The sequence below is a fragment of the Paramormyrops kingsleyae genome, chromosome 17, assembly GCF_048594095.1.
Source record: "Paramormyrops kingsleyae isolate MSU_618 chromosome 17, PKINGS_0.4, whole genome shotgun sequence".
Classification (NCBI taxonomy): Eukaryota; Metazoa; Chordata; class Actinopteri; order Osteoglossiformes; family Mormyridae; genus Paramormyrops; species Paramormyrops kingsleyae.
In genome coordinates, this window is record NC_132813.1 from 9993623 (window position 1) to 10225041 (window position 231419).

Consider the following 231419-nt stretch of genomic DNA (forward strand, 5'->3'; position numbering starts at 1 on the left):
AAGGGAAAAGTGTTTTTTTTTGGTTATTGGAAAGTATGATGGTGCTGTAGATGTTATTTTTCAAGTCATGATGGAAAATTGACATGTAAGTAGTCACACACCTTCCTGTAGTACGTAAGAATACATTTCAGGGTAGAGCGGATAAACAGCTCCAGAACAAAGTGACCTCAGCCTTCATTGTTAAGAAGACCCATAAACAAATAAGTCTACATCTGGGCACGTATGTAAATGAATCCCAATCAACAAGCTTAGTAACAAGATAAATCAGTCTGTGGCACTGTTTCTGACCGCAAACAGAAGGATAAAACTGCCAATTAAAAAGAACAAAGAAAACCAAACATGCAAACATTTACTAAGAAATATGTACAGGTGGCTGAATCCTGAGAACAGCAGGACTTTGGTCCAGGTTACTACTGTAGGTACCACAAAAAAACAGAATTGATACACATTGTGGAGAACAAGTAACAGGTCACCTGACTCTCCCTCACAGAGTCAACTGCCCACATAAGATTTCATAATAAGGGAACCAGTCGACATCCTCATAGAGCACGAACTCCTTTATCTGAAGAATGGCGGGTTATGGTTTTAATAATTTAATAGCTCCATTATTCCGTAAATGATGGGATTTGGCCATTCCTCCAACCGCCACAGATCACACGCATACCCTGAAAATTAGATGAAGAAACCACAGGGGAGCTGGTGACACTGGGAGGCTCGAGGAAGGGCAGCTGGGAGTGGCTGAAATGGAAGCTGCCGGATGGAGCAGATTGGCGGTTCTGCTCAGCTGCTCAATATCTGTCTTCAAGAAAAAAAATGAAGGGGGTGGCCGGTTAGTGAGATAAGGATATAGCAGGTAGCAAAGAAGATAAAATGAGAGATTACGGAGGAAAAATGAAGCCTGGGTAGGAATAGCGGGGGACAGAGAAGATGAATATGGCAGGGGTGACACACAATAGGCTGCATTAGAGGTGACTGATGCTAGACAAATATCACAGGAGAGTCTCTGAGCGCCGGCGGAGCGAGACAGAGGCAGGGGGAGCAGTGAGGAGCGAAGCGCGCACCGTGTGTTTGACGGCAGCTGCCCACCATGTCTCTGTGTGCCTGCAAAACACAAAGAAGCACATTTGCGACGCTGACAAGCTGGCAGAAAGGCCACGGGCTGTTGCTACACGCATAGCATCACCCCCCCTCCCTGCCCGCTGTGCGCTGCTCTGCACAAACTGAATGTGAATTTGAACATGCACCCTAGGGATTTTGTAAGGAAATTGAGGGTCTGCAGAATATTCAAGAGTTGCAGTAAAAAATATTCGAATGAGACCTAACCCCTAGTCTTTATTCATTAGTTGCTTATGACATCATGCATTAGCAGTAGGGGGTCCTTAGCCTTCTGGTCTATTCCCATTTATGGGTTCCTGTTTCCTAACTGGTGGGACTATATAATATCGTACGTTCTATATGTATTCACTGTGTGATAACTGCCACCTTAAAAAGCATTTATTTGGGATTTTTCTTTATTAGCCAACGATTAATTTTAGCAGATGCTTTTGTCGAAAGCAACATATAAGTGAGCTTCAGTGTCTCTGGAGCAGTAGGGGTTTAAGGGCCTTGCACAAAGGCCCAGCGGTGATAGGGCTACTCTTCAGGCCCTTGGGATAGAACCCACAACCTTCCAGACACGGGTGCGGATCTATGATCCACAATACTACACACCACCCCATTAAGAATCGTTATCGTTTATAATGAGTTGTTTTGTTGCATTACAATTACAGAGAACCTGTTTTGCGGCTTTGGCATTCTTGTGATCAAACTTCCTGCCTTTGGCACTGAAGAGTGTGATGTGGAGGGGAGCCACAGTCTGCCCCTACGGAGCCTTGTGGGATCATGTTAGGTGATGCTTTACATGAGCTGCACCGAATGTTCAACGAATGCGTAATTAATCCATTATGAAGGTGCAGTTAATGTAAAGAGTTGCCTCATGTTTTTAATTACTTCAACCAAGATGTTCACCTCATGCGCAAAGCATCCAGCCAGCTTTGTAATGATAAATGACAAGCAAAGGCATTCTGCAGCGAGTAGACCTGCAGTCATTAACACGTCGCAAACAATAAATGCAACCTGACCTCCCGAAACACTTCCTTTTATACGGCTGTCAGCAGAACCTTAGATCTATTCATCCTTCATTATTATGAAAGCCAGTGCTACCTGAAGATGCCGCTCCTTTTGGGCTTTCTCGGTCAAAAGCGTAATGAGCCGTTTCCAGTGGGTTCCCTATTCCTTCATACAAGCACTTTTTTTTCAAACTCAAGGGTATTTAAAAATCATTAGAAAACCAGAGTTAATTTTACATACACATTACCATGTTTCATTCCTGCAAAATCTAATTAACTTTAATGCTTTTCCATAATAAGTTACATTATGTTACAGTCAAAAAATTATACATGACTAACTTAGTTAAATATTCGTGAAGTATATTGGCATATAATGTATGTAAATAGATGAGCATCATGGTGTGTGCACTGCTGTTTTCAGGACTGAATGCTGCACCATCTCAGCAAAGATGTTGGACAATGTTACCACAGATAACTGTGAATCTTTCCTACCAAGTGAAAGGGGCCAATGGCGTCTGGGGAAAACATGATGTGCTTACATTTTCTTCCCAGTGAGCAGTTTAGAAGTACAAAAAACAATCCACAATGTTACATCTTACTTTGCCTTGTTGCTAATTGGAGACTCAATGTATTCAGTCACATTGACTCACCAGGAGGGATGTTAATGATCTTCCTATAGAACTAGTCACATGACATTCATTACCGAAACATATCGAGCTGAATAAGTCAATCGGCAGCTAACTATATAAATAGCATTGTAATGAATTTGGGGTTTTTAACTGAAATTCCCTGGCAAATGTGCTTTCAAGATTGCCATCCAGCTATAAATAGTAAGGACTATAGGAACTGGGTATCAAGGCAGAAAATCTGCAGTGGACCTGCAAGGCAGTAATATTATGGTGATTATGTTTGAAGATCCAAAAGTCTTGGACTAGCCTACAAATGATCCGTCCACGTCCTGTCATTTTTGGTGGGGAGGCCTGGAGGTTGTCTTATGGCAAAGGAGACCAGCCATAAAAGGCAGGGCAAGTTCCCCAGAAGCTTCTTCAGAGCTTCAGGATTGGGTGCGGAGGGAGAGGGTTCCAGGTGTTACTGAGGCCGAGGTTCTCGGGAAGGAGAACCAGAGATCACGAGAGTGACTTCAGCAGTGTGCCATTCATACTGTCCTCATCCCGGAGAACGGCAATGAAACCAACAATGCCAGTACACAGTATGACAATAATATACTGCAAAATCACTTAACGTACGTGCAGGGAACACACAGTGCCAATAAGTTTTCTAAATGAAACATTCAATTGCGATTTAGGAACCTGAGGGAAAGATTAATCTTTTACTAATATGCTTTTAAAATGCAGCATCTGGTTATCCATCCGTCCATTCATCCATTTTCTTCCAGTTATCCATCCGTCCATTCATCCATTTTCTTCCAGTTATCCATCCGTCCATTCATCCATTTTCTTCCCAGGGTTTCAAAAATGTCTTCCTATTAGACAATAATTATCATATAAATCATTTTCTTGTGTAAAAGGAAATAAATCCTTTGGAATGATCAACTGTGAAACCAGAAATAGCTGTTATTTATTGTCATTGTACTAGTATATATATATATATATATATATACACACACACACACACACACACACACAGGTAATATATAAGTGCATATACGCGCATATCACCCATCCAATCATAAATGCATTCAGAGTTTCATTGCACATGTACAATGACAATTACGGTATTCTTTTCTATTCTATTTCTGAGGCACACAATCACACTCTGAACAATGTATTGTTACCAGTTAGTCTAACTGTATGTTTTCAGTCTATGGGCAGAAACGCGAGTTCCCAGAGGAAACAAACAGAGTGAGTAAACCCACAAGTGCTAATCATTAAACCACAGAGCCCCTCCCACTCACAAACATATGTGGATAAATCAACATAGATGATTATAATGTGATTTATATTTGGAACCAGTTGCTGGAGGTATAATAGTGGCCAAAATTGAGGAAACACTTTTAATTTTTAGAGATTGAATAACTTTACACCATATACTCTGGGTACTTATTTAATCACCAATGTATGATATTTGTAAACATTATTTGATTTTCTGAAAATATTACCACCGATATTTGTGTAATATTTTTTAAAGGGTAATGGCAAAAATACTGGGTGTTTCCGCAATTCTGGTCACTAGTATAGAGCAGGCTGGCCAATGACAGCAGTAGTACTCTGATTCCTGCCAACGCATCGGTCCATTCTGTAGATATTATTGCAAGCCAGATGTCTGGGTCTGTTTGATGAAACAGTCAGCTCAGGGCCAAATAGCCCAGAGTAGGGAGCAGGACAGGGTAAAAATGTGCATAGTTGATGAAATTATACAGGAAGCGAGTTAATGAAATTCAATAAGAAACAGTTCCAGTGACCTGGTATGTTAAATACATTTTAATTCTGGGAAGTGTTCTTGCTTAGTGTGACGAGACAGCAGGTTGCCACACTAATCTACCCCAGAGCTGCTAAATACCCAGACCGTTTCTGCTCATTCAAAAGTTGTATTTTTCTAACAATGAGAGAAAGATACAGTGCATTGGGAATATTCCTATAAAAAAGAAATTTTTCAATTAAAACACAGATGTTTTGTTTGATATATGCATTGATAGAGAATGATCTGAGAGTGCACGTCTGAAGAGCTCAGGGATTGGTGAGATTCTTATTGGAGTTCAGCATGCGGACGGCATCATCCAGTCCTCGATCTCCTTAATACAGGCTTCAGTCTCGGGGGGTTTAAAAATCTTCTTGAGTTTGGCATGAAGACGAAGTTGCGTGCCAATAGCACAGCAGTGATATTGTTATCAAGGACCCAAGGAGCAACATATTTTAATAAACCTTCTAAAAGGACCAAGGATCGCCATGCCAAGGCACGTAACTTTTACATGGTATGTTCATTCTTTGCTAAGGGATTCCTGGTTAAATCACCTGTTTTAATAAAGAGATGCTAAGGTTTTTAATTCGTATCAAATATATTGGATAAGCATGTTGACCAAGCCTTGAAGAGCTGGCTATACTTACAAAGAAAGCTGAAAGACTGCTAATTCAATACAGCGGCATTGAATTCTAATATTCAACAAGCCTGCTTGCTGCCCAGGTTGTCATTATTATAGGGGCTCCATTCATCACGTTTAACAGTTTTTTTTTAAGGATGTAACAATTTCCAAGGGTGTAAAAATTCATCAGGTCGTGTCTCAGTCCTCGTTTGATGAGATGGAATTCTGAGCAAGGGCTTATGTTCTAAATAAATGCACCAGAAATCATAATAACCATGCATGTAAACATCTTGAGTGGTACAGCTAAGTGTGCACCTAGAATAAAATCAGTATTTCAGTTAGTGATTAAAATTCTGTTCAAATACTAATTGTGTAGCAGAGCAGCGTTATGCTAATGGGGAGAAACACTGCATATCAGTACCACAGGTTATCATAAAATCTACAGTTTTTTCATTACAGTTGGTATGTCCTGTTCCATTTTGAGCTGACAGTGTAATAAATATTCACAAATGTGAGGAGCATCATTTGCATTTCTTTTTAGGAAACATCTTCTGTAGCTCAACAAGTAGTGCCTTTTGTGCATAACACAGAAGGGCATGGGTTCAAACCCTGGGTAGTATACAGAAACTGTAATCCTTCAATCCTCAGCTGTAAGACTTCTGGGGTAAAAGTGTTTGGTAAATGTGATGAGAAACGTCAAGTGAAATCTCCCGCAATTCTAATGATATCATTAGTGACCTCCAAATATGCCAGGGCAACAGGCAGGTGATTTATGAAGGAAGAGGAGCCCTATAAACAGTTACGAGCTGAAAGAGAGAAGAGCATTTATTACAGTTCAGGGTCTGGATAATGGGCAAGACAAGTGTTTCAACTGTTTTTAGAGCCCAGCAAACACTGGGCACATAAATTACAGAAACAACATCGGCAACAAGGTTCCACATCAGATACCAGTGGAAAAGGACTCAGCTAAAGATCTCATCAGACCTAAGCTGGGTTTTACCGAGTCGAAAAACATCACAGTCAGTAATCACCTCAGCTTAATGTCTAAGTGATCTTATATTTAATAATCTTGTTTCAACTGTGGAAAGTTAATGGGTTGATTTTAAAAAATTTGCATGGGTTACAGTTATATAGGTTACTGGACAAATGTCCAAATAAATGCCCCATACCCCCGTGCAGTGGACACCATCCAACCATAAAAGACAAGGTTCTTCCCCCCTCCAGGTCTTCCAATTATCTCCAAAACATGCACTGTTCCGAAAAGCAGAGGTGCAAATCCACCACCCTACAGGGGTGAGGTGACAGTGCTACCTGCTGAGTCCCCCGTAGGCTATATGACATGAGTAAATTAAGCTGCATGCTAAATGTAATGAAGTATGTCAGCGTGAATACTGTACCTTTCCGTTTGCAGACTGAGAAATGATGGCGGAAGCAGGAAGGTGGAATGTGCAGCTGGCGATTGGGATCTGGGAGAAGCAGAGGTGTTTGCGAGCAGCAGACAGTCTGGGGTACGGTACTGTGTGACATTTGCGACAGTGACATTCTGGCCCATGGAGAGTAAACTTTGCTTCAACTCAGAAACTACAAAAACAGGAACTGCAGCAATAAATTAATGAGGTTTGTCATTGGCTGGCTGAATGGCCAGTACTACTCATTACAAATATGCTTCTTTAGACATTTCACAGTGTTTAAAAGAAATACATAGAGAGAGATATTTACAAACGATTTATAATACACTTAACAGTGTATTTTAAAATGCATCTAACCATATTATTTATACAGCTATCAATGACTGCGTGACAGACTTGGCCTACTGTGCTGTAATCTGTTTATACCCTGTGGGCACGCAGCAAGCGCCGCGTCAAAGGCCTGTCACCTTTTATGAACCCGCTCGTGATTAACGACGCTGGATCAGGGCAGCAGGTAACGTGGTGCTACTTGGCTCAGAGAGGTTCTCATAAAATGAAATATCCAGCTATATAAATCAGTAACATTCTAAATGATAAATGTGCAAGTGCGGCAAAGCATGTAAGAGTAGAAAATACATCGGGCTGAATTCAGGGGTGGGGCCACAGGAAGCACCCGCCCTTACTGCAAGCTGATTGGCCCCCTAAGCGCTCCCTCCCCTGTCACTCACCAATTCAAAACGTATCATTGGCAAATGATAAGGTTGGTCCCTCTCTATGAATAACAGCCCCTTGTATACCCCACACCTTAAAAATATTTAGAATTGCCCCCTGAAATACACTAATAAATGTATGAATAATACAGATTTTTTTAGTCGTTGACAGGAACCTAAAGCTATAGAGGTAAGCTGACAGCAAGAGGAATGGGGCAGGAGATATCGCCACAGTGATAGCCAGATAGGGGGAGAGAGGAAATTAAATGTGAGCAACAGATCAGATAAGGAAATATAATGTGAAGGATGGGTCTGAACACAGAAGGGAAAGAAACAAGTGAAGCATTTCTGTTTATTGGGCAGAGGTGGAAAGTTCAGGTTCGTAAAGTACAAATCCGGGTTTTCTTTCAACCAACCAGGTGAGTACTTTGTGACTGTGACTCTTGATACTCAACTGGTTGGGTGGAGCAAAACCGCGGTCTGGCGCCGCACTTTCGTGATTTGAAATTTCCACCCCCTGTTATTGGGTCCTGGGTGGCATGTTTGAATCTCCACATTAGAGAGAGACTTTCTGGTCATGTTACCCAGCCTAGAACTAGCTGGATACTTCAGGCATTAGAAAGTGTTGCTTTTGCTTTAGTGGGAAAAAAATGCAGAATTATTAAACAGCCAGAGTGCAAGAGCAGCCTGTCAACCTCGTGTGTGATAGGCAGTAAGAAGAAAGCTGTACTTAGCAAATACTTTACATTTATTCATTTAGCAAAGGCATTTTCCCAGGACATTGTTTTCTGAAATATATACTGATGAATGGGATTTTGACAGTATATGCAGGGTAGATAACATAGACCAAAATATAATAAGATAATATATGTGATTTTACATCAGATGAAAGTCACACATTTAAAAATAATAATAATAATAAGAAGAAGAAGAATTCTTTAATTATTATAAGGAAAAAAAAGTCTGCTTTCCAACAAGAATATTGATACAATGGCTACATTCTTCTCATCTCTGAATTGAAGGTGCCCTAGTTGCAGTGAGATATGGTTCTGAGCTGCAATTTCTCTCTATAGTCAGAGTCCTATATTTTATCAAATTTGTGAGTAGAGCCCCTCATTGTATTTTTCCCAGTTTCATGAAAGAAAGAATGTCTCTTATCAGGGGACCGTAGGAGGGGGCCGTGTTTAGCAAAGGCTTTTGTCCAAAACGATGTCCAAGTGAGGAACGCGGCACGCATGGCTGTAATGTCACTGGCCGTCTGTCCAGGTTGCTCCTTCTGCCCTTGTGTCCTGTGCTTCCTGCAATAAGCTGCAGACAAAATGCAACCCTTTTCTGAATAAGCGATCCTGCGAAATGGACGGGCAGATGGACAGACCCCGTGCCACTGCATAATTGTCCTGAAATGGCATAAATGGCCACCATCAGATAGTCCTCAACCACCCTGCTCTTAAATATCCCTCTACACCTTTTTTTTAACAACCTCTAGAACATTTATTTTCTTCTTAATGCCTATTAACTGTCGCCCAGCATCTTATCCTCGACTGTCGTGAATAACTTCGACTCCGTAATTAAAACGGCTAAATCGCTTGCCGACCACCCACTGCACCCATTAAAGGACTGAAGATGAGGTCACTGGAGGGAATATGAGTGCTGAGTTTTTGAATGGGGCTGCAGGGTGTTTCTTGAGCGAGCCGCAGTCATTACGTCGGCTTTGTAGTTGCTGCAGTCTGGGGTTAGAAGTATTTTAGAGAAATTACTTTGAAATGGGAGCAAGGAACGCCGGCCGAATTTGCCACTGGAAAGACATGGTGAAAGTTCAAGTGCAAGGACAGGCTTGCACGAGGACACCCTCGTGCAAGATACGAAACCTCAGATGTTCCAGTAACGTCCATCAGAGTAGGAAAAAATGTATACCGCTTTAGATTAAACATCAGCTAAACAACTAACTATAGGTGCAAGAAGAAGGTGCTTTGCAATGCAAGCAATGAGAAAACAGACATAGACCGTTTCGGTACATTAACTTGCTCATTAGGTCATGCTTCACCGTGCTGGGAAATGTTCTCTGCAGCTTAGCATTATTTTATAATGACATCAGCAAGCTGATATTTAGAGATATCCAACTGTAAACACAGAGAAGCATATATATCTCGCACACTCATCTTCTCTGGCATTTCGGGGGTGTCTTATTGCTCCAGACATCGGACTAAATCAAACCACTGGCAATCACAGGGTACAGTCTATATATAGAGAAAAGGGCAAAGAGCACCTATGCATATTACAGTTATATGGTATCAGTGTGATTCATTCCCAAATGAATAGCACAGCATTGCAGTTGCTCTGGGGCTATTCTTGTTGTTTTCTTATAGGACCCTCTCGCATGCCAAAGATTGGCCTGAACAGGTATTGAAATAGAAAGTGAGTGTTAACCTTTATATGTTATTCACTCAGTTTATCGCAATGGAGAGTAAGTCCCACCTGCATCTCCCCAACTGGCCCTCGGGCCCAGAGGACGATGAGGTGGATGCACACCACTGCTAGGGCACGACTCACAGAGTCATCATTTTAGGCCTGTGATGTTACCTCCACCCGCCCCGGGCTCCAAGCAAGTTCAACACAGCCTGTCGACGTATAAAATACCGGGAGCCACAGATAAACCAGCCTGGCACCGAGTTGATAACACTTTGAGGTAACCTCGTCTCCCTGGACCATTAACGCGGAAGCACCTGGAATTAGTTCATTCTTTTTCCCTTCATTCCTTGGTGAGGTCGGCCTGCCTAATATCCTTAGTACACCTAATGCACTTAATATAGCGTATAACTCTAAATTTGGAGAACGCACATTGAGATGAGCATTCAGCGCCGGCTGCGAATGTTAAATTTGTCATCTGATTAAATGTAAATGTAATCCTGCTTCTGCACTTGAATCCTGAGAATACTGTTAGCTTGTCGTAAGTAAGTAGCTTTTATTTTTTTTATTCCTACCCTTACTGGAGGTTAATGGGTAAAAGAAGCAGCAGGAATGGAAGCCCTCGGGGGGCCAGTGTTCATGCTGCATGGTGCTGGAGCAGAAGCCAAGGTGTTAGACAAAGATGCGAAGCTAAAGCAGAAACATGTGGCGCTGCTTTGCACCCCGATCTCCAGAGCAAACCTCCTAGGTTCTGCTGGATGCTACTCAGTGGTGCGCCTGCACCATCCCTCCCCATTGACAAAAGTCTTTACACTAAGATACGCATGTGAAAAATTCATTTTGGAAACAGGAAAAGGTGACCGATAGCAATATCTGGTGAAGAGTCCTTGAATTCAATCAATTTTGATTTGCTTATGGGGCAAAGACTGCTTCGCTGATAACATTAAATACGGCCAGCTGGCTTGAAGATTAAGCTCGTTCGTTCGTCTTTTTCAGCAAGGGCTATAAAAGACGTCTTACACGTATAGCTGAAGCACTGTCAACACAATATGGATGTGTGAACGCTTGGTACAGTCTGTTTAAACCATGCTTAACACAAAAACTGTTTAATCAGTATAATTAAATTTAATTCATGACTTGATAAATGGATCCATCCATCTTCCAACCTCTTGTCCAGTACATGACTCACATATTGGGTGTAACATATAGGTTTAATACTGTACAAAATACCCTATACCTTTTGAGGAAAGATATATACATGTTATGGGTGTCTATGTTATGATGTAACAGACTTATAAAATGCATTAGCACGCAATATGCCTGTGATATTAACATTGGGCTGTATTTTGCACTGAGTAGTGGTCACATTTGAAATTGCGGAGCTCATTATCTGTAACTGGAAAATGAAATGCTTCAACCATGACTGAAAATGCTAGTTATTTTACAGAACATAACTTTGGCAATGCTGATATCGAACTGCCGTCATCCTTGGTTTTTGTGAACTTGCTTGGATGGATGGATGGATGGATGGATTTAAAAAGGGAGAAGGGAATGGAGGAAGCTTTCACTGGCTACGCTGGCTGAGGCCGCGACATTGAGCTGTTGGATGCTAATCAGTGGTGTGTCTTCACAACCCAACAAAGACTGACCTTGCTTACATAGAATGACACAGGCCAGCTTGGCCCCCCACTCCCCATTTTCCCAGAAGACTCGGTCCTGAAGCACACGCCCATTCACCTTCTGATTATCCCCTCCGTTGTTCTTCATGCTTTGCTGCACTGACTCATTGTATGATGAGAAAAAAAAACATCTCCCAGGCTTTTGCCACAGATTTTTATTTCCCGTCAGCAATTCCTGTGACCCTAACCCTCCAGCTAATCAATACTGTGCCCCAATGAACCAGTAAATTAAATGCAAGGCTAATCTATTTTCCTAAATGCCCCTGACATCTAGTTGATGCCATTCTTCAGTACTGTATGTGCGTGGTGTGCGCCAGGACTTATGGCATGCTTGAGACAGGGCTTTGTGAGCCCTTTTTCCCAAAGACTGACATGTTGTCCATTAGGCTGGAGTTTTTCCTTCTCACCCATCCAGGAACGTGATTTCTGGCACTGAAGGGAAAACCAGCCAATAGCATTCAATTTCTAAAGATCCTATTTACTAAGCCCGCCCTTTGGAATCTTATAACCAATCATATTCTTGCATCTCTCTCTGTCACTAATGTGTATCGTTACATTGTACTCTATACTTATTTCCCTATTTGCCTCTTTATTTAGGAGGCCCAGAATGTCAGCTACGCAGCCATGAGGCACATGTACAATCACAGTAAGGACAAAGAGTGGCTGATGAGGAACATGCAGGCGCATTCAGCACATTATACCAACCATCTTCGCCGCCTTTGTTCTTTCAAAAGGCAATTTGTACCCATATTATAGCCTTTCCTGACTGTGAAACATTCTTATTCATTTCTAGTGGTGCTATTTTGCTCATTTCAAATAAATGAAGTTTTTTTCGAGTAATTTTGCAAAATGGCACTTTTTGGAACACAGAATTAAGAGTAATGCATTATATAATCTGACTCTCTTATATCTGATTCTATTATTATGACTTTTTACTTTTGTATAAGTGTTTATCATTTCATATTTGTTCAATCCAGTTTTTTTTATGTATCAGTCTTTGATCATTTATGCATTTCTTTCCATTCCCATATATTCAATTTTATATTCTTCATAATCAAAGGTATGTATCTAGGTAATGAATATATTGGTTCTACTGTCTGCTATAGAAGTCTGACTGGTGGCCATTTCTTCAGTGTACAACAAAATACCTGTAATTGCTAGCGTTGTTTTAAAAATGTGCCTACATTCAAACAACAGGTACACAGGACTGTGTATGTGAATAGAATATTAAAAATACACTGTAGTCCTGCAACATCTACTGTAGAAGTACCTTGCATTGAAATTCATTGACTGAGACTAATTGACTGAAATTATGTATAAAATATTATTTGCGTCTGGTCATATTCGCCTGGGTAGTGGCCATTAAAATAAAAGGACATGTGTTTCAAACAATTAAAGCAAAAGCAAAGTGCCGTAACTGACGTGGAAGAAGAAAATGTACGCAGTATTTACAATGGACGGTTTGCACCGCCTAGTGTATGTAAATATTACTACACACAGCTATGATTTATTCGTGCTTTTTAACATAGAAACTACTATTTTTAATTTTAAAAAGTCGTGTTTAAGGCCTTTTGTTCTGAAAATTCCGAATTTTCTCAAATAAATAATTTATAGTTACACTTATAGGAGGCGAAATCGCCATTTAGTTAGTAATTGTAAGATTTTTTTAAGGCAGAATGAAAATGTAATTAATAACATTAAACATGTGTTTGAATAATAGCTCACGTATTTTTAAATAATCAGAAATTCTAATATTTCTTCCTATACGGTACGTGCTTGGGTACCGTAGACTCCTACAAAGAAACACCATAACCCAGCGTGCTTTGCGACTTGACTTAATAAACTTCCGGAGTGGAAGGTTAGTGTGTTTTTAGCTTGCGGGGTGCTCGGGAATTTCCCAGGACTGTTAAAAACACCTTTGGTCAGTAAAACTGAAAATAGAAGCCATTTTTTTCTTCAATGGGGAAAATATACGACATACCGAACATGAATCTTAAATTTAAGTGTACTATGCTCTAGCCGTGAGAGGGATTATCGGCTAGTTATTCTCATTTTGCTCTGCAAAATTAGGGGGGCTCTGCGCCCTTAAAAGGACATAAACATCGCTAGCTCGGTGCTAGCAAATTCTGGATAGCCGAGATTATTGTTGATATTTTAAAGCTCATTTTTGCGTCCAGATGGAGGGGATACAATCGCAAGCCGTTCGCTCACAAACCCAGTCGGATAATGGGAACCAGCCTGCGCGGCCCCTTAACAGCTATGGGTTCGGTAAACAAGTCGGTTCCGATGGAGTCGGTGCAGAGGACTGGTGCGACAGCGGCTTGGAGTGTTTAAATGGAGCGCTGAGCCTGGAGACCCCATTCTGCACCGAAAGCGAACATCCTCCGACTTTGAAATCTACCCCGTTTGATATTTGCTCAAGGAAGACAGACTCGGAACATGAGCCCACCGACAGCTGTATCTCCCTGGGGAACGGGGAAAGACTCGACTCGGCCCTCGGGCACTCGATAACGGACGAGATGCTGGGCTGCATTTCCCAAGGCATCGGGACCATACAGCTAAGCGAGCCCGACAGTGTCTCCGGGGACAGATCTGGGGAGGTTATCGGGGGACAGGTGGAGGCATACCCCCCCGAAGAGGTGTTCAACACCCTGAACTTTGTGTCAGAGGACGGAGACACGTGAGTAAAAAATGATCAGTGCAACCTGGTTCGATTGCATTTGTGGTGCAAAAACGTGGGTTCGAGTTAAATGTTTAATGAAATGATTTGACTTTTTTTGTAGTGCACTCCACCTGGCTTTAATTCACGAACACTTGACCTTTGTGCACTATTTGGTGGGAGTGATAACCCTGGACCAGAACTGGACCCCCTATTTGGACATCCAGAACGACCTGGGCCAGGTGGGTTACATGTGTGATTTTTAGACTCGAGTTTGCCTAATACACAAAAAATAATCTCAGCTACCTGTTTGGATTTCCCTTGGTAAATTAAATCGCGGCTATCAGAGCAGCTGTCGTTTGCGTACGGAATAGCTGCCATCATGCAACTCTCTGAGCAGGGAGTTTACTTACGCAAAAAAGTAAGTAAACCCCCCCTCCTCCAATTGTTCTCCATTTAATATCTCTGTTTGCAAGCCGTTTTACATTTTTTTAAAATATCTCCTTCCTGCTTACCGCTTACATCGGACTGTGACCTCTCCTACCGCTAGACGGCGCTCCACCTGGCCGTGATCGTCGACCAGCCCGACTGCGTGAAGGCTCTGCTTTGGGGTGGCGCGAGCGCTGAGATCCAGGAGCGCGGGGGCAACACGCCACTGCACCTGGCCGTGCGCGAGAGCCGCATGGCCTGCGTGCGGGAGCTCACCTGCAGTGGCATCCGTCCGGACCACCTGCGCATCATCAACTACTCGGGTATGTGCCGATCACAGCACCACCAGTCTTTCGACCTGTACTCCTCCTTTCCTGGTTTCTTACTTCTCTAGTCTCTCTGGCATTTAGGGGTGAGTGCCCTGCATCTGGCGGTGCAGAAGGGCAACGAGGAGATCGTTCAAATGTTGCTGGAAGGAGGAGCTGATGTCAACCAGAGGGTCAGTTGCATTGTTATTTTTCAACACAGGGTCTGGAACAATTTCCTCCATACATACATTTATTTATTTATTATATTCATTAGATTTATTTGTTCTAAGAGTTGTTGCTTGGACCCTGGTTGTGCATCCATGGTCTTGGACTTACTCATTCTGGTTTCCATCTCCATTCATCCATTGCTCACCTAGGACCTAAGCTCTGGGCGCTCCCCGCTGCACTGGGCCGTAGAGTCGCAGAGCCCCACCTTGGTGAGGCTGCTGTTGCGAGCAGGTGCAGCCGTGGACCAGCCATCATATGCAGGACACTCGCCACTCTACTGCGCCCTCCACAGGCCTAATGCAGAGGTGCAGGCTTTGCTGCGCGATGGAGGAGGCACGGAGATGCACGGCGGGGAGGATGAGGACGAGGAGGACCGGGAAAGTGAAGAGGTGAGAGTACATGTGGGTGTACACCAGGGGGCAGACATGAGACGAAGGTTGAATGGAGTCTTATTAACGTCAGTTTCCTTGGTGGCTCTGTGTCGGAGCTGCTGGAGTGCTGTTATAATAATCCCCCTTCTCTTCTTTTGCAGGATGAGTTTGATGACTTGATCATCAACGGCCACCGGGTGCTGTAACCATGCATAACACTTTAGAGCCACGCATCTCGCTAATACTCTTGTGCTGTTCAGTGCAGTCTTACATGTCAGGGCTGAGCTACTGTGTGTGTGTGTGTGAGTGTGTGTGTGTGTGTGCGCGCAAGCGCGCATCTGTCTGTGATGTTGCGTCTGAGTACTTTCAGTGCTTTCTGGCTTCATGGCACATTTCCGAATCTTCAGAGCGGTGATTTCCTGTGGACTGCCAGGGGGCAGGAGCAACACTAGTGTTCGGTACCTGTAACCCGGTTATCATCGCTTCCCTGAGTACCGTCGTACCACATTCTGACCGATACTGAACTTCTTAGCTTCGCGTTCTTTGTCTGAAACTGCTGGGGTTCTCGCTGTATTTTGGAGTTACCCTCTGAAAGGGTCAATCCTTCTGCAAGGCTTTAAACTTCTTGTCAGGCTTGCTGTCACTTTTTTAACACAGAACTCATCTTTCTGAGTTGCCGTACGCTGTATGTATGTTTTACCTGTTGGCATTAAAATAAAGCAAAGCAACTTGTTCGGTGTTTTAGTCGGGATTTTTTTTTTTTAACGGAACCTAACACCATGATTGGTCGAGACGGTGTAAATATGGAGAAGGCTGAAAACTGTGAAGGTTTGTGACCCTACACCTGGGCTCTTCATCCTGGTTTCATGGGGCCTGTTGTGGCTTTTTTGTTCAAGCTGACCTGAATAGACTTAGTTCACAGATTCTTTCTGTCTTTGTCTGGATGTTTATGTGTGTGTCACCTGTAAAAACAGCATAAGATTGTAGAAATCTGTGTTTCCTTGTCAGTTGTTGTTAAAAATCGTTAAACGTTTTGTTTTAATGGTATGTTTAAGCCCAATATTAATTTGCAGTGGTTTGTTTGAAGGCCAATGTTATTTTTAATCTTAATCAAAGTGGATAGAAAGTTTCTTCTCTAGCACAGTTGAACATTGGAGAATTTGGCTATTAATATGGGATGTGTAAACATTTGGTGTTTTGTGTAAATAAAAATACCTCTCACTAAGTTGGATCTTGGATGAAACTCAAGCCACTACACCCAATTGGTCACAATTCGCAAACACCAGGATTGGAAGATCCTGACTGTTGATTTGGCCTGGCAGGGAAGAACAAAATCAAGTCAAATACTTACACCTAATTCACATCACAGGGTTACACAGCGTCATTTGATTGAATTAAGGGAAAGACATAATATAAATTTTGCATCCGCCTATATGCTTTTTAATCTTTAGATTACAACTGCCCCTGAGATAGTAATGACTGGCAGGATGGACATTGACCGGATGAAAATGAATCGCTTCTGTCATTCTCTGCTTGATCTTTTCCCTGTACATTGATGCTTTTCGTGATCAAAAATTAATAAATCATTTAAATGGATCAGCTCTTTATGTCATTTCTTCCAGTTTCAGTAATTGTCTTTTTTATGATTGAAAATTTCATGTCAGAGTCTGTGTATTCTTTTGAGCTTACCCTGTTCTATAATGAATTAAATGTAACTTGTGTTCATTTGTTTAACTAGTGTTCAGAGTCAGAGTAGGACCAACAAGAAGGTAGGACCAATACATCTGATTGGTTGGTCCCGTCTCCTCTAGTTGCCTGGACCCATTCATTTTTTGTTTTGCCCTCAGAACATTTTTTTTTGTGTAAGTAAAACTCCCATGAGCAACTCACAATGTTAATTAAACATTAAAGTTTCTCAAATGTCATTAATCTACCTCATCTCCTCCTGGGTATTTAATCTGCTGGCTGTCTGAGTACATTACAGTCTGACTGTGCTAATGTAAATATGATTAGTTATGACATTCAGTCATTACTGCTTCCATGCAGGTCCAGGCGTGGAGTCCTGTACAGCTCTGGAGTTTGCAGTTTCTTTTTCATACATTTTCATTTTTTAAATATATTCTGTCACTGAGATACTTCGACAGTAATACTTTCTCTTCTATACTCCTGAAGCTGGCTGAAGCTTAGTAAACGTACCAGGTAAAATTACTGCGCAGTGTCTGTAGTACCGGTGTGATCGTTTATTTGTACCTTCTCAAATAGCTAATGGCATCAATGGTGAGTTTACTTCCATCCGTCCATCCTGTAACCACTTGTCCTACTCGGGGTTAGGGGGGGTCCGGACCCTATTCCGGAGGCCACAGGCGCAAGGTGGGGAACAACCCAGGGTGGGGTGAATTTAACATTTTCAATGGAACTGGTACAACAGATGATACTTGAATGATTTTATTAGCAACCCAACTTGTCGTCATCCGCTGTATCAGAAGCTATATGAGGATCGCATGTAAGATGTTGACTGCATTCACATCTGAAGGAAGTAACATGAAGCTGATGCCTTTTGATTTATGACTATTATTATTTTATTACTGCCATATTTGAACTTGAGGATTTAAAGTGATATTTCATTATTTAGTACAAGTTAAATAATGCCAGCGACGGCTTCCCCAGTGGCCATTAATCAAAGCAAAGTGTGTCTTACACTGGGGGACCTCAGTGCTGGATTAGATGTCTGTGGTGAAAATTCACAAAGGATTAGTGTCTGGTTAGGCTGTAAAAGCCCTTTGCCGACTATTGCCAGGCAGCGGCCTGGCCAGGCTGTGGATGGATTCAAGTGAACAGGGTAGTTTCGCTTGGTGTAGGTTGGCGATGGAGGAGGTGAATGGCTACCCACAATAATTATTGGTGTGTGTAGGTGGGGAAGGGTAGAGCACATGCTAAAATTACTTAGCGCTTTCAAATTTCTAAAAAATGAGTCGACAAAAAATTCTGTTGGTGCTTTATTCTGTAAGATGGCGTTGTGGCGTGAAAAAATGGGTTCACTGATACAATTAGCTACGGTTCTCTAGTCAGAATTCTGGTTCTCTGTTTGTATTTGGGTTTGGTTATTCCCGCTCAGCAATGGCCACCAAATGTGTTTCAATCTCGGCTTCCGTCAGTGTTCTGTTGAAGGACAAAGGTAGCATCAACTTAAAATAATCAAACGTTAAAATGATCTTGTTACAGTACTATATCTGACATCCAGATTACTGATGCTGTAATATCACATTGAGATCATATTAAGTTAAAGTTAAAAAGTACGGTTACTGCAGATGTTTGAAATCTGAAATTACGATTTATTATAGGATCGCACAAAAACATTTGGTTGTGCAAAATGAAATGTAACTAGAACTACAAATATAATATTGTTTAACATTTGTTAATATATGTTGTGATGCTTTAGTTCAAGCCTTGTGTTCGTTTCAGAGAAGAGTAGATTTAAAAAAAAAAAATCTAAATCACTTCCTTATCCAAGCAACTAATTAAAGTAAGGGCAATCAGATCCAGTAAATTGTGGAAAATTAAAAAGCAATACTAGATCAGGGACAAATTGAGCGACATTAGTACCTGAATTTGGGGTTCTCCTTGGTTACAACACCAACCTCCAGTTCGCAGGCTTTGAAATCCAGAGACAAGATGGAGGACAAGCAGCTGATGGCCAGCTAAAGACGGATAGACCCAACAGTGTAGCCAATGTACATGCAAGATATAGAGACCTCTGGGTTAGTCATGGACAGGTAGTATAGCATGACTACAATTCATACTTTTTTAAAGACAAGCGAGTATACAATCAGGACAATTGACGTCATTTTTACAACCATCTTAACACAGCAGTGATACAATATTGGTTAAGGTGATACAAGGTAACATCCATTTATTGTTTGTGTAGAACTTAGCAACAAATAGCTCATTCACAAACAGATCTTTTTGTAGTCGGTGATAAACCGTGTTACCTCCACACTCCGTTCGTAGCATAAGTCCGGTTTCTTTTTCAGCTTCTTTTCCAAGTAGCTATTCGCCTCATGTTGCTTGGCGCCCACACCGGTGGCTCGGAACCCACAAAAGTAGCCGGCTGGATCGCATTTGTAGAGCATTGGGCCCTGCTGTGGATCCATGGCGATCAGGATCATACCTGGTAAAGGAGAGGGGCAGCCAGGTAGTTGGCGTGGTTTCAACAACTTCATGCTTCATCAGTGTTGTAGAAGTTACTCAAAAAAGCAATCCATTAAACAGAGGTGGAAAGTTCAGGTCCAGAAAGTACAAATTCAGACCAAGGTTTTGTTACAACCAACAAGTTGAGTATAAAGAGTCACAGTCACAGAGTACTCAACTGGTTGGTTGAAACAAAACCTTGGCCTGGATTTGTAATTTCTGGATATGAACTTTCCACCTCTCTCCGTAATGGATTACTTTTGTGAGTAACTTTCCCAACACTGTCCTTCATGTTCCAGTGGTGTAAAGGACAGAAGCTAAGAGACAACAGCTGAGGTGAGGAGTAAAGCGGCGGTAGAAGGAGACACAATGTTGGAGATCAGAATGAAGGGGGAACAAAGGAGAGGGGTGGGACACGTTTGGGACAGGCCTGTCACTCACAGCAGCCCAGAGGCCTCATCTCGGCATTCTGCGTGTACACCTGAGAGATGTCAGCCATGCGTCGGCACAGCATGTCAGCCGTGATGTCATAACCGAACTTGTACTTCCACTCCCCGGCCTCCATCCTCGCTCGGTGCACCTGGGACCGGCTGTCGGCTGGGGGGGGGGAGAGAAGCATGTCACCGGGCCTGGTAATGTCGATGTTTCTACCTGTGTCGCCCGAAGATTGTATCTGAGCGTTGGCAAAACATATTAACCATTTCTATTTTCTTTAAAATCAAATAAACGATTTTGAAAATGAGAACATTTAACTACATCAAACATACGCAACACTGATTCACAGTGATTTCTATAATAAAATGTAAGGAACTTCAACCTGCTAGATGGGTCTGATTCAAAATCTGGTCTTAAACTATCAAATCGTTATTTTGACGTCCTGACCATTTAAGCCTGTAATATTTACTTTTGTTGTGAATCAGTAATGGCAATGGCTCCAAATTAACGGTCTATTACTGTGTTTCCCAATCCAGTCCTTGGGGACCAATAGCCAGTCCATGTTTTTGCTCCCTCCCAGCTCCCTTCCAGACAGTCCTACTGGGAGCTTGGAGGGATCAAAAATGTGGACTGTCTGTGGATCCCCATGGACTGGACTGGGAAACACTGGTCTATTAGCCCCTTTTTACAGTGTGCCGTAGTTTACAGTCTCCACAAAATGAAAGCGCTAGCGGCGATTCTCACCACTGTGACCAGTCATCACACACCCGATCCGAGCAGTCAGCCGGTACATGTTGGATACAGTGGAAGCATCCAGCAGCTTATCCTACATTTCAAAGCACACGAGAAAAAAAAAAAAAGTTGTCTGTAGCCATTTAATCAACTACAGTCAGCCATGACCTGCAGAGACCTCCATCAAAGGACTAAGCAGAGATGCTTCTAACTCTGCTTTGCTGCGTGACTTGAGAATTACACGTGATTCGCAGATTTGTGACTGCATGACTCTATACTTGCATCTGGGCACTAACAAAACAGCACTTTATTGCTTCAGTCCAGAGAATCAGTAGGTAGAATATAACCACAAAGTCCTCTACACTGCTGTGCTTGGTTAAATAAATGAGGCACATAGTGAGCTTTATGTGCAACAGAAGAAGCCAATGAAATCTGCATGTCAGACAGAAAACAGACATGTATCACGTTTAAGCTTTTTGGATGGATGCTTCTCAAAGCCATGGCCTTGCAGACCGCCATGTACTGAAAGCACTGAGATACATTTCCATAACAAAAGCTTTGGGTTTTGAGTTAGACGCCGCTCTGTTTTGCCTCATTGACTAAATTTCAGGATCACTTTCTCCCTTCCAGGACCTCGTCATTACATACTCTGCATGTTGATCTGTGGCAACATGCATTCTTGTATGCATTTAAGCTTTGGGGGTATTAGCTTACAGTTAGAGCAAGGTTAAATCTCTTGCTAGGAGCAACTTTCGTAGACTTTACCTTGCAACCAAGTCGACAACATATCTACCCTTCCATCTGCCTCATCATAATTATAGTCAGATTGGAGATAATCAACTTTTTCTTGTGGTGTAGTATGCTATCTACATGTCTGAGATAAATGCTAAATTAATTCAAAAGTGGTGAGATGAGAACATGATTTTCTGAAACATAACTGCAGCAATTTCTGTCTAAAGCATCTATCTTATCCTTTTGGGATCAATACAGTATGCATCCATTCATCCACCCATCTAATACCCCACGTTCCGTGCCCTCAATGGGTTTCTGAACCTTGGGGCTCTGTCTAAAGCACTGATATGGTTTTATGTATATTTTGTTCAGTATTTTATTGCCAATTAACAAACTTGGACGCGTTAAGTCATTGTCAAATTAAATCACTATTTTGTCCCTGACCTACTCCTTCGGGAAAAAATGTAGTCAAAAGTGACTTTAAGGGATACCCGTGTTAGATTTTGATTTTTAAGGTAGCCTATTCCAGTTATAAAACACATTTTCCAAACTACAGAACAGTAAGGTACGCGCTATCATTCTTTGAGTGATCTGCTGTTTTAAGCAAACCAAATATATTTACCGGGACTTTCTTCTGTGTGACAACCACAGCGCACTCTGTTCCCCGGACCCCAATTGATGTCAATCCACTCTGGGCGATGGCTTTAAAGGCATATTCTACAAAAACACATCCACATCCAACAAACAACTTCAGAATTTCAAAGTAAACTATTGCTTGACCAATAGCTATAACCTACGTTTCCGTAGTAATTTCCCTGGACATAAAGTATAAATAATATGCATATTATTTAGTCGGATTATTACTTATACATACATAATTCGGCCAAAATTGCGTTTATATGCCTATTTTAACATTTTTGCACAAAAAGCTTTCGACGAAGCTACAATTAAATAACGTGGTGCTTACCGACTTGATAGAGCCGGCCTTCTGGAGAGAAAATGGTAATGTGCCGATCAAAACCTGCGTTCGAGCCCCGGGACATGTCTATATACAAATAACCATACAAGCAATATAACTATTGATAGAGATTTCGCTGTTATATTCAGCCTAGCCACTCCAAAACTTGATTTCTTTATGAGTGGCAAACGACTGCACAAGCAACAAGGTTGCGAGGATTTCTATACTTCCCTGATCAAAACTCTTTCACTTTCTTTTTCTCTTATATGCGAACCATTGCAATGATGCGCGAAGGTGCGACGCAAAGCCACCGGACGGAAGACGCCGTGGAGCATATTTAATAAGCCACAGAAGTTTAAAATGCATTGACCCACAGAAATTGAAATTCGTTAAGACTTGTGAATGAGCACTAATTTTCTGCTATAAATATGAGCACCGAGGCTCATCGTCCAGCGGTGTACCAGCCCCACCTCCCTTATATCTGCCCCGTCATTTCCCCCACCTCGCTCGCTTATCACTTGACCTGCCAGCGGGGTCCGGACCGGCAGCCCGGAGCACCGGCTCTAAATGGCAAACCATAGGGTTGGCTTTATCCTGAGCGTTAAGAAAAGGAAGAAGATTAACCTCGAAGCTTTTGCGGACCTCTGTAGGTAAGTCATTAATACAGTTACTGAATATTGAGGTGAACAACAGAGTCCAAATATTTAATAAATGCTTGCCTTACTATTTATTGAAAGGGTAGAAAGTTGCCCATCATTACATACATACATGATAGCAGTAAATTAAGTCATGTCTTGTGAAAAGAAACGTTCTATTCGCTTTTTTCTCTAACCAGGCACCGGTGTATTGAAGTAGTTGAGGTGAGTTTTTGACAAATTATGCTTTTACTGTTTGCGCTATTGTTAAATATAGTTGTAATTCAGGCTACTGGTAACATAGTATGCTAGACCTACCGCGATACGCTTAAACTTCTAAACTGGCTTATTGTTAGTAGCTACATGCTTAAATATATATTTTTAGCCACAGACATATTGACATGCGAAATCTGTTAGTCGGTATAATTATTGACAGCGTTGTTTTGCCAGTCGCTGCCTCGTTCTGCTTTACTCTCTATCAGTCTTAAGTATCGCGAGTCTCTGTCCAGTGCAGGTGACTGACACTGCAAAAATGTTGTCATTTCCACCTGAGGGCACCTGCCCTTAGTTACACAGAAAGAAAGCAGCCATTAATCCTTGGAAATTGGAAATCCTTGTCCAAGTCAGGCATGAAGAGTAAATTCCATGTTACTCTAGTAAAATGTAGGCATTAAAAAAAGAATGTCACCAAATGTCCTTTTGTCAATATCAGGTGCCGGAAAATTGAAAGAAAGAACAGGTTTTACAATCTAATGTTTCTGGCTAACTGGTTTCCAGATTGATCTGAATCAGCCAATAGCTTCCCAGGGACCGTTTGATGTCATCGTACACAAGCTGTCAGATGTAATAGTCGAAGCAGAACATGGCAGCCAATCACAGAGGCTCCTTGCCAACTTTCAGGTAACATTCATGAATGCAAAACATGAAGATAAGACATTCTACAAAAATTTATCAGTGATGTTTCCTCAACTTTTGCATTTGTTTTAAAACATTTGACCAATCCTACAGAATGCTTTGTGTTCATGTCACTAAATTACACACCGGCCCTCTTGTCTGAAGATTTGAAATGTAGTCATATTTCACTGACTCTTGCAAAACTCTTAAAAATCACAAATGAACTTTAACATTCAGTAAAGTAGTTAAACATTTGAACAGCATAATACTGAAATTTGATATATCGAGGCATCAGTTTTAATTTTCTTGAGGACTAAATGTTTCTTTGTGAATGAATCCCAGGAGTATGTGTTCCTGCACCCACAAACAATACTTCTGGACCCATTACCAGCCATGACAAAATTACTAGATCGCTTTGCCTCCTACTGCATCATGAACACGCTACAGAACTCAATGAGAGGTGTGTCGAGATTCATTTTCACACATTTTTGCCCCGTTTGCTTCCTCCTCCCTAACACCCTTCTTCCACCTTTCCAGAAAAATGCATCTGCACCCCACCTTACCTCGAGATCAGCACTTGTGACCAATCAGCGATCCGAGAGACAGTGGACACGAGGCAACTCAGCTACCCATTAAGTCAGTGCAAGCCCCTGTTTCGCACAAAAAAGGATTTCTCTGGACATTCACTGTGATCTCAAATAACCAATCAGAAATCAATAATCGCCAATTGTTTCTGCACTGTCGTCGACAATGATCTTGCTTTGTTGTGCATTTATACTACATAATATCCCTCATTCAAAATCACTTCATTGAAATTCAATGCTTGTCAATCTAAAAGAGAACAGTAGTCAGCTGACTTACTGCTGAAAAAACACCATTCCGCAATACAGCATGCGATGTTTCCACCCTACTTTCTATCATAAAAATATATTTTTTATGTATTTGTCACGGTTCAGCTTAATAGACTGCTCCACAGAGAGACCTTGAATGTCATGGGGCTGTTTTTATGTTGATGCTGTTGTTTTGCTGAGCGCATTCTTGCTGCCCACTTGTGTGTGTTATTTAAGCTCTTTGCTAATAGTAGATCCTGTTTACCTCCCACTCGCTCCTCTCCTCTCTTTTCTAGTCTGCAAAACTAGAGTGGCTCACGGCCCCCGTTCCCATGAAGTAAGTGCATCCCTGTTGCCCCCGTGTGCCTCTTAATTAGCACGAACCGGCACAGATGTCTTTGGTGTTAAGCACTGCTTTCTCCTCACGTTTATTATCTGTACTGCTTAGGCTGTCGGTTCTACTGAATGTCAGCGTGTCCCGCTGACCGTGCGGGAAAACAAACTCAAAATAATTCCGTTAAGCAAAAACACACATTCTCAACAATGTACAGTATAAGAATAAGGGACTATTATTCATGATAGAAGTAATAATTTTATTATAATTTCAGTGATGAGAATGTTTGTATATGGATATTATACAAAGGAATAACAATTTAAAATTCTTTTTCATTTGAAGTCATGTACATTTAAATAAAAGTTACTTAATGATTTTTTTTTTCTCTTCATTGTCCACCGTTAGCGCATATGGTTCCTGTAAATTATAACTATATCTGGTTAGTTTGCTTTCTTTGGTGCCTTCATATTTGCTGGTCTCATATCCTTAGACCAGGGGTCTCAAACTCTGGTCCTAGAGAGTTACTGTCCAGTAGGTTTCCTATCCTACCTGGCTTCTAAGGAGCCGCACCTCTTCTCAGGTAAATACCAGGAGACCAGTTGGAGACCCCGGCCTTAGATGCATTTACGTCTATCTGATGCATTTACCTAAAATAACTTACAGAAAGCAGTTGGCTACAATGTATGTTTGCTTCCTGTGATTCAGATCCAACCCTTTGCATTATTAGCACAATGTGCTACTTACAGAGCTACAGGAGGCCCCTATGCATAGCCTTACTGATTAGTGTTTCTCCACTTCACCTTCTACCTGCACAGATGTCTCTGATATTCAGCGCTGACGGGCTGAAGGACGCTCGTCCCCCTTGTGTGCTGCAGAGCTTCGTTAGTCACGGCGCTGTGCTCCACAAGGTCTTTGTCGTGGGAGAGGAGCACTTTGTCGTCGAGAGGCCCTCGCTCAAGAATTTTCCCCCTGGGCCTTGCGGTCAGTGGAACAATCCGATTCTTCAGCCTTCAGGACAGATGCAGCAGCCATGCTAATCTCGACATATTGCATTTATATTACAGCAGAAGAATAGAGGCGTCGCTCTGATAACATTCTGAGTGATAGTAGCTTCATATCGTTGCTAAATTCCATTGGCTTCAGTTTATAACGAGTGTAGAATAAGTGGTAACATTTTACGAGAGGGGGCATAAATTATGTACTATTATTCTTTTACTTATATATTAATTAACCACAAACTAAGTCTTAGTTACATACTGATCTCATGTTCGTTCATCATTAATGAATCGTGATCCATCTTCTATCTCAAGTAATTACTATACTAGTTACGCTATCTGTTAATTCTATAAACCTTTGTGAACTACTGAAGGAACACATAATGAATAACACAATACGGATCTCGTGTTTGTGAATCGTGACGCACCTTTTATGTCAAGTAGCTACTATATTTGTTCATGATTTGTACTTCAGTAGTAACTGAATTACTGCTAAGTATTTGTGTCCCCTCAAGTAAAATGTTACTGAATAAATCAGTCCATAAACTCTGCTTTCAGTGCTAATGGCCCATTTAGAGTGATTATTATGCTACTGAAAATGAGCACTGTTTCAGTCTAAGTGTTGTTATCAGGTTAATATGTCATCCAGCTAACTAAGTGTATTCTGTTCATTAAATAAGTCTCCAGACATTTTAATGCTGATCCGGACAGTGCAGATGTACACAGTAAGTACAGACTAACACATGGGAAAGATACTTCTAAACAGCTTACCATGCCCTACGTGTGTCTGTTTGTCTGGATGGTGCAGACAGGAAGACAATCTTCTTCAACAGTCATGAGGTCTCCAAGCCCGAGTCATGCTCCCACCTCACTGCAGTGAGTCTAATGCACCTTTAAGCCTCATCTCTTATTTTTAAATATTCCAGTCCATTTTCTTGGAATTGCACAAACTGAAGAGTTTTAGCATTATTAATTGTGGTATAGAATTCCAGTAGTAGACTTGCCTGCTTAAGTAAAAGATATTAGCCACTGGAGAACTCTCCGGAATTCTCTGCACGACACATTTCTTATTACGAAAGGACGGAGCTGATTTTAGCCATGGAAGGCCATCGATGGTTTTCGCCATGAGCCACTGTTGTGCAATTTGTCCCTTTAACCTTTCCCTAGCTAGACGAGAACACCCCTCGGATGGCACCCCCGAGCCGTGACATCATGGCGGCCTTAGTCCGCCAGCTCCGAGCCGAGCTGGGCATGGCGCTGTTCGGTGTGGATGTCATTGTGGACATCCAAACGCGTACCCTCACTGTCATTGACATCAACATCTTCCCAGGTTGTCAGAACTCTTCTAGCTCATGTTGCATATCTATGGTTTAGTTCCCAATTCTTAGATGTTTTTACTGTAAAGAACTAAAACTCAGAACTGTGCTGATATAGTGAACCAATGGAACTTTTCTACTGGCATACCAGAGAACCAGATGGCCCCCAACCCGTACTGTGAAGAGACACTAGTTACAGCTCAATTTAGTAAAAGTGTTCCTGGGTTTGGAGAGCAACAGTGACATAAAATTTAACGTTCACACGGTGTACATCATGATTTCCCATGTGCTAATTTCCTAATTTTCTGTCACATCTGTGAGAATCGCCATGTTATGGTAACATCAAACGCTAGTGGAATTGGCATTCACTTCCTTAAATTTGCACCATTCCATCCAACCATTCTCTAGTACTTTTTTAAGTAGTAGGTTGGAAATTGTCATGTTCAGAATTATCAGGAATGCATCAATACAGCGCGATGTGTGATTCTACTAATAATGAATATGATATCGAATTTGCCCCTTTTTCCTTCAGATACGGTATCTGTGTGAATTTTGACCAATCAGAGGGTGGTGACGCAACCAGCTCAGCTTAGTCTCACTTTTGGCCCGTTAGTAAGCAGGGCCGTGTCAGTGCAGGTACAGGTCGGTACAGCTTGCATATTTCACAATGGAAAATCGTCCCTTCATGATACGGCTTGGATATGGCTTAGTTCTTGGTGCCAGTGGAAAAGCGCCATAAAACTGAACAAGTTCTTGTGAATCCAAAACATTCTCCTGGGATCTGGTGCTTTAGATGTGCTATACTCATTATACTCACTTTGGTCCAGATCATCTAAAAATCCTGATGTATGAAATGTTGGTGTAAAACAGCACAAAGCAGTGGTTCTTAACTTTTTTGTGCACTGCTATCCATTTTGTACCACGCCAGCTCAGTCACAACCCAATATCAAGTATATGATTAAATTAACGCTATGATCAATCATGCAGTGCACTCTGCAATGTACACCAACCAATGCCTATTGCACAAACCTGATTGGATGTGCCAGTGAATTTTAAATTAATCATTTGCGGTTTGGCTTTTTGGATTGGTTGAATGTTCACTAGTTTCACACTAATCATTTGCAGACCCAAGACCCGTTTATATAAGTTAATTGTACGACTGGGCTGGGAAATGTGACCGTGGACCAGCATAGGAGCTCGCTTACATTTCCAACTCTGCCTTGCAACCCTTTCAGAATTTGCTCCGACCCTAATTGACCCATGGGATGAGAATCGCTGGCATGAAGTACATTCCATGTTTATGATTCCACAGTTGAATATATTGTCATCTCAGAGAATGGGCCAGTCGTGAATACTTTGCATTTACAGTTTCTGCAGTAATTAGCACATACTTTACAACAGTAGCTAAGTAAATATCTTTAATTGTGCATATTCCTCACAGGCTATGAAGGAGTCCCCCAGTTCTTCTCATCTCTACTCCGTCACATTGAGTCAGTGCTGGAGAAACGAGGGAGTCCAAAGTGAGGGGGCCGGTCCCTGTTCCCGATCCCTTGTTCAGCATTTTGATGCCTGGAGCATTTTCTGCCGCACCACCAGCAACCTGATCGCCTACCACTTGGGCCCAAGACGCCGGCATTGTGATGTAGCCTGCATTGGTGTCTAGAGCTGGATGACAATGGGTACTTCTTTAAAATCTCAGATCTGGCTTAGGTTCACTGTGTCTTGATCCAAGTGCTTCAATGGGCATTCCGACTAAGAAGTGGCTTGCTCTCTATGGATCTCATCAAATCATAATCAAATCACTCCTTGAGGATCTTGTGGGGCATCTTATGACTTTTTCCAGGGATGCTTTTTGTTTCATTAGTTACTATAATTTGTGACATACATTAATATATATATTATTTATAAAACAAGAAGCCATTTTCAAACCATAACTTTTGTGCTTTTATTTATTGGTAACTCAGACAGCATTAAAGACACAGCAGGCAGTAAAGCAGCACTTCATATTCAAGCTAACGTCTCCTTTCATCCTCACATGTCAAACTCTCCCGGCCCCAAGCTGTCAGACCCCACAATTTGCTTAAAATGGACTGAAACTTTAACCATGGGATTGGTTTACATTATTACTATTATTATTATTTATCAAGTGCTCAGTCAATGGAAGGTGGTTTCACTTTCAAAGGCAACCTTTGTTAAAAGAAGAGCACAAACCAGGGGGGGGGGAGGATTTAGGATGATTTTAAGGGCCCCTGAGTGACATAATTGGATTGGTCGGGGTTGGGGCCCCAATATGATGTGACTATATGAGGCAAAGAGTCTCTAGTGCCCCAGAGCACATACAAAACACTTTGTAAATTGAGAAAATGATAAATACTACACATTGTTTATACCTTTGTTTGACCATCTGCAACCTCATCGCTTGTGCTATTATCAGAGGCAGTTGGTGGGTAAAGAAAAAGACAATGAGGTAAGACAATACAATTTACAATATTACAATGGTGGACTTTCCAAAGAAGAGAGGAAATGTTTAAAACGACTATAAAATTTTAGTAACGAGTTATCTCAAAGTTACTCGTTTCATAATTTAATCTGAAAACCGCGGCGGCAGCGTCCCTGCTCCCTCTACGGACCGGCCGCCATTGACTATTAAACTCTGGACATAATTTAATATTTTACCCGAAACCAAAATATAGCAAAGTATTTTGTTGTCTTCAGTCAGGTATATATGTTTAACATAAAAAACATGCTTGATAATATTCATCTTTATAAATGTTATGTGCATCATATATCAAAATATAAATGTATTTGATGCACTAAGAATTTATGCTCAGTACGTATATATATTTACTTGCTAAGGACATCTTGATATATGACCCTGCTTGGCAAAACCCTGTAGACTTACACTAAAAATGATAAAATCCTTCATTTGCTATCCCATATATCTCCATAGAGGGGAACTTTTGCCCAGTATCTCACTCTGCAATAGCTGGCCAGAACTCTGTACATTCATTGTGCCTTAATAAAAGCTTACAAGTGGGCTGATTATCTGGAATTACAAAAATGTAGCCACCTTCGTTTACAGCGATTTGTACAGAAACGGTAGAAACCAATCGTACAGTCAGGCCTTATTGTATTCTTGCTGGTAGGTGAAATCAAACAGTGCAGAAGCTGAGAATCGGATGGAGTACTTCCCAGGGAATACACGAATAATTCCAGCAAAGCACACTGCCACGCAAACTGTACTTTTTGGTAGTGTGAATGCTACCTTATCTTCCCCATATACATCCCCTTTTCTCATAACAGTCTCAATAACAGTACTTGAGCCAAAGACATCATGCAGACTATCCCATTCTGTTCCTGTACATCAGTGTTTCCCAACTGGGTCTTCAGGGACCCCAAGACAGTCCACGTTTTTGCTCAAAACGTGGACTTCTGGCGTCTCCGAGGACCGGGTTGGGAAACACTACTGTACACTATATGGTAACAGTCATTATAGTAACAGTCACATATATAACCAGTCACAAAGATATTGCAAAGAGAAAGGTTATTCTATGTTAACTTCCATTACACTTAAAAAATAAGCTCATATATAGATATTTATGTACAAACATAGCGTAACGGATTTAGCATTTAGTTGATTTCCATTATGTATGTAAGCATCTGAATCAGATTAAAGTGTGCTTATAAAACTATTAATCAAAAATGGTGATGCAATAAGCTTTTGTGTCACCAGTGTTTTTAACTAATAATTGCCTTAAGGATGGGATTAAAACTGGTTGGACATCTAATCTTTGTTGACATGGACAATCACCAGAACTACATGCATTATACCTGTGACCTGATATGACGGTGGCATTGTCAGAGACAGGTTATGAAAGACGACACGTGTGTGTTTATGTGAGAGTGTGCAATGGGGGAACACTAGTGCACATTCACAGTACATCATAGTGAACACCATAGTGAAATTAATTTGCCATAGTTACAGTTTTTTTTCTGTCACACACATTTATAATTCACGATATTTAAACAATTCAACAACATGTTTTTTCGGTGGTGCAAAATATCTTGCTGAAAGATATATAGGGATACGACTTTCATATCAAATGAGTCCATTTGAATTTCCTTCACCTTTAAAAATGCACAAGTGAGTGTGTATTCCTGTGTACTTGTGGGTTTGTATTTCCTGCATTGTGGCGAGCAAATGTCCACACAGTGAGGTAAAATCTGTTACTTTTTAGCTTGTGGGGACATTTTTCAGGTGCCCACAATGTAAATGTCAATTTTATAAAAATCTGTGAATGCAATCAAAAAACTAAAAACGCCAAAAATCTTCTATTTTGTTTGGTTACTTATGGTTAAGGTCAGGGCTGGGTAGGGGTTAGGGCTATGCCCGTAGAAATGAATGGAGAGCTCCCACAACTATAGGAACATATGAACTGTTGGTGTGGGTGTGTGTGTGTGTGAGTCCAGCAGTTTATTTATGGAGTGTAAGTCTACCAGCTTCAGTCTTCCAGGGTAGCAGGGTAGGCAAAAGAGGAAAAAAAGGTATAAAGACCAAACAGCAATTAAGGGTCGTGATTAAAGGTCAGGAGGAATGAAAACTATACGACATCTACAGGAACATCCACTGCAGCGCCTTACTTCGCAGCGAGGATCACACTCAGTCGTGAAGCAGGCTGTCCACCTCCCCAGACATTTCTTTCAGCTTTTCCTTGATCTTGATCAGCTTCTGTCGCCCACAGGACCAGTCAGGCATAGAGGGTCAGCACTCAATGCAGTGACGCACATGCGGCTCGTGGAGCCATTTTCATAACTCAAAGCCTTAGCTCAAGTGTTACGGCAAGCCAGACAACAACTGGTTCATACTGTTCCAATTAGAAGTTAATAAAAGAGACACCCACCTCTCTCTCACGTTCTTGCTCTTCTTCCTCCTCTTCCTCGTTTCTCTTCTCTTCCTCTGTGCTGTGCACCCTGTACCCCTTCTTCCGAAACTGCCAGCTGGCTTCATGACTGGCTTTCTCCATCACTCGCTTCTGCAGAGGGTCTCTCTCCTCCAGTCCATTCTCTCTCCTCTTTTCCTTGTCCCCTCTCTTCTTTTCCATATCCCCAATTTCACCCTCCTCCTCGCTTATCTCGTCTTTCTTCCTCTTCTCCGACTCCCTTCCTTCGACGTGCTTCATCTCTCTCTCCAGTTCTTCCAGCTCCTCTTCTGTCTCTCTCTCCGTGGGCCTCCTTTTGCTCCCCCGCTTCTTCTGTAACCCCTCCTCCCACTCCTCAAATGCCTCATTTCTCTTTTTCTCTTCACCCCTCTTCTCTTCTTCTTCCTCTTCTCCAGATTTCTGCTCGTGTTTTCTCCTCTCCTCTTCCTCTTCCAGCAACTTTCTCAGTCCTTCCTCCCTTTCATATTCATGTCTTTTCTTTCTGCCATCCTCCATTGTTTCATCCTCCTCTTCCTCACTCATCTCCTCTCCTCCCCTCTTGATCTTCTTCATGCCTGGCTCCTCCATCCCTTCCATCTCCTTCTCTGTTGTTTTCCCCTCTTTTTCCTTCTCCAGACCAGTGCCCTGTTTCTCTTTCTCTTTTTCCATCACCTCACTCTTAATGTACACAGTTTTGTCACCCTCTTTCTCTTCTTTTTCACCATTTCTCTCCTCCCCTACCTCTCTCCCTTCATACTCATGGTTCTCTTTCTTCTTTTCTGAAAATGGCAATAATAACATATCAGAGTCTGTGACCCACAGCAGGATTCTCAGCACAACGTCAACGCAGCCTCAACAAAGGCCCAAGCAATTACCTTTAAAAACTCATCTGACTCATCAACCTGGCTGACAGTTTGATCTGTAAACAAACCAGGATATTGCTGCAGAGAACAGATAATGCTGAATGCATTGCCAAACCTCTTCGGTAATGTGTACACTGTGATGTGGAGGATAACACAGGGCAAGCAGCTTGGCTTTTGAGACAGGATAAGACCAGTGCAACTGTAATGCTCATGTGTAGGACACTATGAGGAGATAATATGGGCATGACACTAAGAAAACGGCTATTATTGTAGCAAAAAATTTAAATGAACAAAATCAGTGAAAGAACAAAAACTAAAACTATGTTCCATAACAGGGATGCACATAACTGGTACGCAAGTACGCATTCACCTTTTAAAGCCATAGGTGCCGCAGTTTATTGTTATAACACAAGCAGAGTTTCCAACTTTGGTCAGCTGGCTGGCGTGAGATTTTCAATTCGGGTCGAGTCTGCACACATGCATTTACATGTATGTTTTATTGCCTTGTGAATAGGGTTTGCAAACTACCCCAACGCTTTTGATACGGCTAATTTTAGGTTTATGATGGAATAATACAGATTTGCTGTCAGATGAGCGTGTCTGAAATCGCGAGTGTCAGCGCATGCGTGAGAGTTTGCAACCCTGGAGATGCGTACTTGTGCTACTATGACAAGAAATTATTGCGCATTTTAACCTTTATTTGTCAATTCGTACTTCCTTCGCGGTACAAAGGTTAAAACGCACGGTAACTTCTTGTTATGTCAGCGCAAATGCATACTTAGTTTATGTGCATTTGCGCTGTTATGAAAAGAAACTGCCGCACGTATCACTTGGCGAATGCGTACTTGCATACCATTGAGATGCGCCCCAATCCATAACCACTTATCCAGTAACTACATGGAAACCCTGGAGCCTATCGCAGGAAGTACTGGGCACAAGGCAGGATACACTATGGGAAGGATTCCAGTACAGAGAGCTATATTGCACTAAAACAAAAGGTAAAGTAACGGATACACTAAACAAAACTTATAAAAACAGATCTGAAAGGAAAAAAAACTGAAATATGAAACATGAATAGAATAAAAATGAACACTGAATAGCCTAACTAGCTAAAACTTTGATGAGCATGATGTGATCGAGAGACTGAAAATCAGTCAGTAGGGATCCAGCACCACACAGACACGCACAGACAACACAGCAGTAATGACGAACACGACGCACCAGCTACACTGCGAGACCAAAAATACTACTGACCGTTATCCGCCAGCTCCTGCAGCTCTCTCAGCAGCCCATGGTGCCTCTTCGCAACTGTCAGCGGATCGTCTGCCGCAGCGGAGCCCAGCGGAACACGAGACAGCATTACCTCCGTTTCCGGCAACAGCGAGCGCCCAGCGGAACATTTAATCAGGATGAGCATCCTTACCTGGCTGTGGTTTGCAGCCGGCAGGCAGAGTGTTCCCATCAGCATTTAGAGTGGCCAGGTGGATGTGCATGATGCAGTCGGTCACCTGCGAGCGCAAAGTTAAAAGGAACGAACGCGATTGGGCGAAGGCACGAGACAACAGGGGAAAAGCAGGTATATATAAAGAAAGCAGCGGCGCCCCAGCGTCGCCGAGTAACTCACCTTTGCGTCCTGCAGAGGCAGGCAGGTCACTGGGGGGAACGGTGAAAGAAAAGCCCGTTATTGGAAATACGAGAACACAGTGGTGTCCTAAATTTCCTATTTGATCGACCGTAAGTGTGTGTGTGTGACATCACGGGGGTACATCGGGAATATCAAATATGTCATTGCGCAAATTATGTATGATGTACATTTGATTAGATACATTTAATTAGATTTTTCTAATATAGTTGTTTGTTTTTCATTAAAAACTATGTGTTTTAATTATAATATAAAACATTTATTAAAAGATACAACATTTTTCTTCTTTGTCTGGTTATATTTATATTTTGTCAATCAAAGAAATAGATTTTATATGATAAAATAAACATGATATTTTCCAAGTCTGCCTATGTATCATCCTTTCACTTGGGGTAGATTTGTAACGCCGACTAAATGTAAACATAAACTACTATTGAATACAGTATCGTGTCTCCTTATTAAACAAGATGTACAAAACAGTGCACGGCTATTTCTACAGCAACACCAGCAATTATAACTATTAGAAAAGGTTGGATCATTGTATAATCTGAGGCTTTTAAAATACAGATACAACGGTCCATTCCACATCTATTGAATTATCCGTCCTAAGATTTACGGTGGATGTGCTACTTTGATCACCTGGCCATAAAAAGCGACTCCGGTGTGAGAGTTGACGTCTCGCTATTAACGTATTTATATGGATTTTTTTTTTCAAATTCAATCAAAAAAGGAAACGCTTTTGGAAGGACTGATCGCCCTTTTGACTAAAAAAAACAGCGACACTATTTTTGACATTTATGTAACAGTCGTACATCACCCACGGCTGAGAGCGCATCGCATCAGTGCCGGTTACATAAGCCTCAGGTCTGAATCCCCAAGGTACCATCTTTCTTACTTTCTACCGTCCTTTACCGGTGTTGTTTTCAACCAATAAATCATCCGTGCTACAGGACAATCGATTGGACAGAAATTTGGCCACCATCCAACGTCCTTCAAACGAAAAAGGCTGCAATCCTTCGCGTGGTGAAGCATGCGTATGCCCGTGAATGTAACATCTTTTACATTATATTATAATCATATTATATATTATAAAATATTTTGCAATATCAAGTTATGAAAAACAATCCACTTATTTTGCTTTATTTGAATATATGTACATATAGTCATGCCTTTAGAATGTAGCCTAATTTGGCAGTATTTGCAATATTTATAATAAACCTAATCGAAAACAAAATTTAAAAGCGGTTAAAACCGTAATGGGCATCTTTTCCACCTTACCTCCACTGAAAACACACAGCAATACTGCTAGTGAAAACATGTTTAACGTCCAGTTCTTCTTTCCAAGCCTCTTGTACGTTAAACGGGATCCAGCGAGAGTTGAACTGATCAGCGACCAGGTGACGCCTTTTAATTAAGCGAGCAAGTGCGACGCGGCGTCAGGGGAGCGAGGGGGTTTTGATGGTTCAGAAATGTAAAGGAAACAGATCGCTTCCCGGAGCGGACTTCCCAAGGACGCACTGCCTTTGCCAAGGAGCGACGCGTCCCCCTCCTCCGATCTGTCCGATTCACTGCAGAACGAGGAGCGTCGGATAGCGAGCGCAGGTTTATTAGCTCGCACCACCCTGCCTAGTGATGTCAGAAAGGCGGCGTCGTTTAAAGCCCGCTCACTTCGAGCCCTTTTCACGTGTCACACTGCGCTCCTTTGTAAGGCCGATCGTACATTTCGGAGAGTATTATGAGACAGACGCAACGAACTCCTGTTTCCATGGCAGCCAGACCGCCAAATTTCTAGTGAGCAAGTTGCACAGACCCCCACTTTAAAACATCAAACATGATGTATTCTGATCGCATATTGATGGTTATACTAGTATTAATAATAAGGTATCATTACAAGATTTTCAGGGTCACCAACTTTGGTCAGCAGGCTGGAGTGAGATTTTGTCTGCACATATTTACATGTTTGTAGGAGTTTTATTACCTTGTAAATATTCTGTAGGGTTTGCAAACTACCCCAACGCTTTTGTTGTAGCTAATTTTAGGCTTATAATGGAATACAGATTTGCCGTGAGATTTCTTGCGTGGGCGAGAGCGTCTGAAAGCCTGAGTGTAACGCCAGATGCGTGACAGTTGGCAACCCTACTTTTTTGTTTGTTTGTTTGTTTACCAGATGCTTCTGTCAAAAACTGACATAGGAGTACAATTAAGAAAGCAGGGTAATTTAAAAGTGTAGCCCCTCTGCCAACCACAGGATTTAAACCAGTCACTTTCCAAACATAACACAAGGTCCTAGACCACTTTACCACCCTATAAATAATAATAATTCCGGAGTAATTCAGATGTAATTAGATCACATGTGGATTACATCTGGAAGACAGCAAAATGCACGACTAACATCTTCTGTGTTTATCTACTAGCTGTCACAATCATAAAAGCAGACCCAACAGCCGATTGTTAGGTCAAGGAAAAACGCCCCGAGCTACAGCCATTGTGGATTTTGCTCAGTATAAAGAGACTGAATGGCACTCTCTCGCGTTCATTGAGAGGCTACTGTAGAACCAAAGTCGCCTATGGGCTCACCTTAGGTTTGACCGGCGGTATATCTAAGCACGCATGAACCAAACAATCAAGAACACCGAATACCCGGCACAAGTGTGATTGGAGCTGGGACAGCGCAAAAACAGGTTTCCAGCTCACAGAAATGAAGATGATCATTTTAAAGGTGTGAGTTTAAATATATTTACATGATTAGACTGGTCACACACACAGCTTAGGCATCTCTGCAGCGGAAAAGGTTTCAAGTGAGCCAGGTAACCATTAGTACTGCTCCGCTCGCACATCGTCATCATCTCAACTCAGGGCCAAGATGGCGAACTCGGCTCGGCTGATTTGGTCCGATATACTTCAGTGGAGCATAATTGGGGTTCTGGATGACTTCTGATCTCATGTAGGGCTGCAGGGCACGAGGTATTCGCACAGTACCATCCTAAGGGGGGGGGGGGGGGGGGGGGAGAGGAACAAATGAATGTGCAATACATGCCGTCAACTCTATTACTCATCATACCATTAATGTTGTCAAACCTGAGGCAGGATAATCCCATACCTTGTTCTGGTGGGTCTCCAGAATGGCGATGACAGTGCGAGGGATGGCCACTGCGGTGGCGTTCACCTGGGGTAGCGGAAACGGACGGCCCAGATGTTACCGTCAGCCAACATGGCATTCAACTCGCAGCGACAATAACCGTTTTCTAGCGTGGCTCTGCAGACTAGCTGGCGTAGTAAACAATGCTAATGCTAACGCTAATCTGCATCACATACTTAAATTGGGGGGGGGGGGGGGGGGATGATGTGCGTGACTCAGAGGGTTAGGACTCTATGCCAATAATCGGGAGATTGCTGGGTCGAATCTCAGCATTGGCAGAGCGATTTTGCCATTAGGCCCCTGAGCAAGGCCAGACCCCGGCCAGGGACGGCTACCCTGCTTTCTCAATTGTGCATCACTTTGGGTAAAAGTGTCTGCTAAATAAATAAAATAGGACGTTATCCGTAGAAAGCAGAGATGCTTCTCGCTGCAGGGCCCACACCATCCCTTTTTCTCCATGTGAGAACAGATTTATTGGGGAAAAACAGATGCTTTATTATTCTCTGCTACAATCCACCTTGCTTGTGATAACAGATGGCCTTCGTACCCCCTACGGTGGTTCTTACCGTGTGGCCGTAATGCAGGCTCCCCCCCTCTCCCTCGTACAGGATGTTCAGCCGTCGACTCTGGTAGTCTGTGCAGTTAGAAGCGCTGGAGATCTAAAAAGAGATCAGATGCTTTAGCCCACAGATGACCTCCGCATATCTAATCCGTCACAATGAGGCCCGGGAAGCACTGGGGGCTGTGTAGGGGGGGGTCGGTGTAGGGGGGGGGCGCCAGGATGGACTGCTTGTGGTACCACTAAAACTTGGGAGATTGAAGGCTTCGGTGCCTCCACTGCGTCACCAGGCCACCGTGATGCCTACTGCAGCTGCTATTCTGGTTTTACTCCCCAGCTCCACTAATGAGCTCTGAATCCCCACGATGACATAATGCACAGCTACACTCTGCCTTGGTACATTTACCAGGCATGCAGTCCAAAGGGAACTACACACCGATGCATACAAGTATAGCACTTTTATAACTGCATTACGCGACAAAGGTCAGACACATGAATATGCTCAGTAAATCAAATAAATCTGAGGCAGCCTTAAGTACAAACCTGATAGGAGTAACAGGTTGTATGATATAGAAAAGTACTTCGGACAGTTTCGAAGGGTTGGGCAAGAATAAAGAGAGGAAAAGCTTATAAAGACTGCAAAACCGGGCGTCATGGTGGCGCAGTGGTTAGCACAGCTGCCTCACACCTGTGGGATTAGAGTATGAGTGTCTGCCGCAGCTCAACATGCGTGGAGGTTGCATGTTCTCTCTGTGTTGTAGTGGGATTCCCCCCCCGGGGACTCCAGTCCACCCCCTATATATGTAGCTAGCCCTAAGCGGCCTTTGCACACCTCGCCGTAGCTGCCTCGCCCCGGCATCCAGGCCTCGATGTCGAATTTCCGATGAGCCGGGGGCCCTAGTTCCTGGGTGGGCATGTCCAGCACTCTGAGGGGAGGGGAGGGGGGGAGGGGTGACTACCCGAGTAGCAGACGAAGCGGGCAGACAGATCGCACGGGGCCGAGCAGAAAGGTCAGCGAGACCTGTAATGAAGCTCCAGCGCAGAGAATATCTGCTTCTGCAGAGAGACGAACTCCTCCAGCAGCCGCGAACTCTCCTCGCCCGTCTCGTTCGCCGTCACCCCGAACATCTCGACCTGTACGCAGAAGGATCAGAAAGAGACACGATGATCAACCGGCTGCCACTGCTGACATACGGCTAGCTGAGGAAATGTTTACACAGACGCCACATTCAGCCAATACAGCTGCTCATTAAAGCACAACAACATGAAACAGGACGTCCCCAGGGCAGCTGTGTCTGAACATACTAGCTTGATATCTCCTGTCTAGTTGACCACCGAGCAGCATTTTCCGTGTCGTTTGCTAACACCATGTGACCAGGCAACAACTCTTGCTCCCAAAGGGAACCTCACTCAAACCCTTTTAAAATGAATTTTTTATGTTTACAACAGCTGTCTCTATTCACTTTGAATTCCCCATAAATATTAATATTTGCTCATTCTTGCTAACTTAATGGACCTGAATAAAAAAAACCTTTTTTTTTGTGTTTGAATAAACATCTGACTAAAACACACACACACACACACACACTCACTTTTCCACCTGCTTATGTTGCCCAAAGACCCATTTCGGTGTTGCGTTAAACTGCAGTGATACGTGGCTTATGATTCAGTCGTCGTGAGAACATCATACTTACACAAACCTAGATTCTAAAGCGTACTACACACCTAGGCTACAGTAAACTTTTTTTATACAAGTAGAAAGCGTATACTCCAAAACAACGATAAAAACTACAGCATAGTGAATACATACAACAGTAATTTATTAGTGAGTATTATGTACAGTACACAATTGTATGCGCTATATGTACTGTTATACGACAGGAAGAGCAAAAGGTTTGTTGATGTCAGCATCACCACAAATATGTGAGAAATGCGATGCACTATGACAGGAATTCTCCCGTCGTAAATGTGGTCCATTGTTGACGGAAACATTGTGATCCGGCGCATCACTAAACCAAAGGAGTGAGCTGTAAATGACCACTAACGTGCGAAGGAATCATGCTGTGAACGGGCTACCACCCCGAAGGCTGCGAGCACGGCCCATGCTCACCTTGTTGAACTGATGGACTCTGTAGAGCCCCCAGGGCTCTCTGCCGGTGTCCGTCTCTGCCCGGTAACACGTGCTGCAGCACACCGTCCTACACACATGGACTCTGTTAGACTCATAGCTAACAGCCACTTTGGCAGTGAAAAGCACATTAGCCACCAAAAACAAAAAGTCCGCTAGCGAGACACCGCCATTAGTGGGACCTAGCCGGGACATAGCCGGGACATAGCCGGGACATAGCCGGGACATAGCCGGGACATAGCCGGGACATAGCCGGGACATAGCCGGGACAACGAGCAAATTCCGTCCAGGCAGCACCTAGAAAACTCCACAGAGCATTTGCTCTGAAGTGTTCGTAGGCATTTTTTTTTGGCTGAGTAAGACAGGGCAAGAATGTTGTTAAACCAAAGGGCTATTGTTACGCTATTTAAAGGGTTTCATCGAGTTTGGGATGGAGCAGTGCTAGGCTAACACTGCGTTGCTTGTTAAAGCTGCATCAGCAGCACCGCAGAAGCTGGTGAGGGGAGGCGTCTGCAGAGAAAACGCTGCGGCAGACGCTTGTCATGCACGCAGGTGCAGAGCGGAGGCTGCTTCCAATCCCCCACGGCCTCTTCCTCCACCACGGCGGTGAGAAATGGCCCCCAAGAGCAAATGGCAGCACAGTGGGACTCACCTGATTGGCAGGTCCTTGCTGTTCACAGCGTGATCCATGAAATAACCTGTAAACAGGTGTCGGGAGTGAATAATCCTTCCCACAAACAGCCTGCTTCCCCGGACAGCTACAGCACACACATCTTACAAACTATAAATACATCATCAGAAACAAAAAGGCTTAATCCACCGTGACTGAAGATACCAGCACTTATCTGGACAAACTTACAGCTCTGGAAAAAAATTAATAGGCCATTCTATATTTTTAAAAAACCTGCATTCTTAAATCCTGGTTTAATGCTGGTTTAATCCTGGTTTTGCTAGCGGACGGCTATGCTGCAAGGCAGAAACTTTGAGCCTGGAAGCAGCCTAAGACAGCAGTACACAAGAACAAGGTGAAGAAGACGACAATGACCAAAAACCAGCTAGGAAGAGGGCAGAAGCAACTTTCTCATGCTAGAGATGACCGTCAACTTATGCGTCAGTGCCTCATGAATTGGAGGATGACATCAAGTGACCTTCAAAAAGAATGGGAAGCATTAAGTGGTGTGAAGTGCACTGCTAAGGTATTTAAGACAGCTAGGAGTCCTAGACGCCCTTAAAGACCCATAAAGCCAGGAAGAAGCCCTTCATCAATGAGAAGCAGGGAAGCCAGGTTGGAGTCAAAAACATGGACATTTTACACGCATTCCCATAAACTGAGAGTTAAGTGAAGCTAAAAATGTTGCTGTGGTCTAAGTTTTCCAGAGCTGTATATCATCATATACATTGTGTGAACAGCTTAAGTTGGGTTTAAAATGGTTTAAAAGTTCAAGTGAAAGGATTTGCTCAACGCTAAAAGAAATTGTTCTGTTATTCTACAAAGAGCAAGCTGAGGGAGGCGTAAAGACAATTTCCCCATGTGGATCAATAAAGTATCGATTATTATTATTATATTGAACAACCCTTGAGACGTACTAACCACTACACCACCACAGTGGCCAAAACCAGGTGAGTCCAACTCTAACAGATACTGATGGGTGAACTCCACTGGGGCGCCTGGGGGAAACGAGGGCTGAAGACCCCTAGCCCAACCTGACGTGCTCACCTGCAATGCCCACCTCACCAGTGCCAGCCAGTCGGAGGTCAGGGTAGCGGGACGGGTCCAGGGAGTAGGCCTGGGAATGATGAGCATGTGGCTGCATCCCGCAGCCTTCCTGTGAGAAAGAGGTCGGTCACCATCACTGATAGATGTACCACTGCGGAGCATCAGTACAGCAAGAGTGCAATAACGTCCATAGAAGAACAGCTGCAGCCAGCTGCGTAATGGCCGATGCTCCACTCCTGCAACAGTAGGTCACTGAACACCAACAAAATTCTCCAACTGCCAAGGCTTTAGGTAAAAGGCATCTAGACACCTTTTCTGAATGTATTTAGCATTAAGATACGTCAAGAGAATTTCTAATGTATATTACCTTAAAAAGACCAAGAAGGCAACTAGGCTTCGTGTTACTGATCTCTTGCCAAATGTGAACCCGGACATGGATGTTTCTCAGTACCAAGAACATAAAGATCGTACTTGTGGTCTTGGCAAGAGCGGTCTTGCTAACTTGCCTCCCATGAATGAACATGGGATGCAATGAATCATGGGAGTCTTGTTTGCCAAGGATGCAACTGATGCTTCATTGATATTTGGGGCGTGGCAAGAATGACACAAGAACGGTCAAGTGTGCGTATTGCGACACTGTGGCTCTTAGCGATTAACATGGGAACAAGTGGTGGTTCTGAGCTCATGCAGAAGGAAGACGGCTTATACTCACAAACACAGCTGCTTTCAGCATGTCAGGCACAACCATGGGGACAAAACCCTGTGGAGGAGGTCAAAATGCACAACAGTACAGGCTCATCTTCATGTGATCATTCTCAGAAGCCTTCTGCATGAACAAAGACCTCGTTCATCTCCGAGTGTCAGCTCCTTCCCAGGCCTGTAGTGGACTTTCGCCATCAAGGTTATTTCCGACAGTCTCACTTCTGCTCCATGACCCACATGAAGGGGCATTTTGCAAATCTCATTTCTGAAATTTGAATTCTGAGGTTCTTGAGTTCTATGGACTTTCTCAAAACCATTCTTACAAGGTAAAAGTCAATTGCAAATTGCCATACTGCTAGTGAAAATGTCTTACTCTACCAAAACTATGTCGAATTATTGGTATTTGTTCCTCTACCTAATCTTAACTCTTTCCATCTACAGACTCAATCTTAAAACCCAATTACTTTACAATTTATTCATTTTCCTTGAGGAATCAGAGCCATCGGGAACCCTTATGCAACCTGCTAGTAATTCTCCAAAAATACTATGGCAACGTCAAACTAAGCATTAAACTGACACCACTTTTCTTTCCTTAACATGTTGCTATTCCAGAATCCACCTGAAATGCAACTACTATCCTAAACATACAAACTCAATGCAACTACTCAATGCAACTACTATCATAAACATACAAACTTTCCAGTCCAACTAGACCTATCAATTCCTACATAGTCAAATTTTGTTGAATGAACAGGGTGGTGCCCCTTATGTACCAATAGTACAGTCCCGGTAACACAACTGTACTTTGTCACCTGACTAGTTAGCATGTGACTAGTGAGTTAATTCCCAAAACTACCAAGCGAAAGGCTTTACGGGTGATAAACATTCCCAGGCTTTCTAACCAGTAAATTTTCCTCAAAGAAACAGACGGCCATTTGTCTGAGGAAGTTGCCTCAAGACAAGCCTGAGATGGTGACTGAGGCCAATTAAGTCGCAGGCACTGTGATTAAAGACACACCCCCCCCCACTAAACTTAAGGGACAGCTACACACAGACACCATCCTTACATACCCTTTGTTGAAGGAAGTCCAAAGCAAAGTTCTGCAGAGCCGTCTGGAGTTGGGCCCCGGCTCCCCGCAGATAGTAGGACCTGTGACCCGATATGTGAGCCAGACGTCTGAGTGGGACAGAAAGGAATGAATACGTTAAGAGTATTAGAACCATTATCATTATCGCATCTATTGTCAATGCACGTGACACTCATCATGCCAATGGAGCCATTTAACTGAACAGAAACTAACTTCATTTCAAAGCGGATGGTAGGTAACAGCTATAAAGGGATATTCCTATAGGATGGTGGTCGTAAGCTTAAGCTAGCTAACTTAAGATAGCTTAAGTTTATGCCTTTTGCGTGTCTGAGTCAGACTAGTAACAGACAGATGCTGACTGGGCATTGGATCTGGCAAACAGACGCAGGCAACATTTAAGCGATTTCTCCGATTCTAGACTTGTACGTCTCATTCAAATAGGCCGGGAGTACATTTTCAAAAATGGTGCTCTGTTGCCAAAACCACAATATAAAAGAGAGATAAAATAGAGGAGGGTACAGAACGCATGAAGGGGAAGAGATGTGAGACAAAGGGTTTCCGTGTCTGGGAGCACAATGCCAACCAGAACCAACAAAGCAAGCTCATGCAACTTTAACGAGCAATCGAGTAATGTCACCCTCACAAGCAGAACATTGTGTCGAACGAATGAGCCTCGAAAAAACTCATTAATACATCCATCCATCATCTATCCATTCATTCATCTATGCATTCATCCGTTTTCTATAACCACTTATCTAGTACAGGAACACAGACAGGAACTGCATATTACTTTAAGAACATGGTTCAGTTTCCATTTCAAGTCCACCAACGGAACAACGAGTTACTCAACCACACATCATTTCAATGTAATTAACATACTGCACTACAGTACTGGGCAAGAACGAGGAGGAGAGGGGACACAGACGAACTGCGAGTATCGCTGATCTCTGACCTTTGCCTGATAAGGTCAAGCTGTTCTCCAATTTCCAGGTGGCCTTTCACTTTGAAGTCAAACTCTAGAATATAAAAAACACGACCACATTCACATCACACAGTGAACAATAGATTATTAGTCAGCTCCACTCGGCAAGGCAGACAGCCTTGGTCTTTGTGGACAGCGCCGTTACCGTCTGGCCATAACAATGTATTGGAGCCAATTAGAAGAAAACTATTCCTGCAGGCCAGGTTGCAAACCTCTAAATAAATGTTGGCACAGCTTGTCTAGACAGCATGAGACAGTCCAGGCAAGACTAACTGCTACATCTTTTACTAGAGCAATTTATATTCAGCCAAACGCAATCTTTAAATGTTTAATAGGCATAATTATAAAAGCTACATTCTAAGTTTGTCCACATAGGCTTCTGCCTGAAACCGAATCGCTGACAGGTTGAAATATGGGGTGACGGAGCCCAGACACTCAGAAAACATGGTGTTATCAAAGCAGAACTTCCGGTAACCTTACCAGGTTTCTGGCCAACCAGCTCCACTACTTTGGCGTGAGTCTCATCCCCTTCTGGCTGAGAAATAATAAGGCCATCAGTGTACGAGTGCGAATCGCCCTGATCGGTGCAGCAAACAGTCTGGGTTTACTTGGGACGGGATCTACATTGCCAGGTTTAAAGGGAAGGACAGGAATAAGTTTCACAAAAAATGTGTACAATTTCCAATGGACATCAGTGAAAAGATGCCAGATCATAGAAGACTGGGTATATGGTTAGGTGTAATGGCATGAGAGGAGGAAGAGAAATAGCAAAGAAACACACAAAAAAATGGACAAATCAACACATTTATTCAAGTCACATGACTCCAATTAATCACTGTATCACTGTAAAGTCGAGGGATAAGTCGAAACATATCGGGGGCAGTTCCTTACTCCTTTGTACAACAGCCCACTGGGCCAGCATCTGTAAAGAAGGTATCGGAAGGTATTCAGCAGCTCCGTATGCTTATCGCCGTCTCAGAGATGATGCCTCATGTGTTGCCATGGGTCAGCCTTTGTACTGATGTCTCTCAGTGATTCGTGCTGTTTTGTTTACCCAGTGTCCATTGTCACTGAAGCACTTAGACATGTACGTAACAACATACGCAATTTCAGTACCTCAACGGCACATTTTACATTGATCTTGACACTTGACTACAAAGCCACTACATGGCATTGGGCAAAGGTAGATAATTCATGTGCAGAAAGTAAAAACCTAGACCAAGATTTTGTTTCAACCAACCAGTACTCTGTGACTCTTTAAACTCAACTGGATGATTGAAACAAAATCTTGGATTTTTACTTTTTTGATCTAGATTACCCACCTCTGGCACTGGGGTATATGTAAATGCATCAGTGTTCAGCAGATAATGCATGTTTTTCCTCATTCTCATATTCCAGTGTGTCTCAATACACTGGTGCTTCATGCCTTACCACACTAGGGTGTGTAGTGTTGGGTAGAAGCAGGGCTCGAACAAAATGCTCCATCTCCAGCTCAGTTTCCTGGGGGTACAGTTTGTTTAAGCTGTTGCGGACCTCTCGTCCTTCTGCCCTTGCTTGCTGGTATTCTGGCAGCTGAGAAAGTGAAATTGGGTGTTACTGATCAATCTTGATTCAAATTCTCAGACTGCAATTCCAATATCAACGCCAGGGGGCTCTATTGAGCCATCAAGTGCTCAAAATATACAGACCCTCAAACCAGATCCAACCCCCAGTAGACAATTCATTAATTAGCTTTACTTAGCTATTAAATGAAAGAATATAGATGATTTAAGCTATATCACACACACAGTTTCCATAGCTATATGCAATCGCAATATTTGTAGAGGGGAATATTTTTTTTATGAAATATTGCGCACACACACATATATGTTAATTATTAATTTGCATTAACACAAAAGTAGGAAAAGAAATTGTGAAGTGTACTCGAATTACTTACAGCAGGCAACATTTTCTTGTCATACTGATCCTGCAATGAAAATAATTCATCACTTTTAAGCAACAGGTTCCATTAAAGCATAAGTTGACAACCACTGCAACATCTCTAGAACTCTATTTACAGGATTAAAACAAATGTGTTATATGTTAAGTACAGTATACAATCACGTAAAGCATCAGCTTTGCCCCTTTGTCATTGACAGATATGAGATACACAGACCACTAAAGCTCGAATTCTGTTGCTGATTTCAGTCTTCTTCTGTTCCAGCTTTGCAATCTCCACTTTCACCTGCTGTAGCTGCTGCCAGACTGACACCTGCAAGAGAGTGAGCCCCACACCAGAAACATTCAACACATTAACACTCATGCTTTTCTCCTCCGAAGCGAAGATGTGAAGCTAATTAACCTAAGCTGAGAATCAACTCAAATATTTACTTTAAATTCTACATAAACAGTCTACTTAGATCATCTAATGTGGAGCTGGTCTAGCATACAAGTGATCCTGGAAGCATCTAGGAAATGTTGTCTTACATGACAGACATTTTATTCCAATTTTTCCACGCATACAGAGCCTGACACTTGAGAGTTATAAGTCAGATTAGCAGGTCCCCTTGTAAACTTGAGGTACCGACTTTCAGGTTGAAAGGTTTACTGCCTTCTCGTCAAACTCACGAAATTCACAAATACCACATGCCGTTTACATGCAAATGAAACCACACCAAAACCGCATACTATACCGATCAAAATATACTCACAATACTTACATGATACTACACAAAATACTATGCAAACACAGAGTACTATGATTACTGACTATACTGCTACATTTCAAGCATAATTCACATAACACGCAAGAATTTAGACAGATACAGTGTAAAAACGGCAATGAGTCAAACTCACTATTTCCGGGACATCCTCCCCTCGAAGTTCACCTTTCCTTTTCTCTACATTAGCGATGACTTTGTCAGTCTCTTCACAGACATATCGCATATCCAGCTGCGGCTTATCGCTATACCCATCCCGAACATGCTCGTAGAGGCTACTCCGCAGGCTGTGGGCACGACGGCGTGAAAGAACAAGAGCAGAAGCACGAAAGACGGAAAGCGAAAAACTCGATCTCAAAACACCGCATGTACCTACACAAATTAACTTGCCGAAATGGGCCGCCATTTTTAGACGGAAGCATGTAAATTTAATAATGGGCGGAATAACAATGACAGCCTATCAGATTTGAGATACCGTCAACAGTAATACCGGTGACCATTATAAGTCCGATAACATAATTTAAGGGCTGCAGTTTAAGCAGAGGCTCAACATGCTACCATACATGTCTGCAAAGTCAAATGCAGCATTCCACCACGAGAAACACATCTACTGAAACCGGACGTTCTTGCTCAAACCGAACTACACAACTGGAACAGGAACCCAAACCAAAAACGTCACTTCCTTTTCCGGGATCATAGGCCAGCCAATCGGGGAGGTGGAAACCTCCAGTGCGGTTCCGACATGACTAGTGTGTCGTCCCCTTCATGGAATTAAAGCGTGTGCTTGTATTGCAGGCTAACAGCCTAAGTTAGGTACCTTGCTCTTTCAGGTAATGTCGCATCCACTAATGCGTCAGTGTAATTCACAGAGACGTTAAGTCACGGCTTAGGTAGAAAAGGAAGAAGACGAGGCGGGGGACGGGAGTGTCTGTGCAGAAGGTGGAGGATACAGGAGCTGTCAGAAAGGGTACCGGGCCAACTGTTTTACTTACATGTCCGTGACATATGCCTTACGAGCCGTGATGCACCGGACAGTCTCAATCCAGGGCGAGTCGGTTGTAAGGCGACCGGACAGCGAGAAAGACGGTCGGCCGCACCAATGTTCTGTCCAAATGACTGAAATTAAATGTGCCCACTTATTTACGCACTTACCGTTACTGTGAAGGATTTAGAAAGTTAACAGGAGGAAGGGGGGCCACTGACAGCACGAAGGAGAAATTAATTAGCCAGCTGACGTCAGTTGACCAGGGTAAGGAACTTGAAAATGTCAGGTGCTTCTTCATATGTAGCTTCTCGGAGATGTCATGCAGTGTGTAACTCTTAAATTGCTGCTACCTTTTTCATTACGTGGTATCCTTCTTCCTTTCTATTAAATGATGTGTTTGCCTATCATTTTATTAATAGAATGTCTGTAAAGCTTGTACAGGTAAGCTTACTTACAGTTCCGTTTTTGCACGTTGCCTGACATATGGAGCCTAGATGTCATCACACTGTTCTCAGATGTGCTCTGTGACTAGCCACTCTGTTGCATGATCTGGTGAGTGATAGACTTGACTTTTAGTGATGGAGGAATATGACTGTGGCAGATGAGCACCATGCGGGGTGGGGGTGTGACGTGGAAACCCCAGCCCTGGCAGGACGGCACCGGTGGGGGCGGTGAGCCACTCTCAGACAGTGACTCGGAGGAGGAAGACTTCCCCGATGACAGCACCACACCCCTGGGGGACTATGTCACACATGGTGAGGTGGCACAGATTGCATCTGAGTATTTGTGATCGTAGCAGCATTTTGGCTTGATCTGTGGTCAGAGCTCTCCTCCTTTCTCTGCAACTCTGCCAGGACTGAAGCAGCTTCTTGACGCGCAGCAGCTATGCGACGTGACTCTCTTAGTCGAGGGACAGAGGTTCATGTGTCACAGGTGAGTCTCTCACACAATGGTGCATATGGGAACATACTCAGCAAGACAGGCCTTGTTGTGCTGCTGTCAGACTCACAGTGAATGTCAGTCAGGCGTTTTTTTTTTTGACCGTACGCTTCATGTTCAGTGTTGTGCTGCATGGTGTGACCCTTATTGGGTTACGGTGGACTGAGATATTTTTTATCTTTTCTTCTAGAGTTCTCCTGGCTGCTGTCAGCCCATATTTCCGTGCCATGTTCACCAGCCCTCTGGTAGAGTCCCGCCTTGCCGAAATCAGACTAGAGGAAGTCACTCCTTCTATTATGGACACAGTCATCCAGTTTATCTATACTGGGAAGGCAGGACTCAGCTTGGAAACAGCGGAGGATTTGTTTGTGGCGGCCAATCGACTCCAAGTGATGCCCCTGCAGGAGCTGTGCTCGAGGTGACCAAGATGAACACCTAGTAAAGAAACGTTGGGCTGAGAAAGTGTACTGAAACACTGGTTCCCTAAAAAACACAAATTGTTCAGGTTCTACAATCCTGGCTATTAATTGGCCATGGCATCTTGGTAACACTAGTGGTTTCACTGAGGCTGTTGATCAGGATGGGGGGGAAGAGTGTGAAAGAATTGCTGAGAAGGTTAACTTCACCTTGTTGCTTTAGGGGTAAAATTAAAAGTCATGGCACATATCATGCCTGCAAACCCCTTTAAGTGCTGTGGAAGAGTCCACAGAGACAGGAGACTCGTGACTGGTTTTTCACAGGCGGTCGGGTTCTCGAGAGATCTCCGTAATGCAGTCACTGCAGGGTTTGTCTCAGCACAGAGGCTGCTGCTTTAGCTCTGACATGAGGCCCCATCTTCCTGTGCAGGTTCCTGTTCGAGCACCTGTCGGTGGAGAACTGCCTGGGTATGTACTCGCTGGCCCATTCGCATCACGACCAGCTGCTGCTGCGCGCGTCCCTGCGCATGGTGGCCCACCATTTCCCCCGGGTGGCGCGCCAGCGTGACTTCCTGCTGCTGGATCCCGGCACCCTGGGCAGCCTGCTGGCCTCCGACCAGCTGGGTGTGGAGTCGGAGGTGGAGGTGTACGACGCAGCCCGGCGCTGGGCGGAACACCAGCCGCGACAGCGCTACGCACACATGCCTGCCCTCCTGCGACACCTGCGGCCCGGCCTTCTGGCCCCTAAGGAGAGCCGGCGGCTGAGCCAGGAGCTGGGTGTCGGCTCCGGTGAGGGCTTTGGGGGCCCTATGCGTCCCCGAGAGGGCATGTTTGAGAAGAAGATCGTGTGCGTGGACCTGAAGCCCCGGGAGGACGAGTCGCTGCGTGAGTCCGACTTCACGGTGGACTGCTTCGACCCCCCCACCGGCAAGTGGAAGACGCTGGCGGCGCTGGGATCGCTGCTCTGCCCCGGCTGCACCGCCGTGGGGAGCCGGCTTTTTGTGGCGGGGGGCATTTTGCGGGGGGACCAAGTGTCATCCTCCGTCCATGAGTACGACACGGTGCGGGACCGCTGGCTGCAGTGCCCCCCGCTGGCTGAGCCGCGGGCTATGCTGGGCCTACTGGGCTGCGGGGGAACCTTGTACGCGCTGGGCGGCTGCAATCGGGCAGCGCTGCTGGATTCCTGCGAGAGCATGGACCTGACCTCAATGCGCTGGAGTGCCGGGCCTCGCCTACCACTCCCGCTGCGCTCCTTCGCATGCGCGGCTCTGCGCGGCCGCCTTTACCTGCTCGGGGGTACCACCTTGGAGCAGAACCGAGCCATGGTACATTCCGGTGTGCTCATCTTTCACACAATCACTCGGTCCTGGTGTCGCGTGAGCCTGGAATCTGGCACCACCTGCCTGGCCGGAGGGGTAGCGGTAAGGGGTGGAGTTTGTGCCGTGGGCGGGTACATGCGGGACGCCACTAACTTTCTGGATGGCAATTACACCCTGATGGATCCCCTGGATGCCACTGGGCGCGTGCTTTTCTTCCGGGAGGGCCGGGGCTCTGGAGGGGAGCGGGAGGTGCTGGCTGGCGCCCTGGAGCGGAGCGGGGGTAGTGATCGGGCCCCCAGCCCTGTGGTGTTCCCCGGGCTGCCCCGGCGCATCGCGGGGGCAGGCGTGGCCCGCTGGAAGCGCAGGATCTACGTGCTCGGCGGGGAGAACAGCACCCGCCTCTACGACAGCGTGTACTGCTGGAAGCCCGGCTGGCGCAGCTGGGTCCAGCGGCGCGAGAAGCTGCCGGTGGACACTGGAGGGGTCAGCCGATTCGGCTGCACCACACTGAAGTTCCCAAAAAAGCACATCCTGGCCCGTTTGAGGCAGGCGCAAGAGGATCACTCGCTGGATGAATAGCTAGGGAGCAATCGAAGGGTTAGGCTTAGGGTTAGGGTTAGGCAGTACTGATCTTCGTAGCTGGTTGGCAGCCCTCATACTACCAGGTGGTAGCCTGTGCATGGCTCAGTATTGAGTAAGAAGGCTAACCTGGTTCATCACAAGTCAGGCCGACTAATTGGTTTATTCACGAGCTTAGTGCTCGGATGGGCTGAAGATCTCCACTCACTGTGACCTTCCCCTACCATGGCTGGGAACCAGTGCTCCAGAGAGTAACGCCAATGAGCCAAGCTGAACAGAATGGATTGTGACAGCTAAACACTGGAATCTGAATGTATAAGAACAGTATTCCAGACTCAAGGTGCTGGTATTGTGGCTTCAGACCCCTTCGCTTACGGCTTTGTGCACTAAGAGTAAATGGTTGAATGTGTGGCGGAAACTGATCTAATGCAGATTAGATCCACTTTAATCCAATGTGTATATACAGTATTTATACATTAAAAATGTAAAGTACATCGTTAACAGATGCTACTGTGATTATGATTTTTCTCTGCCAGGTAACTATTCCATGTAAATAGGCAATAGTTCACCAGAGCAGCCCAAATATTGCTGCAGAGAAATTAGACCTAATTTTTGACCAGTCATTGAATTCTCTAACTCTGTCTAAAATTGTGTTCTAGAATATTTTTAAAGTAATATAATATTATAATCATGGTTAACAACCATTATTATGTCTTTTTTTTGTCATACTTTTGGGAATGCCCTTTTTAAGTAGCCTTTAGTATTTAAGTGTAGTTAATTCCTTGAAATGGAAAATAAGTTTGATTAATTATTAGTAATCATAATTGTGATGCATACAGATGTATAAAATGGACTGATTTTCTGGAATACCGCTTTTTAGTTTAAATGGGGAGACCGATTAGAATCGTGTTTAGTAGTATATATTCTACTTGACAGAAGTCTACGTGACACCGCTCCCCCTAGTGGTCACCACATGCATAGGAGCTATAAAATCCCTTAGGAATTCACTCTCAAGCTCAGTTGTCAAAATCACTGCAACGGAGGATTCTGTTCTTTGAATTTGCACTTCCTGGTCTTTTTCAACCATGGAGGCTTTTCAGGTCAACAAGAAGACATTTTTTGGAGATACCGGAAGCACCATTTTTAGCTAAGCAACTTTAATGAATGAGTGAATGAATTAAAAACCAAAGGAGCTTGCGAATCCGCCACAGCAACATCGAGAGGGTGTGTTTTGTTGTGCAGGACTGAAAAATTAGGAAAAGTTTGGTTTCCTTTTTCTTTGTAAACTTGCCTGATAAATGCGGGTCATTATCTGTAAATCTCTAAGAACTGTCGCGTGTCAGGTCCTGATTTTAGCATCATTCTCTCTGAACTTGACCGTAGCTTTAACTGTTTGATTGCTCTTTGATACCTTTCGAGATCTCTGGGGTACCTCTGCTTGTTTCTGGGCCACAGAGTAGCTGTTTCTGTTTGGGGTTCTGAGTGTGTCCAGATTAGACTGGAAAATGTCTAAAGCGGTACTTGGATCCCGTGTTTTGACAAATGTATGACTGGAAATTACCCTCTTGCTTTGTTTATCGTTAATACTAGAGGACTTATTATCAAACGGCTGGTAACTTTTGCCCTTGAACGCCAGCATTGTCAAAAGGACTGATTGTACAGGTGGTTATGGCTGAATACATTTAATTCTTTTATTCTAAGTGATATTTTCTTCCCTGACTTTCAGCCAATAAAATTATGAATGTGTTTGCTTATGCTCAGTCACTAACTTTTTCCATGGAAAATACATTTCTGTGTTTTAACCTTATTCGCACACCTCTGAACACTGAGCTGTTATGTAGGTAATAATGATTCTGATGGGTAATTCTTCAAAAAAATTATACTTGAAGATTTGGGAAGCAACATGCAAATGAAAAATTAATTTAGGTAGAACAATTGACTGGGTGGGGAAAAAAGCGAAACCAACATATTACGTGTCTCATAAGAGTAATGAAATATTTAATGCCATATAATGACTTATTTCCTGGTCAATTTATCATCCTATTAATATTAGTACCGATACTAACCAGCAGGGACCACTGTTGGCAAATTTGCTGATTTGCAGCCAAAAACATGTGGACAACCCTGTTCATCTAAGGAATTAGCTAATTAATCAAGCACACACATCGCTGATACGGGTGTATAATTAAGCACACAGCCATGCAATGACCAGCAAGAAATACTGGCAGCACATTGGCTCGCAGTCCAGACGAGGTTCGCAACTTCCAACTGGATGCCATCATTGTGACGAGTCAGTCCCCAAAATTTGTCTTGCTAGTGAAGTGAAGTGGAACCATCTGGAAGTTCATATGCAAAATGGCAAGCCACGAAAAAAAATCTCAAAAAGGCACTTAATCACCTAGCAACCTGAATGGCAGCGAATCCCACAAGCAATGATCTAACATCTAATGGAAGGTCTTCCCAGAAGAGCAGGAGCAGTTATAGCAAGAGAGAGTGGACAGACGCTATATTAATACCCATGGTTTCTTCATGAAACATTGGACAAGCTGGTGTCCACATACTTTTGGCCACAGAACGTGTCAGTCACTGATACTCTGCATTTGGGTTCCACATTACAGCAGATAAAATATATATATTTTTTAAGTTAATTTCTACGGAATGTCATCTTTGTCTTTTTGTTTGTAAAAGATTAATAAATGTACATATTTTCCAGTATTCAGCATGGGCTTTTATCTGGAAGACTTAATCTATTCATCATTATCATGGTCTTCCTGCTGGTTTCCTGGTTAGCATCATGGTGGCATCATGCCAAGCAGCTCAGACCAAGCTTCTTCTTCCAGGACCACGGCCTCCAGCTCGTCATGGGGGATCCCCAGACTTTCAGAAGCCGGCCGAGGAGCCTGGAGCAGCATATTCAGGAATCCTCCATGGGTGGCCTCCTGATAGGAGGCCAAACCACATCAGCTGCCTCCTCGCAATCTGAAGCAGCTCTAATTTAGCTCGGTGGCTCTATTTTGAGGTCCCAAACTCCTCACCCTGTCGCGGAGAGTGAGTCCAGCAACCATGTGAAGAAACCTCATTTGGGTCACTTCTACTGGGAAGCTGGATCCATTACCCACACCTCACTGGTGCTGACAGAGGTAAGTTAAATTCATGTGGCAGAGGAGCTTCAGCCAGATACTCCCAGTAAACCCTGCCTGCTCATCTTGGCCCACTTGGCCTCCACATGCATCGAATCCAACTCAGTGCTTATTGTTTGATGTGCCCAGACATGGTGTTCATTAAGAACAACCCACGGGATGAAACCCAGAAGTCTAATAATTCCCAATTTTGAGATCTGGGCAGAGGCGGGCATCACAGGTCCAGAAAGTACAGGTTTCACACCAACCCGTTGAGTATGAAGAGTCACGGGGGCAGAGTTCTTAACTGGTTGGTTGAAACAAAGCCTTGGTTTGGCTTTTTCCTTTCTGGACCTGAATTATCCACCTCTCGATATGGGATATCATTCTTCCCAGTCAAATCCCCCCAGCCATTTCCATCATTCCCCACATGAGCACTGAAGTCTCCCAGTAGGACAGCAGAGTCTGTAGGTGATATCTCCCCCCTGGTTTGGACTGCTTCCTCACCAGAAAGGAAAACATGAGATTCCATATTTAATAAGCCAATGTCCATTGCCAAGGTCTAATCCATCTTGCCTGTTATCCAAAGGGCAGTATAAGGAAAATAAATGATTGGTTCCATAGAACAGCTATATCATCTCTTACTATACGCTAGACTCGCCATATATGAAATTACATTCACATCCTCTACTAATGTTATTTCAAACGGTGACCCTCATACACTTATTTTAATGCTTGTGTTAGCTTAAGTGGTTTTGCAAATCGACCTTGGATGTTTCAAGCAGAAGCAGTGTGTTTGCATATATATCCCATGTGAGTCCAGCCCAGATATGAAGCACACAGAACATGCTGGATTTTGGATAAAGTTCCATTAAATACTATTGTTTTTACAAGGTCATCACCTTACAGGGGAGACGGAGGTCTGGGTTATTGATGGTTCTCAAAAATGGTTCTCCCTTTTTTCTTTTTCCAGCAAATCTGCATAAAAATTAGCATAACATTCTTCCTCTGCTAACATTCCAGAACTATAATTATTTTTTAAAATTTAACTTTTTTCTTTAGTCAAAATCAGAAAGCTCAATAGGAAGACTTTATAGATTAAAAAAATAGGGAGAAAGGTGTTGTTGTGGAGAAGCTGTTGTCAGTTTCTTGCGGAGTCTCCACCCAGTTCCCACACTGCCAGCGTACAATTTTCTTCCCTTTTTTATTCTTCTTGGCAGATTTCATTAAAGCCCTGAAATTGCCAGGTGGCTCTTGAGTCTTTTCTTCAAAGATTCTTATGATTTCATTGACTGTGCTGCAGAAGCATGAATCACCCAGTCCCGGTTTTAAACGTACCAAGAGGTGTTTTCCTCTGGCATCTGACCTGCTTTGCTCCCTCATCTTCTCCTTCCATCTTAGCGAGCTTCCCTGTCCTACTGAGCAGATGCACCCCCATGCTATAATGCTATAACCCCCATGTTTCACTAGTTATGACTAACTTCCTAAAATCCTGCTGCATCAGTCACATTTGATGTTTTCTGGATATTTCTGGCAAATGCACAGCTTCTCCCAGCATCACTCACTGAATTGCTTTATCTCATGCTGCTGGCTTCGCAGTGCCACCACTGACCAGCTTTTTTCCAGCTTTCCCGATTTGAACTTACAGCCTCGTCATGATACACAGAGACTGGAACAGTTACTTATAGAGACAGGTCCTCATATTCTGAAAGACAGCTGTTGCTAACACACAACCTCATATTAGTATTATTGCTGAAGGGCACATTCAGGGAAGGAGGATATCCTACCTGTACTGTTGCCAATATTTGATCCCCCTTGTTTGCATGCAGGACTTCAATTGCAGCAACTCTAACTACATCTTCCCTCAACAAGAGGAAGAATATTCCAGTAATATCATTGTGTAAGCCCACAGTCCGCAACAAAAATTGTGTCATATTGGTGCACAGCTTCAAGACACGCATGTCTTTTGTCATTATTTGTTTTTTTTCCACACAACAATCCTGACCAATAGGTATATTGCGTCGTTTCTGGTGTTCAGGGAATGGTATCTTACTCAATATATCTATTTTCTTTTAGCTGATGTTGAGTGGTTCATAAGGTTGGCTATAGGACACAGTAACACAGAGCGTGCCCAGGTTCAATTTTCCTTACATTTTAACAGTGGCTTTTCTCTGGAACCTGACAGCCGTGGTCTAAAAATGGAGCAGATGATTAACCAGCAAGCTGTTATACATTAAAGTGGGTTTCTCTGAACAGCACTCGCCGTTCAGGAAATTCATCTTCAAACCCATCTACGGCTCCTCCTGCTAAGATCTTCAGCCCACCTGATCTACACTGAGCACCATATAGAGTGTCTCTACATGATTGGCTCCTTGAATGAGTTTTCAGTCCACGGAGCTCAGAAGCGGTTAGAGCCTGTTTGCTCGCACTGGTGACGGCGTCAAGGTCACGCAAAAAAACGCGAATTCCGTTTCCAGTCACCATAAACTCACTGATAAAAGCAAAATGCTTATTTTACATGGATTTAGGTGGGCATGGAATGTTGCTGCTCTCCGCATAAAGCTTATTTTAATAATGTTACTATCACGTGTGATTGAATTAAAACACTAAAACACTGTTTTATTACTGTTTTGCCATCAAGTATCAAGTATGTATTCAAGTATTTCCATACAAATCATACAGAAAAACGAGGTACATATAAAGAGTAAAATTATGTTCAGCTTTTCTGTGGGTGATTTATAAGCTCATTCTATACTGGACAGTTCAACAAAGTGGTGATATAGAGGCTGTAGGTATTGTCTCCAAGTTGAACCACCACTAGCTGTAGTTACATCCAAGTGTTGTCACTGTCTTGTGGTTCTGTAAGGCTGTTACATATTAAGAAGCTTTGCTGATGTGTGATGTGTGGATATTAGTCACTGTGTTAATTATTAGGGCTGTTGGTACATTTCTGCATCATCCTCTTTTCTAGTGACCAAAGGTTCCCACCTTTACCTCCACCCTTACTCTGTCACCATCCCCCTGTCTCTTTGAAAATCTGCAAAAATCCATAGGAGTTTCTTCCCTTATCACTCTGTTTCCTGTTTTGTATCAGGAGAGACTTGTTGAATTACTATTTTGAAAGCCATTGATTTTATTGCTTCCAAAGAAGGAAACTTCAGGTTTTTAGCTGATTTTTGCTCTTCATTGTTGTCATGGATCAAGGTGTCTATGACACCAGGACCGAGACGGAGAAGCCGGCATCTGAAAATATCAGCACAAAAGTGACCATCAACAACCCAGCCGACATCACTGTCATCGTCGGCTATTTCCTCATGGTCATTGGCGTGGGAATCTGGGTACGTCCATTATGTCCCTTACATTGCAAGTTTGCTAGTTAAGGCATGGCTTTCATGTGTATATTTGAGTGCATACGTGCTATATTTGTCGTTAAATATGTCGCATCATGGATATGACATTGGCAATCCGTGAACCTACTCACTAGGACCCTCATTATGAGCAAATCGGCTGTTCTGTCTTGCAGTCCATGTTCCGGACTAATCGCAGCACGGTGAGGGGTTACTTTCTAGCAGGTCGGACCATGATCTGGTGGCCGGTAAGAGAACAAAGTCGAACACTAATTTAATAATAATTCAGTCATACGTTATTGAAGGACAACACTGTCCGCAATGTTGTGTCACTTGCTTCAACAATATTGGAAAGCTGTCGAAAGCTTCCATCCATACGGCAAATTTTTCCTTCTCCTTTATCCTCAAAATTAATCCCATCTTTTGGTTTTTGACAACCCTCTTCATTCCCTACTCCTACTGTACATCCTTAAAGAGCTTCAGCGATATGCTTGTGTTTCGTCTCCATTTCTCTGGCTATTCCCTGTAACAGGTGGGCGCCTCTTTATTTGCCAGCAACATCGGCAGCGGCCATTTTGTCGGGCTGGCCGGGACCGGAGCGGCCAGCGGGATCGCCGTCGGGGGCTTCGAATGGAATGTAATTGCACTTCCCCTCACTACGCCATAGGCTAAATTGGAAGCTTACGAATGGGATGGTAATAGATGTGGTTAAACATTTTCTTTTTCGTGTCATTGCCCTTCTTGCTCAGGCTCTCTTCATCATGCTGTTGCTGGGTTGGCTCTTTGTCCCTGTTTATCTGACTGCTGGGGTGAGTTGGATTATTAACGACAAACACTAGGAGTACCTCGATTACCATGCTCCAAAATTTTAGGATATAATTATTAAGCTGGAGAATACTCTTGAGTAGAAGACATGTTTAAGAATGATCCTTCTATAATGTTATTATCAGCAGGAGAAATGTGAAATTACAAAGTTCCTTAACAACTCCATTTGCAATTTAACTATTTAGAGGGATCTGACAGATTCTTTGGAAAGCATCCCATAATTTTGCTTCCTTGTCAGTCCTATGCTCTACTCTTCCCCTGTTTCCCCTCCTGTTGCCTTGACGATGCAGGTAATTACCATGCCTCAGTACCTGAAGAAAAGGTTCGGAGGTAACAGGATCAGTCTGTACTTATCCGTTATCTCTCTGTTCCTCTACATCTTCACCAAGATTTCCGTGAGTACATCCATCTGTCTGCCATAAAGCCGATGGCTTTTTCGGTTAAGGCAGTTCATGTGACTTATACAGCCAAGCCTTATGGGAATGTTATAAGTGAAAGTAGCTTGGACCTTGTAACCAGCAACGTCAGCAGAAAAACGTCTAAATAATAAAATGACACAATGTAGCATTTTACTTTTTATATATTTATAAAGCCATACCAGGCAGATGTGATTCCCATTAACAGGGGTAATTTATTGTCCAGTTAAATAGCAGCTGTTTAAGACGGATTGATTTTATGAAAAAAAGGTGTGGATTAGGTCTTAGCTCCTCTCTCGCTCATTGCCTCTCTCCTTCTGCCTTTAATTCTCAGGTCGACATGTTCTCAGGAGCGATATTCATCCAGCAGGCTTTGGGATGGAATATCTATGTATCTGTAATTGCCCTGCTGTCCATCACAGCCTTATACTCAGTCACAGGTGACATCACTTTGAAACACTGATACTCTATTAGTCTAATGACGTGACTATTAAGCCTAATAGCCTGAAATCTTGACAAGCTCTTGCAGATTAGTCTGAATATACTGCCAGTGGCTCCACGTTACACTTATTCTCATATATAATGGTCACGCAGCCCTGGATATAGTGACTATTAAATAAATAAATGAGTCTATACATCATGCTGACTCTATGCACTACATAATCAGCTACACGTTTACGTTTTAGGTGGGCTGGCTGCCCTTATGTACACAGACACCGTCCAGACATTTGTCATCATCGTCGGAGCCTTCGTCCTCACGGGTTTCTGTGAGTAACTCGCCGAGAATCAAACACAGTAGCACACAGGAAAATATGCAAATCGGCAGTAGTGGGCATTTCCTTGACCCCAACTCTTTGAGTTATTTAGACTGAAAAACTGATGCTGACATTTTTAAAGGAAACATTCCTTTGCTAGCACGTTGACTAACACAGCTGGCTCACATCTCCAGGGCTGTGAGTGCAGTAGACTGGTATCTCATTAAAGCGGGTAGATTCCAGTGGTGGGCATAGCTAACCAAAAGGTTAGCTTTGCTAGTTAGCAGATTAGCGGAACCCGGCTCACCACTGATAACCAAGCTTACCCAGTTGGTGATTCAATAATGTACACCAATAAAGGAAAACAGAATGATGGACAGATACTCACTCCTGCGAATAAGTGAAACATGTACATGCTTCAGACACAACCCCTTCTTCTGTCGCAATACCCAGCCTTCGTGAAGATTGGAGGCTACAGTGCCCTACTTGAGAAGTACGCTAAGGCTCTGCCTACCGTCAGGCAATCCCCACAACCCCAGCTCTACAACATCTCCTTGGCATGCTACCAGCCACGAAGTGACGCCTTCCACCTGCTGCGAGACCCGGTGAACGGGGACCTACCCTGGCCCGGAGTGATCTTTGGCATCGCCATCGTGGGCAGCTGGTACTGGTGCAGCGACCAGGTGAGCCGATGCTACCTGTCATGTACACTGGGGATATTAAGCAAGTAAAATATATTACTGTAGTGTTTCCCAATCTGGTCCTTGGGGACCATAGATAGTCGACATTTTTGCTCCCTCCCAGCTCCAGTCTGGCAGGGAGCTCAGAGGGAGAAAAAAAAATGGACTGACTGTGGGTCCCCGAGGACCAGATTGGGAAACGCTGCATAACAGGCCTCACACCTCAAGGTTTAAGGGTTTCCAAAGCCCACCACTGGTACTATGCGTAGATGGTGCAAGTTCTTCCTCTGCTTCCTAGTTTTCTTCTGCACTCCAAAGACATGCAGTTAATTACATCAGTATATTAACATTTCCCAAAGCGTGTGACTGTGCATTCCGCAGAGGGCTGGCATCCTACCCTGGGTGTCCCCTGCCATGCGCCCTGGGATTCCCCATTAACATCATGACCCTATATTGGATAAGCTGTCATGGAGGATTAATGGATATATGAAAATACATCGAGGAGGTTACACTATGCAGGGGATACACACTGACTCAGTAAATTACTCTGGGCGGATGAATAGAGTTGGATTAAATGGATAAAATACAATATGAAGGGAAAAGACAGACACTTAAGGTCCCAGCAGAAGTACGTAACAAATGCCCCACAGCCAAAACACTGACAATAAATGATAATGCATCACATGTGCATTGTTTTTATTCAGTCCCTAAATGCACAGGCAGCAAAATACCACACAGTCATATTTATTCATTTTAAGCCTACTTAAACTTAATATTAGTCGCTCCAGCTCTGGCAAAGTAAAATTGAAGATCAGATTTCCAAAATTCACTCAGTGAATTCAGTTCTTCCACTGTTTTATTACTGTTCTTCAGTGGATAACAGGACTGGACAAAGTGAGTTTCGGTTGCCAATGCAGTAACATGTGATGAGGAAGCCTGACTTAAGGTCGACAGCAATCTCATCGCACGAACGATTAAAAAGTGGACTGAGTGAGTTTTGGGAAATTTGCTCCTCAGTTATTAACCTGAAGTTGCAAAACTAATGGCACCGACGGGTAAAGCCACACGCCGCCAACCGCCAACACCTTTGTCCTCACAGGTGATTGTCCAGCGCTGCCTGGCTGGCCGCAGCCTCAGCCACGTGAAAGCTGGCTGCATCCTGTGCGGGTACCTCAAACTGCTGCCCATGTTTCTCATGGTACTCCCTGGCATGATCAGCAGGGCCCTCTACCCCGGTTAGTCCTCCTCACGGCCTCCGTCCAATCAAGTGGCAGGGTGACGTTGCCCAGGACAACTTTTTAGAGACATATTGCTGGGTAATGTTGCTGATTGATGTTGCTTGGGTATTTTGCCATTGATATTGGGCAACAAATTTCTATTTGAAAAACCACGATCGGCAGTGGGCAACTTTTCGCGATCATCCAGATTCAGATGAGTTGCCCTTTGTCCGACCTGGTTGGCAACATTGCCCTAAACGTGCCCTGCGTATCATTATCTGAAGAGTCAGACCAAATTACACCTGAGCACAAAAATAACTTAATGGTTGTACATGTCTTACTGGAGCATCTTAATAACTGTAAATATATGTAATATTTATGTGACGGTTTTATCCAAAGAAACTTACAGTAGAAGGAATAGTTACGACTTATGTGTGCTCCCTGGGATTTGAGCCCACAACCTTTGCAATATTAGCACAACGTTCTATTTGATGAGCGACAAATAGCTTAGAGGTATTGGTAACCTTATGAAATACAGTTTTAATAGCCCTAATTAAAAAGGTCACATCCAAGGCTAACTGTGGTTTTTGGCTACAGTAAGATTAATATATCATGTAGCAGTGATACAACTGGCCAATTTGTTAATGCTTCAGAGACGATGTTTTGATGTTTTCCGTGTTATAAAGCCAATAGACTCTCCCTGGGGCATCACAAGGCCTGTTTTAGGGTAGCTTTACCACCAAATAATGGTCTTTAGCTGCCCCTAATAAATGTACATCAGCTGGTTTAAATAGTATGTTCTCCTTAATTTTTTTGTTAAAATCTAGGGTGATCAGATGATTCATGTCAGGGAGGACACTTTGCGGCACTTCAGGTTTTGCAAATTACTTTAAAAAACTGCTCGGCTGAATAGCTTAGTTCTTCTTGTGCTTTTACTGGTTTGCTTCCTTGATTGAAAGACTCATCCAGCTGTTTCACATTAGCATTAGTGACACATGCATGATTATAGCAGACTGACCAATCAGCACACAGCAAGAACTTAGTGCTGAAGTGAAATCCAGGTTCTTTTCATTGAAATGGTACTCTACAAATCCTGTCCTGGCTCAAAGTGTCCTCCCTGACATAGATTTTCTGGTCACCTGATTAAAATCAGAAAAGGCCCTTTTTCAGAAATTTCTAGTGATGCCTCTGAGTCACTTTCCCAAAGCAGGCCTCTGTGAACCCCCCCCCCCTTCTCTCGGCAGACGAGGTGGCCTGTGTGGTTCCTGAGATATGCAAGCGAGTCTGCGGGACGGAGGTGGGCTGCTCCAACATCGCTTACCCCAAGCTGGTGGTGTCTGTTATGCCTGATGGTGATGTAGTTTCATACTCTAATGAAAATACTCAAGGTGCTCCCTGCCACCTGTTTCGGAGACCTCTGCTTTCCACTCATGATGCGGCCGCCAGCCTTTCGATTGGGAGAACCCCACCTGATCGACAAGCGTATTTAAATAGCATGGGAATCGCCTGTGAAGTATATGAGAGTCACACACTGTGGGATTTGCCTGTGAAGTATATGAGAGTCACACACTGTGGGATTTGCCTGTGAAGTATTTGAGAGTCACACACTGTGGGATTTGCCTGTGAAGTATATGAGAGTCACACACTGTGGGATTTGCCTGTGAAGTATTTGAGAGTCAAACACTGTGGGATTTGCCTGTGAAGTATATGAGAGTCACACACTGTGGGATTTGCCTGTGAAGTATATGAGAGTCACACACTGTGGGATTTGCCTGTGAAGTATTTGAGAGTCACACACTGTGGGATTTGCCTGTGAAGTATATGAGAGTCACACACTGTGGGATTTGCCTGTGAAGTATTTGAGAGTCAAACACTGTGGGATTTGCCTGTGAAGTATATGAGAGTCACACACTGTGGGATTTGCCTGTGAAGTATATGAGAGTCACACACTGTGGGATTTGCCTGTGAAGTATTTGAGAGTCAAACACTGTGGGATTTGCCTGTGAAGTATATGAGAGTCACACACTGTGGGATTTGCCTGTGAAGTATTTGAGAGTCAAACACTGTGGGATTTGCCTGTGAAGTATGAGAGTAACACACTATGGGATTTGCCTGTGAAGTATATGAGAGTCACACACTGTGGGATTTGCCTGTGAAGTATATGAGAGTCACACACTGTGGGATTTACCTGTGAAGTATTTGAGTGTCACACACATTGTGGGACTTGCCCACAACAAATAAACCTTTCTATGGGTGGGTGTCTCCAAACTTTTGACTGGCACTGTATATGAAAGTCCCACACAGTCACTAAGTTTAATGTAGAAACTGATGAAAATTCTATTTTGTTCATATTTCTTCATTTCAATTCAGGATCCACAGCTGAAATATAAAATTAGAATTACAATTGAAATATACGAGCCCCTGACAGGGGCATACCTAGAAATTCTGGGCCCCCAGACAATGTAACCTTGGGTCCCATGTTAGGGGTCCTTCACGGGAGAACCATGTTCCTCAACAGTATAAAGTATAATCTTTCATATTCTGGGGTCCCTATAAAGTGCTGGGCTCCTTAAATCCACCAGTGTATCCATGTCCTCTGACACCCCTTGGTTTACAATAAATAGATAAATAGATTAAGCCAGTGTCAAAATCACTGAAGTACATGTATGTGTCTCCTTGCTCCCCCGATTGCTTTCTTGCTGCCCTTCTTTCCTGGCTTCCCTTCCACAATCGTCCCCCCCCCCAGGCCTGAGGGGCCTCATGCTGGCAGTGATGCTAGCCGCCCTGATGAGCTCTCTAGCCTCCATCTTCAACAGCAGCAGTACCCTTTTCACCATGGACATCTGGACCCGTCTGAGACCACAGGCCCGTGAACGGGAGCTGATGATCGTGGGAAGGTTTGTATCTTCTAGCTGTGTGTGTGTGTGTGTGACTGACTTATTTCGGTATCAATAAACAGTGCCTATGTCTCTATTTTATGAGGTTTTGATGATAGATATATATTAAATCAAATTTTTTGTCAGGCATGTTCAATCATGCGCCAACAGAAACGTCACCAACAAAACTGTCATTTTGATGAATATTATCCAGTGACCCTCCGTCTCTCTTTCTCTCTCGGTTTTTCAGAGTGTGGGTCCTCTGCATTGTGTCTATCAGTATTTGCTGGATCCCAGTAGTACAGGCTGCCCAGAGTGGTCAGCTGTTTGACTACATCCAATCAGTGAGCAGCTACCTGGCCCCGCCCATCGCTGCAGTCTTCTTTCTTGCAGTATTTGTAAAGCGAGTCAACGAACCGGTGAGGGAAGAACCAGCAGCAAGTGCTTGGTGTTAAGAGGAATTATGGACAGTACAGTGAGCAATTTCTGTGATATGTGACAATGGACAGCTTCATTATTATTTCCAAAGTTAAGCTTTATCTAAGGTAGGCTGATCCAGGTCAGTGGGGACACTATGAGCTACGACAGGGTTTGCAAACTACCATTTCAATTAAAAAGACCTGGATTTCACTTCAGCTCCGAGTTCTTGCTGTGTGCTGATTGGTCAGTCTCCTGAAATCAAGCATGTGTCACTAATGTTAATGTGAAACAGTCTAAATCAAGGAAACAAACCAGTAAAAGTAGAAGAATTGAACTATTCAGCCAAGTACAGGAGCCTTTCGGTTTTAAAGCAATTTGTAGCTCATAGTGTCCCTAGGTGGTCACCCTAATCCTAAGGACAATTTCTGCGTTACAGCAAAGTGAATTAAAGTTATATTGACATTGGTGCTACTGTGGATTAAGGCAACATATTAAACACTAGCCTTGATTCATTTTCTCTTCCAATACTTCCTTTTTCAGGGGGCTTTCTGGGGTCTCGTCGGGGGTCTGAGCATGGGGCTGTGCCGGATGATCCCAGAGTTCACATTTGGGACGGGGAGCTGCCTGTTCCCCTCAGACTGCCCCCCGCTGGTGTGCGGCTTCCATTACCTGCACTTTGCAATGCTGCTCTTCCTCTGCACTGGCATCCTGGTGCTCTTCATCAGCCACTGCACGCCAGCCATCCCAGACAGACACGTGAGCCATCGCCCCTCACTCCTCACTAAGGAGCACTCAGAAATACAGAACTGCTGTGTTATTGTACGTTTCACAGGTGTCTGACCTGAGCCACACATTTAATTCACCCGTGCTTGTCTCCTTGTCCTGTACCAACTGAAACAGGATGTTAACAGTCTAGTAGCTGAAGCACTCATTCTCAGCCAGGAATTCTTGCATAATAAGGAAATGTTTGTTTATGCAACATGTTTACAGTTGCTGCTAAAAACATCTTGTCTTCCATGGACCATCAGCTTTACAGCATAATTGCTAATAGTAATATCTACATAATGTAGAATTAATGACTTAATTTTGTTAACCCATTAAATCTCTAAAAATGGTCCGTCCACCTTCTTTAATTTGGTTCACAGGAGGTCTGGTGCCCATGAGCACAAAGCAGGGAATGACCCAGAATGGGGTGCCAACCCATTACATCACACACACACTTTGGTGGCAGATACAACGATGGCACAGGGAGAACATGCAAACTCCACACACACGGAGACTCGAACCCAGGTCCCACAGCTGTGAAGTGACAGTGCTAACCACTGCATTATACCACCCCTCCACGAAGTAGTATTTAAAACAATAAAAGAATGATGGTCTTTACTATGTTTATGATGACCTGTTTTTACTAGCATTTGGAGGAATGTGTAGCGCGTGGGATTAACTATATGCTGTCAATTACAACCTCATTTAAACCAGCTACATGGTTTGAGTGACAGTACAAGCTGATATGCTTCACAACCTCATATCTTAATTTATTTCCAGACAGAAATGTGGAACAGCAAAACTTTTGAAAACTTTATACTACTTTGTAATTCAGTGTTTTTGCGTGTGTAGGAAATGTCACAATGGAGGACCATTTGTACCAATTTAAGTGTGTATTTTACTGACTCAGCACAAAGGGCAGAGATAGTGCTGGTACCCAGCAGGTTTCATTCCTACCTGATCTCAGGCAGATAGTAACTCATCAGGTAGGATGGAAAACCCGCTGGATGCCGGCATTCCTGGATCAGGGTTGCCAAGGCCTGATACGGTGCTTATCAGCTGTAAAAACAAAATCATGAGATAAAAGTGATTATTGGTTTTTGGGTGATATTTTAAGGGATCTTTCTGCAAATTCAGATTTATTCCCCACATGAATTAAACTGATAGTATGTTAAAGATTTTTTTAGCGTAACATTTCCTTCTTTTTATAGGAAGTTATATTCTTGGGAAGATTCATTCATTTACATTTTAGCTTCATTTGTCTGATGCTTTCGTCAAGTGACTTGCGGTAGAGAGAAGGGTTACAATTGTCTACTCCCTGGGATTTTCTTTTACAGAGATGCTCGGTAATCCTTTCTTTTTAACCAGCTTCACCGCCTGGTGTTCAGCCTCCGCCACTCGAAGGAAGCAAGGGATGACCTGGACTGGGAGGAAGAGGAGCGTGGGAGGATAGCCCGCAGGGAAGCGGCTGAGAAGATCAGTGAGCAGCCAGGTGAGAAAGATGATGATAGCAACCAAAGCCAGTTATGCACCTTAGCGCTGCATCAATGTAGGTTTTTTCTCAGCGGTATGGAAGCACGTCTCCTTCCCAATACCTGAAGTAACAGTTCATCCTTTTCATTAACCAGTATATGCCAATTGTGTTGCATGAGTCTGGTTTCCCTTTTGACTCGTAGCAGATGGAGGTGGGTCCCAGTCCACACTCAGTCGCCTGATTGGATGGTTCTGCGGCGTAAGTTCCACACAGACACCAGAACCCACAGAGCAAGAAGCTGTGGAGAGTTCTGACCGGCTACCCAGCATCACAGAGGACCCGAAGTGGCAACACGTCGTCAATAGCAACGCCCTTATTATGATGGCCGTGGCCATCTTCATGTGGGGATACTTTGCTTAGGAGGAAACAGCCAATCAGGCAGGTTACCCAGCTGTCATACTTGATTTGCTTGCTTAATGGTTTTTTAAAGTGTAAAATATCAACTGGTTTCTAACAACTAATGCTGTGAAGACAGTAAAAACATTTAACACATAGGCTGACACACTGAGCAGTTGTGCAAGAGGTGGATTGTTAAACGTAATAGGTTATCAGCACAGAAAATATACTCACAAATCAATTTCTGGGCCTTCACTGCACTCGGGGAATCTTCAAGAGTCAGCAAATAATGGTTTACTGAACTGTCAAACTTCACTTCAAATAGAATGCAAAAAAAAGAATCCATTTACTGTGTGCCCAAGCTGAAATTCCAATGAACACCCAAATTCAATACCGTCACAGTCCTGAATATATGCAGTTTACACTTTGTCCATGTTTGTTAGTAAGTGTGTGATTGAGGTGTGGAGTTCAGGCACAGAAAGTAAAAATCCAGAACAAGATTTTGTTTCAACCACCCAGTTGAGCATATAGAATCAGGTCACAGATTACGCAACTGGTTGGTTGAAACAAAGTCTTGGTCTGGATTTTTACTATGTGCACCTGAACTATCCACCTGTGGTGTTTGATGTATAGTGGAATGAGATTAACAGCTCAGCCAAATCATGCTGAATGAAGGAAGCCACCCCCATAATCCCCAGGACCAGATGAAAGCCACTGGTCCAAAAGCATGGATAACTCATTCTACCATATATCCCTGATCCTACTCATCTGAAGGAAAAAAATACCCCAGAACAGGCCTCCATGCCCACCCTGAACTAACCGATTCAGGTCTGAAGGCTGCGGGTAACCAGCCATAATACATTTTCAAATTCTTCAAACGTTTGGAATTCGAGGCTAAAATTGATCTCAGCCATTACATTTAAGGATCCATGTTTTCTAAGGTACACGAGAACATGCAAAGGCACACACTCTTAATTAGTACTGACGACATTTTACTGTGGCCCCTGTCACCTTCAATTCAATGTAGGTGTCATTCAAAATATTTCATGAGTTAAAAAAACCCCACCATAAAACAGTTTCCAGTTTTAAATCACTTCAGTTTATTTGAGAAGCAGAAATTCCCATGTAGCATTGCACAGCTCAGACACCAACAGGGGTCTCCCAAAAACAGAAGAACGGACTATTCTTCCTGACTTTTTTTTTTTTCAGTTTGAGGAGTTGGGGTACGGGGCCAGGATTTAAGGCTGGAAGCTGGTTTTCAGAGTTCTCGTGGACCGAGTCCCAGTGTTCCCCACGCAGAGCAGCGGCTTTGGCAACGCATGGCCTCTGCCGGCCAGCAGAGAGAGAGAGAGACAAAGAATGGGGAGTGGCAGGATAGGCCGGGCCTGAAATAAAAACCTCTTAAAAAAATTAAAAAAAAAAAAAAAAAAAACATCCCAACAGGGGATGGAAATGCAACACCCTGGGAAAATAAAAAGTAGAGAAATTCATACGCCCCCCTAAATAAACAAAACAAGCAAACCTCACACCACTTGTACAAAATGACATCAAATTGCTGTCTCCCCCCCCCCCCACTCCCAGATTTTTTTTCCCCCCATTCCCAACAAAAGCATCCTATCCACACCCCTCCTCCCCACCCTTTACCCTCCCCTGAGGCAGTGCCGGAACAGGTCAGTGTGTGCTATGAGTGGGATGGGGTGGATTGGTCATGGGAAGGCTGGGGGGGGGGGGGGTGCAAAATCAGACCACCGCATTGCTTGGATCCAGTGTCACATGCCGCAGCCGAGATATCGGCAGTGTTCGGCTATTTTGAGATGTGCTGGGTGAAAGTGGCATGAACCAATATCAACTTTACGGGAAAGGGGTGGGGGGGGTGAACAAATAAGAGCAGTGACCCAGACCTCAGTAAGGGGATGGGGTAAGGGGCAGGATGGGGTGCCCCCCCCCCCCGCCCCCATTACCCTCACCTCCCGTCTTCCCTCTTGGCACGGCTCTGCACCAACTCACAGGGCTGCACCCAGTTGTTGTCGTGCAGACCCACCAGGCAGCCCGGCGTGTCCTTGTCGGTACGGCGACAGCACATCCAATAGGAGCGTCCGTAAGGCAGGTCGTGGTGGTAGGGTTTGGGGTGCCAGCGGCACAGGGAGACATCGCCACGTGCGTACTGCCTCTTGCACTGCTTGCAGGGGTCGTCGCGGTACAGCGGGTCCTGGTTCCAGCGCGAGTCGGTGGCGCGCACGCTGTACGTCTCGATCAGCGCCTTGAAGTCGTGGCAGGTGCACTTGAGGGCAGCCAGCGAGCGCGTGGGCAGGTAGCTGAAGATGTGCACCATGATGTGGTCCGGGAGCAGCAGCATGTACTGCCGGGGCTCCAGCAGCCGTTGGATCTGGAAACGGATCTCCAGGAAGTCGTGCGAGACGTGGCGGTAGAGGCGGCACAGGGAGGACGAGGAGGACGACGAGTCGGGGCAGTCATCTGAGCCTGCCGAGGGGGAATCAGGCCGTTCCGGCACCCCCACTGCGGACCCGTGGGTACCGCCACATTCCACCGGGCGCAGTCCCCCGACGTCAGCCCCTGCCTCGTCTTCAGGGCGGGGGGACTGCAGGAAAAAAAGCTGTCCAGGAGGAGGGTCCTCGCTGGCGTCCGTAGAGGGAGTGCCGTTCCCCATGGCGAAGCACACAGTCTCCTCCTGCACGTTCTCCGTGCTGTCCTTGCCATAAAAGACACACTGGTCTACGGCGCCCGTCACCACCACCTCCACATGGAAACCCGTCACATGCTCGCGACCCGCTGCCTTTTTGTCCCCCAGGCCTGAGTCCTGGGCCGCCTCGGAGCCAGGGACTCCAGTGACGAGATGCTCGGTGGGGCTGTCCCCATGGGGCTCTGGTTTGGCCGGCGTGGGCAGCAGGAGGCCCGGATCTCGGCTGGACGGGCTGACCAGCTGGTACAGGTCGCACGTGATCTTCTCTTTGGCCCGAGCCCCCGTCTGACTCCCCGAGCCCCCACAGCTCATGAACATGCAGCTGGGCCGACCTGCTGGTTCTGACTGAGACCTCGGATCCAGACTGGAGACCCGGAAGGCGATCCTGACCTCGCCACGCCTATGCGGACCCCTGCCCCCCTTGTCCCCCTGGCAGTCACTCTCCCCAGTCTGTGGCCCGTTTCCTGCCCGGAGCAGCCTGTTCTCCAGCTGCTGTTGCTCAAAGTGGGCGACCGCCTGGGCCACGCGCCGCGATTCCTGCTGCTCCATAGCTGAGGTGAATGGGGCCTGGGCTTCAGGGGGTTCCGAAAGGTACACGAGCGGCGTGGGCTCCAGTGGGGAGCCACGCAACTGGGTCGAACCAGGGGGCACCGGGCCTTGAGCAACCATGCCCTGTAGTGCCATGGCCGTGCGCTGCTCCACGAGTGCCACCATCTCGGCGACCGACAGCAGGTCTGTCTCCCCGACTTTGAGGCCATCCTCAGGGCCGGGGGGGATCTGTGGGGCGCTATCGGGGATGGGGTCACGCGCGCGGGCCGGCGGGTCGTAGGATGAGCAGCGCCTCCGCCGCTTGGCTTTGGTGCAGTCTGTGGCCCAGTTCCCTTTGACCTTCATGGCGCTGGGCCGGGGAAGGCCCATACCACTGAACTGGTGAGCCACGAAGAAGGCGATCTTCTCCTTGGTGTTGCCGGGCTTGATGACATACCAGGTATCGAGCAGCACCCGCCCATCCTCCATAGGGGCGCTAGGCGGGGAGGGGGCTGGAGCCGACACTGCAGGGGCACTAGAGGGCAGGGCTGGGTCAGGGGGTGTGTTCTCAGAGCCGGCATCTTCCTGGTCGTCTCCCGCCCCGGCCGCTTCCGAGGTCGTACGTCCCGCGGCGTCGACCTTGCAGAAGGAGGCCCCTGCACCACAGGCCCCCCCTCTGGGCTTGTTTTGGGAGTAGGTTCCAAAGGGGCGCGGGCACCATAGTCGGATGTGGGAGAAGGTGTCTCGGTCCATCATGGGCCAGCGGGAAGCATGCTGTGCTCGCACCGTCTGCGTTTATGCTGGGGAGCCGATGCGTCCGTCGCCTCTCATGCTCGCAGTGCTGGCCATACAGCAGCACCGCAGGGTGGAGGGCATGCGACCTGGAGAACAGGAACCAGGATTAGGACAAAAAAAAATAATCATCGGGAATACAGCCTTCTGTTACAAAGCAGAAGTTTGTTGTTTCACAGTTGAAGCGAAAGCAATGAAAGATGCAGTCATACTTTAAGATGGGCTACAACAAGAAAACATTTAGCTAGCTTTTTATATATATAAAAATCGCTCAACATGAGCTAGCATTACAGCAAATTTCTAAATGACAATTACGAGACTTGCAGAGTGACTCAGACAGCTCTACGGTAATACAGGATGGTACAACATCTACAACCGCCATTATCTCCATTCAGACTTTTCCCTCATTAATGGTCATCCCTGTCCCTGTTGATCATTTAGGCCAAAGATACCACACCTGAAAATGGAGAAGGTTCAATCCAGGCATTTCAAAACCTTCTGTGACTAACAGCATAAGAACTGCTTTCACAAAATGGCCAAACTAAATTACCAAACTTCTCAGATTACGGCGAAGAGTGATCTTGCCCTTGAAGTCTGAAATAAATTAAATGGTTCCACTTCAGGTGCAGTATTTTAAGTATTGATGATGGCGTGTTAGCATGGCTAATGGACCGTGTTTGCTTTAAATGGAGGCAGCCCAGAACAGACAGGCAGGTGTCAATACTGTTTTAAGGTGCTTGGAAACAGCAGAATATGGAAATCGATTGTCTGCCAGTACCTCAAGAAGTCTAAAAGAGTATTCTTTCAGGGTAGCAAATCTATTCACTGCACACTGCTGTTGGCGTCATTCCAGTAATGCAGAGGAATGTACCACTCCAGAGTAAATGGACATCAACAGACTCTCAAGCCATCACCACGATGTCTAAAATGGAAAAGCAGACCTTGAAGAAAACCATAAAACAATAATTGTAGAACAAAGAAAGGTGAGGACAGTTTGCGTGGGCGGGCCAAAATCCAGCAACACGCTCGCCTGAAGCATGTTACACATGACTGCATGTGCATAAGGCACCCCTGCGTGCACATCCTGCGTGTCGCCGCACAAAGCCGTGGTCAGCATGATTCTTCGCTCCCTGTCAGCACTCACGCTTCCCATAAGCCACCCCACCCCCAGAGCCTCCCCGTCCCATCAAACCTGGAGCTGCCTTTAGCTGCTCCCCCGTCGCACAGGCTGATTAAAGAGTTTGTCATCGCGCAGCGAGATTCGAAAGCCCGATGTCACAGATTTACAGTGCCTGTATCAAAGCAGCGACATTCCCATCTGCAAGGCCGCTCACCCGTTCACTTCTCTCCTGTCCTCTGCACCATTACATAAAACATTAATATCTCCCAATAGAACCGAAAATGCTTCCTCCCTTTGAGGAAGCAGTTCTCTTTTTTTTTTTAATGAGCTGCAAAAATAATTTTAATGAACATGTTGTCTTATCTGCCATCCCAGCTCACACAGACAATAGGTCGAATTAACTCTGAGAAACAATGGGGCGAGTCAACTTCACTCCTTTCTTAACAACACTTGCAGACGCATCTATTATTCACGTGTGTCCGCAATGAACAACCACAAGACAAGAAACGGCATACAACATGCACACTGGGAGAGGGTGCGAGTGATGAATGACGTGGCCCTGTCCGCATCAGCCTCCTCCTGTGCTTTCTGTTGAGGTAAGCTAAAGGGTAGTAAACAGATTATGTCTAAGACAAAGCCATGATGTGCTGGCTGATAGGAAAAGATAACAGCAAATGTCTGACAACTGTTTAGCAGCCTGACTTCAACTAAAATCGACTGACTCTGGATATAGTAATAGGGAACTAGTGACTTGAATACAAAACCAGGCAAAAGACCCGAAAAAGTATAGTCCAGCCTCTCTATGCTTCTTACCTGCTGCCTGCAATTAGCCAATAAAACACACCCTCAAGGTCAAAGATCCTTGTTACAAACTCTTCATACATTTCTGTGTGCCGAGACTAGTCTGGAAAATCTGGTTAAGTCAATGACATCATTTGGCAGGTCAAAACAGAAAAAAAGACAAAGCAAACATCTGCAAAATGACAGAACACTCTGGTGAAGGGCTCTTTCATTTCTACACCATAAGGCTATTTATTCTCATTTCAAATAATTCCTGCACATTAAGAACAATATTAATCCATTTGCATAATCCACCAAATCCTGGCCCAGCGTTCCAGGCACAGGCCTGACTGGCGCTACCACCTGCACTGTGGCATGCGTGCAGCTGTCAGGGGGGAGTCCATTTCTGTGACCTTACCCAGGATGAAGCAATGGAGCTGTGCACCATGACATCATATGACTAAATTGCAGCTCAAACCCCCCCCCCATGCCCCCCAAACAGTACACACAAACCCACAACAAAAGCAGCTGCAAATCAGAAATAATTTCACAAGTACTGACTTAAGGAGTACAGCCTGGTCTAAGAGGCTAATGCAGAGCTCTCTTTCATAGACTAAGAATTGCAGACTGTACATAACAGGTGATAAATGATCACCTCCACCAGCTCACTCCGTCTCTCTGGCCCGCAGAGACAATGAAGGGGTGTTGCACTGCAGCCTGCAAGACCCTCCACTCTTCTCCTTACAGAACATTGGTCCTGGCTTCAGTCACCCCATCTAATCCAGCAATAAGATCATCAAGCAGCCCGCTTCATCACAGAGCAGCACAGACAAATGAATAAGCTAATTAAACAAAGGTGCCACAGCTGCCGATCGATGGCTGCAAGAGGTCCAAGGATGGAGACAGTGCTCTGGAGTGGGATGGCCAGACACATTCTCTTTGTAAAGAAAATAAAATAAAGCTTTCACATTCCAAGGGATATTTCAAGACCTGGATTTTTTTTAACCCAGATATTTCCAAAATCAATATCCAAGTCTACCAAAAATATTTCTCATATTACTTAAATCCTATCCATTTTTATTCAATATGTAATATCAGTAACAATGAAAGGAGAAGCAAACCACTGCATGCAATTTTATAGCTGCATGCAATACAGGCAGCACGCAAGTTGTCTTGGGTGTATTACTTTGAGGAAGACCAGCATTCCTAGCAGAAATGGTCTTTGATCAAGCAGTCAGCAAGGTCAGTGACCTGCCACTATGAAACCTGAGGGCTAATAGATAAAATTCCTTCCTGGCTGGCACAAAGCCAGCACATCTTCATAGGGGGTAGAAATGCAATTGATATTAAGCTTGCCACTCTCCTTTAACATACAGGTCAAAACCTAAGCAGTATGTCCAACGAAGGGAGTATCACATAAACGTTTGCAGGTACACAGAGGGCTCATGTATCATATAGCTGCTGACAGTGTGTGACAGATCAAAAGAAAAGTGGATGTAAAAATAATAATTTAGGAATTTTAAGCCATTATTTACCATTCATTAGTCATCATTTTAACATGGCAATAGTAAGTTAAATGGATTATATATTAAAGGAAGTATTGACAAGCACGTCGGATATCTGATAACCGGTTACCTAAATTATTCAGTACAGTTTGCTTCAGCGAGTATTATGAATAGCCTTAGATTCTCTCAAAGTGTTTTGAAAGTAGTTTTCCATAACATTTTGTTGCATCCTGCTAAGAAATAGCATTCAAGTCCTTTTAATTTCTTCGCAACAAGACCGCTAACCAGACAAGTTACATAAACTAAAAGACTAGCTGGTCTCATGTTATTTATTATTAGACATCGACAAAAACAAATGTATGCGTTACAGAAATACACAGTAAAGCTGTCAAAGCGAATGACTACGCTAACCAGCTAACGAGTAAAATTGACGTTTCGAAAATAACTATACAGCTAGCTGGCCAGACAGACAAAAGGGCAGAAAAGTGCCGAGTTAATGAAGACCGTTAAGAAATCGCCTACTCATAACCTGAGAATATAATCTGGTGGCAGCTTTTGAAGGGCTGTATTAATATTTTTACTTTGCATTTCCTTTATCGAAGCGCAAGACAAGGATGTGACAGCACATCGTAGGTCAGTGCGCCGTACCGCCCCGCTAGCCCTCATTAAACTTCAAACCCTTTATTTTGTTTACATATTCAGTATTAAATTTGTACAATTATCTATATAACTACCTAACGCAGTCGACATAAGCATTTTTCACCGCTTGCACACAGATAGCTGGGGGTTGGTAGTAGCCTAGCCTAGCATGTCGTCCATACTAGCCCGCGAATCACAGCCACCTTCACAGTTATCTATTAAAATATCAACCTACTAACTAGAACACTTCGTTCATCTTACCTCGGGCTCCCTATATTATTATCACCCGGTATGTGACGGTACTCTTCTCCGCAAAGGCACGTAGGGGGCTGTCGGAACTCCGGCCTTGCTCCTCAGCGAGAGGACAGGTCCTACTACTCTTACTATCCTCTTTATGTACGTTTAACTACTTGTTACTTCTTGTTCGCTCGGTCTGCTGGGGAAAACCCCGCATTAAAGCCAACTATAGTTTCGGTACTTTACGAAAAAGCTCGACTCGCGAGACCATCCTCCTGCTCGCCAGCGGAGCAGGCCGACTAGTAAAATGCGCTCCCCCAACAACCAAAATAATGGAGCGGAGTGCAGGCGGCTGAGAGGAAGGCCATCTTGTTGACAGGCTGCTACCCAAGACCCACAGCCAATAGCGAGGCCGAGTCGGTGGTGTGCCCATATATGGCATCCTCCTCAGCCACCCCCCTCCCCCAGCACCCCCTCCCCATCCCTCCCACGCTCGCCCCCTGCTACCACGAGCCACGAGTGCTGGAATTGCAAATGCTTGCAAACGATGGTCCAACGTGACCACTTGCACTGACTTGCACCTGACGGTACTCCCAGTCAGTGTTTGCAGGTAGAATGAAGTTAGTATTTAACTTGATAAACAAAGATTGTGGCGTGTGGCTGTTTTGACACACAATTATATTGATGCTTTTGTCAAAGTAATATAGAAACACTCGTTTTACTGACAACATGACAGATTACCTGAAGCAGACCATTCAAAGTTCCTCACTTCTCGATGAATCAAAACTGTTGACAGATTTTTCAGTTTTGTTCTGCCGTTTATTAAGCATGTTATATAAACATAACCTGCACAACAAACAAACCAAAACAACGTTTTATATACTTGAATGCATGCATGGCCGTTTCTCTGATGGAATTAATAGAAATTCTGACGAAACCTCAAGATCGATGTCCGCTAAACTGGTTCGGTGGAAAAATTGATGCTCTCTGGTCACTGTTATCAGCTACTTCCTTATCACCCTAGTCGTGCCAGATGGACCCTATATTTTCTTTTTGGCTTTCCTATGATCAGGGTTTGCTGTCTGTATTCAAATTACCAATCAAGAAAACTGGGGCATCCCTAGCACTCCCACTCTCACAAAGAATATCTGCAGTAAAATCAAACGGCTGATATCTTTCGAAAAACTACTTTGTATTTTCCCCAGACCTAAGTAAGAACAACACAACGATTTCTCATATAAACCCCTACCTCATTTTCTTATTAATGTAACTGCCGCAATCGTTGTTAGTCAATGAAATTCCCTTTACAATGCATGTGAATCATTGAAGGATTTTTCAAAGAAGGATTTTTGGATGTTTTTTGTCATTAATCATTAAATTTATTTATTTATATTATATATGCATATGAAACATCTGTCCTAATTATATTTAGAAGGCAACAACAAACCCAGTAGTCATCCAATACAAGAAAAGTAGAATAAGTAAATATTAATGAAATGGGCTTCCTTGATTTATGCTTAAATATGCACACTGATCCTGTGTGAACAAATTGGGAGGGACAACTTCAAGCAGGTGCACAATGACCATATTAGGGCAACTTAAGGTTAATGAAAAAAGAGATGAAAAAACGGCAGTGCCGTGCAGAGACGAGGGGGAGTCAAAAATGAGTGGCACATTTAATCGTTCTGGCATTAAGGATATGCAGATCGATACTGAAATGTCATTTATTTCTCATATAGACTACCTCTTGATTCATTTTTGAGAATCGATTATAAAGTTTTTTTTCTTACTTTTTTATACGTGGCGTTTAAATGTTTCAAATGTATATTAAGACTAACTTTATTGATCCCAGGCGGACATTCTGGTGCATACAAGCACAGAAGAACGTACATATATTGCCAAAAAGACAAGGTACAAAGACAGTACACATAGTTCAAAGTAAATGTATTATAGGGAGCTGGACATGAACTATTAGCAGGACATATGTTGTCGGTTTTAGGGCAGGACTGCTGTTCCTGCTCTAGACTATAAGAACTACAGCATGAGTCAATCACGGTGGTGGGAGAAAGAGGGTGCAATCGGTAGAGCCCGGGAGTCTGAACCAATGGAAAGAAACTGTAGTTTCGTGTGTAGTTATTTTAAAGTACAAGATAGTAACGATGTAAAAATGTGATGTTTGTCAGAGTAGCCAATGATCCGAATGGACAGTGGGCTGCTATGCAATGCTAATCCGGTATTTTCAAATATATTTTCGGTATGCACGCAGTATTTTGAAATCTTGGCGATAAAATTAGCTAAGCAGGTTTAATGATTATGTAGTATCTTTAAAAATCAGTGTAAAGTTTACAGCTTCTTCTTTTGCATACGTATGCTCTCTGGGCCATTCATAGTAATTTCCTCATTGTTTAATTAATATGCAGTATAAAGTATTTGTGATAAATGTAATTTAAAAAAAAGAGAAAAGTGAACAAAAACTGGTCACCGAAAGATATTAGTTTTCCAGTAAATATAGAAATATGTTGAATTCCATAGAAAAGATAGCAAAGTAAATGGTTTGTCAGCATGGTTTTGTGTTGTTTCAACTCGGGGCAACACCACCAACTTGTCTGACAAACTATTCTAAACTTTTTTAAATATGGCAATATGGATTAATATATTTATTGCAATTAGATGTTACATTGTGAAATTTTCCCAATATTGTTCAGAACTATTGCCATTTAATGCGTACACATGACTTAAGAATATCGGCATAGGCAACACCAGCCTGTATTGGATCAAATCGGAAGAAAATTAATGGTATGGCCCATCCATATGCGGCACACTCCGCCTACACGTCCCTGATACAACGCATCTTTTGATTTAGATGGCATATGGCAAGTCAAAGTGTCTTTTATTAGTATAAGGTTTACTTGTCACAACTTCTTAATAATAAAAATAATATTCTTACTTGAAAAATGCGATTTTTTACTAGTAAGAATTGTATTTTTACTAGTAAGAATTAATATTATAGAGCTCTATAATTCAGTTTTTACTAGTCATATACTCCCAATGACTTCCATTGTATTTTGGCCTCAAATATCCTGAATTCACTTTTCACTAGTGGAAAGTCATATCGTAGAGCTCTATAATTCAATTTTAACTAGTAAGAACTCCTATTGTAGATATCTATAAATACATTTTGAGTAGCAAAAATTTAATTACAGGTCATATATATAAAAATAATGTTTTAGGTTGTATTCTGTAATCTTGATCAATTAAGCGTGTCCCAGTCCTATGTAAAGGAGACCGGGCCTCAAATTGTGACAGCAGGCTCCAGTTTCTCGTCTCTCCTATACAAGAACTATCAGCATTTTACTGCTGGGCATATAATGTATAATCAGCCACTGCTGTAGAAAGCTAATATGCCAGTTTATATATTAAGGTTGTTAGTCTATGTATTGTCTAGTTCAGCTGTCCTACAGCATTTCTGAAAAATGGCTATAGCAGCACAAACAAGAATACTGACCCTGTGGAGCTCTCAATGAACAATTTTGGTGGAAACAGGACAGTTGAGGTGAATGTTTAATTCTACAGTGAATTGGGGAGCTGTGGTTTTATGTTTTTTGGATGCAATCCGGGTTAGTACTCGGACATCCCTTTCAGACAGCTTCCTTTCGCATTGACAGTTATTCCAGTTGGTCCACTCCATCCTTTGTGGTCGTATACTGACATTACTCTGGATACTGTGGCTCTCGATACACTACTAGACTTGCTTTCCTGGTCACAGACGTGCCAGCGAGATGCATACTAACAATTTGTTCTCTTCTGAACTCTGTCTCCCATTATGTTGTGTAGATTGCAATATTTTATCTACAGCTGTGGTATTGCTCTGCTAATTCAACCTTCACACTCTACTCTTATTGATGGAGTGTGCAATCAGTGAAGACTGGCCACCAGTCTGCGCATATACAGGCATGAAATCTCAAACACTATTTTGGCCAGGGTTTCAATTTCATTGTCCAACCCCCGTAGTTTCCAATTAAATAAGATATACATTTATTGACATTAGGTGGTTAATTACAATTTAAACCAATTATAGCTTTTAAGGAAACGTGTCATTATACCAGGTGTATGTTATGTAGCCTAGTAGTAGTTATATATTTATGATCGGTATGGGATTCACGTGTTATGACTGGAAGCAGAAATATGCCCATCTTTTTCATAGAGCCAGTTACTACAATTAATCTTTAATGGTATTCAGTTTCTCAAGATGTGCCAATTTGAACGTTAATTTTTACAACCCATCACGATTCAAGTCACAATCAATTTATTTTTCAACCACTTAGCCTTGGCCAAGGTAATGGGAGGTGCCAGAGGCTAAACCAGGCAACAGCCTGTCTCTGAGGAGGGGCGGAGCCCCAGCTGAGGCTAACATAAACCAAGTAAGGCACTGTAAGGGGAATCGCTTTGCCCGCTACTGCTTGGTCACTGTAATACAGATGCAATTATAATGCAGAATAATAACTCACAGATCGCTGACAGTCTACAATGTGACCTTTCTAAACTAGCTAGCGCCAAACGGTAGAGTGGCCATGGAGGTTACGTTAGCCTAGGCTATGTGATCACATGTTCAAGATAGGATTTACATGTGTATTTCCGGTGAATATTTAGCTGGGGTGTAACTACAGAAAACTCAGGGTTATGTACAAATGGTTTTGGATTCACAGATCGGTGCAATTTCGCTGTAACAGGAAAAGCAATCATCTGAATGGATATACGAGCAAGGCAGACTCATCTTCTGCAAGTTAGTATCCTCGTGGTACGTATTTAAGGCGCTTTACCAGGAGATTCTGGCCGCGCTTACTATAGGCTATAGCGGTATTTATCGTTGTAGATAATTTACCCACTGAGCCACTATGCTACCCAAATCACAATCAGCATGGTGATTATATGATTGCTCTTATGTCGTCCAATTTTTTAAAAGAAAAATATTTAATTGATCAATAACATATAGGCTAAATTCACTTCTGTGCCTAATTACACTGCCATTTCAGACGAAGAATCAAATTATAAATACCGTTTATTTAACGGCGTAGAGCATTTAGCATAGGTGGTTTTACTTACATGCGTTTTTAATATTAAGCTCATTTCCTGAATTATTTTTTGCAACCAAATATTACCAGGCGCACTTCTCTCATTGGTCTAATTACTGATGTGTTAGTCGTCAATCATCTAATGACACTAAACTCGTATGAGCGCTGCACAACAACTGAATGGCTACTCTGTTGTCAAACAGACAGAAGTATTTATTTTAAATCAAAGTCCGATGTCTGTGGTACTACTTCCGGGTTATGGAGGCGTGGCCAAGGACCTGAAATCGCGCGTGCGTGTTTGCGGGGAGGAAAGTGAAGGACACGACTGCCGAGCTTTCATTCTGAAAGATAGCAGGTAAAGTCTCTCGGTTGTCTCCTGGTCTTAGTATTTTTTGTAAACAGATATCTCTTTTGTCTCCTTGTCGTGTTTGAATTTAGCATACTTGCAGGGACTTTTCAGCCTAGCTAGAGGTTGGCTACGAATAGTTTAAAGACACAAAATTATATCTTAATATCAGCTAATTTAGTTAGTCGGTGTTGGCAAAAGTGAAAAAGAAATAGTTGGCCGAATTCATGCGTTTTCTATACCACTGATTTGGATAGAAAGAATAGTTTAGCTTCGTTTCATCCAGGTGGATGCTACACAGTGGTGATGGTTGAAGCACTTTGGGTGTCTTAAATATAACCTTCATTCATTCATTCATTCATTCATTCATTCATTTATTCATTCTGTCACTTCCAGTGAAATATTCATTCATAACCTTGTAGCTGACAGTCTAACTGCTACCATGCATATACACTCAGTTTAGCCACTTAACTAATGAGCATTCAGTTGATTCATCATCAACTGAAGATCGGCCCTCTGAGCATAAAACGTATATGTCGTTGTTAAAATGTCTAGTCCGTCAAAATGAACTCCTCAAAAACTTCAGCTAAGAGCACCTGCTGAAAGGAAGTTTCTGTATTTTAATAAAATTATCCAGGAGTTAGTTAAATTACAATTTCCCTTGTGTTTTCAGTCCTACACCAGTAAGAAGAACTAATGTAACACTTTAAAAAAAAAAAAATCATTTATTTGCAGCAATGTTGATGGAGGTGCTCCAGGTGCTGCGAGGGATGGGACGTGTAGGAACAGCTTTCATCTCCATCCAAGGGGAACAGCTGCGGCTCATGGCTTGCAACTCCACAGTGGGTGCAGGAGTCAAGGCTGCAGAGGAGCTTGTTGAGAGCATATTGGGTGCAGCCGCTCGAAGCAGTACGGTGGGTACAACCTCCAGCACTGTCTCCATCTCTGATGGATTTCCTCACTGAACATGAACTGAACATTCATCCTTACGTCTCCCAAATCAGTTATCCACTGCTGGGTTGAAAGAAGCTCAAACTTATCCCTTGAAGGACAGGATGGCAGTCCATCTCAGGGCAAGCATTAGGGGTGTAACGGTACACAAAACTCGCGGTTCTGTACAAAGTTTTCAGTTCATTGTTAGGTGCAATTTTGGAACAACAGGGAAAACAGAATTTGTTTCTAAATGATTTATAATTAAACACAAACACAATTACAGCAGCCTAATCAATCAGTATCATAACGAACATCATAAGTGAAATCCTGTGTTCTCTACTATCGAGTATGAATAGCTACAGATACACAACCAATCCTAATCATACCAGTATTTGCAAGGTGTCACACATTCTTAAACATGGTTTGCATGTTATGATGATATGAATAAACATTTGACTTTTATCTTTCCAGCTGCGTAATATATCATATGGAGCCATTGTGTATAATATGAAACGTGCTGCTGATTGGTTAGAGTAATCAAATATTGGATCTGTTCCTTGCCTGTCCAGTCTGTGAGGTCAGAATTCCCCGACAGCTGGGAAGAAGCGGAGCAAGATGCTGCAGCGAATTGGGCAGTGGGCTCTGAGATGCCGCTGGACTCCGCAGGCCGAGGGGAGCGGCCAGTCCAGGAGGCCGGAGGCCCGGTACCTCGCGCCGGAACAGACAGTCCCGGTTGGCAGGCTCGGGGCACCCGCTTCCTGCACCAAGGCCCGGCGCCGCAGAGCCGCCGGCTGCTCCACGACTCGGCGGTGGGCCGCCTGACGGAAGAAGACATCAAGAAGGCGAGGGAGTCCAAGCCGGCGGCAAACAGGACACCGGCCGCCAGACTGCCGCGGCAGAAGGTGAGAGAGAACTTCTGAGGAATGATAGGCCATTTCTCATTCTATTGAAGATGAAACGATTTCATAGGTGTGTTTATACACAGGAATGCTGCACTTCATGTTTTCTAATAAGCATAATGACATTTGTGCTTGTTTTCCTCTAATATTTTGTTTTTGCACGTTGGTGGCCGGTAAAGCTGTGCCTTACAGTGCATATGCTTCAGATTTTTTTTTCTTTATAAATTAAGTGTTGGAGATGGTACAAAGCACGTCCCCACACATCTGATGCCACGTCGAAGCCTAACCTGTCCTCGTTAAGGAGCAACAGGACTTAGCAGAATAGCATGTATAGTATATTAGATGTAATGTCCTCTGCAAAGGATAAAAATCAATTGCTATTCTTATGAGAATATATAATCAAGATTATGGCCATTTGATATTGAGAGGTTTTCAAATTTTTTTTATATATATTTTGCAGAATTTTATAGAGTTATATATTTCAATGCCAGTACTGTAATGTGCATAGATTTGTATTCAAAGACTTGTATTTAAAATTGTTACATAAAACTGCTTATGTTAACAGTACTGAAAATAAAGTTTATTGGTTGTATTGTGTAGCTGTTTTCTCAAATGCAAACAGTTGACACAGTTCTTGGTGAGGAACTTGGCTCCCAAACGATGGGGGTGTTTCCTGACATTTTTAGCAGCATCATTTCTTGGCTTTTATGTTCTTTGTTGACACTGAAATGTCTCAATAAAGATCTACAACATATAACCTCATGCAGGTGTCAGTCTTTTTATTCTGATATCACGGTTTAGCTTTTTAGAATATTTTGCGATATTTTAGAAATAAATGCTTGAAATATGCTTGCACCTGATTTTTTTTTTCTCCCCCATTAAGCCCTTTTTTTTTTTTTTTTTTTTTTACCTCTCTCTGTTTTGTCTGTGCTGAAATTGCAATATAGTTTACACTGATGTGTAATTGTATCGAATAGCATTATGCTGCTTCAGCGTTTTTTCCTCTTCGTCCTATAGTTTGAAAACCTCTCAGTGTTATGATTTCCAGAACATCGCCGTCTCCCTCACTAACTGTTAGTAATGAGAATGTCAGTCAGAATACAGACCAGGGAAACCCAGGTTTACTCACTCGTGTAACACACTAGTACAACAGCCTCTGCGGAAGCAGTTCCTCATATATGTATGTGTATTTTTCTTTCTTTATGCTTGTGCTTTTCAGCTGAGTGACCGTGCCAAAGAAAGGAAGGTCCCAGCCACCCGTATCAGCCGGCTTGCTCATTTTGGGGGTTAGTGCCTCTTATTCACGCTGGTCAGGTCTGTGATATGTGGGACGTGCTCTGCGTCATGGATTTTTTTAGAAGTCATACTCCTGCTTTACATGCGTGGATCAGCAGAGTTACTGTATAACATGGCATGGATTTTTGTGTACCTTGTTACTGGGAACTGTTCTATTGGCTGGCTAGGGAGCATAATAATTAACTTGGGATCCAGATGATTTGTGTATCAACAGTCTCAGGAAAAAGGATATGTTGTGTACATTCACGTTAATACAGACACGTTTGTTGTGGTTGTGCCGTAGGACGCTCTCCTTTAGCCATTGCTCTCCTGCAGGTCTCGCGGTCGGCCTGAGTCTGGGAGCCATTGCAGAAGTAGCCAAGCAGTCACTGGGAGGCAAGCGATCAGGTAGGTATGGAGGACGCGCGGGATTCGTCACGCAGGGCAGCGTTTGTCCAGCTCGCGCTAAAGGCCCCTGTGTGGTTTCTCCGCTTCAGAAACAGCTGCACTGCTGGACTCGCCACTCCTGTCGGAGGCCAACGCGGAGAGGATCGTTGACACCCTCTGCAAGGTGCGCGGAGCGGCGCTCAAGATCGGACAGATGCTCAGCATCCAAGGTACTGCGCCCCCCCAGCTTCCCTCGGGCCTACGACCCGTTCTCGCCTGTGTGTAGCCTTTCACACTGTCGTCTGTCACTCCTGTTCAGCCCAAGCAATCATAGAGTGTAACTCCTCATACTTGTTTTTGAGTCACATGATGTTATGAGTTAATACTTTAACAAGCGTACAATTGGTGATTTTTTTTTTTTTGTTTTTTTTTTTATATATTCAGTGTGTGCATAAATATTTGTGTGTGTGTTGTGATGGCCTCATGTTTTGTTTGTCAAACATATACATGCTGATTAAACATCCATCAATTATGCGTTAACTCTCTCTACTTGAAAAATGAAGGCCGATTCGGGCCGGAGTGTTCATTGTTGTGGCGATATCTCCTTTAGATAACAGCTTCATCAACCCCCAAGTGCAAAAGATATTTGAGCGTGTCAGACAGAGTGCCGACTTCATGCCCTCTTGGCAAATGACGGTGAGTGTTGGTCCTCAGGGTTGTTTCCGCTGAGTATATGCAGTACTGTGCACAAGTCGTAGTTAGTGGAAGGAAATGATATTTAAATGATCATCATCTTGGTGTAAAACCCTAATATTATGTCTGTAAAAGTACATTAGCTTAGCCACATGAAAACCTCACCCCAGAATTTGCAGCAGTCATCCAATACACCCACGTGTAGTTTGACTCGGCCGCTAGCTCACCTTGTATGGCTAATCGATACATCACTGACTTATTAAAACTAACCAAGTCAGCTGGTGGTAAAAATTCACAAATATATGGGATGACTGGGGTTTGGGATCTGAATCTGTGTTCTTCAAGCCATTGGACAAGATATCAGTAACTTTTTGGAGAACAGAAGAAATTCTTATGAGTTTTTGTTATGCTTAATTTTCACATGTTCTAAGGCGAAATTGTATTTTGATTCTGAGCACGTATACACCTTCTACCCAGATAAATAGCTTTAAACATTTACTTTGACTGCTTAAGACTTTTGCAAAGTACTGTGTGTGTGTGTGTGTGTGTGTGTGTGTGTATGTGTGTACGTCAGTACATAATCAAACAAATAAGACAGCAGTTTGCTATTGTCAAAATAATTGTTCACACAGCGGTAGACAATGTCTAACAGACATGCATCAAAAGCCAAAAAAATTATTGGAGCCGATGAATGCCGTGGTACAGAAAACTCGATAAACACATTGTCTTGACTCCAAATGGGCCTCTAAGAGAGACTGTGCTTTAACGTGATTAAAAAATATGCGTCATTCTTTTAAAATTTTATTGTGCATGTTAATGTGTTAAGTTTGACAGCCCTAATATATTGACACGCACGTTTTATAAAGCTAGTTACATGGGTGGAGGCTCCTGGGCTATTTGATTTGTCAGAGTCCCCCCCCCCCCCCCTTCAGTGATGTAGTTAAAATGTGTTAATTTTATTACACAGGGTTGGCTGTTACTACTCGGTCTGGCCACAATTTCTCTGCGTCCCCAATTAGCCAGACATTTGTAATGGTCTGACACGATCCATGCACCGGTCATCTGTGTAGAATGTTCTGGAAGAGGAGTTGGGCGCAGGCTGGAGGGAGGAGCTGGCCTCGTTCGAGGAGAAGCCGTTTGCGGCAGCATCCATCGGGCAGGTCCACCACGGAGTGCTGCCCGATGGGCGGGAGGTGGCCCTGAAGATCCAGGTGAGTAGATGCAGCAAGGCGCTCCAGCCCTTCTCTGGTGTAAAAGTGCCCAAAACGGGCATGTCTGCTGCGTGCTGAATTTGTGATCTTGAACCGCAGCTGGTTACAGCTCCCTATTTTCATCCCAGTTTGGGATGGCCAGTTATTCCGTCTTTCATCGTTTTCCCAACTATGGATGATATCATTTCCCGTGAATTTACTGGTCAATTCCACCCACTTGGCAGTAGGTGTCGCCATAGAGCAGCGTCAGGCAGAGGCACCCAGCCATGCGATCCACCTGATGGAATGTGGGCCAATTTTAATTCCCATCAGGGCTTCCACACTACAGATGGCTAATACAGTAGGGATCAACACTGCAGGGCACCACTGTCGTGATGGATGCCTCATTCGAAGAGGCCCACATCTTATTAAACGGAGCATGTGTGATGCTTTTAAATAGGCCCAGCAGTTCTGCTTCAGCTCACTTCAGATCTAGCTGAAGCCATGATGACCTTTTCGTTGCCGGAGTCCCTTGGTCTAGCCATGTGACATACGAGGACCAAATTTAAGGAGACTGTCTGTCCATATGTTGTGGTAATTTCCGCCCTCCCTCTTGCACCAGTACCCAGGCGTTGCTGAGAGCATCCACAGCGATATTAACAACTTGATGGCCGTGCTGAAAATGAGCGTAGTGCTGCCTGAAGGTGAGACCGGACACTGTCATCACGCAGCCTGTCGTCGTTAATCCACCCACTTTGGGGTCTGCAGACATTTGGTTGTTGTTTTTTTTTGCGCAGGCTTGTTTGCAGACAGCAGCCTGGAGGTCCTTCAGAGAGAGCTAGCTTGGGAGTGTGACTACAAGAGGGAAGCAAAATGTGCCAAGCGATTCAGGTACTGTGAAAATGTGAAGCCTGTGGGTTTATTTGGTAGTGAAACAATCTGTTGGAGGTCAGAATATAAAAAAAACTTTACACCTATAAAAATACTGCTGGCTGTCATTGGTTGTGGGTTTGAACGTCTTTGCCGGGAAAATAATTGTTTTTTGCACTTTGGACAAAAGCTGAGTACAACAAAGCCCACCATAGTCATTAATACCATCTTCTTGACCTGCTGTATTGGCTGATGGTGAACCTCTATATGGGTTTTTTGCTTTTTTTACTTAACACCTAAATCCTGCTTGTTTTGGGTCAGGTTGATAGGAGAGTACGGTAGGTTAATGGGCTGTGTTGTGAGGATTATTCATTTCAAATAGCTAATCATTAGGAGGCTCTTATAGAGAAACCCCAAGACTCCATCGGACAAACCCTGAGCTGTTGTATACGGCAGCACTGAAGGTCCTCATGATAGTCTGGAGTGTAACTGTCCGTTTTAGGCCAGCCAAGTGGTTTTGACCACAAATGGGTCACAGATACTGAAGCTGGTTGATTTCGAGGTGACATATAGTTTTCTCAATAAAACCGTATAATAATAGTTGTGGATGCAAATGAAATTGCAATAATTCTAATATTAAATTAAACATTAAATCAATTATCAGTCATGCAGCTACTTTTTAAATTGAACACAAAATAGCTCTTTAGCAAGTCAAACTTGATAAAAAAAATGAGTCCCTCTTAGATCAGTCAGATTACAGAAAGAAGTGTAAGATGTGATCATGACTTTTTTTTATTACAGCCCGAAATATGTAAATGTTTCATAAAACGAGATAATACTCTCTCTAATGATGTTTAACGTATCACAACACATCTATGTGATGTGCCTTGAGATGACTTTGTTGTGAAAGGCGCTGTGTAAAAATAAATTGACTTGACTTGAATTGAATGGTGAGAAAACAGAATATTAGACTGTAAACAAGATTTTGAACGAAACGAACCTTCGTACTAGAAAAGTGGCTTCTTATGTGGAGTGGCGCGTGTGTAAGTGCTGTACGTTTGATCGCAGGGCTCTGCTGGAGGCGGACCCCTTTCTCAGGGTCCCAGAGGTGGTGGACAGGCTGACAAGCGGCCGCGTCCTGACCACTGAGATGGTGGCCGGGGTGTCGCTGGACCACTGCGTGCACCTTAGCCAGGAGACGCGGAACAAGGTGGAGGATCTGAGGACGTGTGCTTGCGGTGCCGTCGGTCTGTGTCCACGAGACGGAGCTTTTTTTTTTACCAACAGCTTGGACAGAAGAAATGACAGGAGCATAAAACCAGTTTGTTGAGGTGGAGCTAAACTGGTCCAACCTCCTTGCTCTCCATGAATAACCTGCCGTTAAACTGGGGCGACTCTCGGGTGATCTGCACCGTCTGTCCATTTTTAATTTATTTTTTTAAATCGGGGATTTGTATTCTGCTCTTCTGATGGAATATGGCGCCGTAGCACCGCGAGGTACCCGGTGCGTCCACAAGTTGGACGGCTTCCCGGAAATCTCCCCTTCACTGGCTCCTCTGCGGCCTCGCTGTTATTTAATTAAAACGGTGTCGCCTCGCAGACCCTTGGCTGCTACCATCAGCCCACCTAGATGAGCTTTTCTTTTGAAGTCTTGATTGTGGCTTGTGTCGGTCTTCCGAGCTGCGCGTCTAAATCAGCGACACCGTGTCAGAGCATTGATCAGACTGATTCGATTAGCCAGGGTTATGTAATTCTGCTCATCCCAGGCTCCGGGTTTTAAGTCATTACCCATCTCTGCGACATCCAGCCTTTATGTGGTTATACGTGCTTGAATTAATGGAAATATAAATATTTCTTAATCGTTATCATACCCATATTAAATTATTTACATTCAAAGTCATTTTATTGTTTGTAATTAGTTTTAAAGCCATTTTAACAGAGTAGCCAATACCATTTTGATCGGGTAAACCACAGCTCTCAGTACCAAAAAGGCAGAAACCACATGGTTTGGAGGTGTGCTGTCAATATGGAAATTGGCCACAGGGTGGCAGTATTGCATTTTTTAGTATTGAAATATCTCCTGTGTTCCTTCTCCTTTTATATATGTATAATATATTGCATTTGCTCTCGCAGATTTGCTTCAGCATCCTGCAGCTGTGCTTGAGGGAGCTGTTTGAGTTCCGCTTCATGCAGACCGACCCTAACTGGGCTAACTTCTTCTACAATGCAGAACAGGACAAGGTTTGTAAACTGCGTTGTGGCTGTGACTAACATGAAAACGTGCATATAATGCGGAAACATGGTAATTTTAATCCTCCATATTCTCATGTCTTTAGATTTTCCTGCTGGATTTTGGGGCTTGCCGGGATTACCCAGAGAAATTTACTGATGACTACATAGAGGTAAAAGCAGATCAGAGTCATACAGGCCTGGGCGGGTTAATGGCTTTGTAGCGAAAAAGCTGAACTTGACTGTGTAATCTTACCAATTCTAATAAACTTGACCGTAATCTGAAATTTTTTAAGCATTAAAATTTCAGATGAAAGCCATGATTTGCAGAGATAAATTAAAATACCTGTAGCCAGGGGTGCTGTGGGGGGGCGGTTGGGGGTTATGATGATTCCAAAATTTGCATAATTGGATTGGTCTGGGTTGGGGGCCCAGTGTGACGGGCTTTCATGGGGCCCAAAACCTCTAGCAGCACCCCAGCCTGTAGCCAATGTGCGTTGAGGAGCTGCATTTGATGTTAGCGCTGCGCCTACTTGCATTCTTCTTGGCCTGCCACTTGCACAGGTGGTGTATGCTGCCTCGGTGGGAGACCGGGCGGCCGTGCTGCAGAAATCCAAGGATCTCAAGTTCCTCACAGGCTTTGAAACCAAGGTCAGACCCTCTCATGGTTCGTCTTGCTCGCTCCACACCTCGTGTGCTTCCTCAGCGGTCCCAGCCTCCCAGCGCTTTTAGCCAGGTTGTGCTCCATCTTCCCAGGCGTTTGAGGAAGCCCACACGGAAGCTGTGATGATCCTGGGCGAGGCCTTCGCCTCTCCAGGCCCCTTCGACTTCAGCACCCAGAGCACCACCCAGCGCATCCACAACCTGATCCCCGTCATGCTGCGGCACCGGCTCACCCCGCCGCCAGAGGAGACCTACTCCCTACACCGCAAGATGGCCGGCTCCTTTCTCATCTGCTCCAAGCTGGGTGCCCGCATCCACTGCAGGGACATGTTCCTGGAGATCTATGATAGCTACGGTCGCCGGAGACGGGAGCAGGCCGCCTAGAGGGCGGGGGGGATGGGGCGGGGGTGGAGCTGAAGACTGTGTGTGGGTAGATATGCAGAGAGATGTGGTCCTTCATCCGTAATGCCATTCCCTTAGGTAACGGAGGCCAAACGTTGAGTGGAACTTGGCAATGTCTTAGGAGAAAAAGGTATGAAATGCCCAGAACTGAAGGATATGACTCATTCTTCAAAGCAGAAACCGGAGTGTACAGGAATCCACTAAGTTCTTCTGAAGGCCTCAGTGACATTCAGGAACTGTTAGTCATTTTACTAGCTGGTCCTTTGACTAGCTGCTCCCAGAGACTGCTGGGACCTGACCAAAGCAGTATCTGTACCAACAGTTAAGAAAATCTACAGTATATAAAATATAATGGTCTGAGTCAGAAGTTTAATATTTTGTGGGTTGCACACTTTTAATTGTGAAATTAATGTGATGCAACAGCAAGACATTTGGTTTTGTCTTTATTTCAGTATTGTCAGTGTGGTTGAAATCTGCTTTTCTCCTACTGCAAAGGAGTATGGAAAAGGATGGAAAACATGTGTAATTCTCAAATAATGCCGGTGAAACACAAGTGTTGGCTGTATACTTTATTGTAAATCTTCAGTATCATTAAGTCAGTTAAGTCGCCGTAAAGACATGCTGTAACTTATAGAATGTAATGAAGTGTATCGCTTGAGAACGGTTCCCAAGCTCCAGCCTTTGCGCTTCAGTCCTCTGTTTTATACTTGTGCTTTAATAGTGACTGAAATGGCCATTTGTTGTGATTTTAATATTATAAATTTCTCTGAGCTGGTATTAAACAAGTTGTGTGCAAAATGATATGACGTTGCATAACCGAGGCCAGTACGCAGGGGAAATTATGCACAATTCACGTGGTGGATTGAATCTCCACAATCAACTGTGTCTAGTCTGTTTTCAGAGACTGTATCAAATCAGAAGCGGTAGGTTCACAACTTGCGTACAGGACAATATGTCGAATTATGAATGTTGATCACACCGACTCCACATTCACAAGTTGTGTCCAGAAAAGTCTAATGCTGCCAATTCGTCATGTTAGTGCTCAGTAAATAATTTTAGAGCATTGAATAAAATTGCTTCAGCTTTATTTCACCTTGACAAATCTCTCAAAGAATTCCCAAATGTATCAGGTTTTCAATTGTCAATACACAGTCAGTATTTTATTAGTCAAGCTCAATTAAATGATCTGAACCAAATTCCTGCCTACTGTTTCTAATAACCTTGTAGCTAAGTGAAATGATTACTGAAAAGTAAATTTTGGATCATTAAAAAAGCACTCAAATACACTAACAGGGTATACACACATGTCCTACAAGGGCTATGATCTCTGTAGATGTTTGTCGAGTCCCCAAACTTAACTGATTAATATGCCATCTGGCTTTTGCAAGCATGAATAATTTACTGGCCGTGCCGTTTCTGCACCACCTAGATGAAGTTACTTTGTATTCAAACAATGACTTAAACGCTTAGATGCCAGGACACTCGTGTGGCACAACTGGCCAGTCTCTTTCACAATTTTTCTCATGGTTGTCTTGAATAACGTCATTGTTCGGCTAATCAGCATCATGCACTATCAAGAAAATATAACGGCGTATGTGATTGGACAGCTCAAGTTTACAGGTGAGCCAAAACAAGAATAGGTGCCGCGTCGGGAAACTTCCTTAAGCTGCAGCCCAGAAGCAGAGCCAGTGAGGGGGTTGGGCTGGCATTGGCGTCCCATAATTTAATTGGTCACCCAGGTTCTCTCCCATTTTCATTGGCTGTGAGTGATGTCAATCATATTATTTCAATAGGTATGGGTGACTCAGTTAAAAGTACAATAAAAGGTATCTGACCTGACTTATGGAACCTTATTGTTTGTATTTACTGAAGCATAATGATGCATATAAAATACATTGTTATACATATAACAAAGGTTTTGTGCACTTTCTTGTCTGAATTAGTGATAATGTTTTCATATGACTGCTGGTTTTTCATGGGTAGTCACATCCTAATAATATTTTTTTCATTGTTCTGTTATTGTAAGAATTTGAAATCGGTCAGTGAAGAGATTGCATTTATGACTTGAATCATAAAATAATATCTGTACTACAATGATATCTCTTGTCTTCATTAGGCTATTTAGTTGGCAACGGGAACTGCAGAATACAGCTGTATCAAGGCTGAATCCTGACCATTACGCTTTATGCAAATGGTGCAGAGTTTTGGAAGAATAGAAAGTAATTAAGAAGTGAAGTATTTTTAGTCAAAGATTATAAGAGTTTAGAGGAATCATCTTATTAACTTTTCTGGATAAAGACATGAACAACAAGACGTCATAGCCAGATTTTTTGTGTAAGTGAAGACAATACTGTGTTTTTTACTTTGTGCACTTAGTAGAAAGAAGTTGGTGACAACCCCCCCCCCCCCCCCCCCCCCACACACACACACACACACACCTGGTAACACTACTGCTCAGACGTTCTTATCATATTGATGACCATGGGGAACTAAAAGACTAATTCAATATCGACCTTTGTGTGTATTGAAATGCTTAATGAGCTTCAGGACACCGATTCATTGTGAACTTGTCCTACAACTGAGCCTCTGGGTCTGCGTGGTGAACCTCCCCCTCCCCCATCCTCTTACTGGCTAATTATGTTTTTCTTCATATTAAAATACTTTATGGACACAGAGCAGGTTATAGTGATTGGTTGAACTTCATCCTGCTGACTTTTCTGAGGGAAACAAGGCATGTTGGACCTTGCAAACAAGATTGGGCATCTTGGTCAACATTGTACTATGAACATGGATTTTGGTATGATATTACTGTGGCCTGTTATTGATCAATGCGGAATTTAATTGGAAAAATTTATTGACCAAAGGAGTGAAGTGATAAAAACGCACAACTCCAGCCGCTGTCAGTAATTAACGCATCATTCTAGATTATTGAACTAATTATTGTATTAGGTGAACACCAACCAAAAACCCCTTTGTTTATGAATATGGGCATTTTTAGCAGGGATTTTTCTACTGCATCATTGGCATATAGATATATCAGTCATTCCTATTTACTGGTAAAATAATATTCCAGTCCAGCTCCAGTTGCAGTTGTAATATTATAAATATACATTCCTATTGTCTAATGTTACATAATGTCAGTCCATTTGGCTACCTTGCATTCCATTTCTATGTATCTTCAATGTAGATTGGAGGTGAGGACGCATGTATGAACAATGTGTTTAGAGCTTTAAGAATATTTTTAAAGAATGAAAAAAAAAAGAACTTCAAGTAAAATATGTCAAATTTTAACTTTCGTCGACCATCCAAAAGACGTTTTTTAAATTAAATTTTCGTCTTGCTCAAGAAACCATTTTGAATGTATTGTACATTTTGAATGAACTGTCAATAGATGGATTTTTTAACAAGAACTTAGCACTTAGGATTTTTTTTCGAAATTCCACCCAGGACTTGCAGTTCCACCTAAATTCAAAACATTTGCAATATTAGTTTGGATTATAGAGATGAGGTGGAATCATATTACAACATGAATATCAGCCAGATTCACATACATAAATGAGCCCAAACCTTATGACCACCCCCACATTACGTGAATAACGTTAACTATGTTGTTAAAAATAGCAGATTCATGGTCTGGGGTATTAGATGGTAAGCCAACATTCGGCAGTCAAAGTCAATGCGATGAATGCAAAAGAAATGGCCAGGGATAAAGATCTGAGTGACTTTGATAAGGGCAAGATTGTTACGGCCAGACAACTGATTCGGAACATCTCCGACTTGGCAAGGCTTGTGTAGTGCTCACAGTCATCTGTGATGAGTAGCAGTGCTCACAGTCATCCGTGGTGAGTATGAACTGAGAGTGGTCAGATAGGAGAAAAAACCAGGGTGTTAGGCAGCCAAAACTCGTCTATGACAGACGTGAACAAAGGCCGTTCCGTCTGGTATAAATCAACAGCAGGGCTACTGTGGCACAAATCACAGGTAATTTTAATGAAGGTCACTGGAGAAATGTGTCACAACACAATGCATCCAGTTCTGCTGTTTAAGGTGTTACGTAGCTGCGGATCAGACTTGTCAGTCCATCGCATCCCACAGATGCTTGACGCACACTGTCCACATGATGCAGCAGGGAACAGTCAGGGATTCTTCAGACCAGGTGACCTCCTTCCATTGCTCCAAGGTCCGGTTCCGATGCTTTCGTACCCGTTGTAGGTGCTTCTGCTGACAGACAGGGATTATCATGGCTACTCTGACTGGCCTGCAGCTACGTTTATCAGCGTATAGCATGTCAGTAATGAGGTAGACTTTGCAGTGCTGGGTTAGAGGAGGCAAATAAGTGGTATTATGGGAAAGAATGCATTTTTGATGCTGTAATGACCTGAAGGAACAATCTAAATTGTGACAATTAGTGCAGCTAGGAAAGCTAATCCAGCAAAGTGTGCTAACCGGCTAACCCAGCTAATGGAATCATGGCACTCAGTGAGATATCTCCTTGTGTGCTGGGTTAGCATAGCTTGTTATGTAAGGCCGACGAATTTGCGAGCCCTAAGTTTGCACTAAAAATATGAAGCAATTTTCCTGGGCCAAGACTAAAAAAGCTTTGTGTTACCGGAGAATTTTCAAATCTGGGAAAGCTCATTAAGGTGTTCAGGCGGCTGAGTGAGTAGTATCAACCTGCAGGGGTTGGGGGATTGAATAATTTACTGCTGGTTATTTCACACAGTGCAGAAAGACACAGGCACATGACCTGGTGCTTTTAATTCATTTTGCCTGCATTGTGTGTGCTCTGTAACGGACTGCGTCTTATCCTCAGTGTTTCTCTCCCACTTGGGATTCCAGGCTCATCCGGAACATGTACTGTATAAGTCAGTATGTGGAAGGACATATTAGACTGTGTTTAATATACTTTATTTTATTTTATTAATTGTAAAGTGAAATATACATTCCCCTTCATAAGAACTGCACCTTAAAATAATATTCAAATGATGTTTACCAAAGGTTTATATTCATAATAAATCACTCATTCACCCTTTAAATCATGTACTGTTGTTCTCCACACTTGATGACCTTAAACATGGTCTGACTGGTTCTTTCTCATATGGCGCCATCAGGATCGTTAGGTATAACCAAAGACGGAGTATTCTGGAAAAACACTGGGATGTGTCCTTGGCTGTAGAAGCTCAGAACACCTTATCTTTGTGCAGGGCCCCAGATGGGTCGGGACACTGAAACAAACCTCTACACCTTTCACAGATCCAGCAGTGCCCATCTTTTATTTTCTTTTGTTTCGTAATTATATTGTTTTATCTATTGTACATTAAAAATTAATCACTATGGAACTCAGATGTGAAACACTATAATGATGGTGTGTGGCCCATGAGTTAGACTATGCCTGTGATCAGAAGGTCACTGGTTCAAATCCCTGGGTTAGAAAAGTTATTTCAATATCAGGCCCTTGAGCAAGGACTTTAATCCCCAGTTGCTCCAGGGATGGACTGACGCTGTTTTCTCACTTATACGTTGCTTTGGGTAAAAGTGTAATGCAAAAGTCTTCAGCCAATGACATTTATTTAGCCCAGGTACAAGAGGAAGCAATATAGGAGCAGGAGCTACACAACACCTTCTAACAAAGCAAGAATCTAACAGAACTGTTCTATGATCATTTAGGGAACACGGAGCGGCATCAGGCTAGTAGAGGAATTCACAGAACACAATGAGAACCATACATAATGCACAACATACTCAACCACTGAGAATCACTCCATTTGTGTTCAAAATATAATACACATGTGCTCCCTTAGTCGATTATCTATATCGATGTTTCCAAATCTGATCCTCAGGGACCCGCAGACAGTTCATGTTTTTGCTCCCTTGTAGGGAGCAAAACCGTGGACCGTCTGTGGCTCCGAGGATCAGAGTGGGAAACACTGATCAGCATCACTGTGAAGCTTAGCTATTTACACTGCCTGCTGTATCAAACCAATTCCTGCATCTACAGCTGCACACCAGCCCCTCCCCCCATCAGGGACTGTCGAAGCTGATGAATGGGCAGCCTACTCTGGCCTGACCTTCTAACCATCCAATTAAATGTCTTGTTTCAGGGATGATGCTGTTCATTTGCCCTCACTTAGCAATATAATATGGATTACTGAAGCATTACTATTTCTATTCCAACTTTTGCCTAATACATGCTGCAAAGTTACATGTCTTATATGTAAATTTTGACTCTTGTTTTATGTTTTTTATAGTGCAGAGATATGTGGTCATTGGAAATCTGTGTAGGAAGAACTCTTTAAAATAGTCAATTGAGCTTTATTGAAAATAGCAAAAAACAAACAAAAAAAGTTTAACAACTTTGGCCAAATGATTGCAAGTTGCAATATGGTGGTAAGTGTATACATGTATTTTTTTCTGGTATCATTTGGTGTTTTTGGACTGTAGGATGGTTGGGAAATTGATATATGTTGATCATAATTTAGTTTAAAAAATGATCTAGATGGTTCCAATACAATGGTACAATGCAAATAATATGTGTTTGTTCTGTCTTCATGCTGATATAACAATTTTTCAGTTCAATAAAATGCGGAATTGATCAGATTGCTTTTAAGACCTGCACTCATCTTGGTCCACCACAAGCAGGGTTGCAGACCACAGATTTTGTCAATAAAGTGATTAATTTCCGATTTATGAAATTTATATGAACAAAAATTGGTAGAGACATGCAGTATGTCCACAAGGGCCCTATTAAGTAAAACAAAATCAACCGTCCTGCCAAGAAGCTGGATCACAATATATTACAATACTAAACTGTCTCCCCATAAGACCATATTTTATAATATCCAGTGTTAACTGGCAAAGTCTGCAGTCTTAATGTTAATAACTTCCTTATGTTGCTATTACAGGAATAATGATCCTAAAAGTCTTTTTTGTTTCCTTGAACAGACTGTAATGAGCAGTTGCTGGCACAACCTGCCAGCCCATCTATTTTCTATAACAGCTTAGCCAGTAACACGGGCGACACCAGGTCTGGGCTTACAGGCCCGGAATGTGTTTAGTGACATCCTGGTTCGTTTGTTACAGTCAGTTTTAGCATCGCTGTTACTTTGTTACGATGCGAGACCATTTGTGGGCCAAGCCCTGGAACGTCCTCTCACCCTGACCAGCAGAGAGTAATCTGAGGGCTTATCCCAGGGAGCACAGGTCATAGGCAGGGCACACGCGCACGCACACGCACACGCTATGCTACTTACTCTGTCCAACTCACACAAATCACATGTTCCGGGATTGTGGAAAGAAACCAGAGTACGTATAGAGAACCCACATAAACAACATGAAGACGCCACACACAGAGACGGGGATGAGGAACAACCCTATAACCCAGCAGACGTAAGACACAATGCTATCGACTTAGACAGCAAGCTCACTACACAACATATACAGTCATCTACATGATTCGAATTAGCTATAAGAAATCTTTAATAGGACCTAGAATATCCTGCACAGATTAATTTAGTTTACCTATTAACACCCATTCAGATCATCAGTTGGGTAAGTTTCTCAAAACAATGCAAACCTCACAATAAGTCAAGTTCACGTTCCTTATAATTACATACGGAGAAACCTTATACTTCAAAGCATTTATCAATCAATCCATTTTTAGTAACCGCCTACCTGTTGTGGCCCATGGTGAAACTTTAGCCTTCCTTCCAAAAAGAGAATGGATTCATCAGAAGAGGTTATCAAGACCATTTTATCTTAAATTAATAAAATAGGCATTTATGACCTACTTAAATATGGATATTCAGGTTTACACATTGCGATGGGACATTTAGCAACTGTCTGAGTAATACAGGCAATTATATGGCTGTATATTATCAGTGGCAGATCGCTCTACACGCGGTCCATGTTGGATTTCTTCCACAGATGTCTACAGGATGTTTATCCGTAAATCTGGGGCTCAGATGTTGTCAATTATAAGGCAGGAATTATATTGTTAAATGTGTGGACTGCAGAATCATTAGGGAAATTTTCGACTGACTTTGACAAATTACGTTAGAGCAGTTCTGAATATTTATGAGAATCAAATGCACCAACAATTATCTGTTACGTGTATTACATGGATAAATAAAATAAAAGTAAGTGCAAATAATGCTATTTTTTTTTCTAACTTGTGTATTTTTAATTCTTATTGTGGGGGTAATATTACAGTTAAAGGGGACAAAAATTAAGATCCATTTATTTCAGGTTTCCATGGAGAAAAAAATGTTTTTTGTCCTTGTCTGGAGCTATAAGTGCTACAGTTTCAAAGGTGAGTGAAATTCTTGAATGACTTAAGATCTTTGTCTATTTTCACAATCTCTGGGAAAGAAGCCAGCACTTTATTTTGTAGGCAAAAAATAGAGGCAAATGACTGATGTATTATTCATTGACTGAAAATCAGTTGAAGGCCTGATAGCATCAAGGGAAAGTCCAGCTCTCTTAGATCTCGGAAATAGTAACTCTGAATAGGATTTACAAATGTCAGACCATGGAATGCATGACGCACTGCGTCACGTGTTATGAAATATCACCATGGTCAATATTGTCTTCTTTTACATAAAACATTCAAAACTTGTCCTCTACCCCATATTAAATAAAAACTACAGCGATATAATAGGTTAGATTTTTACATTTAGTAACTCTTGTAATATCTAATACTACAATAACTGCTTACTACTTAAATACCGTTGCTTAAATATTATTTGGTTAAGTATGAATAATTTTCTTTAATTTACCTACTTAATTTGTCATTTTTCACAGTACCTAATTATATTATTTTATATAATTATTTTTCACAGTATATAATTATATGACTGTCCCTTTTTCTTTCTGCAGCATACCTAAATATCCCACGGGGGAAAAAAAAATAAAAATATATATATATATTCGTTTGTCAAACGACATCTGCTGGTCGTGACAGTTCAAAGTATTTTCAAATGGCGTAACCGGACGCCATTGAAATTTACCTGAACCTTTAATTACATAAACGTTTTTACAGCAAACAATAACAAAATATGAACTGAATGGCCATTCGCGCATTATAAGTATATTTTTTCGAAACTCATCATTTTAATGATCATCTTAATTTTTTATAATCTCATCAAATGCAACGGGGTTACCCGCTGCACTTCCAATTGCATGAAAGTGACACCAAAGCCTGTGAAATAATCATAATGAAAATTGTTACTAGAAACAACAGCATCACTTCTGCCAGTCCCGCTGAACGGAGCATTTCGATTATTATAATATGCCCAGCAGAACATGGGATGTTGTCTGCCAGTCAGGCCCAGGATATCGAATACTCATGATGACATTACCAGGTTAAGACGCTACCTGTGTTCCCTAGAGAAATCAAGGCTGAAAACCTATCTGCTGTTGTATTTACCTTCAGTGTAACCGGATCTACCTGATGCATAATCATATAGTACAGGGCGAACAACATACACGTAAGTCTATGACTTTCACGAGACGTGTGAAGTCATTCCCTCGTTGATCCTCTTAAGTCACGGTGGTGCGTTAACACAAGATGGCGCTGCTTATATGGCTACTGTTTCTATTGAGCCCTTATCTAGGGGTCCAATTATAGCTTTTTCGTTGTATTAGTTTCCCTTCATCACTTGTTGATATCCGCCTGTAATGCATTTACTTTTCAAACAGTAATACAGCATGTGAAAATTCAAATTATTATGGGAAAAATAATGTGAAACACTTTCTCTGAAATAATATATTACGCTGAAAATTCGAAACCTCTTAAATATGTTCCTTTTATTTTCTAAGAACCGCAATCTTCTTGAAAGAAGAAGCATATTAAACTCTAAAATACTAGCTCACCTTAAGCGTTACCAGTCAATCTAAATGAATTAGATATAATTATTGTTATGGTTGTCATTTTTAAAAACAAATGCTGCACAGATCATTTTACACTGGGGTGCAAAAACTTGTTTGCATTTGCGGTTCATTTCCGAAAAGGTATTTGTCGGAAAGGGTTAAAAGACTTTGAGTTTTTTTTTTGCCTCTTATTAAAGATCAATGGGGGAAAATGTATTTGCATGCTCGCGCCGCCTGTGCCAATGGAGTCGCGAGGAAGGCAGGGCCGGCGGGTGGAGCCGCAGCGCGAGCCCAATCTGTGCGCCAGCCACTGCTTAGTCAACAACAAAAGCACTGAAGATTGCTGCAAAGTGGCCAGTTGGCTTACCATCTCCTACGGCTTGTTTTTACGTTTTATTTCCACTTCTTTTTGTTTGTGGTAACATAGAAGCTCTCCCTGCAGTATACTATCAATCGATTCTGCATTCGTTTATTTTTTTTTTCAATTTAAACAGCAAAATTATATTTTTATTAACAACATTTGGTTTGGATTTCACAAAAGGCGCTACTGGACTATAGCACACTGTTCCTGTCGGTGAGTGTTAAAATAGGTTTTACTATTGTTTGCACTTGTATTAATAACATGTGCTTTGTAATTGCTTTAGCTATGGATGTATCGATCATTGCAGAATTTTCTGATTGTCGGCTTTCAGGGGCTGTTTCTGTAGTCTATGAAGAGGACAATTTCTAACGCAAAGCAGCAACGGAATATAATATTATTGAAATATGGTTTTACACGATTGCACCGAAATCGGGACTGGGGTCCTGGCGCCTGGTTGTTTGCGTTTGTGTTCTGTGAAAATTACATTACCGGTGTTTTTTAAACATTTACATAAAAACAGCTGAAATGTTCTTAAATGTCCCATCAATATTTTGACGGACACAACCACTGCCACCACGCTGTTTATCAGCCCGTACAGACATGGGGACCATTATTCCTGTTTTTTATTTGATTGCAATAGTTTCTATTCTGTACTCAGTAGAGGTGAAGGTGCTTATTTACGCGCGGGGAGGTAGATTTCAAAAACGCGCCCTGTGTTTTAATACGCTTAGTGTCTGCAATAGACTTCATCCACTCAGGTACATTACCTACTTACTCGAGTCATTCACCCTCCATCAGATGTTTTTTCCGAGAACCCGCAGCTTGATGCTCTCCATCTCTTTAGATCACTAACACCAATTTTACTCGTAGCGAATCGCAATAATTTAGTTTACACCGGGGAATGGAAACGCATGGGTCTGAAAATAAAGGCTTCTTTCTTTTACCGCATCTCCCTCGGTACCATGGGAGCGAACACCATTTCCGCTCATCACTATGAAAAGCAGCCAGTATGTCCTGCTGATGCAGGATAAAAGCAACTAAATGTACGATGCGCTGGTTTATTTCCATCCTGATCACCCCAACCATTACGGCGCGGCAGTCATACAGGATAAGCAATAGTAGGAAGAAATAGAGTTGTGTTTCCGAATAATTTCATAATATGGATCTGCCATAGTTTATACAATTGCCATGTCATAAGATTTTATTTTTAGTACACAATTAATACGTTTAACAGATGAAGTGCAACAAGGACAGCCGTCGATACAGTTGCCCTGAATTGGTTCGTTAGATATGCGACAACTGCTTGGTTTTTATGCAATACGTTGAATATTAATGTCAAGCACATGAGATGTCTCCCCCCACCCACATGTGTCGGGACATTCTCGTAATATGGAACCCCCCCCAGTCGGGTTCCTGTTTCGCCCAGGGGAATGAATTACAGTCACGGTTTATTGAATAGATGATTTGAGGCCGCAGATTCCGCAGATGATCTGCGAGTTTTTTCGGTCGCTGCTGGACGGAGACCCGGGAGAATGCGCTGTCTTCGGCGGATACATGCGCGCTGCGCTTCGCCAACAACGGGGCATCTGTGCGGGGACGGCCGCTCCGGAGGCATGTGGCCTTAACCGCTCCAAAACTGCTATATGAATACGAGGAAACTGGTTTCCATTACAGAGACATGGAGAGGAAAGCATAGCAAGGGCTGGAAGTATATATTCCTGAAAGCCAGCTGGCCCGTATCGTACTGTAGAAGTGTATCCCTTTATCCGGGGTTTGAGTTTTAACTGGTAAGTGCAGTACCACACTGCAAATCCTGTTTCCCGATTTTTGCTCCAATTAGACATGATCGAGATGCTGATATGGGAATTCAGATGCAGAAATGTCACATGGAGACTTTGCGGCGTGTTAGTGGTGAGTATGTAGCGCGCTTCCTATGGAAGCAGTCTACTCTTGATGCGGTGCTTAAGTGAGACACTGCCGCTTACTTTCTCTCTTTTGCAAGATGAAAACTGCCTTTAGCGTAATCTCCCGCAGTCGTTTGCGAGCAGCTCCAGGCCAGGCCGGATTTCACTTTAATGTAGTGCCGCCACTAACAATAAGCAGACCCAGCTGAAGACTTTACTCTAATTCTGAAGCTGTAGTCGGGAAACCCCTAGTTAAGAAAACTCAGCGCAAAAATTGAGTTTCGGGGATGACCGAGAAGCCAACTGGAAATATTAAAGAAAATCTGTTTAAAAAAACCTAGAAAAGTACTAGCCATGGAAGTAAACCATATTATCATCACACAGGCTCTTGTAGTGTTGTGGTAAAATAATAATATTAAGGATGTCTTCACAGTTGGGACTCAACACGCATTCTGAGACATTTCTACATGACCTGGATCTTTAGGTTACCACCGTTCCACCTGTTGGGGTGGAACAGACATTAATAGGTCAAGCGTGTGGTGATTATCAAGCGGCAGGTGCTGTACGTCTGAGGCATTGATTTCTCTCGCTGAGACAGTAGGAGGGCACAAATTGCTTTTATAAGACACAAACCTTGACCCCCTCATCTATTGTTTGCGCCTGGCTGTGGGCCCAACCCATTTGTGACTTTCTGAATTCTGTTGTGGGAATGATGTGGTAATGTTTGTATTTGATTGATGACAACAGTGGCTGCCGCTATCTGAATGAGCAAACAAGGGACATAAGTGTTCGCCCATGCGGTTGGTGATATGGGATTGGACAGCAAATGTGTGCTTTGCATTGGCATGTGTGGGTTGTTGTATGGCTTGGATATTACTTTCTTGTTTGGTGTCTGGATAGTTAGACTGGTGTGTTGACACACACAGGTTTTCAGACTAATCACCCTCTCGGTACCGACACAGGTGGCCGACTGATTCTCGTCCGTGGGTCTTGTTCTCTTAATGTAGCATTATCAGGTGCTTAAGGGGTCATTGTGAAGTTTGCTTTGAGTGTTTGTTAGAGCCTTTAATGTGGTGGTTTCCTGTGATTGGAGCAAATGTAGGTCATTTAAACCATATATCTTTTGTGACGATTGAAGGTGCCCAGTATTGTTGATATAGTTCACCTGTAATGTGTTTTTTTAAGAGTGACTATACAAAGGAATCACTTTTTTGTTGAGTGGCTACAAGGTGGAACTGGGTTAGAGAGGGATCTGGTTGGTCTCGTTAAACCTCTTTTGGCGACGCAGCCAGGATCGATCCTGATCTGATGATCAGTGTCTTGGTCATGCTGTGGTAGTCTTGGTCACAGAGCACACACACAGTGCAATGGAAGTTCTTTTTTAATGGGAAAATGTACTGTTTTGCATAAAAAGTAAGAGAACTGTTATTATCCCTTCAAATCTGCATTAATATTTAGACCCACAACAGAGTTCATAGGGCTACCTCAGCATAAGCGCGACATAATAAGCACCTTAATGATAAATGGAAATTTGCAAGTCATAGACTGAAAAAATGTGTGAATTGGAAAGAAAATGCTAGACCACTTTGCCTGTGTTTATAAATAGTACATATGCAAAAAAAAAAACAAAACAATTTTCATCAGTGAATTCATGAATAAACTATATTGTATTTTACAGGCAGTCATCGCAAGAAAATGCACAAAAAAACAACTTTATATATGCAAGCATAATGAACTGTGCACAGTATTCATTGATAACTTTTTATCCCATCGAATATATATGTCCAGCAAGACAGAGATAAATTAGGTTTTAGAAGCTGGTAATACTAAGGGCAGGGGCCTGTGTTTACCCAGTGGTGGAGTGCAGCAGCAGAGCTGCTACAGCTGGCTGCAGGTGTGACATGGGGGAAAGGGCTCATGGATCATTCTGGCATGCCTCGATAATGTGGGGAAAATGACGCAAATGAGCAATTTGGGTCGGGCTTTATAAACCCCAACCTGTGCCTGTGACTTTGTAAATAATTTACGGCAGTTTGGGAGCCTGGACGTCAGCGGCAGGCCTCTGAGCATTCCCTCCACTCTGCTAGACTACCGTGCCGCGTCCAGAGTCTCTGGCAAATTCTCCGTCGGGGGTCCCTTCCAATTCCTCTCCGACAGCAAGGCTCAGAATCGGGGGGGTCCCCCCCCTTTTTTTTTTTGTTTGCCGACACGCAGCAGACGGATGCGCCGTGGGGCCGAGCAGCTGGGGGCACAAAGGAGGGGTCAAAGGTCATGTCATCAGCTGGAGCCTGGCCTGCCCCTGAGAAGCCGGATGCCGTCTTTGTGATTATTAGAATGGGAATATCTGATACGTATGAAAGAAATAGGTGGTCTAATTGGGCATGATATAATTGAATAGAGGTTGCATTTATTGCGGTGGATGGATGTGAGGCGAAACCTAAAGTGCATTAGGATATTTTGGTATTCTTATTGGGGTCTTCCGGAATGGTCATGTGACGTAAAGACTGGACTCAGTGGTCTTGTGTGTCCTGGAGTAACCCACTGTAACTCTATTTATGGCCCCCTAATTAATCACAGGCTGAAGAGAGAGCGATGGATGGCCTCTTCGCCAAAAGGAAAATAGGAACAATTTGTCCCAATACACGCCACTCACCCCCCAATTACAGCTGAATATTTCTGGGTTAGGGTCTCTTGCTTGTAGTCCTTGGTCTTAAGAATTTAGTACTTGTTTGTTAGAAACCTGAAATCTGTCTCGAATCAGCTGTAATCCAGTAAATGGAGGCTGGAAAATACTCCAGGACAAGAAAATTAGGAAGCATGTTAAATGAAGCTGAAGCTGTACAGCATTACACAGCCCACATAGTTGATATTTATTACTAGAGGCCTTTATATGCACATAAAGTACCAGTAACTTATCACTAGTTTAGCGATCTCTAGATCTTCTGGTAAATTAGGAGACACGTTCTTGTGTTCTGTCTCTGTCTTTCTGTTTTGTCCAATGTCTTAGCTTCTCGAGATTAGCAGGAGCTACGTTTGTGTTTCCTGGTGCGACCGCCTGGGAATGAAGGGCGGGAGGGTGCAGATTGTCTCGTCTTCATGCTGCAGTGTGAGTTTTGCATTCAGTCCGTCTGACTTCCTCCGGCCGGATGAAGACGACGGAGCTAAACGGATTAGCCTGCGACTCCCCGCTCTGACCCAGGCCCCCCCCGTCGGCTCAGACCGGCTCTCGACCGTCGCTCCTCGTTCGTCACTGCTGAACTTGAGGCCCTCGTGAGGAAGGCTGTCGCCTTAGTGAGAGAGAGAGAGAGAGAGAGAGAGGGAGGTGCGTGGCGGAGAGCGGGGGAAGCGAACGATATCGAGGACAGCAGGTAGAGTGGAGTCGAGTCAAGATTTCTTTACCGTCATCTCATCCAAGTATGGAGTACAGGGTGAGACATGATCGCATGTCACAGTGCAAACACACAACATGTAGTGCAACAGGAACATCTACAGCTTGTGGTGCAAATTTTAGACGAGGCTTTGGTTTACATGGAGATATACACATTTTGTTAGGCCCTTCACCTATTACACTGCTTTGTCTCCCTGTGTGTGCCTGGACTTCCAGGCATGTGTGTGCCTGTCACAGTGAGGGTAAGAGTGAGTGCTTATTCACCGATCCCGGGTTACTCAGGGATATAGCGTAGCAGTTCTGCCAGAAACATAAAAATTAGTGCAGATGCTGACTAGTCCGTCACTGGGTTTTTCCCGCTGAGGAGCAGCGACGTTGAGAATTTTCTCCTACGAAATTCTGCTAGCGGTGGCATTAATATTTTTTCTCTCTCTCTTCAGCTAAACATCTGGCAGTGGTGCGGTAGGGTGCGTGTGCATGTTAGCAAACATGATTTAATATTATATTACCTTAGCTACATTTAATGCATCTATCCATCTTTCCATCCTCTGTAACCAGTGTAGGGTCACATGATGTTGGAGCCAATCCTAGGATTCATTGAGCAGGAGGCGGCGAGGTACAACCTGGATGCCACAGCGTTTATTTCATCTGGACTCACACTTCCTGTTGACTGAGAACTGTTGGATGGTGATTTATCATTAATGTATGTAAAAATCACTGGGGGGGGGGACCTGCTTGGAGACCCCCCTTCTGTCCCTTGGGTGCGAGTTGCCTGCAGGCACCATATCTTTCATCTTGCTCCTTTAGGGAGGGGGCCGCTGTGGCAGAGCAGGGAGGGGTGTGCGTGCGGGGGTAATGTTTGGCGTTCCGGAGGGTCTGATTCTCTGTGCACTGGGGGAGTAAGGAGCTGGGGTGAAGCTCTCCTCCCCTGACTAAGACGTCCCGGCACGGCATGTTTGTGGGGAGTCCTCTCCTCCCTGCGCTTCCCGTTCCTCCACTGTCTAATTTGGAGCACTGTGATTAAAACGGGAGATGGTGCTCTCCGCTGGGGGCTGCTGTTAATCACATTAGGAGCCTGGCTCCGGGGCCGCGTTCCCCCGCTTTGTGCCGGTGTGACGGAGACAAATCGGAGGTCTCCGGCGGAGGCGTGGAGAAAGCAGCTCCTCCACACGCACCGGGAGTCATTCCTTGGTGCTGCGGATTTTTCACGGACGTTGCTGTTTGCTGTTATTTACGTTTTCTTTATTTAGTGGACGCTTGTATCCAAAGCGACATAGAATTGAAGAAGCAGGGTGAGACGGTCCCTGGAGCAATTGGGGCCTTGATCAGGGGCCCAGCGGTGACATCACTCTGCCAACCTTGGGATTTGAACCAACGACCTTCTGACCGCAGGCACAGAGTTCTAACCCGCCGAGGCATATGCTGACCTAATTTTGATGTTTCCTCCTTGTTATTAGCGTCATTTGGCAAAGGAAACTGCTGTCTCTCTTAAGCATTGTCGTTCGGTTAAAGGCTGGTCCCATTGTAGCAGCAAATTGGGGTAGTTTTGGGGGGGGGGGGGTTTGTTAATTGGCAGATGTGCATTCAGTTTCACTCATTAGGGCTAACCCGTTGAGTTTGGTAACAAGGTGACGCAGTGGAAGCCTCAGCGCTGTGACTGTTTAATTACGCCCAAATACCTATGGAGATCAACATAACCCTAAATTATAAGGCAAACCACAGACTCATTTTTCTGGGAAGAATTCACCAGCTTTTTGGGTGACCTTCCACGGCAATGCTTTTGTTCCTCCTTCCTGTTTAGTAGATGTGATTCAGCTTGCATTGAACCCTTCTCATGGTATTGTAATTGCTAACCAGCTGTGTAAAAATTCCAGAGAGCCAAAAAAGTCGGGGTCAGCTTGTGTGTTTATCCGCAATGCTGCGTCTTTCCCGTAAACATCATGAGAGTAAGGGGTCACATGTTGGAAACCCTGTAACATCCATTGGCTGTTTGGTAGAAGAACATTTTTGAACCCGATCCTTGTTTTTGGTTGCAACACTTGGTTCTTTTGTCGTAAATTTGGAAATATATTTGCATGTTCTTTGGTCAATATTTTCACATCAGATCTTATCAACAAACCTGTAAACCCCCCCCCCATTCTCATGTGTTGTTGTGGCGTGTCCTGCTCCAGCTGTTGCACAGATGTGGCGATGTAACCTGGCTTTGACCGAGCACGCCCCAGGGGAAGAGGCGGGGCTTGGGGGTGGTGGTGTTTATCTGAGGAGATGAAGGAGGAATGGTTAAAAAGCAGGCAACAGTTCGCTAACTGCTACTGACACTTCACTTCAGAAAGTAGCACATGCATTTGCTCCAGCCGGTTTCTAGACAGCAAAGTGATTGGATTTATAAGCAAGTGCGTGGGACCAACTCTGCATCGCTTGCATGGATCATCCAGGAACTTCCTCAACTTAAACAATTTCTGTAATGTCCTGCAACTAATATCATTTGCATGTTGTGCTGTGAAAACACAGTAGGACTCACTTGGCCCTTGGAAGGTCTGTTTGCAAATCGTCCTCTCAAGCACAGAGACTATTTCACAACCCTTACACCAATTTTCTTTGCATAGTCCAACCCAGGGGTGGACTTAGTGATTCGGGGGCCCAAGGCGAAGACGTGTATGGGGCGCTGGTGCTGTAATCATCAAGAGAGACAGTGGTGTTTCCATCATCAGCGATGACAACGTTACCGCATGCGGAGCGTGTTAAAGAGGCCAGCTGTGGAGAGCAATAGCAGCACTGGCTGCTTCATCCACCGCAATTCTGTTACTTTCCGACATATTTCTTGCTTTCCTTTCTGTATTTCTTCGCCCGCTAGTGCGACTACATTTCGTTTTGTTTAATTTATTCTAGGTTCTACGCTGTCTTTGAAAATGGTTTTTATGCTCTGACTTCTAGCTTATGGACATGTAAAATAAAGTGCAAGTAATAATAAATAACAACTATTTCACTACTACAGCTGCAGTTATAGAGGTAAATGCAGCTGTAGTAGTGAAATAGTTGTTATTTATTATTACTTGCACTTTTTCCCACAACCCACTATCCATATATTACATACTGTGTATGGGTGTACATAGGCACTACTGCTGTATTTAGTGTTTTATCTTATTTTATTTTTAATTTATTTTTTCTCTTGTATTCTTATTCTTGTATTACTCTTGTACTCTTTCAGGCTATCTGTCTAGAGCTGTGGTAACGCACAAATTTCCCCACTGTGGGATCAATGAAGTCCTATCCTATCCTATCCTATCCTATCCTAAGTCATCTCGTAACGTATTGAATATAATGTTTTGTCAAGCATACATTAGAATGAAAACATCCGTCCGTCTGTCCATCCATCCATCCATCCATCCATTTTCTGTAACTGCTTGTCCTATTTCAGGAGCCCCAGGCAGTTGCCTACCTTACGTGATGGTCAAATCCACCTCTGGTCCGATGTTTGCCTGCATTACAAATATCTTTAATGCTCATGTGCTTGGGTGTCTATCTTATTGATGTTTTCAAAAACCTGGGTATAATATTACCTGTATAATATTCTGTTACTGCTGTCTGTTTTTTGGTGTGCTTGTCTTGATTTCACTTCTGTTCACCTTGATCTACAGATGTTCCATTTAGCATGTAGCACTAGGTACTCGCACGTTTAGCATATCAGCAAAAATTCATAGCTGATGATGGATAAGGCAGCATCTCTATGGGTAAAGGCTGATTGACTTCAGGGGGCCTAGCCCCGCCTCTGCCTGGCCCTGCCAATGAGGGCCTCTAGATTGCCTAAGTCCTCATGTTATTGGTCAGAGGGTTTGTGGAGGCCTGTGCTCCCATGTGAATCGTCGTGACATTGCCTGCGGTAGCTCTGTTACATTGGGACCCTCTAGAGTTCTTGCTCATCGGGCAATAAATGTTCCATAGGCTGACATTGACATTCTAGCTTTCAAATGTTGAGTTCCTTAGTAATGGGACCGTCCCTTTAAGTTTTGTTTTTGTAAGAGGGATCATTTTTTTGTCAGTCCAGTGACTGATGGGAAGGCTGTGGTTGGGATTTCTGCAGTTCCAGTCCAGAGGTCTCCAGCTTCTGAGGGTGTTCTCATGTGTGACGACTTTCATCTGGAGTATTTCTGTCGTTTCAGTGGAGATCTTCTAGTTTTTCCATCCGGTTTGGGTACCATATTGCCCCTGTAACACTGTCACTCCTGTCAATTTCCTGCCAGCTCCAGCAGTTTTTAACTTTATGTTCTAATTAATTTCTACAGGGGTGCAACTTCCATGTTGTATGTATTCCACATCTCTATTTTCAGTTTTTTCGTCAGTTCAAAAAGTGATTCAGTTTTGTTTTTAATATGAGAGAAGGCCTGATGTTTTGTGTTTTCTGTCCGGTTGTCGTGCTCACATCTGTTGGTTATAAAGAAGATCTAGCTGGTTCCTTTAGGTTAAAAGACTTTAAAAAGTATGTTTTTTCTATTTACCCAACTATTGTGTAATTATCCTTATTGGATGGCGTCAAGCCATATTGACCCTTGGTGACCAATTAGATAGAATTTAAAAAAATTCATAAAAAAATATTAATATACTTCTTAGAATAAGCTACCCGGCTAGATGTATTTTTCATTACAGTTTCCGTTTTCCTCTTTACTTTTATTCATGTTCAGAACCAACATCTGAAAAGTAAAATATAAAAGCCAAACGAAAAGTATGTATGACACTGTGTGGGAACTGTGGGTATTTTATTTAGATTTATGTTAGCTAGAGTGGCATTTTCTTCAGAGGAACCACATTAATTGGCACTTGTCCCCGGTGGTGCTTTTTGTGAGGGTACACTGCACACAAATTATTGAAAGGAGTAAGTTTATACCTAAGCCAGAGCCCAATTCCTCCCAAATCTCAACTGGCCCTTGGAAGTTCCTTTGCTGTTCAAACGCTGTCAGATTCACAGGAAACATCTTTGGCAAAGGTGTTCGATGTCTGGCAGCTGCAGTGCATTGAGACACTGAGCCGTCCCAGCACTCGCAGCGGGAGAGCACAACCCAGTTTTCCATGATTTTGCTGCTTTTCACACATTCGCAGGCCTTGTTCTTCTGATTCTGGGGCTGTTCTGCACCACGTCGTCATTTAATGGATGCAGGGCCACCAAAAAATGGGCGTCCAGTACCTTGAATTTAGAATTTAGAATTTGGTGATCAGTGGTCATTGTCAACACACCACAGCGCGCAACAATGAAATGTGTCCTCTGCATTTAACCCATATGTGACTTTTTTGTGACATAGCAGGGGGCAGCTAATTCAGCGCCCGGGGAGCAGTGCTTGGGGGTGGTACCTTGCTCAGGGTACCTCAGTGGTGCTTTGTTGGTCAGGGATTCGAACCTGCAATCTTTCAATTACAAGTGCGCTTCCTTAACCATCAAGCCACCACTGCCCAAATGGCTCATATATGGCTTGTAACCAGTGTGGCCCACATCCATGTTTAATGATGAGGATTTGATCAGTAGCTGAGGAAACATCTTAGTGGAGCAATTTGATCCCAGAAATACTCATTTATAAGATTTTTTGTTTTTTTTGTTTTTTTGATTTATAGGCTATGTGAATCTTCCTGTCACCAGAGAGGCATCCATCCATCCATCCATCCATCCATCCATCCATCCATCTATCTTCTAACCATTTACTCCATTCAGGGCCACAGAATTATACATTTCTCTCCTGCTGTGTCGCCTGTCACTTATATGGCCAAATGGCAGTGTCTAGCCCCCTTGCCCTTTAAGATACAGGAACACCCTGCTTCGCGCAGATATCCAGACCTTTCTGCGATGGAACTTGGCATCCCTTTTAAGATGTGTGATCCGCGGATCACAGAAGGGGTGTCAGGCGGCCTTATGGTACAAACACTGCAAGCCAAGGAGCATTTTCTTTGGCCTCAACCCAGTTCCCATCGCCCCTGTGGTGGTAGTGGGGGGGGTGGGGGGGACATGGGATGCTGATAAAGGCACACCCAGGCTTCAGCAAGAGCTGTGCCAGAAAGTCAGTGACTTGACTGTGGATTTGAGGTTCCTAAGTGATCCCTCTCCAGGCTGGTGTTGGCTCAACTCAGATCTCTTCTGATCTGTTTAGGTTCTGAGGAGGACAGTAGGTATCAGTCAGCATTGTGCATCTGTTACTTGAGAAACAGCAGAATTGCTACCTCTCTGGAGCCAACAGTTCAGCGGGGGATTCAGAAGGAGTCCCTTCTGGTGCCTGTCTTGCTCTTCATTAAGTGGAAAGACCCAAACATCTGTATCCTTCTGTCTCCCCCTGTCTGCTGATTTCAGTGAGAAATCCTGCCTCTTCTGGTGATCGGTGCCCGGTGAAGTGAAAGTGAGGTGACGTGCGTCAAATTGTCATCGACTCCTTCGCACTTGTCTCCTAAATAATCCATACCATCTTTTGAGCCGTTAACAGTTAATGTGTCTGTTCTGAGATTACAGGAAAATAAGTTTGTGGTAGATGAAATGAGACAGTATGCTGTGTTGGTTGCCATCAGAGTTCTAAAAAAAGGTATAGGGTCCCATAAAAATGTTAGTAAGTCTTGCAGCAACAATGCCTCCCATCCAATTCGAAGTATCTCTGTTAGATACGCCAGTGTGACCTTGTCAGTAGCTCAGGAACTTTCTCTTTCCTAAGGTGTTTATGGGGGTGGGGGGCTATATAACCATTTATATATACATGTTATATTAGTTGCTGAACCAAGACTGTGTTTAAGAGCACTGTCCGGTAAGCAGAATGTTTCTGGTTTGAGTCCCAGCAGAACATCTGCCAGAGGTGCTTGACCTGAATTTCTGCAGTAAAAAAAATCAGCCTTAAAAATGGTTAAAACGTAAAACTGTAAGCTGTAGACCCAGCTAACAGGGAATGTTCCCAGAATTTTAGCCCATGTTACCTGAAGATATTCTCAAAGTTGGTAGAGAACGTTCTTATTGTAACATTAATGGAACGCTGTTTCCACGTTTTTACATTTTAATAAAAGTTCTGTCAATGTCAGTATGATAAAAATATTAAATGAACATCCCTTCAACACAATGTTGAAAAATATTGTATATATTTATTTTATAATAAAATAGAATTTTATAAAAGTGCTATATTTGTACTGCAAACGTGCTGTCCAGCCTCGATGGTTTAAAGCAACACGGTTACCTGGTGCTCTGTCATGCCTTGTGTTTATTTTTATATTATTAGTCTTAGTTGTAGTAGTAGGATAACATTCTGACAGCATCCGGAAAACTGGACACTTTGAACGTTTTCATTCCTCTATTTATATTGGGGTATTGTGAAACAAAAAAAGGAGGTTTTCACGAACCCATCTAGAAGTGATTTAAACAGTAAGAATGAAGATTTATGACTGTCTCGGAGAACGCATGCAGTGCTCATGCAAAAGCAGCAGAGGTAAAACTTTAAACTTATTTTTAAACATATACTAGATAATCTTGAAAATGAATAACTATTAAAATTGAAAAAAAAATTTTTCCTGTGACAGAGTAAAAATGTTTCAGTGAGACTTACACTCTCGCTGTGCTATAGTATCCGTACCAAATTGAAGGTAAGAAAAAGCCTGATCATAATGTAGTGGACTAGCAATTTAAGAATTGCGTGTACTTAACATGCTATGTGGGTATTAAATATCACATGTGATCCAGTCCTACTACAACCACTTCTCAAATTCAGTAAAAAATACCCTGCCTCGCGTTGTGATATCATTCATCAAAACGTGCCGGTACCAGTTTTTACCAACGCCTTGCAGTACCGTGCTTTTGGTACCTTCTTGAAGTCGCAAAACTATGGTACCTGGTGTGGTGGAAAAGCAGTGAATTGGACAGCTTTACAGCGCTGTACATTTCATATGTGCTTGTACGTCCCAAGAGGGTCTAGCTGCAGACGCCTGTAGAGTGGAGCTCCAAGCGAAATACGTCACCTGCACAGGAAACACGTGATCTTTAAGGATGTAAAGTGGAGCTCCGGTTAGGGTTAGGGTTAGGGTTAGGGTTAAGGTTAAGGTTAGGGTTTATTCGCTGTAACACAGAGTTGAGGTCACGTATTTCCGGCGGAGCTCCAATCTACAGGCGTCTGCAGCTGGACCCTTCTCGTACATCCTCTGCTATGCTCCAAGCTTCTGCTTGGGGGGGGGGGGGGGGGCATGGAGCATGCACCGAGCGCCTAGGCCAATTGCAGTCCGATTGAATGTATACATGCAGGAGTAAATTGACTCCTGATTGCATTATCTGTTATTATCTGTTGTCTTAGTCTGATTATTCGATTTAGTAAGAATTCAGCCAGACTAACATATTTACGTGTACTTTAAAAGTCCGGTTTTAGTCAGACTAACACAATAATTCGATTTTCTTAGTGTTCATGTAAACATACTGAGTGTTGGAATGTTTATAATATAGACTGATGGAAGCAGCAGAGTTGCAATAGAAGGTGATCTGCTGATTCGTTGGGGGAGGGGGCAATACAGGCAGGAATGTTCCTGGTGCCCTTGCTGGTGGCCTTGGAAAATATAGAGGGAATTCAGGGATAGCAAACTGGTGACACTTGGAACTGGAAGCCGAGAGAGAGAGAAAGAACAGGGGGTGTCTGAGGGTAGCCAACATTAAAGCCTCCTGCTTCTACATCCGTCTGCATGTCTCCTGTTCCTTTGTCCCAAATCGATTATCATTCTGGCTCTCTACTCTAGTGAATCAATCCATTTGCCTATTAGCCATCGCACCCCCAGCTACCACCCCCTGAGTCTTTCCTCATCCTCTGTTTCTGTCAATATGTTGCCTTCCGTCCAAGATCCCAGGGGGCAGAGCAAAGGGACAGCAAGATTTTAGCTGGGGAGTGGAGAGTTAATGAAAACTTGGGCATGAGATTTTGGGTCCAGCTTAAGACAGAGTGCTTCTTCTTGAACCCTTTTCCTCACACTGTCCAGGACGGCAAGGGTGATGAAAAGAGTGCTTCAGCAGCTTGTTCAAAATGCCAGAAAAGCGTGTTCTCGATATGCAATATTTTATTCCCGCCGTCGACTCTGTGCCCACAGCATTTGTCTTGTCAAGTTGAGAGCGGTTAACCTTGGGAATCTTTTATTCCTCTTTTTGCTTTTCAGTGGCTCTTTAATGAGCTGTATGATGAGGAAGGCCAGAGGTACGCATGGTGAGTTGGTATTATTCCAATCGCTGTGTACTAGAATGGTGGAATCTTCCGGAGTGTGAGTGGGCCACTTGTCCGCTCATTCTTGGCTCCGCTTCTGCAAACATTGCCCCATTCGTCCTCTGCTTTTATTTCCTGTGTCATTTTGTCAGCTCATCCTCGCGCACGGGTGTTACTAGTAAGCCCCTGTACCGCTTTTCCATGGTTCTCAAGGTGCCCCAGAGGAGAATCCAGGCCCGGGTGCCGCTTTTCCATGGTTCTCAAGGTGCCCCAGAGGAGAATCCAGGCCCGGGTGCCGCTTTTCCATGGTTCTCAAGGTGCCCCAGAGGAGAATCCAGGCCCGGGTGCCGCTTTTCCATGGTTCTCAAGGTGCCCCAGAGGAGAATCCAGGCCCGGTTGCCGCTTTTCCATGGTTCTCAAGGTGCCCCAGAGGAGAATCCAGGCCCCGGTGCCGCTTTTCCTAGGAGAGCCTTGCTTTAATTCCAAGTTCATGTTTCCTTGATTGTTTGTGGGTTAGAGAAAGGTGAAAGCCAAGAAAATACTGGGTTTTTCGGAATAGAGCTCAGGATAGGGCATGGGGGGGGGGGGGGGGGCATGACAGAGCTGTTCCCGGAGACTCTTCTGGCCTTGTCTTCCCCGTCTGCTTTGAGCTCCCCCCCCCCCCCCCCACCCCACACACACACAGGGACTAGTCTGACTAGACACTGGCTGTCAAATCCGGGGCAGCTTGCCCCCCCTACCCCCCCCAGCCCTCTTCCCAACCCCCATAGGTCTTCTCTTGTGTCAGCAAGGGAGGGGAAGAGGAGAAGAGAGTGCAAAGAGAATGACCCCCCTCCCCCCACCCACACTGTATACTGTGAGCTCACTCCTGTAGCCTATAGGGTTTCACTTGTATGGATGGATCATCTGATCCATGCTGATATTGTTCTTTGTGTTCATTGTGTTCATCAGCTTTATAACATTTGCTGTAATGACTAAGGGATGCACTTCTGGCCTCGTGGCCTTGAGCAACGATAGGTACTATCGAATGTACGACATCTAATAACACATCTGTGAGATTCGCTCGGGGGGGGTGATCGCTGCCGCATGATTGGCCTGGGGAGGCCCGGCTTATTGGAAATGGGGGGCTACCCTTTTTGGGGAGTTACAGGAAGTAGACAGGATGGGATCAACACAACACAGAAACCCAGTGACCGAGAAAAAAACAAAAAAAAACAAAAGTAAAATGTAAACAGACTTGTCCCTCAGAGAGAGAAAGCAAAACAGATGATGGAGTGGATTCAGGGTTTGGGACTGGCTCTGGACTCTGAAATGTGTGCATTTTGTCAAGAATGACAGGCAGGTGGAAGATATCGAGGTAAATAACCTAGGCCACGCCCTTAAGATGACTGTTGATCACCTCATTCCCCACTTCTTGCAATATCTAACAATATGAGGCTAATATAAATGAAAAAAGTGAAATTTGAAAATCACTTCTCTAGACAAATATCTGCTAGGCGGTGGGATACTTGCTTATTCAGTTGGCAACAGCTTCACACGCTGTTTTGAAATGGAAGACAGAGTCTACCCTGAAACACTTTAAGCCTCATCAGATAAACTCGTGCTTGTTTTTAGCGGATTTTGTTACTGATGTTGGTCTTCAGGGGTTAATATTTCCAGTAGCCGAAAGCAAAGTTGGACTATTAAAGTTGCTGTTGTTCTTCATCATTTTCCCAGTGAGGGATTCTTGCAGTTCGTTCCTGTTTCTCTTGGTCTGTCTGAATTGTCTTTGCACGTGTGTTTGTGTGAGCGTGTTCCTGAAGTCCCGTCTGTGCTGGACCCTGCGCTGTGTCTGAGTTTGTGTGTCCCCCCTTTGTAACAATGCTTTACAGCCCTGAGTTTTTACTGCTCTTCCTCATTATGTAATGCTATACAGCCGATCCGTTTCTGACATTGTACTCAGCTCGATCCGTTTCTGACATTTCAGTGTGACTTGTGAGTGACTCCGTTCCACTCGCGCTCAGAGCAGGCCTGCCCGCTTCTATGTCTGATACAATGTTTTTCAGAGCAGGCCTGCCCGCCTGCCTGTATGTCTGATACAATGTTTTTCAGAGCAGGCCTGCCCGCCTGCCTGTATGTCTGATACAATGTTTTTCAGAGCAGGCCTGCCCGCCTGCCTGTATGTCTGATACAATGTTTTTCAGAGCAGGCCTGCCCGCCTGCCTGTATGTCTGATACAATGTTTTTCAGAGCAGGAATGCAGTCACGGGATGTCTGGTCCTGGTTTGCTGTGCACTTTCGAGACCCCTCCCTCCAGCCTTAGGAAAAAAGATCAACATTGTAATGGAATCAGGGGAGCGGGTAGAGACTGGGATACTTTGGGATGCAAACAGCCGGCAAAGCCTGATTCCTTAGGCCCAGGCTGCTTGCATGAACGAGACGAAGACGGCACTGTGCAGGGCGTCGCTAATGACATTAGCTGGGAAGACGGCCAAGCAGATGGAAACAGCAGCGGAAAACTGTCTCTGAATGTCACACAGCTGCCTTATACTGGAAGACGCTGACGCAGAAAAAAATGTACAGGGACGCAGTCGTGGCCTGAATCCTGATTAAAAGTGACATTAAACAAGGTAAACAGGCTGTGAATATCCAAATGAACCCTGTATCTTTGAGTGATAAGGAAGTAACATTATTTGACAGTGTATTGCCTTGACAAGGTGTATTTAGATGTAATCCTCACATTTGAATATATTGACAAATTGGTGGCGAAAAATATCGATAGTCTACAAACAGCGAAAAGAATCACTGACTAACTAGCTAGTTCTGCAGTAATGCAGCACCATCTGGCTACAGTTTGAAAAGAGCCGCCTTGCTTTGCTTGAAATACCATCAGTTCTCTGCTGTTGTGTACCAGCTGTCATATTATAGTGCGTAATGTGTTGCTCCGTTCGTGAAATGCATCTTGCCTTAGTAACGGAATTACTTCTGCTGTAGAACTATCCAACTTTCTTTTAGAGTATGAACTTAAATAGCCTGAGAAACCTCCCCCCTCCCCGTCTGAATTTCGATTCTCTGTGGATTGTGTCCTCTCCTCGTGAGAGATTTGGTTGTGTGAAGTCAGCGCCAGTGTCACCAGCACAGCATGCGGTGAGCAAAGTGCTTCACCAAAGCCTTCGAAGACTCCGCCAAGCCGTCAGACAGCACATGTGATCTGTGGCCCAACCAGTTATTTTTGCGCTCTTTCCTTAATCTAAGTCTCCTTCAGAGATGTTTGATAGTAATGACAGGCTGATGGATGTGTTCGGCTCGTCCGGCCTGCTCTTTCTCCTTGTTTTGTTCCGTGTGTCGCGTGCCTCTAATACGTCTGGGCCGATCCCTGCTGCGCCTGTTTTTTCGGTCTCACTTTTTAAGGCGAGTAGGGAGCTGTTGGGAGATTTTGAAGAACATTTTGGTGCTTTCTGCAGCCAACTTTTACTTTTTGTCAAGATTTTTGGGTAGCATGCATATCATGTGTGGGGTTTTTCCTGTGAGGCGTCTTTTGTCGCTAGACGTTCCCCAGTGCCGTGCGTCTCCGGAACATTCCAACACCTTCCCCGGCTCTCTTTGCCAGGTTACCCCGTCCACCTGTTTTTTCACACCACATTAGCACAGGCTGACAGGTGGGAGTTGGTGTACCTCCGCTGAGAAGGTCTCTCTCCTGAGTCAATAGCCGGCCTCATCTCCGCCATCCCTCGCAAACTCGGGCCCGGGCAGCTGGTCCCGTGAAAGCCCGGTTTTTCAATCCCCCGTCTCCCTTCCCCTCGGTCTACAGCTGGTTGTTTTCTGTCAGGAGTGTGCGGTGGGGGGGGGGGGGGTAATGAAGGTTAGGGGTCACACAGCTGGTATTAACTACTCTTCAGCCAGCTGCCGCCACAAAAGAGCCCTGTCTGGTGCCCCTGCAAGGTTCGCCCGGCCGCCATATTTCCCCGCTCTCTTCCAGCGTCGTCCCCCCCGCAACCCGTCCCAGCTGTTCCGAAGTTTGACTTTGCCCCACCCGTAGAGGCAGGCCTGCCCCAATAGGCTGATCAGTCACAGCAAAGCGTGGCTAAACACCGACAATCTGCTCACAGAGACGGGCCTCCTCAAAGGAGAACCGAGGGTACGAGACCTGCGGAGGGGGGCTTAGGGCAGTGCGAGGGGGGCCTGGTGGTGGGCCGCCCGGCGGCCGGCTGCTGCCCCCCCCCCCCCCCACACACACACACACAAAAAAAACCCTTCCCTTCTATTGTTTGGGGCATGACAAGTTGCACGTGCCCTTCCATTCACACTGGTGGTGTGCGGGGTGGGGTGGGGGGGTGGGCTTTTGTGCGCCTGCCATTGTTCGCGACACACGCGCGTATTTGACAGACACACGCCAAGACAAAAGGGTCCCGCCAGTCGCTTCTGTTAATTTATTTGTGGAGCCGGTGAAAAAGCAAGACGCGATCGCCATCTGTGATTTGTTACTTTAATCCATGCCAAACCCCCAAGCAACCCCCCCCCCCCCAACCACCCATCTCCAAATACCCTTTTGGTCTCCATTGTCTTGGCATTCCTCCTTTTCATGTTTCAAAACTGAGTTAAAGGGATTCAAGCATCGCTTCCTTCTCTCTGAGCTGTTTACCGCGCGTCTTCATTCACACTCCTGTTGGGGGGGAGGGGGGGTGTTTAGTCATCTTTGAGACCACCCCGCAAAAACTCAGCTGAATGTCTCTTTTGTCGGCGTAAAGAGGGAGCCCTCGATTCCAGCCCTTGTTTTATGGCCACCGGACAAACAGGCAGTCCTGTCTGGCGGTGTGGCGAAAGAGGAATATCCAGGCTTCTTATTGTAATCGATACTTTATTTTTAACTTCTTAAGATTATGGATCGATCTGGGAGAAAATTTGCAAGTGATGATATTATTATGGATTGCGATTTCAGAAAAAAAACATTTAATATACGTTTTGGGTGTTTTTTCTAGTCTGTGTGTAAAAATGTACCTTGATATTTGATTCATTTTCTGCCCATCAGTTTTCCATAACTGCTAAACCACTTACGCTAGACAGGATGCCTGTCATGATCTTGCATAAAGCAAAAAGATAACGCACTGTCACGTTGAGGGTAAAGGTTAGAGTCACCATTTGCTGTAAGGTTTTGTGGTAGGACATCTGCATGAGTATTGACAGAGCACTGAAGTGAGCTTGCAGCCAGGAGCACTGGAGGGGCATGGATACCCTGGCAGATTTTGGGGGCCCAGCACTTTATAGGGGCCCCAAAACCTCCCATCAAAGGCCCGTTTGGCAAAATCTACCAAAGAGGAACTGCCCTTGCTCTGTGTACTGAGAGGGAGCAAAAATGTGGACTGTCTGGCAGGGAGCTGAGAGGGAGCAAAAATGTGGACTGTCTGGGGGTCCCCAAAGACCGGGTTGAGAAAAAGTTGCCTAAACCGATTTATTGATCCAGCCAGTGAACGTGCAGCAGACACCTCATGGCCTGTCAAAGGAGTCACATTCGGGGACCTTCTATATCTCCCCTGGTCTCCTGAAGCGTGGCTATTCACTGGCCTGGAAAGGATGTCTGCTGTGACCCCAGCAGGTACAAAAGCTGCTAAAAAAAGTTTTGTCGATTCCATAATTAGTCACGTCTCCTCCGTGGCACCTCTTGGACTGAAGAATTAACTAACTGGCAGCGAGAACTTGGACCTTCCTGAAATCCAAGCAGGGCAGATCCTGAGATACAAAAGCTATTGTGTGGCAAACTGCTCCACTGACACAGAGAGGCGGTTTAAGGGCGCGTAGCTGGAAAGAAGACTGGAGTTATAATAAAGGCCGTTTGTATTCTGAAGTAGGTCCTCAAAGGTGTATAAATTGTAATGTATGATACTGGAGACAAAACAGCTGTTGAAGTAAAAGGATGGGAAGCATCTGCGTAGGTGCAGGGAGGACCTGAAGCGGAGGACCGGATGGCTTCTGTTAGGTATGTCTATGGGTTGAAAGAACGGGGCAAAGTTCAGGGGTCTATTACGAGGGGGGGCTGGGGTTCCCCTGCTCTGCACGCCCGTAGCCTGCCTCCGCCTCCAGCCAGCTGCCCCGTCCCCTACACCCCTGCCCCCAGCCCCTTATTACCATGACAAAATGCAGCCCCAGCCTTCTCCTGTTTGATTAGGCGGCCCTGTTCAGGAGCGGCCTGTCGACGTTGGGCGGCCTGCTGTGGGCCATCTGGGAGAGGCTACACGCTCGCTGGTGCTCGCTCAACCCCCGAAGACAAACGGGGTAAGAAAGGACAGGAAGGGCCCCGGTGTGGTGATGTCATTGTTCAGGAAGGGCCTGCCTGGAGAGCCGAGAGGAACCTATACAAGCTTCTTAAGTAGATTTGGGTTCCCAGACGCTCTTATTAATGCTTGACTTTTTACGGTGATGTGAGCATATTTGTGTTACTAGTATGTGTGCATTTGCACTTATATATATGCATATATTTTATACGTGTGTGTGTGTGTGTGTGTGTGTGTATATAGCCAATCTTATAAGTGAACTTGGCTGGTCCAAAGTGTGCAATCCTGAATGTAAACATTTCTGAAAAGGACATCCATCGTTCAGTCACTCATCCTGCTCTTCTCTCTGAAGCATGAAGTTTCCATGATGATTACTACAGTTTTAGAAATGGTGACATCATGTTCCGGTTTGCAGAAGCTGAGAGGGTTGATCGGGTGAATGGCAATGCTATGTGAATGTTGTGTGAATGTTGTATAAACGTTTATATAACGCTGTGAGACTTGCACCGAGTGGGACGGCGAGCGAAGCCACATGAGTCAGCGTTGGGGGGAAAGAATGGGGATTCAGGGAGCAGAGCTGGGTTTAACAAAACTGCGGAGAGGAAAGGGGGCGAGAGATGGGGAGACATGAAGGAAGTGAAAAGGACGTCAGGTCTGCAGAAGGTCTGACCATGTGCTCGGGGGACAGGAAGACCCCGGAAGCCACTTTTACATTATCGCCTAGTAAGGGGCAGAAGATCAGGAGGACTGACTCATCACCTGGGCTCCGTCGTGCCTGGATGTTCCTGCAGCTCCCTGTCTCAGAAATACATATCTTGTATTTACATTTTTAACATGATCAGGTAATACAATTAATCATTATTAATTAGTAAGCAGAAATTAGTATGCATATGTGTACTTAAAACAGTTCAAGTGAAGACCCAAGCAATTTCCCTATAGTAAATCCATCCATCCATCCACACATCCATCCACCCATACATACATCCATCCACCCATCCTTCCATGTTCTTACCATTTATCCAGAACAAGATCAGGGAGTGAAAATTGCAAAATATTGACGACATACAGGTATAAATCAATATATAGCAGCTACTGGATACTCTAATGAAAAATGCCGCATGTGCGTCCTGTTTTCAGAATGACAGATGATGTCGGTGAATTAAAAATTAATGGTCACAAATAGCGACGTGCTTCTGGAAATAGTACCTGTGTTTACGCCATCTGTTCTTTTTTTAGATTGTACTCTTGCTTAATAAGTGACAGAAAATGCACCTGAAAAGCCTGTGGAGGGTGAGTGATGTCACCCATCCGGCTGCCGATGCGTGTCGCAGCCCCGCCCTCGCATGCGGCAGGCCGCCGGGGTGGGCAGAGCTCGGCTAGGGTGGGCTGCTGGAATGCTAACAGCACGCATCCTGTGAGCTTCCTGCGCTCCTGCCACAGGCACCGTTTTTCCTGGTCGACATGGTCTGTTGAGTCTCCATTGTCATCTGGGGTGGGGGGGGGGCTTTTGGATGGACTTGCCTGGCTTTGTTGATAGTGGCCTGAAGGGGGAGCACCTCCTCGTAGCTGTATTCCCAGCCATAGTGATAGTTGAAATGCCTATTTGTATATGCTGATGAGTGTTTACATGATTATGTGTGTATTTGGGCTACACTAGGACACGGTCAGAGAACTTGGGATATGTAGGATTTAATCATATTTCTAAGCACTAAATCAAAGATTTTCATCCAGGAGGTCTACAGGTAGACATTATTAACCTTTTATATATCAAAAAGAGTATTTTTGTGAAACCCAACAAATCAGTCATGGCTACACATTAGCCCCGTGGCAAAAGGAGAATGTCACCATGTTTTGAATTTATTTTTGTCCCGTCCATTTTTTTATTTTTTTTTCCTGGGAAAAAAAATCAGTATGAGTCGCCCCTCTCGGTAGCAGTAGTTGCCATGGGAGCTGGTTGCTAAGCAGTAGAAGGAGGTTGGCAGGGTATGGATTGGCGTAGACGCCGAGAAGTGAGAAGTCATAGTGTGACGGACTCTTGGTGGCTACCATGATCGCGCGTTCGAACCTGACAACTCGACAACGACGGCAGGAACACAATTAACAGAACTGAAGAAGGGGGAGTTACTCACCATTTGTGACTCCCAGTTATAACTGCAGACCCAGGATGTTTCTCAGAGTTATGATTCACGTAACTCCAACTGATAACTTACGGCACACGGTACTGGGTTGCGATCGTGACCAGTGAGCGGGTGCACAGGGGCCTGTGTCTGCAGCATCCAGGTGAACCGGCATGAAAGCGTGAAGAAACAGTTTCTGCTTTGATGTGTTACATGGGAAGCTTTTTTTTTGGACACCTGTAATAGTCTCGTGTGTATGATTACATTAACCACAGGTCCACAGTGAGGGTTTTAGCCAATTTTCCCATCGTAATGGATAATCGGAAAAACACTTAACCATGCGGACTCCAAAAATAGCAGCTGCTATAAAGTTCAGAGGTCTAAGGCCTACAGCACGTGATTGGTTGCTCTTAAGGCTGTGTCTGTGTGTGTCAGTGCTGGAACCCAGTGACAAGGGGAGGCAGAGCACAGACAGACTGAGGAGGCACTTGGACACCACACCCTCTGCTCTACTTTCCTTCGTAAAGCTGTTTCTCAGAGGATTTGCTGGAACGGTGGGTTACTTCTGAAGTGAAGATTTGCTGGGTAGTGGAGTAGCTTCTGCCCGCAGAGGCAGACACCCAAAGCAGTGCAAATGTAAAACAGCACCTTCCTCTTTATCTTGCTGACCTGTGGCACTCTCTCCATATGGGTAAGGGCATTTGGAGCTGTCCAGTAGATCCAAACTTGAAAAATGTCCCCACAAGCTAAAAAGTAACAGGTCTTACCAAATAAATGTTGTAAATACAAACTCCACACAGACACAGACACACACACAGGCTTACTTAATAAGCCACAGACATACAGGCAAGCACTTCTGTATTAATAGCCTTTATCAGATGATCCATTCAGATAAATATATTTATTTTAAGCAGCATACATGTAAATGCTGCGCTTAGTATACTTCTTACATGTGGCAGCCATGGTTTCTGCGTACGTATTTGAGCTGATCCCTTTTTATTTTTTTCTCTTCTCTTCTCTTTCTTTGGAAACGGCTGCCCTGGAGGCCACAGGAAATGCCTTTGGCCTGCGAGCGGTTTGGGGAACGTCGCTGCCGAAACTCAGGCTAAGCCGCGTAGAGACACGTGGGCGCGTGCAAGCAGCTCTCTCACACACACACACACACTCCGGCTGTCCCATCCCTCTACGCTTTACTTTCAGGTCCGTACACGCCCTCGGACCAGGATTCCTCTGGCCTGTTTCTCTTGGCCCCCTCTCCATGCTCATTTTGTCCCAGGTTAGGAAATGACATGATTTCCTGCCATAGCTAGAAAGATGCCTTGCGATAAGCTCCAGCTGTCTTGGAGGGTTTACGGACGACAGTCAATTACTCTGAAACACAAATTCATAACACTGCAGATGATGCATATTCCTGCTGCCACCTTTTACATCTTAATGACTGGGGAGTATATATAATATGGTGTATATACTCATAATATGACACAGTCACTGAATCCAAGTGTGGAAGTGCAGGTTCTTGGCACATTCAGGGAGATCTAAGAGCAATAAGAGCTCTGCTGCTAAAAATGGCAAGGTGCTGCATTCCCACCGATGCTGTGTGCCTCCGTGAATCTGCCTGTGCCCCCTGTGTACCCCTTCTCCCGCTTGATGCCTTTTAGGGAGATGCTTGATCATTATATGGCTGTGACAATGCACGTGCTACTTTCCATGCCTGCACTGTGCGTGCGCCTGTGTTTATGCTTCTGAGTTCTGACTGCAGGAAAGGGTGTGTCACAGTGCGAGGAAGTGTGTCTGGACCGCGCCAAGGCCTGCCTGTACTGTTTCCCTCGAGTTCAGCACCGCGTATTGCTGCGTAAATAATCGGGCAGGCGGTAAAGGCAGGGTCGTATCTGGGTCACAGCTGTTTTAGAGCTGGATCGATTTGTTTTAAGGGTACGAGCCTTGTTCTGCATTTTATTAGCGGGAGCGCTATTGTGTAAGAGACGATATATATATATATATATATATATATATATATATATATCGTCTTTTACACATCTCCACCGTTGTAATGTATGTTCTGCTGCACTCATAGTCATCTAGCCTCTGTGTAACGTGTATTATAAGAATATTGTTTGTTGGATCATTGATTGTAACAACAGACGGACGGTTTTAGCAGGTTGTTGCATAAGAGCGGACTTGAACAGTAAGCAATGTCCAGCATCTATGAGGTCATCATGTTCTCCTGCTATACCATTAATAGGCTTATAGGCGGATACGGCACAAGCGCTTCGTATACAGAAGAAAAAAAGGCGCAGATTCTGTCTGTAAATATTATACAACGGCAGCAGCAGCCAGTCGAGCTCCCTGTCCCTCGTTTCTCCGTCTTCTCACTGGGGGGAGAATTATCCCTGAGGTACGGCGGCGGTGGGATTCGAGGGAGAGGCAGCTGGGAGCGGATGCTGAGTGGCGGCGGGGCGGGAGGGCCTTCGCTGCGGGGGATGTTTTTTTTTCCTCCGGCGTGGAAGCGCTAATCTGATGAGAGTGCGGAGAGAGGCGGGCGATTCCAGGACAGCTGGGGGAAGACACAGGCACAGCGGAGCGGAGCCGCAAACAGAGAGCTGAATCTGTGTCACCGCCGTGACCGCGCGTCTTCACCTCCGCGCCCGCGCTCCTTCGCCGCTCCCCTTCCCCTTCGGCGCCCCACGAGACAGTGCCACGGAGCGAGGACCCCGGAGCGTGCAGGGCGCCCCACGAGACAGTGCGACCGTTATTAGCTCGTGTCTATGTTGACGGCGGCTGATCTGTCAAGCTGTTAATTCCGGGTGTCGGACATCTCTTTTTTATCCCGAAACCCATTTTGGATCCAGGAGTAAAGCCGCCTGTTCTGCCAACAATGAGTAGTATAAGCGAGATGGTGGAGGCTGTGGAGCTGAGGTGGGTAGTTTGTATTGGGAATTTTGTGCGAATTACGACACACGGGATAACAGACTTTGCTTTAAAAGACAAAAGTTGCTCGGACGGCAGCGTTTTCCAGTCGTATGTTGTAGGTTTATGGACTGACTGAACGGGTTCAGTTATTTCAACAGCCAAAACGCTGAGACTGATCATGCTGATTTATTTGGCAGTTTGTTTGTAGCCAAGTCCCTATCGGCCACGCAGGAAAAACTACGATCAACATTCCTCACACCTAAAATATTTTCTTGAGTGTTCTTTATGAAGTTGATTTCTGTTAATTGCAATTAATCCAAAAAAATCCTGCGAAAACTGAAAGTTGGAACCCTGCAGTGGTGTGTCTCTCGGGGACCAAGGCGATTAAATTGGTCGTGGGCAGAGAAAACCGATAAGAGGAGAGAAGAGGCTGATAACATGAATAGTTTTTCATGCCTAACTGCACTCTGTTTATGCAAGTCCTATATTTGTAGGAGGCCTTCTGTTAACCAGCTGTGCTGCTGAGTGCAGACCATTCAGCTCCACCTGACTGGCCTTTTTAACTTAAATTTATATTTTATGTTATTTATTTTGGATGAATTCATGAGTTTGAATGTTCTCCCCATGTAATCGTTGGGTTTGCTCCAGATTCTCCAGCTTCCCCCACAGTTCAACAACATGCTAAGGTGAATTGGCGCTGCCAGAGTTACCCACAGGTGTGAAGGGTGTATGCCCTGGGTTATTCCCTGCCTTGTCCATTTTTTCTGGGATAGGCTCCAGACCTCTGCAGTCCTGCATATGACAAATGGAAATGGAAAATTTATGGATGGATGCAATTCATTGATTTGTCTTGTTCTCAGACTCCCCTGGCTATCAGCGGGAATGGGATAAGTGCATTTCTCATAAGGATCCTTATGGCATCTGCCAGGCTTTTGGTAACATGTTGCACGAAAATCTCAGTTTTTCAGAAATGGGAGTTCTGAAAATGTGTGGGTATGCTTTTGAAATAAAACCCACAATCCACGCCACACGCACAAGAAAAATGTGAGTGCGTCTAATTTGTAGCCCATTTGTCATTGGCTGCTCGTGACAAATTCTCACCGTACAGCTGACGGTGCAGATACTGTCGTTGAAGATAAAACTCTCCATCTGTGAGGGTCGTCAAGAGCCTGTAGCTTTATGATTCTTCTTTAGCAGTTTCTGTGTAAGATTATTGGTCTTTTTTTGCATTCCACTCCTGCAGACCTTTGGAGGAGTAAAATAACAAGTTCTGTGGGTTGGAGTTGAGGCTGTCAGAAAAGGTTTTGCTTGTGTGAAATAGTCTCAAACTGAACAACAACCTCATCTGATTTACATTTTCAGTATCCAAGTTCTTACATGTGTTGACAAGAGTGTGATATGACATTTAATGATTTTGTATAAGCATAGTTTGAGGGATTACTTAAAGACACCCAAAGTGCTTTATAGAACCATTAGGGAACCACTTGAACCACCACCAATGTGTGCAATCCACCTGGATGGTGCAAAGGCAGCCATTCTGTCCTGGTACACACACCAGCTAAGGTGGAGAAGGGGCAGGACAGAATTCATCAGTTAGACATAGGGGATGGTTAGGAGGCCAGATTTGAGAGGGTCACAGTGGGCAATTTTAGCCAGGATATTGGGGTACTGCTCCTACTCTTTCAAAGGATTCCCAAGGATTTTTAATGACCTGAGAGAATCAGTACCTTTCTTGTACCTCTCAGCCAAAGGATGGCACTATGTCCTCATAACTACACTGGGGCATTGGGATTCACACAGACCACAGGACAGGCTAACCTGTTGGCAATTACAACAGCTATCCTAGTCACCCATCCAAGAACTGGCCAGGCCAAAACATGCTTAGCTTTAGATGGATTACTTAGTGTGACCTGCAGGTGGTATGGCTGCTGACAAGAGGAGATTGTGATGAGATCAACTTGCATGTGTCTTTTTTGAGTTATGATAATCATTCATGGTGATTATCCATGTGGAAGACTAAAATCATTATCAATTAGCTTGTTATGGAGAGATGGCTGACACTATGGTAGAGACCTCACTGGCATGGAGGCAGTATATTTGACCTGAGGATGTTTCTTACTCCTATCGGTTTTTTAAACCAGTCTGTTTTGTTTATGTACCTCTTTGAATAGACCTTTCTTCTCTGAGATATCTCAAGTCCCTTTCAGATATGCACTGCTACCCTGAATTTTCCAGACATTACCTGGAAGGGGTGTATGTGTGAACTCAAATGTCCGAAATAGTCGTATTGGACATTAAACAGACCTTACCCTGCCAACTTCCTAATACAAAGTCCTAGTAATTTCTGATTAACCCCCATGTGTGAATGGAGCAGGGAATTTTCCAGAGACACAAACACAGAAACAAAACTTCGCAATTTCTGCAGTGTATTTTTTGCCTCATGTCCTGCCTCTTGCATGTTCTACTGAAGTGCCACCCCTTGTCTAAACCAGTTGGAGTATTTCTAGTAGGTGTGAACACATCTAACATGGACAGTCTCTGGTTGTGTGCCACATGTGTGAAAGGTCAACTGCGGAAACTGTCTGGACCTGATTCTCCGGGCAATGTCCGGAGTTCATGTGTGAAAATGGCTTGACATACCCTCTCCTGTCACACTGTCTCCTGTTGGTTTTGTGTTTCCCATCTCAAATTGCTTTGGCGTAGTTTCCTAGTGATGACCTGTGAGGCGTGGATGTGGTGTCTACTGGAATCTACGTCTTGCTTGCCCTAAACAGGGCTTGATGGAGTGAGCCCTACCTGTCTGATGGCTCCACGGTTGCTTTGGAAAAACAACTATAATTGGCATCCTGGTACAACTGATTGAGTTTGGGATGATGTCATTTACCAGGGCTCGCAGAAACAAAAACACTCCAGGATAATTGTGTTTAAAGGAACAATGCTAGGAAGGACAGTGTGTTTATTTTGTACTTTTCAGGCAGGGGTGAGTGGTGGCAGCTACTGCTTGGGCATCTACTGTTCTACTATCTTTGAAGCTGTCCTGTGAGAGCTGGTATACAAGGAGGTGTTATAATATTCAGTAATTTTCACTATTTGTTGTTGTACATATACTTAGGATCTATTTAAACCTTATAAAATTAGTAAATGCTTGGGGAACTGCACAAGTCGATATCTCCTGCCCTTTTGGTATAGGCTCCAGGCTTTCCATGACCCTGTACTAGGGAAGTGGTGATAGAAATTGGAGGGATTAATGTATGGTTATGTCATTAAATATTACAAAATACACAACAAGAGACGGTGAAGATGAAATACAAGCATAATCGAAACCTTTTTACAAAAACATGTTTTGCATCACTTCCTCAAAAACTAATTAGTAGATAGGTAGGGAGCTATAAAGCTGCAAATGGCTTTATCGTCCACTCTACCAAAAACTGACATCAGCAAGCACCTACAATAATAACATTCTCAGTGGAAATTAGCATTGCAGGCATGGCTAGTCATTTGAAGGGTACAGGCAGCTAGGCTACGAAGTATCAGATGTGGCACTGAGCTTGCATTTGTTAGCATCCAAATTTATCATGTCATTCTCTGCAGGAATTCTGAGGAGGATTTGAAGGTTAAAATTAGAGATGCACCGATCCGATATTCGATCAGGCCTATATTATATTATTTAGTTTTTGGCAATCACTAAAAATTTCGTGTTAAATCAGCTCGTTCCCATTTTACATGTTTTTTGCGGCATTCAAATCAAATGTTAATGCTGCCCCTCAGTCTTTTTTGCCACTCAGTGGGTGTGAGTACAGTGACTTCCGCCTGATGTGACGTCATGCGCATATCCTTCACAGTACGAGGAGCGTAAGATAAGATGTGACGATCTGGGAGTGTTTTATGCTTTTAACAGAAACCAGTATCACAGCGATTTGCAATCTTTGTAAAATCAAGTTTTGAGAGGTGGGAATAGCGTTTAATGGACAATCCCACTTAACAAAGCGCATGCAACTGTGCAAGACAAAAAAAAGCAATGGATGATTTGGGAGTCGCTAACTTGGACTGTTTTGCAAACTCGCTGCAGCTTGTGATACAAGGGGGGCTGCCATTGCAACAAAGTGTAACTGAACTGACGCCAATGAGAGAAAAATTGTGTTAAAATTTTAAGCATTCGCCATTTGCGTATACTTGTTTTGAAGATATTCATATTGAACTGCAAATGCCTCAAAAACGCTTAAAACAAGACGTACAAACGAGGTGGAACAGTATGTTAGGTATGTTTGTAGTAGCCTAATTAAATATTTTTTGTCATACATTTTTTCCATATGTATTTACTAGCCTCAAAAATTAATATATAAAGAATAACAAAGTAAAAAGTGCTCTTGTATCGGAATCGGATTGGAACTGAAAAAATGTGGATCGGCCCATCCCTAGTTAAAATGATCAGCTAATTGCATCAGCAATTTTGATTAATTTGAATGAATCTCTTCTCTGGTTATCGGTGGACACAAGGGTTAATTGACGTTAATGTTGAGTGCTTCACACTGTAGCACACTCTTAAAGAGACACTTAACACTGAAGGATGCCGACAGATGGGGCAGGAATATTAGCATTACAGATGTGCATATTCGTGATATAGTTGTGAGGGGCCGAGTTTACGGGGAGAGGAATGTAGTTGCATTGTGGGCAATTATGACAGAAGGTCCAAAGAGTTGCTGCCAGTTAAGAATCATGTCAGTTACCAGGCAGGGTCTTCTGCTAGTAGGATAGCCTCCGTTCCAGCTACCACATCAATGGTCACCACATGGGCCTGTTCCATTCTCCATTACACTTGCCCTTTTTGTTCTTCATGCATGCAATTGCTGACACTCTCCACTCCAGCCTGATTCTAGTGCCTGTAGCTCCCAGTATATTCACATTCAATCTTGGACACACCTCAAAGGCAGACCCTTTCATGTGCATTCCTCTGCATTTGTTTAGGAGTTTGTTTAAAAACAAAGGCTGGGACAGGTACAGTCAGCTGGACAACCAACCAGTCAAGGGGGGAGGACTGATACTGCACACATCCACTTCTGCTGTAGCATGCAGCTAAGTCCACAAATCCTGCACCCTGTAAAGTGTGGTTTCTCCTCACCTGCTGTCGCTGGGCTCTATTAATGTAGCCAAAACTCTTCGAAGGGATTAGGGGCCTGTCCCATATGGGCGCGCCTTATGTTTAAAGTCCTGCCCAGACACTGACGTCATCTTGGCGATTTGCGTAAACATTTTTAACCTTAAGCATTTTAGCTGAATGTTGTAGATAATCATGATAAAAATGTTATGACATTTTGAAAGCTATATACTTACATATAGCTATTGAGTGAAATAATGAAATAATTTAACCGTTACCTTATTTTAAAAAATGGTATTAATAGCTTTGCAGAAGTAAGGTAGAAAGTGCTGGAAGCACGTTAGCTCTGGTGATGGTCTTATTCCACGTAGAGGGTAGCCATGTTTCAGTTTCTTGCCCTTTTCAGTGTTTTTCTTGCAGCCTTGAGGAGGGTGTTAGCTTAAGGGAGCGTGGTTTGAGTGCAGATGGGCTGTGAATGCCAGGTGTCACAGTGGTTGTCTGCTCTCTCATGGTGTGCTGCCCTCGTATGTTTATGCCTGTGTGTGTGTTGTTCTGTAAGTCGTGGCAGGACAGTAATTTTTTCCTTGTTTTTTCTCCCCATACTGTCACCCCTGTGTTACCCTGCTCTCTGCTCCCCCCCTCCCCATGGCTGTTCAACAGCAAGTGTTTGGGGGTTAGTGGAGGTAAATGGTCACAATATGGCGGTGGGGGGGGGGTGCAATCCCACTTCTCCGGATAGGACAGAGGTCCAGGAGTCGGGACATCCGTGAGACAGAGCCCTGTGTCTGTGGCTGCCATGTTTCGTTAGCATTCCTTCCCTTAGCAACTCACAGTTTCATCCATTTTTATGTCTGGATGTGGACATGACTGCTGGGTCCCTTCTGGGACGTGACCTGGCAACCTGCAGTGTAAAGAATTTGTCTTTAAGCACCACACTAGCTGGAGTCCCCGGAGAATATTAACTGTAGTAGCTCGCGTGGTGGTCCAGTGCACTGATGCCTCATATTTCTGGGGATGTAGGTTCAAATCCCACCCCAAACCAGCTTATGGGGAGTCCTCCCCAGTTTGCACAAGAATCTTTCTGACAGTCAATAAAACTTGCTGCTTGGGACAGGCTCTAGGCAGCCCCCCATCACCCTATACTGGATACACAGTTAGATGGAGGGATGATCCGTAGTGCTTCTTTGTTTCGTCACCACATTTTTAAGTGGATAAAGGCAGCATTGTGACTTCTTGCTTCTGAATTCCTGTTGCTTTAATGCACCTGTGTGCCTCGCATTTATAGCCACCCAGGGCCCTTTCCTTTGGCCAGCAGGCTTCACAGATGTGCGAGGAGAGACTGGGGAACATCTGTACACCATCGAGGTGTGGTTAGGGGGAAGAAAACCATGCATTTTCCAGGGCTGGTGAAAAAGCCAACTTTTAAAGATGCCAGGAATGTGGTGCAAGACCTGACCTCCCCCACTCAGAGAGGAACCATGGTTTCTGGGTGCTTTTTTCTTGCTCTGTTGTACTACGGGTTCCTCTAGGCCTGTGTTGCGTGTCTGGGAATATGCTGTTGTTTCCGCCCTCAGTCCCTCGTTCCATTGCCTCCTCCTTCCAAACGCCCGTCTTTCCCGGCACAGCTCCCTGGTGTGACCCTGCTTGTTGTCTCCTTGCTCCTTCTCTCATCAGTCGTTTTCTTGTGCTCCTCTGCATCCCTTACGCCTCCTGGTGGCCAGCCTCCGCCCACTCTCTGATTCCTCCCTTTTCCTTATTTCTGTTCTTTTTCCTTCCTGCATTGCCCCTGCAGTGTTTTTCGCTCACCACTTGCTCTGACCCCCTTCTTTGTTTCTCCCAGCTCTTCCCCATGAAAAACATGGAGGGCTTTTTAGAGAAATTCAGATCCAAGACCCAGTGATCCCGATTGGGTACTGTTATTGGCAATGAGGGGTGTAGGGGATTTGTAAAGAAGACAGAGACACTGGCCTGTACACTCCTCTTATGGCCATATTCTCTTTACTGGCAGAAAGCCGATGCCCACGTTTCGTTTTTTCTTTTTGCATGTCAGCGTCTTGCACACACATGCACCCCGGCCGTTTGCTGGAGCCAGTCGCAGCAAAGCTGGATAGTGACTCATTATGCCTGATGGAGAGAAAAGGCAGCAGCCTCCTGCTTAATTTTTTTTTATCAGTTTATGTTTTTTTTTAACCAGAGCCATAGATTTCAGTCAAGACTGCAGGCTGATTCTTAAAGGGCCAGCAAGTGATGTTTACTGTCAAAATAATGTTGACACGGGGGAAACATCCACCAGCGTCCTGACTGCCCCCTGCCCCATTCCCTAACCTCACAAGCTGATTCTCGTGATTGTATGTTGGACAACGTGCATGAAGACACTTTAATTTATGCAGATCATTTGTGTTTTTTAATGATTCAGTGTGGGTAGGGGTGGGGTCGATTATTTCACAGCTTGGGTGACACACTAGCACCCCTGCCCCCACAAACACCCTTTCCTGGTCCACAATGCCACTTTGTTCTCTGGATACCCTGTTTTTGCCAGCATGAGGGTGTGGCAAATGCAGAGCCCATAAAAAAGGCCCAGAGGATCCCTTGTGGGGTGGCATTGTGGTGGGCCATCACCGAACCCCCTGACTTACTATCACCCCCCTCAGAAATCCTGCTGGCCTTTCCAGTCAGGTCCCTGGCCCCCCTACGGTGGGAGGTACAAGTTAGTGGTTGTGGTGATAAAGGGTTGGGAAGGACAGATGTCCGAGAAACAGTGTGGCGCCTGTCCTAAACCAGGCAGGCCAGCTAACCTTGTACTCAAAAATGAGCACCATAGAAAGAGCTGCCTCACTTTTTGCCTTCTCTATTTTTTTGCCGTTTGTTGTTAATCTGTTCCAGATGCTCTCAGATATTTTTTTTACTGGAAAAGAGAGGGGGAGGTGAAGTCAGCAGTATGTATAGGTGGGTGTGTGTGTGTGACCATGTGGGTATTTGGGGAGAGGTGTCTGGCCTCACGCCCCCGCTCATCTTGTATCGTGATGCGGGCTCCAGCTGGCTTTCATTGCAGGATGAAATCATTGCTCTGGATGGGGTCCCCCCCGTCACAGGGGAGGCATGTCTTGGCGTTGTACCGGGGCTGATCCCGGCACTCCTGTGACTGCCTGCCATGGGGGCTGGAATGTCCCACTACTGGCTGTGGGGGGGGGCTTCAGGAAGGATAGCTGCCACTTCTCTGATGCTGAGAGAGTCAGCAAGGAGCTGCCCATGTGAGACCCCTGGCTAGAGGTCATTCTTTGACACAAGCTCTGTCTGACTGTTAAATGTATTAATATCTATAGGTAATCACTTGAGCTCGCTTGGTGGTTCAGTGGGTAATACTGGGGCCTTTCGCTTGGCTGTGATCCCCTGGGATTTATCCGGTTTCCTCCTACACTCCAAAGACATTCAGTTAGGTGAATCAGCATCTCTGAATTGAATTGCCTGTAGTGTGTGTGTGTGTGTGTGTGTGTGTGTGCGCATGCACTCCAGGGTGTACCCCCATCTTGTGCTCTGTGCTGCCTGGGATTGGCTCCAGGCCCCCCTGTCACTATGACCAAGATAAGTGGTTATACAATTATTAGTAATCATATTAATTAATCATTCATAGCAGTGCAAATCCCTGTTTTGTGCAGGTGGGTGTTTTTTGAGATCAGTTCTCTCAGGGTAACATACAGGTCAGGTTTTTCTATCCTTAACCACTGTACCACCTACTATTCCCCCGGAGTGAATCGCAGTGCGTCGTAGTGACATGTGTGATCTCTAGATCAGTGAGTTACCCAGTGAGACTTTGCGGTTCAAGTGTATGAGACGCTGACACTCAGGCCCACAGATTCATAACAAAGATGTTACTCATGCACACAGTGACCTCAACGTGACGAGATGCTGAAGATGGAGCTCAGGACTTCAATGTCCCTCTCTGTCTCTCCCTTTCTTCTCCTTTATTTCTCTCTCTCTCTCTTGCTCCCTGCTTCGCTCTCTATCCTCCCACTCTCCCAGCAGCCTCTCTGGCTCACTGTCAACCGTTATATCAGATTACTTCATTTGGTGTTGATTAGATCAGCCCTGAAAGTGGAGTGAACACAGAGCCCCCCCCGCCCGCCACTCCCTTAGGCTTGAAGTGTGACACAGCTGCTAAACTTTTCCCAGGGAATTGTGGGAAGCGTAGGAGGGGGTGATATTCTAGTCCCCCATCGGTCCCAGGCCAAGTGTGGATTCCTTTCGGTTCCCCCCCTTTACCCCTGCCAGGCAGGCATGACACGGCACAGTGCCCAAATGATGCCCGTGGGGCTGAGCGCGGTGGGTACCACAAGGTGACATCATCACATTTCTAAGAGTAACGCACTAAAGGTCAGCTCTTGCTGTCATCTTTGCACGCTTCAGCCACGCCTAATCTGAGAACCTTTAATCCTGACGGGCAGTGACGTTCGTCATGTTACTCATGAGTCTGTGATCACAGGGCCTATTTAACGCTCTTGATCTAGAAGCTTTGCTTGACCTCTGTGTATCTGCAGCACTACGGCCTGTCTGGCATATTCTCTCAGTTTATTTACTTGCATTTATATTTTATTTGGTGGGAGCTCTCTGGGGGCAATCAGTTGTCGTGCATAATTCACAAGGTCTAATTTGAGAGAAACGGGATAGCGTGTCAGTGGAGAGGAGGACTGTCAGAGGCAAGTGGGTGAACTGGCAAAAGAGACTGGCCAAGCGCGACAGCAGGACAGAGGACAGGACAGAGATGCGGAAACCAGGGCTCAAACGGTTAGCAACTTGGAATGATTATGTGTTCACTTTTCAGGAAATGATCTCCAAGTGTAACTGACATGACTGATGTTTATACTTTCACTTGTGTAACCTGACCTGTGTTTCTGTCAACCATGAGAATTTCACTATTTCATCCGAATTTGTATTTTAACACGCCAAATTTAATATTCAATGTTAAAATATCAGTGAATGCTACAGTTAAATCAGGGTTGGAAGAGTGATATCACTGTTGGGCCCTTCGGCCTAATTGCTCCAGGGACACTGGCTTTCTCAATTGTGCGTCACTGGATAAAAGCATCTGCTACATACATGTAATGTAAATATTTAGCACCATTTGTTAAGCAATTGTTGGTTGTCATTGGTTTAAATTGTGAAGCTTTGGTCTCTTGTACCAAAAAAATGAGTTGGTATTGTGTCATTCATATGGCATTAAAGCAGATTTAAAAGTTCCGATCTTGACAAAAAAAAAAAAAAACAATGTGAAGCTTGTAGAAGTCGATCGCAACTAAAAACAGCAGCGTGACAAATTTATTCCAGCACTTCCATCAGAAATGCCCAGCGGAATGGGAGCAATGTGGAAAACAACAGGACAATATTAGAAGGAACACAAAATCTGACATGTCCATAAGCTTGAAAAACATTTAGATGCATTTTTTTCGCCATCTGTGTAAGAAGTTGATGTTTTTTTTAAATTCTCTTCCATTCTAATACAACTACAAATAAATTCACTGAGTATCTTCATGAGAAAAGCATCCCTTTGGCCACAAATGTACAATAATGACTGTACTTTGATTTGCTTGGTGACGAAAGCACATATTAATGTCAGCAGTGATTAGCTGGTTTAATTTTTAATTTGATGCACTTGAATAAAACTGTATAACTGCAATGCAGAGACGCATGATTCTCACGTCTCCTGTGAATGTTAAACATAACAATCCTCCTTCTCTTTCTAACCCGCAGCGACCAGGACCTCGAGATGAACAAGCTGCGGCAGAGCTTGCGGAGAAAGAAGCCGACCTACGTGCCGGAGGCCAGCCGGCCGCACCAGTGGCAGGCCGACGAGGAAGCCGTACGCAAGGGCAAATGCAATTTCCCAGTGCGGGTAAGGACCCCCATGCTCAGTCGCTTTTTACCCAAACAGAGCACCAATAGCAAAAGGTGTTGTCAGTAGCCATTAGGTATTAAACAAGTTTAGCGAGTTTATTGACCCCAGTGCAAGATTCAAGCAAATTTTGTCAGCCCATCAATATACCTTTATGCATCCAGGATGAAATATGGTCTCCCTGAGCCCCATGGTGCGACATTAACACATTTATTAAACAGGATACAACATTTACTACATTTCATTTATCTGATGATTTTATCCAAAGCGACTTGCAGTAGATAATTAGTGTGCTTCCTGGGATTTGAACCCATGACCTTTGTGTTGTTATTGCAATGCTCTACTACAACATACTAACATTTACACATTAATTAGACAATATTCTTCACATACTAAATTTACACAATGCCTAGATGATATGCTGATATGCTACATACTGTACAATATTAAGGGCAAAAGGGATGCAAAGACCAGACTCGGCAGTGCAGAAGATTGATGTAAAGAACTTGTCATGGAGGAGCTTGGGGGAGCTGCTTTCTGAATGCTTAGATTCACAGTAGCTGTTGTTTTTTGCAATGGGATAGTCCTGCTTCTCCGTGGTGTCAGGAATACCAGGAAAGGGGGGTGGGGTCCTCAGTGACAGACAGGACCTGACATAGAAAATGTGAAGTCTGGTGTCAGTCCTTTTGAGCTTTGAGAGGAATAGCGGTTACTGGAATGGCAGGAAGTATGCAGGAAGCGATTCCCTTCCCATAGACCATCTGATGTTCCAGCCCAGCCTACAACAGACTGGTTAAAGCCCCCCCCCACACACACACCTAGATAGCATCCTGGGCCGAAGGTGCTGGGAAAGCAGAAGGCAGCGATAATGTATTATTGAGCCCACCATAGTCCAGTCCACGGGAGCTCCTGGGAGAGCTTGAAGGGGTGGGCCTGATGGAAACAGAGATGCTAATCGTTCTCCTTGACAAAAAAAGAAGCACAGTTGCCGATGTGCTATAAGCACCTGCCTCCTTAAAAGCAAAACATCGGAGGGATGCTCGATTCATCAATGGCTGGACTGAATCATAAATGTACATACTGCCTTTGCGTTGATGACATGGCACCTTTAATCAGGCTTTTTGAGAGATCGACATTCTTCGATCATTAGGCAAAATATAGCAGGGGGGTTGGTCGGGAAAAAACACTGACTGAGTGCATTGTCAGGCTGAAATGGGACACTTAGCACCTTCAGGAATTTGCAGCATGCTAAAAGCGCTACATCCGTGCTAATGTGAAACCTTAAGCCTATACCTCAGTCTGACGATTCTAGGACTGCTGGTGGGGGGAGTACATTATTTGATTGTTGAGTAGGTGGTTCACACTGGGTAAGTGGATTTTGCTGATAGTACAGCTTGCAATGATTCAGTAATGTTTGATGTTTCCTCCATGTCACGAGGGGCTCAATTCGTGACATGAGCCTATTCGTGTTGGCCCACTCTGTCCCATCTCCCCCCCTCCCATCCACAGTACCTGGGCCTGGTGGAGGTGGAGGAGTCCAGGGGCATGCATGTGTGTGAAGAAGCCGTGAAGAAGCTGAAAGTGGTGAGTGGGGCTAGGCAGGGAGGGGGCTGGGGGCTGGGGGTGGGGATGACTGGAAGGTGGAGGCCTGGGCCCTCCCAATCCTGGGGGCCTCCGACGGGGCATTTTCAGACTTCCCTCTTAGTAATTAGTGCCTGATTTACCTTGAAGATATCAAGTCAGGTGTAGCTTCTCCAAATGCTGCTTCCTCAGTGAGGTTGATGTAGAGGGAGAGCAGCCCCAGACCAGCTTTAATTGCAGTGAAAAGCCATCGTGGTGAATCCAGGGGCCTTTTCTCAGAAATGAGCTTGCCGCTCCCCCCACCCCACACCTGCTATTTCTCATCTCTCCTGCACTTAATTCTTCCCATTATCTTGTTCGATTTAAACCCCACTTCCTGCGAGCCTCCCTCTCCTCTCATCCTTTTTTTCCTTTACTCTCTTCTATTCATTTTCTCTCTATCTTCCAATCTCTCCATTCTGGATTTCCTTATCAGTACTAAGCAGCCAGACCTTGAAGGAGTTGGGCTTTTTTTTCCCTTCCTGCTGAGAGCTTTTTGGAGGGGCGAGCAGAGAAGTCATATACCTCCAGCATTGTGAAAATGTTAAGCTGTACCAAACACAGGACATTTTAAACAGCATGTGTCCCTTGATAATGATGCTGCTTTTCCTTCCCATGGTGTATGTGTGTTACATATATATATTACATCATGGGGACCAATTGTCCCCATAATGTGATAAAAATCTGTTATTTTGACATTGTGGGGACCATTTTTTGGTGAGTGGAGAATGAAAGGAGAGTCACAGATGTGTGTGTGTGTCTGTGTGTGTACCCATGATGCTCTGAAATACCCAGCAACAATGTCTGTGGTTAGGACCACGGTGAGACGTCACAAGGTCCATTGGCTGCCAGGTTCTCCCAGAATCCCGCAGAGCTTCGCCAGTTCCTGGGCGGTTTCCCCAATCTACTCTCTTTATAGGGTTGTGTTTATGTGGGGTTGCACAGTGCAGTGCTGAGGCCTCTCCGACACACACAGCCTTCTCTGGAACCTCCTTCTCTTTTTACTCTGTCCTCCTGGGCCTGTCCCCTTAACCATCTCCCTCAGTTGCGTTTCCCTTCGTTTTGGAGCCTGAGAACAGCATGTCTTCCTTCTGAAATGTCCTCAGATCCGCTCTGACCCTTTCCTCCAGACGGTAAGGAAACGGGTTGCCGTCATTCCTTCCCCCTCTCTTCTGTCTCTCTTCCTCTCCATCCCTTTAGGCACATCCTGGCCTTGTCATGCTTATGTCACAGTCGTTTGTCCCTGCTGTTTAGCTCTCATGGAATCCCCCCCAGTCATCTGTTTCCCAGAAATCCTGGGTGCCACCTTTCCTAAACCTCTTAGTCAGCAGCGATTGTTCATTGTCACTCAAACAAGTCATGGAAATAGTAGTCCGCAGTGATATGGCTTCCTTTTCCAGAGGGGACAATGTTCCCCTTTATAATTGTCTGGTAGCAGTTTTCATGCCCCGGAGGAGCAGGAAGGTTCCTCCATTGCACATCTTCAATATGGCAGGCTCAAGAAGCTGTTTCAGGACAGTTAGGCCCAGTCAGACCAGTCAACGCTGGAACAGCACCCACAGACAAACACAACCTGTCCTAGTTGTTCCAGTACTATGAAAAGACCTAACTGGTTATACCACCATTTTACCTTCTGTGTTTCAGAGCGGGAAGAAGTCAGTCAAAGCTGTGTTGTGGGTGTCTGCAGATGGTCTTAGAGTCGTAGATGACAAAACCAAGGTAAAGCTTCAATGTGCATTTGTGTGTGTGTGTGTGTGTGTGTGTGTATGCACGGTGTATTGCTGATATATGACAGTGCAGTGCTGTTTTGACGCACTGTGAATGCCTCTGCTGTCCTGCCCGCTCATTCCCATCGCTGCAGGGCCAGTGGGCCACCCACAGCCTGGAACCCCCCCCCCCCCCGCAGTGCTGCTTTCTCAGCAGGCGGGTGGGAGTCATGCTCTGCCTGACTCTGAAAGCCACCCCCCATCGCAAGACCAATTCCCGGACTCCCCCCTTTTAGAGAGCAAAACGGGAAGGGAAAGATGCAGAGGTGTCTCCACGGGGATGCCCCCCCCCCCCCCCACCAGCTTTACTGCCTTGTGCCCACAACTTATCCACACTTCCCTCGTCCCCCTTTATTGCCCCTCATGCCTGACTCATGTTTCTCAATCTGATCTCGGAACCCCTCTTCTCGCCGATTTCCCACAGCACACACACACACCAGATGTCCCTACAAGCTAAAAAGTAACAGGTTTTTATCACATTTGGTCCCCACAATGTGGTAAATACAAACACACACACACACACACACCAGCCTTGTCAGACAGGACCATCCTTTCACCTCCGGACCGGCCCCCTCTTCGACTAATTGGCTTACGATGAATGGGCCATTCTTCCCCTCTTCCTTTTTCACGAAGGGAGGGAGGAAGGAAACACAAGGGCAAGTACGTGCCCCCGACCCGCTCTTCACCACCACCACCCCCCCTATTGCGGCCCGTGGTGTAGAATCGGACCCAGTGCCTCGGGTTTAAATGCCCCTTTAGTCAATGCCCTGGAATGAGCCTGGTGTTCAAAGGGACAAGTCTGGGAAATGTTTACCAATAATTCTTTTTCTGTCTCTGGGAGAAGTTTTGCAAAGGCAGTAAAACCGACGAATCGGCACTCAGGCTTGAGCTGGCGCATCATCCGTGCCTGAAAATGCCACATTTGCAAGGAGGGATTTTTTTTTTGTTTTGCACAAAAGCCATGAAGTTTGTGGTTTGTGGTGTCACAGCGGGTAGCTCTGGCTTTCTACTGCGTTTGAGGGTTTGATTTCTGCCCCCAGGTTCTATATTTGTTCAGCTTGCGTGTTCTCCCTGTGTTCTGTCTGCAGTCCAAAAATGTGGTTAGTTGAGTCTAGGGTGTCTCGCAAATGTGTGACTGGGTGTGTGACCTGTGATGGACTAGCATCCTATCCAGAGCGTTCCACTGCCCCTCTTGAGGTGGCCTCTAGGCTCACTGTGCCCAGGCTCCTGATACATAGTGGAGTACCTAATCCCTGCTCGCCAAACGTTCCATGGCAGGACCTCATTGTGGACCAGACCATCGAGAAGGTGTCCTTCTGCGCGCCTGACCGAAACTACGACAAGGCTTTCTCCTACATCTGCCGGGATGGAACCACACGGCGATGGATCTGCCACTGCTTCATGGCGCTGAAGGACTCGGTGGGTGGGGCTGCCGTTAAGGAACCTTGATCAGGTTCTGTGCTTAACTGGTATGACTGGTAATGAGTCCCTGCAAAACACAAAGCGTGTCAGCGTTCTTAAATTGCCATAGGCTCAGTAGGTAGCACTATTGTTCCATGTTCTTGCATGTTCTTCCCATGTCATGTGGGTTTCCTTGTCTAGTCTGAAAACGTGATTAGGCTAAATGGCATCCATAAATGTGTATGTGTGTGTGTGCCCCCTGTGATGGACTGGTGTCCTGTCCAGGGTGTGCTGAAGCTGAAACCTTGTGCCCTATGCTGCCCCTGGGATAGGCTCCAGCACGCCCCCCACCCCCCCTCACCAGAACTGCTCAGAAGACTGCCGGATTGATATTGACATAGTAATATAAAACAGTTGTCTTCATAGAATTAGAATTAGCTCCATTTATATGTAAATTATGGTCGCATTGCCAGTATTACATCATGCTGTGAGTATACTGAAGGTGAAAATGAGAAACTTCAGCTCAAAATATACTCGACCACTCACCGTGTGATGCAAATGTCTGTGTCCACCAGGGGGAGCGCCTGAGTCACGCTGTGGGCTGTGCCTTCGCCGCCTGCCTGGAGCGCAAGCAGCGGAGGGAGAAGGAGTGCGGGGTCACAGCCTCCTTTGATGCCAGCCGCACCTCCTTCGTGCGGGAAGGATCCTTCCGCGTCACACCATCCAATCAGCAGGTCGACCGGGACGTACAGGACAAGAAGAAAGGTACCGTGGCCCCGCCCCTTATAACAAGGACTGTCAGATTACCAAACTTTGATTGCTAAGCTAATAAATTTGCCGCCTTGCACAGTTTATGGGTTCGATATTGGCTTAGGGTTACTGGCCCCCTCCCTTGTGACATTCTGTCATCCCCTGCACATTCCTTACACCTCCAGCAGAGCCATCTTGTCACCCTGGCGTGCCTGCCGTCCCCCCGGGCACAGCATCACCCCCAGAGGGTGCAGCATCACCAGTCGATCGCACCGAGCCATGTGGCCCCCACGCCATCCCCCGCCGCCACGCCCCCATCGAGCAGCTGGTGCGCCAGGGCTCCTTCCGGGGCTTTCCAGCCCTTAGCCAGAAGAACTCTCCCTTCAAGCGCCAGCTCTCCCTCCGCCTGAACGACCTGCCCTCCACCCTACAGCGCAAGACCGACTTCCAATCCAAGAACCCAGGTCCGTCATGATCTCGGGCCTCACCAACACCATCGTCCGCCCTTTACCCAGCTAGCAAGTTCAGAAAGGGGAAGGAGCCCTTTAAGTCTCCTCGTAATCTCCCCCTTTCCTGCCCGGGTAGGGGGAGGGGTGTGTTTTAAACGCGTAATAATTACAGCAATTAACGGCGCAGGGCTCCCTGCTAGCGTACGTGATAATTTGATAGCTGTGGCAGTTATTACCATAACTGAGTCGCACAGCTGTTATGTTAACCATCGTATTCCTGCATAAAACGTCAAGCAGCTTCTAATACACCGATCCGCAACTAGTCGGCGGCGTGTGTGAATTCGCTGCATTAGTCGTACGTGTAGTGCTGCTCTGACAGGGGCCGGAAAGGTGTCCTTGGGGGGGGGAGGGGTGCAGGATATGGCACTCCACAGTATGGCAGCTGTCCACCTGGTTCATCCACTCTCATGGTATTCTTGCCCTGAACCCCTTCGTTCCTATAGTTGTTTTGATCCCCACCCCCCTCAGATACCTGGGGGGGGTTGGTCTCTCACTGAAGGCCACACAGAGATTCCTAATGGATACCAATTAAAGGCAGCTCACAGCGCTGATGGTGGGGGCATGAGTGAAGGGGGGTGGAATCTCTTCCTCTGCCTTTGAAGGCGCTGATATGGGAATTAGGAGCTGCCTGCTATTTTCTCAGCTGTGCAAAATGGCTTGGAGAGGAACGGGGGATTTCTAGTTTTTTTTCTTTTCTTTTATGGAGTGCTTAAGCAGCCTAATAAATTGCTGATTAAGGAAATGGGCTCCTCGGTTCCCCTCGGGTGCCTCCCCCCGCTCAGCCTGTGTTTCCGCCCGCAGTGCCGGAGATGGACCCATCACTGGGGGCCGAGGCAGACAGCATCAACGCCCTGTGCAGCCAGATCAACACCTCCTTCGCCAAGCCCTCCGACGAGCTCTTCGCCGCTAACGGCACCCCGGCGTGCCCAGCGCCCCCTGCCATCCCACCGCCTCCCCTGCCCCTGCAGGGTGAGTCTGTTAGAACAAGAACAGGAGTGTCGTCTGCTTTGTGTGTGTGTGTGTGTGTGTGTGTGTGTGTGCAGGAGCCCGTGGGGCAAAGTCATGTGTTGAGTCGACTCATTCACTGCAAATTTATAATGATAAAAAACAGCCTCCTATTTGTCTCTGTGCCCTGACCCAATGGACCACATGACCCAAAGTTGTGGTCCCATTTGTAGACCCAGTGTCTGTCTTTTTCTGCCTGTTTCCCCTCATTTGTGATAATTTCCCCCCAAACAAAATCTCTGTTCACTCTTCCTGCCACGGCGTCTCGTGGCTCTGCCCTCCGTCCTACCCGTCTCACGTCATGTTTCTCTCCTTCTCGCTCCCCTCTTCCCCGGGCTCCCCGGCAGCTGGAAGCTCGTGGGTGCAGCCAGAGCAGGTGCTGCAGTCTCCGCCCGCCGTCACCAGTGGCCACAGGCGGACGCCGTCTGAGGCAGAGCGCTGGCTGGAGGAGGTGGCCAAGGCAGTGAAGGCCCAACCGCAGCAGCAGCCAGCGGTCCCACCCCAGCCGGCTCCGCCCATGTCAGCCATGCCCTGCCCCCCTGGCTCGCTGCCCACTTCCATGCAGCCATTCCCCATGGCGTTCGACGCCACCCCCGCGCCCGTCAGCATGTTCGCCCAGCCTCCCCTGCAGCCCACCTTCATACCCATGCAGGCCTACATGCCTGCCCTGGCCAACAGCATGACGTACCCCAATGCCAGCGTGCCCGTGGTCGGCATCACGCCTTCACAGATGGTGGCCAATGTCTTCTGCACGGCCACCAGCACGGGGCCCTCTGGTTCTGCAGGTAGCAGCGGAGGAGCCAAATCCGGCCCCATGGCCTCTGGGCACCATGCTTTCCCGGTCCCCACTGGCAGCTTCCCCATGCCACCTTTCGCCAATCCGGCCGCCATCAACGGCATCTCGCCCAACCCAATCCCAGCCACCGCTGCCTCCACAGCCTCCGTCAAGCAGAACGGCAGCGGCCATGGCCCCGCGTGGCCCTCCGAGGCAGCCCAGCAGCCCGCCCCCAGCAGCGACTCTCAGGAAGCTGAGCGCTTCGAGGCCCAGTGGGCGGCTCTGGAGTCCAAGACGCAGCCCACGGCTCCCAATCCCTTCTCCAACGACCTGCAAAAGACATTCGAGATTGAGCTTTAACTGCCCCCCGCCTGCTCCTGTCTGCATAAACTGTGACGCAGACCCAGACAAAACTGACCCCCCCTCTCCTTTGTCTTCGTTGCTTTCCTTCTTTTCACATCAACAAGGGGGGTGCCCTGTCCCCCCCCCAACCCCCGACCAGCTTTGTAGACGCTGCCACACAGACCCCTGGCTCTTGGACTTGGACGGCAGCTTCAGGGGGGGGGTGTCCTCTCCACCCCCTGCTTCTTCTCTAGGGGCTTTAGACTCTGCTGCCCTAGAGCCTGCAGTGGACATTGGGAAAACTGGACAAAGACAGCTGAGATACAACTGGGGAAGGAAGACAGAGCCGATGACTATTTTATGTGAGGTATCGGTTGACTAGCAAATGACATCATCCAGAGCAGGGGCATTTATAGAGAGGACTGATGTGTCATTTTTGACCAACAAAACGAGGAAGTATTTGATGGCCAAAACATTTTAAGTTATTATTATTTTTATCAGTTACCTTATAAATCTGATTTTAATCACCAAAATATTTTAACTTATTTTTTCCCTGTGTGAATAATAATATTGTTCATATGTTTTTAAAGCTGGAGGGAACTCACCAAATGAAAAAATGCATAATTACTGCCTCATTTGACATCTTGAGTGTGTACCTCATGTGAGAGTGTAAATAGCTTTTTATTGCCCACCTATTTATTGCCCTGTGTGTGACAGTCAATTGCTATTCAACCTGAATGGCTTGCTTCTATACCACTAGGGACAGATCCCCCCTCCCCACACAGCTTTACCAGTAGAAACCCCACCCTCTATCTGAAAGTGAGATATTTGGATTGTTTTCAAACATTTTAATAACCTGACCATGACAGGCTCTGTGAAGCTATCATTCGAATTTCAGCACAATGTAAGCCGGTCTGCATGTGTTTGGAGAAGCCGAAGGGTAGAATGTGAAGGAAAGAGAGATAGGGCTTGAATGATCAGGGTGTGTTGAATATGGATAAGGCTGGTTTGATTGGAAAAGCAGGACATCCCTCTGCTAAAAGTCCCTTAATTCTATTTGTATTCCTGCAAAATGAGATTTGGGTTTGGATTTGGTAGCTAGATAGTCTTCACAGATGGTTTGGTGAATCTTTAAAGAGGAGTGTACAAAAGAGGATACGGAGCCGCTCTGCCTGTCCCCAGGGAGCAAAGGGGTCCTCCTTCGCCCCACAGAGCAGGGAGCGCCATGGTGACCAGAGCAGCGGAGTGCACAGGTAGACACCTTGGGGACGCCTGCTGCAGCGAGGAAATAGAGAGGCCTGAGGACAGGCAGGAAGGTGGCTACGATGCAGAGAGCGGCAAGTCGAAGGCAAGTGAAAGTGAGTGAGCCAGGAGAAGTGGGTAGCTGCAATGGAATTTGGACTTCCTCTCTTATCTGGTACAATTCAGGGATGTGTTAGGGACAGAACCGGAATGGTCGACGAATAGGACGCCGTCACGTGACATGATATGAAAGGGCTTGGTGCTGAATTATTAGTGGTTCTGTTGAAACAGGGCCAGTTTCTCCAGTTCCGCTAATGGATCAGTGGCAGTATTTGGCAACCACCACGGAAGCACAGTGCTCTGCATTCTTGATCATGGCTTTGAGAAGATTGATTACTGAATTACTCTTGGTATGTCTGTGGCTTTTAATCCTTTATATAGGGTAGGATGGAAGGTTGAAATGTGCTTTCAGAGGTTTGTTTGTCTCTGGTTCAGGAATCAGAGGCGGTGGGGGGTACTGAAGAGTGTATGGTAGCAGGAAGATCAGGTACTTTATACTACGGGGGTCCTCTGTGAGTTCTTTCCCTTGTTTACATGTTTTCTTTTTTTTCTTTTTTTTTTGTAGTGACTGGACAAACAATGCATATAAGTACCAAAACACCAACTGAAGAGCAAATTATCAAAACTCACTTGGTCCATTTTTTGTTTTTGAAACGAGACTGCCAATGACCTAAAATCAGGCTTCCTCATCATATGTTACAGTGTTGGGAAGCAAAACTCACTTAGTCATCAAATAATCCAGTGTAGAACTTTCATTAAATTTACAAAACTCACTCAGTCTTCAAGTAATCGAACATAGAACTTTAGTTAAATTTCCAGAACTCACTGAAGTCCACAGAAATTTTATCAAAAAAGTGAGTTTTGGGAATTTGCTCTTCCATTATGCACACAGCTGAATTTCCTTTGGAGTGGTGGGGGTGTGTTTTGAATGAATGCAATGAGATGCAAAGCAGCCAATGGCCTGCCCCTGGCCTGCCGATGGCCTGCCCCGCCTATGGCCTGCCGATGGCCTGCCCCTCCTATGGCCTGCCCCTGGCCTGCCGATGGCCTGCCCTGCCGATGGCCTGCCCCTGGCCTGCCGATGGCCTGTACATGTACGTTTCCAGGTTTTGAACACGTTTGGTTGCAGACACTAAGGGACTGGAGAGAGAAATTGACTGGGCAGGTCATCACAAATAGTCATGTCTCTTCCCAGAATCTCTTGGTCATTAACTCTTAATTACTACTCAATCAATCCGGCTTTTGTATGTGGCAAAATGCTGATCTCTCCATCCGATTCCCATCCCAAGAATCCCAAGAACATTTTTTATTTTCCTTTCCTTTCATGAATTTTGGAAAGTTTCACTGTTTAATTGATATTTTTTTTCCATCCCCACACATTCTAAATTAAAAATAAGTAGATTGATTATGTTTATGGCAAAACAAGGAAACTAAATTACCTCATAAACTTGATTGTAAACTTTAGTGTAGTGATAACAAACCAGTGAAGCTTATTTTTAATCTTTATTTACATAATTTTGTATCTAAACCTACATATTTGTATTGTAATTACATTGTACAAAGATAAATAAATAATATAATATTAAAATAAGTGTTGGTGGTATGTCTTAGCATGCGTGTTATGCTGTTTGTTTTTGTGTTACCAGGCCACGTTGCTCTTTGAAGGCTCTTTCTTGGGACTGAAAGATTTATAGAAGCTTTTCCAACATTTCAGGACACTAAAGGGAGTGTCAATGCTCAAATGCCTCAAAGCTGCGTTCAGTTTCCAGTGCTGTCTGAAATTCGGATTAAACACTGCTGCCACCACCAGCCCACCCCTCCTCCCCATTTTCCATTCTGGTCTTTTTTTCCAGTTGTCCGGCAAGGAACAAATTTTGCATTTTAGCAGCCCAGATGCTAAACAGACTGTTCCACGCTGGCAGTTGTGTGTTGGTCCTTAGCCACCACTTTCATTCTTTGCTAAAATGCAGTTGGATCACACTAACAAAAACAGCATGTTTTAAAAATTAACCGAAATCCTCTGTGATATCGCTACTCTCAAAAACCAAGGAGCCTTTTAAATATTTATGTCCTTCCACCTGCAGACCAGAAAATGTCAGCCCGACTTTCCCATGCCGATTTAAAAATACATCCCCCCCTTTTTTTTTTTAGAAAAAGTGAAAAATAAGCCTCCCCCCCTCTTTTTTAATAATTTGAGTCATTGGTATTGTCCTGCTGAGTAGAGAGGATAATGAAAGTGGACAATGGAAGCTGAAATGCTAAATGGCGGAGTGTTGAGGCCTGAGCCAGATTTACAGTTGGGCTTCTGTGGAAGCAGTGATGAATGGACCATTCACATACACACTGGCACAAAACAATGTGAATTTCACCAAGAGAAAAAAACAAAAGTTACTGCAGGAACAGTGATGATAATACCCATTGCAAGCCCATATCTTACACAAAACATCAAATCTTGCTAATTCACATTCCCCAAATGCAAAGAAAGCATGTTATTATGGTCCTAAAATATTATTATCAAAATGAAAACATGATTGACAAAGATATAATGGCGTGGAGTGGCAGGGTGGGGAATGGGTGCCAGTATAGCCTCACAGCTCCAGGGTTACGTTTACATTTATTTAGTGGATGGTATTTCCCGTATCTTTGAGAAGGCAGGGTCATACAGTATCACTGGAGTGACGGGTTAAGGGCCTTGCTGAAGATCCCCATGGTGAAACCAGTCAACCGGACACACCGTTTGAACCGACGATCATCCGCTTACGAGCACAGCATCCCCTGCTAAGCCACATAAATCCCACCTGTGTGTGTGTGTATGTAGGGGGGTCCTCACACAATATGGAGAAATGCAGCTAGGCTAGTTTCCATTTGTAAATTGTATATGTTCCCAGCAATGGATTGACATCCAGTGTAAGTGGTTGGAAGATAAATAAGGCTCTATTTGATCAGTCTTAGAATTCCACTTTGCTTCTCATTCACTGCTTTACTGTTAAGTAACTATTCACTCCTGGCTATACCAGTAAGAGAAAAGCCTACAATGAGTAATCACAGGCAGTTTGTGTGTTTTTACTGGCTCACGCTGAGTGTCCTCTAGCCAGACGACGTTTGCCACATCTGCTCATATGATCTGTCCTCAAGTCAGCCTGATGGCTCCCCCTCGAACCTGCGGGGTCCACTCAGCCTTGCAACCCAGCGGCCTCCTTCCGGTTCTCCGGTGACACTTTCTGTCGTTTCCACTCACCCCTTTCCCCCATCCCCTCTGCAGTCTCTGTGGTTCAAACACCACAGTAATCTGGCACTCGTGCGCAACTTCCCCTTCTGTCAGCTGGGGGCCGTCCCCGATGACTTCAGCTTTTTAAATTGATCGATTGGAAAGATCTCAGAGCAGAGGTCCTGAACCCAACCATTGCTAGGCAAGCATGTCATCAACATTGTCTCTTTCTGGTAAGACTATATATGACTTCATAAAATAAATAATAATTTATCGTTTGGAAGCATTAATTGATTTCGTTTAATAGGATATATGGAGCTACCATTGTACAAAAAGTTGTGATATAATAAAAGTTTATATATGAATTCCAAAACTTGGTAAAAAGTGATTGTTGTTAGGCAACGCCCACGGCAACATCATCGATGGCAACGGCGAATAAGGAAAACAAAACCCAGCATTTATGCACGTCGAGAAAGTGGAGAGCTGGGAGGAACCTCGCGCTGAAGAGCCGTGGCTGGTGTCCAGGCCATCAGTACGCTGAGGGCTGTTGGCGGAAGAGTCTGCCAGAAATCTGTAGCCTTTTGAGGCAAGATTAATGATGCCCCAAGCAGGGCCTTTTACGGCAGCGACCTGGAAGGGAACTCGGAACACAATCAGTCATAAACCGTGACCAGGGTGCCGCTCTACAAGACGTTGTGTAACAGTTATGAGGCAGCTGAAATATCATCATTCTGGCCAGCTGGCAAGAAAGGTGTGTGAGTGTGTTTCTCCTTACTGACTGTCCCAGTGTTCTGAGATGAAACATATACTCTTTAAGTAAAGTATGCGCAATGACCAACATTAGTCATCAAAGGGAAAAAGGGCAGGAGGCTGCAATTAAGGTTCTAGATTTGGGTGTGGACAGGGCGGACAGTATGGACATTGAAAATCTGATACAAACGACTTTAAGGTGTCTTCTATTAAACGGCACAAGTGGTACCTCTGTATCATAAACAGACAACGGATTCACATTGAGTGAAATGTTACAATTTACCCCATAGTCAGAGATAGTTGTGAAGCAGCCCTTGGTTAAATGTAACATTATAAATGATGTAAAAAAAAAAAATCAAGTCAGTTGAAGTTTATCATTTATTTATTTTTTGGTTCAACAGAATTTGTGGGTATGTATGCATATGTGCCCGTATGTTAATCACAACTAAAATCAAACATCATAATAAAACCAAACTAAATGCACAACTGTGAACCAGTTTTAATAACTGACTAATAGTGAATAATAGTAATAACTGAATAATAATATGTGATGTTAGCATTAGAATAACAATGGTGACAGGTGTATTTAACTCCTCCTGGTGCACAGGCCTGATGGGCCCACCTTGGACAACCTATCCATGAAGAGCCAGTATGGGTGCGGGTTTTTGGGCTGATCTCTCAATCAGCCAATAATACAACAGTGGTTCTCAATTCCAGTCCTGGGGACCCACTTGTATTGGCTGATTGTGAGGTCATCCCAAAAAGCCACACCCACACCGGCCCTCCATGGATCAGGATCCCCACCCCTGGTCTGTGCATTTCACCAAAACTCTGTCCGTTTTTTGTTGTTTTTTAGATGAGACCAGCAGCAGTGACATAAGGTCAGGCTTCCTCGTATGTTACAGAACTGGGAACCAAAACTCAAGCCGTCATCATACAACAAAGAACTTTCATTAAATTTAGTCTAAATTAAGTCCACAGAAAGTTTCTCAAAAATGTGGACTAAGTTTTGGAAATCTGCTCTTCAGTTCTGTCAATAATGGTTGAATGTCTTCAAGTTCGAGATAAATCGAGAAAAATCTAGTTGTATTATTTTTACTGTAAGCAACCTTTACCTTTACCTAATATATTCCTTGCTTTCTCTACTTCTTGCCCCTCTTCCCCAGCACACTGTGATCAAGGGGGCCGCGTTGTTCATTTCCCAGCCCTGATGTGACGCCGACTTGGGGATTCCTTTGCTCGGCCTCCGATTGCAGCCCCGGTGCCCCAGTCATGACCGGCTGTGTTTCACTTCCTTTCATCCTCTGCCAGCTCCCTCAACTCTCTGCCAGCACATTGCTGTTCTCGAGACTCCAGGCCTCCCTGTAACTCATCATGTGAGCTTTCCCTTCCCAGGAGAAGCTGAAGAACCGGTGCAAGAGATCAGAAGGGGGGCCTCGCTGACATTGGAGCTGGAGACCACAGACGATGAGACATCAGATTACAGGTACGGCCAAAGACACCGACAGTCTTTTGTCATAGGAAAACAGGAAAGCAGAAGGCATTTATTAAGTCTTCAGCTACAGATTTGCTTGCCGGTGCTAGCAGTGTGTTTTGGTTCATGGCGTTCGATAAAGCCATGCGTGCTGGCCCAACAAGACATGCATTGGCCCCCTTTCACCACAAGGTGGTGTGAGAATTCTCATTCTGGTTTGCACCTTTACATACATACTCTAATATACTAGCACATAGAAACACACTAGGGCTTGGGGTGTTAGTTTAATTTAATAAGTGAAAATGAAAGTGTTAACTTCACTCTTACGTCAGATTAGAATGTTATTCTGGGATGTTAAACCCTGCCATATCTTACTCCATAATATTCTTTATTCCCAAGGGGTTTATTCTAATTGTGCTGTTTGCATTTTTAATGCAACTATTTCAAACTTGGCTATTGTACAAGTCTTTTTGAAAATTTGCGATAACTTTGAAGGGTGTATATTTTGAGAGCATAGTCTTACCACCACATACAGGTGATACCTGATTATCTGTTATTACTGGCAAGAACTTTCATTATAGTCCGGGTGCAGAATACACATTCAGCAATGTACTATGGATCAGCATCTCCATTATAATCTTGTTGAACAAATGGTCCTTGGATTGTACATGTTAATGAGTGTGGGAACATTGTGGATAAAAGTTTCCATTAAGTGAGTAAATGCAATGGAACGCCAGTCTTACAAAGCTGTCTGAGTAGGATAATGCATTTGGGCTCGCTGTCATGTACCTTACATTACATTATTTATGCTTGCATGTGCACTCTAAATGAATTTTAGAGCAATACATTTAACAGGTTAAAAGAATTTAGAGACTTTAAGAAAGATGTTTAACAAAATATTTTAGTGTTTAAGCTGTCTTGGAAATATGCTGATAAATTTGATCAGCTCACAATTACACTTACACTGTACTTGAATTACCTTGAGGTCTAGCATAGAATAGCCATATATGAAACCAATTAGATGATATATATGTGGAATTTGAAGACAGTCATTAAACTTATTGAACCACAAAACACATCTCAGGGAGCAGCCGAAGAAAATGAACAAGACGTACAGCCGAAACGAACACATGCGAGACAGGGATGATAATATAAGTGTCTGTCCCCCCCTGGTGGTTTGAGAGGGTTGCGACATACTAAATCGACTGATCCAGGCTCTAACTGTTGTCCTAGTCGGAGTCATTGGTAGCCTAGAACCAGTACAGGGTACTGGGGAACACCCTGGATAGGATGCAGGTCCATTGCGAGGCATATACAAGCACAATCATACTCTGTGGGCAATTCAGAGACACCAATTAACCTAACAGCATGTATTTAAACTGTGGGAGAAAATCTGAAGATCAAAAACACAGTGGAAAATACGGTAGTGATCAACCACTTATATGGATCAAAAAGCTTGGGACAGATTTATTCCTATACAAATACTGTTTAAATAATTTGCTTGTAGTAATGGAATAGCCTGCTTACAGTGTTGATTTTGAGTCTTTTTAAACATAACATATGGAAAAAAATTAAACTGGTGTTTTTGTTCCATTCCTTTGATCGCCCTACTCTGCCTTGCAGTAACCCACCTGCTTCTGGCAGATACCTGAGGCTAATGCTGCTGGCACAGAAAACATGACGGGAAAAGAAAGTCATTTTCTCTCAATGACAAATATGGATTCATCAAGCATATGATAAACCGCCAAGAACGAGAAACTGAGATGCAGCAGTGACACTACAATAAGTGTTTGCAGAAAATGTAACAACGTGAAAACGCGCTGCATAAAATTTTTTATTGAATATCGGTGTAAAGCACTGTACTGTATTATGGCGTATTTGAATTAAACGCAGTTCAGTTATTTAATTTATACAGTACTATAATTTGAAAAGCGTTTGAAACAGCTGTACTGTATTTTGAAATCGTCAATAAAATTAAGTAAATAGTGACGCTGTCCGTTTTATTACCTTATATTCAAGTATTAAATATACAAATGTGAATTAGATAGTAGTATGCCTGAGACATAAAGAAAAAAATTGGTTATAACGATAGCTTATGGTGATCACTATATGCAGTCTCTACTGTAGTAAGAACATACAAATTCTGCACACCCAGGTCAGGGGTGAGATTCTAACCCCCAACCCAAAGGTGTGAGGCAAGAAACAACATTGACCAGATTAGGTTGTTTATTTCTGTAAATTTAAGAAATTTTGAAATTATTTGACTGTGATATGTCAGCAGACATTTAAAACCTTCAACTTAAAATGCAGCTATACAATAATGTATGTTTAACCTTTCTTTGGTAGTACTTAATGTAATTGCAAACTGTGGCTCGGTAGCCAGTTAATGTACCTGGAAAAGCAGTTAACGTTGCTGGGAGCGCAGCCAAGATCAACGGAGATCAGCTGCAGGAAAGAAATGCGTAAAAATGCATTTTGCTGTGTGTGCGCTTCCTTGATTTTAAAACCATCGACATTAATTGTGTCAACGCTGCCGGCAGGGTTTCTGGGGGTAATCTGGCCTGGGAAACCCCCCCACCCCATGCTACAAAACAGCAAATGCAGCAAAGAAACCTCCTCATATGGTTTTAGTGGACAGTGAACCATTAATAACAAACCAAAGTCTTGTCATGTACCTGGTTGTGTTGTACGGTTTCTACATCCCTTTGCATTTCTAAAAAAAAGCCAGCTGATTTACGGCACAAAAGCTGGGTATGTAGAAAAATAACAAAACAGTGTATTTACTAGGAAGACCAACGTCGGGTTTGACTCTTCGACATGATCTCTACCTGGACAGCAATCCTCAGGCAGACCAGCCTGTGGTGGACAGAGGGACCCTCAGAGACCCTCTCAGAGACCCCCGGCGACCACATGCGCCTATGTGCACATTTGGCGTCTCCGGTCTCCCCTGGATTCCCACGGCCGCTCCGCACCACAGCTTATTCACCGCCGTCATTCCTCAGCCTTGTGCTGAGAGCAGCATTAGAGTAACAGAGTGCTGATGCACTCGACTGAGGGCCAGAAGAAATGACAGGGGACCCGGCCTAATAGGGAAAGCAAGAAGCGGTTACAGTCAAGCTGGCCAATTACTGTCAGCCGCTCGTCTCTGGCCTTGTGATGTCACGACGAGCGCATTAGGGATGGCCTCCATGCACAGGGAAACGGGAGAGTAAAGAGCAGAAGACACAGCGTCAATATTATTTATTCGATACTCTTTACAACATGGAAACAATCGATTGTCTAGCCCAGAATAACTACTATATATAATTATTTGGTTTCACATGGATTATGACTATAAAAAAGCCAGCATTTAAATGTCCAGTTACAAAGTAAAGGTCTGACCAGAAAGAACAATCCGTTTTGGTTGTCTGAAGAGCAGTTTTTTGTATTTTTCACCATCCCTAGTTATTTTTCCCTCCCTTCACTTACTCATGATTGTGGGATGCAGCAAGTATTTCCATGATGCCCTCAACTAATTTGTCAGTGGTGCTTTTTCATTAGTGTGTTTTAATGGTCTCTGCATTTGCTATAATGGTGAAAAAAAAGTATTAATTTTCCTTTATTTCACAATCCAAAATTACTAAAATTAGAAAAAAACAAACCATTATGGGAGGTAGAATAGGTTCCACGTATATTGAATATTAAGATGCACCTTTAAATTAAGAAAGTGATTAGTTATATAAAATTTTAATCATGTTAATGATGCACGTCTATAAGGTGCATAGAATTAAGAAATGCAGTGTCTGAACCAATATATGCAACATCAACTGCTATGTCCAGTTGAGAGGACTGCTAAGATATTTTGTAAAACTCTGTACAATGAAATGCAATATTTGCATTTTACCGCAATGGAAGTTTGCTGAAGTGACGACACATCATCCTCCGTGGCTCGTTTGTGCCGAATTCCTGACATCCGCTCAAATTCCTCTCCGAATCTCATGCTTCAAAAGGACGGTTCATGGCATTCGCTCCAAGTGCAACAACAACTCAGAGCACAACCAAAGTGAAGATACCTCCCTTGTGCTGTTACCCGATTAGCGCTATTCTCAAACTTCTAAGGCGTAGTAGCAACAAAGTACCTGCTGCTGCGATAACTGAAGCTTTTGTAATCAGTAGGTTTTCCATGCGACAGCTGCACCTTATCCTCTGATGTTATGAATGACAATTCAGTTCTGGTATCTCTGATGTGATTCAAATAAGTCGTTAACTAAAAGACAAATGCTATGGTTAAATGAAGTCTGCATATATTACAGGATTCAGGTGCTCAGAAGATGATTAAGGGCACTATTGGGACACTCACTGCTGAGAGCATGATTAGTTACGGAGTCTCATATTCAGAAGACTTGGTCCCGCTCCACCTTTGTGTTCGCCTCTGCTAGGGACCTCACTATCCACTGTGTGCAGAACTTATCGAAGAAGCGTTACAATCTGACCTTGGTGCAGCCTTCTGCAGGTGGACGCACTCACTAACTCCAAACTGAGACCTGCCAGGGCTGATCTGGGGCTTTCAGGCCTTCTGAGGCAGCCTACAAGTCATATGGGCCTCCATTACCCATCAAGCAGTGGGGCATAGCCAGGGTTTTAAGGTAGTCTGGGAGACTCTACACAGCAGTGAGGGGCATGCGTGTCCGGGACTGCTCACTATAGGCTGCCTTTGTGTTCGGCGCAGCCGTCGCAGACACGCACCGGGTGGTCCCAGCCCCGCGACGGCACCATGCGGCTCTGGGTGGAGCAGCGGCTGCACACGCCCTGGCCACACGCGCGGCAGTGGTGCTTGGACATCTTGGCTGTGAAGGTGTTCCGGCAGTGGTGGCATTGCAGGATCTCGTGGTCAGGAACCCAGTAGTCAGGCCGGGCTACGCCCTTCACGAACCCTGCAGGGTGTGAAATGGGGTGAGACCTAATGCTGTTCCGGATCTCACCAAGAAAAGAAGCTTGAAATATGTTTATAAAAAATAAGGTAGAGCCAGTCGATGTGGACAGACATTAAGCCTCTCCTAGCATCATGGCTCCACAACAGGATTTTTAGTGTCATTTTATTGTTCTCTCTCACATAAACGAAGGACCAAACATGAGAAGTTCTGGCACCATTTCCAACTGAAGACCCAACCTTCCTGATGTTCTTCTGCCCTTATTTCAAGGTGGAATCTCTGTCAAGAATGTCAAATGGAGTGGAATATGCTCATGCTCAAATAGCACTCCCTGGCGATATCTTCTGCGCAGTGATACGATTGCCGTTTGGAATTTGATACAACAAAATAGTTCCCACATTGAACAGCTCACTACAAAGTCTGTGGATTATCATGAGTAACCATGTCATGATTTCTGGCAAGAGACATTACTGTTCAATGCCATTCAGTCCCATCATATTCAAGAGAAGACTGAGATTTCTACGGCTAATATCTCCAAAACTGGGCAACTCCCAGTAGAAGAACCTAGATGGATAGACAACACCCTAAAAGCCCCCCTAAAACTCTACCTTAGCTTCAAATAATGCACTAAAAAGCTCAATGCCTTCTATATAAGTGACTTGTAAAATACCCTTAGTAAACATAGCCTAACCTCCAAAACCGACACCAGCAGTCTTTTCAGACTACAATACTAAAACCAATTATACTTGCTTAGTTAACATGACTAATATAGAAATTTGTATTTTTATAGTAGACTGTCAAAATTTACTATACGTAGAAGTTGAGTCATACTTGAGACTTAATGCAAAATAACTCCTACCCAGTGTAAAAAAATCCAGATATTCATGGAGCTGTGCTTTTAAAGGTAGTGTGTTAAGGAAATATTTTGGACCCAAAATCCCAAAATGTGACGTCATTCCCACCTAGCGGATAATCCACGGCACAGGTCACCATTTCCAGCGTGGACTGGGCCACCTCTGTCACCTTCCGGGCCATCAGACCCCGTGGGTCCACCGACGTCACTGTGAAAGATATAATCACAGGCCGACCCATCAGAAAAAGCACCTGACCCAAGTACATTTTCCAGAACTGATACGGGCTTCACCTGGCTCTTCAGCCCCCCAGCAGATCAGTGGGGTTGTTGGGATATTTACCTCACCTATGCAACAGTCAGTTACCATTTTACAGGGTAATCGTTCATAATGGGCAGAGATCTGTCCAAAGGGCAAAGATGACAGATCATTATATACTACTGAAGACCAGTATGTACCAACAAGGTGTATGAGCTGCTAAACAAATGCTGTTTACTGTTGTTATTGTTATTAATGCCAACCTGGGGGCTGAAAACACGGGCAGGTTGGGGCCAAGCTTTAGGAGGACTTCAAAACCATGGGTGTTCATCAATATGCGTACTTGACCATTCTTGTGTTCTCATGTACCCGTTTAATGTCATCTTCCATTGCCAGAGACCAGTTCCAATACTCAACAGCAGAAGTACAGAGGACAGTAAAGATCCCCGGGTGTCGTTCTTGCCCTGCCCCAAATATCAAGAATACATCGGTTGCATCCTCGCCAAACGAGACCAATCCCATGATTCATTGCACCCCAAGTTCATTCTTGAGAGGCGAGTTAACAGGACCGGTCTTGCCAAGAGCACAAACACGTTCTTTGTGTTCTTGGTATTGATAAACACCCCGTTTTCCATTAACAAAAACCAGAAAATGAGTATGGACCTTCCCCTTTGCTCCTACCTTGGGTGGTGGTAGGTCCCCCCCCCTGGCGATGGCAGACTTCACAGACCCTCACGGGGGTGCTGCCCCAGCCTTTCTCCGGCACGGGCATGCGGCGGCTGGAGCACGCCTGGCAGAAGCCCTCCCCACACGAGCGGCAGTGGTGCTTCCGCTCGGCCTCATCGAACGGCTTTCTGCAGCTGTGACATTGCTGGGGATTAAAGGCGTAGTGTAAGCTGACGGCCACACGCGCACATGCACACGCACACACATGCTAGTGCTCCCGCCGCACAAAACCACATATAATTACAGACCAGTGCGTGCACACACAAACACTGCTTTACACATCGGGATCCGAAAGAAACACACACCAAATCCCACAACTACATGGCTGCTCCCAAATACACAAGTACTTTTAATCTGCACAATTTATAAAAATAAAATGGCATAAAATGCTGCACCTCCTCCCCTCATGCCCCCACACCCCAGTCATAACGTCAGGAAACGTCCCATCTTTGCAACACTAAAGGTCCAGTGATATCTATTGCACACATACCATCTAATAAGTGTCATTTTAATATTCATTTTATTCATATTCCATAATGATACAGTTTTTCCAAGATTATATTTGTATACCATTATTCATTTTACTCTACATTTACTTGTTTGCATTATGTATATTGGCCTTTTTAATGTACTAACTTGTTTTATACCAAATGTATGTTTGGTCTGCACTCTACATACCTAGGTGCTGTATGCATGAGTATATGCCCCTGGATCGATAAAGCGCATCTAATCTCACCTAAAAAAGATGTAAAATATTAACCCCCATTTGTTTCATTTTTGTATTACTATTGGGGGGGCTATCTACTACTGACATGTATTTCAGAGGCTGGACAATTAAGGTACACCAGTGGCTTCTTTAGATAAAATAAGTAATCCCACTGTTTTACATTTTTCTACCTAGAATCAACTCCCCCCCCCCCCCCCCGAGAGTTACGAAATAGGCCTGCAGTTATCTAGAACATTTTTCTATTTCTCTAGAATTATTCCGATAACTTATTTTTGCATATTTCACATCACTGCCTCGCACTTGTGTGAAATGACGCCAGGCCTTGATTGTCACGCCTCCCCTCTTTCAGTTTTTAATCAATATGCCGCTAAGCGTCGCTATTGCCACACTGTTCAGGAATTCACACTGGAAATGACAAGTTCTGGAATTCTCCCATTTCCCAAAGTGTCCAAGTAACCATTACAGATTATTCAAATCTATGTTTCTATTTGAAACACTTTTTATATTTTAATAGTAACTATTTGTATTTATCCTCAGTAGCTTAAACTTTATTTGTTTTTGTCTGTGAAATTAATATTTCACTGAATTACCAATTCCGATAGTTACCAATTTTCAAATCTGTTCTAAATCAATACAGCAAATACTACGGTTTCCCTCATATATTGCAATGTTCAGCTGAAACTCTTAATAATTGTTTTATTTTAATTTATTTTTTAATAATTCAAATTCAGGTTAAGTACCGACACCTCCCAGGACATTGTGACTATGTTGACTCTTTCTGATTATCAGAATGATAAATTTCTTTGTGTTTCATGTTTGTGCAACAACTGTGAAGTTAGTTAAAAAATATTTAAGACATGATATTAGTATGTGAATGTGCTGGGTTTTCTACACATTGATCATTATTCAACAGTGTAGAAATAATAACAAAATTATGCCGTCATCAGCATAATTTGTAAGCAAAATGTGCATCTTCAATAAGACTAAGAAATGTGATCTTGGAACACAGCCTGGTCAGATATACATTTAGTAGCATATAGAGTCACAAGCAACAGAAAGTAAGAACAGAAGTAGGAAAACTCACAATAATTTCAGCATTAGGTCTCCAGTAGGGCGGCGCCACTTGATCAGTGATCCAGGAGGTGACTGCCTTGGTGGGCCCGGTGCTGTACTCCGACACAGTCTGGATAACGTAGTTCATGCCATCCAGCACCCTCTGTGCTGCATTCTGGTGGTCCGTCAAGAAGGCCTCGTTCTGAACATCAGGAAGAAAGAACAGTGATGTCATATCCTGCCCACGGGGCGGAGGAGTTCACACAATAGACAAATCACTCAGAATCCCAACCAGTGATACACCAGGTGGCGCTGAATATCCAGGCGAGAACCGCGACGGAGGTCGAAGCGAGGAGACGCTCACCCCCAGCCACACGTGCTTGACCTCAGGCCGCACTATGCTGTTCTCTGGGTCCTGGTTACCCATCCAGTACTGACGGCTGCGGTAGATGATCCCACAGCTGGCGCATTCCAACACGTAGCTGAGAGACAGCAAGACAGGCAGCAGCTCTTTTTTAACTTACAGTGTAACATGTATCGGTTTGCATTAATATTAAACAGATCACTGCGTGACATCAACATCAACGTTTCCTCCCACAGATCAAAAAACAAGTAAATAAACATACTGGCATCTGTAAAATGCCCATGGTTTGTGATTGTAGGGGCGCGTGTGTCCGTGTGCCCTGCAACAAACTGGCATCCTGCCCGGGGTGCCCCCCGCCCGGGGTGTCCCCCGCCTGGTGCCCTGTGCTGCCTGGGCCAGGCTCCAGGCTGACTGACTGTGCTGAGCAAGCAGGATCAAAGAGGGATGAATGGATGGATAAACAGGTCACCTTTCTGCTACATTTGGTCTTTTTTAGTTAATTATCATAAAAAATAGATGCACCCATAACACCATATGTAAAGCAATCTCAGCGGATCAAGAGGTTTGGCGTGAGGACAATGTCACGGGGAGTGGGGGGGGGGGATACTAGTGAAGGAAGAAAAGAAAAAATTATTATTATTAATTATTATTATTGTATTATTATTACAGTCTAGTGATGGCATGTTTATGGAGGTAAACAAATGCTTAATTATATGAATTAATATAGCCTGGTTATTTTTACGATTCATAACCATGTTTAGCAGTTGCGAAACTAAGTTCTCAGTAGTCTGTCCATTTCTACTGCTTCACTCAACAACACAACAGCCTAACTGCACTGCGCACAGCCTAACAGTGTATGTGACTCAGCCTAACTGCACTGCACACAGCCTAACAGTGTATGTGACTCAGCCTAACTGCACTGCACACAGTATGTGACTCAGCTGAACTTAGTTGACTTGTTGTGGGGAGTAAGTCTCTCCCGGTGTGTGACCCCCATCACTTATAAAACCCATTAGAATATCAGAGGAAAAAAATAACACAGCACACAGGACAGATAAATATTCATTCATAGTCAGTCTTCTATAATGCTAAAGTAATGGGTGTCGTGTAACTGATATCCCAACTGATATCAATGTAGTGAATAAAAGGAGAGAAGTTCCCCCACCTTTTCAGTAAAAAACACGGTAATCTGTTATGGTTTCACATTCACACTGGAACAGTGTCAGAAAGTTACCGCTAATGTCGACAGGGTACACATTATACGGTAATCTTTACTGTTTTACTCCCATTCCCGTAACGGTAACACAGCGATATATAAGGGTTTCGGGTCGTCACCCCCACCTAACAAAATGCCTGCTCTGTTTACCTAAGCAAGCTCATTTTACTACAGCTTTATAAGAGCGTCTGCTACATGGGGGTGTAATACGGCCTTTTAGTGCCGTCAACCAGTTGAATTTCATAATACATGTATGGGGGTGGGGATCAAAATTTTTTTTTTTGCCGTGGTGGCAAAGATTTTGGCATGGGGGGCCACCATGGAGAAATGTTACCAGCGGAGCCACTGAATTTGTATAGGACACTGCCTTGATCAAAATGTGTTATGTATTTCGTGCTAATAAAGCATTTCTGAACTAAACCACATGATGGAAAGTTTAAAAGGAAAAAAAAAAACACAGAATGGGAAGACAAATATGAAATATGAAAAATATACAACCGAAAAGCAAAAAGCAGAACCAAATGGGACAGGAAGTGTAGCATTTTAGATACTGTGGGGGACAGGGGACATCTGTAGAGATGGACATGTCTGAACGCACAGCTTATAAAAAAATAATTCCTTTATCGTCACTCTGGAGAGCTATTAAAAGAGGATAGGTCAACACGAAGGGTTCAGTGAGATGCCTGCCTAAAACAGGCCTGCTGAGAGCTCAGCTCCGCGTTCACTGGCGATTTGTAGCGCTTACCCCGACCACGCGTACTTGGCCAAGCCGATCCAGGGGCTGTCCGTAGAGGCAGAGGTCTTCGGGATGACAATCACCTCCCTGCCTCCCTCGTAGCACCGCTAAAAAAGGCGAACAAGAGTGTGATCACAGAGTGCCTCGTCCAGAAGCACAGGGGACAGCGAGGAAGCGCCCCCGCACACTAACAGACAATAAAACCTTTTCAGGTTAATGCAGGAGCGCGTAAGCTCTCCTGGGGATATAGATAGCATTCAAAAGGCGCCACAAATATCTGTTTGGATTCCCCTACCAGATGCTCTAGGCCAGTGTAGCACACACAAGTACACCTCTACGCTCACGCAGAGCTGCCAGTGAAATGTCTGGCGAGGACGCGGAGCAGCAGGCCGGACTTGGGCCCTATGACCCCCTAGGAAGGAGTCAGGTCTCTCTGTGCCCCTACCTTGCAGATGAGCACTTTGTTGTTGTACTGGTGGGCGTACTGGCAAAGACCATCGCCACTGTGGGGGATACCGTCCTTCAGATGGTTCATTCCATTCCTACATCGAGTACTGGGGGGGGGGGGGGGGGGGCAAAACAACAATTAGCTAAAATGCTGTTGTGCAAAATAAACAAGACTATAACAGAACTGAAACAGGATTATGTAGCTTTTAATTATTCGGCTAATTAATTAGCATGTAATGCCTTGAACCTTTAGAATACTGCGTTACAATAGCCTGTATTGTATCAGTGGTAAATTTTCCCGTATGTTATCAATACCAAGTATTCCCTCCAAGGCTACACTCTGCAGAACACCATCTGATATTGCCCTAAGAAGATGAACCATATTAGGAAGACCCAGTTCGGAACTGTTACATAATCAGCTGGCATGATTCTAAAGAGTTGCTGACATTTGTCACTTTTTAGAAAAACAATCAAGTAGTTACCAACACCCCCACGGCTGTGCGGTGCGCCTCACTAAATGTGCTCCTGTGCTTTTTAATGGAACTTTTAAAGCTAACCCGCTAACTTGAGGTTAAGTATTAGTTATAATTCTTAGCCTGAACCAACCCACACTTTCAGTAAATCCAGTATCTACCGAATCAGGGGGAGAGCCATCGCTGAATATCTTACAGGTAATCCTTAGGCCTAAGCACATAAGCTGTTGAGGATGCTGCTGTGTGCTTATTACTGTGATATAGAGATGCTGAGTGGAGCAGGAGGAATTCAGTGCTGCGATCTGTAACATGGCATATTGCTCACACGTTTATGAGTACATGCCAATCCAGAAGTACTTCACAGGAAAACAAAGGCAGGCTTTGTAAAATGCTCACCTACGGCATGTTTACCAACAGAGCTACTCATGAAATACGTCACCCCCACCAAATTGAACCGATGGAGAGCCTGCAGCCTTAAGGAATCTCTAATGAACGAGTGCTTGTCGTTGTGTGAATTCAAGACGTCGATTCATGCTACCAGAGACCCTTGCGACTTACCCACAGCTGAGGCACTCGGAGGAGCAGGTGAAATATTCGTCAGGGAAGAACGAGTATATGTTCACTCTGTCGTCCGAGATCTCTCCGCAGAACCTGTCGCTCAAGGCCTGGGAGGGAAAGGATGAGGCAGAGAGCAGAAACATTTCAGGGCCTGTAAACACAGCACCTGCACCGTCTAAGGACCTGAATTATATGCTGACAACCCCATAATGGCTAATCATCAGTTAGCTTTCACTCTTAATATCTCAGTTACGACAGAGTATATTCTAACTAGCAGAAATCAATAGTGTTACAATAATGCATTTTGATCTTTTTAAATGCACAAACATTTATAACCCTCTCTGAGTTCAGCAGCATAAACACGGCTCGGATGTCAGTACACTTCCCATGGCTATAGGCTGAAAAATCTCAATCCCAAAGCCTTAATTTGATTCAAGGGTGCAACATATCTAGTAAAATGATAAAAATATTCCTTGATTTATGCCAAAAAAGTTGCCTTTCTTGTCCGTTTCATGTCAAGTCATCAAGTTAGACTACAGCAGTCAAACCAATCTGTTAGCATCTTAAAGGAACTGCTTTTTTTGAATAATCACCCATCCACTTCCCTAGCACTTGATGATAAAATCTGGTGAGAATGAGACGCACTCTAAATCATTCTTTCGTTAATTTCACTGGATCTATTTTGGGTGTTTAGAGACTGACAAACGAACCGGTGAATAATGTGATGGTAATTAAAGGTTTTCTCCTTAACACTGCCTGCAGCTGTTTACAGTTAGCTGAAGAGTTGCACAACACAACGATGAGGAATTGGCACGGGGAATATGAACACAGGGGTACCCCATAGCGCGGGCACACACACCTGCAGGGCGCTGTACACCACGGCGGGCCGCCGCGGCGATCGGCTGGCAGTGTTCTTCACTTGCTGGCGGACGGTGTTCTGCAGCTGCGAGTAGTCGGTGGGCGGGGCCACGGTCTGGGCGCCCACGTACTGCACCGAGCTGAAGGCGTCCGTGCGCAGGCTCAAGTCGTGAAACCGCTTCTGCAGCAGCATCTCGGCCTCCCCGGGGACACTGCTGTCTGCGAAGCGACAGGGAGACACGCTTACTCTGGTTTCCTAGGCACCCTAGAAAGGGGGGGACATGGTTAGTGGGGTTTCCTCGGCCCCTGGGGGGAGGGGGGGGGGGAACATGGATACCATGGATCCCCAGGCCCCCTGAGGGGGGGGACGATGACACATAGTTACTGTGGTTCCCAAGGCCCCCTAGGAAAGAGGGGAAGGGAGACACAGTTACTACTGGTTGGCCATCTAAGCCGCTGGGGGGTGGGTACAGAAACTATGGCTCCTGATGCCCCCTGGTGGGGGGATACTGTGGTACCCTAGTCACCACTCTCCCATTGTAACTTGTAAGAAATTCCTCATAACCCGACTGACACAGAAGGCTGGGGCTTCTCTGTGACATGGGCAGGACATGGCAGCAAGCCCCATGCCTGCTGTCTCCGAGTGCCACTCGAGTGTCACTCCACTCACCTTAGACGGTAATCACACCCCCCACATGCACCCAAGTGCCTCTGAGGTGTGACAGATTCATTAAATTACCTTTGTAATACGTAGCAATAAACGCTTAATCAAAAAAATCGGCCACATATTTTTTGAGGTATTAAGGGCCAAATGATTACTAATAATAATAATGACAATAATAATAGTTGTAGACAATAATAATGTGCTTTTCAAAATGCTTACAATATGTAAAGGAGAGAGCGAGAGTGCAGCATAGCTAGGTATTAATAAACACAAAAAACAAGCAAACAAATCAAGAAAACAAAGTGTACAAGTTCACAGTAGTAAGCAACGTAAGCACAAGCTGACAGGGTCTGTGACCCTGTCACAGCGTAGTGGGGGCGATTCACGTACTGTGACCCAGCAGCCTGGTGCGGGACGTCTCCTGGAAGACGACGACAGCGGGCCCCAGGCTGGAGAGGGGCACCTCCAGGCCGCAGCGCGTAGACAAGGCACGCAGCTCAGGGGTGAAATGGCGCAGATAGGCCTCGGAGGCACTGCCCAGGAAGTGGAACATGTCGTTGTGCAGCCGCTCGGCCCGCGTGCGGTACACCACCACGTCTGACACGGCCAGCACCTTCAGCAACAGCCGCATGCGCTGGTTCTGGTTGCTGGAGGCTCCCAAGAGACCCTCTGTGTCCAGGGCCACGATGCCCATGGCTGGATCGAAGGCCGCCCACACCCCGACTGTGCAAGAGGTCTGCTGGGCTGACGTCTTGAACACCTCCTCGCCGCCAAACAAGACATGGTTGAGGGTGTGTGACTTCCCGTCGCCGGTGTTGCCGAAGATGGAAAGCACCTTGACCCCGGTGAGCTCGCGGCAGTCCAACTTCCGAAGGAACTCCCCCTCATCGCGAACCTGCAGGTCAATATGGAAAATAGATAACGCTTTGCAGAAGCATTAGGCAGCCAAAGAAAATTATGTTCAAATTATCTACATGTTGGTGTAAATTGGGGAACACACCAAGCAAAAGACTAGCACCAACCAAGACCAAGGAGCGGTCAGCACTCATTGGCAGAAGTTGGCCCCCGTCAATTGTGAAAATTTGCACCGGAACACACCAGCATTCAGCGACTAGCTCAGGCACCAATGGTAAATCGGCCAAAACAGCACCAACGGTGACTAACTGTGTCCGACCTAGAAGCACACACCGACGTGACAGGCAGTCAGCGAGTCTCCCCGCCGCCACAACAGCTTCAGACGCCTGAAAATTGACTTGGTGTGTTCCAGACTAAAAACTATGATATTATGTCTGTCAAACCGTGTTAGCTTAACCATATCAAAACCTCTCATAAAGTCACCCCAGTATTTCCAGCAAGCATCCAACACACCCACGCGTTTTTTTGACTCGACCACTATAACACCTTGTATGGCTAATCAACACCTCATTGATTGTTTAACTAAGTTAATTTTTTTTATTATTCATTTAACAAATACGTGGAATGGCTGAGGTGCCCCGAGGAGAGGTTTGAGAACCGAATCCAAACAAATATAAGTAATTTTTTGGAAGACAATAAATTCTCGTTAGTTTTTATTGTGTTACTTGCAACTGTTACCCAGATAAATAGCTTTAAACATTGAAACTGCTATATATAGTATACAGAATTTTTTTATTTATTTTTTTTTTTCCTCCTCTGAAGGTGCAGGGGGTCCAATCCTCATCGGAGGAATGGATCATCAAACTACATTTCCTTCAAATATTCCTTAATCCTTCAAGTCTCCAAAATACTGTGTAATTATGCACTAAATCTTTTTCAAAAAGGCCACAATAAAGCAAGACAAAAAATCTCGTGTAGTCATCTCGTATAGATTAGCTTTTATTGATCAAGGCGAAATCACCTGACTAATTTTAAATACTAGAATTTATTCCCAAAGCACGTTTAAACTGATAGAAGGCTTATGACACATACATATGTTACTAAAATATAACAAAGAACGGCGACAAGTTCCTTTCCTTAAGATGCGTCCACGCAGTTAGGTGACATTATTCCCATAACGGCAATGTGAAAGCTCAGCCTGAACCTTTAAATACATATCCAGACACTTTGCAAAGCTAACCACACGGTTACTTTATTTTATTCACTATACGAACATGTCTATGGCCACTCTATTGCGAAAAGTAGTTACATTTTTTAAACGTCACTAAACAAAATGCCGAAAGTTATTGCCCGGTTCAGCACGGTAAACTGCGCTGTTAGCCAGCTAGCTAACAAAGCCGCTCACTTCCTCACCGCCAGCCATCAAAACAATCATCTCAGATGAAAATATATGCAGTTATTACAACTTTTAGGCATAAATTCAACACCAGACAGTCAACATGTCCGGGAAGTTTGAGAGTGTCGAGTTAACTAGGTGACCTTCGTATGCTGCACGAAGAACTTGGCAGGTAGTTTAACTTTTGTTTTTGGTTTACCTGCAGATTTTCATGCTCGTCCACCAAAAGGAAACTCCGTCCGCTGCCTTCGCTCTGCCCTCCTCCTTCTTCTTCTCCCTCCTTCGGATCACTAAGGGACACTTCGTCCATCTCTTTCAGCAGCAGGTCCGACATGTTTCACTTCACACCATAGCTGACCGGCAGCCTAAACGAATACCGCCTAAAAGATCACGCTAAGGCCACTGACAAACCCGGGCGACAGCAATAACAACCAGCCAGCACGGTTTCCATGATTATCTCCCATCAACCCTCGCAGCAGGAACAAAACATTAGACATCGCGAAATGTTAACCGCCGTGCACGCGCAGCGCGCTGCGACTCGCGGGGGAGTGGCGCCACCGAGCGGTTGCTGGCGGAATTACACTCTGACGAGGGCAGACAAACTCCGCTTCGTGGAGACGCTGTCCGCACCGGGTACCCTGACAAACTTCTGGCGCATCATTTAGCGATAAATGATCCCCACTATTTTCTTATAGAGGTATTTCACGTAAGTTGTTAACAGTTAAAAAATTTGCAACCATTAATTGTTATTGTTGCATTGGTGGTTCTAGCCCATTTCAACGGGGGGCAGACTGCGGCCGTTTGTTTTGTTAGGGGGGGTCAGATGCATTTGACCTTAATGTCCTGCAAGTATTGCTTACACTGGATTTCCAGGATTAAGGAGCAAAAGACTATTTTGAAAACCAATAAGTTATTTATGCAATGCTTTGCAGTCACATTTTACAGTTTTTACTGATATGTAACTCTCTCTGATTTCTTATTTAGACTGTCTTGCTTCCACAAGCTTGATTATTTTTCCCGTCGTTAACTTCGCGTTTCACCAACTGAAGCGACTCGACCACCCGGCGCAACTGCGTTGAGCCCGTCACGAAAAATTTGCTTACGTTTGTGTTCCGCCTGTTCCCAGCGCAAAACAATTTAGCGCACATATATAAATATAAATAATAATAATAGCAATAATAATAATAATATATATTTTTCAGATCCACGCAGCATGTGAATTTAGGGGGGGGCACAGGGGGAGGGCATGCATGTTGTCACAGGGGTATTGCCCCCCCACCCCCTCCTCACAACTGCCCCTTGTATTGCTGCATACCTTGATACTCTGACGCATTATAAATGCTGCATGTAGACCTTAAAAGCCCTAAAGCATGGTTTCTCAAACCCTGTTCCTGGATCTGCAATGGGTTGGCCTATTCAATCAGAATCCCCAGTCGACGACAGTCACCCCGCGGTGGGTCGCCGACACTATAACTACTGTAGTTTTAGCAGCCGGGCCTTGTGGTTAGAATAGTTGAGAATCGATGACCTAAAAAACCGTGACTCCCAAATTTTCCCCCGTTTTTTATTCCAGCCCTCCGAGCAGATGAAAAATCCTCCCATATTGCTAACGTTCCTCATTAAATATTTGTTAGCAGTGCTCTATTAATAGCCTGTGTCACGGGGTGGTTGTAAATTGCCCCCACAGTTGTTAAAATAAGATTAAAAGAAATTCCTTCTTTGCTCCACGGGTTGACTTTTTCGTTTCTCTTGTATATATTTGTTCCGTTAATTTAAAATCATATCTCACTTGTCGGTTCGACTGAATGTAATTTACTCGTGTTTTACGTGACAAAATTAGGCTACTTTTCAATCGATTACTGACGAAGCTTAGTGTAAAATCTTTAGCAGAGAAAGTGAGAATAATATTATGATGTGCTGAAAAGCTGCCTATTTTCTATGCCTTCAGTTACTAAGTAGGCTACATCAAATGGTTGATTTTATTAAATGAATGATATATTATAGGATATATCATTAGTATCATTAAGAGAATGAACTGAGAAACAAAAAAATACATTTTATATGCGGGATTTTGCGATGTGAAACAATTTTGCGGTGAATATTACATGCATTTTATGTCGTCATTTTGTAGGGTTGTGCATTTATTAATAACTTTTCATTAAAAGTTAGCGTTCCCGTATAAACAGTTAATGGAGAAGATCATAATCTTTCAGATTTGGGTTTGCATGGTAGCAAATGGATGGTAAATAAACTAGGATGATTCACCACAAGGTTGCACAATCATTCAGTTTTTAATTTACTGTTCTCACACTGAATGATAACTTTAATTAATATTACCCATAATCTACATTTACAAATGAACATTTTCCGAACGACTTCCTTTAGGATTTCGGTTTGATGATAAGCAACTAAAAGATGGATGGATGGATGGATGATTCGCACCATGCATCCTTGCCTACAGATTCCTTTTACACGTGTTAACAGACATCTGTGAATCAGAACACAGCCCGGCATGTTGACATTGTGATGTTATAAGTAAAAGTGGAATGTCTGTTAAGGTATAGAGCTATAGATGACTGTTTATGTTGGGTGCTATAGACCGGTCTGATTGACGTAAGCTCCAACCTTGCTTTATCTCTTTATGTGCTGTGGCCCAAAGACAACCTAGAGCCAAGAAGTTGTAACTTATCATTTGTTTCTATCTCCAAGCTGCTATTCATGTAATTGTTGTGCAGGGCTGGTATGCTGTGGTGGAGAAGGTGCACATGGTAGCAGTGAATGCAGTTAAGTATGATGAGATATGATGGCCCTAGGTGAGCCGTATGTGAGCAGATCTGCATGCTTTCACAGAATGTGACATGTATATGAGGAGTCCCTGGTATTAAGACACATTCTTGCTCATTATAGGCTATACCTGAATATTGACAGACTGTCTAGGCCTATTGGTTACCATTTTTGGGGGAGGGAGGCTAAATGCAAAATGTTCTTCTGATAGTAGATGCATAAAAATCAATATATTTGTCTTCAAATTTAATGAACATGTATTTTTTGGACAATACAATTGACTAATAGTACAACTAAATTGCTTCCAACTATGGCTATTGGCTATGGCTGTTTATGATGATAACAAATGAAATAGACAAATGGTCAACTTTCAACATATACAATACTAGTCAAAAGTTTGGACACGCCAAGCTGCCTACAAAGCAGAGTGACCTGGCCTAAACACAGTAGAAATGGCTTTGGAGGAGTTTGACCAGAGAATGAAGGAAAATCGGCCAATGAAGGCTCAGCATATGTGGGGCCTCCTTCAGGACAGCAGGAAAAGCATCCCATTGGGTCAGCCAGTCCCTGGAGCAATTGTGGTTAAGGGCCTTATTCAGGGGCCCAATGGTGGGATCATGCTGCCGACCACGAGATTTGAACTGACAATCTTCTGAGTTCCAACCCACAGAGCTGACCGCCCTCCCCCACCCCCAGGAAATTAATTAATTTTGTTTAACACTTTTTTAGTCAGTACATAATTCCATATATGTTATTTTATAGTTTTGGTGTCTTTATAATTACAATAAAATGCAGAGAATAGTACAATTGAACCTTTCTAAGGGTGGTTGTGTCCAAACTTTTGACTGACACTGTACATGTAATTAAGCGAATAACACCATGAGATAAGGGAAATGGGCTTAATCACAAAATAACAAACAAACAAATGCAGGGCACGAACGTTCGTAGTTCGAAGTTTAATTATGAAAATTAAATATCCTCGTCCTAAAATCATAATGGATTTTTTTTTTTTTTTTAGTAATTTTTACTACAGTCATTTATGTAGGTTAATGTTTAATACACTGTAAATATAACCTTGGCCATATAACGATTTCTGTATTTGTAATTTGAAAAAACCGTTATACCCCGTTTTTTTTTTACCTAAAGCGGCATGTACAGACTGACAGTCCAGTGGCCCAACCTTGACATTACAGTAGATAGTCAGGCTTATCCAAGTCCAAGGCGACACCGCTATACTGTTAAGTGCATGGGACCTTGGTAGTTGTAGTACATTATCCACCACCTCCCTTCCTACGAGTCTGCTGATAGACTACATATCCCGAAACATGCAAAGAAACAGTCCTTCTCCTATTGGCTCCCTGCTCTAGCCGCAGCCCCAGAGAATGAATGAAATTGAAAATTGCTGCTATATTACATGTACAATACCGGGATCTGCAGTGTTACATTGTATCATACTATATCAAAATGGCCACAGTCGTTCAAAACCCCCTGAAATCGTAAGTAGCGATATTTTCTTGGATATTTTGGGTAATTATTTCTTACAAGTATTTCATGCTGTCAGTTTTTAATGATTTTTTAAGAAACACTTGAAAATCGTTAAAAGTATCAAAAGCAGCAGTATAAACGTAACTATGGTGATTTAAATAATTATGGGACGAGAGCAGAAACTAACACACGGTCTATTTTGTATTTTAGTGGGAACGTTTCCGAAATATGAAATTATTGCGTGTTCGCTAATCGTTGTCCACTCGTTTAGCTAGCTATGCATATTGGAGATATGGAGGAATGTTAAACTACAATTTAGGTGACCCGGCATTTAGTGTTCATATAGCCTATTGATCAGGGGAGACTTACATTTTCGTGTGCTTGCCGTGGATGCAAACCCGAAGTACTCAAAGAATGTGCATTTTAGGCTTACCTGTGAATAGCGTTAGACTATAAACAGGTAGCAATTTCGGATTGAAAACAAACATTCCGCTAGCCAGCCCTGATACTCCATGGCTTATCACTGCCAAAGCGAAGATAATAACGTCCTCGCTTGTGATATATCTATATATATTTCTTTGCAGCTCGAAAAAGTCATTTGCGGCGTTTCTGCGTAATCGTGCACGTCGGCGAGTTATTATCTTACTGTTAACAATTAAGGCAACGTGACCAAATTTTGTCCGATATCGGAAAATGTGTTTTTTTTGTTGTACTTCGGTTATTTGGGCCACTATGGCGCGTTTTGTCCTCGCCTTAATCGCGAACGGAGCTGGGCTACGGTGCTTCACATTCCGTCAAGTTCACATTGGATTCCCGATCCTTTGTGCAGACCGACGTAGGGGAAAAAATGAGCGTGCGGCAGAGAGTTGGCAGCACAGGCTAAATGCCAAGTAGTGGCTTTACCCCTGTCACTGTAATAAGATGTAGCTGCGACCAAGAGGACTTTTTTTTCCTGTTGCCATAAATGATCGCAGTTGTATTGTCGTTATTTTTTGTGGGCTGTGCCAATTAAACTGCGTCTGGAATGTCTACTTGTAACAAAGAAAGCCGGCTTTCTGGCTGTAGTCGCGGAGCAGATGTTACCTGGATTCGTGTGTGTGTGTGTGTGTGTTGCGATGCAAAGATGCAGTCGCTGTCACAGAGCTGTTACAAATTCAGACGCGACATTTCCTGCCTATCTTGAAAAGTAGCATGTACGCGTCTTAAATGGGCTCTGAGCGGAATTATAGGCAGTAGTCAAATTGATTTTGGGTGACTGCTTGCAGTTGTCAGAGCTGTGAATGGGTGTCGGTGTTTTCATTAATTTCATTTTCATATAGGAATACATTTTTAAAAAGAAACAGTAATACAATGGTTAATTAGGCGAAAGAAAAAGTGGACTTGCAAACGGTCTATTGATTGCCTTGCATTGTCTGTTTTTAAATCTCAAACTGTTGCTTCATCAGAAATTTTAATTAGTTTATTTATTTGTAGCTGATTAAACTGGCTAACTTAATATGGCTCAGTGTTATCTAGTAATTGGCAGGTTTACTGTACGGCCGTTTTGGGGATGTGTGTCACCAAGCCAGACCCGTCACCTGGAAGTTAACTTTGAGAAGTTACACACAACGTGTCGTTTTAAGTAATTACCTAGGAAAGTGAGACCCGCCACAACATGAGCAATGTCCCTCAGGTGGACACCTGCAAAAAACAAAAACCAAAGCGATTTTTAATCATCTTGCCGATACTTTTGTTTGCAGGGAGGCAGCGATCGGTAGAAAAATGTAAGTTTATAAAATGACATGTTAAATTGTCTTTCGTTTTAGGCATCAGTGTCAGTTTTCTCATTATTTGTTCTGCTGATCACGTTATGTGGGGCATCTTGCGGAAGACACGGCACTTTTCCATGTCCCGCTTGGACGTGCCTGCCTGTGCATAACTACCCCTTTCAGTTGGGAGAAAAATGGACCCCTCACGCCCTTGAAATTCCATGTCTGGCAAATCAATCAGACTCATGACGATTAAATAAGCAAAAAAAAAAAAAAAAAAATACACCCAGCAAATTGGCGCTAAGGTCGGGTTTGGATAACATGTAATGCAGCGGACTGCATTATCGCTGTCAGGTACACAGCATGGGTTGGCTAAACTAATTGGCTTCTCTTTATTAAGTCGGGTCTAGAAACTGCACATGGAAGTATATTGTCCTCATTAACCGTAATTTGAAAGTCAAAATGACAGAAAACTGTAATATTACCATGAAGCCCGAATCAGCAGCTATTATAGGACCTTCTAGATCTACCACAACTTCCCCGTTAACCGATGCTGCTATGTTTGCTGCCCTCACTTGCTCAGCTATGGCATGAATCCTTGCCGGTATGCTGAGACTGTTCATTCCCCCCCACCCCCACCCGTAGTATTTGCGCCAGAGGAAAGTAACCTCAGAAGAAGCTTCTTTGCCCCTAGCTTGGTGCTTCTGACCAGAAGCTGTGTGCTTCAGTCTTCTGTTGCCTGAACAGTCTGCAGGAACACATCCTGAAAAGCTACCATGTTCTACCAAGCTTTCCTTAACCCATTTCTATAGGATTAGTGTCCCTTTAATCTCTACCTGCCCATATCCATCTCTTTTCCCTCTCTTGCCCTCTCTGTCTTCTTGACTCTCCTGGTTAATTCAAAATGCCTCATTGGTCTGAATTCTCTCTCTCTCTCTCTCTCTCTCTCTCTGCAACACCTATATTTCTCTGGGTCTCTGTCCCCCTCACCACCACCCTCATTCTCTGCCCCTCCCTTTTCTCCGTCTCTCTTTTCTCCCTCTGTTGTTCTGATTTTTTTTTCTTCTCTCTCTCCCATCCTTTCCTTCACTGCCGTTCTCACCCCCCTGGCTTTGTTTTGCTGTCTGTCTTTTCTGTCGTCTCTTTCCCTCCGTCTCTCACTTTCCCTTGCTCTCTGTGTCACTCCTTTCCAAGCTGGATGCTGTCTGCTGACTGATCTGCTAGTTACTCTGTCTTGCCTCACTGATTTGAAGGGGGGGGGGGGGGGGGGGGGCGGTTATATATTATTCTGCATTTAGGTGATGTTTCTGCTGCTAGCCTGTAGAACATGCTGGAACCTGAGCTTTTTCCTCTTGTAGATTGTTCTTTGCTTTATTTTATGTATCTGCCACCCCCCTCCCCCATCCTCTGTCATCATGTAGAATGTTAAAAAGTCTGCTTATCTAAACCACCGGGGCGGCGCTGTGACGAAGGCCCCCGGTGCCTCTTCCTTCAGAGCACATGCTTTTTTGTCCTTATGAAGAGACTGGAGACATGCAGAGGTATTTTTAGATCTATGACCTATTTCTCCAAAGCTCTCCAACTTTGTGTCAGTCATTCGATCACAGCAAGCGATCATAAGTTGGATGCATGAAGTGTTGCACGTGGACTGGTCTCAGAGCAGTAACAGGGGACCGGTAACAGCACCCCACCTCCACTACTGACACACTTACTTTTATATAACATTGACTGGTTGACTTTGTTGTGGTATACATTGGGGTGGGGGGGGGGGTGTTTTGGAGCCAACAGGGCCCTAAGTTACCAAGGAAGGGGGGGTTGCATGCAGGAACAAAGCGTGGAAATGTCTGAGGTGAAAGATGAAGCAAGTCAATGGGGAGAAGAGGATCCAGCAGATGAGTGGATGGATGGATGGATGGATGGATGGGTGGATGGATGGATGGGTGACTGGGGTTTAGAACTGTGAACTAACCACCCAGTATTTGTTTCATGAAATTCGTCTCGAAGTCAAATAGTTAAAGAGATGGAAAAAGAATTGGGGGTGAAAAGAAAGTCACAAAGTGTCAGTAGAAAATACAAAAATAGAAAAATGGAGAGAGAGAGGACAGAGGGAAAGTAGAGCAGAGCGAATAATTAAAACTTGCTAACTGCTCGTTTCCCCACTTTTCTGTTAGCAAATAATTGGCCCAAATTGTGAGTTTATCTTTGCCACGCTCTGGGCTAGCAGCGGGGGCCGTGCGGCGGCGAGGGGCCACACTGCAGTGCATGTCACTGCAGCATGCAGCCTGCTGCAGCGGCCTCACCTGGATTGCGTTTCAGAGCAGCGCCTGGGTCACCGTGCTCACTGTCTGCCGGTGGAAGAGACAGTGTCTGCTGCGACACGCAGCAACCGCGGCAAGGATGAAAGAGGCCCTCTCGCCGGGGGAGAAGTGCGTTATTAAGGACTGTGGGGGGATGGGGGGGATTTCCTGGCAATAAATGCAATCACACAGCATTAAAAAAAACATATATGTTTGTGCCTCTCTGTAAGCTTCTCTGAGTATGTATATGTGTGATGCTTGCTGAATAATCGCCTGTGCTTTCAGTTGCTTGTTTGTGTATGAGTTTGTGTATGTGTGTGTGCATGCGCTTGTGTGTGCATGTGCGTGTGTGTGCACGTATGTTTGTGTGTGTGCATGCAGGTGTATGCGCACATGTGTTTGTGTGTGTGTGTGTGCATGCGCGTGTATGTGCATGTGTGTTTGAGCATGTGTTTGTGTGTGTGTGTGTGTGTGTGTGTGTGCACACTGACGCCACACTGTACATTTCCAAGCACAGCATCGGTGGATGGCAATCTCGTATGGAATGCAGGTCTATCAGCTGAGATTTATAGCTCCTCCGGCGTTCCAATTACGCGAACGGATCCTCACGCACGATTCCAGAACATTATTAAGGGGCAAAGGGAAAATATTCATTTTATTCCGCCGGCTTTGACAGCCTGTCTGCCATTTTCTTTTTTTGAAATCCTTAGAATCTGAGGAGAATGTAGGAAAAAAAGAGTTGGTGGGGATGTAAACCCCTCCCACTGTGCTGCACCCAACCTGTCTGACTCACCATATTATTTCACATTAGACTGCTAAGACCCTCACCTTAACTTATATGCCTCCCCAGCAGTATCTCTCTTACGCTGCGACAAAAAACCGTAGCGACTCAGCCACTGCACAGATCCAGATTCATCCATTGTAGAGGCATGGCTGTTTCTGCAGTGTTGGCATGGGAACGCCTTCTACATCCATGCCGGGGCCGTACCCAGGAATCTCCCCAGCTTCGTCGAAGGCGGGCGAGGAGGCCGCAAGTCTCGCCTGCGAGCCTGCAGAACGTCTCGGGAATGTAAATATTATTACCAGAAGAGGTTTAGATGTGCTTCTCAGAGCTGTGGGGAGGAATGCACGCTCATACGTTAGGGGCACAACACCGCAGGTTACGATTCCGCACACTAGCCCGGCATTGTGAACGTTACGAGTATGAATATGCACAGTGATGGATCACAGCTATAGCATTCTCTGTGAGGCTGGCTGGTAAATGATATAAGTTTACTATACAAAATCATTCTATGTGAATTTCACTGGTTGATTAGTGTATTCCTTGCTGAACTGGCATAATTTGAACTGTGTGGTTTTTGAGGAGCAGTGATTAGGAAATTTGTGATTGTTTTTGTTTTTTGTTTTTTTTGGCACTAACTTTTGCAGGTGGGGGTGTCTGATGGGAGATTCTGGTGGGGGCCCAGTATGCTTCTGATTCCGGCTACGGTCGTCTCCTCTCCAGATCAGCCCTCCTCGGCGTGGCAGCTATCTTTAGAGTGCAGAGGGAAAGGTGCAGGCACATCTGTAGAGGCAGAGTACAAAAAAAAGAAAGGAAGAGAAATCATTTCGTTGGGTACTGAGAGAGAGAGGGATGGAGAGGGGAGGGGTGTGCATGGGTGTGGGTGGGGGTGATATTGCATAGTCTAATCTGCAGACGTGGGGGATGGGCGTGCAGATTGCATATCCAAAAGGCAAAGCTCACAAAAGCTGTTGCCCCGGCCAGTAGCATTTTATGAGCAGTCGGGAGCTGTTGTGTTTTTTTATTTTTATTTTTTTATTATTATTAAAGGCCATTACATGCTCTGTCTTTATTTGCTCTTGTGCAGCCTGCACACCTGCCCATCCTGCCTGTGACCATCTGTGCAGCCTCACTGTCAATGGAGTAGTGATCTGAGATCTAACTGTGTAGCTGTGAGCTTCTGGGATTTACAAACCAGGCAGGGCACTGCTGTTGTACCTTAGATGTGCATTACATTGTACGAAAAGGATATTAAATATGGCTAGTGGAAAAAAATAGGTAACACATCCTACCCAGTAGATTACACAATGACTTAAATAGATATCTAGACCTACATCTAGTCAGGTGACAGGATATGCAAATTATTCTTAATAATGTGTTGTTTGCACTTACTTCAGTAATTGGTTTTCAGACTGGGCCTCGTAAAGTGCTTTTGTGCGTGTGTGTGTCCTATAAATTAGCTTATGAGTTTGATTATTATAAGCAGTTCCTGTGTCGTCAATGATTTTAACGGCATTAAACCTGGCAGATTTCTGGCTTTCGATTCACCCATTAACCCTTTTGGCCTGTAGAGGGAGCTCACCGTTTCCTTTACAGCAGGGAGAATGTTAATTGTAACTAATTGGAGCAAGGAGATGAAGTTTTGGGAGATTAAGTTCATAAACTCTCAAAAGAATGGTGGAGATATGGAACAGAGAGAGCTGCCGGCTGAAACTGCAAGCCCTTCCCCTTAAATCCCTGGCCTCTTTAAAGCCAGAGAAAAGTAGGTTATCAAGGGGGCTGCGGGTTACGGTGTGGGCTGCGCTACCTTGGGGGGCCGTGCACGTCTCCCGCAAGTTCATGGCGCTCCTGGCTATGTGCTTTTTTTAGGGGGGCTGTTGCTCTTTGTTTTTCGCTGGTTGCTTATGTCTGTTTGTCTGGTGTCGAGACTTCAAGACTGGGGGGAGAAGTAAGGATTTATTTTGCAGCTCACGGCTTGTTTTAGTTTCCCGTGCGAGGAATTGGCCGGGATGCGTGGCGGTTGTGGAGTGTTTGTTTTATATGCCAGTGTCGTAATTTTGTATTTCCTCCGTTTTGTGCTCAATTGAAATTCTCTCTGTTGCGCCTTTCGGGTGTTCTCCTCTGAGCTGCCGAGTCACCATAGTTGTTCCTTATTTAAAATTCATATTGTGGATTCAGACTCGGATTCAGAAAGTGCCGTGTAAAAACCAGCATATGGCAGTACAGGCTCGTAATTATACGCCAGCTCTCGCCTGGCATATTGACCCCCAGAATCCTCGTACCCGACGCCTTACTAGATGGGAGCGCATGTGCAGTGACGATGGCCAGGTGAACGCGCTGTCGGTGGAGCGCTTTTCATCCTCTGTGTCGGCCTGGTTTCAGGGACGAATCCGCCCTATCCCATTCCCTCTCGTGCTCTAACCCAAAATCTTTTTTCATTATTTTTATTTTTTTAAGCTTTCAAGGACGAACGGCCGAGGCATAATGTAATGAGACTGCAGGAGAAGCGATCAAATTGAAAGCAGCCATTTTCTACAGCTGTCAACTTATTATTGAGAGACTGACTTATTCCAATAGCTCTGATCAAGGCGCCTTGGAATGGGAGTGTGGGGGAGGGTTGGGTTGGGGGGGGGGGTGGGGGGGGATGTTGAAGAAGGGATGCGGATTGACTGTGGAGAGAGAGGAGGCTAGGAGCTGGCTGCTTTGCATTTTGTGTGTGTGTGTGCGCAGAAAAGTCTGTCCTCGGCTTAAAATGGTTGTTAATGGAAATAATTTTGCTAATACAGTTGTTCATTAGTGAATTATTGGTCACCGTAATTAATACATTTTTGTCTATAGGTCACTGACTTCTCTTGTACACATTCAGCTCTCAGTGTGCCTGCTTATGCTGCCTGAGCCTAAATCCTTTTTTTCCCCACGGACAGTCAGTCAGTGGTCAGACCGTGATCCACAGAGCCCCAATCCCGCTGACTTGCATCATGGAGTCCTCTGTATACCTGGGGGCTTCAGGAGCTGTTTTGGCGTGCCACTCAGTACCCCCTGCCGCACCCCTCCCGTCCCGGTGGGCAAGTCTGAAGAAGGTTGTGACTTTCAGGCTGGCCAGCGGACTCGTGTAATCACCCCAGTGTTTATGCATAATGTATAAATTACACCGTGTACAAGGCTTCCATTAACCTCTGGTTTAGCGAGAGGCGCGTTGTGCCCTTCGCGTGGATCCTGTTCCATTCCCGACCCTCAGTCTCTGTACAGAGGGGCGGGGGGGCCCAAGGGGGGCCCTAGGGTTCCGACTGGCTGTGTGTACACACAGGGCCTTTGTTCTTCCTATGTTTGATGTCTGGTTTCTGGTTTGAGTGGCAGGACTAGTCTTCCCCGAAGAAGTATTGTGTGGTGCAAAAGAATATGTATGTATACATTTTTAAACGCATATGGTCCGTTTTATATTATCTGTCAAATTGTATTTTATCCTTTCGTACCTAATAGACAGATAAAAATAGGTGGTAAAATAAAAAAGTATTTAATAAAAAAACTTTAAAAATCAACCGCTTTGCAAGTTTTATAGGGTGTGTGGGGTTTGTATCAATTTATATTTGTCTAATATGAAAATCAGTCCTTTGAAAATAAGGGTGTATTTACAAGTTATTCAAACCGGCACAGATTTCGGTAAGGGCTGTTTACCAGTTTAGTTCTGTGCTGTCCCTCTTTTTTAATGTTTGTGATTGTCGTCCTCGTCAAACACTGCACTCGGGGAAACATCTGGAGATGTGTTAAAGAAGGTCACAGATTCCCTCTTTGGCTCTGACAGTTTTTTTTTTTTTTTTACGTTTTTGTCTTTGCAGGCAATCTGGCGGAACCGTCATTAAGAACAGGTGAGCAGCGGTGGCTGTGCAGGCGAGCAAAACACAGTGTAGGGAGGAGCCACTGCCTGTCAGGCAGACATCACGTCGAGGGCATCTCCTGGCCCCTAACCTATGAAGTGCTGTTTTCCCCCTCATGTCTTTCTGCATATACTGACCTAACATTGCCCAGGTCCTGGGAAGAAATGTATAGCATGGGACTTGTAGTTCTTGTAGTTTGTATGAACTTCAAAGATGGCCGCAACTGAGAAATACAAACTATAACACAATGGAATAATTGCCCTTGTTAAATAATGTAGTTTAATAAGTGGCCTTCAGATAAGCGCACAGTGGAATAATTGCTAGCTTTTTATTTCTACTGTTTGTTTTTGAATGTCGGCTTACTTAATTTTGGCAGGGCTGTAATTTCTTTGCATCTTGGAAAACAGTTTAATGGCGGGAGGTTGGGGTTAATTTTGGCAGGGTTGTATGTTCTTAAAAATAAAATGCAAATTTGGGGTGGATGGGTGGCTGTCAAGAAAGCCAGAGGGTGGATTCAAACATACAAACTGATTCACTGCGTTAATTCCATGGGCGGTGCTGAAATTAGGCAAGGCGATGCAGTGCTGTCAGTGAGCTGTCACCTCCAGTGCCCTTTAAGCGCAGTGCTGGGATCACTGTGTTCCCTTTATGCCAGCCTCCATTGCCAGCGCTTGATTCTTTGTATAAGTACAAAGGCAAGCCTGATTGTTGCAAATTAATATCGCATTCCATGCAGAGATGCACGAGAAATGCAAAATCATAGCATAATGCAATGCGTTATGCAGAAATCTCCCATCACTGTTCATCATGAAATGTTGCCCCAGAAGCTCAGGGCATGAGGCAGGGACGTCCTGGATGGTGCACATTCATGGTACCAGCACAAATGGTGACACAAATTAACCTTAAGTGCATGTTTTTAGGACTTTGAGAGGAATCCGTAGTACTCAGAGGAAACTCGGGCAAAACACGCAAACGCCACACAAAGAGCCAGCGGTGGTTCCTTGGAACACAAACTTAATTTGTGGCAGAAGGTCGAGGCTGGTTGTGATTTGATGGTGGTCCAAGTCAAGTTTCCCCATAAGAAATAATATTTATGAATTTCATCTGTTCCAAACCCCCAAATGATTGCCTATTTAAACTTATCTGCCTACTTAACTAATAATAAAAAGCGTTAAAAATCAAATCACATGAACAATTACACATACAAAACCGATAAACATGAAATAAATGACAACCCCATACCCTGAACCGAGAGCAGACACACATGTGCCACCTTAAAGTCTCGCTATAATTTTCTTCTTAAGTTCTACAGTTAATCTCACTACTTTCCTCTTTGGTTTGTTGGTATCGCTGTTCATTTTGATAGGGGCCATGATTACTGTATCACTAAATGTACTGTAGATAAAGCACAAAAAGATTCACACCGAACACAGCTTTTGCACGTCGATCTCTGTCGAGAGGCACCGCGACACTAACAGCGATTCATAGGCATCAGCGTCCTAGTTGGTCCGTTCGCCTTTGTTTCAGCCTATCAGAGACGTGTCTCGACCCATACAAGTCTTAAGAAGACCGGTCGAGTTCCAAGATTTAGGTCGAGGTACAAGACGCAAAAAATTAAACAGACCCGTTCGATGTCCAAGATGGTCGATGGTTGAGTCCCAAGGTTCTACTGTGTGTTTGTGTGTGTATATAAATATAATGTATATTATTTGTGTTTGTGTATATATATATAATTTATCTCTCTCAGTCCTGTTGCAACATTAGTCTTTCTTCCATGCATCTTTCCATGTGGAACTACGCACCCCTGTCATGTGACCCATCATGGCTGAACACGGACCCCCTCCCCCGCTGTACTCCACTCTCTGCGGCAGCCTGGGTGAGGAGTTCTACCGCGAAGCCATCGAGCACTGCCGCAGCTACAACGCCCGCCTGTGCGCCGAGCGCTCGATGCGGCTGCCCTTCCTGGACTCTCAGACAGGCGTTGCTCAGAGTAACTGCTACATCTGGATGGAGAAGACTCACCGCGGACCAGGTGGGGGTCTGCGTGTGCCTTGGCATCTGTGACGGTCGCTGCGGTATCTGGGATGTCCTCCTCCGTCGTTGTGACAGTCATCCAATTAAAAATAAAAGTCCCCGATTTTGACACTTGCTCACTTCCTGTCGGATTTGCTGCTTTGCCATCTGCCTGACCGGTGACATAGTAAAAGATTCACTTGAGCTTGATAGTGTGGCTGGGTCCGCTGTGAATTATTTAACATTTGCATTGTTTTTTTTATATGTTTTTCTTTTTGGGGTGATATTGCTGCCTTATTCCACAGTCTTCAGCCATTCTGTTCTCTCCAGCAGTATAACACCGGCATCTGTTAGGGATAATCGAATGAACACAACGTGATGTTTTTGGTCTCCGCAGGCACAAAATACGGCTGTGGGTCATGTAATGCCACTTTATAATGCCAATGCTGATCTGAGCATTCAGAGCATTTCAGACAGAATCAAGCATTCTGCTAGGCCCTAAAAGGCTAGACCCAGGCCCCTTTAAGGGCTAAGCGACGTCCATTACGATCCATGCTGTTTTGTTTCAGCTCTCTGGTGTTATTACCCGCACGTGATGCAATTCTCACTCCGGCGCCCAGCGACCATTGACCTTTTCCTGGTCACAGTGGACAATCTGGTCGCCGTTTTTCCTGGGAACGTGTAAACACCCGAGGTGTGGGTTTCGGGCCGGTTAACGTTCGATCTCAGTTGACGTTTGAATGGTCGGCCCAGGTTTGGCTCCCGGTCAGCTGTACACCTACCCTGCCCGCTGCTGGCGCAAGAAGAGACGGCTAAACATCTTAGAGGACCCCCGTCTTGGCCCATTTGAATTCAAGATCGGTAAGAGGAGACCCAGCACAGCGACGTCCGAATTCTTGATTCTCTTTACTGCCGGGTAAACATACTTGATGGGTAGTGATGGGTTAGGCCTGTTTTTTTCTTTCTTTCTTTTGCTAGACTATGAGGCTTCTCTAAAAAAAGAGGGCGGAGTCCCTGAAGGACCGGTGCTGGAGTCACTGCTCAGTGCTGAGACTCTGGACAAGAAGGTGGAGACCAAGGAGGAGGAGCCTATGAGCGAGTGCCAGGTGAGACCGACCAACTGACACCGAAGACGTAGCTTCTAACACCTCAAGCTTCATGTTTCCATGGATACGTGCTTTATGGCGCTACAGCATAGAGACAGGGACTGTAGACTACTGGAATTTATGGGTTTAGATGCTTTATGGGGTTAGTTATTTGTGTAGATGGGTAAGTGAGGGGGGCACCTCCTGCAGGGCCTTCCTCTCTCATTCTCTGCTCCCCGTAGCCTTTCCCTTGTCTCCTGAATTTCCTCCTCTGCCTCTCAGAGTCTGCTTCTTCCACCCCTTCCTCCTCGCCCTGGCTCCTTTGCTGGCCACTCCCTCACTTCCTTGTCCTTTCAGCTCCACTGACTTCCGATCAGTTCAGAGCAAGTGGGCAAATCAGTAGGCGTGTCCTACTACCCCGCTCCCTTCTTCCCAAGATCAGCGTGACTCATGGTCATGGTAGTGGAGAAGGGCGGAGCCAGTCTGGAACCGTCCCCTCGTCCTCCCATGATTCCCCTCACCTCCTCTGTCCAGCTCTGTTGTATTTCCTCTTTTTTTAAGCCCCGCCCCCATGTGCTCATTATTGTAACCCCACCCTCTGCCCCTCCTCTACCAGCCGCCTGGCAGTGCCAGAGAACTCAAACCTGGCCACAGAGTAGTCTCTGTGTCTGTATCCATATGAATGCTGGTCTCTCCGCTCATCTGTTTCATCTCTACCTGCCCAGCAAAGGACAACAATCCCATCGATCCACCATTGGCTGACAGTTATCTTAAATAAGGGCCCATATGCTAGGGTTTGGCATTTTCATGGGCAAGAGAGAGAAGCTGCACTTTTCATCCTGTCATATCGAAACAGGAAGACTCGGGACTGAGGATATAAAGCGTTCACATCTTGCTCGCCCTCCTTTATGTAGCCTTTATGTAGCCTTTATGTAGGCTTTATGTAGCCTTTATGTAGGCTTTTCTCTTTTTTCCCTTAAAAATGTGATTGCTCGTTTTACTTAATGAGACATTTAGGATTAAAAGAAAATAATTTCAGGAGAGCTGTTGTCGTGAGTAGAGGGGTTAGTGGTGCTGGTTTTGTAAACAAACAGTGTCCGGATGCCGTTTTTGGGAGGGTTACCTGATTAATGATGAACCATTCTGTAAGTATTCATTTCGGTCACTGAACAAACCAAAGAACTGAACGTTCAGTTCTTTCACCCAGTGAACAAAGTGAGGACTTCAGACACACAGGTGCATCATTGTAACAAACAGATTGTCCCCGACTTATGACTGGGGTCCGTTCCGACAGACAAGTCGCACGTCAAAATGGACGTGTGTGAGAATAGGATAATCGCACTGACTTTTTGATGTGAGTCTGGGAGATGTGCGTGAGGCCGGGATGGTCTCACTGCCATACAGTACAGAACATTCCCTATTGTATGGCACACACTGCACACTGCGCACTGCGCACTGCACACTCGGTAGCATAACGCCATTGTGGGTACGGCCGCCAAAATGTATTTTTTCATGCATTTACTTAATAATAAAAAAAACCTCCAGTTGTATGTGTGAGTCATTGTAAATTGCTTAGGTTGTATGTCAGGGACAGTTTGTATATTATTCTCTTTTTTATATATATATATATATATAAAAAATAAATTTGATGTATAAATATATATATATATAATTAAAGCTACTTTTTGTTAGAGCATGTCTTGGAACCCCTGCTGAAAGGATGCTCCCTCTGCTCTCCTGCAGAAGCTGCTGGTTGGAGATTTCCCACACGAGCTGGACGTGGAAGAGATGGAGGACGACTTACCGAAACGTAAGAATCGCACCAAGGGCCGGGTAAGAGAGCCTTTCCCCCATTTTCCCGTGGGCATTCGATTGTGGTCTCCAGGTGTTTCTGCTGTTCCCAGAACTCTCTCTCCAGAGGACATGTGACTCGTACTGGGCTTCCTCGACATTTTATTAAGCAGCAAATTTTAATTCACATTAAGCAGAATTCCGGCCAAAGATATTTTTAAAAGAACCACATTAACTTTGTTCATCAGCGTATTTCCAAATGCTTCCCGGACAGAGGTCTAATGCTTTTTTCTATCCACTGACGTAAGTGGGAGATATTAGTTTCTCTTTGAATTGGAAGCTTTCGTGTGGAGAGTAGAATATATTAAATCGCTGGTATTTCTTCCATCTCGGTGACGCCATTTTCTTTGTGCTGTATATAAACCTTCCCCTTCCTCAGTTAACAAAAGCCTGCATTGAACCACAAACAAGGATGAGAGAATTCTTTTAAAATACTTCATTAATTTTCGAGAAATCATTTAAATCCAAAGCAACCTACAGAACATTAAAAGTAACCACCTAATTAAATAGCAAAACACCATTCGAAAATAGTATCAGCGTGTAGCGGATTTACATGCAATCTAAACGATCATTTTGACGTGACGGTTAATCCTTTACAGCGGCAGGATCGCCCCTACAGCCTCATTTTTTAACTGTTTCTCGTCCACAAATCCGCCGTGCTAAGAAAAGGCAAAGAGGCGAGACCAAAAGCCCTGAATGGAACGCCGTGAAAGGGCCGCCTGTCAGCCGGGGCACGGCTGCGGAAGTGAGAATCCGCGGAAGCTGCGCTTTAAATGCTGACGCCGTGGAAACGGATGAGAGAGATTCTCGCCAAGGGGAAATGGAGTGAGACAGTGTGGGGCTTTATGCAGATGCTTAAACGGAGTGCTGTTCCTTATCACTCCTACTTGTCCTGCCCACAGATGTCTTCCCGGCTGTGGTTTTGACTCAAAATTGAGCCTTCCCCCCCCCCCCCCCCTTTGCTATCCCTTGCAACAAGCAGTATAACATGGAAGAAATAAGAAAAAATATATAAAGCTGTCACAGAGCGACGGTTGCAATCTAGCCCCTGCTCATCGTGCAGCAGAAGATGGTGTTGCTGAATCCAGGCCCAAAATGGCGTCTTCTAAACTGAATCGAAAAATGCTGAGTGAATCAGCCAACTTGCATCCTAAGGGATTTGAGTTGATGTCTTTTGAGAAGTTGTGTTCATGGTGTTTTTAATCAATTTTTTTGACCCCCATCGGCAGAGCGACAGAATCGCAGGTAATATTTTGAGGCACACAAAAACTCTCAAGTGATTTTCAAATCGTTTAAAGCACCCAAAGCTATACATTTACACACGAGCTTCATTTCCGCAGACCAAATCTATCGGGTGAGAGCCGGCTGTGGTCTGTTTGGCTGCGGTCGCCCAAGTGACCCACGTTGCAGTATGGAGTGGCATGTCCATAAAGTATCTTTTCAACACATTTTAATTTCAGCAGATACTCACTGAGATCCCCCCCCCCCCCCCACTAACAATTTCATAATCGACCCTTCCACCTATCCTTTAAAAATATTGTGGGCCTCAGCTGAGAGTGAAGTGGAGAATTAATATTTTCCCTGTATCTGCTGGGACAGTGAGAGTAATAATGCTGAATACGGCCAAGGATAAGAGCCATAGAGTGAAGCTCCTGAAGAGACAAGCCAGCGGCAGACCGCATCTCACACAGGGCTGCTCTGGCTGAGAATCATTCTTAAGTGTGTTTGTCTTTCGGTCAAATCGATCAATATTCCAATAGATCCTTTAATAAGTGAACTGAGAACTGTGATGACACAGGATTAACTGTAGGCTAGTATAAAGCTCTCACTTTCATCAAATTTATTAAGATTCAGGAAAATTAACCTGAGTGTGTTTGTTCCTTTACTGTTTCTTTACGATCACATGTATTTATGTTAACGATATAACCTCGAATGATAAACTGTATAAGATGACGTAAGTTAGCATAAATAGCTATTTAGCTGTTAGTATCTGAGCAGTTTCTGGATAAATTGCAAGGTTTTGAGCTCGACGAGTTCAGGGGGCTGTTTTCCACCGAAGACCTCTCTTCCTCCTTTCTTCTACCGTGTCAGCATGGGCTCTGTCCGTATCGCTCTGGATCCATTTTAGTCGAATATCGAATGACTCTGTGACTGCAACGCGATACCGTTTAGAAACATTGCTGCATCTTTCAGGGGCAGAAATCCTGCTTGCGGCAGGTTTTGGCGTGAAGTTGAAGGCACATCCTCAAATTAGAGAACAAATTGTCCGAGTTTGTCCAGCTCTTTGTGTTCTAATCTCCCGGCATGTGACCTGCTGTTTACATACCCAGCCCCAAACTCATTTCCATGTTTTGCCCTTGCTTTTATGTTAAATGTGGGCAATTCAGTATTTGTGTGTTATTACACTGCTGTGCTTAGTCCACAGTTGGGTGCTGAAACCACCAAATATAATATTTGTGAATTTGCTTGCACAACTCATTCTAGAGGACAATGTCTTGGATGGGTGATGCAACTTTTTAAAAAAGCTACAGTTATGCAATGAGTCTAGCTAGAATCTCTGCCCAAGTGACCAGAATCTACTAACAGTAGATACTGGTCTTTGTATTTTCACACCTTGGCAAACCCTGTATTATTCTCATTGCGCATTAATCCTTAATTTTTATATAAGGGAGGGCTATTCCTGTCATGCATACTGTAGACCGTAGCTCATTATGCAACTATACTGTTTGGTTAGATGTGAGGTTTGCTATTTGTGACTGTTCTCCGAGCCGAACTTCTGCAAATGTCAAGATTGTAGCGTGCGTGCATCTCTCTGCAGGCCTGTGGAGTTGGAGGGATGAGGAAAAGACAGGAACCAGCCTCCGTGGAGGACAGAGACAAGCCCTACGTTTGTGACAGTGAGTGCCTCTGGGCCGGGAACAAACATCCCTATCTCTCTAGCTATTGTTGTCTTGAGAGGCCACTAAAAACTGGACGAAATCCACATGCATTTCGTACACACAGCCACATAAAGCAGAGGCTTAATATTCTGTGGTCGATAACTAGGTTGCGAGGCTTTTAGTGAATAATCAGAAAGCAAGTTAAAAAATTTTAACGTTTCCATACAACTGGTCAGTGAAATTTATGCATAAAAATAAGTCTCATATGCTTATGAAATCTGCATAAAAATACTTGTTGTTCCATTCGAATGCCGCTTAATTTGCTTTTTTTAAATTTCAATTTTGTTCACCTCAGAGTGGCTTTTTTTTTAAGCGATGCAGAATGTCCATTTGCTGAAGCATTAGGCTTCAGTCTGCTATTTCTGCAGCTATAACCACCGGGTGCCCGTCTGCTTCTCTGTCTGTCTCCCTGTGCACTTTCACTCCCAGTCTGTGGGAAGCGCTATAAGAACCGGCCAGGCCTAAGCTACCATTACACTCACACTCACCTGGCGGACGAGGAAGGCGAAGAGGACTCGGAACGCCACACCCTGCCCTTCCAGCGTAAAAACAACCACAAGCGTAAGTGCCTCAAACTACCTTAACATCTCGCACTCCTGTGATACCCTCCACCCAACCCTTACACAGTGCTTAAGAGGCTCTCGACAAAATTTCATCTCTAAATCCCAGATTAATATCTGCCCTGATATGAGATAGACCCAGTCTATAGGCACTGACAGATCACATTATAAAAGAGTATTACTTACCAAATCACTAACACGTCAACAATATATTTCCGTTTCCCATGAACTGTTTCTGAAAGCAGTAATTTAATTCTTATTCACACTTATTAGATATTCAGATGTGTTAGTTGGAGTAAGGTCCTTGTCTGGCTGATGTGTGACGTGGTACTCGCATAGGGGAGTAACCTCGCCGTCTTTGATATCCCGGTCGATAGCGAAGGAGTTTATGGGAAGCCATGAGCACACTGCTCCATGGATACGCATGGGTAGGAAGCACGACGAGGCTCCCGGCCGGAAAACTCCTGATCTCCGAGCGTCCGTCTGTCGCGCCCGGGCACATTCTGGCCTTATTATTCAGTCGAGCCTGTGGTTTTCAATGTCTCTTTGTACCGTGGATGAAGAATCGCACTGTCTCAGTTATTCTGAAGTAGATTGAGCTGGGAGAGTGATAAGCTGTGTGTGTGTGTGTGTGTGTGTGTGCGCGTGCAGATGGAAAACAAGGATGCCTCTGATCCTCATTTGTTTGTTTACATGGACAGATGTGTGTGTCTATATTTATATAGATATATAAATAAATATATACAGTATACATTGAGAGAGATTCATTGCACCACAAATATTAATAAAAAAACGTTAATAATGCAGTCTTGGCTGTACATTATTCATGTGTTATTAAGGAGGCAGAAAGACAGCAGTTACTGTCTAGACACACCTCATTCTGCAGTCTACGCCTACTCCGCAGACCACTGCAAACGACTGAAGTGCAGCTTTCGATGGAATTCACTTTTTTTTCTCTTCTCTTTTCATTTAATTTTTACTCCACCCCTCCCTTCCCTTCCCTTCCCTTCTCTCTCTCTCTCTCTCTCTCTCCCTCCCTCCCTCCCCCCCACACTCAGTTTTTTATTTGAAAAATGATGCATTATTCAACCAGAAGATGAGATTTTCTTCTTTCTCTCATTTTTTTGGTGCTATTTATCTATTTTCTCCCTCGTTTTTGCTATTAACTTATTTCTGTTGCTGAAATTGGATGGCGGCAGAAACGGGGAGGCGCATTAAAATTCATGGCTGTTCCTCTGGTTTTTCATACAGTGCAGGGTGGGGCGGGGGCTGTTTGCTTTAGAGGTTGTCTTTCTTGCATGCACCTGAAATTGGTTTTGCGGGGACGGTGGGGGTGGGGGGGGTGCAGACCTGGATGGGCCACATTAAGGAGGCCTGAACGTGGATGCAGACGCTCCTTTATCTAGATGGACAGACAAGGAATGGGTGAAAAGGGGTGTTGTGGGGGCGGGGGGGGGGGGGTGGGCATACAGTCTAGGTCTGTGAAGGTCACTGGGTTTTGTTTTTTTTTTCTTTTCTTTCTTTTTCATTTTCATGCTGTGCTGAATCAACAGCGATCACTCCCAATCAGCCAATCTCATTTGCTGTCTTTACACTCAGCTATGCATGGGATGTAAATTTAGCACCTTGCGGTTTTAATATCGATGGGATGGTTTTGGTTTTTAGCTTTTCTTTTTCGTAATGTTATCCTGTTTTCATGAGCTGATAACTGGGGTCAGAAGGTGCAAAAGGAGCCATAAAGCGACGGACTCGTTTGTTTCCTAAATGAAATGCAGTCGGACTCTTTATGAGAACTGACCCATTTTATGGTATAAGCCTCCCATCAGGGCTTTAGAGAGAACAGTCCAGACCTCGTTATGCTCTCCACATCATTTTTAAGGATCCCCATTCTGTCATGTGCTCCCCCCCACATCCGTGTTGTTCTGCCGGATCCCACCCGCCCATATTTGCCTTCCTAGGCCCTGATCAGGCCGCTCTGCTGTCACTGCCACTGCTGCTCGGCAACAAAGCAGGAAGAGAGATTGCTGTTGCCTAGCAATCACGTTGTCATGGCAATGAGCGAGCACACCCCCAACCCCCCCCCCCCCCCATCCTAAAGTGTATGTTGTTATGTACATTGAGCACAGAGGGGGAAGAGTGTTTGTTAGTGGGGGTTGGGGGAGGGGAGTGAGGGGAGCAGGGTGGGTACAAGGTTTTTTTTGGGGAGGGGGGGGTTCATTAAAGGCTTGGAAAAAAAGGAAAATAGATGGAGTTAAAATCTCCTTCTGATGTACCATTCGTATTGCCACAGACAAGCAGCTGAGTGATATTTTGCTGTGCCCAGTTTGAAATGGGCATTAAAACGTGCTGGGATCCTGGTTCATCCTGGTTGACGTTTTTCTGGTCCAAGGATGTCACCTTCCTCACCTTTTAATACCTCTTTCGGAAAACCTTCGCTCCTGTAAAATTACTTTTCGCTTTTTTTTATTTTTAATGGTCACACATGCCTGTGATCTTACTTCCCGCTTGCTGGACCGGTGCAGGCTCACAGAGCCAGTACAAGGCAGCTTCACAGCCCCGCACTGCAGAATTGTGGGTGAAGGCTTTAAATTGTGATTTAACGAAACTAATTACATTTTTCTCTGACCATGTGAGAGACACAGAAATAATCTTTTAACCTCTCTGTCTTTTGTCACAGTATATGCTGATGTACTTTTGTCCTCCAGGGGAATCTTCAAGTAGTCCATGCAATTTCTAATTTTTTTTTGCATTTGTTTAACAGGAAAATCAGTCATGGATTTTGTATTAAGTTGTGTAGGGTTGAGTATGTGCTGGTGTGTGTGTTGTGTGTATGTGTGTGTGTCTGGGGACATGCAGATGATGCATTAGTGTGTATGAGTGGCCATTTTTGAGGTTGACTATGTATGTGTGTGATTGTGGCTATGAACTTGCATTATTCTAGTGTGTGTGTTTGTGATTATACATTTGTAGCATTGTGCTGTGTGTGTCAGTGGGTGCTGTTTGTGACTGTGCATGTGCAGCATTACGCTCTGTGTGTGTGTGTCAGTGGGTGCTGTTTGTGATTGTGCATGTGCAGCATTGCGCTGTGTGTATGTGTGTGTGTGTCAGTGGGTGCTGTTTGTGATTGTGCATGTGCAGCATTGTGCTGTGTGTGTGTGTCTGTGTCAGTGGGTGCTGTTTGTGATGGTGCATGTGCAGCATTGCGCTGTGTGTATGTGTGTGTGTGTCAGTGGGTGCTGTTTGTGATGGTGCATGTGCAGCATTGCGCTGTGTGTATGTGTGTGTGTGTCAGTGGGTGCTGTTTGTGATGGTGCATGTGCAGCATTGCGCTGTGTGTATGTGTGTGTGTGTCAGTGGGTGCTGTTTGTGATTGTGCATGTGCAGCATTGCGCTGTGTGTATGTGTGTGTGTGTCAGTGGGTGCTGTTTGTGATTGTGCATGTGCAGCATTGTGCTGTGTGTGTGTGTCTGTGTCAGTGGGTGCTGTTTGTGATGGTGCATGTGCAGCATTGCGCTGTGTGTGTGTCAGTGGGTGCTGTTTGTGATTGTGCATGTGCAGCATTGCGCTGTGTGTGTGTCAGTGGGTGCTGTTTGTGATTGTGCATGTGCAGCATTGCGCTGTGTGTGTGTCAGTGGGTGCTGTTTGTGATTGTGCATGTGCAGCATTGCGCTGTGTGTGTGTCAGCAGGTGAACTAAAGCTATTAACAGGACCACAGTCCTAAATGCAGCCTGGCGCGGGGCGGGAAGGTCAGTCGGAGCATGCTGCATCCATCGATCAGGTTTTATTATGCGGCGAAGCCGTCTGGTCCCCTCCTTCCGCGACGTCGCTTCTCACACTGCTGCCCAGGCCTTCCCTTTTACAACTTGCTGAGTGGTCAGGGCAGAGGCGGGCCGGGGTTGCATGCATGTGCGTGGCGCTTGCCGTGCTCTGCGTGTTGGGAACGCTGTGTGCCGCGTCTGGGCCGCATAATCCTTCCCGCACTGGCAGTTGCTTCGCATTTATTGCATGCAGTTTTTAACTCCTATGTGATAATGCTATATGAAGCTCGTCATTTTCCCAGACCAGCAAATGGTAGCGCCTTTCTTCTCTGGATTGTACAGTTTCCCGTGCTTCTGGGCTTGTCTGTTTCTCCTTCCTTGAATGTGATGGTCAACCGCTGACAAGTTACACTATGGATCTGAAAGATGCCAGTTCATGAACATATATTTAGCTACAACAGTATTTATACCGATAGCAAAATACAATAATTTTAAATGAACATCCGGGTTGATACTTTCTAGCCGGGTTTTTCTTTTTACTGAAAAGGAGATTTACAGTAGAGCACAATTAAATGCTTATTTTTAATGGGGAATTTTGAATATAATATAATAGTAATATTTAGGAATATCAATACTTATATTTTTTCATGTTCTAAACAATGGGAAAATGCACTTTTTGCATAAGACTACAGTTGTGTTCTGGCAAAAGACATCGAAGGAGGAAAAATAGATTATTATAAGCTAGCCCATTGGGAATAGACAATAGGCAATTCATGATTGGTCGATAATTCAGTTTTGATTGAAATCGCCATTGCAGAGGTGTTACTAGTTATGTTACTTGTTATGAAATTCATGTCTGTACATTCAACTGCAAAATGGCATTTGAGTAGGACAGTTACACTCCATAAATAATAAAAGCATGGAGGGAAGATGTGAAATGCCTGGTACGTGTTATAAATATTTTGAAAATATGAAAAATGCATTGCCTTTTAAAATCTGTGATGAAAGTTGTAGTTTATGAATGGATAAATGTTTTCCAACACTGTCTCCCGTCTGATCTTGTAAAGTCAGGCCAGGGGTAGGATGGCGTGCTTTGGAGTGCATGTGTGTCGCCGTCTGTGTGTGTGAGCGCTGCTGCTGGGACCTCGCATTAGTTGTTATACAATATAGAGAAGGCCGTAAATCAGTAGTGTTTTGCGCCACGCTCCGTTTATTAGGCGGCTGAGTGACAGCAGTGCCAAACGTGCGTTTTCACGCTCCGCTGCCCCGACTCGCCGTCTAGCGCTGCCCCGTTCAGCGGCGCTGTACGTCTGGCTCCGCCCCTCGGGCTTCATGCCACGTCTGCCGGTCCGCTGAGCGGTCAGGCCGCGTTTGGGAGCGAGTCTCCTCGCCGCTCCTCGTGAATGCCGGGTGGGCGGCGGTTCCCCGGCAGATTCCTCAAGCGCCTTCGGGACAGTCCGGATGCGTGGGAGAGTCAGGGCTCCCGGTTACAGGGAGATTTCCGCTAAAGTTTACAGTTTTCAGTCAGTCATGAGTTTATCAGTATGCTGGTGCAGGAGGCCACAAGTGCGGTAGGTGAGAAGCTGTGAAAAAGCACCGGGTTTCTCGGGGGGGGGGGAAGGGCTTGTACACTCACCCTATATTCCCTGTAGACCCAAGACACACTTGAAAGCAGTGAAGTGTGGGGTTCTGATTATATTCTCTCAGTAATTGGAAGGGTGTTTCAGGGATCTGGGGGAGGGAATGGAGGCATGTACTGAGGGAAGGGGGGGTGCTGTTTACCCTCAACAGCCCTGGAGGTTCTTTCTCCTTCTTTCCAGCCTCTGTTCACCTCCTCATTTGGAGATGTTCTGTTCTGTTGTGATGAGGGCCCCCGTTCCTAAGGCTGGGGGGGGTGGATTCAGTTTGGGAAGGGACAGATGAAAGACCTGTCAGCGAGGCACCACAGGACCAGTAGCCCCGCCTTCAGACACTCATTCGCATATCTTTCTGTCAATCAGAGAAAGCCGCAGGAAGTGTCACCTCAGACTCGTCCGGGGATGCCGATTTAACATGGCCGCCCTATTATCTCTGCGCGGTACGCCGGGGCCCCGAGGTTTGGCTGGGAAAATACAACGATCGAAAGAGCTGAGAATATATACATGGGGTGTTTCAGCATTACCCCCCCCCCCCTAGGGATGCCAAAGCAGGCTGGTGAGAGGGAGACTAAATAAAAGCAGCGAGAAAGCTGGGAGGGAGTTTCTGCGTTTCAGCATCCTCGCGGTTTTGCGGCTGTGGGAGTTCGCTCTGCCGTGTTCTTTCTGGACGCCGCTCCTCGTTTTAACCGAAATGATCTCGCGGTTTGTCACACTGCGGTCTGCCGCATCATTCCTCCAGTCAGCTCCCCCCCCCCCCCCCCTCCCCCTTTCCAATCCCATCCAGCTCGTTTACCCACTTGCTTCATGAAGTTTCCAAATGATCCAGCTCTCTATCCTGGGCTAAAGACAAGAGAAATGAAACCACACCCTCATTTCTGTGGAGTATATTGAGTATGAATTACTCCCATTGTGTTACTGTCTCTTATGTTCTTATAATGAATGTTTTTGTAGTCAAACCTTATTTATAATACATAGTGCGTCACAAATTCACTGCAACCTCGTTCTTCCTCTCTTGTCCACTGCATATAATTAGCTTGCACATCTTATATGTGATTGGATTGCCTTGTATGCACTGCGTGAGAGTATTTATATTGCTCTGAATGTGAGACCCTGGGTTGTCTACAGAGGACTGTACAGTACCACGGACAGCGTCTCTCTACCACGTAATAAGTGTGGGGGGGGTGCTTTTCTGTATTTCTTCAGGGATTATAGAGCGGCCCCTCTAGAGAAAACAATCTCCCCCGGCATTCCCCCCCACCCCATCCCCCCACCGCTGTCACAATCCACTGAGAGCAGGATTAATAACCACTTCAGGCCCCCAAGCTTTCCAAATGACACAGCAGACCGGGCCTGATTACGGCACCACAATGGCCTTCGCTGCGGCATCACACAGCGGACATGCATGTGCGCTTCCATGTTTCGGACAGATCTGTGTGTCAGTGGCATTGTGTGTGTAGGTGTTTTAATGATTTGGATGCTCTATAGATGAAATTGAGTCTGTTTTAATACAATACATACAGTGGTGTGGGCGGAATTGTGTGCAGCTTTGGGTGTGTCTGTGTTTTAATCGATTTAAAGAGATTGGATGGTGGAGAAGTTTATGTGTGTAGCGTAGATATAGTAATAGTATAGTGTAGTAATTAAGTAGTGTTATAGTATAGTAATATAGCGTGTGAGTTTGCTGTGCTGTGTAATTCTGGCTGTGCAGCAGTGTGTTTAGATAGGTGCATAGGTATGCATTTGCTTTATACTTTAGTGCAATAAATCTGGGAACATGCAGCCTGTGTCAATAAGCAGACCTGGGTAATTACTCATGGACCGTGATTATACTTCACGCAGTAGGAAACGTAGCAAACCGCAGACCGGAATCTCGCCACGTAATGAGTCCCACCTTGGGCCTGTTTGTCTCTCAGGCGCAGAAAGTCTGCTTTTGTCTTGATCCCCGTGACAATATAAAAGCAGCCTTAGGGTATGCCGACGGAGCCAGTGACCCCCCCCCCCCCCACCGCCCTCCCCCACGCTCTGCTGGAGGCGAGTCCCACGCTGCCAAGTTCCATGGGACGGCGCTGCTTGCTGTTCCAAAACATACATATGGGACGGGGAAAGCCCTGTGCAGTCGACACTGCATCTCCAGGCGATCATCTCTCCCTCTCTCTCTCTCTCTCTCTCTCTCTCCCCATCTCTGCTTCACACTTTTCTCTCCCCCCTCCCTCTCTCTCTGGTCTGCCTTGGCATATCTCTCCTCCTCCTCAAGTCCTCGTTTCCTCTTTCACTGTTTTATTTCATTTCGTGTTTTGGCCGCCCAGATTTCCTGCTGCTGGTTTGTTTGCTGTTTGAGCTGCATGGGCAATGCCCCCCCCCCGTCCGGTGGTACCTTAGACATCTGTCCAAAGTGTGCCCACCTCCTTTCCGTATCACACCTCTGGTTACAGCTAAAGTACTAGTGTTCTGAGGTGATGTGAACGGAAAGAAACCATTTTCGAGGCAGCTCTGTCCAGAGGAGTGGGGACTTGCGATTCGCTGGCCCAGGGACGCGGTGCCACAGCCAAGCCCTCCCACATGAGTGCTCTCCCTCTGGAACTCACAAGTCCCCCACTCGCTCGCTCCCGTTTCAGCCAAGAAGGCCCCCGACGGCTCCGTCATCCCCAACGGCTACTGCGACTTCTGCCTGGGTGGCTCCAAGAAGACGGGCTGTCCCGAGGACCTCATCTCCTGCGCCGACTGCGGACGATCGGGTACGGCTGGGTGGGGGTTGGGCTACCAGGGCTGTGTGGGGCCAAGGGCCCCCAGCTATTGTGACCATTCATCAAGACCCAATGAGGCAGTTGAACAGTCAGGACTGGAAATAGGGAAAAAACTGCAAATTAACTGTTTTTCAGATCCTGTTGGGGCCAAACTCCCAGAGTCCCGATGTCACGAAACACAGAGTCTTGGCATAGGGAGATTGGATTATCGCTGAAACAGATCAAAATGAACCTCAGACTGAAGAATTAAGCGATACTGTGTAACATTCAGTGTATTAACATGACCATTTATGATAATCAAAGTGTGATAATTAGAAATCCTGGCTATAAAGATCATGACCAGGTTGGTAATGACAGCCATTCTGAATAAGCGATGGTGATGACGATGATAATTATTATTATTATGATTATTATTATTATGGAGACGGTGGTGCTTACGATGACTGTGGTGATGATGTTGAAGATTATAGCGATGGTGATGATTATGATGATGTTGATGATGGTGATGATGTTTATTATCATGACAGTGATTGTGATGACAATCCCTTATGATGACTATGATGATGATTTTGATGATGGTGATGATGATGATGATTGTGATGACAGTGATAACAGTGGAGGTGATGATGATGATTGTGGTGATGATGATAATGATTTTTGATGATGATTGTGATGACAGTGGTCATTGTCATGATGGTGATTTCGATGATTGTGATGACAGTGGTGGTGGTGATGATGATGATTATAATGCTGATGATTGCAGTAACCGTGCTGGTGATGATTGTGATGACGATGGTGATGTCATCCTTGAGCGCATGTGCATGCCCGTCCACCCAGGTCACCCGTCGTGCCTGCAGTTCACGGTTAACATGACAGCTGCCGTGAGAACCTACCGCTGGCAGTGCATCGAGTGCAAGTCCTGCAGCCTGTGCGGCACCTCGGAGAACGACGTGAGCATCGTCCTGCAAACCGCCCTGCCTGGCCGTCCATTTGGGCCCATTCTCCAATGCCCTGCGCATACCTCATACCAATGATGTCATCCAAATAATAAAGACATTCTTTTTAATTAGAAGTACTCGCTCTTATGTTTAATGAATTGTAAAAAAATAACGACTTCTGTCACCATGGGTAGGATCAGGTCCTGTGACCCCCCCCCCCCCCCCCTTTCTTAATGTCATTTGAGTAGGAGCTTCCGGCAGCCTTAACACCGCCAGTGTGCGTTCAGTGGCAGGCCCCACTGCCGTGCTCGTCTGTTTTTGCAGTGTGCTGGAGCTGACAGAGAATATTTACACATTTAGACATGGATTTCCAGGAAATGGAAAACCACAGAACCCCAGCAAAATATAATGATGATGACGATAAATCCATTAAAATAATGTTTGTTACAATGTTTATAATGTTTATTATAATTGTAAACACATAAATGGGGGCTTATTTTACAAATAATTATCATTTATCGTTTTTTCTGATTTTTGCCAATTTAATCATACTAGCTACATTATGCCTTTATATAGCTCCATAAATAAATAGGAAACTTTTACGGCAAGAATATAGTTTATCAAGGACATAACTTCGCAATCTGAGAACTCTAATAGAAAACATTGATACGGAGGAACAGGAAATTAGCTGATGATTTGCATAGTGCGTAAGTTACTTTCTATAGATCAACAGATATTTGACACAAACAAGAAATGAAACAGCCGTAATCACAGTGTAACGAATATAGTTATGGAAAGGTGGCTCATTGATGGGTGATATTAACTAATTTATATGAAACTCATTTTGGGATATTTAATTTTAAAGAAAGGGTTTTACCAACTTACTGAACATAACCTCTGCTGAAATTGTGTAACTGTTAGGTAGCTTGAACTTTGAAATGAATACTTGTGAAATTTGGGAACACACTTAGCACGCTGTACATAAATGTTTAGATTAGGCTACCGCGCTAAAAACCGCCATTACGGTTCATCCTCCAGCCTGCTGTCTTCTGCCACTTTGCATATGTGACCTTTTAGGGTCACTGTGTCTCCTCAGTCTGTAGTTAGTAAAATGCAGGAATGATCATACATAATGATTATACAGAAACGGTGCCATCCCCTCATGCACACACACTTGCCCTGCCGGTTTTCACTCCTGCAGCTCGCCGTGAATGTTACCTCTCCGCCGCTCCGCTTACCTGTGCCCCTTCGTCTGCAGGATCAGCTGCTGTTCTGCGATGATTGTGACAGAGGGTACCACATGTACTGCCTCAGCCCCCCCATGGCAGAACCTCCAGAGGGTAGGGTAGCAGCCTGGGGGGGGGGCTTTGGACAGGCCACCTGTAGCTCATGCTTTTCACGTCAGTGACATTCAACGCACATTAACCACGTACCCACAATTTCGTGCATTAAGCTTTTAATCTTCTAGTAAGCTACGGCTGGGGGTATACTTAGAAATTCTGGCCCCCCTCTTCCAATTTTATGTGTAATTTTATGTAAAGGAGGGTCCCTGTCAAGTACCAGGCCCTCTGAATCTCCGCGCTCCTCTGACATTTTCTCTCCCCTGGCTACAACTTTGCATATTCGGTATCTTTGTTGTCTCGTCACATGACACCTTGCATGCCGTTTAATTACAAAGCAGTAAATAGTCATGCCTGTCAAAATCGTTGAAGTCTTCCTTATTGGTTAATGGGAATTGTGCTGAGATCTTATTGGCTTTCTTTTCCTTCTAGGGAGTTGGAGTTGCCACCTGTGTCTGCGGCAGTTGAAGGAGAAGGCGTCAGCCTACATCACCCTTACCTAAGCCACGCCCACTGCACATCCCCTTGCCCCACCCCCTCCCTGCCTAGCTCCACCCACCTCGCCCTCTCGGGCTCACTCCTTAACCGCCAGGCCCAAACCACGGGCAGAATCCTCCAGTTCTTTCCCGAGTGGGTCAACACCCAACGCCCACCCCCCCCAGCTTGTGCCCCGACTCAGAATGCACTGCTCGCCCAGGTGCCTGACCGCTTCCGCCGCATGGGCACGCCGCTCTCTTCCATCTCTCCTCCCCTCTGTGGTCAGCAGGAGCGGTTTCAGGACGGTGCCGGGAGCTAATTTTTTATTATTATTATTTTTATGTTCCTTTTCCATCGTGATGTATTAATAACGAAGCCAAACGAGCTCAGTACCAACTTGCCCCCTTCACACCGTTAGCCGAGCAGCCGTTTAACACCAGACACACAAGGGCACTCGAGTGGACCCTTCTGCCCAGAGTGCCCTCTAGTTGTGCTCTGAAGGGCTACGTTTGCTCCCATGTCGGCTCTCTTCACATAACCTTGGTGCCGGCGGGGGGGGGGGGGGGAGGTGAGCAGAGGGGGCGGGATACGTGTACGGGATGCGGCCCCCTGACCTGCTCATGGCTGACTCTGCCGGCCGTTAGAGCCCCACGCCTCCGCCATCCACGCCCCCCCCCTGCCAGTGCCCCATAGCTGTGGAGAAATGAGCATGGCCCCTCCCTTGTGGATTAGCGCCGTGCAGCTGTGGGAGGAAGCCGAGGCTCAGATCCCAATGGATACAGACTCAAGACTTGTCGGTCCCATCAGGAAGACGAGCCGAAAAAATCCAAATGGTCTCTGACCCTCCGCCCGGTCGGCGGGTACAGTCACAAGTGCCGGCCCATGTCTTGCTGGCTTATTCCCTCCCCGGCCACGTCTTTCAGATCCTGACACCTTGTGTCCAATACGGGAGCCCAAGGTAGCAGGTGAACACCCCGAAGGGAGATCGAGCTCCTGCAAACACCGAACTCCTCTGTGTCAAGATTTCAAGGAGACTATGACATACTGTACTTTAAGCCTTGTTTAAAAAAAAAAAAAAGAAGAAGCCAATATCGGATTGCTGTGAGTTGAATGGGACTTGATAATGCTTTCACTTTTGTGTGTATGCGAAAGTGTGTTTGTAAATATGGGAACAATGCAGATTTTTAATCTATCGGGCCTTGTTTTAAAAACAGCCCAAATGGATATTTTTTTCCCATTTTTTTGTTTTTCTTTGCATGGTGTTAGGTGTTATTAAAAACATTTTATGGATAAAATAAGGAAAAAAGCACACTTAATTTGCAATAATGTGTTTGTAACTTGCCCCAGAGAGGTTCAGATCTCTGTGTGCATTTAAACATTTTGTGGAAAAGCGCAACTATAGTTGACCAGGTGCTTAGTGGGAACTGGGGGGGGGGGGGGGAATTCCGAAAGAATCGGAATTTTAGAATAAATTTTTCTTTATTCCATTCATTTAATTTTTAACGGTATTGCCACAACTAATTCTGTTTTTTTGGCAGACAGGGCACGACTGAAGTCTCGTTTAAGCTCCTGCGAATTTCTTCTTGAAGAGAAACTTATTTTTTTGTATAAAAGAGTAATAACGGTGACTGTAGGATGAGCTCACTGCTATCTGTCAGGCTGTTTCGTCTGCTAGGACATTTAATTAAAACGTGTTACATAAAGTATTTTTGGCGAGCCAGCGTGTGTTTGCGAGCTGGCGGCAAAACGAGTTTGTCTCTAACCCAAAGTCCCGTCGTTTTTTGTGACCTTTCTCGAGATCTTTCTTGTTTGTTTTCCTCCAACACTGGTGTTTGTACTGTCCAAAGAGGTGACCTGCTTGTTGCTGGTGAAGTGCTTTGGTTTAGCTTTACGGGGAAATGATGAGAAGCGCAGAAAACACGGCATCGTTCTGTGCTACGGCAAAAAAGTGACCCACCATTAGGCTTGGGCGGAATCAAATTTTTCGTACCGTCACATCGTCCAGACGGTATACCGCAATGTACCGTATTTTGACGGTATAGTTAAAAGCAGCACTATTACGGTATTTTGAAATCTTAGCTACGAAATTTGCCATTTGGAATTCAAAATACTGCAGCATACAGATTTACCGGAATACAGCCCAAACCAACCCCCTGTGCTTTGTTTCAGAGCCGATGCAAATAGCTATGGATTTGAAGGGGACTTAAGTTTGGAGAAAAAAGCAGAATGGGAATCATTAATTTGGGGGGGGGGGGGGGAATTAATGGAACTCTGCTGTCCCTTATTACCCTGCTGTGCCGCTCCCCGCGCGCCTCAATCTCGCCAGATGAACGCGGTTCCTCTGCCCACTGGATTTCGTCCTGCCACAAGCGCGTATTTCAGTACATCTTCCCAGCCTGTAACGTTTGGGCCGCGCGCTGATAATGCATGCTGTATGGACTGAAGGCAGGCACGCTCCTGCTTTTGAGTAGTGCCTCAGTAGGAATGTTTCAACCATACACCCCCTGAGACTGTCCAGCAGGGGGCTCCTGGTGTGCGTGTTTGGTTTATGTGTGTGTGTGTGTGGGCTGACTCAAACCCCTGCAGTTTCTATTGTATCAGGAGGCAGAGCTGGGGTTGACAAAGAATTTCATACAGTTAGTCTGGCTCACCTGTCTGTAAGACAGTTGGACCTGTTTCTATAGTGATCAACGTGAAAGAACTGACACTTGTGCTAAATGCTAAATACTTTTCGATTCCCTTTACTGATACCCCCTCAATCACCAGCCACTGGTCAGTAACTACTTGTTGAAACTCTTTCTTGAAACTGTAACGTATATAATGTACATTATCTATACTGTCGACAACCTCTTTGAGATCCTTCATGGGTGGTTCCCAGTGCCATGGAATTTGGCATTAAGATGGAGAGCTGGAGAGACGGAGGGAAATACACAACACAGATGGACCCCTGAATAATGTGACTGGAAGACTGGAGAAGCCCAGGAGAGCCAAAGAATTTCCCCTCTCTTGATTTTTCATGAGACGACATTGGGTTGAATTTGATCTCCGAGAGCTGGTCTTTCTTGTCCTTATCGTTTTCTTTTCCCATGGATTTCCTGAACCAGCATTTATTTTTAATGTATGTGGCCGAAAGTGTCATCTGACAGATTTTTTTGAACTTCTAACGTGAATGTCAGTAATGAGGGATTCTGATGGGCGGGGTGAAGATGAACTTGATGAATGCTGACGGGAGGACGTGGGGATCGGGTGGACAAAGGACATTGTTGTGAGATCCCAGGGTACAGATGGCTGCAGGATTCTACCTGGGGCTGCTGAAGAAACACCCTGACGTGAGGGTATGGTCCTAGCGCTTGATTTGACTTTTCCTATGATGCAATCAGGACCCCCTCCCCTTTCTCTCAAATTTTCTCGCTCCTCCCAGTTCTCAGATATGGGTCTTGTGGGAGGGTGGGGTGCCAGGAGAATGTGCTCAGTCCCCAGAAACGATGGGGACAGTCTTATTGTAAATTATTGTGCTGTGATCTTGCTTGCACTTTTTTTAAGAAAAAAAAAAAAGAAAAGAATTCCTGTGTGTGAGCGTGCGTGGATTTTTTTGCTTTCTCGTAAACTGTTGAAAAATTCGGAAAAGTGAATTTGTTTGTACACTACTCGAGGGATCAAATCTCTCACTTTGTTTATGTTGGACTCTATTTTTTTTTTTTAAATTTATCCTATCTTGGAATGCTTTGAAATGACAACTGCAAATGAATAACTGTCGCCGTGACTACCATCCTGTGTAAATCCATTTAGTCTTTCGATCTGATACTCAAGTTTTAAATCGGTATTTTTCTCCTGTTCCTTTTTTTTGCAGCACTTCCATTTCAAAGCCAGAAATAAACACAGTTACTCCTGTACGCAGTCTGCTGAGCCGTGGTCTTGGGCTTGTTCAGTTCTGTACGAGTGTCCGGCCTCCCTTGGCACGGTCGTCGAAACCTGGCAGGAGGGGAGCTGAAGAATTTCACCTGCTTTTGTGTCGGGAGAGCGGCGATGAGAAGGGGGATGATTAAAAGAGGCGTATCTTTTGTCTGATGCATGCACGCGACTATCTGTGTGAATGTTAGCATCTCCCCTGCATGTGTGAGACATTTTTTCCCCCGTATTTGCGTGCTGTGTAAAATGAATCCGCCCATGGATTTAAGCGTGTGGGGTTTTTGGGCACTGGACTGACGGCAGCTGGTGGGAAGAGCCCCTGACTCTGCCTTTGCTGCCAGACACCACAGGCTTTGGCTGGCACACTGCATCTCCAGCCCTGGCAAGCCCTAGACAGTGGCCCCTGAGCACCAAACACACTTAGGGTTGGGTTAGCTGATCCGGGATCAGTGCTTGGGGTCCACCATCTGCCTAGAAGGGCCAGCTGGCCTGGATCTGCTGACCCCAGCCGGATGGCCGTCTCGTATAGGCTGGGCGGCCGGCTTGGCAGTGCTGTAGCTGTTAGGGCTTCCTCACACGGTCAAGCAGGTCAACATTTCCGCGGGCGGTGACGGCTGGTGGGGGCAGGGGGCTGGGGGTGGGGGGGGGGTTGGGGGGTGGCGGCTCTGGGCCTGCGAGTGAAGCAGAAAACTATAAAAAATGCTGCAGCGCTGCTGGTCTCCCTCCAAAGGAGAGAAGAGTATCATGTTGGTCTGTGAGAGGGATGAAAGAATCAGATATACTAGATTCGCTATAAAACAGTCCCTAATCGTATATAGCAGTGTTTTATGTCCCTAAATAACAATAAAAGAAAGACTACATCATAAATGCTTTACTAAATATATTTTAGTATTGTATTAAAATTGTGTTTCCCAATCTGGTACTCAGGGGCGCGCAGAGAGTCCATGTTTTTGCTACCAGGAACTGGGAGGGAGCGAAAATGTGGACTGGCCGCGGGTCCCTGAGGACCGGGTTAGGGAAACACTGCTTTAGAATATTATCCTGACTTCACAGAGCCACCTGCTTGGATTCAGTCGCAATTTCGGTTGTTTCTGCCACGCACTGGCATTCGCAAACAGGTGCGTCTCTCCCATACAGCGTCCCCTTGCTCTAGGCGCCCTTTTTACAGTACAGTACAGTGAAATTCGTTTGAAGAAACGGCCATCAGCCCCACCTCTCCACATATAACTATCTACTCCCTTGGGATGCAAATATCCTCACTTCCCCCATCGACCCCCAACCCCCCCCCCCCCCCCCCCCCACACACACACACACACACACACACACACTCCTTGTGCAGACCCCAAACCACAAAACCACAACCCCCACCATAGATGTATGCCCCTCCTTTTTGGCTTAATTATCCTTATCCCACTGCCCCTTCTCCCCCAGTGTGAAAAGGGTGGATGGGGAGGTGGATGATGAAGACTCCCAGCCAATTACCACTTCTCCCAGACGGGCTCAGACTGCCCGGCATCGAGCCAATCAGAGAAGAGCTGTGCAGAGCTGGGCTGGAGGTGGTTGCCATGGCAATGGAGGCTGTTTGTGTGTCAAGGGATGCCACCGTGATGGATTACGGTAATGGACTTTGGAAGGTGGTGTGTGTGTGTGGGGGGGTACTGAATATCATAAATAAATACATTAGGAAATATATGAATAAATGTGAATTCATGCTGTTTGGGAGGCTGACAGGAAATTCAGAAAATGAACAGCCTCTGTTCTCTGGTCTTTTATGCTTAGGTGACAATGCCGACCTCTTTCAGATCGGCAACCTGCCCTTGAAGAAAAAAAAGCAGGATTTTTATCTGCCCCGAGGCACCAGGCTCTTTGTTTCCACTACTGTTCTAGTAACTGTGAACTGAGTCTGTAGCATCTGTAACCTTAGCGACAGTCGGTGACACTGTGACAGTGCGCATCTGTGACGGAAGCGTGGCCTTGTTTGGCTGCTGCGCTCCTATCACTCTGAGGTCTCTGGGGTGTGGCTCCAATTTTAGATGCAGCCCCTTTACATTTCATGAAATTGAGTAATTTATCACACATTTACTAGGATGAGTCACGGCATCCGGCTGTTTCACATTAGCTGCCAATAAAACTGCATAGTAATGACACCTGACCGCAGCTCCTCGGAAGTTCCCCGTTTCAGTCCACGTACAAAGTCTCGGAAGCGGGCTCCAGCCATGGCTGTACCTGGTCCATACTTTGTGACCCACACCGGTTAGTTAGGATGTGGCTTTGAACTTCAGGTGGGATTTACACGCCTGCAAAATGAATGCCGTTCGGAGAAGAACGCGAAAATTTATTCACCGCGAAGGACTTGTGTCGAAAGTGTGGAGCGATTTCAGACAAACCAACTATGGGATTGTGCTTCCTGCGCGAGCTCTGTCGCTGTACTATAAATTTTTATCACTGTTGTATTTTCAGCCGACTTGTTTTTCCATGAATATGGACCCTACATCTGGTCCCTGTCAGGAAATGTGTGAAGCATCCCTCTAAGTGTACAAGTTGCTCACATGCATGATTTGGTGTATGTGCTGCTGGGGCGCACAGGACATGCTTGATTTGATATTCCATTGTAAGATACATGCGAATAGAGTGTGTGTGTGTGTGGGGGGGGGGGGGTGTTTTTAAGCACCCAGAGGATTTTTGGTTGGTATGGTGACCTGTGGTTTCACAAAACCACCAACAATATTATCAAAATTCTGCTTGCATCACTATTGCACCAATGCTCTCTTAACACATGGTAACCGTCGATGTATTAGAGAAACTCAGCCACGACTCACAACGGGTCCCAAACTCAGTCCACAGAGAGCTGTATATAGATGGTTTTCATTCCAATCCATTCTCATGGCCTAATTGTGCAATTAGTGGTTAATTATATATACTATTTATACCCACAAATTGCTCCAAGATCTCAGAAGTAAAATGTTGCATGTATTAGCTATGGGGGACAAAGAATTGCAATGATCAGATGTAGTTTTTTTTTTCAATTTGAGAAGAAATGTATTACCAAATTGATTGTACTAATTGAGTAATTAAGTGGAGCGGTTTAAAAAATAACAGGCGCACATGGTCCTAAAGTGGACCAACTTTCAAATCCCTGTCAAAAATATTTTTTTCAGATAATAATTTGCTGTAAAACGGTATTTTATTGTATATGTGCGTTTAAATGCAACAAAATCCCTGCTTCGGTAATTTCATTATTAAGGTGGCGAGTGTCACATGCCCTAAGTCAGCTACGTCTAGACAACTGTTCCATCTAGTGGCTATTTTAGGAAGTACATGCTGTCCTAATGTGTGTCTTTGACCAGGGTTTTCTAAGGTAACGGACTTCTGATTATAAACGCGTGTAGCAGTGCATCCAGCCATACATTTTCTATACCCGCTTGTCCAATGCAGAGTTGGACTCTATCCTGGAAGCTACAGGCAATGCGCATAGCAGTATACAATGTAATTATGGTGCATTTTATATTTACGTTATTTCTTCAAAAGTACTGCATTTTAACAAATGTAAGATTTGTGATGTCCTCGAATATTAAGTGAACGGACAAAGAACATGGGAATCTAAAAACCTGGATATGTGTCATGCTGCAATATGCAAAACGGATATATTTTATGCTAATGTGATTTACTATTAAAAATTCCCTGCAAAGAATAAAATAAATATATTTAAATTAACACAGAAATACTAAAAATTAATACATGTTTATTGAAACGCTGTCCCTCATTGGGGTAAAGAAGCCATATCAAGTGTGAAAATATATGCACTGTTAGAAATACCTCTGCACTGAAAATGGTCAGCTTGGCTTGGATGCAGGGCACTGCGATTTTTCATCTTGTTAAACTTTGTTTTTTTAAACAAAATTGCATCAGCAGTTTGTTTCTTAATCAATCTGTCAAGCTTTTCGTATAGGTCAATTTCTGAAACAGGTTATTGCAAAGTATTTTTACAGCAGAATCGAAATCTTGCTTGATTTAACAGAAAACAGAGAAAGATACATTTTGGAAAAACTAGACCTAATAGAGATGCTGATCCAGTAATCCATCCGTCTTCCATAACCATTTACCCAGTACAGGTCCTTGATAAGTCCGGTCACAGGAAGCACAGGGCGCAGTCACCGGAATGCGTGTCGTTTGCAGGTCACACCCTTGTGCACACAAAGGGACATTTAGATAAGAAAATCCATCCATCTTCTAACCCAGCATTTCCCAATCCGGCCCTCGAGAACCTACAGCCGGGCCAAGTTTTTGCTGCATCTGAGCTTCCTGGCAGACAGTACACTCGTCAGTACTTCCTACTGGGAGCTGGGAGGAAGCAAAAACGTGGACCGTCAGTGAATCCCCGAGGACCGGGTTGGGAAACACTGTTCTAACCTCCAAGCCTGGTCTAGGTCAAAGGGAGGCCTGGAGCCGATCCCAGACAGCAAAGGACACAAGGTGGCAGTGCTGCGTATGAATGCATCAATCACAGATGAGAAACACATTTATAAAAGGCAATGCTCTGGATCATTGATTATTATGACTAGGAGCTGGCAGTTCTGCTCCGGCGAGGCAGACTAAGATATGAGCTAATGCTGAAGACTGGATGAGGCTAACATGTGGATCTTTTCTCTGTTTAATGCCACAAATGAAAAGTCTAGGAGCCGCCAGTGGTCTGTACGCACTGAACCAGGTGGCCCAAAAGAGAGAGCAACAGAGGACAGTACACTAAGATTCTCTGAGTAGTTTATTGATTCATTGTTTGATACAGATGTATAGATAGCAGAGCGCAACACATAATAACCCAACTAGGCTAAGATACAGCAGAACAATAGAAGGCTGATGAAATATGCAATCATGAGAGATACACGGCAGGGCAAAGCTAATAAGGCTTATTACAAGCTATATTGGAGAGATAGCTACCATTGCCTCAGATTCTTAGTATCTATGGTCTCAATCTTACAACTAAGATCCCATTGTTGTTGGATAATACACCATATGGACAAAAGTATTCTAAATCCATAGGCATCAATATGGAGTTGGTCCCCCCTTTGCAGTTTTAACAGCTGCCACTCTTCTGAGAAGGCTTTCCACAGGATTTTGGATTATGTCTATGGGAATTTTTGCCCATTCATCCAGAAGAGCATTCATGAGGTCAGGCACTGATGTTGGATGTGAAGGCCTGGCTCGCAATCGCCGTTCTAGTTCATCTCAAAGGTGTTCAGTGAGGTTGCGGTCAAGGTTCAGTGAGGCCAGTCAAGTTCTTCCACACCAAACTCACCGAACCATGTCTTTATGGACCTTGCTTTGTGCACTGGGGCACAGTCATGCTGGAACAGAAAAGGACCTTCCCCAAACTGTTCCCACAAAGTTGGAAACATAGAATTGTTCAAAATGTCTTGGTATGCGGAAACATTAAGAGTTCCCTTCACTGGAACTAAGGGGCCCAGCCCTACCCCTGGAGAACAACCCCATACCATTATCCCTCCACCATCAAGCTTCACAAGTGGCACAATGCAGTCAGGTAACGTTCTCCTGGCATCCGCCAAACCCAGACTCATCCATCAGACTGCCAGACAGAGAAGCCTGATTTGTCACTCCACAGAACACGTTTGCACTGCTCCAGAGTCCAGTGACAGTGTGCTTTATATTGCACTTCGTGATGCTTGCATGCAGTTTTTGTGCTGGGGTTAATCCCAGAGGAAGTTTGGAACTCTGCAGTTATTGAGTCAACAGAGGGTTGGCGACTTTTACGCACTATGTGGCTTTTACCACTTGGCGATCCTGCATGGTCTGAATTTCTGTTGTTCCTAAACGCTCTGCAATGATACCACTTACAGCTGACCGTGGAATATCTAGCAGGGAAGATATTTCACGAACTGAGTCATGTATGCCGTGCCACTTTCATTACATCCCCAACTAACCTCACATTGATCATTTTGGCTGTTTTCTCCAGACACAAGGCAGTAAGCAGATGGAGATACGGTGGGCGGCACCCAGATCTTGTCAAACTCAGTCATGCTTTCGCTCTCACAGATGTGGGCATGCAATATATGTACAGAATATCCACGATACCAAGCTGCATGGCATTCAACCATTCACTTAAAATGTTTCAGTCTATATAGCAAGATAAAAAAAATGTAGTATTTATAAAGGTATAAGGAAATCTAAAATTTTTGTTAATGGAATTTCACCTCCACTTTGCATTGTCACAAAAAAGTTCGGTTTTGCTCTGTTGCTGTGTATTACAAATATGTCTGAATTAATATTCATTAGCTATACTGAGTGTGAAGGGGGTGGGATGGTGACTCCGTGCGTGGCTCTTGTTTGGCACCTCCGCCCGGCTCTGCGTATGTGGAGTTTGCATGTTCTCTCTCCGCTTGTGTGGGTTTCTGCCTACTGTCCAAAAACATCTAGTAATGCCAGAGGGGGGTCATGTGCGCTGGGGTGGACTAGCATTGTGTCCAGGGTGTTCCCTGTCTTGTGTACAATGTGCCAGGGTTGTCTTAATCCCCTACTGGATAAGTGGAGATGGATGGACTGAGATAAATGGATCTCTAGGTCATGCTTTTTTTTGGTTTAATGGTTAAAGAAACAGCACTGTGTGGTGGCGCAGTGGTCAGCACTGCGAGATGGCGCAGTGGTCAGCACCGCGCAGTGGTGCAGTGTTCAGCACTGTTGCCTTACGCCTCTGGGGCCAGCGTTTGAGTCTCTGCCCTGAATCCGCGTGTGGAGTTTGCACGTTCTCCCTGCGATTTCATGGGTTTTCCCCTACAATCCAAAAACATACTAGGGTGACTTGGAGTTATCAAATTGCCCATTGGTGTGAATGGTGTGTTAGTGTGGATTGTGATGGTTTGGTACCCCATCCTGGGTTATTCCCTGCCTTGTGCCTGTAGCTTCCAGGACAGGCCCTGGACCCCCACAACCCTGTATATGAAAACTGGATGGTAAAAAAAAACATATGTTACTTGGTTCTCTCCATAAATATTATTTCACTGCACCATATCATGATCTAAAGCAGGGTTCCTAGAGATCTACCACCCTGCAGAGCTTAGGTAAGGCCCTAATTTAACACACCCGATACAGATAATCAGGCCCTTCAGTAGTGTCTCAGTACGAGAGCGGGCTATGCTAATGTGCTACTTAACACACTGTATCAGATTATCTGTATCAGGTGTGTTAAATTAGGGCTTCACCTAAGCTCTGCAGGGTGGCTGATTTCCTGGAGCAGGAATGAGCAGCCCTGATCTAAAGAGACTTTCCAAGAGCAGAGGTGGATAGTTCAGGTCCAGAAAGTAAAAATCCAGACCAAGATTTTGTTTCCACCAACCAGTTGAACATATGGAATCACAGTCACAGAGTACTCAACTGGTTGGTGGAAACAAAATCTTGGTCTGGATTTTTACTTTCTGGACCTGAACTATTCACCTACTGACAGTGAGTAAAGGGAAATATGGATGGGTCAAGGATCTTTGCTCATGTCTGGAAGGCTGTGGATTTGAAACCTAGAGCATAGTCCTTAACTCCATTTACTGGCTGACCTTGTTCCCTGACCCCAAAATTATTTTTCTTTCATGAAGAGCAAGATTAGATATGCAAAAACAACCAATTTCTCCATGACTAAAGTACTGCCATTATATATGAACATTCTTCCTCTAGACTAACAAAGAAAAATGAAACAGGATTTCCAAAAAAAAAAAAAGAGGAAGATCATCGAAAACCTGTAAGGTCTCTGTTTGCAGCAAATTTTTGTACATCACCAGTATGACAGAAACATGAACAGCACTGGGTATCACATGAAGTCATCCAGGAAGAAACCCTTCCTTGAAAAAACACTTTTGATTGTCTTTCAGTAGGTGATGCAGGATGATCTTGAATATTTTAGAAGAATATCGTCTAGACAGATTAGTCTATAATTGATGTTTTTGTTAACTACTTTTCAGCCTTTGGATAATTGGATAACATAAAATTGATGGAACCAAATTCTTCTTGGGGAGAAAATCAGGCCATCTGTCTGATCTTAAATTGTGCCAAAAACGGGTTCTGCAGCATGACAATGATCATTTCAGGAAATCTATCAAAGAATGGATTAAGAGGAAGAAATTGTTTTTGTTACCAAAAAATCCAAACATCAGCCAAACCGAGATGTTACGAGCGAGACAGCACAAAAATGTGGAGCAGGTAAACCAAATCTGTAAGTAGAAATGAACAAATATATTTAAAAAAATGAGACTGATTAGTAACTATAAGGAAAAGTGCAGTTATGGCTGTTAATTGATGCATCCCTGCTTGATTGCACACAATGATATCTGCCTCCGCTACATGCATTTTCTTTAATAAATACCATAGAACATGTTATTGCGCTGAGATGGACCGACATCCCATCCAAAATATTAGCCTTGTGCCCTGTGCTGTTTGGGACAGGCTCCAGGACAAATAGTGAGCAGATGGATGGATGGACGGATGGAAGGATGGATGTATTGGATGTTCTGTGCCACATTAGGTAGCACTGTTGCCACATAAGTTAGTGTTGGGGGTCCAAATCCTTTTCATTCCCTCTTTCTCTGAAGTTCACAAATCCTCCTTCTGCTAGATTTTTCCTTTGAAAATCCAGTTTCGTCCCGCACTCCAAAAACATGCAGGAGAATTGGCATTTCTAAATGCCCATAGGGCGTCTCCATGTGCCCCGTAATGAACTGGCATCACCTCCACAGTGCACTATCTGGGATGCGCTCCAGGTTCCCTTGCGACCCTCTACTGGAAAAGCGTTTGTATGATGGATGAATGGATACATCATATATGACTGTTACTCTGTTACTCAAGCAAATATTACCGTTCTGATAATTCAATGAGATTATTTGTCAAAGACATGCGATGTTCACGCACTTTCAAGCAGCACTATATATGTATGTCATACAACTGAGCAATCACACAGTAAGTTTGCCAGTGTAAATACCTAAGCACCTGAAATACTCAGCGACCTTGTGGTGGGGTTTCAGGAATGGGGCAAAGAATGCGTCTGTTTCAGTAAAGTGTGAGAGCAGCAGCAAGCTTGGCGAGATCACGGAGGCCAGGATGACACTGCAGAGCCTGACACAGTGTGTGTGATATTCCAAATGCCTGAAGTGAGTTTACATTCCGTTTGATGTTGATTGTGCACCACAACCGTATCTTAGAAAACACATCGGTCCAAAAAAAGACACAATAGTGAGGTAGCATGGTTATATTTTTACGAAAAATAACCACTAGGTTTCTTTACTGTATTAGACACCTTTATTATTTATTGTTTATTTTACTGGATCTTATTTCTCTTCCCAAAGTACAAGTGAATCATATATTTCTCTCTCCACCTATTAAAAACATATTGATAAAACATGAATGGGAACCTTGCTTTTTCTAACTATGCAAATGCATTACTTGCTCAGCCTTAGAGCTCTCCATTCAAGCATAATTGACCATTGGGTGATCACTCCAGACTGGGAGGGCAGCCAGATTTTGCTCAAGACTGGCGCTAATGGGCCAGCCCCAGGCTTTGAAAAAGGGTGCCAAGTTTTGGTTGACGGTTTTGGAAAAAGTCTCGGCGTACAGGTTCATTTTTCCATCTCTGTCATTAGGCACATTTTGCATGTTGTGATAGGCAGAGAAGACTTTCTTGAAGGCCTCCCAGCCGAACTTCTCCTGGAGCTGAGTGACAGCAGAAGAGAAGGTTGGTAAAATCGCACGGCACAAGACGAGAGATAAATTCTTCTGGCTTAGAGATTATAAAAAGAATTCTAGATTCTGAGCAGTGTCTGAAAAGGGTTTTCCTGACCAGAATTGAATTCTTCAGTGTCCTATTCCAATCCATCACAAACTGCAAAATGTCTAGCTCACATCAACCTACAGAATCCCTTTGAGTAAAACACATAGCATTCCTCACTAATACAGCACAAGTTTCATGGGAGTTTCACTTACACAGAAATTTTCTGAGGGCATAATGAAAAATGATTGGTTCAGAGAGATGACCAATCGGATTGTGGAGAAGGTGGAGCAAGCAACTAGAGTAGGCAGACCAACCAATCATGTGTCTTGGTCATACTTCCTCTATTTGTTTGGACACACCTCCTCTACAATCTGATTGGTTGTCTCTCTGAACCAATCATTTTTCCTTTTGCCTCAAAACATTTTTGGGTAAATAAAACTCCCATGAGCATCGAGTCTCTTACCTGTATGTAGGTCTCCAGTGCCGTCCACATCTCCCACTTGCCATATTGTTTCCCTTCCTTCACAAACTGTTGAAGCCTCTGCTTCCTGTTGTTGGGATTGACAGCCTCGTGGGCCTTGGCCCGGGGAACACCCAGGACCTCCTCATGCACATAGATGGACCACAGGTTGCAGGTGCACTCGGTGGTATTAGGGGGAAATTCCCAAGCATTCCGCTGCTGGTTGTGGCCCAGCTCGTGGATTGCACCCCAAATGCCTCTCTCACGGGCCACCTTTGGTTCCAGGAGGCATTTCACAGAGTGGCCATGCAACATAATAGGGTAGCCAGCATGCATGAACCCTGGGGAATGGAAAGTAATGGGAGTTACCCACCATAGTAGCTCATTAGCTTGGATGAGGATCCAGCACCTGTTCGCACCACTGATTCACTGTCAGAAAACAAAAGAGTACCAATTTGTACCTTTGCTTGTCACTAAGTGTACCCTCAAGGGTCTGCCCTTAGCTGTAGGTCCTTGTACCTTTTAAGATACAGGAATCGACTCTGAGAAACATTTTTGTACCATCGGGGGTACATTAATGTTACTTGTACCTTGAAGATGTTCCTCAGAGAACATCTGTGTACCTTAAAAGGTACATTTACCTAAAGCTAGGGTACTATTGGCAGACTATTGAGGGTACAGCCCCAGTAACAAAAAAAGTACAAATTGGTACTCTGGACAGTGTGGAGATCGCCAATCGCTAACACAATGGTGGCGAAGAACAGACTTGCCATGAGATATCTGCACGTCGGCCACAAATCGCTCCTTGCGGGGTAATTTGGCAGGGATGGAGGCCAGGTCAGCCACGCCTTTCATGATGCTGTCCCAGAGGACGGCCACCTCATCCGGCCTGTCCAAATCCTGCACCATCTTGGATTTCATCGTCAGGATGATGTTATCAAACTCCAGCTCTGCCCAGGGAGCGGGTGCAGCTCGCAGACCACCCACCCACTCTGCTACTGTGGTCTTTCCTGGTGGGAAAGGCAGGGATTCAGGGTTATATCTGATGCCCTATGTGGTCCATGCTGCCTGAGGCAGGTCCCAGGACTCCCTGTGAGCCAGTCAAGATAAAACAGCTGGACATAAAATATAACAAAATATATTAAAATATGCAAAACATATTGTAGAGGGTGGTGCAGTGGTTAGCACTGTTGCCTCACACCCCTGGACCAGGGTTTGAGTCTCCACCATGGCTGCGTGTGTGGATTTTGCATGTTCACCCTGTGTCATCATGGGGCTTCCTCTGGTTACTCTGGTTTCCCCTCACAGTCCAAAAACATGCTGAGGTTAATTGGAGTTACCAAATTGCCCATATGTGTGAATGGTGTGTGAGTGAATGGTGTGTGAGTGAATGGTGTGTGAGTGAATGGTGTGTGAGTGAATGGTGTGCGAGTGAATGATGTGTGAGTGAATGGTGTGTGAGTGAATGGTGTGTGAGTGAATGGTGTGTGAGTGAATGGTGTGTGAGTGAATGGTGTGTGAGTGTGCCCTGCGATGGGTCAGCGTTTAACGCTCAGAATAGACAGCACCTAGTAACAGGATTGTTGTGTCACTTACCTCCAGCCGGATTACAAAAATATTTTACTATCAAGGGACTGAGTCAATGATAACATCTTCCAGTTGTTTAACCTACAATCATCCACCATCCATGCATCTTTCATAGCTGCTTAGCCAATGGAGGTCCAAAGAAAATCTGAAGCCTTTCTGAGGTTGCACAGGACAGCAGGCCCTTACCAGGTCCCCCGAGAGGACCACCTTGAATGAGATGCCAGCCTATTGCAGACAAGACACTCATACACACAACCCATGCTATGGGAAATTTTGCGGCACCAATTAACCAAACGGTGCATTTTTAGATCTGGGAGGGCAAACCTCATTAAAAATCTGCACGAACACATGAAGAACATGCAAACCCCATGACATGTAATCATGTGATTCCAAAATATGTATATGAGATTGGTTCCAATATCTCACTGTACTTTTATGCTACGAGGTATTATCTGGTCTATAGATGTGCCATTGATCTTTCAGGGTGTCCCCATCGGGGGGAGGCATTCTTACCAGATTTGTAGTAGGGGGCAAGGATGGCCCATTGTGCATGGATTTCAAAATCCCCCACTGTGCTGTTCGGTGGTGCTACCAAGTAAAGTAGTCCACCCCAGAGGTTTGACACCAGGATCATCTCTGAGTTGACGGGGAAGCGCTTGTGCACCACAGGTGCTCTCCTCAGTTCCCCCGCATTACCAAGGTTGTCTGTCTGGCAACCGATCTGCAACTAGGGAGGGGTCGAGTCACACCAAGGTTACACGCTCACTAATCCAGCCAGCAGAGACCTATACTTGTGTTCAGAGGTGGAGATTTCAGGTTCAGAGATTACAAATCCAGATCTAGATTTTGTTTCAACCAACCAGTTGAGTATAAAGAGTCACAGTCACAGAGTACTCTACTGGTTGGTTGAAACAAAATCTGGGTCTGGATTTGTACTCTTTGGACTTGAATTCTCCACCTCTGCTTGTGTTCTCAGGCAAGTTAGGTGACAAGCATTTACCTGCCAACCCTTCCCAACAATCATCGAAGGAACTGAGATATACGTTCTCATTCCAGGTGAGAGGTACAGGCCGGTGCTTTTCCATTCTTCATGGCCTGAAGATGAATGTGATACATATTCTGGGTTAATGTAACAAACTACAGTGGATCTGAAGTTACGATGTATTCATAATATTTCATACATTTACATGTTTTGTTAATGAATCTTAGGGATTGGGTGAAAAATCACCTGCGGTGTTTCCATTGATAAATGCTTTGGCGTTGGAAACAACAGGTAGCTGGTTCTTCTGTTTGACAATATGGGGCACAATTTCATCTGGATTGGGCAACGCCTCATACAGCTGGCTGCTGACATTGAGGAGCAAATGCTCTTTGGGATCCTTGATGGGGCGGTTCTTGCCAACTTGGGGCACTCCGCCTTGCTTCACCACGCTGGTGAGCACGGATAGGATGGAGGCGTAGGAGTGGCAGTTGTGAGCCTTCATGTGCAGGTAGGCGCTGCAGTCTTGACCCAGGTGCTTCAGCGAGTCCTGTTCACTCTGCTTCAGAGGCTCCCCGCACATCACATGGCCTGCTAACCGCTGCAGCATGGGTCGGAAGTGGTAGACTTCCGAGCAGGCCGTCTCAGGCTTTGGGGCCTTGTAAAGGCCTGCGTTCACTGTGCTTCCCAAGATGCTGATACCCATTTTATTTAGGATGCGGTTGCCCGGGTAAGCAATCATCACTCTGTGGTTGCCATGGTTCTGAGCCCAGGCCCATGCATGGCCAGCAATGAGGAGACCTTTTCCTTCAGCCACAAACCCCTGAATCCTCGTGCAGTGCTCGTCGCTATAGGACTTGCAGACGTACACGCTGAGGTCCTCCCTGAAGTTGGTGAGCTCACAGTGCAGGCCAGACTGGGTCAGCAGGGAGTGGGCAGCAGCCAGGTTGGGATGGACACCCACGCACCCGTTGCGGCCCTCGTCCAGCCAGCGCACCGCGTTGCATAGGAAGCGGGACAGCTCAGCACGGCCCAGGTAGCCCTCGTGGGTGCCCACGATTACACGGCCCTGTCCGTAATAAGCTCCGGCAAAAAAGGCCCTGCCGTCACCAGTGGTGGCGATGGGGAAGGCCAACGGACCATGCACCAGGATCTCAGAAGGCAGTGCTCCACCCCTTATATCGAACTCAGAGACCCCGTCCAGCAGGAACTTGTAGTCATCCTTGAAGTCCTTGCCTATCCTAGGATGGAATTGTACAGCCTACATGAAATTAAGTCTAATTGCAGGTACAGAAATGTATGTAGAAAAGTTACGGCTGTGCTTCAAATCACCACAGAGATCCATCCCCCCGTTACAAACCCGCAGCCCCAGCACTTACGACACTGCCAGCCAGCTGGAGGGAATCTCCTTAGGCACTGGGAACATGCCCAGCTTGCCCTTATGTTCCGAGAAGTAGATCCCAGCCACGCTGCACACCTTGTTTCCAGGGAAATCTCTAAGGGCATTCTGGCCTGGGTTCTTCTGGGCCCAGTCCCAGGCCTGCCCAGCCACAAGCAGGCTTCCTCCGCCCTTCAGATAACTCACCAGCTCCTTCTCTGAGCCAGCCATGCTGTAGGCATCTGTGACGTAGATCCCCATCTTCTTCTGGAAATTGCCCACCTCATTGGGGCAACTAAGGCTTTGGGCAAATGAGGTACAAGCCGGGTGGATGCCCACAGTGGGCTTACTGGGAGTGTTCAGCCACGCCAGGACATTCTTCACCACAGAGGGGAAGGCAGTGAGGTATTCCTCATGGCCCAGCACCACAAGGCGCCCCATTCCATAACTGGAAGCAGCCATTAGGACCTGGCCCACGTGGTTCATGGCCAGAGGAAAAGCTTCATCGCCAATTAGCACCAGATCGCTGGGCACTGCCTTTCCTTGGAAGTCCAGCTCCGTTATGCCTCCCATCAGCATGTTGTATGCTTTCACACGGGCCATGCTGCTCTGAACTGGCGAGTCGACGATGCCAACACTAAGTGCGTCTCGTTATAGGAGAATCCTGTGGAATTAAACAAATAACACAAGATAAGATGCAAGATTAAGCGGTGCAATTTGCATCCACAAAATGCACCATTATTTTGTCATTTGAAGTCTTCACATCAGTGTGGTAAGAAAGTATACCAAAAGGGGGCAGTGTCACTCAGCGGGTTAGTGCTCTATGCCTGTAATTGGAAGGTCACAGACTCGAATGACAGGGTTAGCAGAGTGATGTCACCGTTGGGCCCCTGAGCGGGGCCCTTAATCCCCAATTGCTCCAGGGACCGTTTGACCCTGCTTTCTCATGTATGTCGCTTTGGAAAAAAGAATAAAAATGCAAAAGAAAGAAAATCCATTTTAACTCTAGCCTGTTCAGAGTGTGATGCACTTGAGTACGAAAAAACAGGCAGAATGTGTGCAAGTCAGGAGTGTCGCAATGCTTAAGCCCTCAGTCACCTTCAGGACAAACAGAACGGGGATCCCTTGGAAATAGTGACTGCTGAGTAAAGCACTATAAGGCAGACGAGCAGCAGACAGAACTCATGACGGAGAGGACTGAGGGTGAGTCACAGATGAGCAAAGGGTGGGGACCTGCAGAGCTTGAAAAAACATTTGAGTTTCCTGCATTTAAACTACAGCCGTGTGGAAAGCCGAGAACCGGTTCCTGATGTTACTGGGTGTGTTCCGGTAATTGCAATTATGTACATACAAGAACGTCCTCGCCTACCTTGCAAAAGCAAAATCTTTCACATGGTTTACTTTCACCCCACAAGGAATTAGTGTAGCATTATAATAAAATTAATTATGCGCTATTGTACTATTTACAAACAGTGGAATTCATAACTTCCAACATAACCAGAATTCTATACCAGCTTGTACTTTTTAGGCTCTCCTGTTTAAAATGTTATCTGTACCACTGCACTAAGAAAGCTAAGGTCAGTCACCTTATATGAATGAAAAGCATTAAGCTGCAAAAGCAACATCCCACCCTGTATTCTAATTAGGAATATCTGCGTGCATATCCTGTTTTTCTTCTATATCCTGTTTGATTCTACACCCCTTCCAAACAAGGAGTGGTTTAAGGGTGTGGCAGCGAGACAAAGTATTTGTGCTCAGTGGCATTATGATGCGACCTGTCTTCACTTGGTAAGGAAGCTGGTACAACTGATTCACCTGCTTACAAACAAACAAAAATAATATTTTAAAAATCCACAAGACTGTAACTTATACCCAGAGATGTGGAGGATTTCAATAAAATGTACAGGGTTACAAATAAGATATGTTACTTAAGTTTGTCTTTAAGTCAAATTTGTAGCTAAGTCAGAAAAATAATAATAAAGTATATAATAATGATGATTATACGGTAATAATAAAAGTAACTATATACGGTGCTATACTGCACCTCGAGCCGACGAACGGCTAAAGCTACAAATGTCTTTACGAGCGTCACAAAGTAGTGTATGCGTTCATTATTATGAACCATTGAATTAAACCTGAATTTTTAATATAATAAGCTTTATGGCGGTCTGTTCATAAGTATGAGTTGTCCATAAGTTGGACGTTCTTAATCTAATTTAATATACGTATTTAGTTACTTTTGTGTATTTTGTAACTTGCATTTTGCTGGACGAAAAAAAACAGATGTAATTTGTAACAAAATAAGAGCTTAAGAACATAAGAAATTTACAGGAGAGGAGACCTTTCGGCCCATCAAGGTCATTTGGGGAGAACTTAACTAATAGCTCAGAGTTGTTAAAATCTTATCTAGCTCTGATATAAAGGAACCCTGGTTTTTAGCTTGCACTACACTAACAGGGAGACAATTCTAACTCTAACTACATGCTGTGTAAAGTAGTGCTTTCTCAAATCCAGTTTAAAATGTTCTCAAAATACTTTGAGATACTGTATGTTATGTATTTAAAATACTTAATAGAATATGTCATTTGATTTTATTTATTTTCTCACATTTTAAGAACCTTCATCACCAGGCTTACAGACTTTAAAATATAGTCTATCACTGTCTTTTGGTTAAATGCAAATAAATCACGTGACAATCCTGTTGGGCCCAGTTTGCTCGTTGTAAACTTCATTTTCCCATGACCAGTAATCCAAGGAAAGAAGAATCTTTGACGCTCAGTGCAAATTACCTTAAGGTAAAGTATGTAGTGAAATTACTATCAGAAATTGCTCTGTAAATGTCATTATATGACAGAAAAATAGGGCAATAAGCAAACAGCAGTGCTGTGCTCTAGACCTTGTGTATTAGCTTGCTAGCCTACTTGTGGCGTTCTAGTTCATTTCAGCAGGCAGCTCAGGCAGCGGCATCTTGGGGTTGGTCATGTATGGAAGCCTTCATTAGCGACACATCAGGCTGGCTACTCCTGTTCCTAAGGGCAATTTTAATTTCTATCAGCTAAATGTAGCTGTTTTACAGCCACTGAGCCTGTAAAAGGGAGAACCGACTGGTGAACTAGACGTTGAATATTATATGCATCACAGCCGCTGGTTACAGCTTTTTTGAGCATACATCTAAAAAAGTTTATTCCTCAAGTTTGTGCCTGTTCAGCACCCTACTGTAAAACAAAGCGGGAAATTCACATATTATGATAACTAATTTCCGAATGTGTTGGTGCGCCTCCTTGCATGTGCACACCAGCGCCCAGCCAACCACCGCCACTAATTTTGGGGGAAACACTGGGTATAAATTAAGGGTGTTGCGGTTCTGAAACAGAGACCAAAACCGGAATACGAGATCATGAACAATATGTATCGTGGCTCCATCTCCAGGATTCCCCCAACGCCGTTGCAGCCTGTCGAGCTCACAGTTCACAATTAATGCGATAACACATGTAAATTCACATAATTATTATTCTATTTCAAGTTAGGGCAAACGGTATATTTTGTAACTACTACACATTATTAATGCTGTAATGGTACATGTATTCGTCATGTATTTCTGTATCTTCAAATAACAAATTACTTGTATATTTTAATTTAAAACATTTGCTAACACCAGTATTTTTTATTTTATGTTTGATGAGAAAGAATTTGTAATTTGTAACAAAATACTGTTTGATGCATTTGTGCACGTCTCTGCCTATACCTATCAAAGACACACAATTGCTTTTTGTCAAGCAATTGTTTTGAACCATTCAGACTTTTTATCCAGATCTACATATAATCAGCATTTTAACACATTTTTTTCACCAAATATCAAACTATACTTTTAACCTGATTTGTAAATAGAAAAAGATGCTGATTCTTAGTCAAGTTAATATTGCATTTTTGATCAAAATGAGTGCAACACTATATTTCTAAAAAAATAAATCAACAAATTGCAATGATATAAATCAGCACCATTTTCATTTCACACACAATAAGCTAATAAAAGAAGCCAAATATGCATACAAAAAACTTACCCCAAATTGTATATTTCCACAACTGTAGAACAGGTGAGCGCAAGTTGAATGGTAATACATATACTGTATACACACACCTCTTAGGGACCTTACATGACATCACAAACCTGTTTTTCCTGTTAGGGAATTCTGTACATAACTTGGATCATAAACACTGTATTTCATACATACAAACATTTTACTAAATCTTAACTTGCCTCAATCAGACCCTGTACACACTATATACACAGCTACACACTCTTTCAGTTTTTTTGTTTTTTCTTATTTGGCATTTTATATTTAATCTAATCCAAACATTCATGTGAACTGATTTTATTGAGTCTATGAAATAATTAAATGTTTTATATCTCTGAACATAATAACAGCAGTACTTCTCTGGCACCGTAACTTTGAGAGGTTGATGAGGGCGTGGATTTTAAACGAGTTTTTTAATGAGTAAATTAGCTTTCTTTGTTCTGAAAAGGACTAAGGATAAAGAAAACATTAACAAGCAGAGCCAAAAATAAATCAAACACTGAAAACAGTGATGCCAATTTCATGGATATTACTCTTGTTTATCTACAAACTGCTTTGCCTATGTTCACATTAAGCCACAAATAAATAAATAATTTTGTTTTTTGGGGGGTTATGCAGTATCTTCCTCAACCATTCAAATTGGTATATTAAATGGTCACGTGAATTATATATTGTTTGTCATAATGCCCTTGATATGGTGAAACAGTTGCTCAAAGGAGTAGAATGCAAGCTTTTCTCCATATTCTGCCTTGCTCTGTATGGAAAACCAGGCAGCTATTATACAACAATAAATACCAACACGCAAACTGAGCTAAAGACAAAGGGAAAGCATCTTCTACAATCATGCAGCTTCTTTACACCCTTTTTTACAAGCTGAAAGCCTAATAAACAAGATGCAACAATGTTTCCAAAGCCAAACAGAATGGCTTTGATAGCAAATCACCTGCAATTAAACTTCTTCCTACAGCATAGCATTTAGCTGCATAGTTCTGTAGTCTAATTCTATCTAAAATGTTTCCATTTTTTATTAGGTCTACTGTATGCTATTTAAATTATACCTAATTTACAATGGCCTCAGGATTCTGAGATTCTGTGCCAGTTCCGGATGTAAAATGTTAGCTAGCTGGCATGTACGCTTGTCAGACGTGGAGTACAACGAAGAATGTTTTACATGCTGCAGGGTCGACCATAAAGGATGAGAATCAGGAAAACATTCAGGGGCCCAAGAAGTTTGGTTGCAGGTGATTTGCTTTCAAAGGCGTCTTGTTTGGCTTCCGAAACAATGTTGCTTCTTGTTTATCAGGCCTTAAGCTCGTAAAAAAGGGTGTAAGGACACTGCATGACTAATGAAAATGCTTTGCCTTTTTCTTCTGCTCAGCTCTTGTGCCAGTTGGTATTTATTGTGTGACCATGGATAATGGCATCTTTCGTTTAGAGAAGGGTGGGAATATCGGGAGAATTTTTCAGCGGCCCAGCCAGGTCTTTGTGCAGCCCTATTTACAAAATGAACCTAACAAAACGTACAGCATAGCTACAAAATCCTGGCACAAACGAAACACAGATTTGCACATATTTATACATTAACAAGTGAAAGTTTTTTTTAAAGAAATGTCAATGCATATGTGGAAATACGGTGTATTTCTAAAAACACAGATGTCCTTTGCGAATAAAAACCATGGCTGTTTTGTACATTCTCAGATCTCATCATTCCACAGGAAGGCATTTCCAAATATAAATAGGGTTTAGAAACCGTAGGTTTGTTTATATGATCATACAATGCCTGTACACTAAACTCAAGTCCGATCATGAAACACCATTTATGCAAGTCATATTTTTGTACCCGCAGTAATATTTAAGTTAAGTAACGTCCCATTGGTTTTTCGGAGTGATGGGTGACACATTTCCTCATTCTACATCAAAGAGAAACGGATAACTACCTGTACGAACGCTAAAAACACCTTTTTAACTTGCCGAGAGAAAGAAATTACAATAAAGTCAATAGAAACAAGCTTTATTTTCTTTTTTCTAGCTTGTTTTTCTTTTTCAAGGGTGGGAATAACTTTGAGGCTATCGTGAACAGAATCATGTTAGAATGCTAAGTTACCGTAACTTCTACATTTGACAGCGGCTTAGCTAATAGCTACGTGTTACATGGAAAAAAACTTCAGACCCAAGTGTTTCGAGCTATCAAACCCCATACTACTTACTTTCAACTGCGTTTCCTTGTGTGATCTGTTGGCAGATGATTATACCTCGTATTCCGGCCTGAGTACGCCGCAGTGGAAGTCAATGGCGTAGTTCGTGGATATAGTAGATTCATTATACATTTCAAAACTGATCCGAGATCAGCTGTACAATTTCGCACATAATGATGACGGCTAGGAGTGAAGTCAGCAGCATGACACCAAATCAGTCACTACAGCAGGAAATGTATACCATGTATCTTATGCTGATTTAGTACAACAAAGTTCAGGACTCATACGAGAATGTAAAGTTTATTTGAAGCCAATTTACGTGAAACCTTATGATACAGGCCTATATATAACGTTACAATATACACTCACCTAAAGGATTATTAGGAACACCTGTTCAATTTCTCATTAATGCAATTATCTAATCAACCAATCACATGGCAGTTGCTTCAATGAATTTAGGGGTGTGGTCCTGGTCAAGACAATCTCCTGAACTCCAAACTGAATGTCAGAATGGGAAAGAAAGGTGATTTAAGCAATTTTGAGCGTGGCATGGTTGTTGGTGCCAGACGGGCCGGTCTGAGTATTTCACAATCTGCTCAGTTACTGGGATTTTCACGCACAACCATTTCTAGGGTTTACAAAGAATGGTGTGCAAAGGGAAAAACATCCAGTATGCGGCAGAACTGTGGGCAAAAATGCCTTGTTGATGCTAGAGGTCAGAGGAGAATGGGCCGACTGATTCAAGCTGATAGAAGAGCAACTTTGACTGAAATAACCACTCGTTACAACCGAGGTATGCAGCAAAGCATTTGTGAAGCCACAACACGCACAACCTTGAGGCGGATGGGTACCACTCATCTCCACTACAAATAGGAAAAAGAGGCTACAATTTGCACGAGCTCACTAAAATTGGACAGTTGAAGACTGGAAAAATGTTGCCTGGTCTGATGAGTCTCGATTTCTGTTGAGACATTCAAATGGTAGAGTCAGAATTTGGCGTAAACAGAATGAGAACATGGGTCCATCATGCCTTGTTACCACTGTGCAGGCTACTCGTGGTGGTGTAATGGTGTGGGGGATGTTTTCTTGGCACACTTTAGGCCCCTTAGTGCCAATTGGGCATCGTTTAAATGCCACGGCCTACCTGAGCATTGTTTCTGACCATGTCCATCCCTTTATGACCAACATGTACCCATCCTCTGATGGCTACTTCCAGCAGGATAATGCACCATGTCACAAAGCTCGAATCATTTCAAATTGGTTTCTTGAACATGACAATGAGTTCACTGTACTAAAATGGTCCCCACAGTCACCAGATCTCAACCCAATAGAGCATCTTTGGGATGTGGTGGAACGGGAGCTTCGTGCCCTGGATGTGCATCCCACAAATCTCCATCAACTGCAAGATGCTATCCTATCAATATGGGCCAACATTTCTAAAGAATGCTTTCAGTACCTTGTTGAATCAATGCCGCGTAGAATTAAGGCAGTTCTGAAGGCGAAAGGGAGTCAAACACCGTATTAGTATGGTGTTCCTAATAATCCTTTAGGTGAGTGTAATTATTTCCTGTTCTTCAAATGTGAAGATATTTTTAAAGTATATTTGTTTGTAGTCATGTCTTAAATTTCGACAGTAGTTTTCAGCTGCAATATTAGCCCATAAATATTCGACCAAAAATCCATGATTGTTAGGCTAGTACTCATGAAATTCACTCCAAGAAAATCATAACATTAAACATATTAAATCTTCATACGCAATAAAGGCGCTTGCTGAACATACAATGTTCCACAGAAAGGGAAATTCTACGGAGGAGGGTTGTTTTATGTTTTTTTAGCATATTTATATATTTATTTTTAAAATACAGTAGTAGGTGTGTTGCAGAACAAACAATACCAGCAAATACCATTGTTTTTTTTTTCGTTTCGGGGTAGGGCAAGCCGTTTAATTATTAAATTTCCCAGCAGATGAGACAATTCAGATCGAGGCATAGGACGTTGTGATAGATTTTTTTAAAACAAATAGGTAACTATTAACGCTACGTAATGTTTGAGAAAAAAAGCAGCATTGACTGACTTCACAGGCCCCTCTTTATGGAGAAAATAATTAAAGTTAAAAAGAAGTAAGGGAACAAAAACACATTGTCAAGTAAAAACAAGTATAAAACAAAGGTATAATAAATGTATATGGTAGTTTTAATTTTCCAAATAGGCCTACATGATCATAATTTTTATTCATTAATATATTGCATGTTTATTTTTTGCATATAACCACATTTATTATTTATATAAGTTGTGGTATTCATTTCATATACAGGTATGTGGTACATTATAAACAAACTGAATGATTGTGAAAGAGATTGGACTGAAGACGAAAATTTGCTTTGAGGAATGTATAATTTTTTTATTATATTGTACAGAAGATTAAGCAAGCTCAACATTCCATTAAACAATATTTAAACAATAATCACCATATTTTGTTTGATAATGAGTGTCACAGCGCGTGTAGCACGGAGCGGGGAAGCAGGCGAACGGAAGCCAGGAATCGGGGAATAAGGGGTTTAATCCAAAACGCAAAACGCAGAGCACAAAGCACGCAACATTACAACGTCACATCAATGACCGGACTGGGGATACAAACGGAAACGCGGACTAAATACACTGAACTAATGACAACAATCCGAAACAGCTGTAAAACACTGGGATTCCACATGATGTTAACGAGGGGGCGTGGCACACATTAGGATTGGACGGAGCGGGGTGTGACAATGAGAAAACAAGCAGCTGAGTATTTCCAAACACAGAATGTGCCTGTAATTGTGAAATTGTCTGTAAAATATCAACAATGGGGAACAATTCCTTTCTAAGATAAAAATGAACTGATTAATTTTTTGAATTGAGAAATTTAATCATTTTAAAGCATCACAGGAAAGAAAAGTTAAAATCTGTCAAATAGTACTCACAAAACCTGAAAAGAAAAAGGGTTATCAAACAGAATTGTGACCTAGCAAAATATGTGTTTTATTCAAGATTCTAATATTTAGTTATATCCACATAAGGATATATATGTGCAACAACAATGCATCAAACCCTCAATGGAATTGGGACATGAAATTAGTTTATGTCCTGCATCAGGGTTCAGGGGTGGCCAGTCTTATCCAGAAAGGGCCGCTGTGTTTGCGGGTTTTTGCTGCAACTCAATAATTAGATTACTAATTACAGGACAAATTGACTGAAGAATCATTACACCTGGGATAGAACAGCTGACCTAAAGGTTATCCCAGAAACCTGCATACTGGCCCTTTGCACATAAGATTGGCCATCACTGTCCTACATCAATTATCAGTCCCTGATGTTGATTACAGTACCTCCCAGCATTCCCAGTCTGACTGGCTTGTCACTAGGGTACTGATCATATTTAGACATAATTACTTTATCATATGAAACTGTGAAATAATGAGAACATGGCTTGGATCCATTAGAGACCCAATTATCTAATGCATCTTCACTTTAAAAGATGTTAGACTTAATTTAGGACTTGCAAAAAAAATAAATGAATTCCCCTTTATATGATTACATCAGGGATGCCTGAACAGAATTTGTGTCAGTCTGTGTAACTGCAGCATTCTCACATTAATAATTATCTTTAAGCAAATTCCTGTAGCTCAGAGAGAAATGTATAGTTTTTAACCACAGATTTTCAATTATCTCTTGTTTTTGCCTATTAGTAATAAATGCACGGAGATACAAATTTTGGTGATTTTAGAGCAAAAGATAATTACACCTAGTGTGGGTTATAAAATCTAATTTTTCCTGTCACTGCTGGTTTCATTTATCATGAATTTGCAGGTGAACCGACTCATTTGGAAACCCTGTACCAGGGATAGGCAACCCTGATCCTGGAATGCCGGCATCCAGCAGGTTTTCTATTCTACCTGATGTTACCATCTGCCTTAGATCAGCTGTGGTTCATCAAAGACCAGGTAGGATAGAAAACCCGTTGGATACTGGCACTTCAGGATCAGGGTTACCAATCCCTGAATTTCCTACAACTTTATATGTAGGAACAAATGCAGTTATTGTGTTCAAAATCTGCCAGACATTTGCTAGTCTATGCCAACGAAAATCATCAGGACTCTCCATAACTCACGCATTCTCAACCAACGACCTTAACTAATGGAACGTTGCTTCCTGATTTTTCATATTTTACCTGTCACCACCATACTAACTTGCATTACCTGCAGTAAGAAGGAATCCTATTCAGGGGTTCTTGAAACAAAATAGTTGGGAAACACCAAAAGGAATAGTTTCAGGGGAGTAGGGGGGGGGAGCACTAGCAAACTCTGTTCTACGTCGTTGCATCAGGTGACTAGACTCCAGTGGCTGTTAAGGCATACACCCGTTATAGCAGTGGGGTGATGTTGGCGTGCGTGCAAGGGAACAATAATCAATACAATAGGACCTGGATTTCAGTACTTGCCAAGCAATGTGATGTTGTTATGATAAAAACAGGTGTTGCTGGATTAGCCTTAAGACAGGTTACAATAAGTATTGTTATTTTAGGTTAATCAATTTAATTTGCGTGATGTCATCCTAAAGAGATTGCGATAAAAAAACATAATTCATCGCAAGCCGCACTGTACTTTTTCCCTTTGAATGAAAGTTTATGGCGCGTCTGCCTGGTTACCTTTCTTTTGTTATAGCCTGTTCATTAAGACAGACAAGATTTATTTTCAACATCACAAGTCTTTCCAATTCACTGGTACTTAGCCGTATACGCGAACTAGATTATTGTTTAATCACATAGTATTCAGTTATAGTTAGCCTACCTAAGAGAACTATATGTTTAACTTAAAGTAAATCGGATAGCTTGTCACTTGTGGGTCTTCTACTTTATCGGGGATTAAAGCTCCGTACATACTTGAGTTTAAAGCAAGCAGAAACCATCCCTCAAGCAAGAATGCATCTTACATCTTTCTGTGATGCTTTTATCCATCAACAATTAAGGCACACCCTGTAATGTGTCCATAATGGACTGTTCCAAATGTAATAAATAATCTACATATGTCCTCACCACCACACTCCACATAAACAGAATTATGAATGAACCTGATATTTTATTATCTTCGGTTGCAGATTTAAGCAGTTCAGTTTTAATTAAATGTATTTGAATATTCTCATTAATGGTG

At 44.3% G+C, this 231419-nt stretch overlaps 13 protein-coding genes across 27 annotated transcripts; 7 read left to right on the forward strand and 6 right to left on the reverse strand.

The window, feature by feature from the left end:
* Window positions 1-13201: 13201 nt before the first annotated feature.
* On the forward strand, window positions 13202-16943 carry nfkbib (nuclear factor of kappa light polypeptide gene enhancer in B-cells inhibitor, beta). The gene is made up of 6 exons (XM_023833524.2): window positions 13202-14032; window positions 14136-14253; window positions 14562-14763; window positions 14851-14939; window positions 15126-15365; window positions 15509-16943. The coding sequence occupies exons 1-6, from the start codon at window positions 13530-13532 to the stop codon at window positions 15551-15553; spliced, it is 1197 nt and encodes a 398-aa protein (XP_023689292.2). The 5' UTR covers window positions 13202-13529; the 3' UTR covers window positions 15554-16943.
* Window positions 16944-18330: 1387 nt separating this feature from the next.
* LOC111854942 (proteasome subunit alpha type-6-like) lies at window positions 18331-22636 on the reverse strand. Its single transcript, XM_023833449.2, has 7 exons — window positions 22402-22636; window positions 22057-22151; window positions 20715-20796; window positions 19977-20132; window positions 19337-19515; window positions 18951-19045; window positions 18331-18506 (listed from the first exon to the last, which is right to left on the reverse strand). Exons 1-7 carry the CDS (start codon window positions 22475-22477, stop codon window positions 18449-18451), a joined length of 741 nt encoding a protein of 246 aa, XP_023689217.2. The 5' UTR covers window positions 22478-22636; the 3' UTR covers window positions 18331-18448.
* A 153-nt stretch (window positions 22637-22789) lies between these two features.
* LOC111854941 (inositol-tetrakisphosphate 1-kinase-like) lies at window positions 22790-29781 on the forward strand. 2 transcript variants are annotated; one of them, XR_002840785.2, is made up of 10 exons: window positions 22790-23042; window positions 23228-23252; window positions 23805-23927; window positions 24264-24381; window positions 24459-24557; window positions 25048-25088; window positions 25901-26066; window positions 26889-26956; window positions 27252-27410; window positions 28838-29781. XR_002840785.2 is itself a non-coding variant. In XM_023833448.2 (10 exons), the coding sequence occupies exons 1-10, from the start codon at window positions 22960-22962 to the stop codon at window positions 28918-28920; spliced, it is 969 nt and encodes a 322-aa protein (XP_023689216.2). In that variant the 5' UTR covers window positions 22790-22959; the 3' UTR covers window positions 28921-29781. The 2 variants fall into 2 exon arrangements, 1 of the variants encoding a protein (XP_023689216.2); XM_023833448.2 differs by having other exon boundaries at window positions 27248-27410.
* LOC111854940 (uncharacterized) lies at window positions 29317-36514 on the reverse strand. Its single transcript, XM_023833446.2, has 7 exons — window positions 36099-36514; window positions 34803-34831; window positions 34602-34686; window positions 34433-34501; window positions 32298-33094; window positions 32038-32125; window positions 29317-31903 (listed from the first exon to the last, which is right to left on the reverse strand). Exons 1-6 carry the CDS (start codon window positions 36136-36138, stop codon window positions 32057-32059), a joined length of 1089 nt encoding a protein of 362 aa, XP_023689214.2. The 5' UTR covers window positions 36139-36514; the 3' UTR covers window positions 29317-31903; window positions 32038-32056.
* A 1017-nt stretch (window positions 36515-37531) lies between these two features.
* On the reverse strand, window positions 37532-48557 carry sars2 (seryl-tRNA synthetase 2, mitochondrial). Its single transcript, XM_023833444.2, has 16 exons — window positions 47971-48557; window positions 47291-47386; window positions 47072-47101; window positions 46567-46707; window positions 45616-45670; window positions 45106-45169; window positions 44137-44242; window positions 43076-43123; window positions 42364-42472; window positions 41299-41344; window positions 40629-40716; window positions 39540-39652; window positions 39351-39444; window positions 38526-38618; window positions 37921-37986; window positions 37532-37803 (listed from the first exon to the last, which is right to left on the reverse strand). The coding sequence occupies exons 1-16, from the start codon at window positions 48238-48240 to the stop codon at window positions 37663-37665; spliced, it is 1560 nt and encodes a 519-aa protein (XP_023689212.2). The 5' UTR covers window positions 48241-48557; the 3' UTR covers window positions 37532-37662.
* On the forward strand, window positions 48543-53818 carry LOC111854938 (kelch repeat and BTB domain-containing protein 8). The gene is made up of 5 exons (XM_023833443.2): window positions 48543-49083; window positions 49421-49574; window positions 49674-49752; window positions 49949-50176; window positions 50605-53818. Exons 2-5 carry the CDS (start codon window positions 49421-49423, stop codon window positions 52070-52072), a joined length of 1929 nt encoding a protein of 642 aa, XP_023689211.2. The 5' UTR covers window positions 48543-49083; the 3' UTR covers window positions 52073-53818.
* A 4354-nt stretch (window positions 53819-58172) lies between these two features.
* Window positions 58173-69815, forward strand: slc5a2 (solute carrier family 5 member 2). Of its 2 annotated transcripts, none has more exons than XM_023833433.2 (15): window positions 58173-58529; window positions 58715-58786; window positions 59071-59175; window positions 59288-59347; window positions 59654-59758; window positions 60114-60219; window positions 60466-60546; window positions 60988-61217; window positions 62314-62449; window positions 63676-63783; window positions 65178-65328; window positions 65558-65726; window positions 66268-66483; window positions 67861-67984; window positions 68169-69815. In XM_023833433.2, exons 1-15 carry the CDS (start codon window positions 58386-58388, stop codon window positions 68384-68386), a joined length of 2025 nt encoding a protein of 674 aa, XP_023689201.1. In that variant the 5' UTR covers window positions 58173-58385; the 3' UTR covers window positions 68387-69815. The 2 variants fall into 2 exon arrangements, with proteins under 2 accessions (XP_023689201.1, XP_023689202.1); XM_023833434.2 differs by having other exon boundaries at window positions 68172-69815.
* fbxo46 (F-box protein 46) lies at window positions 61894-77056 on the reverse strand. 2 transcript variants are annotated; one of them, XM_072701721.1, is made up of 4 exons: window positions 76689-77056; window positions 70330-72472; window positions 67450-67551; window positions 61894-66508 (listed from the first exon to the last, which is right to left on the reverse strand). In XM_072701721.1, the coding sequence occupies exons 2-3, from the start codon at window positions 72345-72347 to the stop codon at window positions 67548-67550; spliced, it is 2022 nt and encodes a 673-aa protein (XP_072557822.1). In that variant the 5' UTR covers window positions 72348-72472; window positions 76689-77056; the 3' UTR covers window positions 61894-66508; window positions 67450-67547. The 2 variants fall into 2 exon arrangements, with proteins under 2 accessions (XP_072557822.1, XP_072557821.1); XM_072701720.1 differs by adding an exon at window positions 68597-68677 and having other exon boundaries at window positions 61894-67551.
* coq8b (coenzyme Q8B) lies at window positions 76267-92819 on the forward strand. 6 transcript variants are annotated; one of them, XM_023833436.1, is made up of 16 exons: window positions 81095-81462; window positions 81940-82091; window positions 82818-82996; window positions 83585-83917; window positions 85134-85200; window positions 85526-85597; window positions 85687-85806; window positions 86187-86272; window positions 87340-87480; window positions 88082-88163; window positions 88257-88350; window positions 89398-89539; window positions 90463-90570; window positions 90666-90731; window positions 91123-91209; window positions 91315-92819. In XM_023833436.1, the coding sequence occupies exons 3-16, from the start codon at window positions 82820-82822 to the stop codon at window positions 91603-91605; spliced, it is 1866 nt and encodes a 621-aa protein (XP_023689204.1). In that variant the 5' UTR covers window positions 81095-81462; window positions 81940-82091; window positions 82818-82819; the 3' UTR covers window positions 91606-92819. The 6 variants fall into 6 exon arrangements, with proteins under 6 accessions (XP_023689209.1, XP_023689210.1, XP_023689204.1 ...); XM_023833437.1 differs by having other exon boundaries at window positions 82001-82091; XM_023833441.2 differs by lacking the exons at window positions 81095-81462; window positions 81940-82091 and adding an exon at window positions 76267-76421.
* A 9001-nt stretch (window positions 92820-101820) lies between these two features.
* Window positions 101821-149643, forward strand: numbl (NUMB like endocytic adaptor protein). 4 transcript variants are annotated; one of them, XM_023833514.2, is made up of 9 exons: window positions 101821-102064; window positions 138441-138582; window positions 140092-140166; window positions 141847-141921; window positions 143247-143387; window positions 143945-144134; window positions 144305-144583; window positions 145430-145597; window positions 145981-149643. In XM_023833514.2, exons 2-9 carry the CDS (start codon window positions 138457-138459, stop codon window positions 146766-146768), a joined length of 1842 nt encoding a protein of 613 aa, XP_023689282.2. In that variant the 5' UTR covers window positions 101821-102064; window positions 138441-138456; the 3' UTR covers window positions 146769-149643. The 4 variants fall into 4 exon arrangements, with proteins under 4 accessions (XP_023689282.2, XP_023689279.2, XP_023689278.2 ...); XM_023833511.2 differs by lacking the exon at window positions 101821-102064 and adding an exon at window positions 126765-127606 and having other exon boundaries at window positions 144308-144583; XM_023833510.2 differs by lacking the exon at window positions 101821-102064 and adding an exon at window positions 126767-127606.
* Window positions 149644-156709: 7066 nt separating this feature from the next.
* Window positions 156710-170107, reverse strand: LOC111854970 (zinc finger FYVE domain-containing protein 1). Its single transcript, XM_023833520.2, has 11 exons — window positions 169776-170107; window positions 167716-168220; window positions 166663-166880; window positions 165804-165910; window positions 164771-164879; window positions 164335-164432; window positions 162374-162491; window positions 162041-162211; window positions 160185-160374; window positions 159357-159455; window positions 156710-158397 (listed from the first exon to the last, which is right to left on the reverse strand). Exons 1-11 carry the CDS (start codon window positions 169908-169910, stop codon window positions 158165-158167), a joined length of 1983 nt encoding a protein of 660 aa, XP_023689288.1. The 5' UTR covers window positions 169911-170107; the 3' UTR covers window positions 156710-158164.
* A 3469-nt stretch (window positions 170108-173576) lies between these two features.
* Window positions 173577-205782, forward strand: dpf1 (double PHD fingers 1). 3 transcript variants are annotated; one of them, XM_023833418.2, is made up of 12 exons: window positions 173577-173856; window positions 182508-182537; window positions 184418-184578; window positions 185313-185420; window positions 185538-185665; window positions 187388-187477; window positions 190314-190392; window positions 190864-190995; window positions 199006-199125; window positions 199972-200084; window positions 201331-201412; window positions 201845-205782. In XM_023833418.2, exons 1-12 carry the CDS (start codon window positions 173747-173749, stop codon window positions 201913-201915), a joined length of 1224 nt encoding a protein of 407 aa, XP_023689186.1. In that variant the 5' UTR covers window positions 173577-173746; the 3' UTR covers window positions 201916-205782. The 3 variants fall into 3 exon arrangements, with proteins under 3 accessions (XP_023689186.1, XP_023689187.1, XP_023689188.1); XM_023833419.2 differs by lacking the exon at window positions 173577-173856 and adding an exon at window positions 177116-177134; XM_023833420.2 differs by lacking the exon at window positions 173577-173856 and adding an exon at window positions 180207-180433.
* Window positions 205783-215024: 9242 nt separating this feature from the next.
* On the reverse strand, window positions 215025-226532 carry LOC111854976 (TRPM8 channel-associated factor homolog). 2 transcript variants are annotated; one of them, XM_023833526.2, is made up of 8 exons: window positions 226246-226532; window positions 219964-220626; window positions 218834-219825; window positions 218606-218700; window positions 218119-218332; window positions 216789-217028; window positions 216022-216359; window positions 215025-215500 (listed from the first exon to the last, which is right to left on the reverse strand). In XM_023833526.2, exons 2-8 carry the CDS (start codon window positions 220563-220565, stop codon window positions 215258-215260), a joined length of 2724 nt encoding a protein of 907 aa, XP_023689294.1. In that variant the 5' UTR covers window positions 220566-220626; window positions 226246-226532; the 3' UTR covers window positions 215025-215257. The 2 variants fall into 2 exon arrangements, with proteins under 2 accessions (XP_023689294.1, XP_023689295.1); XM_023833527.2 differs by lacking the exon at window positions 226246-226532 and adding an exon at window positions 224024-224107.
* Between the last annotated feature and the right edge of the window lie 4887 nt (window positions 226533-231419).

Excerpts from the sequence above, each read along its gene's own strand:
- nfkbib (XM_023833524.2), top strand. The coding sequence starts at position 13,530 with ATGGAGGGGATACAATCGCAAGCCGTTCGCTCACAAACCCAGTCGGAT. Across the intron at positions 14,254-14,561 it reads TCCAGAACGACCTGGGCCAG|ACGGCGCTCCACCTGGCCGT; the intron begins GTGGGTTACATG and ends TCCTACCGCTAG. Across the intron at positions 14,764-14,850 it reads GCGCATCATCAACTACTCGG|GGGTGAGTGCCCTGCATCTG; the intron begins GTATGTGCCGAT and ends TCTGGCATTTAG.
- LOC111854942 (XM_023833449.2), bottom strand. The coding sequence starts at position 22,477 with ATGTCCCGGGGCTCGAACGCAGGTTTTGATCGGCACATTACCATTTTC. Across the intron at positions 20,133-20,714 it reads TGTGATGACTGGTCACAGTG|CCGACAGCCGGTCCCAGGTG; the intron begins GTGAGAATCGCC and ends CCCCCCCCCCAG. Across the intron at positions 18,507-18,950 it reads AAGGAGAACCCCAAATTCAG|AACACTGACGGAAGCCGAGA; the intron begins GTACTAATGTCG and ends GTCCTTCAACAG.
- LOC111854941 (XM_023833448.2), top strand. The coding sequence starts at position 22,960 with ATGGCAAACCATAGGGTTGGCTTTATCCTGAGCGTTAAGAAAAGGAAG. Across the intron at positions 23,253-23,804 it reads GGTGTATTGAAGTAGTTGAG|ATTGATCTGAATCAGCCAAT; the intron begins GTGAGTTTTTGA and ends ACTGGTTTCCAG. Across the intron at positions 26,957-27,247 it reads CATGCTCCCACCTCACTGCA|CTAGACGAGAACACCCCTCG; the intron begins GTGAGTCTAATG and ends ACCTTTCCCTAG.
- LOC111854940 (XM_023833446.2), bottom strand. The coding sequence starts at position 36,138 with ATGTTTTCACTAGCAGTATTGCTGTGTGTTTTCAGTGGAG. Across the intron at positions 34,687-34,802 it reads TGCCTCTGCAGGACGCAAAG|GTGACCGACTGCATCATGCA; the intron begins GTGAGTTACTCG and ends TTGCGCTCGCAG. Across the intron at positions 33,095-34,432 it reads GCAGGAGCTGGCGGATAACG|AAAAGAAGAAAGAGAACCAT; the intron begins GTCAGTAGTATT and ends TGCCATTTTCAG.
- sars2 (XM_023833444.2), bottom strand. The coding sequence starts at position 48,240 with ATGGCGGCCCATTTCGGCAAGTTAATTTGTGTAGGTACATGCGGTGTT. Across the intron at positions 46,708-47,071 it reads ACAAGAAAATGTTGCCTGCT|CTGCCAGAATACCAGCAAGC; the intron begins GTAAGTAATTCG and ends TCACTTTCTCAG. Across the intron at positions 43,124-44,136 it reads TGGACTTCCTTCAACAAAGG|GGTTTTGTCCCCATGGTTGT; the intron begins GTATGTAAGGAT and ends CCTCCTCCACAG.
- LOC111854938 (XM_023833443.2), top strand. The coding sequence starts at position 49,421 with ATGAGCACCATGCGGGGTGGGGGTGTGACGTGGAAACCCCAGCCCTGG. Across the intron at positions 49,575-49,673 it reads GGGGGACTATGTCACACATG|GACTGAAGCAGCTTCTTGAC; the intron begins GTGAGGTGGCAC and ends CAACTCTGCCAG. Across the intron at positions 50,177-50,604 it reads CTGCAGGAGCTGTGCTCGAG|GTTCCTGTTCGAGCACCTGT; the intron begins GTGACCAAGATG and ends CTTCCTGTGCAG.
- slc5a2 (XM_023833433.2), top strand. The coding sequence starts at position 58,386 with ATGGATCAAGGTGTCTATGACACCAGGACCGAGACGGAGAAGCCGGCA. Across the intron at positions 65,727-66,267 it reads TAAAGCGAGTCAACGAACCG|GGGGCTTTCTGGGGTCTCGT; the intron begins GTGAGGGAAGAA and ends TTCCTTTTTCAG. Across the intron at positions 67,985-68,168 it reads GAAGATCAGTGAGCAGCCAG|CAGATGGAGGTGGGTCCCAG; the intron begins GTGAGAAAGATG and ends TTTGACTCGTAG.
- fbxo46 (XM_072701720.1), bottom strand. The coding sequence starts at position 72,347 with ATGATGGACCGAGACACCTTCTCCCACATCCGACTATGGTGCCCGCGC.
- coq8b (XM_023833435.1), top strand. The coding sequence starts at position 81,345 with ATGTACAAATGGTTTTGGATTCACAGATCGGTGCAATTTCGCTGTAAC. Across the intron at positions 83,918-85,133 it reads CCAGACTGCCGCGGCAGAAG|CTGAGTGACCGTGCCAAAGA; the intron begins GTGAGAGAGAAC and ends TGTGCTTTTCAG. Across the intron at positions 88,164-88,256 it reads GAGCGTAGTGCTGCCTGAAG|GCTTGTTTGCAGACAGCAGC; the intron begins GTGAGACCGGAC and ends TTTTTTGCGCAG.
- numbl (XM_023833510.2), top strand. The coding sequence starts at position 127,566 with ATGAGTAGTATAAGCGAGATGGTGGAGGCTGTGGAGCTGAG. Across the intron at positions 127,607-138,440 it reads GTGGAGGCTGTGGAGCTGAG|CGACCAGGACCTCGAGATGA; the intron begins GTGGGTAGTTTG and ends TCTAACCCGCAG. Across the intron at positions 143,388-143,944 it reads TCATGGCGCTGAAGGACTCG|GGGGAGCGCCTGAGTCACGC; the intron begins GTGGGTGGGGCT and ends TGTGTCCACCAG.
- LOC111854970 (XM_023833520.2), bottom strand. The coding sequence starts at position 169,910 with ATGTCGGACCTGCTGCTGAAAGAGATGGACGAAGTGTCCCTTAGTGAT. Across the intron at positions 168,221-169,775 it reads ACGAGCATGAAAATCTGCAG|GTTCGCGATGAGGGGGAGTT; the intron begins GTAAACCAAAAA and ends ATTGACCTGCAG. Across the intron at positions 166,881-167,715 it reads CACCAGGCTGCTGGGTCACA|ACAGCAGTGTCCCCGGGGAG; the intron begins GTACGTGAATCG and ends GTCGCTTCGCAG.
- dpf1 (XM_023833418.2), top strand. The coding sequence starts at position 173,747 with ATGAAATTGAAAATTGCTGCTATATTACATGTACAATACCGGGATCTG. Across the intron at positions 184,579-185,312 it reads GAAGACTCACCGCGGACCAG|GTTTGGCTCCCGGTCAGCTG; the intron begins GTGGGGGTCTGC and ends TGGTCGGCCCAG. Across the intron at positions 190,996-199,005 it reads GCGTAAAAACAACCACAAGC|CCAAGAAGGCCCCCGACGGC; the intron begins GTAAGTGCCTCA and ends CTCCCGTTTCAG.
- LOC111854976 (XM_023833526.2), bottom strand. The coding sequence starts at position 220,565 with ATGGCCCGTGTGAAAGCATACAACATGCTGATGGGAGGCATAACGGAG. Across the intron at positions 218,701-218,833 it reads TATCAATGGAAACACCGCAG|GCCATGAAGAATGGAAAAGC; the intron begins GTGATTTTTCAC and ends ATTCATCTTCAG. Across the intron at positions 217,029-218,118 it reads TGCCCCCTACTACAAATCTG|GAAAGACCACAGTAGCAGAG; the intron begins GTAAGAATGCCT and ends CTTTCCCACCAG.